The 288,358-nt window shown below is 43.1% G+C and overlaps 1 protein-coding gene across 1 annotated transcript; it reads right to left on the minus strand.

Moving 5' to 3' along the window:
• Nucleotides 1-13,088: 13,088 nt before the first annotated feature.
• Nucleotides 13,089-208,896, minus strand: GLI2 (GLI family zinc finger 2). Its single transcript, XM_074911578.1, has 14 exons — nt 208,784-208,896; nt 158,264-158,426; nt 82,174-82,279; nt 55,422-55,624; nt 53,547-53,738; nt 42,827-43,028; nt 40,448-40,661; nt 38,720-38,833; nt 35,128-35,259; nt 31,303-31,452; nt 27,433-27,597; nt 22,788-23,069; nt 19,311-19,647; nt 13,089-18,259 (listed from the first exon to the last, which is right to left on the minus strand). Exons 2-14 carry the CDS (start codon nt 158,394-158,396, stop codon nt 15,906-15,908), a joined length of 4,584 nt encoding a protein of 1,527 aa, XP_074767679.1. The 5' UTR covers nt 158,397-158,426; nt 208,784-208,896; the 3' UTR covers nt 13,089-15,905.
• Nucleotides 208,897-288,358: the final 79,462 nt, after the last annotated feature.

Consider the following 288,358-nt stretch of genomic DNA (forward strand, 5'->3'; position numbering starts at 1 on the left):
ATGATGCCCAGATTAAAATATTCTTACAGACATTTTCCAGAGAAGGTCTAGGACTCCTGGACCTTGGAGCAAGACCCCAACAGTTGGCACATGCCTACCTTCAGGTCAGGGCTGTGCTTTTGCTGCTCCCATCAAAATACAGCCATATTAATTTCAGGGGGGGGGGGGGGGAATCTGTTTGTCAGTGTGTATGTTTGAGATGTTAGAGTTCAGCAGTCAAACTCTTAATCTCCATGAGATCAGTGAGTGCTTAAACCCGCACCCAAATATGCACGTACCACCTCCCCAGCCAGACAAAGCCTGCATCCCTGGGCTGTGGAGGGTGAATAGGACTTCTCTTGCAATTCTGCTGGTGGCAGTGTGTCTGGTGTCTCAGCTGACAGCAGGGCCTCTGTTCCAGGGCCTGTGTGTCCTCGGAGGCACCATGGAGGACATCTGCCCAGCATCCAGAAGGATGAAGAATAACTGAAGATATGACATGAAGTCTTGCTCTTTGCCAGTTGAGCGAGGGCAATGCCAAGAACATTTCCTTGTTTGGTGGACTGTGCATTCACTGAGAGGGAAGTGCACATGGGCACTGATGTCCATCACACACCGACTGTAAGTCAGCTACCTGCTGTGGTGCAGATAAACAGCTCTGCAACTTTCATGCAAGAATGTCAGGGCTGAAGAAAGTCCTTCTCATCAGTATCAGGTTTGGTATTGGGTCTAATTTCACCAGTTTTAGAAACTGAGGGAATGAAACCAAGCTCCATGTGTGTTTTCAGGTGTCAGTTTTGGTGAGCTGGAGAAGTGCATTGAAAACGCTTGTGATTTCGGGACATTGCATCTGCGTTTTGTGACAGCCCAAGGTTGTAGATTAGGGGTGCTTGTGTGAGAGTACCTGAGAGTATCTGCCTTCATTGTTGCTGGTTTTAAAAAGTTATTTCCAATGCTTATGACTTCAGGGAGGGAAAAAACCAACCCCACTTGACAACTTGAAGGCATGGATCCTCAAAAGCAAATGTCAAATAAAGCGTTTGATTTATAATCTTATCATTTCTAAGTCAGCCACCTTATTTTGGAAGGCTTGTGATGGAGATCAGTATTAACTGAAGATGACACCTTAAAATTAGCCCACTGTGGAGGTATCTCATTGAATCAGATCCTAAAGGAGTGATAATACATCAACTATTATATATGAAAATAAATAAACCTCTTCCCTGCATAACTAACAGCTACTTCTGCTATTAAAACTAAAGCATTAAAGGCACTGGAACTATACCAAGTGCTTATTTTGCTATTTTCCTCCCTTTTTTTGAATGTCAGCCCCAGTTTGTTCCTTTTCAGATTATATTTACAGTGTCACCTTCTTTGCTCTGGTTTGGTGCTGGTGGTGATGTACAAGACATTGTGGTGCAGCCTCCCCTTTGCCAGAGAACTTGAATTTGAAACTTCATCTGAAATAAAACTGAAGAAAAATCCCCAAAGCTGAAAAAAAACAAAAAACCAACTGTATGCCTCGAAGTATTCTGGCTGAAGTAGCCAGCTGTCAGCAGTGGAGGGGAGTGGGTGAGGATGGCACTGGGACCATTAACCATCGAAACAATGCTGATTTTAGCCAGTGGTATTAGTAACTAGCACTTTTTGAAGTGCTAAAAGCTTTGGACACAGATTACCATGCACATATTTCAATTTCCCTTAAATCCAGGGAGATTTCCTCTTCGAGCACACTCTCTCCCTCTCTCTGTCTTTTTTTTTTTTTTTTTTATTCAGCTAGATTGTGCTTGATGGGGACCGTTAACTGAATGCAGCATATTATATATTACTTCAATAAATCACCAACAGCCGAAGCATTCAATATCATGCAGAGCAGTAATCAGGGGAAGTCTTAATCACACTTTAAATGGTTTGGATTTATGCTCTGCTTTCCACAGGCTCCTGCCACTGTTGGAGAGATGCAGAGGCACAGCTCTGTGGTGGCCCACCAGGACCTGGTCCAGCCCAGTGCCAGAGGCCGGGAGCACAGCCAGGGTGCAGAGTTTAAGCCAGGGGTGCAGTGCTCAGGCCAGCAAAGAAGAACAACCACAGGGTTATTCCTGGAGCTCTTTGTACCTATGCAATGGCAGCTTTAGACTACCTGAGGATTTGGGGGTAAAAAGGTGTCACTGGCAGTGTAAACAACAGCTCTTACTGTGTCAAGGTTGCCCAGATGTATGGGAAGTCTTGGTTTTGTTTTGACTGAAAAAATGTATTTTAAAATAGATTTTTTAAAAAAAATAAATCATCAAATAAGAGCAAAACCAGCTGCTGTAATCCTTGTTTTTTGCTGCTTTTTTTTTGCAGCCTTTTGTATTTGGTCCAGGAGATTAGAAATGCCTCCTGGATTTTTGTTGGGGAGTGGGAGAAGAAAAAAAGGGAGGGCTGGCTTAAAAAAACCTAAAAACCCCACAAAACCCCTGAATATAATTTTTAAACAAATTGATCTATGATTGATGACCCACCAAGACTTTCCATGAAAGTAAAACTTTCCAGCCGGGGCCACGGGTGTGTGGTGCGTGTGGGTCTCGTGGAGGCGGGTGCCAAGTGTCAGTCCACCGGCAGACAGAGGATGAGAACCTTCCTCCACAGCACCATCATTGCACCCGACCTTCACCTTCGCCCTTGAAACGATATGCAGATGTGCATGATGTCATCTCTCCCTGCCATGGGGAGAAAAAGAGGAGAAATCATAGCAGTAAACAATAGCCCTTCTCTTTTTTTTTGGGGGGGGGTGGGGTGGGGTGGAGTTAACCGTTTTGGTTAACCCCATGCCCTGGAGCGTGGCAAGTGTCGCCACCAGGCATCCCCACTCACTGGAACTTCTAGCTGGCGGGCGGGGAGGTTAATGGACTCGCTAACTGCATCTGGCTGGGAGAGCCCTGGGCGTGCTGTGGCTGGCTTTTCCAGCTCAGAAATATTTTGTAGGCCCCTTCAACTGGAGAGAACAAGCCCTCCCCCCCCCCATTAAAAGTAGTCACACTGCCTGTGCCATAAATTACTGCTCTCACAGTGGAAATTTGAACAAGACCCAAGCGGAGCTGAGACACAGCAGCTGAGATGATTAAACAATAGTCCTAATACAGGAAACTCTCCCATAATGGTGGATTTAAGTTCCAGGGATCTTTGGTATCTGACTGTTGAGTTCGTCCCCTCCACCCCTCGTTTTGTTTTTCATTCAATTCCATGTTGTTCATGTCTCTTAATAGGGCATCTTTCATTATCATTATCCCTAATAGTGGTTTATTGTATTAGTTACAGTTAATTTAAATGTTACCGAAGCATTGAAAACAGATTGCAGATGTTTTGAAACAGATGTTATTTTAATGTTAAAACAAAATCATGAATATTTATGGATCATTATTGCCTGGGTTGAATTAGGCTCTTTAAATAGTAATGTATGGGTTTAATGTCTTTTGAAGGAAATGCTCCAAAAAAGGTGAATGGAAAAACACTGTCATATAAAGATGTGTAAATCATTTCTTCTGGCAATACTGAGTTTTCCTTTATGAACAGTCAGAATTGATTACTGTTATATTACTAAACCATGTACTGTTCTTGTTCTGTAGCTGAAGTTAACCTAAGACAAAATTTTTAGTTCAGAAACACCTTTCCAGCTCTCTATTTCCTAGACAAGGGGCCCACCAGCTCCCTGCAAGCAGACCTAAAGCTCTAGGAATATTTTGAGGTGGAGTCATGAGTATTAAAGCAAAATAAGGTGAAGATGATGCAAGTGCACAACTCACTTGGTGTCAGTCTTTCCTACAGGAACACAAAGAGGGTTTGTTAATGCCACATGTGGGCTGTCTCTGTTCGAGTCATATTTCTTTCTTTATGGAGATGAAGCTAGTCTTTAAGGCATCAGCTCAAAATGGCCTTGCATTCATTACAAAGTTATTTAGTTACGGATAGGTAACTCTAAATGACATTTCTACATCTTGCACTTTATTAGTTGATCCTAGCTGCTAAATGACATGGAGAGATCAGCAGACTTCGGCAGGGGAGTTCAGTGTATTTTGGCCAATTTTGGATGGGGTCCAACATTCTGGAGTTGAAAATTTGCCTCTGAGATGATGAGCTTGTGCACCTCCCTCTGGAAGAGTTCTGGGGGGGAAAAAAATAGAAGAAAAAAGAAAGTAAGAAAGTTTCACAAAAAAATTAGAAGTAAGAAAACTGTAAACACAGGCATGATTCCCTACATTGCAAAGAGACAAGCAAGCACTACTGCTGCCTTAGCTTGATCATGTCCTGTTTAGGAGAGGAACAGCCTGACTATTAGATTGTCAGCACTGACTCTGGGGACGACACTGGGATGCGAAGGCTGGAGGCAAGGGGACATGCACCCACTACCTGTCTTGCTGCATTTTGCTTGTGTCCACTGGGACGATGTGCTCTAACCTGCAGCATTGAGCCTTTTACTTTTTTTTTCTCCCCCTCCAAATTTACTACTTTGGAGGAAAGCCCGAGTCCTCCTGAAGCTGGCAGAACTCCTTGTCTACCGGCACAAAACCCCAGAGCAGATGGGCACACATTTTGGCTAACCACAGTGGCAGTTGTTGAGCATTAGGGTCCATAATCTCATCCAGGAACATCTGAACAGCCGCCTTCGCTTCTCCCTTGGCTGAGGGGAGTGAGCATCACCCACACTGGGGCTGACGTCGATTACAAACGCCATCACACTGCTGCCACAGTGCATAGCAGGGGTTTGCCCCGAGGCCTCAGGACCTCCATTGCCAGGAAAGGAAAGCAGTAATGTACAAGCCTTTTCAGCTTCCACAGTGTGATCTTGTTACAGGGGGGTCACAGTAAAAGTGCTAAAAAGCTGCACATCACATTTTGCTACTGACCTGAGTGGTGGCATATATCAGCCATGACTGCTGGGTTATTTTGCTGTCTGAGGGATGCCCAGGCTTGGTTGCACTGAGGTCCATGAAGTTCTACCAATTGACTGCATTAAGGCACCTGACTACATAGCCCCTGCAGGCTCACAGAAATGTTAGCATTTATTTTGATTTCCACAAATTGGCCAAGAAAATTTTCAATTGCAGTCTCATCTCTTGATTTTAAAAGCCATACTGAGGAATTACATACATCCAAGTGAAGAGCTGTTCCTTCAACTGCTTGGCCTTGCACTTCCACTGCTTTCATGTCCTGAGGATCACAGAAAGTCTGGTACAGTACATTACATTCAGTAGGCTGCCAGAAAGGGAGTTCATTTAGTTTGATGACAGATTAATACTGATTCACAAATTAATTTTGTCTCTTTGTATATCAAGGGTGTCCGCAACTTATTTAATTTGTAATAAATATAATTATAGAAATGAATGAGCTATCAAGATTTTTAAAGTATGATCCATCAATGTTGGCATGACTTTTAATCCTGGTCATTATAAATAAAATGGGTCTTTTGCAGTATGGAATGCAATTTTCCCTGTAGTTTGTCTCATTATTTTCTGACATGTGGGTTAATATTAAATTACAATGCCTTAATTTTCAAATCAGGGCTCAATTTGTAAATAAGAGGTTAATAAATAACCTTTCCAGCTGGAGGCCTTATTGTAACTTCATTAAAATAAACTTTTAAATGAGATATTTGCCTCTTGGTTGAAGCCTCGATGGTACCAGCATTGTCTCATCCTGTACATTGCAAAACAAAAAAAAAGAAGCTTGCATGGCTGCCAGAAAACCCTGTTGTTGTATGTGACCTTGAGCGCACTGCGAAGGCTGCAGGTGGTTGCAGCCTGCTGTCATGTACTGTGCTGTACATCTCAGTGGTCTTTCAGTTGTCCATCCTACCTGGGTGATAGAGTTTGTAATTTCTGAGTCACTAAACTCAGATTTACTCCTGCTTCTTTGTCTGCTTTCTGCTATGCTTCATGAGATGTTCATGATTGTTGCTCCCACCTCAACTTTCAGTAAAAAATAAGAGACTTTTCTCACTAGGTGTCACAGAAATGTCATATTCTGAGCTGTAGAGCTGGATTTCTGCAGTCTGCACTGATGGAAGGAAAGCTCTGACTTCTGCATTGAAGGCACCTCCAACTAGTGTCGCTTGGGCTCTGAACCTCAACTAAGTTGGTTTGTGCTTTTACCATTGCTGGTTGACCAGCTTGGACAAAGGCTATTTCCCTTGTAGCTGAAAGGAAAGAAACATTATATGCAAGTTTATTAAAAAAAAAAAAAAAAAAAAAAAAACCAGCCTCAAAACAACAGCTACAAGATACAGTCAGAAAACTCAAAAAACTCGTCAAGGAAGCAGCAGGTTGCTCTATGAGACAGAAATTGAACTAAGGCAGCTTGTAAGAGCAAATAGGTCATTTGAAACAGCAAATTTTCAAGCCTGAGCATTTGAGAAATTATTTTCAAAAGAGAGTAGAGTGTTCACGTTGCTTTGCCCAGATCATACCTACATCTTTCAGCACTGGCCCATAATAAGCAGCCTCACCCCTGCCTTGCAGCTGGGAGTTGCAAAATATTGGCAGTGACCACCGCACTGGGTCAGTGAAAGCAGCCCACGTCACTGGCAGTGGCACTGGGCCTGGGCAAATTTCCTTTAGGAAGTGGCCTGTCCTGCCCAGAGGAAACCCCCCAAACCCCCAGGAATGTGGGGCAATTGTGACCTGTGGGGACCCCATGTTTTGGTCTCCTCCCACAATGCCAGATCAGCACCCCTATGCCTTCCTCATCCCTGATGCTTATCTACAGGAACATTTTGGTTCCTATACTGCTGGCCGTACCTAGGTAAAGAGCAACATGGCCTCATGTTACAGCTCTACTAAGCCGCTACATTCCTCTGCCTCCAGCAAAAGACCCTCTGAGGATAGAATTAGCTAAATCTTTTCTTGAGGTCAGCAAGATATTTCTTGACCAAGGTTTCAGCCTTTGGGCTAGTTCTGCCTATGAGTGCCATCTCTCTGTGCTTTCTTTAGCTGTGAAAAATGGTAGGTCAAAATTTGGTGTCTTAAGAAGAAACAAACCACCACCACCAAGAGAAACATATAACTCAGGCCTGGCCTTGAGACCTTTTCTGGCTTAATTGTATGGGCTAGGTGTGAGAAATGGTCCTAGCTGACACAGTGTGGTGACAAAACCCCTGGAGGTGTTCTGGTTTTGCTGACAAGGAAGAAATTTTGTCAAATTAAAGGGACACAGGAGCACAAGGAGTAGAGGGTGAAAGGTGCAGGGAGTGAGCAGCAGACATCTGCTGCGGAAAGGTAGCTACAAAGGTCAGAAGGAGCTCAATCTGCCGCGGGCACTGATCACCCTGGAGAAGCTGTGAAGGAATAACCATTTGTCAAGGGCCTGGGGACGGCAGGGAAACAGTCCTGTTTGCAGAGAGGCTCTGATAGCAGGACATCTAACCCCCCCCCCCCCCCCCCCCCCCCCCCCATCCTTGTATTCATCTTCCTGCTTCATAACACTGTTAGAATATAGTCTTTCCACACTGCACCTATTTTTCCATTCTTCACACAGCCAAAGCACCCTCCTTGGGGCCTCACATGTGACAGGATGGTTCTGCAGTAACATAGTTAATGAGACAAATCATGCTGCCTCACTTGCACTATTTATGCTAGAGGCACATCTTCGGTTTTAGGCATGAAACCCAGTTTGATTAATTTGAGGGTTTTTTTTTTCTAATTCGAGTACTTTTCATCTAATAGAGAGCACTGATGCATGTACACAAGACCAAGTTTGCAACTGCAACCTCCTGATTGTTCTGCAGTGATTTTTATTAAAAAAAACCCACTGTCTCTTTTTAGTAGCAATAAACGTGTTTGAAATATCTTAAAATAAATAAACCTCCTCCCCTCCATCTATGGGGTTTATTCTGAGGGGAGAAAAGACCCCCTTTGTTCACCAGTTGTGCTCCCAAATGAACCATTTCTGGGCCCTGCTGAATCTGCTGAAACATCTGTGGACCAGTGCTTTTCCTGAAGTACCTTGTGTCAGCACTGAAATAAGGGTTGGGAAAGATGTTTTACTTTAGCTAATCTAATTGCAACACAGTACAATACTTTGTGTGTTAGCTGGAATAATTTTAAACAACATTAACAATGTGGTTTTTCCTGTTATAAGGAGGGCTGATGCTAATCTAAAAGGCCCTCAGCCCCTGACTTTTTATTTTATACCTTCAGCTTTTGTGAGATCTGCTTGATCCCAACTTCTTACAAGTGGAACAACTTTGTAGGAAGAGCAGGGGTGGAAAACAGCCCCTTGTGGGCTCCTTGGAGACTTGACTTTTTCTGGTACTGATTCACCCATGATAAAGCCAGCCCAGTTCTCTGCATAATTTTTTTAAATGTAAATGACAGTTAAAACATTACTGAAGAAATGTACTGATAATATTTTTTCTGAAAATCCTTTCAACATCACTTTTACAAGACTATCTGAGAAGTTATGTCTCAGCCCCACGCTCTTCCAAATTCAGAGTTAGGATTTAGAAGGTTTTTAGGCTAAACTTGTTCATGCACTATTAGTATGTGCTAAATTTCAGGAATGTTTTTCAAATGGGATCTGATTTTAAATTTCTCTTCTAATTTGGGCAATTACAGGTCATTTTTTGGAACTGTTCAATGGCTCTCATTTCTAAGAAAAGCCTTCTCAACTACTTCAGTGTCATTGGTGCTTTCAACACCTAGACCACTGCTGATCTGTTCAAAATGCTCCCACTTACTTCCAGTTAGTGATGGAAATGCTGGGATCTATGGTTTTTTTTTTTTCAATTAAGTAGAAACCATCACCTGGCTCAGTCCCAGTTTCTATTCCCTGAAAACATTTTTCATATTCACTGACAAATCTCCTGACATTGCTAAGACAAGCAATCATTTCCTGAGAGCTCCTCAAGCAAGGTGAGACCTGTTCAGTTCCTAGATGGCTGCTAATAAGGGAAATTCACTGGCCTGCAGGAAGCGATTAGGATCACCATTTGGAGCACCCTCCTCAGTAGGTGCTGGTGTTACCGGGGTGCAGCCTCCTGGACTGCAGAGCAAAACCCGTTTTCTCACCCCTCCTTAAGATCTCCCAGATACGGTAGCACCACCCACTTTTGGCATGCCTGGAGTGATGTTTAATCCTCTGTGCATTTCATGTAGCACTATCGAATTTCACTTATCGTCATTATTGATGAGTGACACAGAGGTTAAATGATTTGCATCAAGACATTTTGCTCAAAAAAAAAAATTAATACATCACTTTTCAGTCAGTTGAGACACTTTGCTCGGATGCCAGTCAGATGGGTAAGTGCAGCAGGCAGGCACCTTCTCAGAGGGCTGCTTTGCCAACTGGAAAATGGGGCCAATAAAGCCACCTGGAGATTACCAGGTTCTTGCTATACAGTAACAGTGGGCAGAAAGGGAGAAGCATGTTTGTTTCCTGTAGCTTGGCTGAGCCGCAGAGGCTGGGAGCGCCTTTGCTCTGAGGTCTGCAGCCAAGGGCAGGATGCCGGTGTTGCCAAAGGGTGGGGCAGCCCACCTACAGACTCCAGGCCTGGGGCTACTTCGCCTTTCCAAGCTAGCAGTGAATTAGTCCCAGCTGTGTTCCCCGGTCACCGTCGCTGCTGCGGTCGTTTCCATCCGAGCAGGTGGCTGAAGCTCTCCAAGAACCCGTATGACTGCCGTGCCACCAGTCACACTGCCTTTTCAGGTGATGGCTGCTTGCATGACTGGTCAACTGAGTAGTGGGCAGAAGAGGTAACAGAAAAAAAACACTGCTTTTGTTTCCCAAACCCTTTTACGTGAAGCTCTACAGATCTGAACTCTTCAAAAATAGATCTCTCTTATACCCACATAAGCATCACTTTGCTTTGCTTTCATCATGGCCAGTAACTCCTCATGGCCCCTGAAATTTTGCAGGTGGGAGACACGCTGGAAGAAACAAAGCTATGAAAAAAATTAGCCCTGCTTTGTCCAGAGTTTGACTTCCTTCCCTGCTGCTCTCCTCATTTCATTTGATCTATTTTAACCTCTATGACTGCACTGTAGCATGAGACTTGGTTCTTTGGCCAACATCCAGCTGTGAAATGTGTGCTCTTCTTCTGCATGATTCCCTCTGCAGGTGTCAGGAAAGCTGTTCCTCATGCTCCCGAGTCAAAAAATGCAACCGTCTGTCTGTCAAACCCTGGCAGAGAGGATGTTTGTATGGGCAGAGCACTCTGGGTGCACTTTGTGAAGGTTGTCTTTATCTGTAGGCTTTCTGTATAGTGAATGGAGAGAAAAAGTGAACAGGAAATAGAGACTCCTTTAGAAGACATTCAGAGGGTCAGACCTAGCTTCTGCTTTAAAGACCTTCCTTAGAAGTCCTTTCTCTATGGAGACTAGCCTGGGCTGTACTTAATAGGAGTTAAGACTAGCCAGAGCAACCTAGACCAAAGATTTATGCAGCCCCATGCCCTGTTTCCTGGTGCAGGAGGTGCCTTTTGGGCTGTGTTGTCATGCCTGATGCTCCTTGCTGATACCACCCTACAAATGATCATAAAGGTGTGATTACAAAATAGCCTCTCATGGACAGATGTAGCAGCCAGAGAGTTTGCTTTTTGGTAAGCCATTGATACTTCGAGAGACATTTCCAGCAAGTGCACTGTAGTTGAATGCAGCAGCTCTTTCAAAGTTGACAGCAGGCAGGCCACCATGCCCCCTACATATCTGCTTGACAGGCCAGTGCAGGGAAAATGGAAGGCACCTGTGTAATGAATCAGTGGTGCTAGTGCAATTGGAGGAAGCTACAGTAGTAACAAACCTTCAGTGTGTGAAAACATCACTTTTCTCTTTTTTTAATTTTATTTTTACAACAAACATATTTAATATAGCCATTTCAAATTTTACATGAAGCATAAATCTAGGATAAATAAGTATATTTGCCACAACATAGGTTGTTTTGTAGTCTCTAAATTTCTTAAGTGTTAGGTCATTTTACTTACAAGTTAACTAGCTGTCTGCAAGAGGCCTTGGTTGGTCATAAATTGTCCTTCCAATAATATAAACCACACCATTTATTTACAACATGTATGCTCTTCCAAGTAGATCCAACAGCTCATAAAGAACAAGAGCTCCTATGTCATCCCTACTGAGACCACTGCAATAAAGAGCTGTTGGAATGACTCCGTACTCAGTAAGTGCAATCAGATCCAGCAACAGTAGCTTTTATGGGCTTTTTCTCCCCTCCAGGAAAACCTGAGATATTAGTGCAATATTAAAGAGCTGTGATGGTTTTACCCAGAGTGGGATCTTACTCCTCCTATGCTCTCACTGGTTTTGGGAATGGAGTGAGGTTAACACTCACCAAAGAAGGTCAGAATCAGCCCTGTTAGGATGGCTTATTTTCATAAGGGATATGATTGATTAAAAAGAAGGTTAATTGACTACTATGCAGCTGCCACAGTAGTATAAACTCCAAGCTCTGGCTTATAAACATTTGTTGCAAAAGGGTTATTACCCACTTACAATTGGAGCAATGAGCCTTTTGATCCCTGTTTATTCCAGGATGGCCGAGCAGTAAAAATGCACATGCTGGTACATGACCTCGGGTGGGCTCCTAGGAAATCTTAGCCCAGTTTAAGTAATAAATATGTTCTTACACAGGCAGAGGTGTGTCCTGATCGAACTCTGAAGTGAAATACCAGCTAAAAACAGCATTTGATCTAGATTAGAAACCCACTTTAAGTGTTTGAAGTGGAAAAGCAGTAGGAGCTGATCTGAGTCTCCAAAGCCTTTTGTCAATAGAAAAGCTCTGAACAACTTCCTTTTAATAATATTACTGCATTTTTTAAAAATGTGATTTCTGTAGTTCTTGGACAGTACAGAGGGGTGTGATATTTATCCAATGGATTTACAGACTAACAGGGTCATTAACACATTAATCAACATCTTGTTCATTGGCTCAACCTCAGCCCGTGCTGAGGGTGACTAGATCGCCTCGAGATGCACAAGAGCATGGGATTCATCTCACCTTACTGGAGAAGGTATCTAATCCAAGCTGGCTATGTGGGGGTCTCTCTGTAATCAGTGAGGAGAGTGACAGATGCCTTCAGAAGAAAATCCACCCCATCCTATGTGTCTAAACCAGGGAAGGATTAATTTTGTCTTGGGATATGCCAATCTCTTGCCACAGACTATGAGGGAACCCTGATGATAGGGTTTTGTCCCAAACTTACCTGATTCTACCAATCAGCTCAGCAGAGATCCTGCATGGAGGAAAATGAGGACACCCCCTTCAGTTGCTTCTGCATGAAACTGCTGGTTCATTTCCACCAAGTGTCATGGCTGATCCACTAGCCAACTGCTTTGTTCAACAGCTGACTTTATTCCAAACTCATTGCTGTGCCCATGAGGACCACCTCTGAACAGATTCCTCAACCTCCCTTAAAGCTCTAGGCCTGTCCACATCAGCCCTCCTCTATGAAACCAAGTCAATAATCAGTCTCTTGAGTGGCTGAGCTAACTCCTGCTGCAGTGAAATGAAGGCTTGCTCACAAATGGGCTGGACCAGGCTCTAAATGGATCACTACTGGTGTATCTGTTGCTCACCGTATCATTGCTTACCATCACATACATAGTGAACAGGCTCATTTCTCCTTTCTTCAAACCCAATATTCAACATGTCGCTGTCATGGCCCATCACAGCTCTGATGATCTGTCCTAGTTTTTGTCTCTTTCTGGACACTAACCAAAACGGCCATGTATCTTCTGGTTGCTGAATTTCTTCAGCCCTTGCTTTGAGCCCTTCTCCTGTGCTGTCCCTGCTGCACTGTCACCCTTCTTCAAATGACCTCTGCCAGGAGGCCAAGGAAAGACATCTGGGCAGATGGCTGTGCTGGCAGCAGTACCCTGGCCTCTCTGCCTCTCTTTCTGCCACCTCCATTCCACTATTGACTGAAAGCACATCAATGCAGTGACCCTCACACCAGGCCCATCCAGCTCCTCACCAGCTGTTCCTAAGCACCACCAGAGTCCAACCAAATGTGTCAGACCATGACCAACCACCATTACCAATAAAAAGCAATTAAAAACAGGCACAAGGAATTATGAAAAAAATTACTTTTTAATGTACAAAAGGTTTATATACAGGTTCAGCATGTTACCTCCGTTCTTATGATGTAGAAAACAGCTAAAAATGTTCTTAAGATATAAATTTGACAGAACAATTCACCTACAGTACTTTTAGTAATGATGTCTTCTATACATAATATATACAGGATTGGAATGGTTATTATAATACTTTTTCAGTAAATGAAGGAAGACCACCACTGGAAAGTCTGAGAAATCTCAAGTCATTGGAGATTTGGTTTTGCTTTTGTATTTGATTTTTTGCTAATGTGAAGAGGGACTCAGTAGCCATCGTTGCCCTATGCAGCTGTCGAAAAAAAATCAGATTAGCAGTTGAAGGACACACGAAAGCTTGATCCATCTCAGCACAAGGGATGCCCAGTTGCACTCCAAGTGTCCAGGACAACATACAATGTCCTAAAATATGTACTGCCCTCTTTTCATAAATGCAAAGGCAAGGGCAAGGTCAGTAACTGCAGAAGAATATATACAGCGGACTATAAAACAATCCCTTTAAACACAACTTTCACAGGAGACACAAATAAGCAGCCAGACACCTTGCTTTGCTTTCCTGTCCTCATGCACTCTGGGCATCAGCAGGAGTCATGGGGGCCTCAAGCAGTGAAGGGCGGGGGTGAGAGCATCCTGTGCGCACCCTCTGCATTTGGGATGAGGATGGGTGAGACTGCAGGATGCTGAGCAGCACTTCCCTGCACCCAGGGCTACCTGGCAGCAGCACTGTCCTGACGCACCACTGCCAAGCACGGCTGCTGGTGTAACACGTGGCTGCCTGGAGGTAACACGTGGCATTTTCATGCTAGCCCCTGGTCATGCCGGGAACAGTGAGCCTGACATCGCTTTGTGCAAAAGGAAAGCAGGGACATCAAAAAGCCCCTTTATAGAACTGTCCCTGTCTCATGCAGGGGATGAAGTCAGATGCGAGTGAGAACATCACAGCAATAAAAGGAGGAGAGGGGAGGTGGCAAGGAGAGAGTGAAGCTCTGCAGATGCTTGTCCAGTCAAACCTTGAGAACCTGGCAGGGCTGTCACACTTGTCCCCTGCCCTTCAACATACAGGGTACAAAGTATCTGATGCTATAAGAGCAGGAAGAGAGTTGTCCTTGTCCAGTGCAGTGAGAAGTTAAGCAAGGCCTCCTGCCCAAGTACCTGTACCCCACCACTTCTACCCTTTTGTCTAACGCCAGCAAAATAAATAATGCAACCAAGATTAACTTCAGTGCCAGGTGGGACTGGCCTGGAAACAGCTGATCATTATTACAAGCAGTTATATTTTGGTGGAGGATTTGGCTTTGGGAGGCCTTGTTCCTCCCATCTTTTCCCCAAGGACATTTCCACGAGATTCTCACTGACCAAGTAGTATTTTGACTCAAATACCTGCTTTGAGACTATCCAGATGTTTGCCTATGCTGTAGACTGCAGGTGCAGCGCTGAACTGAATGAGGCTGGGTACAAAGAGTAGCTATATACTGTAGCACAAAGCACTAGCCAAAATAACACCCCAGGTTCTCCACAGTATATTTTTTGGATACAGCAGCTCTTTTCATGCTGACCAAAGCTGTGGGACACGTTAATGTAGCACTGGGTGCATGCCAACAAGCCTCCTTCTGGGGCAGGGTATATTAGCTCATGCTTGGCCTCCCATCAGTGCAGCCACATGGCTGTTGTGTGCACAGAGCCCGGGTAGAGCCCTGCATGGAGTGTATTACACAGATGAACCATGGACAGATAAACCAGGTCCCACAGTGCTGCCACAGTGCAGATCGGGCTGAAACAATCATAAAACTCTCTTCATCAGCATCACTTTTGTGTGTGAACACCTCAACATTGAAAACGCAACAGAAAGCAAAGCCATTACAAAGCTGCACAGGGATATGGTAATGCGCGCTTCAGAGATCTGACATTACAGATGCATGCGGGGCCCCCGCAAAAAGTCACTGTGCTCAGAGGGCGCAAAGTTATGCATGTGTGTCAGTCTGCACGCCGGAGCCTTCCTGCCACGGGGGATTATTTCCCAGTGATTGCTGTTCGCAGGCCTCTGCTCCACTCTGCACATGATATAAACCACGTTGTAAACACATCTGATCAAAGTGTGCATTCACCTTTTATGTGTCTCATCAATGTGTCTTTCCAATGTTTTCTCAGAAACACCACTATGTTTTTGTAAATGTACATTTTATATACGCTTCTGGCAATACACTATATTTGATTTTTAAAGGAAGAGAGGCCTTGGCTACTTAACACGAAAGCATGGTAAGGCACTTTGCTGAGAAGCCATTTGGAATCAATGCTCTTTGCAAGGTATAAAGGTATTTATGGTATAAAACAATACTGCTGGCAGAGGGCTTGTTTGGAGACGTAACTAAACCCTACACTCATCAGAGCAGAATACATAGTATGGCTTTTATTCTGATCAAAACTGCATCCTCCCGTTTCTTTCTGGGGTGGGTTGAAAATGGAATTTTTGCAAATGTAACTAACAGAAAATGATGGGGAGTGCTATTTACAGGGCTGCCGGGGAGGAAGGGTTTCATCTCTTAACCACGCTCATGCTGTCTCCTAGCTTGGTGGTGATACCGTTCAGTGCTCTGGAAACCAAGCCAAAAAGTAATACTAGAGGTGCACCCTTGTGGTGCTGAACTGCCTGGATATAGTTTACATAATTCTGTACAGAGACTTTTAAAAATTTTCATTTTGAATCCCTTTAATGTATTTAATACTCATTAAAAAAATCTACTCTATTGAAACAGATTATTTTTGAAAAGCACATTCATAAAACTGCTTCAAGCAGAGCCCCTTGGATCGTGCTAAGGCCTTGTGCTTTTACTGTTATGACATCATGTTTAGAAATTTACTCTCTTCCGCCAGTGTGGTTAGCATGGAGCTCATATCGCCTATTGCCATATTGCTTATTCCCGCGGGTATGGTGGGCAGTGTCAGAGAGTTTCGTGGAGTCGTCAGGCGAGAGGAGTTCTGGGAGAGGTTCTGCAGGATGCTGGGGCTCAGGGTTCCTGACATCAGGCTTGAATGGTCCCCATCGTCCATGATGGCATCAAAATCTATCTGGGGTGGCTCAAGACCTTGCGAGTCCACCGTGCTGGACACCTGGTTCGTGCCCGGAGAAGGCAGAGCGGCCGGCTTGCTGTTCAGCGCACACTGCTGCTGTCTGACCCGGCAGTCCGCGTGATTATCGAAGCTGCTGTTCTGTTCATACATGTGGATTTGACCATAATAATACATCAAATTGTTTTCCCTTGTGCCGTCTGCGCACTGCTGGGCTGGTCCCGGCAACATGTCGCTGGTTCTTTTATGTATGGCCTCTGCTGCCTCCTGGCCCGGGCTGGTGGTGTTTGTAGGGTGGGGAGTTCTCATGTAGCCCAGCTGCTGGATGGTGCGGAGGCCTCGGGGTCTGCTGGCTGGGCTTGGCTCGGGGGGAGGACGAGGCTGGACCATGCCGGCTGCATAAGCCTGCGTGGCCGAGCCCATCATGCTCTGCTGAGGCTCAAAGCTGGGCTGGTTGGAGGTCATGATGGGCTGATGAAAGGCCTCCTGAGTCATGGGGAAGTTCAGATGGCTTGGCTGAGATGAGTAGTTCTGACTTGGTTCGTGCATGACCTGGCCCAACATGGTGCGCTCACTGTTGTTGCCGACCATTAAAGAAGGGTCAGTCGCCATGTCCATCTGCTGAGGATGAAGGTGGGGTCCGGACTTTGCTGCCATGCTGCTACAAGAAGGAGAGATCTGATTTGGGTTGCTGCTGATTGCACTGGTGCTCAGCATCTGATGAGGTTGGTTATACCCTGTGTGTAAGCCCAGATCGGGGTTCATACTGGGGCCTAGGCTCATCGGCTGCTGCCGCAGCTGCATACAGTTTAGCCTTTGCCCATCCATGCCCACATTTCTTTGCATAAAGCTCTGCTGTGTTACGTTCATACTGTTCTCCGGCAGCTGCATCTGCTGCTGGTTGTAGTTCTGGTACTGACCAAAGTTCTGCTTCTGCTGGACCACTGCTAAGTTCCCTTGTGAAAACTGCTGCTTTGATTGATTGGACATGATATCAACTGTACCTGAGCTGACTTCGTTCCACTGGACGGGCATGTTATTTTTATTCATGTCTGAGGAAGCATCAAAGCTCATGGGACACTCTGCCATCATGGGTCCCAAGTGGCTCATGCTTGCCTCAGCCACCGCCATCCTGCGTTGGTTGGGTAAGGCTGGAGGCTGCAGCTTCCCACTTCCCTGGAAGCTCTGCATCTCGCTGCTGTATCCCATGGAAGTGCTCTCGGCTGCCGTCCCATTGCTCTGGGATTTGATGTACTGCACCACATCATCTGGCAGCATAATGTCATCATCTCCGACAGGCGCCTCCACTTCCCCGGGCATGGCTTCCATGGTGATGTTTTCACTGATGCTCAGTGGCCGGGGTGAGTAGGTGTGCCGGGGCAGGCTCCCGTCTGAGCGCCCATAGCTCTGGAGGCCAAAATTCCTCCTGTCTGCTGGGTGTGGAGTATGGAAGGGGTTCATGTTGTTGGTGCTGTTGAAGCGGTGAACTCGTGGGAGGGCCTGGGGGTCTCCAGCAGGTCTCCTCACTGGGTCGCTTGCCCGTCTCGTGCAGTTGCCTGGCACCTCGTGGGGAAATGCTGCAGCTGATGGGTAGCCATAGGTGTTACCATCACTGCAACGCCTGGGGCCTGGCGGGAGGCGGATGGAGGGCAAGGTGGGGTCTGGTCCATCCATCAGTGAGATCCTGTTCTTCAGGGTCATCCTCTCCATGTTTGGCAGGGGAGTTGGAGGAGGGCCCCCCGTGGCAGCAGCGTACTTGGCTTTCAGCCTGTAGTGCTGAGCTGGCGTGAGGTTCAGCAGACCTGGCATCCCGCTGCACTGGCTCACCTCACTTGATCGACGGGAGGCGTCCGTTGAAATTGGGTCGTAGGAGTCAGCAGAGCTCGTGTTATTGGGACGGTGCCCGAGCTGTGAAGCCTCGCTGGAACGGCGGCTGGAGAAGTATGGGGAGATCCCTGATGATCTGCGGCTGACAGTGTAGGCGGAGCTGATGGTGCTTGTTGTACTATCACGGCGCTCGTTGAGTTGGTTCAGCATCGTAACCTCATTGACAGACAGCTCCATTATTCTGGGATTAGGCAGTGTAGCAGAAGAACCACCATTATTTTCTAGAATAGAGCCTAGGAGAAAGGTTGCAGGGAAGGAAAAGGTTTAGTTAGGTGAGAATTCCACTTGGTTGTGTTCTTGGTGCTAAAATACAGACACAGAAAGCCGTCCCCAAATATTTTATGGGAATGATAGTGAATTGCATTTGCTGACAGTGAATTCCAAGCTTCATCTCCAGCTCTGTGTCCCTGCACAAAGGGCAAGAAGGCTGGGGAGAGAAGACAAGAAGTCCCTGCTGCAGTCTTTGCAACGCGTACCCTGCTGATATTCAGCTGCTGAGGAAGTGCCTCCACATGGTCTTACTAGGGAAAATGTAGGACTGGTGTGAACAATGCCACAGGGACAGCATGTAGCCACAATCACAGCTGCTCACTGGGCATATGCACAGCAGTCAGGGATAGGAGGCTGAAAGCCCAAAAGCTGACACTCAGAGGCTCTTCCCAGAGTAAACAAAGAAGCTCCAGTATACTAAGCCCTGAGGTTTAAGTATAGCCCAGGCCCTATGCCTTGGGACTTCCTGGCAAAGTTAGAGGAGCACTAAAGGGATCATAAAGATGCCTTTATCAGGAATCCCCAGCCAGCGGGAAACTAGCATATGAAGCTGTAAGCAATAGCCAGGAGCTCTCAAAGTGTCAAAAGGCCTGTCAGAGCAAGATCAAGGATGGAGGGCTTGTCTGGATTGCTGCTGTACTCCAACAGTCTCCTAGGAGGCACATTAGCCCTTGGGGAACTGTTACTGATGGAACAAACCCAAGCAGTCTTGTGTCTGTCACTGGGACAGTGAGGACAGCTGTGGCTGGGTCCTGGGCAAGCCCAGAAACAAGGACACCAACACCTCTGCTCCCCTTCACAGCTCTGTAGCACTGAGTGTCTGGGTTTCTGTTGCACATCACCAGACAGCTGTGTTTACACCCAAGCTCTCCATTTTACCTGACATCTCTATCCAGCAAGGGCTGACTCAGAGTTAATAAGAAATGATCCTCCTCCAGGGCAGACTTTTGATTATGAAACCAGAGGCAAACTCTGGAGGGTTCTGACAGAACGTGGCCCAGGCCCAGGACTTACTGTTTCCTGAGATGGGAGGCAGCTTGGTGTTTCTGGCTTGTGGAGCTGGGCTCACCCATGAGCAGGAATCCTTAACTGTCTTGAGTTTCTCTTTCTTGAGCTGTTCAAGTCGTTGCATCGTCGTCATGTGTTTCCTTAGCTGCAGGCTGACTGTTGAATTACCAGATGAGACTGTTGAGTCCACAACAGGAGTGTTGTCATCCAACGTCGTCAGATCTCCCAGACTTCCCCCACTGTGCATGTTCATTTCTACTCCACTGTCATTGTTGTTGGTGCTGCCAAGGGGTGATGGCTCACTGCTGCATGACGACTGGCCACCAGGACTGGACTGACACATCTTGAGGAAGGAAAAGAGGAGGAGTTGAGCAGGTAGAAACATGGATGGAAAGAAACCAGGAGCCCAACATCCCCAGCAGGCTGCACATGTTTGGCCCTTTCTCAGGATCTCCGCAGCCTTGTTACACTTCCCTGCTGCAGGATTTCAGCTCTACCAGAGGTCAGGGGCACCTTCCCTGGGGAAAGAGGGCAGGATAACACCCCACAGCTGGAAAAACTATGTTGGGTTCAACTGGAGGATGGAGAGAAACCAAATGCTGTTCCTCCAAAAGATTAAGGACAGATGCTTCTCAAAGAAAAGCAGCACGTTACCTAGTTGTGCAAGGTATATTGCAGCAAGCACTGGCTTATCTAACATATGATCAAGACCTAAGTATTTCAGACACAACGTGTTTCTGTCTTTTAAATACCCTAACATATAATTAGGGTAGCTGACAAACTTCCCAGCCAGATAAAAACCTGGTTCAGTGTTTGCAAACTCCCACTTGCAGATAAGGCAGATAAGCACCATAAATATTTATTTTATTTACATTAGGAATTGCTTTTCACATTGAGTAGTTTATTTGCAGCAGACACTAAATAGTCTGAACTTGCTCCGAGGTAGCTGTTGCTGCTACCAGACAGGATGCCTGTCTTCTCTGCTTGAGGCCCATGCTCCAGAAAAAATGGGAGTGCTGAAAAGGCAACGTACTTTGCCCCAGGCCAAAGTGGGAGTGCAGTGTGATGCTGTTTTACTTTGCTCTGTAGCAGCCCTCACGGGCAGGGCTGACTGGCTCTGATGGTCTCATAGACCTTCAATTGGGATGATAGATATTGCGATCCCAGGATTTAATAGCACGTTGTGATGCTGGGAGAAAGGCAGCAAAAGGAATCCTCAGGCACTGTGTCCTCCCCCTTTCTGCACTCAAGCAAATATCCCCTGTCCCTCCCCATCACTCCACAGGCCTCCCTCTTCACCCCTCAGGGGTTAGCTGGAGACAGGAGGTCTGCAGCAGGGCATGCTTTATACAGTTATTTTAATACAAAGGATTACTTTGCTCACCTTAGTACCGACTGTCCTTAGGAAGGTAGAGTAAGGAAGGGTAAGTGGGAATAAAGAACAGGTTGTTAGGATAAAGACATCATTAACAGAAAGGACCATGTTAGTAAAAGGAGGAAGAGGGGAGTGCAGAATACAATACAAACTGCCAACCTCTCTCCCTCTCCCGTACCCCATCTTCCCTGCCTTCCCTCTTTGGGGGCCCAGTTAAAACCCCCTAGAAGAGACTTCCCACCCGTCTCCATGGGTTTGGGATGAGACTCAAAGATGGGTCAAAACAGGGGGCCTTGGAGTGATGGGAACAAATGAAGCATGTCACCCCTCCCACCACCCTGACCTTAACCAGGAAACAGGTGTTGGATGTGGGCCTGCCAGGTCAGATGCTGCCCATTAGATGTGCACGAGTGAAGTACGCAGTGCTGGATGCGGAGAGCAGAGAGGAACATCCGACCCACGAACTTACTGCCAGCAAAATGGCTTGGCTGCAACCCTGGGAGCACAGAGCCGTAGGAAAACAATCCCACACCTTTGGGAGAAACCGGGTGGGGAGCCGTGATTGTGTCTGTGTTTTCATAAAAAACCCCAAACAAAACACGGAGGAAGAGTATTGGAGAGAGGTCATTCTGTCCAGTGGTTCTCACACTCAGTTTTTGTAACCCAGTACAGAGCCTCATCACAGTAAAACTGTTCCTTTAGTCAATTAGACATTTTGGATGTGAAAATACTCAATTCTTTCCTAACTGAAACATGCTGATCATTAGTAATTTGTCCAACAACTTATCCCTTAACTTTTTTTTTAGAAAATCTTTGTAGCTCCAGGGCATGTTGTTTCATAGGAATAACAATCTTTTTGCCTGGATTCAAATCAAGAAAATATATATTTTGGAGCTCAAAGTCCTTTCAGCTCTAGTGAGAAGTCTGGGGACTATGTGAACACACTCCTTTGCAGGTGAAGGTCTTTTTTGCTGTATCCAGCCCATACACTGCCCCACTCTGAGCTGGTGCAGCAGACCAGAACTTTGGGTATGAAGGTGAAGAGAAACATCAAAAGGTAAAAGTAACCCATGCCTTGCAATGCTCTATCTCCTCCACCAGCAGTGGTGTGCTGAGGAGCAGGTGAGCTTTCTGCATGGGGTGGAAGAGGCTTCAATGTGTTTGGGCCCATCACTGTACACACCTCGTTAGCACCATCGGCCACACTACTGCCTGCTGTGGAGTTACTGTAATGTCCAGAAGACTGATAAATGGTCTTTGCTTCAGCTCGAGGCCACTCATGGTGCTGTAAAGCATGATCATGGTTGACTGCAAGCCCGTACTCTGTGGTCCACAGCATCGGTCACATGTTTATTCCTGGTTTTGCTCCCCTGCCTCATCATCCTACTTACAATTTTCTGTGGCAGCTGCAGGTCGTGTATTGAACTCGTGTACTCCTGAGCAATCTGTTCTAGCCCACCTTGCTTGAGCAGGGAGGTCAGACTAGACAATCTCAAGAGGTCCCTGCCAACCCCAGCAATTCTGTGCTTCTGTGTATGGTGGACAGGACTGAGGAACTGAGCTTGTTTAAGATACCCAACAAAAATAAACCAGCTACTTTTATCCCCACTGGCTTCATGAGACAGCCCACAAGAGCTGTGCCAGTAAAACTGCTGTGCAGCAGCTGCCTGGAAAGAAAAACAGTGAAGGGTGCAGGGAGGAGGAGAAAAGGGATTGCTTAAGCCAGGACTTCTGCTTCAAGAAGTATTCATCAATCTGTGCCCTATGCTTGTTACTCAGTTTAAACTGATGAGGTAGGTAAAGCTCACTTGACCACAACACTCTGAGTTTTACCTACTTTCACAGCACAGGAAGGCCAAGCTCAACACTGGGCATCATGTGGCTCCCATGACTACTGAGGGTGGGAATTTGTGATGCTGGGTAGGAAGGTGCAAAATGTACTGGACTGTGCCCTGACCTGCAGTTTCATCTTTGGACTTGAACTCTAGGGTGTTGGCAGGTAAAGGGCAAGTGCCCAGAGAAGCAAATGGCATGCAAATGCTTCATGCCCCCATTGCGTCAGAGAAATTAGTGGCCACATCATTTCTGCCAAGAGCTACTGCTCTTACCACAGAATTCTCTGTTTTTATCGTTTTGACTTGTAAGCAATCCTCCATGCTCCTCGTGGTGCTGTTGGCCTCAGGGCTCTCCTCTGAAATCTTGCTGCTCTGTTTGGCGCTTGCCTCATTGTCCCCGTTTTCCTTGAGCGGGGGTGGCCTCGGGTGAACATCATTGCGCTGCTTCTTCGTGACATGGGCATCAGGCCCGTGCACGGTCTTGACGTGTTTCCTGAGGGAACTAGGGTCTGTGTATCGCTTTGTGCAGCCAGGTATTTTACAGACGTAGGGTTTCTGTCAATACAAACAAATCTTGGGTTATATTTAGAACAAGCCCAAATATTCCAGGTACAGTGCATTGGCCAAGAAAACACAATGAGCATAGTGGTTGGCAGCAAAATATGAAGCATCTGCTCCACAGGGTTCTGAAAGACTGAGATCTCTAAGATGTGATATATGGGCTGCTGCTGATCCACATAGACCTGGCTAGTCATTTGATGTTGGCTAAACTCCTTGTTTTCAGTTTCTGGATTAAAAGACAGCTAAGAATTCATGAAATACTTTCCTAATATTACTTTTCCATGTATGTATTTGCTCGGGTGGCCACAGGAATGTTTCCTGATTACGGATGGGAGGGAGGTGATATAGGGGACTGGCCATAACACATTCTCTCTGCTAAGGTGGGGTCTACACCGAGAAAATGTCTGAGACCTTCTGGCTGATGGAATTCCAGTGAAACCAAGCCAGACTGGATTCACCCTACCCAATCCATCATACCACTCCAGCACCTGTCACCTTGAAATCTGTTATTGTGCAAAACAAACCACAGGCATGCAATGTTTTTTTCAGATGATAGCACTCTAGTCCCGAATTCATGAATCATTGATTGCCACAGGAAAACAAGGCTGAAGCCATGCTTCTGAAAACAGAAGTCAGCAAACAGATACTTTTCCTCTTCTAACTTTTTTTTTTTTATTTTATTGAGTTTCCAATTCCAACGTGTATTAGCACTGCAGTTGTCTGAGCTGGTGCTGCTGTGCTGGAAGCTCTGAATTCATCACAAGTTCTGCTTTCAGCCTCACAACTACACTAAGTATTTTTCTGCCAACACACTAGGATAGATCCATGAAAAAACCCAGATACATGTTTGAAGGCTACCCAAAATGACCATTCTTACTCTTTTTTTTAATCTGTTTTGTAATTTTGTCCAGAAGCTTAAGTGAAAAAATACAAAGGAGTATATATTCTTTGCAGAAAGCCAGCATCATCACATGAAAAACACTGAAAGTCTGGTTTTTATTCAAAAGCATGCTTCCTGTCTAATCTTGGCACATCACTCTGAACAAACTAAATTCTCATAACACCCCACTGAGGTAAATATTCAATGTATTTTAAAGCTGGGTAAACCAAAGCACAAAAAGTAAAATAGTTTGTTTATAAATCTTATGCAGCCTTTTGGAAGAGGCATTATAGAAATACTGCTGCTATTAAAACCTATTCCAAAGAACAGAATCCCCACCACACATGCTAAAAAACCCTACATATAACAGTTCAAGGATTTTTAAAAAGACTCTTTAGGCCAAATAGTTTTGATTTTTTCAGAAACCAGTAATTAGAGTAACATCATCACTGTTGCTTGGCCAGCAGACACTCCACCTAATGGGGTACAACCATCCTCTTCATCAGGCCATACTTCCTGCAACTGAACTGAGCACAAATGCTGTTTGTTGGCATGCCTTCATATATCCCCCGGGTTATCCAGATTCTGACATCTAATGAAGTGTATGCCCTAGTGAAGGCAACAATTTAGGTATCTCAGATGCCTCCCTCCTACTCCCATACACATACAGCATGATACTCTTTAGGGTGGGAGAACTGGAGAACTTCCCAGGTACTCAGTAGAACTGAATTTCTGCATTTTACCCTTGTTTAGCTTGAAATGGAGAAAGCACCACTCTGAGCCTTTGGCCGGCCGTGAACTCCTGCCACTACTTTGTGTATGCACTGAAGAGTGGTCACAGGATAAAAGCCCTTTTCCAAGGAATACCTTTGAAGGCATCCCCTGAAGGGATTCAAATAGTCACTGAACGTTTAAAATGAAATAGTGTATGTGACATTTCAACAATCAAACAAAAGCCAGTGTGGTAATATATCCCCAGCCTTGAACTTCAGCATGTTTGGACCATACACCTTCATCCTTTCACACAATGACTGAGAAAAATACAGGGAACCTGGAACTTCCCCCTTAGAGGAAACATGGATGATTAACTCTGAAACTGTGGTGTATCCCAAGTAATCACTGCATACAGAGGGAAATATTTAGTAGGTAGCTAGGAACCACAGTAGAGTTACCAATGGGTAATGGGAAATATTCACAGCCACAGACTTCTGCTTTGGATCCATGTGGTTTTGTGAGCCAAGGTCTCAGTGCAGTTTGCTAACCCACTGGTCATGGGTAGTTGCAGGGCCCCCACCTGGGCCTGCTGCCCAGTGCAATAAGCTTTGCCCTGAGGGCTGTCATCTGTTGAAAGGATCATGTCATATGTTCCTCAAAAAGAGGGTGGCAAACATATGGCCCAGAGAGCTGTTATGTGCAGCCTACAGATCTCCCACAAATATTGGGGTATGCCTCTGTTGCATCAAGGAGAACTGAATGGCATTTCAGGAATGAGCATGATCACACAATGTAAGATCATGTAGTGCCATGTAGTTCCAGAGATAAGGCTCAGCTGGTCTGGTACAAATCCTCCATTAGTGGCTATGCTGCTTCTGCACCTGAGGAGGCTTTGGCATCCTCCAGAAGAAGCAAGAGCAGAAGATAAAATCCCTATCTGTTATCTGAGTCTTTACTTTGTGTTGTTGGATGCAGCCTGTGCCAAGTGTCAGCATATTAGATGAGGGTCTGCCATAGACAAGGAGTTGGATGCTCCTGCCCTACAGCCTCACCTTCTGGCACAATGGGAACCCAAAAGAGCAGACGTTCAAGCTCTGCTCAGTGAGGAATTATCCCAGCTCCAGTAAAACTTCTAATTTGGATCACCTGGGAAATTGAACCCATCAAAGAAATGACAATAACACAGCCAAAGCCAGAATTCCACATGCAGGACACCAGCTGGCCCAACAGAAGGAAAACTCTGGCCTGCCTAGGACAGATCCTGGAAAAGCTCTAGGGATCTAAGCTTCAGTGATCTATGGGCAAAAAACAGCTCACATACTGCTTCAGTGTGCACAAACTGAGCAGAGTCTGTATCCAGCACTGAAAGTTGTACCAGCAGTCTTGATCTACATGAGAATCCTTAAGGATGGAAGAGAGATGCAAAACTGATTTAAGGACAGGAAAAAATGCCACAGTAATGGGAATCTTCAGTGGCTTGATTAACTTATTTAGCTTATGAGAGAGAAAATGGAGAGTGACTTAACACTGTAGTGTTATGAGGTGGAAATAGCAAAAATGAAAGGGACACTGGATCTAGCACTGGAGGAAAACAGAGAAAGCATTCGGGGCTGGAAAACAAGCAATTTGTGATACCTGAGATCACGACTGCCTACCTTTCAGGGGAATAAGCTTCAACAGAGAGTAAATGATGTTTTAGTCAAAGTTGCATGTTTTCTTGGTCCCTCCTGGCCTCAAGCTCAGTGTAGCCTTAAACCAACCCCAAGCTACCCAGTGTCAGTGCAGATATGGGTTAATTTTAACCTGTGTCCTGCTCGGAAGTGGCTCACTGGTAAAGGACAATCCTGACATCTGAGTTCATACACAAAACAATTCAAATAACACTGGGATCCAGATCATTCATTTGGTCCACCTCAGCATCATGCCAACTTTGAGTCCTTATTCTGACTCCAACAGAATCTCTGAAACCTCCAGAGCTTTGGTTATCACTGACTGATGTTATGCCAGAGATAGAAATACTCCCAACAAGCCCTTTGTAGACACAGCATTGCTTTAATAAGCTGTCATCCATGGCAATTGTGTTCCATTCTCCAATAGCCTATATTTAACTGTTGCAAATTAGGCTACAGACTGAATTCTTCATGGCTGCAAACACTATTAGAACTTTAGAGTGTTGTTTTTTCTTCCCCTGTCAGCTAATTAGTGGTAATATAAATTTCAATCGTCGGCCGTGGTTGATTGCAACAGACCATCACATGCGTTACAATAAAGGCAATTTCCTCTGCTCCCCAACTACTAATAGTGAGTCTTAATTAGCCAAGGTTAACAAAGCATTGCATTGTGCTCTATCATTGTACATCAAACGATGGAGGGAGTATTATTTTCACAGCGTCAGGATCCAGGATAGCTGTTATACTACTGCAAGTCTACTCTACAGTAATATTAAACACCACATGCACAACTGTACAATCCTATTTGTGCTATTAAAAATTATAAATTTGGAAAATGCTTGCTTTAATTTCCAAAGCCGATTAAAAAGTTTGCATACTTTAACATCTGTTTATGATTTCAAACATGGCTTTTATAAATATAAAGCTAATGTGGTCTGGCTCTCTAGCAAAATAAATCCCATTAAAAAGTAAGAAAAACCTCTCATTACAGTAGGTTTCTTTTTACATGAGTCCAGCGTGTAAAGTGTATGTTTATTGTCAGCAAAATTAAAAAAAAAAAAACTCCGTTGAGCTGTGGTGAGCCCAGGCTTACCTCATTGGAATGCGTCCTGTTCTGGTGCTTGGCTCTGTCCGAGGCATTGGAAAAGGCTTTATTGCAGCCTTCATGTTCACAGACATAGGGTTTTTCTCCAGTGTGGGACCTCAGGTGTGTCTTTAAGTTCTCCAGGCGGGAATAAGCTTTGGAGCAACCCTCAAACTAAAATAAAAAAACACAAGAGGAGTGATTAATTAACCAGAAAAATTTGGTTTTCCCCCTGCCTAAACCCTTCTCATCTGTTTCTCATTCTTTCTTTTTTTCCTTCCCTTTAAAGGGCTTGTGTTTTAGAGAACAACATCCACTTTGTTGGGAGAATTCGCTTCCATAGGCAGGCTGAGAATTTCAGTAATGAGTCATATTTAAGGTGCTGCTCCTTGTTGGGTACCCACCTGACATTTCAACAAGAGACTCTTTTTTTCCAGCAGGGTTGAACACCCCTCCACTCCTCCCAGGGCTTTCTTAGCCCCTCCTGCCATTCCTCTGCAGCTAACACACTCAGAAACAGAGGCCTTCTCCTTCCCACCCAGAGAACTGATGGATTCTTGATGGTTTGACCAGCCTTGCAACTTCACTAGTACCAGTGCTGGAAATACCAGACCATTCTCTAACACACATGCAGAAATCTAGCAAGCTTTGAAGTTTCCCAAATTACAGCTTGGGTCTACTCTTGAAGGATGCTGTGGTCAGGCTGTCTGACATTACCAGTTTAAAAAACAAGACTCTCAATCTTGAAGACAGATGGATTTTTGGATGACAAAACAGGCTAGGAACCTTCCTCCTGGAAGGAAACCAGCTGCCCACACAGTGAGAAGGAGCAGCTTGGGAGACATGATGAGGCTCTGGGTGATGTTAAGTCCTGCCATCCTCCACTCTGGCTGGTCTGGAGGCTTCTCCCTGCACCTGCCCGGTCTACAGCATGGGAGGATTTCACTTCAAACCAAACAGGTCATCTTAAATGCTCTTTACAAAATAAATGGGAACTTACAAACACCAGAAGAGGCTTTAAGAAATGTAAAGCTCACTTCCAAATTCTAGCTAAATGCTTCACTTGCTGTTCATCTGGGAGCATTGAAAAGCCCATGCTGCACTTCCTATGCAAGCACCTTAAAACACACTTTAAATTTCAACAGTCAGCCCCTCCTGTAGTAATGTATGCAAGCCACGAACTTTTGTATATTAGTCAGATCACTTAAATGTGTCTACAAGTTCAATCCAGATGTGACAGGACTTCATATTGTTATGTTTGAGATTTGGCCAGCGAAGAAACTGGTGTCATAGCAAGACAGGTCATGCCACGGCTGTGTCTGATTTCCCTGTGGGCAGCTGACTGGTCCTTTGTGTCCAGAGATCTTGCCCTTCTGGGCAGAGGACAAAGGTAGCTACATGCATTAGCAACAGTACCTGTCCCCTTGTGCTCCCTGGGCATACAACTTGCCAGCACTGCTACGGAGTGAGGCAAACATGCAGCCCATGAAACCCATGAAACAAGTAGGCACAGGTTGATCTCATATAACTTTGTTGCGCTGGAAAAGAAGTAGGGTTACTTAAGCTTCTCTTTAAGGTCTAGCATAGGGATGGTGGACATGAGGCAAACTTAAGGAAATAAGGGCAAAAGTAGGAACATCCTGCAAGAGCTGATTCTTTCCACAGCTTTGTTGGAGTGGGATGGATCCAGTTCCCCTTCCTCAGACAACTTTTATTAGTCCGTCTGGCCCATAGAACATGCCACAACTTTGAGGTAGCACAGTATACCTCCTTCTTCTCTTGCCCTGTGCAAACAGTCCTTTACAACTCAAGTCGCTTACAGTTATCGAAATACATCATTCCACTTGCTGGAAAACAAAGGGAACTCAGCATGTGGCAACTCATGTGTCCATTTTGGTTTTACTGGATGCTGACACAAGAATGCAGTTATTAAGAGCAAAAGTACTGAGACCACATTTTCAAATAAGAGCTTCTCAGTAAAGCAGCCTGTGCATGTTCAAAGCAGTTGTTCCCACTCTTACGCGTGGATTTGATTATGTCAGTGGGAGTTCTGTCTGTCATCTGTTGAAATAAACCTTATCCGAATCCCAGGCTGCAACTGGTCTCATCTGTAGCTTTCTGTACACCACAAACTTCTTGTCCGAAACAAATGGTGCTTTAAAAAAATCACTGCCAGACTTGAACAAGGAATGCTCTGCCACAGAAGGGCACAGTCTGCAGAGCTGCGATGTATCCCAGGCAGTTGGAAACCGGTGGCACTCCAGTTTGGGGAGACTTGCTGCAACATATCACACATGAGGGGGCTGCAGTTCTCCAGCAGGTAGAGGATGACCTGAGACTCAAACACACACAGTTGTGGCATTGCTCCAGTGTGACACAACTGAGGCTTGAAAGAGGCAGGATTGTGTGGTGGTGCTTTTTCCTGCTCCATTACAGCACTGAGAAGGAGGCAGTCCCTGACGCTTTTTGTCTTCTGAGTCCCTCTACCTGCAAGGGCAGGGCTAGACTTTCCCTCACTACTCACTTTGTAACACACTAACGATCAATATTCCTTGGTACATTTAAGGAAGATTGGTAAAGCACTAGAACTGGGCAAAGTGCTTAAGAAGATTAAAACAAAGGACATGGCCCTGTGCCCTGGGGAGCTTATGCTCTAAATTAAATGAACACAGGGCTGGAAGATTGATAAAGGAGTCATGCAGCAAGCAAATCATACATATCCTAATATTTGTAAGCAGGAGCTGGGGCAGAGCCAGGGAGGGAGCAGGGCTGGAAGTGACTAATGCAACAGAAGAGGAGGAAGATATGGGAGGAAGGTTCAGACATCTGCTGAGCAGAGACACTCATCTGAGACTCCAGGGAGAGGAATGGCATAATGCTGACAGTGGAGGAGGTGTGAAAAACTGGCAGGAGGAGAAGGCAGGGAGCAGAGGATATCAAAAGATAGGGATGGACCTTTGGGAGGGAAAAGAGCTGAAGCATATGTGGAAGGAGATGGTGAACGCCTCTCCTTTCCTAAAAGTTGGCCACAGCCACTAAACTCCACAGCATGCTTCTCTCTTGTGCCCGCCATCAGGCATCCTTGGCTGCCCCACATCTGACAGCAGCACAGTGGAAGACTCCATGTGTGAGGGCAGATATAGGCTTTAATATCTCAAGGCTGAGGAGGTGAGCCTAACTCCCCCATGTGCTAGATGAACCTGTACCCACAGGGCTGAGATACAAAACAGCACCCCATGTTCTTCCTCAGGCCATGTTTAACACCAGGCATAGTGCTGCTTGCATGTAGGAAGTCTGGGGACTGAGCTCCTCTTGGGGTTTAAACACCCAGGAGTTGACCTCACCTCTGGATTAAGAAAGCAGAGGCAGGAGGTGTTAGCCCAGCTCCCCAGGCTGGAAGGCTTGTGTGCACACTTGAGTACCTGGGTGAGGGAAACTTGCAGACCCAGCAGCAGTACTGGCTGATGCTCGATTAGACACCACCAAGGTTAGGTGGTTTTGCACAGTATGGGGTTACTGGATTTCCTTCTTGGATGTAAGCAACTAAATTGGCTGGTTTTCCACCTCAGGTGGACTTGTCCTGAGTCACTCTGGATCCCTCTGGTAGAGCTGAACAAATTTTCCTCAAGGAAATGCAGTTTTGCCCACCAACACGTCAACCACCCTCCTGACCACTTGCCCCATCCCCAGCATGTAACCTGCAAGTAGTTATAACCTGGACATAGAGAGCTGGACTGGCCCTGAGCTGGGTGCCAGCAGGTACCCTGGGAGATCACTGCTTGAAGCCATGCCTGTGTCTGCACACACATTCATGTGACCACCAGAGTCCAGTGTCCTACTTGCCAAGCTGAGATGCACCATGTGTCCCTGCCAGCTCACCGTGCACTTGTGTGGCTTCTCTCCGGTGTGCCTTCGCATGTGCACCACCAACATGTACTGAGCCTTGAAGGGCTTCTGCTCCCGCGTGCAGTCCTGCCAGCGGCAGACAAACTCCTTCTTCTCCCCATGGATGTGATCATTGTTGATGTGCTAGTAGGAGAGAAGGGAGAAGCAGGTCACTTCTGGAAGAGCTGATGCCAGCAAAGCACACAGGGTGCTCTGAAAGCCAGCCGTTCCCTCCCCAGTGCCTGTGGTCAGGCACTGCACCTGGGCCCCAGGTGCACAGATAACACCGGGGACATGGGAGCCAGCTCCGCAATCTGGTGGGGCCTGCAGGAGAACGCGCACAGCACCCAGCACACCAGGCACTGGGTCCAAAAAAGATATAAACAGGAGGTTTGCAAAAGCAACAGGGACCCATGGTGCCAGGGAGAGAGGAGCCCTCTCAGCGTCTCCTGGTCTGCCTGATGCCACTGTTGGGTAGGATGACAGTGTCATTTTTGTCTCTGCCAAACCCTCCTGTGCCGCATTTACGCAGCTGGGATCCTTTTCCTTGGGCACTGCTGGAGGATGTGGGGGAGGAGGAGACAAGCCTCAGTTAGACTTGGTGATCTTAAAGGTCTTTTCCAACTAAATGATTCTACAGTTCTATGATTCTAAGCCTGCTTGCACGCCAGCCCATACGACGGCCCTAACACATCCACCTGCTCTCCTGTGCTGGCGGCTGGCAGGAAATGACAGCATCTGCAAGCTATGCGCCAAGGAAAACTCAGCAGCCTCAATTACTGCTAATTGCTCAGGTCGGTGAAATCCTGTGCTGGGGTGTTGAAAACCCAGACCCAGAATGGTGCCTTCATCCACCCTGGGAGGAAGATGAGGGTCACTTTTTCCCAGCCCAGGGCAGATGAAGTCCTGCCAAAAATAGACAGAGACCAGCCCATCGGCAACACTGTTCCTGTGGTGGCCTTGTCTCTCTGAATGGGGTCTTGCTGCCCAAAATAATGCCTGTCCTCGCTCCTGTGTTTTCAGCAGACATTCACTGACAGGAAATCCTAAAATAAACCACATTGGGTTTGGATTTTGGTTTTTTTTGCGCTGAGATTTTTTTCCAGTCTCCACCTTCAACCCCCCGGCCAAGGCCAGGCACACATGTTGTGGCTCAGGATCAGACTTTCTCGGGGTGGCGAAGCAGCCCAAGGACACAGAACCACATTAAAACAGAGTCACTAACCTTCAAAGTCCCTACCGAATCCAGCCCCAACGCTCCATGTGCTGTGGCCTAATCTTGGGGACAGGGACCTTCTGCTTGTGGCACCAAGTCTACCCAGGGGCAAGCAGAGGTGCATGGCACTCAGCTGATCCCTTGGGCACCACGGGTAAACACTGAGAGCCAAAGCCATTTGTCAGGAGGGTCAAGGTAGGCTAGGTTTGGGAGAGGTTTTGTATGGGTTTGGAGCTCAGCTGCCTATAGTTCTGGTTTCATAACATGGCATCAGTGTAAGATTTTAGCCTCAGATGGTGGAAATCTGGTGAACCCCCCAGGAGACCTAAGGACACACTAAACCACGTCCAGACCAGATGGGAAAGATATATCGCCTGGCTCTGTTTGTGTGGGAGTCTGACTTGCAATCAAGACTATGCATGGCAGTGCTAGGAGGGAGGGAGTGCGCAGGCTCACCTGTTAGGTTCTGCTTGGGCCAGAGGAAGACACATTTATGGGAGAGGGACTGTCATCCCCCTTCAGGCATATCAGCTCACTTCTGGGCAACATCTGCTTCCCATCACACGGTGGAGGAGCAGTTGTACAATTCACCACACTTCAGCTATGGCTACATAGCCCCCATGAAACCCCCACCTGGCCAGAGGCTTTGCCTGGGCTTCTCTCAAATTGAGTGTGACCTTTGAGGCTGGGAGCAGCAGTGGTGCTTGCAAAAATATGTCCTCACTTCTGCTGCTCCCCATTGACACGCACTTCTCCCACAGGCACACTGCTCACTGTGGTATGGAGAACGGACCCTTCACACCCAGGTACGTTGCACACAAACTAGAGTTTTTCCATGCACAGTGGGATGCCACCTTCTCAGAAGTTGGCCCACGACATCTGTATTTCATTTACATGTATATTTTGGGCATCCCAAATCCACAACCCCATGTTGCTAGTAATCATAGTACAGAAACCTCCATTTTTATAACCTTCCAAATTTAGGAAAATCTTGGACATTTTGTCAAATATTTTTCTTTGGGTTTTCTCTGGAAATAAATTGTGCTGAGCTGCTTGGATCTGCCCTGCACTTTGCTCTGGGCACAATTAAAGAGTTTTTCTTACATCTGAGAGAGAAACATGCAAACACTGCTGGACAAATGTGAGCCCTGCCTATCTGACGGGGCTGCTGTGGTTTAACCCCAGAAAAGCAACGCCCTGTGGCATGCAATGTGCAACCCATTAAGCACCTTATCACTCATTTGGCCCTGAAAGCCATTTCCAAATCTGTCTGTTCTCAAGGACTTGCTGCACTGAACCAGTGACTTCTGGCAGAGGCAGGCAGGTGTTAGCCTTAGATGGAAGAAGAGCATATGCCCAAAATTATCATTCAGAGTTGGTCCCTCTGGGCTATGATAATGTTTGCATGCTGAGCTTGGGGAAACTGAGACTGATGCCTACTTGGTGGCATCTAAACATGACTAAAATTAAGAGATATAAAAAAGGGTGAGAGCTGACATGAGCCCTCAGGAAGAGGGCTACACGTGAGCCACACATGGGTGGCCCCTGGCAGGCATGGAACCTGTCTGAGGAAGGCAGCAAAAGGCTAAAGGGAAAGGAGAAGATAGCGAGTCCTGTCACAAAAAATTTTCAATCCAACATTTTGCTGCAAGCAGCAGGGTTGCTGGGCTGGTGAATTCCCAGCAGCTCTGGGCTGGCTTCAAACAAATGGGGCTCACACCAGAAACCCAAAATGAGGACTGAGAGGGCGCTGGGCTGCGGGCAGGATGGGGCTCAGACACAGATCATGTTTGATTTCACAGGCACTTGCTCCAAGTTTGAGGGATTTGATGACCCCAGCATCCAAAGGAAACCAAATGGTGGATTCCCAGGTGAAGAAAAGCACACAAAAGGTTCTTGGAATTAATTAGAACTGAAAATCTGATTAATAACTTAGTTTGGGCATCCTTCAGAGAGTTTTGACACTGGTTTGGGGACATCACTGTGATCATAGAAGCTCTATTTCCAATTTTTAAAAAATCAACCCACTTTCTATATTTTGGGCCCTGATGGAGACATTGGAGCACGTCTCCAAACTCTGGAAGTGCTCTGTTTTTGTGGGAGGCATGAGCTGAGCAGGTCAACAGCCTCTAAGAGATATGGCCCCACAGCTCACATCACAGCAGTATAAAAGGCTTTCATGGCCTGGACAAGGACTGGGGAAAATATGAATGATCCCTGACCCATAGCTGGTGTAGGTGTGTGGGGAAGCTCATTGAATATGGCCAGCAAAGAGGGAAGGGCTCAATGCTCTTCTCTGTTTTGTGATCAGGTCCTTTGCACAGAGCCTTCTGCCATTGGGTCATGCACAACGGAGACTGAAACTGCAGCCTCAGCAGCTGAGAAGAGAGAAACATCAAATAATCTATGAGAGGCTTCGTGCAGCTAAACTCCTCAGGGAGCAGTGACCTGCTTTGGCAGTGTTTACACACCGTATCTCTGATTTGCACCTTTAGTGGCTCCCAGAGTGAGCTCTAGCTGTACAGCAGCTAGTGATAAAAAATGAGGACAAATACACAGAAACCCAAATTTATTGCTGGGGTTTCCTCCCAACCATTACTCACATGGACGAGCTGCTCTTGAGTGTCATATTCCTTTGTGCACCCTTCCCAGTGACAGTTCGTCTCATAAATAACCTCAGGCTCCTGTTTACATTCATCCTTATCTAGGTCTTCTTTCAGGTCTGTCAGATGCTCCTGCAACACACAACGGTGCATTGTATAAGGTGAACTTCTTTCATCTAAATTCCTCCGTCACTCATAGATTACAGGGCAAGTATGAACTGATCACAAAACCATGCTCACTGTGGCAACATAACATCCTTGATTACTGTGAAATAATGAGTTACAGAGTTTTGGTAGAGATGGATCAGAGTTAATGACAAGACACGAAGCACCCTGAAGCCACAGTTGCAGCAGTGGCTGGCTCCAGCCAGACCACGGGCAGTCCCAGGAAAGGCTGGAGAAAGGAAAAGGCTGGCTTTTGACCTTTGGTTTTGTCCTCTGCTGGAGCAAAACTTCTGATCTGGGGGAAGTAGGGAAATACTGACCATGAAGAAACCACAGAGCAGTCAAATCCTAGTGGTTACTGCACTCATCTGACATGGGTTGGGAAAGGGGGGTCCTGTTTTCTGCATCTTTCAATAGATGAGAAAATTATGCCTAACCCTTACCCAAAGATTTATGCCTTCAGGGTGCTCCACAGGGACAAAGCTGTGAGCCCCCAAAGCACTCCTCTGAGGTCAACAAATTTGAGAAGACCCCATGATGAGTGGGTTGCAGAGTGGAGCTCCAGGGGCTCTGGACTCATAAATGAGTTAGTTTAATGCTGGGCATGCTGTGAGCTCTCTCCTTAACTTCTCTGTCTTGCCATCTTCTCAGTGCTAAATGAAGCACAGAAGATTTTTTTATGGCTGCTATGAGGATTCAAGCATTGGCACCTACACAATAGTGTAACATACAACATAATTAGTACAATCCAGAGGTAAGGACAACTGTCGGCTCTGTGTGTGTTGGACACTTGCACTACAGACAAGGCAATCAGCAGCCAATATTGGGACGGGAATTTAACAATAAAAACCCTGCAGGTTTTGACCCCCCTCATTCCCTTTCCTTTCAATTACTACTACTGCCCAGCATCCCACCTACAGGGCAGCTTTAGACAGGAGTGTCTGGGGTGACTGACCACATCAGATGCTGTTACTCATAATCTGATGCTCCAGTTGGCCCCATAAGGGTGCAGACACAGCCAGACCCATCTCAAACTGCCTCTGACCTGCCCAAATGGACCTTCGGTCTGCTGTCTCCTTCCCCACCAACACCTTCCCAATGCCCTACTGAGAGACTGCAATGATTAATGACTTGATGGCATTATATGGCTTGGAAAGTGAGATGTACCGTATGAAAGTTCAACAGTTTTCATTAACTAGCTCATGACATACATGCCAGCTGTGACTTTTAAATTCAAAAGTTTAGATATGTAGAGGAAGAGATCTGATTTAATTAGCTCTTAATTAAAAAAAAAAAAAAATTGTAAGGTGGCTCTTGGGACAAGAAGCTGTAGTAATTTACAGAATGACTTCTGGAGATTCAAACTATATCAGAGCCCAGAGCAATAGTCTGAGAAAGTTCAAACAGCAGCTTCTTTTTCTTGTAATTCCTGTTTGGTTGATCTGTGAAGATTATTTGTGTTGAAATGTTTCTCTCCATGCAAAGTGTGGTCTCTGGAAAAATGAAATTTTCTACTCGAAAACTTATTTTGTCAAAATTTGTATACTTTCTATTGGAAAAAAGGAATTGAAACTATTTTAATTTGTTGAAGAGGCTTGACTTGTTTCATTTTTTGGCTAGTTCAATGTTAATCTGAATCTCTACTGAAGCTATTGGGGCATTGTAAGAGCACAGTAACTCAGGACCCTCATGCTGGGTGCTCCACTGTGTCCCACAAATCTTGTCTGGATTGTATTTTTTATAGCACAAGCCATCATGGGAGATACTGTCTAGCCAAGGATTTTAAACACCCAAACCACAACTCACGAGGCGTTTCCAGTACAGCATTTCCAAAACAAAAATGTATGCTTTTTATGTACACACACATGTATGCTTTTTTTGGGATGGATGAGCTTCATACTTTGCAAGAAATGTATCAATCAATAATTAACTGACTGTAACTCAACTTTTCAGCACAGTCCCCTGCAGAACAGGAATCTCCAAATTTAACAAGCTGCTGTCACTTAGACCAACTGAAGAGGAGACACCCACTACATTCAGACTTCTAACCTGATCTCCTTGCCAAGAATGGGCTGTCTCTTACAAGGTACTTTCCAGTAATTTCCCAGTCAATACTGAAATGCTGCAAGACGTGTAGCCTACATTTCCCTTGGGTTATTACATCACAGATCTCCTCATTAGGAATTACTAGATGACCAGTGTGTATTTTCTTTCTCTTAATTTCACATTGCTATTCTAATCAAACCTCCTTGCACCACTTTACTCCCCCCCCTTCTTTTAGTGCTTATTTCACCATAAAACCCAGTGGATGAAACTCTGGGGCAGGGCTGCAGGGGTGAGCTGGGCTGATGCCATCCAAGTGCTCCCTGCAGATGGGTGCACATCTCTTCACATCAGAGCAGAGAACGGAGGATGACAGCCACTGAGTGAGCAGCTGTCTGTCCCACAGCCCCTCTGCTACAGATGCTTTGAGAAAGGCAGTGATGGTTTTCAAATCTTTTTTCATTTGCTGCAAGAAATAAACACGTGGCCCTATTAGCCTGGGTGGTAGCCAGATTGGTTTTCGGGGCATATGCTTTTGCAGCAGCGTGTAGATGTGCTCCTAAACTCAAAGCTCCAGAGAGGTGCCTCTTTGCCCTAATCATGCTGACTACAGCATGTTTATCTTTCCCTGATATGCTATCTTCATCAATTTTACCAGCCCCCTGATGACTGCACACGTTGTTGTCCCCATGCATCATGCTGAGACCTGCTCCTGAACCAGGGCAGAAGGAGAAATTTGTCATCAACTCTTCCATTCACTTGACAATAACACAGCCTAATATTTCATGAAAATGAAGTGCCCAGAGCACTCCTGATAGTTTACAGTTGTGATAAAGGACGGTCAGATGGATACTGTCAGCCATTAAACAGTTTGCAATCACAGAGCTCTGGAAAGAAAGCAAAAGCCTTTGGGCCCTTCTTGGTGTCAAATGTTGTGTCACCAGTGTAAAGGATGTTTCTAGGAGCAATCCTTGCTGAATCCAGAAGTCGTCCTTTTTTTGCAAGCTTTCTACCTACATGCAAGATTCCCTCATAATCTATGTTTGCTCTGAGTCACTAATGCTGCTTGCTTTGTAGTACAGAAAATTCAGGTATCATTTTTAAATTAGCACACTTGAAATATTCCCTCCCTCTTTTTCTCCTATCTAAGTACAGCAACAGCAAGCCGAGTCCCAAGCACCCACTGAATGCTTCACTAAGTCACTGCAGCTCTGCCCTGAGCCTTGCTGGGCTTCATGCTCCAGGAGACACCTGCCTGCCTGGCAGACTTTGATGCCTTGCTCCCAGCTGCAGCAAAAGGTGCCAAAAGTATCGTTCTCAAAGACAACTAGACCCAGCAGCTCAATGCCTTGGCCCCACAACATGTCTTGCACCAGGAAGTTACCTGTGTGGTTGGGGATGCTGGGGGCAAGCCCTCGACTTCAGTCTTGACTTTGCTGCGCTTGTTAATTACTGGATTGACTGTGCTGCTCACGGCTGACTCGCTGCTCTGCTTGCTCTAGGAAAGAAAACCATATGAGATATGGCACTGGGGTTTGGGATGAGAGACAGACTGCAACCCACTTCCTCGTTTAAAATTAACTTAAAAACAAGATTGAATTTCAGAAGTGGCAGGGGACAGCACGGTATTGGCCTGCTGGCCCGGGTTTCACATGAAAACCTAGCCTGTGTGGGTTTGTTCAAGGCAGAGAGATGGAAGAAGGGAAGCATCAAAGGCAGCATCAGCTTCTGCAAGCTTACCAGGGAGCTTGGCCTTGCTGCTGTCACTCCATTTCAGAGCAATCCAGTCCCTGTCCAAGCATCAAAACCTTATGCAACCCCCACCCAAGCTAGGATTTTATTTCTCAATACGATGAAATGATTTGTTGAGAAAATGAATTCCTGGGGGGAGTGGGGGGCTCTGGTTACATGTGAGGGCTCTGGCGTGCTGGGTGCATGAAAGGCTTTGTGTATATTTTGCTAAGCTCTTAAAAAATGAGAACAACTTCAGGAGAAAAAACATCCCATTGTATGTGCATAAAATTGGAACATTAACATTTTAAATACACTCTTGTTAATTGCTCAAGATTGGTCCTGCAAGTTATTAAACAGAGGCATAATTCCTGCCAGCCACATTATTTTGGTAGCCAGTTCCTAAGAAGAAAACAAAATCAATCAATCAAATAACCTTCAATAACAAACAGAGTTTGCAGCACAGCAGCCATGAGAAGCCCTAAAACAATAAACCAGTCTGAAAAGTTCAGTATGATACAACTAAAACAACAATTTGAAACGGGTGTGAAATGAGGTGAAATAAGTCTCTGGGGAGAAAGCAACTGCAATTTAAACTTCCAAGGAATGAAAATAGGAAGGAAAAATGATTAAACATGTGCTAGACATATTCACTAACCCTGTGAATGGGGAGGGCTTGTGCAGACATACGTGTGCCTGTGTGAACTCACAGGTCTTTGAAAGGACACATTTGAGTTGTGGGATTTCATACACATTGTAGCATTCCTAGTTTTCAAAATCTGGCCTCTGGTTTTGCAAACCTTAACAGTAAAAATCAACAGCGTGGATACCGTAGAGAGGCACTGCTAAAAATGAAGAAACAATAAGTAAAATGGCTAGAGGTCCTAGGTAGGATGCATTTATTTGTTAAAGAGGAAAGGAATAAGGTGTTTTAAAAACACTGGCATGATTCATGTCAGTAGGAAAAAGGAAGGAGGGATTTGTAAAGAAACTGATAAAGCCTGGTTCACAGTGCTTGGGTGCTCAACTGGCAAAACACTCCAGCATGTGCAGAATTCCCTCGATTTCAACAGCATATAACACGTGTTCAAGGAGATTTGCTGCCTGGGATGACCCTGCATATCATGTTCAATGTTTTGATGGATCAAGGCCTTTGGTCCCTGCATGGGTAGGTATGTGTGTGTGCAAGGAAGGGAAGTGGGTGCAAAATCTGGCTGACTAGTCCAGAGATGGTTTGCCAGGAGGAAGAAAAAGCGATGTAAAGGGGGAGTCTGAGTAAAAAGAACCCACAGCCACCATGAAGGGAAGTGCTCAGTCCATGATGACTGTGCCTCTATTTCCCTGTATGCTGTGCACAGAGAGCCAGGATGGCCCTTCCTACCTGGCTGGAGTCAGAGATGCAGTTGCTGTTGCTGCTGATCTGTGCCGGCGGTGGGTTGACAGAGATGACTGCCATGTGCTGCCGTGGGGGGAAGGTCGGGGATGGCTGGATCAGGGGAGGAGTGTGTCCAAAGGCTGAGCTCAGGCCTCTCTGTTGGGTCAGTATCTGCTGGTACGTCACGGGGTTAATGGGGTGGGGGAAACTGAATGCTGGACTGCAGAAATAGGAGGAAGAAAAACAATGAGGAGTTATTTTAAACAATATTCATCACATTAACTAGCGACTGATTCAAGTTTGGCTTCCTGGAGACTCCAGGAGACAGGCTGCAATGCCCCAGTTAGATGCCTTCAATGCCACGATAAGCCTGACAGCCTGCTTTACTGCAAAGACAGGATTCGTCTCGTGTGCACCTCAGCAAACTTGTGAATCATTTTGACCCATGTATTGGACTGATTGTAATTTCTGTGCTTCCTGTGTTTAAAAACAACCAAAGCCCTTGGCAGGGAGTGCAGAAGAGGATGGGACTTGGACACATCTGGCTTTGCAGCCCCCAAGGCTCCTGGGTTTTCCTAGGCACACCTATTCAGCAGACTCGCAACCTTGGGGTTATGCTACCCTGGATATAAAAAAACCAGCATCACCTGGCTCAGCTGGCACAGATTACAGTGGGGATGAAGTACTATCCATTTAACATAGTCCAAAACCATACAATTTACTCTGCATTCAGGTGAGGGGAGTGCTGGCTCAGGGGACAGCTGACGTATGTCACCCTTCATATGTAGGTCACTGGCTCAGCTCCGATCTAGGTCAGCGGTGACCAGAAACACCACCAGCTCCTGGCTGCTTGGGTGTTAACGGGGGGCAACAGGTCTGAGTCAGGATGCAGCAGTCGACAGCATTAAAAATGAAGTTCTGCTTTTGGAAAAGAAGGGGTTCATTCCCAGGGGTGAATCCCCTTGGCAGAGATGGAGAAACACAGGAGATGCCCTGTTCCTTGTACACTAGGTGGCTGATGCAGGAACCACAGACTCTCAGCCCAAAAATTGATTATTTACCACTTTTAAGAGGTGGCTACCCTGAACCTTTACCCTAATGGTATTTTCTCTTGCATGAGTAAAACTGCCCACGGTGTGAGTGCTCAGAGAACAGGGTCATAATTAGCAACACACTTCATTTCCAATTTTGCTTTTAGAGAAAATACTTATTGCTGGTGACCATACAATTAGTATTTCTGTTCCAAACCAGTTAATGACAACTTGACCAAAAGAATAAAGGGCAAAAATCACTACAGTGTAAAAGAGCTGTGGAAGTTAAATACACACTGCAGCAAATGAGGTGTGATGGCAGGCTGCTGCACAGCTTTACTATGTTACAGCAAAGTCCAAAAATTACTTTCTGAGTGCTACTAGGATTTGGGTCTGAGAGGGTGAGAAAGGATTTAATTCCTGCCACTAAGACACTGTTAAAATATTAACAAAAAATTTCTTTTAGTGGATGCTACTTTGAAAAGCTTAAAATCTGAGTATAAGATGAGATGCTACAGGTATGCCCAACTAACAACAACAGGTGAAGACTAGAAAAATATGACTACCAGCCAAGGAGTTGCAATTTGTTTAAGTTAGTGTTATGCTTGATTTTACAGTCAGTTTCTAAATGATGCTGCTGGATAAAGTAACTTATAAAATTAATGTTACAGTTACTAATAGCAATATCTCTGTTTTCCCCTACAAATTTTAGGAGTGCATGATCTTTATAAACCCTTGCTTTGCAACATCAGTGTTAATTAGATCTAACATTTTTAACAGTTAAGTAATAAAAAGAATAATAACATTGTGAAACTTGGGTGAAGCAATCACGGCAGAAATTGACAACAGTGAGCTGCCTAATGTAAGTGCTTTTTAATTAAGATTTGAACAAAACTTTACTCAAGGGCTTAGATTTGTTTTAAATATGTTTTTAGAATTAGGCTCTTCAATCTGCCCAGACAACATTTTTTTAAGAATGTGGGCCAATAATTTGGAGAACACTTTGGGGCAATCTCTTAAATCAAAGGGTTTCTTAACCAGTCCAACTGTTCACAATAAGCATTTTGTTAGACAAATTTATTCTCTGTTTCTGCTTGCAGGGAGGCATGATCATACTGTAATTACTGGAAACCTGGTAACCAATAATCCCAATCCAGCAAAATTCACCCCCCATATGCCACGAAGTACCCTTCCACATGCAAAACCAGATGGGGACTTTTATTTAATACACTATGCAGCCCCAATGCCCAAAAGCAAAGGTTGCAAGGAAGGGAAGGTCTCCCTTGCTGGAGGATCACCCCTCCTTTTGGGGGGATGGTTATGCAGCTGAACAGAGCCGGTCTCAGAGCTTTACCTGATTGTCCCAGCAGATAAATGGCCGTAAGAACCACTTGCCGCTGAACTGCTTCTGGAGTTGTTGATATACGCCACCAGAGAGTTTGGGGAGGTCCTGATCATCGTCTGGAGATCAATGCTGGCATCAGACAGCGGGGAAATAGACAGGGCTCGTTTTCGACTTAATCTTGGAGTCACCCGTGGGCTCGAAAACCGGGACACTGTAGGAAAGAGAGACTGTCAGACAAAAGCAGTGGTCTGCTCCCTTCTTGTGGGGGTGTGAGAGGTGCTGAGACCTGCAGCACTCGTGACTCCTGTGCGATGTTCAGGAGCCAGGAGCGCCGCAGGGACCAGCTGCACTTTGACAGGAGGTTTCCTCTCTGCTGGGCGCTGAATGACAGGCCTCAGGCAGCACCATGAATGCCCGTTTGCTTCGCTCTCTTCGGGGCATAAACGGAAGGCTGTCCATCACCCCCTTTCATCAGCACTAGATTAACTTAAAATTAAAAGGGAAAAGGCCCTGCAAGGTTTCCATGAACGCAGTTGTCCCCGTTGACTCGGTGGCAGGAGCAGCGGGCCAGAAGAGCTGCACGTCAGAGCCAGGGCGGCCCTTGGAAATTGTGTGTGTGCTTGTGTGAGAAGAGAGCGGAAACCAAACGAGTGCGAGCACAATGCCGACCATCCAATTAATGAAGGAGGCGAGGCTCCAGAAGCCCCGAAAGTAAATTAAGAGTTTTAAGAAAACCAATTTGGCAGCTCAGGCACAAAGTTCAAGCTCTCCCCCTCCGAGGGGACCTGCCAGTGCCTGGACCCTATTAGCAATTGTCAATCATTTGGGCATGAAGTAATTTCCACCCCTGCCAGTCCTGTTTGTGGATCTGCAATACATGGTGAGTTACTACTGTACAATTTTGGCCTCCCCCGGTGTTTCAGCACTGCTAAGTGGAACAACTGACTGCATCCAGAGGAAACTCTGCCTAGGCCTGACCCACCTGCAAACCTCTGGGGTGGCACGGACAGGAGCTGGGGATGGGCCATATCACAATGTTTCTCGATACCAGAGTACCAGATAGCCTGCCCAAGTCCTAGCCCTGCCTGGAACAACTCATCCCTCCAAAGCAATGAGAGCAGCATTCAGGTCGCCTTTTTTCTAAATAAAGATTTCTAAGGGTAAAAAATGCCACTTGGCCATGGGGTCCAGCTGGTAATCCCCGTCATCCACACAGGAGTGCAGGAGGGCTCAGCTGCTCCAGCTCCTTCCCTCGATGAGCACAGCACTGTATTTCTACCTGACTTTTCTAGCGGTGGTCTCCCCAGAAAGCTTGCCATGGCTATATCTTGTTGAAGACTGTGAATAAAACAGTAACTTGCCCAGACAGGAGTATGAGCTATTTTCCTCTAGTTGGTTGGAGAGACTGATTTTGGTTGCATATCACCAAATACAAGCCCAGCACTTTGCAAGAGCATAAACTTTCTGTCCTGACGACAGTGCTGGAATGTGAGAGAGTGAACGAGATGTGCAAGGAGGTAAAATATATCCTGCCAGCATGACCAAACAGTTCCTTGATTTTTGTTGGCTCGCAGAAGTTTGTGTCAACATTTCCCTGAGACCAGTGGCTAGGCTGCAGTCTCCCAGTCTCCACATGACTCACTTATGTACCTAAGTGGTTCTGTTCATTATCATGCCCGGGGGTTGTGTAATCGATGGGGTTTAGTACCACCGTCCCCTTAGTACCCATAATGTCCTTCCTCTCATAAGATGAAGGACTTGCCTGAGGTCCCACTGGAAGTCCAAGGCTATGTTGGTACTTGAACCAATCACTCTTGTGACTTCTGTCCTACACCTAAGAAGCTTCAAGAGTCGCCAGCTGCAATGCCTTTACTGAAATACTGACAATATTGGGAATTTCTCCTAAAAGTCAAATTGTTGCATATATGCCGGACATAGCATTTTGTATAACTACATTCTGCAGCCTCATGGAGCAGGGAGATACTAGAAAACACGACTCAAGGATCAGGTAGCAAACAGAAAGAGCACTCAGTGGTCTATAAAAAACACCTCAGTGTTAAAGCTGTCCCATGATTTGGAGGGACTAGACTCAAACTTTCCTAATGCTTGCAGCTGGCAGACTCCAGCCCTGTTCTGCCATGGCGAGTAGCACTTCCTCTGGGAGCCAGAAAAGGAGCAGCCAGTTTGTAGAGGCACTGTGGATGCAAAATCAAAATGAGCAAATGAACTCCCCTCAGCAAAGGCTGGCTCTGCCTAAAGACTGGAGTGGAACATTCCAAAAATTCACATCTGGTTCATGAAATCTGGGCCCTGCCAGAGCCCTGGACCAAGCAACATGAGGGATGCTTGGGTCTAGATCATAATGATCAAAACTGTGCTCTGACCAAAACATATTAATAATATTTGAACTAACTGAACTTTTTTATCTTTTTGTTTCCTCACTCCAGCCATAAGGCATCTTGATTCAATACATGAGCCACAACCTGGAAAGACCTGGGTGCTGTTCCCAGTCCTCCCTAGCCATACTTCCTTGATGAAGTTGTTAATTCTTTCTGTGTCCCTGTTTCCCAGTGTCACCTATTTAGATGAGCTACTTTAGATAGCGTCTGTGTTTTATTCTGTATGTGCTGCACCAAGTGCGATGGGGCTCCATCTCAGCTGAGTTGTCAGTGTTTCTGTCCTACAAATAATATGTGTCTTTCCAGATATAGATATTGTTTTCTGCATTTGCATTCCCACAGTCTCCTCCTTCTCTAACAGAAGGAAGCAGGCCAGATTTGACAGTCATATTTATCTCTGTTACTCCCACACCTCAGGGGAGATCTGTTTATTAATGTGCCACTTCCCTTGATAAATTACTAAATAGAAAGAAAAGCCTTGTACTCATTTCTCGCTGTTCCTTCACATGATTTATGTCCACAGTGCTGGTTCAGCCATTGGTCGCCATTAATTTGCAGAGGGATGAAGTCCTGATGTCCAACAGAAACCTGGGTTTTAGCAGTGCAACCAACATGGGCTCCCCTCTCTGCTGTACACAGGTACATCATTTTTTCCCCATGTAAAACTTTGCTGGAAGCTGTCAGATTTGCAAGCTGGCCTGGGAAATCTCCAGCCCCAAACCAGTAATATTCATTGTGTTAGCGTCCACTCAAATTTAGATGTTGCGAGTACTGTGGGCTGTCTGAAATGTCTGATAGCAGGTCCAATAGGTTGGGCTTTACACAAAAGCCTCTCAGGTCTTGCAGGCTTCCAGGGCAAGCTGTGACCTAAAATCATGCTGCAGATTCCTCTTTCCTCAATGACAGCCTGTCCAAGGTGCCCCGGAATGGGACTGTCTGGCAAACAGAAAAGGAGTTTAACCACTTAAAGAAGCACTCCCTAGTGCATTTAGGAAGAGGGAATCTTTTCTAAATTATTATTCAAAATCAGATTAGCAGTACTGGGATTGTTCTTAATAATAAAATTGGTGTGACCTAATCGCCTGATCTAAGGACACTGAGCATGAATGTTAAATGATACCAGGTAGCAGCAAAGATAAGCAGTAGTGTAGCTGTACACATAGGCAAGGTGTTCAATACGGTCTGACTGACAGCCACTTGAATACGTAAGCAAAAACCTCTGTTGCCTGAGGTCCAGTGATGTTTCAAAGGAAAAACCTCATACAACTTCTTCAGCGGTGACTGTGCCCAGAGAAGTAAATGAAGGAGGGATCCATTTTTCAGACACAGAGATGGAGAGCCTCGGGAGGATTTATCACTAGCACTCCCTCTCTCATCTCCCCTTCAAAAACGCTGACTTATCAAAACGAACAGGGTTAGTTTCAAGACTTTTTTGACATTTGGAAAATATGTTGGGGGAAGTTTCCAAACTGTCAGAGTATCCCCTTCAACACTCTCAAAAGAAAAAAATAAATCTGGTATTTTTCTGTTGTTGTTCTATAAGATGTTTTGTTCAGAAACCTAAAATCATCATAGGTTGAAATTAATTTAACAAAGTCACACATTGAAATAAAAGTAGGAAATTATTTTAAAATTAATTCCACTCATCTACCAGCATTTCAGTTTTTAAAATTAATTTCTCTGTGACTCTCTACCCCAGATGGAGAACTTTTTTACCTTCAGTTTCTTTCTCTTGAATACTCCTGAGAGATAGGAAAACTCCTCACCCAGGTTCAGAAAGAAGTGATGGGCCAAAGCCCAACCAGCAAACCAAGAAAAAAGACAACTCCATGAAATACTCTGTATTGTTGCCTCCTCTGGTGTTGATTATATTTCCAGTCAAGTACATTTACAGCATGCCCAGCCTGTATCAATTTGCTATGCTACTTCTACCTCTCATCTTGAATGAACACCTATTAAAGCCATCAGGAGCTTTCCTCTGACTTCCAAGGACTTTGGAACACGAAATATATATGAATTTAAAGGGTGACCCAGAGGCACCCCTGTCTGAGATATCTCGTCTTTACTTTCAAACAAATTCTTTCCCACTTGGAAAATATGCTATATTTATGCACTCATTTTTTGAACATATTAACAACTTGTTTTTTATTTATTCAGTATATATTAAACAAATTAGCTCTGAATGGAAGAAACTTGATTTTTTTGTTGTTTTTGCAAAAACTAAAGATACTTTTCTTTTTCCAAAAACTAAAGATACCTTCTTAGAATTCAAAACCGTTTCAGATTTCAAACAACATCAAAAATAGCCTTTGGCCTGAAGTAAGACACAGGAAATTTTAAGCCAAAAGACTGTCCCTTCCTCTCTCAGAGTTAGGAGGAGATTAAAATGGAGATGTGAATGGGAGGGTGCAGCAAAGGTTGAGCCCAAAGGTCTGGGTATAGGTGGTAGCATTGTGGATGGCAGCCCATGAAGGACAATAAAAAAATTACCATAGGCCTTTGCCTCTTGCTGCCTCTTCTTACAAAAAGTCAATTCCAGATACATTTCACAGTATTTTAACAGGTGTGCACTGGCTTTTCCATACCATATCATACACAGACCCAGATACACTGACTGTCACAGACTCAGCTCTACATGCTACAGAATAAATATAACCCAGATATTTTAAGAAACCTTTTATAACTGCCTGGAATAACATTTCAGAAGACAAACCTTGACTTTACAGCTGCATTATCTTTGCAGGGTAAATGTGAATGCCACAGCTCACAACTCAAAGCCATTTCTCTCCTGGAGAGGTTTAAATACCCCGTTTCTAAAGCAGCAAGAATTCAAGGCTGAATTTTCAAGTGACATTGCCCACATCTGCCAAATGTCCCAACCCAGTCCTGCAGCCAGCCTAAAGCTGGGAGGAAAGTTCAGATTTCTTGGTAAAAAGGTACAAGTTTCCTTGGCAGTTTCCTACAGTGTCTATGAATTATCACATCCACAGTTGCTCAGAAACTGGGATTTTCTTCCCAAATTTAGATTTACCCACAACAGGCCAGCGATAAGCCAAATGGTCAGCTTTTACACATGTGGCAGCTTGTGGTCTGACTCCCATGGCTGTTCCCAGCGTTGTTGTGCTGAAGGGCTGGATCAGACCCCGGCTCATGTGGGAGGCAGGAGCAGAAGTTCCTGCTCCAACCACTCACTGTGGCTGTGGGCCATCAGAGGGACATTACAAGAGATGGTTTTCCTGGAGGGAGATTTCAGATGTCATATCACACTAGAAATAGCGGCAGCAAAGCCCTCCTGAAAGGAAACGCCAGGCACTCAGTGGGAGTTCCTTCGAGGCTCCTTTGGGGCAAGAAAATCTCAGGCATCTCTTTACAGACAAGCATGTTATCATGATCTTGACTGCAGAGGGACATTGGGAGAATCTGCTTCCAAACAGCCGAGCCCATAAGGCACGTGGGCTGCAGATGGCTCACCCCCCTTCCTCACTGAGACATGGCCAGAGCCATCGCTTCCCCTGCATCCCCTGGCCAAGTGCCGGGATAAATACAGAGTTATCAAAACGGTCCCTCTCCCTGGCCACTTACCAGCAAAACTCCACCCTAAGCGTACAGAAAAATCCCCCTCCTCCCATCATCAAATTAAACCCGAGGGCAGCATAAAAACACAGGATGATCCCTTAATCAATAAGCAGCAGCAATAAACTACAAACACTCTTCGCATAACCAGTTCCTTATTCCCCTCTCTCCCCTTCTGCAGCGGCAACACACGTCTTAGACTGCAACAGATGCTGGACATTTGTTCTGGCACCAGACGCTGTCCTGGGACCCTTCTTTCTTCCCTCCCTGGGCCAATCAACTTTGCAGTTCAAGGAATACTAATGCTTCCCTCAAATCCACGCTGAAAGACAAGGCTGCATTCTTCTACTCCCAATCCACAAGGTAACTGTTTAGACGACCCAACTTGCATATGTAAATTGAATTCTTCAGAAACCAGAGTGCAGCAGGATTCCAGACAGAGTGCTTATGGGATGCTCTGGGACTTTTTCTCTCTTCTGCACATATTTTTCTGGGGAGGAAAACAGCATTTCTGGCTAGAAATGGGTGGGAAATCGTTTCCCATTCTCTGAACCTTTTCTGAGATTTCAGCAAGTTTCCATTCTGTGCTGGGACAAAGAAAACAACAAAAAAAAAGATATTTCAGAGTTTTAAGGAACCGACTACAGGGCGCGCCGTCTGCCCAGAGTAGCCAACAGCTGGCTTGTTTGAGAAGTCATCTGCAATCCAGCATATCCCGCTTGCAAACCCCAGCTGCTGGGCCCTCAAGCCCCAGGCGAGGGATTTATTTCCTAGGTTGCACTGAGGCTGGTCTCTCTTGGTCCATCCTGACGGAACAGTTGCTTCACATAAACCTGCTGGAGCAGAGTCCTGAGCTCACCTCTCACAGCCACATGCCTGCTGACTGCAGCAACCACTGGGCTGCACTGCCAGCTCTGCTCCTTACCCTGATGGCTATTAAATCATTTACTTGAAGTAGAAAGGCTCCAACAACACTGACTGAAAGAGGTCAGTGAAGCTGAATTACTGTTTGATTTGGGGAAATAAAGTCCTTCTTGATGATTCGCCTACATCCCAAGCAACTTCTCCAGTTGCTGGCTTGTTGGCTATGCTGGGCTGAACAAAGCCTTTTCTCAGTTAAACTTCTGGTTGTGAGTCAAGACATTCATGACTGCCATGCACTAGGCAGCAAGAAATGTCAGGGATCTCCCCTCCAGCTCCAGAACTGTATGAAATGCCATGCCAGCTCTGCAGGGTCATCCCTGCCGTTGATAACTGTAAGGTTGCACAAACACATCTATGCAGCCCTCCTGACCTCAGTGACTACCTCTGTGCAGCGCCACCTGGACGTAAGTTGAACTCGAAGTGTATTTCCCCCATTCCCTGATTCAGCATGAACAAACCAGTCGCACTTTTGACACTGTGCAAACAGAAGTGATGGATTTAAAGACAATCTCTGCTTCCCACTCTGGCCATGAAAGTCTTATTCTGAAGATCTAGATCTTGTTCCTAGAGCTGCCACTGCTCTGTTCACTGATTATTTGATCTCCTTTCTATTCAGGGTCTCCAGTGATGAAGTAGCTTTGCTTTGTACAGTACTTTAAGGTCTTCTGATGTACAGGGCTATAACCGTACAAGTATCAAGTCAGTCTGAATATGCTCCTCTTGAGAGTAAATGGCACCTCCTGAAGGCCTGAGGGTAATCACAGAAGCCCTTGTGCTTAGGAGAAAAATTGCTGGATGTACTAAACATGCTCAGAAAGTTGTAGTCATCTCCAGGTTCATCTGTGCTCCCCACCAGACTTTACTAGCCCAGGGATGATCTTGTGCAACCACTCTGTCACCTGGAATAATCCACCATGTGGCACCCACTTCTAGAATAGAAATGAAAAAGACTGTTTTGATCTGGTGAATAGATTCTGTGAATTAGTCTCAAAAGTGCCCCACCAGCAATGTTGTGACATTGGAAAGTGCTTTTGATTTGAAAGTGTAGGTTTTCCAGAAAATGGATTTAAGGCTGGATTCAAACTCCATTCTGGGATTTAGAGTCCCTGTTTGGATGACAGAATGAAACAGGGCAGCTTACTGAAGGGTTATTTAGTCTCCACTGGAACTGGCCTGAAGACCCCAGGAGGCTGGTGCATAGAACTTAAATTTGGTCTGCTTTAGTGGTTTAACTACTTCTAGCTGCACACTGAAAACCCTGCTAAAGAGATGCAGCTCTGGGGCACCCTGGCTCAATCACCATTTAAACACTCAGCAGAACTGACGCATGGTTGGTAACAACAAGCTCCAGCTGACACTTATGTCCTATTACTTTTCCTGACCCTAGACACCTGATGGGATGAAAAAACACCAGCAAACACAGAGGCACTGAGAAATTCTCCAAAAAATGCAATTCAGCAACTAGAAGGGCCCAAGTACCTGTCTGTGGAAGAACTGCCATACCTAGTGTCTAGAGATCCCGTGGACCTGCAGATGTTTGGAGGTGACGTGACACTGAATAGCCAGTTTTAATATATGCTTATCTGCTGCTTTTTCTTTTGCAGGTGCCAGTGTTATCACAGATGTATGATGGTGCTGCATGTGGTTTAACAGGAGCTACCTGCATTTTCAGCAAACTAATTCTTGCAAAGTTCTTATGTTCTGAGGCTCTCTGGGAAGAAAAAGGCTCTTCAAATGACAGATGCTGTGATGACTCATTTTATGCATGCTACTGATATTCTTGTCTCAGAAAAGCACTATTAAATTATCCATTCAACTATTTACTTAGGCCCCAATGATTTAAATTTTTGAAATAACTTTCTAAAAAGAGAGGGAGACTCTGGTTCCTCAGCCAGGATTTCAGTTTAGTCTCTGCTTTGATAATGCACAATTGTCTCTTCTCTCTGACTGGTGGATACACCCAAACATGTAGACCAGAGACTGGTACTGGGCTGCTGCTCCTTTTCACATTCTTAAAAAGTAGCCTTCCAGTGTCTCGATGTCACATCCTCATGATGTTTGAAAGTTTTCATCTCATGCAGAGTATGTGAAGGCCCAGAAAAGGCTTTCCAGTTATTCATCAACAAAGCTTTACTGAAAGATCAAAATAAATGCTTGGTGAGCCCTGGCTTTGCAGTGAATAATGGTTATGAACTTGGCTGCATGAAACCGGGACCTTTGATACATGATTCACTTTAGAGCTGTTTTGAGGAGAAGGCAAACAGCAAGAGAGTCTTCTGCCAAGGGGAGTATCTCAGATGACTTCAGATGAAGATAGATCTTCAGCAGAGAAGAGGATGAGCATCTTGGTGTGCTAAGAGTCAGCCTGCGCTAGCATGAAAACAGTTATGTTTGCTTCCCTTACTGGCTGTTTATCTGGCACTTCAGTGAGGCACTGCTGGTCAGAAATGGACTAATAAGGAGGCGAGGAGGAAAGGAGTCTTGTTCATGAGCCTGAGGAGAACTTGGCAGGGCTGGTTTGCACCCATCTGCTATAACCACAGACATTAACCCTTTGGAGGGAAGACAGAGCAATCTTACTGACCAGCTGTTCGGTAGCAGAGAAGCCCAGAATATATTTTGGGTGTTAGAGGCAGGATGGTACCAAGGAGCATGTGCTCTCCTTTTCAAACTGGGATCCAGGTTCCCGATTAATCTAGGAAGTGGCAGCACAAAATTGCTATTCAGGTAAAACTGCAGCAGCTGCAGATGAGAAATTGTTTTTTTCACTAGAAATATCTATAAGCCCCCATCACTGAACAGCCAGAACAGCTTTTATCATTCTAAACCAGTCACTTTACGAAGCAGCAAGACCTCAAAGTCTTTCATCTTAAAAGCTCAACAAGAGAAACTTTGAAGCAGTAATGAAACGATGCAGATCTCCACTCCAAAAATTATAATGGTCCACAGGCATATCCAAAGGCAGCCCAGGAAACAGAAGCCAGGATCTGAAAGTTAAGCCAAGGCTTCTCTTTCTTGCAGTAGAAATAATCCCCAAACTGCCCTCTGAAATATCTGCACAACCCCAGTTCTTACATGATGTAGCATAAGGTAAAAAGAAAGAAATTTCTAACAGCTCTAAAAATCATTTGGACCTCAGATATGCTTCCAGATAGACTTTACCCATCTTACCAGGGCAGAGGTCAGGCTGCAGGGGTGACTCAGCACTGCAGCACCTAACATGATTTTATTTCTTCTTCATTTAGCCAGGAAACAGAATGTTCTGGATTTATAATGCCCATACTAGCATAAATACCACATTCTTGCAATTTTTCTGTCCCACAAAGTACTAACACATCCTCTCCACCGTGGCTCCCGGTTAACATATTTTTTCTCCTTGGGGAGCGAAGAGGTCCCAACCAAGATTAGAGGTCCATCGTGCTGAGCACGGCTATGCATGGAAATTGCCAGCCTTTGCCCCAGACACCAGCCAGGCTAAACACGGGGTGGAACGGGGAGACAGAGCTGGAGCTTGCCCCCAGGCACACTGTGGTGACCCATGGCCAAAGCAGCAGGATGGCAGCAATGCCCTGCCTGCGGGACCAGCCCGTCTCCTACCCATGCAGCAGGCATGACATCCTCCCAAAGAGGCCATAATGTATACATTTTAAATTATGTATATTTTATACATATATATATGGAACGAGACATTTTAAGCCAAAAATTACAGTGCAACTCCCATGGGTTTTAGCAGGGCAGAGTGACCACATATATCAACCTCCACCTGGAGGACAGCCCCATCCACCTGCCCTAAAATTTCAGCCGTGCCGCGGGGGACCCGGACCACTACTCACCGTCAACGGGACTGAGGTAATCGTGGAGGTGGGCTGTGCTGGCTGCTCCCCCACTCTGCATCAGGAGGTCCCCATAGGGGTTTGGGTGGCCAGCCATCAGCGTCATTTGGTGGTAGTAGTCGGCGGGATTGGCTCCTGGTGGTGGCGGGGGCAGCCCGAAGAGACCTCGCTCCTTCAGGTGCTCGTGAGCCACTGCGGGAGCCGTGGGTGAGGAGAAAAACATGGGGAGAAGGTTCCCACCGCAACGTTAGACCTCGGCGCTGACGTTGGCAGCCCCGTCTCCCCCCCGCGCCCCCCGCCAGCCCCGGCTGCAAGGCTCCGCATAGGGCTCTCATGACGTGTGTTTGGGCGTGCTTCTGCGGACAAAAGAAACTAAGCTGGGGCCTCTGCATTCCTCCATTTCCGCAAATTTATAAACAATCTCTCGTTCCCCTTCTAATAGTCCTCCTGTTCGGACGCAGCCGGCACCCAGGGGAGGGGGGAGAGGGCCCAGCCCGCCGGCAGCAGTAACCCTGTCAGCATTAACATCCCTGCCTATTAGGAAGGAAAGACAAATGTAGCCCAGTTCCCGATAGCAGTGTGAGGAAATTAAAGCCAAGGTCTAATGCATAGAACTAGGTTTAGTGTCTGGCAGCGTAAAACCGTTTTGGCTGCCAAAGCCAATTACGCTCACTTTCTCCCAGCTGCAATTTTTCAAACCTGCCTTCCCACCCGCTTGCCCCATTAACTTATTTACCACCGCCTTAAAAAAAGGACTAAAAAAAAAAAAGAGAAGAAAAGCAACCCAAAACACAATGCTGTTTTTTCACAGCAAACAACGAAACTAGCTTTGGAAGGAGAGGACAGAGCAGAGCACACACACGCCAGCCATCAGACCTCTCCACAGTGGGTGGCTGGGAGTTCAGATGACGTTTTGGGGGAGGGAAAAAGATGCCTGCATCTCCCCATCACCCTAACAATGTTTTTTTTAGTCATAGAAGAGGGTTTTATGCTGCCACACACTAAGATGGGTGCCTTGTTTCTCTCTGAAGTGCTTTGCTTTGCCACAGCAAAGGGCCGCTTGCCCCTGCAGCAGCTTGGGAGACAGGAGATGCTGGGACTTGCCAGGTGTGAGGACACCAGGTCCCCAAACTCTGGCTGCTCCCTGGGCACTGAACCAGCTGCCTGCAACTGTGTAATGAAGCACTTCTGATGAAGTAAGGCATGATTTGCACTTTCCCAAGTAAAAGCAGAGTTCTGTATTTTCCTCTTCACCTGTTTGGTTGTTTTTGTCCCCAGCTCTCCAACACAAGGTCTACCACAGTTTGAAGAGCACCACCACCTTCACGTGTGCCCAGCACCAGCTCCCTACACGCCCTCCCCTTCCCTGAAAGCTGCTGCAGGGCAGCTTGGAAGTAAGGAGAAAGTATGGCCCCTCTCCTTCAGCCAGGAGCCATCTTGCCCCGAGACACAAAGCCAACAAGGGATAATCCATCTGATGTTGCCTCATCTCTGCAATCCTAGTCTCAGGCAGGCCAGGCAGTCAGAGTGACTGTGACCCTCTCTGGGGGAAGCAGGGCTCCCAGCAGAGACATAAGAGCAAAGAAGCTCATAAGAGAGCCGAGAGCGCTGCAGAAAGGAACGTACTTTAAGCAAAATATTTATAATATGATCCAGCAGTAATAGCTATTCTCACGCTCTGCTTTCTCAGTGCAGTGATGCAAAACAAATGTGTAGTTAAAGGGGGGGAAAAAAAAACCAAAAAGAAAAAGAGACAGCTCTCCCACTTCAGAGAGCAGCTGCAGAGCCTTTGCAGCTGTAAATCTCTGGGTTTTAGGGAATTTCAGTGCTGGTGAGATACAAAACTGCTGCAGTACCAGTAGCACAGCATCTTACCGTCGGCAGGACTGAGGCCCCTGGCAGCAGAGATGACGGAGAGTGTGGGGCTGCCGTGGACGGAGCGGAGGTAGTGCTCCATGTGGGGTGCCACGTAGGGGTGTGGCGGACTGAAGGGCGACTCGCTGGGCCCGGCGGGGTGCGGAGACAGGCGGATGAGGGAGATGTCGGAGATGACGGGGCTGCCGCTCAGAGGAGGAGGCCTGGGAAGGAAACAGAGACAGGGCGTCACTCACAGCCAGCTGGGGCGGGCACAGCTGCCTGCCACCCTTCTCCCTCCCACCCCACCGCCTTCGCCCGTGAGGGAGGAGTCCGAGCACATGGTGGGAAAAACCTCCCCTCTTGGCACCCGTGGAGCCTGAAGTCAGTGCAATCTTCCTGCAGACCCGCATTCACATTGCGCTAGAACTACACTTGTGCAAGGGGGCTCACCACAGCTGGGCTGCTGTGAGAAGGGGCATGAGCTGCTTTGGGCAGTGCCTGCACATGTAGGCTGCGTGAAGCACACCCCATCTCCTTGCATGGGGAGGCCGGCTACACAAAGATGCTCAAGGCAAACCTGGGGTTTGCAAGCTTCTCACTGCCCCTGTGTATCCAGATGTTTACTGATGCCACGTGCAGACAAAGCCCCGAACAGTGCTGCCTGTGAAAGGATGTAAACAATGCAAGGAGTACTTATATGATCTCGAGGCGAGCTGCGCTTTGCTCGGTCCAGCACGTGTGGCTCAGCCAGCACTGGTGGAGCAGCCCTCCCTGCCTGCGTCCATCACAGCTTGCACAAACCTCCTCGACAGGTCAGCAGTATGGTTCAGAGGGCAAAAGTTCATGAGAGGTTTTATTGCATGCTTTCTGGGGGCCACCTCTGTTAAATCCCTCAGATCTTCCTCTGGCCCAGTGTTACCCGAGAAAGAAGTCAGTAAATGCTGAGGAATTCAGCAGGTAACAACAACAGAAAAAAAAGTCACAGGCATGTTTCAGCACTCAAGCAGTTTCTGCAGGATGAGCAAGGATAGAAGAGAAAGTGTGCGGACATCTCCCAGACATGTCTCCTACTGTACCCTCCAGCCTCTTAGACAAACCACAGAGGGTGCAAGGGGGGTAGAAAAAGTTACATGCCCTGACCTGAGAAGCAGAAAATCTGAGCTAGACACCAAAAGAGGCAGAGTAGTTATTAGGCAAAATGAAAGAGCAAAATCTGCTGTGCATTATCTCTCTCTGTACTCACAGACTGGTGGAGGTGGAGCTGGTGCAGAGACCCAGGTCATGGTAGGGACAGTGTTCGTCCCTGGCTGGGTGCTTTGGCAAAGCTGAGGGAGATGAATGTGCACCCCGTGGGGCTACACCCCAGGCATGGAAGACCATGGGGATTCAGGGTTTTGGAGGTCAGGGATCTGGGATGTGGGCTGAGCTAAGAGATGGTATTACAAAAGTAAGAATATCCAAACATGTCTTTAGTGAGTGCACGTAAGATCTGTCTCTCCATGCACAGACAACCACAAACACGAGGGTCTGAGCAGTTTAGACATGCCACCTGCACCTCAGGATCTTGGTCCCACCCTGCTTTATCAACAGTTCAGGTGCATTTTAATTTATTTGTAATACTTGCATATCAACAAAACCCACAGAAATGTAATATAAGCTTTGCAGACTTATTCAGCAGTTTACAAGCATGTTTGTCTTTGTTTGATCCTCCGCATGTTTCTCTGTCTTTCTGATAAATTAGTAAACCTTGTGGCTTTTTGAACACTTTTTGCTGATGGGTAGTAAATTAAAAGCCTTTTAAAATATTTATAGTTCAAAGTACTTTCCTGTAGCAATACTCTCTGTGTCTCCTTGGTGTGAAATACAAGGCAGTGAAAACCTATCAGATAGAAAGGACTTGCAGAGATGCACAGCCACTGACACACATGAGCTTGTCAGACCCTGACTGGGGTTTTGCTAGGGAACACCCACCAGCATCGAGCCTGTTTGCTTTTACGACACTGAAAGACAAACTTATGATGGCATGACTATTTCAGACCTCATAACCTCCCCACCTGTGCATCGCCATGGCCTTTCGTTACCAAAATTATATGGCAACTGAAGTCCCTCTCCGAGTCACTCTCCAGTGCCTCTCACCATGACGTCAGCCACGGCGGCGGCAAGCTTGGGAAAGCTACTGCTGAGGCCGCCAGGGCTGGTTTCTGTCGAGGCTGCTAATAAAGGCAGCTGAGCACGGAGCTGACCAATTTATTTCTACCAGGGAGGAGGGAGAAGTGAATCAAAGTCTCTGTTCCAGATTTAGTTTCAATTCATTTCTAATAATCTCCACCGCCTCATCTGGAAAAAATGAAACAGGATTAAAAAAAAATGATGTCATTAAGAAAACATCTGACTAATTTTTCTTTTGACGAAGACTTAATATAAGTGAGGGGGGATGTAAATTAAAAGCAGCCCCAATCTTCCCTGGGCCACAGAGCCTGCCTTAATACATAAGCCATGAAAGAAGTTTTCTTACATATACAATAAGTTCCCTCTTTCATCAGTACTCACAGCTTCTCCCAAAAGGGTTGTGAACTTCTTTGATGCAGGCTTGAAACTATGTATTACCAGGTTTACGAGTCTTCAGAGCCTCCGATGATCAAACTGTGAGGCCAACATCTAAAATGTGTGTAACAATATGAAGGGTTTGCTGTTCATTTTCTCCATGCTAAATTGGGCAGAAATACTGGAGTCCCTCAGAACAGGAAAACTCCACCCTGGCCTAAAAGGTAACACTGGGAAAAAGATCAAGAATTCACTCAAAATGCATACAGCTGGAGACCCTGGTGGTGGTTCAGTACGAGGTTGGCCCTGTGCATAAAGACTGGCTTGGAGTGCAGGCTTCTCCTTACAGCTCTGCTTAAAGACTCTCCTTGCCACATCTCTCCATCTGTGCACTAGGACAGCTGTAGTCTTAGCTACGTCTGGCTTTTGTAAGCCCTCCCAGGCACAGATCACCTCTCACCACTGTACACCTCCAATTCTATAAAAGCCCCATCCCACGGCGCAGCATGTCCCAAAATAACGTGGCTTCCAGCAGCTGCCTACCAGGAATGGCCCACTTGGCCAGAAGGATCCTTTGCTCCTAACTCCCCAAAAGTTTGACTTTTTTTCTCCCCTTTTTTTTTCCAGTTGCACCACTGGCATTATTTCTTATCTAATCCCCAAGCCCTACATCGTGCCATTGCATCAGCACTCTGAAAATACACAGCGAGAGGTAGTGGCAGCCTTACTGATCTTCCTGGCAAAGGAGAACAATTAGCTGCTGCTTTTTACAGGCAGTGTCTTAAATCCATGAGAGATGAAGCAGCGCTGGGGGAAGGCAGCTGCCTCCATGCCCGGCTCACCGGAGCTCCCCATCCCCACGCCCCGAACCCTTCAGTGGGACAACATCCGTAGAGCTCCCTGCCTAGAGCTCTGCTCTCCGTACATCACTCCCCACTCCCTCCTAGGATCCCACAGATGGCACGAAGAAAACACCCCAGGGCCTGGGGGAGAGCTCCCAGCTTTGCTGAAGACATCGTTGTAAAAAATCTTGCTGTCTGGAGCGGGATGAGGGATTTCACCTGACCACATATATTTCTGCAGAAACTGGGATTCTGGTTTTCAAATAGGCTAAGGGAATTGGGTGTCCAAACGCCATTAAATTTAATGGGAGCCAGGGGCCTGTTTTCCCTGCGGCTCCAGCGAGAAGCCCAGGCTCTATAATTAATGCTCAGGACTTGTAGAGCAATTTGCATCTCTGACGAAGCACACGAGCCTGGATTCATTTCCTCCCACACCCAGGAGAGGCTCTCCCTTCCCTGTTTTCTAACAGAGGGAGACACTGAGGTGGGGGAGGCATTACCTGATCCCATCTCAGGGCTGCAGGGCCTCATGGTGATGTTGGGGTATGCATGCTGCTGAAGGCTTTACAGAGCAGGTCTGTACCAGTGCAGTGGATAACTCCCCTTTGGGAGCAGAAATCCTTGCACTATTTACCTGGCTCCAGTCACCTGCAGAGCAGGACCACGGGGCAGAGGTTACACGCAGCAGAGGAGGAGCACGACCAGCACAAGGAGAGTGAGCAGCACCCAAGACGGACACACTGCTGGTGGGACACTAGAAAATTTTCAGTGGTTTCCTGGGAGCTGGTCACTCCTTAACTGTCCTTCACCGGGAAAAAGAGATCTGCTTCATTTTCCTGCTGTCTGGGTTTTGCTAAAAGGAGTGCCAGCTTGTCTGAAGCTCCACACTCTCATTGCAAAGGCTGGGGAAAAGAGCTGGTAGTTTTTCTTTCAAAAGCAAGGCAAAAAAATTCAGCCTGTGGTTTTCAGTAAGGCAAATCAGTGTGTCCCTGTGTGTGCCTCAGAGCGTGGCAGGCACTTGCCTCTGATGCTGCTGTTCATAGGAGCTGCGTGTGTGCTGCGCTCAGTGCATCGCAGCTGGACACAGCGCTGAGAAAGGATCCTTGTGGTCCCATGGTAGAGGAACAGCATCGTCTCTGAGGAGCTGGGCTGGGCTCCTGGGAAGGGAAATTCCTCAGGGACTGGCAAAACCAGTGTTGGCTGCTATGAACAGGGCCTCGGGGTGACTTTTTCTCATCCGGCTCTCCCCCTGTGGTCATGCACCAGCATTCCCAAAATCTTGTGTGGCAGAGATGTGGCACCACCTCCCTGCTGCTGCGTGTGGGTCTGGAGCCTCTGCAAGGGGGACCCAGCAATGAGTGCAACAGTTAAAGAAGTTGCACATTTCTGAAATAATTTCCATCAGTTAAATAAACCCCAGAAAAATGGGGACAATTAACCAGCACTAATGTCCCATGACTAGTCTAAATTAATACTTACGTGCCAAATACATTCATTCAGTGGAAAACAAAGGGCTGAATACTTTTCCATATGCTTAATGGAATATGGACACTTGCAAACAACTGTTTTGCTGTACAATAAAAAACTGCATAGCTGCTACACAGAGATGGAAGCTAGGAACAGAGCTGCTCACTGGGAGGGGTATCATAGCTTGGTAGAGTTTTGCTAGACGAAAAAAGCTTTTAAAGCCAACAATCCCATCTAAAACCCATATAAAATCCTTGATTTTGTTTTAAGTAATACTTCCTGGCCTGGTTTTCACAAGTCCTGTGTACCCAGAACACCACCCAACGTCTACAGGAGATGGAGGAGAGCCATATGGATGCCCAAAAAATGGATCGTGCTTGTGGCAGACACTCTACGCATGGGATGCCAAAGCTGTATCCAGCAGGAAACCTAAAATGCCCCAGGATTCATGCTAAATGATTCAGTTTAAACAGCTCTCGCCAGCCCCTCAACTTCACCTCTGTTTATTTCTGATTTAAAGTCCCTTACAACAGGAAGGGCAAGAGGTCGCGATACTTGTGCTACCCTCAGGATCAAACCCTGAGAGGTCCCTCAAAACAAGGTACCTTTCAGAGGTCAAACCTGGGCCATGACTATCAAATTCACATGGTATTTGATCATTCACAAAGATTTTGCCCCCTCCCAATTTGTCAGCTCAGAGAGTGGAGGATGCGCTGGGAGGAGCAGCACGGAGCCGCCTTGCAGCTCTCTCTCCCTCCCCAGCCACGGCCAGGGAGCATGGGGCAGCCCGGTAATGAGGCGTCGGGGAATCAGTCATGCTTCCCAGCTCTCCCAGCACTGCAACAAATTGATAATTATCCAGTAAAGTGACCTGATGCTCACATATAGGGTTATCAACTTGAAGACACCAGCTTATGTGTCCTGCTAGGAAGAGACCGGGATGGGGACCCAAGAGACATCACTGCTAACTCCCAGCCCTCCCCTGCTGCGATGCTCAGCACAAGTAATTTCATTTCTTTTTCCTGTATTTTCTCAGCTCTAAAATGGGGTTAATAATATCTTCTATCTTCTTTCTTTTTTTTTTTTTTTTTTCCTAACTCACAAAGATGAATATATAGAAAATCAGAGCTACCTTTGCTAATTCAGCAATTATTGCACTCACTTATAAGTTGTTAAGGAGACTGTGAGGCTGGACAAAAATTGCTACAGTTTCTCTGCAGAAATTTAATGGGCATGTTTCAAGCAGTTCCCATTTTCTCCTTTCCCCTCAAATATGGCTTTGAGGCACGGAAAGCATGAAAAATAAAAAAGATATTTTAACAGTGAGGGCAAGTTCCCATTAGATGGGTTTATGGACGGAAGTGGTAAATTCAGCACTGCTGCAAGACTTTACGGCAAAACTAGATGTTTTTCTAAGAGATGGGGTCTAAGTGTACTGTAAGGTTTGGAGTTTTAATAGTAGGAAAGAGTAATTTCTCCCACTGTAGACATTAAAGGGGGGAATCCTATGGCCAGTGTCACAGAAGTCAGATCAGACAACTGCAGTAAATCCTTTGGGCCTTAACTGACACAAATCTCTGAATATACAATTCCTCACTTGTGAATATGTGGTTAGGGCACTGCTTTGGGAAGGATTTAGGTAGACACTATGAAAAATCCCACTCTGCATCCACTGGCAGTGGGAGTTGTATAAATACGTTTAAAAATCACAACTTAAAGTCTGATCTTGTATCACTGAAGTAAAAGGAAACTCTGCCACAGATGGCAAGCGCAACAAGAATAGGTCTCCAATGTGTTGATTCCTCTTGTTTTCCATCTACTCCATGGAAACAGTACCATAATCTACGGTGGGTACAATTTCTTAGCACAATTTTTTTCCATCCCTTAGAAAAACATATTCAAGACTTAATGTAACTTCTAGTGTATGAGGTCAATTTAATATAAAAAGCATTTTTTTGTTTCAAAGTGGAAAAAAAAAAAGTAAATATCTTTCAGTTTTCCTTTCAAAAGACCATTACATTTTCAGACATACCTGACTTCAATCCTAAATTTAAAATATCTAAAACCAAGAACAAATGGAACAAAATATTTAATTTCTCCTGATACTTGTATTATTATTTTTATCAATGAAATCAAAAGTCTTTTGGTTTAGAGCTTGAAACTTTTTTTTTAATCCAAGTTCCACCAGAAGTTAATAACTTTCTTAAGCTCACAGGTTGTTGGCAGCCTTAGTGGGGAATGGAGGGAGCAAAGTTGGGAGCATGAATACAGGAATTGGTCCTCAGATTGGAAAACCTTCTAACCACATATGGTTTCTTATTGCATTTATGCTGCATTTACCATAATGCAGGTCTAGTTTTGGCTGACACTTGTAGGCATAACTGCAACACAATAACAACAACAATATCAATATTTGCTTTTAAAATGGAAGAAGAATGCAAAACTTTAATAAGCAAGGTTGCCCTCCATTATACAACACACAAAGAAGCAAGACATCAAAAGTAGAAATTAGAGTTGATACGGGACCTTGAAACCCAAATCAAATTAGTGTCTTGAGGAGAGATCTTTGATTTAAGCTTAATACCGGTGATTTTTTCTTGGGTTGTTTTATACTTAATCAGCCACACAGCCCACTGTGCAGACATATGTTCCCAAAGCACATCAAAGCAAGTAAACATTCTGTTTCAGATCCTAATATCCTTTTTTATCCAATTATCTTACTTACACGATCTTTTAATTTAAGTTCTTAAAGCCCACCTTTTCACACAAGCTTTCCTTTAGCAACGGAGGTAGAAAATGACCAGCTCAGTTCTTGTGAGATACCCGCCAAAAAACCCCCACAATGAATAAATCAAAGCACAGCAGATGAGTCTCTAAGACAGTTTCTTGAGAGATTAATGATGAAAGCCTTCAGAGAAGAAACATATTTTAAGAAGGGGAACTTCAAGGAAGGTAGCTGAGGGGGAGAGAGGGAAGGAGAGTGAGAGAAAAGGCATGAAAGAAAGCCTGGATAAAAGTGCAAGAGCCAATGAAAGTTGTTCAGCGAAAAACCGAAGGAGCGATGCAAACCTGGAGGCATGTGAACTTCAGGTTGAAACCACCAGGCATGAGAACTTGATTCCAGTAGTCAGAAAATTTGAGAGCTGGGCTGTCAAAATGCTCTGGGCTCAGGGTGGGGAGGGGATGAGGGCTGGGCAGGGTCATGGTGGGTGCAGGGGGAGCAAGCAAGGTGAGAAGTGGCGGGGAATGAGACTGGAAGAAGTGTAGACACGGACCAGATCCTGTTGGAAGAGCTGAGTAGGAAGCTGAGGGAGATCTGAGAAAATTCAATGCTGGTGAGGGCATGTGGGAAATGGGTGTTGGAAAGATGTGTCAGATGTGACACAACAGTTTCTCTGCATCTGATTGATTTCCCATGGGACACATGTTGAGGATATTAGCACTTTTGAGTGAATATTTTGCTTGTAGCTGTGAAGACACTGGGCTTGGGAAAACAAATGGGAAGTGTATGTGTGCAGGGAGGAAAACTGAATTTTTGATCCCTGCCTAGTGTCTTCTTGTCATGCTACTTTTGGGTGGGGACTTTTCTCCCTTAAAAGGAAATAACATTCAAGTGCTACAGAAGGGTTTAAAATTTAAAAGACTATTCCTATAATAGTTCTGAAAAGTCCCTTTGATTGTTATGCCAGCACTAACCTGTTGTGGAGAGGGCATGTCAGTGGCAGCAACACCACAGCAGTGGAGCTCATGGAAGAGTCAGGCAAACCATAGAAAATGCTTATTCATTCATTACACTTTAAATCTGCCTTGGCTCTATACCCGTCATATCCCAGAAAAGCAAAAAAGGACCATTCCTCTTCATCATGACTGTAATACAATCAACTGGCTGCAGCATTACTCTAACCAACGTTAACTAACAGAGTCTATGTCTGACATCTATAATTTCATGTTAACAAATTAGGTAGACTCTTGCATTTCCTGGTACCTTGAATGCCCAAGAAGCTCATAACTTTTCTTTATATGCAAAATGTCAGGGAAAGGGCAAACAATGTTATGCCAGAAGACCATAGCCAAATCACTTGGTTGGAATGTGCTGTAAATCACGGGGTGAATGGAAAATGAATCTTTGTTCCAGGACAGCAACTTCCAGCATTAATGCTGCTGCTAATATGCTCCTTTTCTATTGGGAATGTCCTCTTCCCATAATCCAAGGTCCTATATCTTAAATTCTATAACTAAACAAGACACCAAGGAAAGAAAACCTACATCCAACTAATTATAAAAAGCCTAAAATATCCTACTTCTCTTTTCTGAAGTACAGAGGAAAACCATCGGTGTTCTGGCTTTAGAAAGATGTGCTTATTCTAAGCAGCAATAAGCTGTTGTAGCCAACTGGAAGTAACTAGAAAACCATGTTTTACAAAGGGGAATAAAAGGAAAGGAGAACAAACAGGTACAGCACAGATCTCTACAAAGCCCTTCTAGACACAACAGTCAGAAAAGCTCTGTATGCAGAGGCAATTGTGATAGTTGCACAGAAACATATCTCACACATGCATGTACACACATGCCAGTTATGCTGCTGGCGTGTTGCATGTGTACCTGCCTCCAGTGCATCACAGCACAAAGTAAAAGATGTGTGTTCCTATAATAGCAAAGCTTTTGGTCAGGGCTCCCAGGGTTTTCTGCAGGAATTAATTTTACTGGCATTTGACACATTTTAAACAGCAACAGCACTCACAGTAACCTCCAAAGGGAAATATTCCTGAACAATATATAATAAATACATTGATTTCTAATAATAACCATCTGCCCTAAATCTTCCTGTTGACAGGTTTAGTTGGACCAAAGGCCCTTTTCACATCTACTTCATGACAGTTCCCATCACTACATAAAGACTTTGAAGTGCCCTAACGTGCAGTAAAATGCAAGATAACCTACCAAACTGTCAATATTTCTTCACTTCTAAAAGGAAATGCTAATGGCACTCAAAGAGCTCAAGATGTAATGTAAGATTTGATCCAGCAGACTGGCTGATCTAACCATCCTTTCCTTTGCTACGAGTATGCTGAAAAGCAAGCAATTATATGGTGAAGAGCAGAACTAGGTAAAAGTTTTTCACAGATAGACTGCAGGGAAAAAAAAAACCTTTTTATCCAAACAAGCTTTTCTCTTGGAAGTGTCTAGAGTTTTCTGTACTAAATAAGAGAATTAACAGTAAGTTAGCTCTTCAATTTTAATTTCTTCTTTTTAACCTATCACTTCTTATCTATTTTTATCATTAGAAACAAAGTGATCCAGAATGAAACACTGATGTTTTTAAAATCTGGACAACATTCAGCTGGAAGTTAATTTTCCATAGGGAAAAGCTGAACACAAATAATTCAGAGAAAGCAGAGTCTCTCTCCAATTGACTGTGATAAACAACTGTAATTTCCCTACCAGCTCTAGCTTGCAGTGTAAGAATGAGAAAGGCTCTATAGCAGGACAAACTGAATGCAATAAATATAAGCCCAGTCCTATAGTAAAACCCCAGCATTGCTCGCTGCACTGTACAACTCCAACAGACTTCAAAGGAGCCAGGATGCTGCCCCCACCCCCCGAAATCATCAGCTCATGGTAAGAAAGAATGAGGTGTTTTATATGTCATCATCCACATAGCACCCAAAAAGCCTTCCTTCCAAAATGCTTTTGCTTCCAGATCCATTGCTGTCATTCTCTACAGCTGCTCTCCTATTCTTCCAGTTTTCCAATGACACAGGAAAATAAAACATCTTTATTGAGGAAGGAATAGGGATCTGATGTTCCCCAGCTGTTTACTGTTAGAAGTTTACACTAGTGCTTTTCAACCTGTGGTTTGCAAAACCCTTGGGAATCACAAAAAACATCCTTCAGGTGCTGTGAAAGACAGCAAAAAACCCCTGCAAGCCTGACCCTTGACAACCCTGCTGGAAAATTTTTAGGGAGGCCACAGACTGTAATAGCTTGAAAACCCCTCACTGACTCTATGCTTCCCAAAATCAATAAAAATTACATATGAGACATTCTTAGAGTGATCATCGACCACCGCCCCAATCAATCCAACACCCACCGACGTCAGCGAGTGCCGCAGCACACACGGGTGATTTAGGCATCTTGACTATGCCAGCGCAGAGGTAACCCCGACTCCCATGTCAGCAGTGCCGTATACCTACGGTGACACCTCCCTCCCACCGCCATGCAAAGGGACCTGCGGGCCTCATCTTTCATTCTCTTATCTCATGCAGCTATTCCTTATGCAGACACATTTCTGTATACAAATCCCATTATACTTGACCCTCGGTTCACCCTGTTTCCATTACAACGCTGTAGACTCAACCAGACTTGCTCCAGTGCCAACTCTGTGCTGTCATTCCTTGTGCAGAGTAGTAATAAAGAAATCACTGTTTTAAGCTGACAAAGAACAGATTTCTTACTAAGTAAACACTGATGTTTTGGTAGGGAAATTAAGTTATAAAATTGTGTCTACAAAGGGAGACCATACAGATGGAGTTTGTTAAGAGACAGCAATACAGTCAACAGTGGTTAATTCAATTGCCTGCTACTTATCAGATCTTTTTTAAAAAAGGCTTATCCAGCTTTTGTAAATGCAAATGCAGAAAAACATTTCAAAGTGTCATTGTCGTCTTAGCTAGAGAGTGATGCACACACGCACATGGACTTTCGAGGCCAAAGATCCTGGCCTTGTGCATCCGCCATGGTTATGTTGGGGCCCGGTGGGTCTGGTGCTGACCAGCCTGGCAGGAGAGGAGATCTGAGCACAGCACAGCTCATCACCATGCCTCCATCCTCAGTGACCTCCATCCTCATGGCTGTGCTGTGACCTCATCTCTCCTGGCCGCCACTCTGTCTTTCTTTCTGCCTGCATGGTGCCCCACACCAATTTTAGATCCTCCAAACCTTCCTTCAGCTCAGGTAAAAACTGGGCACTAAGCTAAGCTGGGTAAGGGTAGGAAATTCAGTATCTCCAGTCCTTAGTTGAGTGTTAAATGACACCAGCCCAACCTTAGGTGTTGTATCCAATTTCCAAAACCACCAGGTTGATGCCAGGTTGCTGAAGCTGTTTCTCTCCTAAATGCAGCAATGGCAGAGGCACAGCCACTCTTTACCCTCCACTATCCAGGGAACTGCAGCTGAGTTTGGGGTGCTGCCTGAAAAACAGGGGTTTTTTTACAGCATCAGTGCTAGCAAAGGCCCCCAGACATCCTCCTCACATTAACAGTTCTGGTGATGGTCCACACTGCTGGACTGGAAGCAGAAGCAGGATGTTCCTCATCAGTCCACAGACCTCAAAAAACAACCTTCTTGCACCTCACCAAACACGAGCTTATGCTCCTGTTATGGCATCTAAGCGAAGAGAGGGATGAAATCTTCAGCCCTGTTTCTACACACTCTGCCAAGCCCTCAAACTATTCATAGCCAAGGAAGAGGTGGCTGCTGTCTCTGCAGGCGCTCAACTCACACATTATAGCCATTGCTTTCCACAACAGCAGCTAAAGTCTGTCTGAGAAGATACTCTAGGTAGTCTGAATACAACTTCAGTGAAAGCATGTATGTTTTGGGGACAGTTTAAAATGGTCAGAGAGTTGTGGGGGTTTTCCTTAAACTTATCAGGAAGGATAGAGAAAATGATTTATTATTTTGCATAGGATAAAGTTCTCTATGGGATTCAGCGGGTAGCATGATGTAAAGTCTCAGGCGAGCCAAAAGGTGTTAACATTCTGTGCCCTTTAAATGATGCACTTAGTCAGTAAAACAATTTGTGCTTAGGTTGGAACTATGTAAATACACTCATTTTATTAATGTAAGGTAAAAATCTAAAAAAGAGATATTGCTAGGCAATTAAGTCACCAAGTATTGGTTCTATTTAAAATTCAAGAGAAAGGATATTAAACATACTCAAATTTTAATGAAAACATTTGCAGTGGCTTTAATAATTCAGCACAAAATTTTATTTAAACATTTCTCTCCAGTTTTGAAAAAGGTAAACACAGGGATATTGTACTGTGGTCTAGGAATGAGAAAACAGAACTGCTCAGGTGCAGTAGATTACCCATGTAGACAACAGAGAGATGAACAAACCAACCCTGGAAATCAAACCTATGCTGAAATTCCATCATCAAGGTTTTCCATGTGGTAACAGCTTTTGAAAGTCCCATCAGTCATCTTTTTGCACCTTCAAGTATCTTTCGCAGCCCAAGCTGATTTCAGTGGGGTGTAAGCTCCTGCATGAATTCACTGTGGGAGCAGGCTGCTAGTGGAATTTTTATGTCTAAGTACTTCTGGCTCAGAGTTTACTTTGAAAATAGGACTTAAGGTCCTGTACTTTGCATAATTTAGGGTTTTTTCAGTTGTATCTGCTGCTTGATTTGTTAAAATAAGCAAAGCAGGTGAAAATAAAGTGGATTTTTAAAATATTTTATGGTTTAAATAATCTATAGCATTATTAGTAACCAAGGAAATTCAACTATCCAGAACTGAACTTCTAATATTAACAATTCCCTTTATGAGCATCACATTACAGTGCAAGTTTTAAAACTGTTCATAAGGTAATGGCAAAATAATTACTCTTATCCAGCACTGCAGTACACATTTGGTACTCAAGAACCCTGTAAGGACTAATACAACCATTCATGCCTGCTATAAAAGAGCTTCTAGCCTATAAAAAAAGGTACCAGAACGCACAGGCCATTTTCTAAGCTCAGTCATAGAGTGTCTGAGGGACAGAGCAAGTGCAAGAAGAATTGTAAGGACCTATGGGTAGGAGATAAAACTTTTAATTACACAAGTCCCACTTGAAAGCTCTCATTCTGCTGTTCAACAAAGCAGGACAAAAGTTTGGCAAGCCAAAATGAACAACAAATGCAGCTCATGCTATTGTACCCATGGATTTTTACTGACATATTCATCAGGCTCTTGGGACTCTCCCAACAATGCCAGATTTCCTGGCTGCACCATCTCTACCCTTCCACGTCATCTCTATCTCTGCCTTCCCCCTTCAAGAACAGCTTCTAAAAGTCTCCAGTTTCATTTTAATTGGAGATTTTGCTCCTGGATTCCAGAGGCTCTTTCATTTGAAACCCAAATGCAATCAGGGGAAGTGCAGACCGTAATGCACTGTAGGCAAGGAAATTATCCTTCAGCCTAGCTTTTACCCACTGAGGATGATAACAGGAGGAGGAGATAAGATTGAGACCTTGCACCGGTAAGTAAGGGAGACTACACAGACACAAACACACATATACACAAATCCTTAATACACGGAAAGTTCACAGACAGCAGCACTTTTGCTGGTGAATGTGAGAACCACAAAATTTCCCTTCCTGGGAGAAAAGCCACCAATGAACACAGAGCTGGTAGGGCTGGGGTTGGGTTTACAAAAGGCAAAGCAATGAAGTCAATCACAGCAACCAGAGTCTGGATAAAGGCCAATTTGGCAATGTAGTCAAAAACCAAATGAAGGGATAGGAAACCACTGCATCTGGTGCAAGATTTTGGGAGGAAGCACAATCTACTCTTCAGTGCAAGGCACCTCGAGGAATTCTCTGTCCCTCAGTTTGTGTCATTTACTCATTGAGTCACCCTGGGAAAAATCACTCACCGAATACACTGCACCAGCGTGACATACCTGAAGCAATGTGACATCTGCACACAAACCAAGCCCAAGTCTCACCATCCGTCCTTATCAGAAACCATCATATAATTCACCAGAAATGCAAACCCTGCTCTGCAGGGATCAACTGTGAAGAAACCAGGCTGATAGGACCCTGAGGTCCATCAGCACATCAGGACCTGAAGAGAAAGAAGCTACAGCTCACAGTGCTCCTACCTTCTTCACATTTGGCAGAAGCCGGATCTTAAACAAACAAACAAACAAACAAACAGCTCTTTGAAGAGTTTCTTATTCTTGCGGTAACACTCGTCTCATCACTGACAGGATTCAAACCAGACGTGGTCGAGGGAAGTCTGGAGTCATACCAGGTTTAGATCTCACATGCCAAGAGAGGTCAAGACCTAGCCAAGCCTTGAATAGATGACTTGCAAAGAAAATCCCAGGACATGGAGGAAGTGGTGTTGGTGGGAGAGTGCCTTTCCCTCTGACTCATTTGGCAACACCATGTGATGGTGCTCTGGTGAGAAATACAGAGTGGCTGTCATTACAATCTGCTAAAACCCAAAAGTCCAGTACATTTCTCCTTGGTAAAGGTCCTGTGGGACTCTTAAAAAAAGACATGGGTTGTAAAGTATCTAACCTGGCTCAATTTCATTTTAGTATCCTAAATTCTGGTCATCTCATTGATGTCTGCCCTGAGGGAGGGTTTGAACTTTCCTGACCTAACCCGAAAATTGGTTTAGTTATATGTGTGTGTATGATTTCTTTTCTGAAAGTGGCTAGAAATTAATTCGGAGTTTGGAAGTCTGCTATTTTTTCAAGAGAATAAAGTGGTTTGGGGTCTGCTGACACTGATTTCACTACAATAATTTCTCTGTTTAGAAACTTCTACTGGAAATAATACACAAACAGGTAATAACTATTTAAGCGTTGAAATATACTAGATAAAACTTTGCAGATACCTCACTTTTCATCAGTTCCTGGCATTACTTCTTACAGAGAAACAGTTGGGCTGAAGGACTAGGAAAAAAGGGAAAAAAGATAGAAATAACTTTCATATGATTTTTCTCCTGGGAACTGGCTGCAAAATGCTTCCCACTGGTCTACAGATAATATTCACCCTCACCTGGTCCCTACCATATGCTGTACCCTGACCCCTACAAGATGCCATCACAAAATGGATGCCTCATTATCAGGGTAAAACAGTAGCACTGATCTCATTTTGGTTTCTTCCAAAGAACTGAAGACATCATTGGCTCCTTGAGGGTCTTTCCAAACAAGCAGGACCACCACACTGTCTTACCTGAGTGGTGATTGGTTACTCAAAGCAGCAACTCAAACCCTGTTCATTCCTTGAAAAACTGCTCTTCCTAGGAAGCAAAGACCAAATAATTTGTCCGCGTGCTACCATTGTGGTTAGGGTCCTCCAAGCTGGCCCGTTTGACACCAGTTCCGGGATCTCTGTGATGATGCTGGACTCACAGCAATATTATGTGGAAGTAACCACAGAGTTCTAGTCCCTCATCATTAGGCTTGACTTCTACTTTGCGAAAATTATCTAAAGAAACATAACTGAGGCCCTTCATGAGAATACCAGCAAATAAACCACTACCATAACAGGTCTGAAGTCAACTGCCAAGTCCATATTTGCACAAGAAAAATCTCTAATATAAACTATCTTTACAGCAGGAATACACAAGTGGGATTTAGTAAACATTTCTTCAGAAGAACACCTCTCTCCAGGACAGTATGTGAACACGTATTTAAGTTCCTCTGAAGTCAGCGGACCTGCGCAGGTATTTCTAATTAAGCACATACTTAGGTGTTTTCCTGAGTAGGAAGAGACTTAAAAACAGTTCTGTAGCCTGGATCACTTTCTGTATGTCACTCTGCCTCATCAGGTCATCATTTCTTTTCAAATATCTTCTACAAATATCTCTTCTCTTTCTTTGCTAATCCCCATTAGATTAAGCCTCCTTTCATTTAATGATTTCATGACGGAATGTGTTAATTCCTTCACCACCTTATCTTTCTACATCCTGCTTTTTGTCACCTACAATGCAGTTTTCTCTTGTCATACTGCACTTGAGCTGGGATGAAAGACAGCATATAAAACCAAGCGTTTTACCTCACAGGGAAGACAAATAGTCTGAAACAAGAATATGCATGTAAGAACATCTCCCGAATGCAGCTCTAAGCTTGAAACTTTCCTATTTTTAATGTATTAACCACACTCTGGTAGTCTTTCCACTACCAGTGGTAATTTGGGATGTGTGGTTACTCTGTGGGATCTTAAGAAGCTTTCAGACGAAGCATTCAGTCAGCAGGTACCATGTCCAGCAGCTGGTTTGCAAATCAAAAACCATGTGAGTAGCTCCAGAACCAAGCTAGGAAAGCCCCTCGTGAAGGGGCAAGAGAAGTAATAAACCAAATCACTCTCCAGGATGCTTTTACAGGATTGAAAGAAAAACATTTCAAAGGCCCTTACAGGATTTAGGAACACACTTTTATTTCTCAGAGTGACTTAAACTCTAAAAACTCAATGTGACTCCATTTCATGCAGCCCTAACATTTTTTCAGGCATGCCTAACTGCACCCAGGTGCTGTTGTAAATGACTTGAGTATGTCTGTGCAGGGCAGGGAGATGTGTAAGAGATAAAATAAGTTGCTGCAGGAAGAAGTACTTCTGCTGCAGGAGGCTCCACCTGTACAGAAGAATCACAGACGCAGTGCTGCACTTGTAGAAAGGGCAGGGGGTGGTGGTGGAGCCTAACTCTCACATTTAACCTAATAGCAGGTGCCCAGCAGCAGGGAGAGCATGATACAGGTCCCAGGGACTGGAAAAGGGTATCTCCTACCTCCCAGGCTCTTGCCATGCTGTAAGGTGTCCCTCCCCCAAGTATCAGCTTAAAAAAAAAATCATCAAAAGGCTCACAGTCTCCTAGTTTCACTATCATCTACCACATTCAATTATATCAAAACCCAAGCCCATACATGCCAATAAAGTGAGCACAGGGAATGCAGTAAACTTGCTCTTGAAGTGGAGTCTGGCCAACTGATATCAACAAAACCTTGGATATGTTTTTTCCATAACACATCCTCCCACGAGATTTGCCATGTGCATGCTCCTACAACAGAGAGGAAACAAGGCAGAAAACATTCCTATTGGTCCTACAGGAGCTGTATGACCTGGATATGTATGCTGGACTCCAAGCATGCAAAAACCATCTCATTAACATGTCTGTGTTTCTTAATTCTAACCATTTTCTTAAGTTTTAGGTACTTAACTCCTTTAGTAGGGCTTGCTTTGGGGTCCTGAGTTTCAATGGAGGTTGAAGGAGTTAGACATTAACTGTGATCCAGCATGTTTGAAAAATCCACTGGTGCCTTTGTATTACCAGTGCTTGACAAGCCAGCCCTAAGGGTCAACATTATTTTGAAACCCACAACACTCACTTTCAAAATAGTGTTGTTAGCCAGATCCAATACAGTGGAATTATAATCTGATATCATATAGGCACTTCTAAAAATTTGACCCTTGAGTAATGCTCTAAATTTTAGCTCTGTTAGTTGTCTATTTAATATCAATGGTGAAGCATAAAAGAAGATGAAAAGCCTCCAAGGCAGAAAATTGTGTAAAATCACAAATTCTCAAAATGGTCTGGCACACAGAAGAAAAACATACATACATGGTTTAGTGTCAAAGCTAGGGATCTAGAAAGCCCACTTAAATGCATGCGTTCCCTCAGGAGCACTCTGCAGATCTGAGATTTGCCAGAGTAACAGTGCCCGGTTCTGCCCTTTGGTTTGTGCAGATGTGTGTGCACAGCTTTAGCTGCAGGCAGGGTGTCTAGATCCATAGTTCTGCCAGATAAGGTCCTTTTTTTATTAGGTTTTTTTTTTTTCTTCCCCCCCCAGCCATCTGGGTGGTCTGAGAATCAGACCCGAAATACCTAGGATCCCTTGAACCACATGTTCTAATCCCAGCAGAGTTGACTCAGTCCTTCATCCTTCCAGGGTAAATTGCTTTCTCTGCTCTTTGTTGCGTGGGGGGAATTTTTGGATGAGATTCGAAAATTTCCGCTCTGTATGGACATTAAAAATCCTACATTTTTCTTCCAATATCACAAGCCAGCATTCCTGCCATTAGTTTTTATCTCTCACCACCTTGTGTTATTTGCTTCTCATGGCCACTAGTAGCTGTGAACCCAGATTAACCAGCACCTGAAAAGTGATGTGCCGCAGGCTTCATTTCGCAAGTCAATGGGATGGATGGGATTTGTCCATTTATCTCTACACGCACTGGAAGGATTTCAGAGAAGCATAGTGAACATGAGGAGGTTGAGCAGATTGATATTTGAGTATATGCTGCAGGCTGCAGCCTGGCCAGTTCATTAGTGCAGGGAGGAAGGATATGACAACATGCAGCAAGTATCTGGAGGGACGTGTTACACAAGGAGGTATGCTAGGAGCAGAAGGGTGAAATTCAGGGAGAGAAAAAAAGGAGGGTGGACTAGGAAGGTGAACTGCATTGAGAGCTTTTTATACTGAGAAAGGATAGAGAAAAAGTTCAAACAGGAGATACAGGAACAGAAAAGGGGAACCCTCACACCCCTGTGCTGTATAGGAGAAAGCGCTACACAGGAGCAAAACACTTCAACAGGTACATTGTCTCTTGTCCTCATGACTGCAAAACTGGTGAGAGGTGAAACACCATCTATAGAGGAGATTTATTTAGGATTAAAAGAAAGGAGAGGCCAGGAGGGGCAGTGCTCCACAACCAGCTGAGAGAAAACTTGAGAAACAAATTCATAGCACTGGAGTTTAAAAGGGCAGGATATTGGCACTGAACATTTATCCATTTTCACAGGATGCTGAAAGCAATGGAGAATGGGCAATACCATTGAGAGAGCTTCTGAAAGACCCACGCTCTCTGTTTAGAAACTCTTTAGAAAGCAGCGGGAGAACAGAGTTCAAATAAATTTTTCCTAAAGCACAAGCTTAACAGCGGATAAGGTGGAAGCATGAAGTCACTTTTAATCTACTATAAAGTGAGGTAAGCAAAGGGATTATCACTTAAGACTTGCTGACATGAAGCTCTGAGAATGACATTTAAAAGCAATGGTGGATTACAGAGTGACATCATATTAAACGAACACATGCCAGAGGTTTACATAAAAGACCTCAGAGATCAGGCTCTTGTTCTCAATACTAAAACCTCCTAGCCATTTTTACACTTCTAGCCGTGATTAGGCTAAATTAGAGCTGCAGTTTTTCATTCAGTAACTTGTGGTGTCACAGCATCAGCAACTCAGTGGCCCAGATCTTTACCAAGTGCTAATGGGCACAACTCCATCTGAGCTCACCGAGGCCCCTCACTCTAGTGTGATGCTGCTGGCTTTCAGTGACTGAAGATCCAAGGCAAATGTTTCTAAATCCAATCTGTGTCTTACTGCATATATTAGTGACTCTGAAACCATATACTTTCAGGTCTCACTGGACTTCAGGTTTGAGTTTTTCAAAATATTCTGAAGGCTATTTAACTAAACACACATGATGAAACTATCCACAATTTAAGGAACAGCACAGATGTGCAAATCTCTCTCATAATGGAATATTCTTGAAAACTGTTAAGATGAGTCAAAAGAGAAAGCTGTGGGGTTTTGTGTTTGGTTGGTTGGGTTTTTTTTCCACAGAACAGTTTATCAGATTGGAAAAACCTACAGAAACATTCTAGCCCTGATGAGTGTTTTGGATTATGTCTGCCCCATTTTCGGAAGACCTGATCAGCCTGTCCTTCCACTGAGGTCAGAAGATGTTAAGCATGTACTTTCTCACTTTCTGCACAGGTAGGTAGCGCTGTGTACTTCTTTCCTGATGCCTGAAAACATGACATGAGTCCCTTCTGAGGAGTCAAATTCAAGTCACAGACCACCTGACTTTTCTTAGCTCTCAAAACATCAGGAGGGTGAATATTACTTCAACGGCATTTTAGAGATGGGAAAACTAAAGCACATATGGAATTAAAGTAATTTTTTCAGCTCCCAAAACAGGGCAGCAGCAGCCCAGTATTCAATCTGTGGTCTCCTGGAGATGGATCAAGTGACCATCAAGTATTAATTCTGGTAGTTTTACAGTGAGATCGGTATTGATAGTCCTCCAAATCACCTCCTGTAGGTTACCAAAGAGCCACCTAAAAGCAACACACTCCTGCTAATTACAGACCAGGGAGAGGTTTGAACCAGCCTTCTGGAGGGGACCAGCCTCTGCAAACCATCGCATACTCACACATTCTTATTTTCTTAAATAAATAAATGAAGCATGTGGGAAAGAAGGGGACAGAATAAATTGGATGTGGGAGCCCCCAAACCTGTTTCCCAAATGAGCAATGTATCTATTTGGTGAAAGTCGTAAAACTTTGCAAAACACATAAGAAGGCCTCTCTGAGCAGCTGTTTGCTTTGACTCCGGAGGGAGCTCGCTCTATCTCCAAAGCAGCACAGTACCATCAATCACGACCTGCCAAAGATTTTCTACTCCGGTAGCAAAGTAAATATAAAAACACACAGGTTTTATTGGCGTGTATATTCTGTGGCTCAACTGAGTGGCTTCCTTGCTGCAGGAACAACCATTACCAGGGGTCCCATCCTAAACCACCTGATGGGATCAAAGCTGCAGCCTCGTGGGAGCTGTGTCCCATGGAGGTTAACCGAAGGCACTTTACGCACACCCGATAATGCACAAAGGCGGCTGCGTGAGCGTACGATGCAAACGGCTCCCCTCTGCCATCGGCTGCGGTCATGAATCGCACCCTGGGTGGAGGGGACGATGGAGAGGCCCCAGCAGAAAACAGGGAGCACTGGCAGGGAATCACTGGCAAGGCTCAGCTAGAGCACAGTCAGGTCCACAGGGGAGCTTGGAAAATTTTGCTGCAAAACTCGGAACCCTTCACTGAGTGTGTCGGAAATAAGATTTTTCAAAGGATTTCTATCTGGCAAAATTGAGGGTTTTTTCGTGTGTATTTTTTTAAAAAAAAAATAGAAACAGCAAGAGACACATCTGTGACAATAGCAAATTCCAACTTTGAGACACTGGCGTTTCTCAAAGCGCAGTTATAAGATGATGATGATTATTTTTTGTATGGCTAAACAACATATTTTCCCTTAACCCTACTTGGCCTCCCTTGGCTGAATCTCACAAAAACAACAAAGGGAAGAGAAAACCAGCCTGAAACAGATATCCAACATGGAAAATCTTGGGTTTGACATTAAATTTGGCAAATTTATAAACATTTGAGATATAGTCTTTTCATGATGAGAAGCTTAACAGTCACCTTGCCTGCCTGTGAATTACCCTGCCAAAACAGCTCAGGAACATTGGAACTGGTCCTAAAAAGGTATTCTGCAATTTTTAACATAGTAAAAAGAAAACAAACTTCAACAAGGAGGGATAATAGGATCAGATAAAGAAAAAAAGTGTAGGCTGAATATCAGGGAAAATCTGTAATATATTAAAATCTCAGGGAAATGGAGGAAGATCCATGATTAAACCAGATAAAATCCCTACCAGAGGGAAATTAAGGGCAACTCCACATTATCATGGAGATGGAGTCTTCTCTATGTTTGGGTCTTTGGGACAACTCAGTCCTCGTGAAAGCCATGGAATTTGTGACTATCGGCTCAGGGGTTTTTTTACTATTTTAATGTGTGGACAGGAGAGCAACAACAATATTTTGTTAATAAATAATGTCAGAACTGCATCCTGAAACACCACTGGGATGTCGGTAGAAAAACAACGCTGCTTTTGTTTGTTACACTGCGTAATGCCTGATGGGTTTTAACCACAGTTTAGGAGCTACTGTTAAAAAGCTTCTTGCTGAGTCAAGCCTAGGCATGCTGTTTACAAGGGTTAGCCCTGAAGGCTCTTGCACTGGCAGGGACTTTTAAGCTGAGCTAAGGAGTTTTTAGTTATTTTTGTTGTGCTTTAAAAAAGAATGTTGAGAGTAGCTAAGCACACCTAAAACTGGGGAGTGGAAAGGAGCTATCAGTAATCACCTGCCGTATCTGCCAGCAATTTTCCTCTGGGCTTGATCTTGCAAAGCTGACGCTAAGAGTCCTCTTGGTTTAAAGCAAATGGAGTTATTCCAGAGACCAGGCCCCAGTGGAGTAGGTTTTTGTGAAGAAGCTTGCTAAAACAGAAAATATCCTCTTTGTTAAAAAAGGACCTGTTCTAACTTATGAAGTGAATTAGTTTGGTTCAGTTTTGAACCTGCTGAAACACCTTGGCTGATGACTTTCACTTGAGTAACGCTGATCTATGTTCTGCCTACAACCAATGGTGCAGAGTGAAATTCTGACAAATCAATAAAAGCTGCATGCAGAAAATGCCTATAACACCCACCACTGCTTTTCCATAGAGCCTGGGCCATGCCGTGCTGTGGAAGAAGTGAGTATCTAAGGGAAAAACAGTATGTGGCTCTGTAATTTAATGCATTATCACAATGGTGTACGAAATGAGTCAGAATATCCAGATTTATTTTTCTGTCATTTCTTAGCTTTTGAGTGCTGTAGTTTACAACGTTAATATTAAACAAATGTTGCTGCGTGGAAGTGGTACCTTACACAATTTATATATTCCAATACAATTTTGTTTATTCATTCTGCTCTAATTCTACATTCCTGGAATAGATTTCATCCAATATTTAGTTTTATTCCACTGTGCATTACATCCTTTTGCAGTGTCCACTGGGCTCCAATCCTTCCTCTCCCCCCATCCTCCACATGACCACAAGCTCACAAGCACCACAACAGGACAACGCCTTGAATCCACATTATTCTTATTGGTTTACACTGCAGAGAGCACAAGGATCATCTGAGCAAGATACTTTTATTTTTCTAGACAAGCCAAGCAAGCACCGTGATTCTGCCGATTTGTTCTTAATGCCAAAAAAAAAAAAAAAAAAAAAAGTTCAAAAAATGTATCACCAAATAAGTAAAACCAGAAAAGTGGGCTGTCCTAATGACTGGAGAAACACAGAAACACCCTGAAAAATATTAAAACTATATTTCAAGGAAATATCAACATGATCTGCTTCTGGACATATATAATAAATGCCCAGTGATTTGGAAGAAGACTCAAGTCCTGAAAACCATTTGTCATGCTGCTTAACAAGGAAATCAGTGAGACATAGAGACTGACAGCAGTGAGCAGAAATGCAGCAAATCTTTTATATCCCCATCTTGGCATGTGGGTCTTTTATTACTTGAGTTTTCCATATTCTCAGCCATATTCTCAAGAAAAGGGTTCCACAGGTGGTCCTGCTCAAGACAGCCTTGCAGATGAGTTCCCTCCAGTTAGGATAAATTAATACATGTGCTCATTAGGCCAAATGCAAACAGTGATGAAGGGGAATGCACTGTCATGTCACATCGAGCAATCAGGAAACAAACCTTTGACATAATGCAGCAGGCAGATAATAAGACCCCATAGTTAGCAACAAATGAGACTACACTTAATTTGCTGTGCAGTGTTCATGTAATTAGATACATTTGGTACCGGCACGACAGCAGACAGGTAGAATATGGGCTTGATGAATTGGGCGCTCTCTGTCAGGCACTGATCACATTAATCATAAAGCAAAATCTCAGTGACACAGTTTTTCTTCCAAACATTTGCCATAATTTTCTAAAATGAAACTATGCACATGCCTTTTTTTTTTGTTTACTTTAAACAGAAGGATGGATTTCTGTACCATTAGGAAGGAGTGCAAATTTCTAGAGGCTCATCTGTGCCTGCAGAGTCCACTTAGCCTGTTGAACAACAGCCATGCAACCTCGAAGTATATTCTAGCCCAGCTCCACTACCATGTTCTGGATGATTTCATGTTGGACATCCTCCATCAAGGAGGATGAGCACTATGTTATGACCTCCAGGGTAGAGATGGGAGGAGAGAAGAGGAAGACAAAAGTGAAGTAGGACAAAAGCTAGAGAGGGAAAGGGCAGGAGATGAGGTTAAGATGTTTGCAGATAAAACTGAAAGAGAAAAAATAGTTGAGAGCCTAACTCCACAGCTGGTGAGAATTTTCTCAGTGTGGTTGTGCCGTAGTACAGGGCACTTGAAAAAGGGAAGCGGCACTCCCTTGACCCTAGAAAAACCCACGGCCAAGAAGTAGTTGGCTGCTCAGCTTTGGTGCTTCACCAGCCACAAAGCCACCCTTCAGTGCAATGCCCGGGTAGTTTCAAAGAAGGACATGCTTCTCCTTCTAAGACCAGCAACCAAGTTTTCTCTCCAGTACCTTCACAAGTCATTTTTGTGAAAAGTGCTGCTGGGAAGGTGAAGGATCCCAAAGAAGAAGATATAAATAGGTATTTGCCAACAACTCTACCCAAATACTAAGCAGGACATTCTTGGTCTGCTAACAGAAAAATATGCTATGATTCACAGGTGCATAGCACCAGCTGGCAAGATGTTGGCTGTGTTTTGGAGAAGACCCAGCTTCGTGCCCCCACTGAAGAAACTGCTGTGGAGCCCCGGGGAAGATACAGTGCACCTGATCCGTCTTGCAAGGACTGAAGGGGAGGACGGAGCAGGGCACACAAATAATCTGTTCCAAACATCCATCTTCTCTTCTAAGCACTGTTTTGAGTACTGCCCTTTCAGAAGTCAGTATGTGCTTTATTAGCCAGAGCTCTGGCTTATTAATTATCTCCCAGTATATTTTTTTTATTAATCTGTGGGGGGTTTTTCTATAATTTTTGCATGTACTTGCACGCAAGCCCAGAACTATTTCATTCAGCTACCCTTCGTCCCCCCAGTTCCCATGTTAGCAACACGGTCTGTCTTTTTCCCTTTGTGCACAGCATGGAATGAGCTGCTCTGCCCCTTTAAACATCCAGTCAAACTGATTGCCAGCCAAAAAGACAACGACTTGTCTTCTGGTAGGATCCAGGGGAATGCCCTATCATTTTTTTCCTGCAGCATTTTGGAAGTGGAATAAAGCCTTCGTAGCTGTGGGACTCCACAGATCTCCTGGCTGCTGCTGTCTGTGTTACTTGCCTTCCGGGGACTATTCCCCCGTTCGCACCTCTCCAGAAAAAGCATAGTGCTACGAACAGCCCCTGCAAAGCCGGGTAAGCGCTGACCTCGGCCAAACAGTGAGGCCGCAATGGGGCTCCAAGGGATCAAATGAGGGCTTTTTAAATGAAGAGCGCTATTTACTCTTCCCTTGCTCTTCTTGCAGAATGTTCCCAGCCCTTAGGGGTTCCCCTACACCAAGTGCCCTGGGACCTGTCCCTCAGCTGATGGCTGAGACCTGTATTACAGTGGCAGTTTGAAGGATTTCAGGGCAGCTGTGGGACCACCAACCTCATCAGGCTGCTCCTCACCTCCCACAGGGTCGGTGCATTTCAGGGACAAGGAGAAACCCTTCTGCCCACATAAGCACTACAGCCTCTGCTCACATCTCCGCTGGCTTCTTTTTCCTTGCCCTGATCAAAGCTTACAGGAAGCGAACACAAATCTCTCTATAAACATGTCCTTCAAGGTGTCAACGACTATTGATCTGTCATGTCCTGGATGAGGAGATTAACCATAAACCCCTCTCTTGGGGTACAGCCCCTGACTGGTGCCTGTGTTCGCTGCCATCAGGTGCCTTGGGGAGGGGGGGGGGGCTCTTACAAGGAGGTCACCACCAAAACTTAGGTTCCTGTCCTTCTGGAGTGGACACAGACACTTACATGACGACCTGCCTCTTCACCCCATTTTAGAAAATGCCACCCAGCCTGTCCAGGCTGTCATCTGGTGAAATCAAACTGAATTACAGCATTCCCGGTAGCCGTTCACCACTGTCCCTGCAATGGGTGGGCATGTAGGAACAGTACGCAAAGTCTCCAAATGGAGGGAGCAGCACTGGGTCTTGGCCAAGACGATGCTACAAACAACCCAGGCATGGTGTGATGTGAAAAACACCGTGGGCGCAAAAACGCAGCTCAAGCCTGTCCCCAGGACCTCTACCAGATAACAACACAGAAGCCCTGTACTCCCATCCCGCTGTTATATGGCACTTCTATAGGTTTAACAGAGCTGTAGAGCATTCTTGCCAGGCAGGTCAGTATTGTCACTGGGTGGGGACAGTGGGGTGGAGGGTGGCCAGCGGGGCCAGCTTGCCAGGAGGGTAGCAAGTCCCTGGGATCTTAGCAGTGGGATTCGGCGCACTGCGGGTGGCCGACATTTTAGCAAGGCATGGGAGCGGAGATGCAAGACTTACCCGTGGATAGCGTGGATAGAGTGAGGTTCGTAATGGTATCGTCCTTCCTGGTGGCGCATGTCAATTGGCAAAGGAGCGTGGAAGGCCGGAAAAATGTGCTGCGGCACTGTTGAGGGGAATAGAAGAAGAAAAAAAAAAGGGACTTCAAAAACTTTTCCTTTCCTTTTAAAACAATTTCAAAGGCACTAAATCTCCATGAATTTCAGAGCAAGAGCAGTGCAAGACAAGGGGTCTTCATGATATCAGCGCTATCATACACCAGAGAAGTGGAATGAATAAATAATCAAAGTCATGCGGAGAAATCCTACATCTTCGACATAAAAGATCTCCAACAGGGTTTTTGACAAAGACAAGCAGCTAAGCGCTCTTTGAACTTGCGGAGATTATAGGAAGCACCAAGGAAAACTAGACTTGCAACGCAAATCAGACTCAACAGAGCCTGGCGGGATCCAGACCTGCACCATCCCTCATGCCTGGAGTGGCAGCAAACACCTTCCCTGAAGGTCTGTACACACAAGTTGGAAATATTTACCTAAAAATGTAGCAGCGAGAACAGCACTAATGCAGACTGTCTAGGCAGTTAGAAGAGGTTCAAAAGTGCCTACTGCCAGGTTCTGAGAGAGGAGTCCAAATTGCTCTCACTTGTAATCACTTGAGGCCCTATTTTTTATTCATTTGAGAAGCTTGTTTCATCTTTGATGGAAAGATAAAGTGGTCTCAAAAGGCACAGAACACCTACATTGACTTATTAAATCTATCTATTATTGACCCCAAAAGTTAACGGCAAGAATATTTGAGTGAGTTGAGCTGATAGAAAATTCATCAGGTTATTTCTCCACGCCACCCCCGACAATGCTGCCTGGCCGCCTGGGCCTTTCCTACTAAAATTACAGAAGTTAAAGAAATACAATTAGCAGAACTTTGATAACAATACTGTACAATCGTCCTCTGATAGGGCTCATCACATCTGTAATGAAGCCGCTTTCCATATTTGTACCAGCAATTGGTTTAACGATAAAAGGCTGGTCTTGCTCTGACTTTACGAACAGTCAGAAGTTCTTCATTCAAGATTACTAAATATTGTTGCAGGTCTTCCCATTCCCTCTCTGGCTTCTTGGCCTTTCTGTCTAACTGGGGACTAAAAGCAAAACAAAACCAACCTCCTAAGTGAGCATTTCAAAACGCGGTCTGCACTCAGTATTTCACTGTGACTTGCCTCTATGACAGGTAGCATCTCTGTAGAGTGGGGAAGCACCATCCAAAACCAAAGTGTCAAGGCTTGGGCCAAGTCTCTCGCTGATGCTCAGCAAACTCCAGTAAATGCCAAACTCTTTTGCTATGAAAGACTTAAAATTCAGCCTTGCGCATCTGTGACTCCAGCTGCAACAGAGCTACGCCGACTCCATCCAGCAAGGCTGTGCTCCTTTCGGGTCCGTCGCGCAAAGCCTGCGTGAAATCCACGTATATGTCTTTCCCAGCATATCAGCAAGAGGATCTGAGGCTCCTACTCCCATTGCAACGTAAAATCCCCGAGCACAGCGCGGCACAGGCGCGTCAGCCGGGCTGCTGGGAGAGGTGAGAGACTACACAAAAACAACCCTCCTGCCAACTCTGCTGAAAGGCGTTAAGCTAAGGTAGTCGGGGTGGAAAGTATTTAAGACTCCGCAGCAGACTTGCTCTTCGTGCTCCAGCGAAGGGCTGGCACCGCACACTACCCGATACACTGGGAGCATTTTTGCAGCTCGCCCAATGTCAGGACACAGTAGGGTAACTGTTAACTGCCTTCCCCCCTTCTGCTCCCCTCCCCTCCTTTCCCAAAAGCAGCTCAGGGAGAGAATAAACTTGCATCCTTTAGGACTTGCTTTGGCAGGAGAAAGATTCACCCTTTAACCGTCCTAGGTAGAGACGATCTGTTACATAAGGACACTTGTAAGAAGTCTTCATTTTAAGAAGCAGCCAGTGTTTTTCCAGGTCAGAAATGCAGCAGAGTTCAGCTGTCACATCCCATCCCCTACTCATACAGAACCATAGAGACTCTGGTCTCCCCAAACCATGTTTAGCCCAAACCACTGCCAGGGCTGGCAGACACCTCAATCTGCTGTCCTCCTTCCTGGGGACATTGCTGTCCCCTGGACACAGCTCTGGCCACAAGCCACAGCTGCTGGGGGGACCAGAGTGAATGGGGCAAGGAGGTTTTACATCATCACATACCAAGGATGGTCTCAAAATCAACTGTCCCTGCACAGGCATCCAATGCCAGATAGCACAAACATCTTCCAGACTGAGCCTCTAGGCTGGGCTTCCTGCAGCGCTCACCCCGTATTTATGCTATACAAATAAACCCAAAGGAGCAGGGACTCTTCTGCAGTACTGGGGCCAACCTACACAGCCCAGATGGTGGCATCCCTATAGGTGAAGTTTTGCAACCTCCCAAAACAGGGTTGCCACTCTGCCTGTAATGGGCAGGTCCAGGGCTAGGTTAACCCCCAAACTGCATGAAAGTGTAACTTGACAAAGTGGGCTGAAACTGTGCTCCCCAGCTCGGTAGCGTTTTAATAATATGGGAGTCATGTCCTAATCCTTGGGCCCATTCCCCGGAGCAGTTTAATTAACTAACAATGATGAAACCATTAAGAACAACAGGTCAATCTGAATCTCTTACAACCCCGGCCAGTTATGTTTTATTTTGTAACTGTGCATTTCTAAATGACTGATTGCTGAGGTAATACTGGAAATTTTTGTGCTAAAAGAGTCTTTCCTTGTCACTCAGGAGAGCGGGCAAAAGAAAACGCAGGGTGTTTGCTGCCTGGCCTCCTTTCCTAACTATCTGTTGCTATAAAAATGACATCTGAAGAGAATTTCTCCCTCCTCACACCTCTGATTATTAATGGAAGAAAAATTTCCATGAATATCCTCCCTCCCACTGGCACCGTTGCCTTGTTTCCAGCATTTCAACCTATTTGGACCATGGGAGGGTGAGCAATGCCTCCTCTTTGGGTGCCTGTTTCACTCTGCTGCTCTCATTTCTAACGCCACCACATGCTCTGTGCTTTGCTGCCACAAAGGGAAAGGGTTGGTTTTGGTGATGTCCCTCTGCAACATCCCATGTCAGGGCCTCCCCTCTGCTCCCCTGCCTGGGAGCACCAGCCAAGCCTATGGGCTCCAGTGGCTGGTGTTCCTTTTTATTCTCTTCCAGGTGCTTGGTCAGAAATAATGAATGGTTTTATAGGCAATCAACTACCAATTCATAAACGTCAGCCCAGCTCTGCTTCTTGTTCCCACCCCTCCCAAAGAGGATGGCAAACTGGCAGCAGGACAGCAACACATGCTGTTAACAAAGATGGATGTTTTACACATACAAGTTAAAAAGACAATTATATTCAATTACTCCAAGTAAGTCACGGTGATGTATTCCTGAATAGCCACAGGAAGGGCAATATGATGATTAGGGCAATGAATTTGCCAACTTTAATCTAATCAAGACAATCTTTTGTTTAGCTTTATCTGCTTTGCAGTGGCAGAGGATTTACCAAATCCAAGCAATCTTAGCAGATTTAACCCCAAATCTGCCTGATTAGTGCTAATGATGACTGTTTTACACAGAGGGAAGATGGTTTTAGCAGGAGGCCTGTGGAAACCTTTCCCCCATAAATAAGTTGGGCCACGCCACGCCATGCGGTATGATACGCTGGGACATGAAGGCACAACATGGCACCTCCAAAAGTCCCCTAGCACTAGAACAACAGAAAAACATTTTCTCTGGCTCCAGCGGAAGGAAGAGAAACACCAAAGAAGAAATCAAAGCAGCACCCAAGGGGCAGGGAAGCTGGGAAAACAGGGTGTTTGATACAGAAATAACACGTCTCTTCATCAAGTCCATGGCACGCAGCTCCTGTGGTGAAGCACAGCGGCAGAGCAGCAAAGTGCAGTCAGAAGGCCCCACCTTCCACCCAGCCACTGCTCGCGCAGGAATGCGTCTGCTCCACAACGCTGTTTGATAAGGGGAAAGATGCTGCTACCTGTCCCCACTTGTCGGAGCTGATTTTCTGGCCAAGGTTTATGAGCAAGACACGGACCTCCCACCGCTGTATTCTCATCCTTGTCTATTCAAAGGCCAGCCAACCCTCTGGCTTCAAAGAGAAAAGATATGAAGCAGAAACGCAGGTTTAAAGGGGATGTCCCTTGCCGAAAATCCCAGGAATCAGGGAGGGAGGCATCAAAAACAGGCATTTTTTGAGGATGATGCAGGCTTTTGATTATCTCTACAGATAAACCTGTGCTTCAAGAGAAACACAGACTGCACGTATGGGTTTGTCTAGCGAGCAAAGGAGTGTCATCACTCACAGCAGCATCTCTTTTTGAGCACAAAAAGAAGAATTAGGAAGGGTCAAATAAGCTTTTTCTATTCCAAATAATTCTGTCTACACATGTGATCACTAAAAAAACCCCAAGCAAAACAGCAGAAGAAAAGAAATCAGACCATACACACCTGAATCTGGTTTCATTTGCAGTTTTCATTGACAAAAACAATTTGGAAAGCCCTTAGGAAAGCACTTAATGGATTCTTCTGCTCCCACTTGCAACTGTGGTGCTGCAGCAAGTTTGGCAGAAGAGACACTCTGAGAAGCTACACACACCCCCTCTGTACCATTCAACATGTGCCAGGTTCCCACTGCTTTATCTAAAGCACACGAGCTGCACAGGTCACCAGGTGGGCTAAAGAAATGTGGTTTTCCTATGGATGTCCCAGCAATCTTCTGTGGGGACAAGCAGTGCAGGCTGTGAGTGGGCTTCTTTGCCATCAGAAATAGAGCATAAACATTTTGCAATCAACAGGAAAAATAATGTGTTGAGTAAAAAAGGTGAAAGATTGGTGTCTGGATAATTGAGCACCTGTAGTGCTTTTCTCAACAAATTCACAAAACACTCATTAAAAAAATAATATTTTATAAAAGAGGAAAACCAAATACTGACTTCTTGAGATCCCTTTTGGCTTGATTTCCTGTGGTATTTGTGATGCATGGGACATGGCTTTTGTAAAGGGATCACAAGCTACTTTGCAAAGACTAAAAAAGCTTCATCTCTACTTAGGAAGAGAAGCAAACCTGTGCATTTGAAACACAGACCTTTTTCTACCCGAGAGGGGCTGAAACAGCGTAACATAAAGTAACTTGCCCAAGTCTATGAAGTCAAACAAAATCAGGTTCCCCAGCAAACCTCAACCACAGCAGGCAGAAACTGCAACTTTATCTCTAAAAGACTTTGGAGACCCAGGGTATTGGATCAATTTGGATTAGTGGGAGAAAAACTTCTCCAGACAACAGCTCATGCACTCCTGTCACGGCAGTGCCATTAGAAGGTGTGCACAAGGAGCTGACACAGAAAAAAAATGGGAAGGGGATGTCCCAGAAGGTAGTGGTGAGTGTTCACGAGTGCTTTCACAGCAGCAGTGCTGTGCTGTCATGGGGCACATCTCTGTTACTGGGGGTGGTGCAATGCTGCTAGGGGCGATACAGCAGCTTGCAACAGTTTCTGCTTCCCCCCCAGGACCAGCTTTCTTTGAGAAAGATAATAGGAAAATAACTGCTGTCTGTACTAGACACTACATGGAAATTTCTAAGCCATGAGAGGAGGCATTTGTCATTTGTCCCCATCTCCAGAGCAAAGGTCCTTCTTGCTGCCCACATTTTCTCCCGGATGTCCAAATCTCACTCTTCTCAAGGACAAGTTTAAAGATACAACAAACATGAAGTGTCATTCGCTCAGTCATCATCCAGAGAAGCCCAAAGCACTGTGAGAAATAAACTGGAGGCAGCATTTGTCTTCTTATTAGGCTTTTTAAAGATCCAATTTTACTCAACCACAGCGTATATTTTAAAGGGATGCATTTCGACATCCAATGACTGTGGTGGCAAACATCAGGTTTGTTTTGAAACAGCGAAGAGGGGCTCATGTTTTGCTCCCCAACCTTCCTGAAGTGGTTTGTCCTCATGTTGGAGCTAACCTCCAGCTCTGTGGTCTTCAGAGCATTCCCGCGACAGCCTCGGTGTGAGAGCAGGGGAGGCAAACCAGGCCCTGGGGGACTCTGTGTGTGTGGCTACTTGACTCCCTTTGATAGTCCCTCCTGGGCGTTTCAGTGTTGTATTTGGATGGTCGCCCCTACGGTAAAGTGCTGCAGGGCTGTAGGTGTCGGCAAGGGAGATGTTTTTGTGTTTGTGTGATGTCCCCAGAATAATGATCTCGCTGTTTAAGTGAGTTGAGCGAATGAATGAGCACAAGAAAAACATCTTTGCTGAAAGCGCAGCCAAAGTTAATGCACCATTAATAATGGCCTGGGTGAATTATTGGAAGAGATAATAGGCCTGGGGTCAGAGAAGGTCTGAGACAAAGAACAGGGAAAATTGGGTCACAGAAACATGACAGAGCAGATCACGCTGATGCGCCTGTGGGATTCTCCTCGGATGAAGTCATGTACCACCACGCAGAATATTAAGGGCTTTGCAGGGAAAGCCATTCCCAGAACCACTGTTCAGATCGATATGGGGAGGAGGGGGAGCAGACACACAAGGCTACAGTAGCTGCCTCTTAGCCCCCCACGAGCCCCTGCTCGAGAACTTCACTTTAATGTTGTTTAGAAACTTTGCAAAATACACCAACTGAGTGCCTACCTCAAAAAGGGATAATTATGTGGTTGCTAATTACACCAATCTGCATATTTTCTAAGTAGAGAGAAGTGTCTGGGGGAGTATCTGCCTTCCCCAAATGGCAGCGCCATGCATTTCACAAAAAAATCCATCTCAGGTGCTTCAGCAGCTCTGCTTTCCTGTCTCCAAAATTGTGGCACACCAGCTGTGGAGCTGCAACCTCATCTCCTGCCCTGCCAGCTGCCTGGCTTCACGACACTAAATTACTGACTAACCTTGCTTTGTCAGAATTTCCCTTCTTTAAAATGGAGATAATAATATCTCCCTACCTCAGAGGTTTGGTTAATGTTTATACAGCACTTTAAAAATGATGTGGTAATTAAGTGCTCAGTATTATTATATCAACGTGTATAATGATTCCAGCAGACAGCACTATAAACAGGGCTGCACCATGCGTGCTTTTCTTTTGTTTGGCTTGTTAGCATTTGGTTTGGTTTTCATACAGCATACTTCAATTATTATTATTGGTTAATTATTATATTGTTTTATTACCTGCTTAGTAGCTTTGACAAAAATAAGAACTACACAGGTAAAATAATAGTAAATATTCATTCTGGTCTGCTACGAACACAATGGCAAAGATAAATGGGAGCCAGACTCCCACCAACTCACCTACGGGAGACCCCTCTCCTGCCCTGACTATTACAGGCCATTTTGAAACACATTCAGGCAGCTGTTTCCAGCCAGAGAGATGCAAAACCAGTTTTCTCTTCTTCTAACATACCTGAAGAAAGATGGTGGCAGCCTGATTTACAAAACTATGTTTTTTTCAGACACTGTGTGTCAGAATGCTTGAGAAGGCAACATGCTTAGTTTAACTGTGGGTTGGGTACAGCAAGCCAAGATTCCCATTCAGGTAAGCAATAAAGACCAATAAACACAACTAACTTCTGTTGGACAAACAGCTCAGGTAATGGTAAATACCTCGCAGGAGGGTTGGATGGAGAAGTGAACTTGCCAGAATGCAGATATGTTAAAAGCAAACAAGAAATAATGAAAAATACATTGCCCTTCAACTATAAAATCACCAACAAAAAGCCTCAAAACAAGCATTATTGTACTGACACCTCAAAGCATCTTCAGCAGAGAGTCAGCATGACTTCATGCTTGGAGAAACTGAGGTGCAGCAAGGAGCAGAGGACACCACCAAGAAGGCTTATCTCTCTGCTTGCCTCTGACAGCAGTACTGCTGGAGCCCCCCTCACACACCCCACTGTCACGGAAAGACCTGGGAGCTGTTTGTTTCCCTGCCAGCCAGCAGCAAGACACAGCATGGTCACTCAGCTCCCTACAGAGAGACAGACTTTGGACCCCCATGTGGATGTGGTACTTCATGCAGAATAAAGCCCATTCCTAAGGCTACCTGCATAATAAAAGCTGTTATAAAGGCCATGAGACTCATCAAACACAGCAAATGTAAGGCTGCTCCTCTCCAGCATCCCAGAGGAAACCTCCTTGGGAGCCATCACAACAACCATCCATACCCTTGGGGACAGCCCAGAGGAGTTTATCCTCTTACAAAGCTCATTCTACTGCTTCAGCTCAGGTGGAAGAACACAGAAAGTCTTTTGAAGACATGGAGGGCTGCCATTATGCAGCCCCCACCTAGGACACAGGCACTACTGGCACATGGCAGGCACAAGTGCGGTCCTGGTGGCCGTTCAGCCAGGAAACACGTTTCAGCCCAGCCACTGCTTTTGCATTCAGGCAGCACTGCTGAGCCGCAGGCTGTGTCCAAAAGCGGGGCAGGCAGGCAGGCATCTGCAGAGCGAGCTGGCTCTTGCAGCTGGGACGGGGGTGAGATTAGATCAATGAGCTTCCCCCACGGCCCTGTGGCCAACTTGAGGCAAGACTGAAGGAATTTGCCCATAAATTTCCTCCCCACCCCAAGAAGGAGGCAGCACGCTTAAATGAACTCAGGCCCTAATAGAAGTAGGATATTCGTGTTCATCTCAACGTCTAACCCATCCTGAAGATCCTGGCAGCTCTTCTCAGCTCGCTCCTGTGCACTGCCTGACCTTTGTTAAGGGCATTAAACCTGTCAGTCTTTTCCTGGACAAAAGAGATGGAACAATTACAGTAAGGCTAAAAATGGCCTTTCCCTCTATGTGGAAAATTTAGATTAAAAATGTAAGAGTTCATTGACATTTTCTGTAAGAATGTAAAATTGTCGTTAAAAAAATCAAACCCTGAAACACCTCTGTTGCTATCTACCATCTCCGAAATGCTGTCTGAGGGGCTTTCTGCCTCAGCCACCTAACAACTGGGAACAGCTGTCCTGGTGGGGACAGCCCAGCTTTTGCTGGCAGGGACACGAGGATGCAAGGAAACCCTGCAACTCGCTCCCATGCATCAGCTGGCTTTGCAGCATACTTCAGGAGTGACCAAAGAGGGAGTGTTTTGCTTCTTGGTGAGAAAATAGGAATTTTCTGATGCCTGTGGAAAACCCAGATGGAAAGTTCTGACTTTCCTCTTGTAAAACAGGTTGCACCCAAACTTTCAAAAACACCAAAATGGTGTTGGGAGAGTGAATATATTCATGTCTATATAATATATTCATGTCTATATAAGTATTTTCAGATATTCAGATAGGCATCTCTGAATAAAGGTGATGCCTTTTTTATTATTCTACAAGAATTCCTGGGGTCTTTGGGTTACTGATACGTGGTAGCCTTGAGGGGTAAAATAATTAATTTTTTATACCTCTGGGAAGGGTAAATAACATGAAAGCAGAGCTCCTCTGCAGCTAGGGGGAACCCCATGAGCTCAAGGAAGTCATGCAGCAGGGTGCCTGAACACCGAAGCTCTGATGGCTTTCTGAAGAGCAATAATTAGAAAAGTGTCTTGATCAGCCTTGCTACCACCAGTCATCATCTTCGGTCCTAAACAGTCTGAATTGGAGGAAGATTTCAGGCAGAAAAGTTTGCTGTCAGAAAACACTTTCCAGGAACCTGCAGTTGCTGTCAAAAGCAGCACAGAAGATATCAAGATGGTTTATGATCTATTATATTTTAGACTACAAGAAGAATGTGGAAGTGATGAACTTGAAATGCCTTGACTTTATTACAACAGTATCTGCCAACATGGGAAGTTTCTGAAAGAGACTGCTGAAGATTTTTGCTTCCTGGAAAATTAAAAAGATAATAAAATTGCCTTTTTCTGTTAAGTAAGCATTGAATTCTTCTTTGGAATACCATGAAATTTGGAACATTTGCAGCGCAATTGCACATGGCAATCTGCTCCACTCACGTGCCACTGCTGGATAAGTCGTCCAGGTTTCGGTCTCAGCTGTACTACGTGCGGTTGCTGTCAAGGCTCCTCTGCTTCAACAGTCAGAAGCATCCCAGGCTCATCACTAGCAGGCACGGCTACCCTGCTGAAACATAAGCCACCGAGGCTGGGATGGAGATGGACAATAGGATGCACATCCCACCTGGGACTTGCTAGTCTGACCCACTACACCTGATCAGGAGTTTCTACCTCCACACTGAGGATTTCCCGAGCAAGACTTTCTCACCAGTGCCAACTTTTTATTAGATGGATGAGGAGCTGTGACTACAGAACAGCAAAAAACAAACCCAAAAGGCCTAATGCAGCTTATTAATTCCACAGGTCTTGAGCTGCAAATGTGGAGAGTCTTGAAAATCACTTAATTGCCAAGCTGTCAGGCCAAGATGTATTTTGAGGACGCTGCCAATCTGACAGTTATTAACAAACAAAGAGGCCACAAGCCCCAACTGCACTGAGATCCTTGTTACTTCTACTCATGTGCCGCCTCCCAACAGGAAGTACTTAATAAGAATAATAATATCCCGAAAGGCCAACCTACGGCAGTGCAATTAAAAAGCTTTTCTGTCTCACTTTGAGGGGGGAAAAAAAATGAGGGGGAAATTAAAATCAGACAGGAAATTCCACTAGAACAAGCTGGCTTATGTCCTAATAACACAGGATTGTGCCAACTCCTCCAGAAAGCAGAGGAGGGAAAGGAAAAAAAAAAAAGGAGAAAAGAAAAAAAGAAAAAGAGAAAAGCAGCCCTCTAGACTGACTCAGATCTGAGGCTACATTGTGGTTCGGCTGTGGCTGCAATTCTAAAGGGAGAAAGGCAGCACAGGCGAATAAAAGGCAGTTTGCTTTTTGAGCAAGTTGCTGTTATATAATGTAACTCTTGTATGAAAGCGCGGCCACTGCCGCTTTGTCGAGAAAAGACACAGCCTGATAAGCTCGAAGGGCCAGATGGATTTTGGGGCTTGTTCTCCCAACAGCTGCTGCCAGAGAATGGAAAGAAGAAGAAAAAAAAAAATCCCAACCAGTGAGGAAGAAACCCCAGCGTGTGAGGGGCAGGCAGGGAGGTGGGGGCAGACCAGATGGTGGTTCAGCTTGTGCCTGCCTGGATGGACAGTAAAAGAAAAATCAGTATGTCGAAAACATCTATGCAAACTTACAGATTCCTCAAGAAAAACATGTTCACAGAAGAAAAAAATGCCTACAGGTTTAAGGGAAGAAGTTTTCTCCAAGTTGTTATTATCCAACTTCCTGGGAAGCCAATAGCATCCTGGATCCAGCAATCGCCTTCACCTCCAGCTGATGCAGCAATTAAAAAAAAAAACCCACAACAAAACAAAAACGGGCCAAGGGGATTTGTCACTGACTGCTCTGGGACGAGGCCAGTGAATGACAAACTCTTTCATTCTCCCGTGTATTTCACGTTAGGGCTCATTTCACAGCGGGAGTCACATTGCTTGACACGGCTGGTGAAAAGGGATTGTGTGAACCTCAGCTGACTGCTGAGTGTCTGGAGTATTTCCCCATATCCCCCGCCTCTCTCCCGGTGTCCCCAATACCTGGCTGTGAGAGACCCCCCAAGTCCTCAAGATGTTTCTTTTCCAGGGTACTCCAAGGAGAGAGAAATCTATTTGATGCACGTGCAAATGAGGTCCTGACAGAGGTCCTGACTCCTGTGGCAGGGATCCTGGGGGGCAGAATTAGAGTGCTGCTCCATACAGCTCAGCTGCTCCCAGAGCTTCATTTTACATCTGAGAAAACTTTTCCTTGCCTCTCAAAAGTGCGACTGCTTCAGATCGCCTATAATACAAGACTAAATTGTAATTTGCTGTTAGATGGAGGCATTATGGGAGAAAGCACCAATCAACATTTACAACCAGGAGGCAGCAGCAGCAGCACCAGAAGACACTGATGCTCACAGCTGCATCCAACCAAGCCCAGGATCTCCACTGGTGAGATGCGGAGGGATGGGGAAGTTCAGCATCTTCAGATTGGAGACAATGAAACTGCTTAAGCACCAAAGGGCAAAACTAGTGAATGAAAAAGGAGTGAGAGTGCATCAGCTATCTTGCAGTGCTCACTGCACAACACTTCACATCTGACAGCAAATCTAGCAGAACCCTGACCATGTGCCTTCTGCTTATGCAAATAAAAGCTTATTGAGGAGTGTCATCCCAATCTGCATCCCTAGGAGCAAGTCTACAGATGGGGATGTCTTTTAGCATTCAAATCGACCCTGCCTCACACCCCCAGCCACGCATTCACACCCCTTCCCGGAGGAGGTGGCACTGGCACTCACGCAATCACTGAGCCAGCTCAGGGAGTTCATCCAGTTGAAAACTAATCACCTACAATTTTATTGCATGGGATTTTGGCTGGATCAACTCCCTGAACCAGTTTACCATGAGATCGCTGGTGCATGAATGAGCAATGGCCCTTAGGCTGCTGTTCAGCAACCACTTCCAGACCAAGCTGCCACTGAAAGCAGAAGTCCTGACCTCTCTTGGCCACTTGTGCCCACATCACGACACTCTCTGTTATGGTGGCCAGGCTGCTTTTGTGTGACTGCAGAGCTGACTGGACTGACGAGTGCATCCTGCTAAAAGATAACTTAGCCCTTCCCAAGGGGCTGGGGGTCAGCTGGGTGAGCTTCATGCTCACAGCCCAGCTTCCCAGGTGCTGGTCCTGGGAGGCACAGCTGCTTCTAATGTTGGCCAAGATGTGTGTATGGAGTAGCTCGTCTGACTGGCCACTGCAAACTAAATACATTTCCCCAAATCCATCAGGTAGCACACCACGAGCTGTCTACTCAAGGAGCCAGCACAACTTGCAGGAGCTGGAAAGTTGCCTTGCAGAAGAAAAACTCCCAAGCAGATGTCTAAATCCTAGGAAAGCTCAGGTGCCAGTGCCAACAAGAAAGGACATGCCAGCCCGCCCTGAACACAGACCTACCTGAACGGTCTGCCCCGTCACAGGGCTGCCTGCTGCCATCGCAGGGACACCCGCACCCCCGTGCGCTACAAAGACTTTCTCAATCTTTCCGGACAAGGCTGTGCTTCAAACGCAGTGCTGGCATTTCTAGGCTCTCCAATCCAAACCACAGGAGTGAGTTTGCTTTCTTTATGCATATGCTCCTCCAGGCGCTAAAACAAACTGAAATCAAACTGTTCCTATAGGCAATGGCTTGAAAACTTTCCCCTTCGTATGAAAGGTCTGTTTATATTATTTGTAAAACTGAACAAATTGAGTCTGGAGAAACCCGTGCAGAGTCTGCTGTGCATTTTGACCAAACATCTTTCTGGAAATAGAAGCAAAGATGTCTGCTTTCTACTCATCACAATAAAATTGAAGGCCTAGATACTCTTTTCTTGCATATATACACACGTGATAAGCATCTCAGTAGCCTTCAAAGAAGATTTTTGGGAGGTTTCATGCTTCAGGATATCAGTCCCCAGAGCATTCGTAGTCCATAAAGACTAAGAGGATACTGCACACAAGCTGGCTTTTAACCAAGCATAAGGTAGCCTGCTGCTCTTAACTAAGCAGAAGGTCTGACGAGGAGAGAGGTGAGGAAGTTATCTGTTTTACCCAGCTGTGGTTTTGGTGCAGGCTAATAACTCCCATGTATCATCCTGCCTGGGTATGAAAATTTTCCGACTGGTGTTAAAAATGGTCCCAGTGCAGTTTGCAGCAGATTCTCCGGGCAGCTCATGCAAAGTGCTGGTTGTTAGCATGCTGCTTGTGTAATGAGGGTGCTTAAGACTGTAAGGGGTCTCTGGAAGGTCCAGAAGAGTGATTGCAGTTCAGGAGACTCACCCACCTGGCAACACGCTGATTTATGGCCTGCTCAGTTAATAGCCCTGCTTAACACAGGAGTTTGTCGAGATTAAGTAATTGCCTGAAACAAAAAGTTTATTATCTTTAAGTCTCTGCTGATGAATGACTGGAATAATCATGTGAAAGATCATCTGTGATACCCTCCCATTTTAAGGGGGAGAAAAAAAGAAAAATAATAATGCTTTAAAATAAGCTTTTCCAAAAGGAGTTTGGAAGCTCACAACGTACACTTGAAACACCACTGCAGACAGTTACAAGCAGGAGGTTTCACATCTTGGGTGCCATCTAATAAATAGCTCAAGTATTAACAGAGTTCTGTGATGAATTTTTCCCCAAGAACTGCAAATATGTTGTAAACATTAATTAATACCACCCCTTGAGAGATAACTGATCCTGTCACATAATAATAAGATCAAGAGTAAATCAAGATGCAAAGCCTTGTTTCGTCTCCATACATCATGTAGTGGCCGTTCTCATCCTAGAAAAATCTGGAAATTTTCCAGTCTAGAAAACACTGCAGGTAACTGTAAAGTTAAAAGATGCTGCATGCTAAATTCTGCTACAATTATTACTCATCTCTATTTCCAGATGCTTCAGCAAGGTTAATCGACTTGATTAAGGTCACATACTTATGCTGCCTCATGAAACCGAGATCTAAAGTACACCAGAGCACAAGGCTTTGTGACTCGCCTCAGTCCACCCGCACCCGAGAGGAGATGCCTGCCTGCTGAGCATCCCTCCCAGTGGGGCTTGTGCTAGGAGATCACATGATGCAAACCTCTCCTTCATCCCCCGTTTCCTTTCCACCCCCGAATTTGCTCAGAGTTGGCACATCAGTACGAGACTTTGGACACGAGGGAAACAGCACTGACAAGAAACCCCTGTCTCTATTGCAAACTCTAAGTAATGTTCCCACAAGCCCCAGATGTCAGACACGCTGTCCCTCCTCACATCACTCTGAGGCCTTCCTGCAATAAAATGGGACTTGGCTCCAGCTTTTCCTAGTGCTTCTCATATTACCTTTTAATCCAAATACATATGGTTCAGGGAACACTGAGAGACTTGCATGAAAGGATGTATACCAAGAGAATGCAAACCCTGGAAAAAAAAGGATTAGATCTGCAAGACTCCCTCAGCCCCAGTCATGCACCCCCCCCACCCCCCACCCCCAACTCCCCAGCATATTAATCAAGAACCTGATGAGATTCCTTTTGAAATCCCCCAAAAGATTTCTGTAGACTTCAGTGGCGTTTGGATCAGGCTACAAACTCAGAATAAATCATAAACTGGCTACATCTGCCAAGTTTATTTCTTTCTTTTCTAGGTTTCAGAATAAATCCATTTTACTGCTGGGAAAAAGCAGAATGAAATAACTGACAAGAGTTCAAATATCCTGTATCACTCCCCATATTAATTCAGACAGTCAATCTACCCCATAACTTTAGGAAGTGAAACAGATTACTTTGGCCAGATCAAAGCACAAAAACTGTGCTGTTTAGTTTATGTGCATTTTATTATTTAAGACAACCTGTGCAAACCCCTTTCTCTTGGGTTAAAAGTGACAATTTGGAGGACTAAAGTTAAGGTAGAATAAACCAAATGACATCTGCACTGAAACAATGCAGTGATCTCAACATCCCACCCTGCAACCCCCCTGTCCAATTTTGGAGAGGCTGTCTTATTAAAAAACGTCTAATCTTAAAGAATGCACAAAAAGAAAGGACTTCAAAACGTAACTAATCAAAAGAGTTTTGTGAAAGCAAGACTATTTCTAATGACACAAGAGACTCTGAAACAGGTCCCCGCAACCTCATGTTTTGCATAAATTGGGAAGGTTTTATTAATTTGTGGCTAATTTGTAGCTTTTTTTTTTTATTATTTTTTTTGCTTTTTTTAAGGATCTGTCTACCACTGACAGCAAATTTCCCACTTGTAGAAGACCACGTTTAACTTCCAAGTTAGGTGATACTGCAGCATGTCCCTTTGTAGCGTCTGTCTTCAGTGAGTAGAAGAAGGAGCTGTTTCCCCACTCTAATTCAGAGCCTGGCTGATGTGTGCTGATAGCTTCAAGCTAACTTGAGAGATCTTCACAATGGGGAACCTCCTATAGCAGAGAGCGTCAGATATCATTGGGGTTTTATTTATTCATGTCTGCTAAAAGCAATATTAACACTGCCTTTGAATTAGAAAGCTACTGCACAACGGGTATAGCATCATATCAGACTCTTCTCTCATTTTCAGTGTTGTTCTGGCATAAAATCAACAACCGCAATATAGCAACACCTGCAGAGCAGCAAAGGACAAGAAAAGCAGCCGGACATCCTAGTAGGAGAGACCTGGGGAAGACCATTGGGTTTGCTTTGGCCCACTACTTGGGGCTCACTGTGCCATTTCAGGATGCAATCTACACAACCACTCTTGTACTGGGCCCCCAAACTAGGGCAAGAGCAGAAATGGGCATATTAAGTTCTTCAGAAATGCAGTACTGGCAGATCAAAACATCTGTGAACACTGTGTTTTACTGACAACACACTTCTAACTTTGAAATGGGTACCGCTATCAGGCTATTAGTACAAGCACTTTACTTTGAAGTATGTACTGTAGTTCTTTGCAATTTTACTCCTGGCGCTGGTATTCATTTGGCTCTGGTTACTTCTATAATTTATCTTCCCACTGCAAAATTCAGACTGTAATATGCCCATCCAGGGTGGTATGGGTATATGCACCCTCTTTCTGTGCTCCCCTTTTACCATGCATGATATTTTCAAACAAACTTTTTTTTTTTTTTTAAAAAAAAGGCTTTTCAATCTCGGTGATGTTAGATCTCAGTTTTTCCCATGAGAAAATCACTTAGCACTTCTCTGACTTCAGGTGACTCATAGCTGTTACCCTGCCGAGGCTCCTGTACTCCCCTTGCAGTGTTTAACCCAGGCACGTAACTCGCCCCAGTGCGGTAGGCGTGTTGGTATTTGCTAATAGGCTTCCTGGGCTGTCACCTGGATGCGATGGTGAGACAAAAGATTATGCGATGATTTCTGTTTACAAAGCAGTTATGATAAGCTGACATTTGCCTCTAGCTGTTGGGTTTGATAACTCAAATATGGCCTACATGAGCGCTTGTCCTCTGAGCCAATGACACTGTTGTTGAGAGTCATTTTAGAGAAACTTTACAACATAGCCTCCTGAAAATTACAAGTGAATTTCTAATGAGTGTGAATGAAGCTGTATTGACAGCTCAGGAAGCTGCAGTGCCTTAATCTGCACTCACGTCATCACATGTCACATCACCCACGCTGCCTCGCCGGCAGCGGTCGGTGCTCTCACAGAGGCTCAGTTTCCTGGCCCTCAGTCTGATGATGATTTTCTTCACCCAGCCCCACGGGTATCAGGATAAACTGGACACGTCCTTCAGACAGGGCACCTGTCAGCATCCTCAGTTGAGCAGTGAAGCTCCAGCTGCCGGGGAGCACAATCAGCATCCTCAGTTGAGCAGCAAAGCTCCAGCAGCAGATGCCTTTGAACACCTGAATGAGCATTTTCCCATTACCAACCCCTATTTCACAACTCTTCACTTGTAAGCAAACACGCCTGTGTGAGCTTAAAAGGAGAAGGGATCTGGGTCAGGGATCGGGGAGACAAAGAAACCACACTGCAAGAACAGGGACTTTGTTCCTCAGGGACCAGGAGTGCCAGGTAGGCACCAGCACCTTGAAACATTGCTGGGGCTGCTGAGGAAGAGGAAGGGAAGAAAGGGCCCAGAAGAACCCATGCTGGCATTGTGCTCGTTGTCAAAGTCACAACTGGTCGAGGTGACGGCACATATAACCACACTGGTAGGTTCACAGGACCCTATGAAGCTGGTACCACAGATCCAGCCATGTCCACTCACCAGAAGATAGGGGAGAAGAGGAGGAGAAGGAAAAAGAGCGGGGGAGCTATGACATGAAGAAAGGGGAAGACAGGTTACTGCTGATAGCTAAATTATTAATTGAACTACAGTGGCCACAAATGGCTATGGCTATGTTTAATTATTTACACACTTCCCCCTGTGAGATGTTTGGTTATTTAGTTGGCCAGCAAATGAGTTTGTGGGCACAACAATTTTCTGATTGCAGGGTTTTCTACATTTCTCAAGAGTGCACTCTTCTATTCTCTTGACTTTGTCTCATCTAGTATCAACACAAGCCACATCCATAGCCCAGAAGAGTTGCCAAACACAGCTTTGCCAGTACATATAAGTACTAATTATTATTACTAAACTGTTGCAACCACAGCTCCCAGCCGAGAAGGGACCTCTGGAGTATAATCCAATCCACAGGCATTCCTGTCACCTCTCCTGACAATCACTGTGAGGCTGACATACAACTGGGAAATGCAGACAGACTGGTTAATATGTTTTCCTCTGACTCAAATGACTATGTGATCATATGAAAGAAATCTGTTAATAGTTGGGCAAATAAGGGACATTAATTGCTCCGTTGTCAAATAATGCTTTGTTGTCAAACCAACATTCACCTTCAATGACATGATGTTTCTTTTTTTATTAGCATCTGGTCCCAAGAAACCCTTAACTTGTTGGCTCTAAGTCCAGTTCTGCTACACTTACGTATGTCCGGTAATACCACAGTTTGCAAGCAGTTCCACTGAATTAATGGAGCTCCAGCTGGGGCTGAATGGCGGATTTGGGCTTTGGAAGACAGCTCTCAATTTAGGAGAGTGATGGTGTATGTCCTTGCCCCTCTCTTTTCAGAGCCTGAACTTTCAAGAGACATGACACAAGGGTCTCAGCCCAGTCACACACAGGTGGTGAGAAAGGCAGGGTGAGCTCTCCATCCACCTGTGTCAGGCACACCACCTACACTCCAGTCCTCCACCCAGAGTCAGGAGGTAAAGGCGATTCTGCTGCCCACACCAGGACACCCAAGACTAAACCCATCGTGGTTGGGAGTATCTTTGGACTGCCAAGGGGGAAAAAAGAGCAAGGAGATGATCTGCATTGAGAAATGTCAGGACTGCTCCCTCAGGATCCTAAGTAAAGTTCTGCGACTTTGGCTCCCAGTGGAAACAAAAAGCCTGTTTTTATCACCTCACCTCATCCTTGGTCTATAGAGGAGTGAAAGGAGAACACAGTGACTGCTAATAATCTTTAGCCACATTTACTGAAACCTTTTGACACCAAGGCTATTTTTATTAGCTAAGTGCACTATGCCTGTATCAGAATGCAAGTTTTATTGCTTACAGTTCAGCCTTGCAAAAAGCCTTTTCCAATCACTGTCTGTGGCAATGATAAGCCTTAATGACATAGGGAGAGGTTACAGTACCTCCTAGCACAGCCTGGCACTTAGAGCAGCTACAGATATCCCACGCATTGCTAACCTCCCTCAGCCTCCACTCCCCTGCAGAGCTCTCCATGCACCAAGGCTGCTTTTGCAAACACCCAGCTTGACCAGTTAGCAGGACATGATGAAAGCATACATGCAAAACAGGAATTAAACACAGGTCTGTAGTTCTGTTTGGCTTTCCAGAACAGCACAATAAGCAGTAAATCTACTTAGAAGTGGATGGTACATTTGGTGTCCTCCTCCTCCTTCTCCCAACATCCTGACCAGTAGTTGCAATACTCAGCAATATCCAGGAAACTCCAAGCAGCCCCACCAAGTCAGACAAGGCACATGATATCCCATATCCAGCAGCAGTCATCTCCCAGAGAAGACCCCAAGGCCAGAAGACACACACCACAATACTCCAGAGCACTCCCCTCAGGCAATTTCCCACCTCGGGTCCTGAGCTAGAGATGTGCCTTTGTATTTAATAACCTTTGAGAGGTTTCTCTTCTAAGATGTGCCTCAGTTTCCCCAGAAGCAAAATGGAAAAAAAGTTGCCCTGAGTTTTACAAACATTTTTTATCAACTATACCAGTGCTCACAAATGGCTTCTGAACAGCTGGGACAGAAATCCATGCATATGTATGTAAAACTCTTCATTTTAAATTTTTCTTTCAATTACACGGGATTCCCTACCTGCCTTTTTTTTTTGTTTTCCTGGAACTGATGTCTCTTTCAAACGAGTAAACTGCATCCCAAGTGAATAACAGTAGTTTAGAGTGATACAATCTTAGTACCTAACACCCTCAGAGCATCGCATGCAACACCAATATTGAGAAACCAGGAACTTGAACAGATGCAGTCAGATGGCTCGCGGTGGGAGTTCAGAGACAAATAATTCAACCTTTCATCACTCTCTAATCCCAGGAAAGATATCAAGGTTAAACTACTGAGAAAAATACAGCAAGTGTTTAGCAACATGGATTTAACTTTGGAAAGGCATAATTAGCCTGCTAGCCATGGTCACCCAGCTCAAGAATTTGAACCTACAGTAATTTCTCCCTTTACAAGATGCATGACCCAAGTAGGTGCATTCACCATCTGCAGCCACGGCATGGGTTTGGTGTCAGCCGCTCATTCTATAATTGGCTCTTTATTGTGAGTTACCACGAAAGGCTCCAGGCAGTCCCCACAGACCTTGCCCTTGATCTGGGTTAAGATACTTTGACCTGTGATCCTTTATAATAAATGATATCCCCCAGTTCAAGAATGCTGCCTTCAACAATATGGGCCTGCCCTCAGGAAATGGGAAAGGAATTTTCCTGTAAAGGCAGATTAAGGAAATTCCACGCAAATTTCATGCATTTTGAATAATCTTCTGAACCGTGACGAACCAGCTTCCCCTTGCAGGGATCCTGCTCCAAATCATTGTAGTTTGAAGACAAATTTAGCTGTCGCTTTCTTGGCAGTGAAGCACATTGTTTTTCTTGGACTTGGCATGTCGGGCTGAGTGTGGCATTCAGTGCGGCTCGACTTGTGGGCTTGTCTGCTCGGCAGACAGAAAGCACCGCCTGGGCACCTGTACACTCATGTGTGAGGACGGCTGTAGTTTAAAGTTTACACACAGCCCAATATTGCCTGTTGAGTTGGGATGAGCTCTTGTGCAGGGATCAAAGAGGATTTCTTCTTGAGCGATATCTCCATCCTTGGCCCAGCAGGTAACAAAGAGGCAGTGAAACCTTCCCTCCTGGTACTGGATTTCTTCCTCTGTTTTTGGTAGCTCGTGATATTCTGGGTTTGGGACAAGATTGTGCTCAGCAACTACATGACCCTCACTTTTGGTTCCTGAGTGGATGCCACCCATTGGTCGTCCTATTCCAGGCACCCTCCTCCAGGGCAGCTTTGAATGCCCTGCTCTCAATATACTCTTCATTTCTGGCCTCTCTACTATCTCCCTAAACATGATGACAGTGGGTGCCCCATTTTTCCACCTCCAGGCCTCTCTCTAGCTTCTTCCTTAGGGGATTTCCATCTCTGAGGGTGTCAGCACTTGCCAGTCCCTCCACTGAACCCCTTCTCCATCTCTTAGGCACATCACCACTTCTCCTGGGCACGTTTCCACCACCCTTAGGCACCCCAAAGCATCCCCTCTCCTTGAAGTGCACCATCCTGCCCAACACCTTCCCCTTGTGGGTCAAGGCTGTGCCTCCCCCAGCACTTCCGAGGCTCACCTCCTGGGTCTTGAACCTTCACTCAAAATCCTCAGCAAGGCATGGTCATCTCACATCCTCCTGCTAACCAGGATCAAACTAGGAAGTGGCAAAGGAACATCATCAACTTTTGAATTATTAGTTTCCTAAATGGTCCATTTAAAGGGGCATGGTTGTGTTAGCTGGACACAAGCATTTTTTCCCAGAGTATTGTGTGGTGACAGGGAATCCCACAGGACCATAAGAATTTTAAAGCATTACATTTTAAAAAAATATGTATGTAATACAGATTATAAAAATTTTCACCATTCCTCCATCAGTTTACATCAAAATATTTTCCTGAGACTCATGAAAATATCACATGAGGAAACTTTTAGTTTACAAAAAAAAAGTCTTAGGGGTCTTTTACATGCAGCAATGTTAATGAGACTGTAGCCACAAGTAGGGAAAGCACAGGAGAACAGTGTTGTAGTGTATATGTCAGCCCTCATGTATGCTTTCAACAGAGGAAGCAAATAAAATATCTTGCCAAGCTCCTGAAATGGTATGACATTAGCACAAACTCCTGTACAGCTTTACTTACTGAAAAATAAAAAAATGCAAACAATTACCAATTGTCATTATTAAAGCTGTATTCAAAAGTGATGCTATTTTCCCTAGGAATCAACATCACGATAAAAGATGAAGGGACAGTCATTCTGAAAAGGATGGCACTTTCTTGCTCCGATATATAATTTATGATATCGAGATGTTCACTTAAATGAAAAAGTTTTGAAAAACCGTATTGCAGTTAACAGCAAAGCAACCAACAGCACACTAGTAGCCTGATGTAAAGTCTATTGAAATCAATGGGAGTCTTTCCACAGACTTCATTGGGGTTTGGATCAAATCCTCCAGGAGAATAAGCTATTCTGCAATATCCATTATTACGGACCGCTTTGTCCTGGTAATTAGATGCTGGGAGAGCACAGCGCAATTGTTTAAGGCACTGATCATTCACCCATGGAGACCCACGTTCAGAGCCCGGGTGGGTCGAACTCAGAGGGGCTGCAGATTCCCACTGGCACCCGTCTGCATTCCCAGCCCTGCTGCTGCCGCCAGGTAGACGGGATGGGCAAAGGCAAGAGAAGGCTGAGGTCCAGGCTGAGCTGGTAGAGATGTGCCGAGTGCTTGCCCAAATATCCCTGGCTTCTGCCCTTCCTCCAACTCCTCCATTTTCCCCATGCACTGTCACGCATGCAAAATATTTTCAGGGAAAAAGTGGATAACCAGCAGGTCACAGGGCTGCACAAAGCACCTCTGTACGGCTCCAGGCATTTTGCACAGTGTGCTGAGCGTCATCAGTGTTACTAACTACGCAGGGAACACGTCTCTCTGTTTGCATCTTGTTTCTTAGGTAAAACATACTGCTCCTTGGAGGATATGTCTGAGGGAGGGACTGTAAGTCCCCTGCAACCAAAATACAAACAGAAAGGGCAAGCCATACAGAAAGGACTCCCACCATGAAACTATATATTTGGCTAACTATGAATACAGAACTACATACCATTAGCAGCCAACAGAAAAGACAGTATAGCCTGATTCTCAGAGGAGACCAGCCCGATTCTCAGAGAAGACCAGCAATACAGAGGGGTCTCTTTTCTAAGATGTGTCCTGCACTTTCCTTGGAAAAAAAATCCCAAAACAAAAGCAAAAACCACCAAAACAAAGAACTCCAAAACTCCAGCAGCACCCTATCTTAGCTGGTTGGAACTCACCAAAAACCAAGCAGCACACAGTCACTCAGTCCTTCTGAAAGCCACAGATAGGAGCTGTTTATCTCACAGGGTGACAATCTTATCATCTAAAGCCTGTAGGTCTCTATATAAAGAAGGTCCCTATAAAGACAATGCAGAAAGAAACAGGAAAGATGAGGGGATCAGACTGGGTGGACTGGCTCTCCTGCCAGAGGGAGGCTTTTTCTCTCTTTTGACTACTCAGGAGGTTTGAAGAGACCTGTTTCCTACCTCAGGCACTTAGAAGCAAGGAGCCTTGGGTCCAACAGGCTGACCTCTACTCCTATGATGAGGGTCAACACAGAGAGTAAATAGACCTACATTCATCAGTTTGAAAAAAACCCAACAACAACCAAAGGAGGTTGAGGAAGTTGTAGCTGGGATGAAGACAGTGCTACAGGTTGCTAGTTCACAGCCTCTTCCCATGCAAGACTTGCAAGCCACCAAGTAACACAGAGAGGACACAGGTTAAGACAATCAAAGGCATTCCCTTGCACTAAGCTGGCCCCACAGCTAAGCTGTGGCACTCCTTGCTGTAGGATGATGATCGCACTAAAAAGATATACTATTTCAAAAAGTGACTCTACAAATTCATGGAAGAAAAATTCCATGATGCCACCTGCAACTCAGGCAGTCCTTGAACTGGAAGATTTGCAAGGCTGTGAGAACACTGCTGGGAAGCTACTTGCACACCTGCCCTGCAGTTGGGTGCTCACGCCTGTCTGAAGCCAGAGCCAGAGCCAGACAGACCTTAACCTCAACCTAAGCTGATGTTCCTGTGTTGACGTTTTGTGAAGCCTCCCTCCCCAACATGGCATGATGGTGAGTGGAAGCAGTGGGTAGGCTGGGAAGCAGCCAGCTTGACGAATGGCAATGCCTGCTTGAGTCAGGTCTTTCTTATCTCCAATGTCTTTTGTTCAGCTAAACATAACAGCTACCCCATGGCTGCCCTTCTTTCCATCAGTGGGGGAAAAAGCAGTGAGAAATATTCCCAGATGCCTGCAGTATCTGGGGGTCCTTCTCTTTTGCTGTTTTACTTGTTGAAGGGTAATCTCTTGCTCATTCAGTGTGTTGCAAACCCCCAACTCCTGGCCCCAAGCCAGCTCTTGGTCTGGGAGTTGGCTCTTTCACACCAGCAGAAAGAGGTTCTGCTTCAGTCCTTGATACTTTGGCAAAGGTGATGGCCTCAGAAGTGCCCCTAGCTCAGATAAGCAGTTAGTTGTGCACCACGCTCCAGCTATGATGCCTGGTTGTCTCTTTGTCACTGCTGGGCCCGGAAAGCCTGCAATACCAAAGTCTCACCTCCACTGCTCCCCATCTCAGATGTCACTGGATTTACAAAGAGAGGGTGGAAGCAGCCTACAAGCATAAATCAGCTGAATTAACTGAATGTGTTTGGATGAGCTTTCACGTCAGTGTGAAAATCCCCCCACCGGCACCAGACTAACATGGATCTGATGTGGGGGGAAATGGTGTTGAGGAGCGCTGCGGAAATGAGTCCCGTGCAGCCAAAAACACGGCCTCCCTCCCTGCGCTGCTCCGACATCTTAGAGATCTGCAAAAGCTATTTGCAGTGAGAGGCTTTCTTGTAAAACATAAATGAATACCAGCTGCCCGGACAGACTCAGAGCACAGCCTCCCTCCTTGGACGGGCTGCGATCCCCGGGGAAGCCGCCTGGGCTGGCGGGACGTGCCTTGTCTCTCTGTCTGGGGGGAACAGGCGGGGAGTGGTGCAGTGAAAAGGCAGCAGTGTTTTACTCCCAAGGCGTCAGTTGGTAAGCAAACTAAGTGCTTTTCACCCTCAGAGGGGAAAAAAGGTAGCTTTTTATCATCTTTGATTTTTAAAAATACACCTCTCTTTAATCTGAAAACAGATTTTTACACACGAAGAAAGGCTGAGTCTTCCTCACAGGCCCAGAGACCCGCCTCAGATGCGCCCGTTCACCGCTCCCCTTCAAGCACAAGCACATTCCTGCCCTGATGCTGGGCTCCAGCAGGGTCTGCCTCTGCATATCCCAGGGCTCCCACTGGCTTGCTGTGCCCGTTTCTTTTTTTTTAAATTTACCTTGGAAATAATATTTCCTGGCAACATATTAATGCCCTTTTCAATGCTCAAAAGAAAATCCAAACAGCAGCACAGACCAGAAGCCAACTGCCTGAGCAATGAGAACGGTACCTGCTTTGTACCTAAATATTTATAACTTGCTAATACTGTCATTAATACTTAGTTTTATTTTACCTATGTGTTCTGTTTAAATACTTACTTGGCCTTCCCCACTATAAAACACCAGGGACTCTGGCCAGTGTTTCATTCTTCTTTCACTGACACAACAGAACTGACTTTGATTTGTGGTTTTTTCACTGCATATGGACAAACACAGAAGAGACAACACTGCTAGCTCCTACTGCTCTTCAAGACTTTCACAGTTACAGTACAGAAGGACACCAGGCCTTCCCAGCTTCCCACCAGGGCTGAGTAAGGTCCAGCCATGTCAAAGACAACACCCCAGACCTCAGCGGCACTGGGGTGACAACAGCCACGCAAATGCACTGCAGTGATTGTGCAAGGGTGATGCTGAGGTGATGGTTTTAAGAATTTGCCTGCTGGGAGTTTAAACCTCTGAAATTATTTGCAGGTGTAAACGGCAGCATGCAGCCCTCTACCACCCATGTTGCAAAAGAGCTGAATCCTGACAGCACCTGAAGGTTTTCACACGGGTAGGAAGTGGAGCAGGACCGAGGCAGCTGTCAATGGTTGGCTGGGATTGCCAACCACAAGCTAACCCGAGTGAGCATTGCTCTGGGCAGAGCATGACAGCGTGTAGTTTGGATCTGGTTTTGATCCCGAGGTGCAGCTGACGGCCAAGCTGGTGGCCCCAGGGGAGGCAGGAGGCGTCAGCAAGTGCTCAGCCGCGGCAGCAGGCTGTGAGCCCCAGAGGAGCTGCAGGGCTGGGAGCCACTTTGATCCCCTCACGGCAGAGACCTCTACAACTCGTCTCACTTGTGCCCTCAAACCATGGTGAACTTGAGGTATCAGGAATGCTAATCACTGCTCAGCTGAACATTTCCCCATAATAACCTTTAATGACTCTGTAATTACTCTTTAAACCATTGACTTTGCAATCATTTTTTAATTCCCCTTTGCCACATCTCTCCCTGTGCTACCAAGCTGGAAGGCTGAACTGTAAGTGAGTATTAGCCCGCTAAGGCAAGGGCTGTACCATTACAACTGCTCTTAATGGAGGGGCTTTGAAAGAGTTGGGAGGGCAGGGGGAGGGGAGGGAGGAAACAAAAAGCACAGCAAGATTTTCCCCAAATTGGTTTCCCTCAAAACAAAGCCCTACCACTTTGCTAAGCTGCTTTAGGGAACGTTTGGAAAAAGCAGGGATCCCTCAGCAACTTGTTCCGCTAACTCTGCAAATAGAGAGACTCCCGCCCTACAAGTGCCGACTTTCAGCTGAAACAAATATTAGAAACTATATAGCGGTAATTCAGGGAGAAGGCAAGTCCCTCGGTGAATGAACCCGACTGAAACTGCCCCATTGGAAACCAGTACTTCGTCGGAGGGGGGATGCAGAAGCAGTAAAAGAAACTTGAGTGTCCAAGACTCAGCATGAAGCCAGCACAAAGCAGGCAGGGACGGGCAGTTTCTTTTCAAGCCTTCGCCCCCAGGAACAATGGCCCTATTGCAACCACCCTTTGCTTTTCTTCCCCTGATTAACATGCAGCCCATGTGAGAAGAATGGGAATTTATTCTGCAGTTGAGATTCCAGAGGTGCTATCGGGTCAGGTGGCTAATCGTTAAATCAAACTGCTGTCATCTTCATTCAGGTCCTGTCACCCGGGGCCACGTTATTACTTGGGTTTATGCAAAATAAACAGCTTTGCTAAACATTCCTCTAAAAGAGGGTCAAATAAAGAAGGGAAGGAGGAGATACACCACCAGCATCAAGTAGATCCCGTGTTCCCTCCTACCCCCGCTCACACTCTGTCCTGTACTGATTAGATGGGGATGGGGGAAGGAAGGGTTTCTTCGAGTTTTTAGGCTTTTGTTTTTATCAGCAGGCCATTTTTCTCTTTTCTAATTCCACTCAAGGCTCCTTAGTGAGTACTGTTAACTTATTCTTGTCTGGGTCTGGCTAATTCAGTTTCTTTCTTGAACTACATAGACTTACAATTCTGTATTTTCTATAGGTGAACTCAGCCATAAGAAATCTCTTATAACTCCTCCATAAAAGACAATCTCTCAGAGGTTTCCTTCAAGACACATATAGAGATGCTTAATGCAAGAAGCTCAGAAGGAATGTTAATTGCGGTACTGCACACACACATTTCTGGATCAATGGGTTATGTGGAAATCTTGGACTTGCTGCTCTAACAGGTAGCAGAGAAGCAAAGGTCTGCTGAAGTGTTCCCAGTGGCTAATGGGTCAAGGTCCTTGTGAGGGAGCAAGATGTGCTGACCAGGATGTTGTGTCAGGGGGAAAACAGGGTAGGATTTTTCAGCAAGAAGAGAAATGGCATCTCCTGCCTCCTTTGCATCACTTCCAGTTTGGTTTCAAAGAGCCTATTTTCAAGGATATTCAACTGCATGCATCAAAATACTGGCTCATCCCAGTCCCTCCCACCACAGACCACCACAGTCAAGGACCCTTCACAGAGACCATATCAGCACCACACTTATGTGGTACAAAGGACCAGCCATCCTGCATGGCAGCCTGACATCCCACAAATAGCCAGACACAATGTACAACTGTGATTGCCAAAGAGCAGAAATATTGTCCTAGGTATAGGAACAGAACGATAGCCATTTAACGTGAGGCTGTCTGCTGTTCCAGTTCTTCCAGACCAGCAGCAGTCAAAAAAAACCCCAAACCCAACAAAAAAATCCCACCCTCATGATTAACATTCATCTGCCTTGAAAGAAACTTTAAAAAATATGTTTTTGTTCTCTGTGTCTTATTGATACCAGGCAAAAAGTCAAAACTGGGATTAAAACTGAAGGGCTGTAGCCAGGAGACTGTCACTTCTGGTTTCTCTTCCCTCAAGGATTAAAAAGTTACTTTTAATTAATGTTGTTTCAAGATGTCAAGCCTGGCGTGGTTGCCCCCAGCGCTGTTTCCAAAGGCTGGTGAGTAAGGCGAACACACTTAGGCTCTTCCTGCACCTCTCATAACCTGCCTTTTGTGGCACACAGTCGTCCATCCGTCCCGTCACCCTCCCCCCCCCCCCCCCAAACTGGTGTACTTCAGCTATCCCCAGGGCGCGATGCTGCCCATGAAGCTGGGGCAGTGATGCTTGCATGCACCCATGGTAGGTCTGGCTTGGGTGGGTAAGCACAGGTAAACTTCAACTTTGAAATGCACTCACGCAGCCTGAGACGCCTGTGCACAGGTTGAGCTTCAGCATCTATTGCAAAAATATTTTCATTGCCTGAGCTCCCCAGAGGGAGGTATTGATCCTTCCCAAGCACTGAAAGCCTGTTTCATGTATGAAGAAATCCCCTCCTAGCCCAAACATCAAAACATCTAAGCGTGAGTCCAGCTTTGCAGAATTATGCTGGGTTATTCCTGGACTGTACACAAATTGGATGCTAAACACACACCGGGGTGTATGACTAACACATGTCGCTTCCTTCCTGCATGCTCTGGCAGCGAGTTCAATTGAAACAGGACTGTCTGAAAAATCCTGCCCCAAAAGGTCAGACACAGAGAGTGTCTCGGTCCTTCTGGAGTTTCACAGAGAATCTGGTATGAGGGAAAATTACAGCAAGCAAAAACTGAAGCAGAAATTTGACCACAGCCCTGACCTCTGATTGAAAATGCCTCATTGCTAGTTCAACCACAGGCAGACAGACATGATTTAATCCAACTTTTTCACTCCTCTCGCTGCATGGAGCGAGCAAGCTCTTTTGCTGCTCCTTGGGGGTATAAAACATTTTTTATCCACCCACGATAGCCAAGGTACATACGCCACAACCACCAACTATGAATTTATTCAAGGTGTGCTTAGAACTTGGCAGGGCTAATAAAATGTGAAAGTTTAAGATGCCCTGGAACATTTTTAAATCACGTGTCCAAGAAATCATATATCTGTTCAGATATTTGGGGAAGGGGACAACACCAAATGTGCCAGGGAGCTCCCTAAACAAAGGCTTGAGTGAAGTGGGAAGGCTGGGACGAGGCTTCCTACTCCTCAAAAGAACAGTGAAACCCAAATCTTTAATTGCACTTTCCAGCGCTGCATGGAAACTTGGTGCATCACAGATGGGGAGGTCCCACTGCCCTCTCTGCAGCCAGCCTGCCCAAAGCCATAGAGGGATCTGGGAGCTCTGCCCTGCCACAGCCGGGCCAGCACCTCCCCGACACGCAGGGCCACGCAGCTTGGAGGGGAATGCAAAAACCCTGGAACATCTGAGTCCAGACTGCCTCCATCCCTCCTGTAAGTGACACAAAGATCACCACTAGTGCTTCACAGATAAAAACATGAATAATCTAGTCACCTTTCACCTTTGCATAACCTCGCCGGCTGAGCAAGAGCTGTCAGAACAGCCAATTTCCCATCCTCCGCCGGTGGGAAGCGAAAGGGCTGAATCTCACCAAGTGCTCAGGAGAGGCAGGAATTAAAGCCAGGCAGCGAGCGGGAAGGCTCAGAGGCACCAGCATGAGACTCTGGCAGCCTGAGAACAGAAAAGATTTGAGTGCTCTGTGAGTAAAGACCAGTGCAAAGTTTTTGCCATTAAAAACTTTCCCAATATTATGTTTTTGCTGTATTTTGCAGGACTTGTAGATCATGGGAAATAAGCTGTATAACTTGTCTCCCATATAAGCCCATCCATTTGCAAGCAACTGATGGTAAGCAGTCAGAAAGCAAATGATTACAATTAAAGCAAGCAAGCAAACCCCTTCATTGCTCTGAGACAGGTGGCACGAGAGAACTTACCTCTGTGCATAGTATGGAAAGAAATGTTCATCAGCTTGGGATCATCTCACTCCACTGAACAGGAGGATTGGAGCCATGTGACCATGGTTGAAAAAACAGGATAGAGAGAGGGGAGAAAAAAAAAAAACAACAAGAGAGATCCCATTCATCTATAGATTGTTGAGGGTCGACATAATGAGTTCTGCAAACTGGACCAAGCAGCTCTGCAAGGCATTATTGCTAGTAAATAAATCACTTAGCAGGAGAAGAAAATGCATGTATAAATCTTCTGTGCTGGTAGCAGACATGTTTCACTAGCAGCTACCTCCTGAATAACATGCCAAGAAAGCCAATAGAGAGAGTTTGTGAATGCATGTCCAAAGCTTCTTAGCAAACTGTCATATTGATCTAGCACAGCCTAAGGAAGCCTAAGAAGACTCAAGGAGTTTGGGCAAATGCTTGTATTAGTGTTCCCTTCCTCTTAAGAGTTTGCTGAGACGGCACTTCAGTGTTTCCCAAGTAGTGCACCTCCGACCCTGGCAATCCATCAAGTGAATGCAAATTGCGGACCAGACAAAACCAGGCAAACAGCAATGCTGCTTAATAATAATGTACTCCCAAAGAGAAGGACTTCCTCTACAATGATTGCTGTGTACACATTTAAACTAAACACCCAAACTTCTTATTAGCCTCATCATGATTTGTGTTTTTGTTCCCTTTGAAATGCTCCAAAGTAAATGGTGCAAGTTTACTCAAGGCTAACCTCAAACAGTAGGCTTTCTGAACAGTGCAAACGAACAAAAGTTGGGCTATATATAGATGGTCCACGTTTATTATAAGACCCTTTTGAAAACCAATACCCATCAAAGCAGAGCTAAGGAGCATGTTTAAAAAGAAAATAATCTTGGTAATCACCACTCTCTTCGCATTCGGCCTGACTGGCCCTAATTTGGTAGGAATTGTCTACGACAATGCCGTGGGGCAAGCTTCCCTAAAGGTCCATCTCCAGCCATGCAATTAGTGTGAGTCACCTCAAGTCAGAAGAGGTTTTGCTTCTGATCTGCACAAGGTGTTCATGCTGCCGATATTGTTTCTCAGAGCCTTTAACACTCAAGGGAAGAAAAAAGAAGGAAAAAAAGAGAAAGGGCTTTGGAGTGCTTATTTATTCATTACATGTTAAACACTGAAAGTGGTCCCAAGAGCACAGCGTAGCCCAAAATATCACAGATCCAGGGCTGACCTTCTGCGAAAGCACTTTTGATGCAGCTCTTAAGAAATGTGGTTATCACAGAGTGTTTGTTTTAAACTCCTGTTAATGGATCAGGCAGACCTACATTGAGAAACTCACTACATTATATTTAAACTTGTTTAAATATTATATACTATATTATATGCAAAATATTTAACTCAAGAATTAATGACTATATTCTAATGGGCTTTCCATTCATTGCTTTTCACTTGGATTTGCAAAATCCCTTCTGTGCAATGGAAGTTTTCCTATCTGTTATAATGGGAACACTCCCAAAGTATCTAAGTGCTTAGGTTTGGCTTGACTTGGACCATCGCTACTGCATTTTTTAGCTTAGAAAAGAAAAACACTGCCACACACATACTCAGATTTGTCATGGGTTCATGGGAAATGTGAATACACAGAAAGAGAACAGAGCATGTGCTGGCTGACACAGACTGGCAGCAGTGCCCCTTGTTGGAGGGGATCAAAATCACTTTTACATGGAACCAGGCCAAACCCACCTATGAGTCACTGCCTTCAAAGACTCATTGCAAAATGTGTGTAGAAATCCTCTAAGGCTACTGAGACTGGAGCTGCAATAGCAAGTTGCCTCTTGTAAAAAAAAGCACACATACCCCCAAAAATGTATTAAAAATCAATCAGTAGATCAATTAATAGGCAAACAAACAGAGTCTGGTTTCACTCCACATATTCTCACACATTTGGAGCGTATTCTGGAGCACTTTGGGAGTAAGCACTGACACGACAGTACATTTAGTCGTCTGTAAAGTGCTGACTGCAGACACCTACACACGTGCAGGTACAAAAATACCAACTCCAATACAGAGCAAGACTGACACACTGCAGTCACAGACCAGTCACACTGTGGTGTCAAACACACCAAGGTACTCAACTGAAGCTTGTGTTTAAGGACAGTCTAGGTATGATTGCTCCATCCTGATCGCTCAGTCATACAAACGCACTGTAAGCGTCACTGGAGCCAGACATCATAACATTACTGCAGGAGCACTGCCAGAGCTGAGAATAAAACTGAAATTTGGCTTCATAAGAGGATTAGAGCTGATTCCCAAGCAGCTGGGCCAAAAGCATCAGAGCTAATTATGAAATAACAGGGCTTTGCCCAAGCAGATCCTGATGGTGGGTTTCAACATAATTTCTGCTCATCTTTCCATCATGAATAGTGAAACTGGCAACCTGTTGGTGACTTTGAAAAATAAACATTATGCTAGGAATAAACTATGACCAAAAGGGCCATCATTCCTCAGTCACACAACAGAGCAGAAGAAAGAAGAGAACAGCAATGGCCTTGCAATTGGCCCATACTTCAATCAATCCCAACGTCACAGAGCTTCCTTGGGATGTGGCCACCAGTCTGGGCTGCTCCAGAAACCACCCCAGCACATGAGCTGGACCTGTGCTAGTGAGCAAATTATTATATTCTTAGTGGGAATGGGCCAACATTTTTCTGGCCTTGACTTAATGGGTGTAAATTTGTTTACATGTCTTTGCTGCTGCTGCTGCTGCTAATGTGTCTGAATACCACAGTTCCCAAGCAGGAAGCCATTGATGACTGGGTGTGTGCAAAATATAAAATAGCCTGTTTATGGCACATCATTCAGTATTAATAGGAGCTCAGCATCCAAACTGTCTGGGAGAGCACCTTTGAGGCAAGCCACACTCCAAATCTGTACCTTCTTCAGAGCAGGTTGAAGAGGGTGTAACAGAGCCTCACCACACTCATGGAAATATTTCAAGAGCATTTTAAGAGATTTTGAATGTCCGGTGTGAGACTCTGTGCTGTTTTCAGACAGCTTGTGTCTCATGCTGTTGAAATGTTCAGCATACCTGCTTCAAGTCAGACAACCTATAATCACAGAATCATAGAACGGTTTGTGTTGGAAGGGACCTTCAAAGATCATCTAATCCAACACCCCAGCCATAGACAGGGACATTTTTCACTAGATCAGGTTGCTCAAAGCCCAGTCCAACCTGACTTTCAACACTTCCAGTGATGGGGGACTTCTCTGGGCAACCTGTTCCAGTGTCTCACCACCCACATAAATTTCTTCCTAATGTCCAATATAAACCTACCTTCTTTCAGTTTAAAACTGCTACACCTTGTCCCTGGTAAAAAGTCTTTCTTCATCTTTCTTGTAAGCCCCCTTTAACTATTGATCTGCTTCAATAAAATCTTCCCAGAGCCTTCTCTTCTCCAGGCTGAACAACTCCAACTCTCCGAGCCTTTCTTCATAGGAGAGGTGCTCCATCTCTCTTGCCACTTTTGTGGCCTTCCTCTGTGCTCTCTTGTGCTGAGGATCCCAGAGTTGGATGCAGTACTTCAGGTGGGGTTTCATGAGAGTGGAGTGGAGGGGGAGAGTCAGCTCCCTTGACCTGCTGACCATACCTCTTGTTATGCAGCCCAGGATACTGTTGGATTTTCTGGGCTGCAAGCACACAGTTGGCTCATGTCCAGCTTTTCATCCACCAGTACCCCTAAGTCCTCCTGACATAGCCATTTTGGACTGGGAGCTATCCAATAAACTGGTTCTTCATTTTCATTTCTCTTTTTGACTGAAATAGTTACAGAACCATCAAAGCAGCTGAAAACTGAGTCTCTAATACGGCTGCTGAACAAATTCACTTCTTCCTTCTCATTCTAGGAGCCAATGCTAATGCTGGCTCACTGACTGTACTTATGATTTCTTCGCTTTATTAAAAGCCATTTAGAGATGAGATAGGCAGGGATACCTGTATCTGATGCATGCTCATGCCTCCTTCAGAAGCCACAGCTGACATCGCTTATGGACCACACATGACCCACTGCAGTACTTTCCTTGGTAGCTCATGTGGCAGAGGTGGAAAGTGCAGGTTTGATCAAAACAGTGACAGAGGCCAAGGATGCGATTCGCATCTGAGAGTTTGTCCCTGTTTATCTCGGGCCCCTTGAAAATGCTCTGTCTGAACACTTAAACATTCTGGGCTTGAAGACACTTCACAAATCTTCTGTGAGGAAGATTAAAACGCTCACACAAATTACAAATTAAATTCAATCTCTTCCCACATCTCAAAGTTTTAATTTTTGCAAACACTCTAATGCATGGCTGCACTTAAGACTCACACAAATTAGATCTACAATACAAATTACAGTGCATTCTTTAAGAGTTAGTCTCTTTTTCAGTACAAACAAACTAGCTGTTCTGTAACTAAGAGACAATCTCCTCCTTTTTCTCTCTCGCTCTTGTTTTGTTTTAGGTCACCGCCTAGGAGTAATGTCTGTGCAGAACCACCACAAGATTTTCCTATACATCAGAGAAACCAAAGTCACAAACTGAATTCAAAATAAGGAAATAAATAAACAAAAAAGAACCACCAAAGGGAAATGAAATAACATTAATTTTATTATTTTTAATCTGGGTTTCAGAAGAGACACTGAGATTGGGGAGGGCAGGACCTAAGCATGGCATACTGAGTTTAGTAAAATAACCTGAGGCATGAGAGCTAAGACAGTGCAACAAGGCCATAACAACACAGGTAAGAGTAAAAAGTCCTTCTGCTGAGTGATTCACCTCTCCACGTGGGCACTTCTGTACCAGCACCAACCTGCAGCACCTTCAAGGTCTGAACCACCAATTGATCCCACTTGGGTGCATACAGACATGAGCAAAACCATAGCCAAATTAATATTCTCACTGCTACAAGTTATGTTCATATTTATTAAGATTCACTTGACCTCAAGGTAACTACCTCTGCACTCAATGCGTTGTAATTTCTGCAGTGGGTCCCACTGAGCAGAGCCTGGACTGGGCAGACCCCTTTCTGGGTGCTTCGCTGAGGCTTTGGGGGCTGAAGGTACCCAGCCACCAACAGGGGCTTTGCTATGAGTGGCAGAAGTCATCTGGCTTCCCAGGCTCCCCAGAGAAATGCCCAGGAGTGTGAGCAATAATGTGGTGACTTAACAAGCAAAGAGAGCTGGGCAGCTGCTCTAAGGCTCCCTCCCTGTCCCCTCCAAAACTCTGCATCCTGATTCTGGAGCAAGAAGTGACTAGTAAAACTGTGGTGTTGAGCACTAGAGATTTGACCCAGAGACTACTGAAACCTGTACTGGTGCAAGAAACAGGATGATCTTTTGAAACTCAACTAATGCAAACATCCCATTTATATTATGAATATATGAACAACGACCAAGCATCAGGAGCTACAGCTGAGTAAGGATTTCTGGACTTGTCCCAGAACCGCTAATCACTGTAGAAAAAAAAATCCCACCTCACTTCACATATGCAAATTGTAGCTTACAAGAGCACGTAACTCTCATTATACCTTTCAACACACACGCTGTGTATTTCTGCCAGCACCTGATGCTATGTTAAAGTGCATTCAGTTTCAAACTATCACTCTCTGGAACCCTACTATATGGCATGAATAGACAAAGCATGTAATTAGGGTCAAATTTCTATCTGATGGCCACTGAAAATATTTTGTTTGTTTTGGAAGGGGGGGTAAGGGGGACGAGCTTGGTTCAAAAACAATGTTTATTTTGAGCAGCCTGGGCGGAATTGCAAAGCATTTCAAGAGTAAAGAATATTTTCTTTGTTAAAATCTTTAAGCAAGCCTCATAGCAGTGAACTGATGATAGGGTAACATTCCTCACTGCTAATTATAAGCAATGTATTAAATTTCATTCAACAGTGAAGTAGCATAGAAACACAATGAAAAAGCTACTGCGCAGCTAAAATACCCCAAGTTGTTAATGAAAAGTAGCTGAAATAACATACTGGTTTGGCCAAATCTGCGAACATAAAAGATGCATTTATATCAGAGTGGCGCATGGAAAAAAAAAGATGACGACAATACTATTTCTGTGGAATACTAAACGATTAAAGGCAATAAAGATTTCTGTACAGCTGGGAGAAACTTCTTATGGTCTCAGCTCCTACAAAGCATACCGCATGAGCTCTGATAAAGAGTCTCTATACAAGGAAAAAAAGTCCCTGACAGCAAAGATTCTCCTAAGAATGTATACACACAAACTCTTGTGAATCAGAAAGCCTCTAAAAATCACCACTAGTTCAGTTAAATCAAACAGATGGCTCAGTCTCTGGGCTAAAAGTTACCTTTATTGTCATTTAAAAAGCACAGCAATTTGTAAGGAGAAAATACTGATCTCTGAGAGGTGACTGCAAACAAAGATTAAGAGGCAGCCCTGGCCTCTGGAAACCCGGGAGCTCAGAGGGATGTTTGGGGGATAAGGATTTCAGAGCACAGTACAAAGACACCACTGCTCATCTCACCCACAAATCGGTCTCTGAATAAATGTTGCTGGGTTGTCTCAGAGGCATGCTGATTTCTAGCTACTGCTTAATGGGGACTACTTGTTACTACTCAACAGCAATACTTATAACACAGTTTTGCCCCTTGAGACTTGAACTATTCAAGTTTAGATGGATTTCAAGATGTAGTTTTTCATGTTCTTTGTCCTTAGTATGCCACTCCAGATTGGTACCCGTAATCCATTGATACAGAAGGCACTAACATGCAAATAAAATTATTTCTGCCAAACTGAGACAGCTTTCTGGATGATTGCATATTAATAACAAAAAGTTGCATTCATGTGCAGCAATAGGACTGTACTCCACAATTGCTTAAACCTCAGAAATTCTCAGTAAGAAAATTATTTTTCTTCTCTTTGATAAAGAAATAGCAATAATGTTTTTTTCTCCCCAAATTTGGCTGAAAGGTCTTTCCAGCTTGCCTTGGTAACTGGGAACACAATCCAAATTGTTCCCAGTGCTTCTGTAGATCTAATATCATGTTGCAAATAGATCCTAGTCCAACACTTAGGGAAGTCAACAGCTATAAACTGATACACTAACAGCTTTCCAAGGCACTGCTAAAGCACGTAAGGACAAAGCTGTAACCTGTGACCAAATGAGGAGCTAAATTTAGGGGTCCCAGCACTTCCCAGTCATTATGTTTTCACCACCAAGCAACTCCAGATCTTATATAGGAAAACAGTAAAATACGACCCCTTTTTGTAATAAGAAAGGGCAAAAATACCACTGCAACAGATGAGGAATATCAGGAAAAGCAAGCAACCACCACACAGGGAGCCACTTCAGCAAAGCACCTGGGTAGGCACTGCTGAGCACCGGCTGCCCATCCTCAATAGGAACGCACAGGTGAAATGGGGAGCTTCCACAGAGCAAGAGGAACAGACTGCTTAACTGGCTGTCCCATGCAGTCCGAAGGCTAGTGTCAATCTCCCATGCTGGAGGTCACAACCAGGTTGCAGCAACCCAGGCACCAATTCTCCAGGCTGTTCCACCATGCCTTCATCATCCCTGGTTCCTCTCACCGTACATACTCATCCTGAGTCTTCAACGTGAACTGCTGTGAGCATGCAACCCTGGTGCTATTTTCCATCACCGCTGTATCTTCTCAGGCTGTCAGCTACACCAGCTGCAGTCCACCCCCAGCAAAGAGGGAACAGAAGTATCGATATAGCCCCATCAGAAGTGGATGTGCCTTAATTGTAAAGTGATAGCTACTTAACTGGTATTTTGGATTAGGGAGGTTACAATGTGCCTAATTACACAGTGAGCTCCAGCATGTGTAAACATGGCTCCCCGAAGTTTAATATCAGATCTTCTTAGTCCCTTGTATGAATTTGGGATCTTTTTTTCTCTGCAGCTGCCAAAATGCTAGCTGTTGACAAACTAGTCAAAGTGCTACCAAAGCATCTTTCATGAGCTGACTGCGTACATCTGAACAGATACATACCTCATTAATGTGCTATATTTCAAGCTAGAGAAAACAATGCATGTCGAGAGACTATAAACCACAAGTACAAATGATCCAGGTCACCTATGATGAATATAACCAGTGTTACATGAAACATGACACATGAGCTCTCTCTCTTGGAAAAAAAAAAAAAAAAAGGAAAAGGAAAAGAGAAGAGATGCAGGAGGGCTCCATCTTCATATCTACTCCTCTCTTCTGAACACTGATGGAGCCAAGGAGACTTTTCAGAATATTTTTTCCTTACCGTTTTGTATACAGGATGCTTTCCCCTCCCACCAGACACCACCTGTCCTGCAGTAACATCAAAAGAAACAGAGCTTGAATCCAGATTAGTCTCTAAATCCAGGACTAGGCTGGTGGCTAAACTAGAGAAAAGGACTTGATTTGGGAAGAAGAGGATCTGAGCAAGGGTCTCTTGCCTAGTTGTCCATTTCTGCATTTTTGTGAGATGAAATTACGTGAAAAGAGATTTTTCTGGTGAGAGTCTGGTTTCCCCCAAACCAGAAACTCAAAAGCTTGATGGGGGCAGAACTCCCTCCTCTCCCTCCCCAACACAGATCCCAGTTTTGACGAGCGGCTGAAACCAAAACATTTGACTAATTCTTCTGACTTAAAGTTCAGCACTTAATTTAAGCCCTTTGTTGAAGCAGAGGTTGGGTAGAATCCAGTTGTGTGTGCTTTGCTTGATTCTGTACACTTTTCTGAATAAAGGAGCAATTTATAATTTCGGTAAGTTTCCAGACTGCAAGTACATCCAGAGAGGTGCAAGTGAAAAAAAAACCCCAGTTCATAAATTACTATTATAGGAGGAATATACGACAAGCAATGCTCTCTGTATATTCATTAGCCCATGCCTACTTTGGAAACTAAATCTTGAGAGATTTTATAATTCATGCCTTCATGCTCATCAAAACCTTTTTTATAGCAATCACTTTTGTGACAGATTCCCCCCTCCCTTCATTTGAAGTAAGCAGAGTTATGGAACAGTCACACTACAAAAATACCTGCAAAGTACCAGCTGCCCAGGAAAAGGCCTAGATATAATATGACTGCTGATTTTTGAACTGCTATGCATGCTGTGTATGCCTGGAAACATAACAAATGTGCACGGCTTGGCTTGTAGCACCTAATTTGCAATAATATTGAAGTCCCCCACAATAACTCATTTACTCTTATAATAAATATATAAAAAAAGACAAATTGCTACATCGAACATGCATTTTCTTCACTGCAAGTAGCTGCTACCCCAGGGAGAAAGCCCTGTGCTGCTAACTAATAGTAAATCCTTTGGAAAATCATGTGTCATAATGATGGACAACCAGGGAAAGGGTATTAAATAGATTTAGAGGTTAGATACTCTAACAAGAACAAAAGAGGCCTTTTGCAAGCTAGTACCAATCAGAGCTAGCTCATTGGTATGATTAGCACAAAGTCCAAAGAAAGTTTCCATTAGGAGACAAGACAAGAGGGAGAATTTAACCCAAAACCCGTCTAGGAAGATCAGTTTGGGGTAGATAAAGTCCCCATAATATCAAGTAACTTTTTGTTTTTCACAAGACTTTAGGAGACATCATGGTCTCTTCAAACTACATTTAGGCAGGGGTGATTTTGCTCCATCTTTTCTTTTATCTGTTGGCATATCATTACCCAAAGCATATCTGAGTCAGAATGTATTATATGATCCTAATAAAAAAACATGGATGATCTGAAAACATATCTGATGGACAGAAAAGAGAAAAGGTGCATTACTGAGAAGTTGAGGCAATACAAGATAATACTACGTTGCTACACCTTTAGAAAACTACTCATATGCATAAATTTATCCACAAGGGTAATTTTTTGGCAGGAGTGAGATCTAAATACCAGTCTTCTGAAGAACTGTACAAAATTGAATGATCATGTCCAGATCCAAACTTCAGATCCAGCCAAGATTTTGGCCTGAACAGATTTCCACCAGCACTTTCTAATTAGATTTGATACACTGGGGGGTGTGGGAACCTTAATTCATCATAAATGTCTTGATTTTATTTCATACAGAAGCAAGGAACAGCCCAATCTTGACAGAAACAAACGGAGAGAGTGTTTCAATTTGTATTTTTGTGGACTCCCTGGTATCTTTCATATCTGCAGAACACCCAGCTGTTCCCTGACTGGCTCCAAGTTTCTTTCTCCAGAACATTTTCTATTGTTTCTGATACACCAGCCCTTAGTGATTTATCGCTATTTTGTGATCATTATCAGTTTACTATTTTAACCAATACACCATAAATCAAGAAGAAGAATGTTAGGTGGAACTTCATAGTGTAGCTTTCATTCATTACCTGCAAAGATTATAGCCATTTCATAAAAACCAATATCAGGGAAAGAAGCTTATTGGCAAGGACCAGTGAAATTCATTTCATGCTTCAAAAGTTTGTGATTGGTCTGGTAAGAAAAAACCCTCAATTGTTGGAAATAATTTTTTCTTTTAAACCAGCAAATACCCAAGACTGAGCTATGTCAATTGTAGGCTGCACTTTCTACTCAAATGCAATGGAGACTATTCCATATCTGTCCTTGTAAAACCCACTGTGCTTACTATTCATGAACTGCTGGGGAGAGAGATACATAAAACGCAGGTCTCCAATACATTATGCTTGCTGCTCCAGAGCGCTGTGGCACTCTGAAACCAGACTCTGAGAAAGTCAGCTGAATTTGGCATGATGTTTCACACTCGCACAGGGGATAGTCATTAGGGGAATAACATAAGGACTATCCGTTTGGAAGTCAACTCAAGATCAAAACCAAAAAGCTCCCCCACATGATTTTGTGGAGAAAACTGAACGAACTGAGCCAAATTCCCTTCATTAGTATTTGTCATCCCTGGATGTCTGCTGTCCTGCTTAGTTCTGGGCTCCTCTCCGAACTGCTGAGAAACTTCTCACACTAGTCCAAGCCTACTTTTAGATACCTCCTCTCTCCACTCACTTCTCACTGGATCATAGAACACAGTTAAGTGTTGTAAATCACCTTCCAGTGTCCTGACATGATGGCCTGTTAGCTATGTCCAGTCTCTAATTGGGTCAAACCTTGTGCCTACCTTGTTTGTCCCAATTGGAAGACTCTTTTTCTTGATTTTTTTTTTAAATCTTGCACGAGTCCTACTGCTTGGACAATCTATCTTTACTAATCACAGGGTCTCAAAATCTAGCAGTTACGCTCTCAGTCATCTCCACTGGAGAACTATCAGAGGGGCCAAGTCCCACCAGAGAACTATCCGGGTGCTCTGTTTGACTGGCAGCAACCTCCCTCCTGCACTGTGCGCAGGAAGCAGTGGGCACAGCTGGGAGGAGAGCATTGCCCCAGGGCTGTTCCCCATATGCGGTGTGGACAAGCCTGCTTTGCTTTGGGGAGGAAGGCAGTACAGTTGTGTGTACATAAGTGGTGCTGTTAAACTTGCCCACAGAGCCAGAGGATACAGCCTGCCCTGACTTCTTCACCTGTATAAATGCAACCAGATGGAGTAAAGAGAGGGTTCATCTCTCACATGTGTAACTTTTCATTAGTTCCCCTCCATCTGTGGAAGGAGTCTTCCAAAAGCAATTGTCCCAACCATTTTACAATCCATCCACCAGATCCAACAAAGAATCCTCTGGATATTCATCTCTAATTATGCCAGTGGCTTAACCAGTTTAGCATAGACCATGCATGGTGCTTTAGGTCAGGTCATGTTAATGTATCTAACATGTCATATCAAGTGACATAACTGTCAAATGACTAATCCATCAGGACAAACTGTGGAGGTGGCAGGGGCAGAGCCTTGGACTTCCAAAATCCAGGGCTGAGCTCCCACCTGAGCCAGACATCTTCTCCCAGAAGAAGAAGCCTGGGTCCACAGGTGCATTTGGGCACGGAAGGGTCTGGGAGGAGCTCGGTCTCTTGGTGGACATTTAACAGTATGAGCACAAGGTCAAGGAGTGGGACACCTGCTCTCCAGCCCAACTATGAATGTCATCTGACTTGGAGCTCCTCTGCAAGGGGGTCTCTGTTACTCTCTCCCAGTACAGATGTACTAGGAGGTCTCATTAGCTGCATGTTGGGGAAGTGCTTGGAGAACTGACACGCACAAGTTTCAAAGTTCCCTTCCTATTTTCTTCTTTTCCGAAGAGAATAGACTCAGCCGCCTCCTCCTTAGCCTGCTCTCCACATCCAGACTCTCAGGAGCGTGCATCAAACTTGGATTGCACAGAAAGCACAAACAAAACCTGCTAATTTACACTTTAAGAGGCAGAAGAGAAACCTTTCCCTGCGACTTACTATTTGTTACTCAAATGCCTTTCACCCTGTCACAGTTACTGGGAGAAAGCTGCTGAACTGGAGCCGTAGAGCTCCTGCACAAGGCTTCTTGAAGTCGTGTATGGACTGAACATCAAGTGGACGGCTGTGCACAAAGGTGTGGTTACCATGAATCATTTATTACCCCAGCTAAAGCTTTAGGAACAACATTCACTAATGTAAAAGATAACTTGACTCTGGGAATACTGCTGTCACACTGGCTGCATATTTTACAAGGGGAAAAGATTCCTTTAGGTCTGTTTGTTGCATTAACCCTTTCAAGCCTGCACCTTTCCTGCATGGACAGTTTGATCTTTTATTTTCCTTGCAAGCAGAAAATAACAAACAGCATCCTGAGTTTTTGTTTAAGTTTCTACATAGTACACCCAACCATTTGAAAAGACATGGGGGCCTGAAGAAATGTTGGAAAAGAAAGCTCTCACCTAAGACAGGAGCAGCATAACTTTATTTCTGTGTGTACCTAGTTGTGCAGCTACCTTTAAGAAATTTGAACCACACTGCACGATTATAAATAACAATACTGGAAAACAGCATGTTCTGTCCTCTGTAGATCACCAGAACATAACCTCAGCCAGAATTTATCTAAGGGCAAGTGTAAATGCAAAGCAGGAAAAATTTCCCTTATTCAACAAGAGCTATCAAATTAGTGATTCTCTAGGACACTCAAGAATATTTCCTTAATCACTCCCAGGTCATGATTTGATGTAGAGAAGAAACTTGTGCACTGGTTGGTGCACCAGCATGGCACTGGGGTATATACCACATCTTTCCAGTGGGAGATCACCACCAAACACACAGAATGTATGCTTTTCTGTATACAAAGAGCAACCAGATAACTTCAATCTGAATGACCTTCACTTTAGGTTAAGAAGAACATGAGAGACAACTCCAACTGCATGTCTCTTTCTGACAGTCTGCACTGAGATTAATGCTGAATGGTTACCTATCTCTATAAAGAGCAAAGAGCTTACAAATTTAAACACTTAATAAACACAATACAACAGGCAAGCTAAATGATGCCCATTCTGCCTCTAGTTGCAACTTGGTGACTCTCCAAAAGGCCAGATTATTATCACAGACACTTCCAAAAGCTGGGATATTTACTTGCACTTCTTTGACCCATAGAAATAGCACAAAAAGTGTGAGAGAGGAGCCCCTCTTGCAACTTTTCAGAGCTTCTTCTAGCGATAAACAGAAGCACCAAGCACCATCATTAAGTTTGTGCAAGGAGAAGAGCCTGGGCTGGGCTTTTTAAACTGGCTTAAATACTCTTCAAACCAGGCTTAAATACTCTTTAAGTGTTTAATTCTGTTTTCTAACATTCAACAGTTCTTATTATCCAAATTCCTCCTCCCCCTGAGGAAGCATCTTGTAGGAGGCATGTGTGGTCAGCAAGGAAGACCCATGCGGCAGGCACAGCCGGTGGGGCTGCCGCAGCCAGAAGCTGCCGGCAAAGGGGCAGCGGCTGCAGCAGATAACCCTGCCTCTGCCTACACCCACAAAGACGGGGGTCCTGTGGTGGCACAGCTGGGAGGTCCTCCAAGAGTCAGTGTCCACTTCTGCTCAAGGGCATTTGAATTCACCAAGGGCAAGTGGGTCACCTGCCCTCAACATCCCCAGTATTCGATACACCTCCTTCTGAACACAAACAGGTTTTTCTGACCACATAGATTTTTATAAATATATGTTTAAAAATTATTTTATTTACATATATATGTGTGTGTGTGTATCCGTATATACACATATCACACATATGTATGATTCATGCCACCAGTATGTAAGGAAGGACTGAAAGACACAGCTGTTCGCTTCTGTTAGCAAGAACATGATTTTCTCCACCACTTTGGAAATCTTTTTCCCAGTCACCAAGCTGCCAGTCAGACCCTAAGGGACCGTCCCTTAGAAACCTCTTTGTAACGTCTAATTGTTGAGTATCGCTAAACACTCATTTCTCCTCTGGGGCTACTTGTCATATGCTGAAACACATGGGCTTGGGCACTGGGAAACTGGAGCTACACGCTAACTCAACTGCCCTGTAGCACACTGGCAAGCAACACTGGTAAACCAATTTGCTTAAGACTAAGTGTGAGAAGATCCATGGTGGAGGTACCTCTTCACTGGCAAAGTCCCTCCCCTCCCCCTGCAGCCATACCGAACTCATTCCACACATCTATAATGAATCAGGCTCCAACTCATTAATAAAAAATGACAAGCCATCATCTCATTGAATCTTCCACGCTAGAACGGCATGCAGATAAAACCCCAACTCTCTCTCCTCAATTCCTCTGTGGCCCAGCAGCTAATGAGACTACGAGATGGACAGGACAAAGTGAGCTGCAATTGCATAGAACTTAACTTGCAAGAGAAGGGGAAATAACCTTTTCATTACAGTCATGAGACTTTAATTTTAATGTCTTTTCTTTTTTTTCTTTTTTTTTTTTCCCCCCTCTCTATACTAACAAAAAGGTAGGATCAGAGGCCTTGGTAGGGCCACCACCCAGGTCACTGAGTTGTAGGAGTGTCACGAGACACAAAGGAGTTGAGCTTTGCCATAGTAATGAGCTGTTCAGTGTTTCAGATCCCAAGCCAATGCAATTCAGAAGTGCAAGATTTCTAAGTGTTAGCAAAAATCAAATACTAGGAAGGTAAGATAAAATAAACAACCTAATAAGAGTCACAGACACCAAGCTCTCCCCAGGGAGTTTGCTGGTCACTGAGTCACAGACACTCAAATCATGCCTCCTAATCTGCTCTCCATCTCCTGCTTCTCTGACCCACTGCTATGATGCTCACAAAGCCACGAATCAAATGTTCTTTCTTTCCAAGTGAGAAGTAATAAAGAGGGATCAACAGAAGGAAATGGTAAGAACAAATTGCATTGTCTATTCAGTATTAATAACTGCATCCAGCCACATCCCCATTAAATAATTTTGAGTTACACAGTGGAGGAAATACAAATTAGAGATCACAATTTCATATATACTGCACCAACTTTATTCTGCATAGCATCCTTTGTGGAAACTGCAGCCCAAAACGTTTTATGCAATTAGAGGGATAAATAACAGCAGAGAGGGAGAGAGGAGGAGAGAGCCAGTCCCACATCATTGGGAAGGGAAAGTTTCCAGCTGAAATGTGTAAGGGGACAGGCAACAACCAGGGAGAATCAGGGGTCTGATCAGCAATGAGGGGACACAAGAAGTGACCTATGGAGACAGTACAATCAGCCAGGGATTGCCACGGAGGGGATGCAATATGTCCTTGCATCAACTCCCCATTTCTAATGCCTGGCCCCAAGCTGCTGTTTTCCCCTTCTCTCTAACTTCGGTTTTAATCCCTTTAATTTGCACATGATGGAGACCTCTGTTACAGTGCTGTAGGTCTGTGGTTCAAACCCCACGGGTGGTTGCAAAGGAAACAGAAATATCATTTTTGGGCATAACAGAACTGGGGCTTTCTATTAAGAAAACAAAGAAATTTCACTTTGGAAAATGAGGGAAAAAAAAATGTTTTGTCTTACCAGACAAATGAGAAGATCAATTCAAGAGCTCCAAAAGAAATGCAAAAGTTTAGGCTGCTCAGACTATCTTGCATATGTTAATACCAGCTTTAATTACATAATCACACATCATTTTTGTCCCCAGTGCCTTTGTCTTAACCTTAAGGGAATCGCTTCAGAGTAGGGCAGACATCTGAGAAGGTAAATAAGGGAAGGCAGTCATTAGAGTGATACAAGCAGGAGGTGCAGCACTACATAAGCCATCAGAGGTAAAATATAGCTAAGTACTGGTGGGCGGCTGGGATTTTTAGCTCTAGGGCGATATATAACATTAGATCATAGTTATTTGTAACGTGATAGTGCTATCTAAAGCTCCAGTAAAAACCATCTTTGTCCCACTCTCTGCCTGTGATGTGAGGAGATGACCCTGGTCCAAAAAGTCTGAAATCTCAGCAGATGACAAAAGAAAATCGAGGGATGGGGTGGAGTAAAATCATGATAATGCTGAGATAACAAGAACTAGTGCTAAAAAGCTATGGTTAAAACATGCCAGCTGCTCCATCATTCCCAAGACCCTGGATCTGAGCTTAGTGACGCTACAGATTGTTCAGTCCAGGCCAAATACACAGATGATTCAACAGGAAGGCCAGAAACTGTCAGCATCCCAAATATCTTCGGCCAGCCCACCCCTACAGCGGGAGTAATGAAGTCAGTTTTACAAACAAAAGTTGTGCATCTGCCAGTTGCGACTGCAGATTGCACATTCCTGCACCACAACCAGACAACGGAAAAAAAAGAGCATCATGTTGTCCTGGGGTCAAGTAGTCTTTTCTCTTTTTCCCTTGTGTGCTGTAGACAAGAATGAAATAAAAAAAAATAAAAATCTCAGACCCTTCACATTTAAATTAAAAAAAAAAAAGCTAAAAAATAAGATCATTTCTTCAGGGGCGCTTTTTTTTTTTTTTGGCTGTGAAGACTTATGTTTTTGAGTGTGCAAAAATGCTTAGTTGACAGTGTGAACTGCCCACGAAACTCCCTGTGGAATTCCACCCCTCCCCAAAAAAACCCCCGATATAAGGAGTATGAGCTTTCCCACAAAGCAGAAGGATGTCTTCAAAATGGAGAGGTTAGGCACTTAAAATGCAGGCCGAATAACAATCCAATTTTAATTTCACACACACAACAGGGTGTCCTTGCATAGGCATTTAAAAACCAGGGGCTATAAACCAGTATCACATACCACACAAAGGCCAGTCTGGCTTCTACTTAGCTTTACTAGTTTTTTTTTTTCATCTGCAATTACTATTCGCAGCCAAAAGTGATATCTGTAAATAAATGTCCCCTGAATTATGCCTTAATGAACAACTAACCGTGGGCAAGCGACTGCAGATGAGTTCCTAACCTCAGAGCAGGACCAGCACCTGCCTCCCCAAACCCAGGGGACGCACCAAGGTTTAACATCAAAGAGATGGGGCACAGGGACGTTGGTGTCCAGGGCCCAAGACAAGCAGGCTGTCTAGGTTGCAAGTAACTTGCATTTAAATGAGATTATATACACTATATAAAAATATACTGACTTTTTTCTGAAATAACTTATTCATGTCCACAGCACTGCAAAGCCACTGCAATTATAAGTTTTGGGGCTCTCTGTGCTGTAAAGGAAACATCATTCCCATTGCACTGAGACACAAATAGGAACACGAAGAGTGGGGGTTGATGAAGTCCTCTGTGCTAATTTAACTTGCACTTTGCCTTTTTTCTCCCTGCCCCTTGATGTTATTCAGGACTTACTGTCACTCTTTTCAAACAGCAGAAGTGTCGAACCATTGCAGCGTGCTTTAAGAAAATCTCAGCCCTAATGACTTGTTCAAAACAACTGGAGTAGTTTGTGACAGACCATATCTCTCAAGTCCTAGTCCAGTGCTCTAATAAATAAATAAATAGGTAGATAGATAAATAAATAAATCACTCTTCCTTAAGCCTGAGCAGTTCGTGCTGTTCCTGCAGCTGACCAGGGCAGCGAGGGAAGCCCACGCCGCTGTAAGCATGGGGATGCAGGCAGGATGATGGCCATTCCCAGGAGCTGTGCTATACCTGGCATGTACCAAGGATGAGGTTGGAGAGCTACTGACACAAGGTGACACCAGAGGTGATGGCTGCACTGCAGCCTGCAGGGAAAGGACCACACAAAGTCGAGGGAGAAGGGGGAAATGGCAGATCAGTTAGGGAAGACTTAACTCTGAGATCACTTATCTCCACCAAGCTCTGCTACTGGATGCCGGCAGGGTTTGAAGCAATGTCCAGGGGATGCCACAGGACTTGACAGTCCAACATCACAATCAGATGCAGCTTTGAGCTTTCTGGGAAGCACCGAAATGGCACACACCATCGGAGCTGGTGCTCATGAAAGCCAGCAGAGGTTTTAAGTAGGTGAAATACTGTCATACGGCTGCCTGGGCCGATTGACTTGGAATTGTTTATTACTTTTGCCTCGAAAAGTACAAATGATGGTGCAATCAAAGAAGTGCCAAAAGTTGCATGAGGATTGGGAAGGCACAGAAACAACCCTTCCACGCACCGCGCAGCAGTCCTGCAGTGTGGGAGAGACGTGCAGTGGAGGAAGAAGAGAAGTGTGTCTGTGGCCAGCTAATCTTTTTCAGACAACTTCCCCCCCACCTCAAATCCCACACTAGTGACACAAGGAGGGGGGAAAAAAGAAAGAAAAAACCAAAACAGAGCTGCATTTTGTATGCAGACTTCCTGGGTTTCAGCCTCTTGGACTCACTTATTTTACAAAATCAAGTTATCTGAATCTTAATGTGTTGTACAGCGGGAATTCAAAGCCCCTTCTTTACCCACTAAACTTGATCTGAGGCTCAACTTGACAATGTTGATAAATACGTTGCGCTGCATTATTCATGTCCCTTCCCTCGCCTTCCTCCTGCCTCTGCCTGGCAAGCAGCAGCCGCTGCTGGTGAAAAGTTGTGAGCAGGGAGCAGAGAGACCTGCCCTGTATAAATACCTGCAATAAATAAAAGATAAACAAGATATGTCACACGGTGACATCTGCCTCTTCTCCTCCTCCTCCCCGTGCTGGGCTCTCAGCACGACAGCCGCTTGAAGCAGGGGTCTGGGGAGGGAGCTCACAGGCTCTGCAGCTGGAAGCCACCATGCTGGGGTTTTGGCTGCAGCTGTATTAAATAAACCACTTGGATAAGGATAGAAAACACCCCAGCACTAAAATATCTGAGAGCTGAAATTCTGCTGATGAGCGTCAGGAGATCAGTGGTTTACAATGTGAGCAACATTCCTTCAACTACTCATCATCATCGTAATCATCATTATAAATCTTGGCAACCAGCAAAAAACATCCATTGTTTCTATCCCTCATTTCTTTTCCCTCCAGATCTGCAGACTTAGTGACGAGGATATTTTGTTGTGGTTTAATCCTCAGTGGTTTATCCAGGCTACATAGGGGACCACCTCTGATGAAGACGCTTTGCTGCAGAAGTACAATATGAGCACTTGCACTTAGTGGCCAAATAGGAGAGCCAGTAACTTTAGTTTCTTCTCTTCCATGCTGTCAAAGGGACTGAAACTCAGAGTTTTCAGGTTTCTCCTATAATGCCATGACCTTAACCTCTCCAACCTTCAGTTTTCTCATTTGTACACCACCACCAGCATGCCCCAAACAGGGTTTATGTGGTTTCAGTAAAGCTTCTGTGCTCAGCTGCACAGAAATAGTATTTCATCTAAGGCCTTTCCGCTGCAACATACATCTTGCTCCAACAGGCAAAGCCATTAAGTCCCAAAGAAAATTAGAATCGAGTCACATCTACTCTTTCCCTGCATCTAGTCAGGGATCCACAGAGATTTCAGGCTGCTTAAAGAAGAATAAACCATGAAAATGTATGTATGCACACACACACTCAAGAGTTTCTGCAGGGAGAAACTTTCATAATGGTGAGCAGTACTGTCCTGCCACAACTGAGTCATCACACCTGACCCCTGAGTCTGCGAAGCTGAGATGATGCCACATTACTGTTAAATGAGACAATACTGCAAGAGTGACACAAAAAATACATTCTGTGCTGTCAGACTGCAACAATCAGGATACATTCGGACTTGCAGAGCCGTTATGGGAAAGGCCTTCAAAACCAAAAGTAACAACCCATAATGTAATCGAGGAAGTGGTGAAAGTCTCAAGAGCAGCACTGTCCCACTGAAAGGACATTCACATGTTCACCTTCCCAGAACCATACATTTCTGCTGCACAACTGTTTGGAATAAGCCAAAGGAAAAGGACTCCAGGAGCGACACGACATACCTGTAGTTACTTTTAGTGGCTTAAAGATTCCCTCTACCACGTCTGTTATGTTCTTGTAACTAATACTCCACACAGCTGCCAATTTGAGCCTTATTAAAACGAACTGTGTGTGTTCATTTCTCGTAGGAACACTGGTGTCTGAATTCTGGGAACCTACCGAGATTTGGGAGGCTCTGTGGCTTGGGGCAAAGAGCTCTTTTTTTTAAGAGCTTTGCCAAGTTGGGACTGTGAATGGTTTTCCCCGCTTATAGCCTCCAGACCTTTATTATGCTTGGGCTGCAACATATACCCAGCTCCGCCTCCGCCAGACCAAAGCTGCTACTTTGCCTCTGAGTCATAGCAGGCAGAAATGTATATCCTTCACTCCACACCTGGCCTGGGATAAACTTTCCTTCAGTTCAGAGACTGGTGATAAGCAAAGCATGAGATACAAGACTTCTGGAGCCTGATGGGGAGCTATCTCCATACACACTCTGGTCTGCACATGGACCTGCAGCACTGCAATCCATGAAGTTGGGGATGGCCAGGGCTAACGGCCTGCTCATTACACCACTGATTGCTGCTTGCTCCCCAAGTCCTTGATGGAAATGCACCACTTTCATCCTTTGCTTGGGGAGAGCTGCTCATCTGTACCAACAGCCACGAGGTGGCCAGGATAAATTGCCTTTGGTTCGGGTAGCAAGTTAAAGCAGGGTCATCTGACCTGGGGACAGGCTAATGCTGCAGAGGGCTGGTGTGAATTTGCAGTCTGGGCTGCTGAGGTTCAACTGCTGCTGCTGTCTGAACTAAGGGTTAAATGCTACAACCTGGTGACTGTTTAGTCATTAGATTTCTTCCTTCAGCTCATGTTCTTCTGGCCCAGTTTTTGCCTGAAGCCTCAAGTTCTCTGGTCAAAATCTAGCTGGACCTGTTGTATCCATCACCCACAGTGGGTACCAAAGCCTTCACCAGGATGGAGCACAGGGAAGGGATGTGTCTGCACTGCAGAGCCCTGACTGAGACTTGCTTCATTCCCAAACCCAGCAGTGCTGGGATCTCTGGGTGCTTGGCTCTGGGCCATCCCCTTATTAAATACAATTACAAACTGATGCTTTTACTAGCAGTTGAAGTTTGTACTTGTTAGATCAGGAAAAAAATATACATATTGAAATACATTTCATCTGATCTGACATGTACAAACATTATCTATGCACCCAAACACACGCACTCATACATATATTAGCCTGCAATAGATACTGCCTTCCCCAGCTTTCAGACCCCTGAAACCTGAAGATTTCCCCTTCAAGTAATGTTTTATGTGGTCTAACAAACTGTACAGATAATCACTTGCAATAAATGCACCCTCCAGAGCCTAGAGAAGGGAAGGTGACATATTCAAGTGTCAGGTATTTGTCAATATACTTCTCAGAGCTGGCTGGGAAACCAGCAGCACGTGTCATCCCCAGGGCACTTCTGGCCAGACTTGGATGCCCTTCTCCCCACAAAACATCAACCCATACTGGGAACACTCCTGCTAAATCAAGACAGTAATCGGTCAGAGTAAGGGGATCTGAGTGTCCTCCTTTATAAACACTAGCTAATTAATTTTCATAGTGTCCCTATGGAGATGGGCAAATATGATGACCATTATCTAAAATATATGACAAGAACATTACTATTATTAAACTCAGAGCCTGAAAAAGAATGGGAAAAGCCCCACAAAGGAGATATACATCAACATTAGGCTACCTCTACAGTTTAAATATTCTGTTAACAAAACTCACAGACGAACATTTACTTTACCAGTGCCAAAAATAACCTTAAACTCTGTACCAAAAACTCTTATACTCTATTAATGTACATGAATCTTCTTTGCAGTCCTCAGCATCCTCTCGTCTTCCCCCCTCCCCTTGAGCACTTCCTGTGGAAGGGAATGGGGAGTATACTGGAACAGCCCTTGAAAGGTTTTCAAAGCCTGTTGTGGTGCTCACAGGGCTCCCTCTATGCTATGTAAAAGCCACATAAAACAGAGCAGCAGTACCTCTGTGGCAAGGTTTGGCATATCTCTGTGTACTGAATCAACATAATTATTTAAAATCTATCTCTCACCATGTAATTTCTTTATCTGCTATTGTGTTGCAAAGAATGAAACCCACGAAGAGCTGATCATCCATGTACCCTCTCTCCTGAGTTGTTTTTCTGAAGTTAAAAAATTTCTGGTTGTGACAAAAGCGATCTGAAAATTGGAAACTCTGAGCCTTGGAAAAAAGCACAGTAAGAAGCAAAGGTGGCTGTTCAAATTGTCTGAAGCACTGTCTGAAGTCTCAGCTGGAAATCAAGATGGTCAGCTGTAACGCATCACTCACTACTGTTTGCAAATTTAAGAGATTTTTGTCACGTGGCTCCTCAGGGGAACCTTTTGTCATAAGAAATTAGTGTGGACAAGAATTAAGGAAAAAGTAATCAAAAAGCCAAGCATCTGTATGGATAGCAACATTGACAAACAACAGATAACCAATAATCAAGTTAAAGGATGAGCTTGGGAAAGGGAGAAGTTTAAATACTCCACTGCTTTTGAGGCAAGGTCTTGTGCATCTCTTTTCTTAAGGATGTAGCTCAATATAGCAGGCTGAACTGCTGAACCACACTTTCCTAAGCCTTAGAAGAACCGGGAAAATGAGGGAATTACATCCTGTGAAAAGTGAGTAGTTTTATCATGGGTAGAAGCATAAGAGAAAATCACTGTTCAAAACAGATAAATAAATAAATAAAGCACAGATCTCACACTGTCAACTGCAAAAGCTCCTTTGTAGCCCATCCGTCTCCAAACATTCTCTCATAATCAGTGAACAGAGGACTAATGCTTATCGAAACAAATTTGTTATTCATTGAGAAATGTACCTGAATAGAATAATTGGCAAGTTACATGTTTGTAATTACAATGAAAATCTCAAGAGGCAACTCCTCTGGGGAAACCAGCTGTTTTTTTCATTGCAAAAATACTAAGTGTATGTGTGCAAATGTCAAATCTAGGTACACTCTGTGTATCAAGAGCCATGTATGTAAATGGTGAACTCTTTGAAAGACAAGTTTCTATGCAGCCATTAAATGCAAATGGTTACTATGTGATCTCCCATGGAAATCAAATGAATATAATAAAAATAGTTTCACATGTGCATAATATGGCATACAGATGCTCCTTATACAACATGAAGAGCCGTTACAGTATAACTCATCTATGATGATAATCACTTCTTTCTTAAGGCCTGGAATCCTGAGCAGAAGTGCACATGTAATTGCATGCCTGCTTTTGCATATGCAACTGCTGTCGCTGCAAGCATAAATTAAATATGTATATTGCTACATATAAACCTAGTCATTTACAGATGTGAATTTCTCTCAAACTATTTCCAACTTCTCCTCAACTATCCGACTGGCCTTCTGGCTTGGTGCTAACAGATCCCCCTGTTTATGCTCTCCATTTATTTACTGCATTCCCAGCATGTAAGAAGAAGGAAACACCCATACTTAACTGAAAGCAACCAGACTAAATTGCAAAGGTTAAGAGCGAAATCAGTCAGAACCTTATAGTATTTATTTTTTATACTGACATCTCCATTCAGCCCAACTCCTGTACTCAAATTTAACCTTAAGGACATGATTAATTATCACTGAACTCAACAGAGACAACAGCAAAGTGCACTGGAAGCAAAGCACTGGTCTTGCACAGTAGCCATGCAATTTGGAGGTGGAGGGACTTGAGGCCCTGCAGATGAGGAGCAAGGGGAAGCAGGACCACCTGCAGGCAGCAAAGCACAGCCCTGCCACCACCCTGAAACAGATGAGTGGGATGCTTTACTCCCCGCCGCTGCCCTGCCTGGGCTGTGCTGGCATCGTGCCCGCGGGAGGTGCCAGCACTGCCACGTGGCCCCTCATCCCTGCTGGGCACTGGCAGCGGGGCTGTGATTGTCTCTTCAAGCCAGCCCGCGAACCAGAAAGCTCCAGTTTCAACTCAAATGTGTGGTGTCCGGGCAGCCTATCTTTGGAGAAAATAGGGCTGGTAAAGAGGAAAACAAACCTGACCTCAAGGAACCCCAGTAACAGCAGAAACATTTCCCCATGACAAACTGACGAAACTTTCTGCCCCCATTTTAAGGGTGAAACAGACTTTCAGACTGGTTCTCCTCCTGGCTTGGTAGCTCCTCCTGGTCCTAGCAAGAGACATCAACTATGCCTACAGCATGAAGCATGACTGATGGCCAGTGCGTGCACACAGACAGACACACACATGCAGATCTTTAGCAAAATATTTCCAGTAGGAAAAAAAAGCAGAATCCATCCCTCTGACGTAGTGCGAAAGACGTACACAATACTTCATATTTAAGTGTACTTTAAAAAACATCTATTGGATGTGTTGTCTATAAAGGAAGGAAGAACAAAGCTGCTCATGCCTTTTCAGTAATGAAATGCTGAGGAATGGTGGTAAACAAAATTTGCTGATACATCCTTGCCAAAACTACGATAATGATAAAGCCACTGTAAAGAAAAAAATGTCTGTTTGCAGGGGAGAAATGGAGGGATCTGTGCTCCAAATTCCACTGGAAGCTTCTGAAATCCCACCCTTAAATAGCATAGTCCGGTGCCAAACTTCACAAATCTGCTAGTAACCACTTGCAAAATTGCCCAAGAATCAAATGAGCAACAATTTTTGCTACACTTGGGTGTTGATTGTTAACTCTATGCAATTAACGTAAGAAAAATAAGAATAACAAAGATTACATGAATGATTAGTTATTCTTTTCTTACTACCGTCCCCTTAACCAGTGTTGTAGAGGCATAAAGATCTCAAAACTTTCTAATATTAATTTTCAGGAAGCTTTTGCAAGGTCAGGATGTCCTTCCAGCATCCAGCAGGTCTGAAATCTCATGGAAGCAGGTTCCCTTGAGGAAATTTTTCCAAGTATTATATCAGTAGATGCACTTGCAAGTCCTTGGTTTTCTTCATGTATTTGCCAAAATAAGCTTTAACAAAGAGCAGCTTTTCTGCTTCCCCCTTTTATTTATGTGCAGGACACGAGTACTTCTTTACCTCAAAGGACTTGATTTTTCTAAATCACTTTGAAATCCTCAAAAGCTACTATAAAACCAGTTATCTTGACTGAGATCGGGACAGGAAAAAGGGTATAAGAAGGAACCCTACCGCGTGAGTTTGATAGGACCATGTGTGTGACCTCCACAGTACTTCATGGGATTTAGTGTCTCAGGGCATCACTCTCAAAGAAGTCAGCATGGCTGCCTGTCAGCAGCACTAAATTGTTTGGGTTTGATTTTTTTAAATAACAATAGAAAGTGGAAAAAATTAATCACAGCAAAGCAATCAGATTAAAAATAATTTACAACTACAGAGATAATATTTTAACAACTGGGAAATAAGGGAAACTCACTTTGTAGCTTAACCGGATCAGTTCCATCTGTTATTTTAAGGGTGAAGTCTGAACTGAGAAAACTGTGTCACACAGAGGCCAGCAGGTTTGTGAACTCTATCGGGAGCTGCTTAACAGTTGGTCTTAATCGTTTTCCAAGGCACAAAGCCGAGATCAAGATGAATCTGTTTCCCACATTGTTTCCTCCCAACAGGGTTGGATTTCAGATTTGGCTGGATTAGAGTAAAGCCACCGGAATTCCCCACCTGGACATTAAGAAGGTTGGAGGCCGTGATTTCAAAGGCAAGTGGTATGCAGTAATTCCAGCTTGGCCCCATGGGACTACAACTTTCATTTCTAATCAGTGAATTGTCTTTGCTTTGTGCAAAACATTTTTTTTTCTGAGAAGAGGAAGGCGATTTTATTACATCTTCCCCTTTACTCTATCATTTTCTTTCTGAGCCAACATATTTTTAGCCTAACACTAATGAATTAAAAGCAGAAACATTAGTTCACCTTTCCCAGATAAATTAATAACAGGGCTGAGATTTTTAAATCCCATACTGTTCTCCTGCCTCACCCTGAATCTGCTCATACGTTACTTTTTCACGTAATCTGCTTGGACCCAGTGTCTGTGCTGAGCTGTGCTTTAGTCTCACTGTATGTTGCAATGGCAGTGACCAGGACCTGATCCATCGCACCTTTATCCTACAAGTGCATTTACCCAAACGTACAGACCTATTTCAGCTGGGAGAGGAAGAAGGTCAGAGCTTCTCAAAAGCCTCCTTGGCTGAAGTGAAGAATGGGGCCCCTTCTCTTGCAAAGCCAAAAATATCATGGCATGCATAAATCTCTGTGCAGAAGCCTCTGCATACTTTTCCCCTCCAGATGATGGGCTCAGATTGGACCAGCCACCCGGTATACAATTTGCAAAGCACGGTGGGTGTCCTCAGCTCCCTCACAGGGGGATGGGTCCTGGTACCTTTCCCCTGCACTCCGCTCTACCCTCCTGAAATCCTGAGCACAGACAGATGCACAAGCCAAAAAATAAAAAGCTAAAAAACCATCATTTTCCTGTGTAGTCTGTTCTGGGTGGGGGAATGGGTTTTAGCTGCAGGAGGAGCCCTTCTGCTGGCATAAGCTCTTCACTGGAGTAGTTTGTTGACGCAGATGAGACTGGAGAGGCCTCTCTGAAATGACACAAATGCCAAGCTCTGACTAACAGGAGATTTTCTTTCAGCAGTCCTCCCATGAGAGGAAAGGGGGTCACACCATACCAACAGCACCAAAACTGTGTTTCTGCCACCACCCACAGGGACTGGCAGGACCCCTTGATATGAGCGTGTCCCATGGGAGGCGAGGACATGGTCTGGAAAAGTCCAAGTGTTTGACTTGGCAAACTCCAGCCCATCTCAGTGTTTTATCCGTTGAGCTCCAGCTTCCATTATCTCCCCAAGAGGGTTTACCCTGCCAAAGATTTTCCTGTTCCCTGTTCCGGGCAGCCAGGTTCAACTCATTTTAATAGACTTCATAGGAAGAGCTTTGATTTTGACCCCTGCAAAGAATTACTTCTGATGAGAGAAACAGAAACAAAGGCAATAACAGCGTTTGCATCACCCATGTGGTTGGGAGGAATATTCAAACATTGTTGACTTGAATCTGGAAGACGGAGATGGTTACACAAGTCATCTCAGATGAGCCCAGATGAAATCTTTTCATTTCCCTCTGCCAAGGGCCAGGTGCCGCTGGCTCACTGACAGGCAGAGACAGCAGGGTTTGGGATGGCTGATGGAGTTACCACTTTCACAGCTGCCCCTGCTTTGCCTTGAATCAAGTTATCCGTTATCAATCCACTCCTGGGGCTCGACAATTTACAACAGGCATTTAAGCCATTACCCAGCTCCATTTGCCTTAACCATCACTCGAGTCTCAAGTGCAGCACTTCAGGATGCTGATGACAAACTGCTCCGGCAGTTGCACAGCAGTGCAAAGCCAGCAACCAGCCAGCCACAGTCCACTCATCGGCTGCCCCAAGCCACTCTAACCACAGCTTTTATTTACCTTAACCATTGGGAAGGACAGAGAGAGAAAAAGTGTAAAAATGTAGGCAATTCCCCAACATATTCTCTTCATCTAAGGTTGACCATTTGCAGGTCCAGAAGCAATTTCTGAAGTTAACATGAGAAAGCATCCATTTCCCTTGTTTGGCTCCAATACAGCAGTCCTGTTTCATATCCATGGGGGCAATGAGACTTTAAACAAAATGCAGGACTGGATATTGTTACATACCAGTGGAATACTGCAATTTGGAGAAAATCTCACATTCAGAGGAAAAAGAACCACCGCGTCCCTGGATTTGGAACAATAACTGAAAACAAAAAACACTGACCACTCGCTCAGACAAGTCAGGGGTTTGCCTTGTTAGACTCAACCCATGTGAAATGCCACACAACAGGGTAGCAAACCAAAGCGCTAAATATACAATCAAAATCATTTCACAATAAAAAAAAAATCATGATGATGTTTGAAGGTTTTGTAAGAACACATTTTTATCTATCTGACAGCATGTGTTTTCAATATAGACATATTTGGGCCTGCATGTTGCTATTTTAGTGCTAACATTTACAAGCTTATTTGCTGAAGGCAATTTTTAAAGACATTTAGTCAGTGGCCAAGTCCAGCTCCTATTGAAGTTAACTGGAAGACTCCCACTGACCTCAATAGGAAACAGCTCAGACGATCAGGGCTGGATTCAGAACTGCTAAAACTCACTGAAATGCCACAAGTTAAGGACATGGCTCTTGGAGCAAAATGGGTAAGCCCAGGAAGAGAACACTACCATAAGAAATAAGAAAAGGATACCCATTAATAAATATATTAGGACATGGTGCCATGCAATTTCTTCCCTGGCCGCATCAGTGTGAGATTTCTACTCCATGACACAGCTCACCACCAGCTTTTGCCAACAAAATGGTTGGTGGGGCTATGCACTACTGCTTGTGCTCACTGAACCTGAATGTGAAAAAAAATAAAAAGCAAAAAAATTTCAGAGGACAAAGGATGTTTTCAGCAATCCAGAGTGATCTTGCTGAAATTAATATAATTATTCAGACTCCTAAAGTCAAACATAGACAAAGGTGCCTGGAGAGTCCCAGCTTTATTCTCTTCTTTCAGATAATTATTTTCCTCTAGTTCATCACAACTAAGAAAACTTTGTTTAATAGCTTCTAATATTGCTACCATGACTGTAACTGTACTTTCTTCATGTGACTGGAGAAAGAGCTTGGAAAAAAATTGCTTTCAGACAGCTTTTTTTCTCTTTTTCTTGTTATAAAGTCTACACATACTACAAGGGCACAAGGGATGGAAAAAGTATTTAATTAGTATTTCCAGAAATATCCTTGCCTAACCCATAATGAGGTCATGCCAGATCATAATCCTCCTCAAATACAAGAGACAAAGTGATTTCCTTTCATACAACATCCTTTTTTGGGTGCAGCATCGACAGCTTTTTCTGTGGTTTCAAAAGGAAAAATAAAATTGAGTCAGTCTGAGCGAGAGAAGTCCAGAAACACCTAATACATCTTCCCATGAGATGAATTCAGCAGGCCATACCTCGGTGAAGACATGGGTGACATTTAATACAACCAGGAAGATTTCTTTTAAAGAAAATAGAAAGAAAAAAAAAAAAAACACCACCAAACCAAAACTGCAGCTCCAATCTCCATGTGCCCAACTGAACCCCTTTGAACTATCTACTCAAATAATATTTCTCTTAAATCATGCAGGGGTGTGTTTGGGCTATCTGTGTCTCTTTGCCATTCCTCCCACCTGCAGGAACTGAACTTGAAACCTGGGTGGACCCTGGAAAACAAGGAGCACTGCAGATGCTTCTGGCCCGGTGGCCCAGTGGTTGGCCATATCAACTCTGGTGCTGCCAGGGCTTGGCCTTCACCAAAGAGGTTCTGGCAGCAGATACACAGGTCCTGAGACCATCTTCCCATTGCAAGGTTGCCCCTCCTCCCATAGTGCTTCCAGCAGCAAGAGCACTGCTGGGTTTTGAAGACACTCCAAAAAAAAGACCATTCCTCATGTGGTCCCTCCTGGGTACGGGGTAGGGAGGAGCAGAGGCTCTGAAGCTCAGGAAACACTGAAGTCATGTAGCCTGTCCTCCTTACAACACACTTCATGGGCTTTCATTAATTTCTCCCTGCAATGAGCCCAATAGCTTGTGCATGGCAAAAATACAAACTTGGATAACAGCTTCCAATCTCATTTTGATGAAGACATTAAGAGCTTGAAACCCCACCAGTTCCCATAGTGGCAGCTTACTCCAATAATTATTCAACTCTACTATAATACTCAGGCAGGGAGCAAAGCTTGGGTGCACACCCGGGTTTAGCTTGCAGCTAGCAATGGTTCATCAGCTTTTTCCCACTGGAATAAGGGGCCAGACAGTACAAAGCATTTTCTCTCCCTTAATACTCTGGAAGTAAAACAGATCAGAAAAAGGACATTATCTGGTGTATTCACCCTCTTCTGCAAACACAACCATGTGTTATTTCACTACAGAAATCACCAGGCAAAGCTGATTTACTGACCAGTCTCAGGAAGCCAGTGGTTCTCCACTCCTCTCTCCCATCCCCCAGAGTTTATTGTTGAGTTCTTGGAACATCAAGTACAGAGTGTGAAATAATTTAATGGTGGGGGGATTTTTCACCCTCCTTCTCTATCCCAATATGACTAAATTTATTGATTTTGGATTGCTGTAAATTATAATGTAATTATCCTGCTGCACAAGCAGCTTCCCATTCCAGAAATTAAAAAGCAATTCAGGTAAATGATCTTTAGCTATCATGGTGCATCCCTGCAGAACTCATTAAGTTGGGGGATTAGACAGCACACCAAAATTCTTACAGGGCGGGTGACATTGAAAACTATCATGCCTGAAAATACAGAACTTCCTTGGGAAGACAACAGAGGCAAAGTCGCTGGTGTGGCTTTTTTTTCTTTCTTTTCTGACAACTTTGAAATGCTATCAACTCGTGCACCTCTCAGGATTTCTAATGCTCATTTATTGACCCTTTTTAAAAATAAACAACCTTCCTTTGAGACAATAATGCCATTAAGTGGGAAAATTTAAGAAATGGACATCATCACACTGCCATCCATAGAACCTTGTTATTTGATCCTGTTGGATCCCAGGTGAAAAAGCAGCTCATGTGAGTCAGAGTCAGCAAGTACCTTCTGAGGTGGGAGACTGCCAAGTGGCACTGAAGAAAGCTCACACCAGGTTTCTAGCCAGCCAAGGTTAATGTTTGAACTTTCCCTAAAGAAAGCTCTATCTGGTGGGATCTCTAAAAGAGTAATCACTGATTGATTGTAGTCACAGAAGATACTGCCATACGTGCCCTCTGCCAGCACAACTGTTCTCAATCTCTCCGTCTTGCCCGAAGGTTAAGTTGTACCTCCCTAAAGTTCCTGCTCCTAATTCAATCAGTTAAGGCATTTTCCACTTGCTGTCCTATACTGTTGTGATGCTGCAAAGCAGCCATCATCGGGTTTCACACCGATACAGTTGGCAGATGAAAGGATACGTGTGCGCATAGTCTGCACATCATTAAGTTCATAAAATGCTTTGAGGATGAAATGTGCTACATAAATATAACAGGTTATTAAATTTCTTGGTGCCATTTCCTACATCTAAGTCTACAGTGGTCTTCGATGGATTGTGCCTAAACCTGCTACTGCTTTTACCTTTCTAGCTTTTATTTTTCCCCTTGCCCCAGGAGATTTTACATCCCATCCCATCCCACCCCAGCTGATGAGTCTTTCACACCTTCTGGTTTGCCCCACACAGCTGCTGCGCAGACTCAGGGAGCCCCTCCGGCTTTCAGGCTGCGTGTATGCAGCCTCTCTGCTCATTTCCTCTGAAAGTGGAGGCTGCTGGACTTGAAAGACCCCTCTTGCTCCCACTGCTCTTCTCTAATACAGCCCTTAATTAATACTGAAGGCAGCTACCACTTTTGAGTAGGACAGTGCAGATCCTCAGGATATTAGCCAAATGCCATAGAGATTTATAAACTTGTCAGCGTGGCCAGAGTACTCAGAAAAGAAGCCAAAAGCTTAATTTTAAAAATCTCCTACACCATCATAAATTTCAACTTTATCTGCAAGTTCTTCTCACTGTGAAAGTTCACTAGTTCTGTTATTTCACTTCTAGTAAGTACCATGTCCTAATATGGACATTTTTGCAGCATTCAGCTGAATTCTGAAGATATATGACATACCCCAGTAGTCTTTTCTCCCATTAAAAACAATCTATTAACTCAGTCTTGTGAAAGCCCAAATCATAATATCTGTCTCTGTTCCTAACAGAGAGGGCTCAGCAATCCCCTCTCTCTCCATCTCGCCTACACACGGTGCCACAATTACACAAGGCGCTGCGGCAGGAACGTGGGACATCAGTGCAAATCTCCATTCTTTTTTGGGATGCACGCATACTTTTCAAATTTCCTAAAAGGCGAAATTATTTGGTTTTGGCCAAGCATCTGAAACCACTCGCAGGCCACACACAAGTTACCGAGTAAGCAGACGACATCCTCTTCTCAAACCCTTACGGACACAAATGGATTTTGAAAACATGTATTTCAACCACCTCAGCAAATTGTTTCCCCGGTGTGTTGGTGCAGGAAGCCCAGTGCCTGCCCTCCTTCCTTCTCCTCACCCCTTGTTCACTGCTTACTACAAGGAGGACATTACTGCTAGACTGAATCTGCTCCAGTCCTTTTATATAGATTTAGACCGTATAATTTGATTGTGACCACAGTTAGTTTTACTGCCCTGATTTATACGGAGCCTTGCTCACGTTATTTTTTTTTTTCCCCTCCCTTTTTTTGGTAAGAAAGTGAGATTCATAGAAATCGTTTCCCCATTCCAGCCTGAGGACAAGCTGTGGGATCTCCAGGGCTTCCCACAAGGACTAGATGCCACCCTCCCTCTCCCCTCGCTGTGGTCTCAGAGGGGGATGGACACACCGCAGGAGCTGGCTGAAGCTTTTCCTTGAGCACTAACCCTCCCCATGGCCCTCACTGCATCACAGCACTTGGCTTGTCCTGCCTGAGAGGATGGTCCAAGTGACGTCTGGGGCGACTGATGTTGCCGCTCCTCTTACACACGAGTGTGATAGTCTTACAGAAACCTCAGTGACTCTCCTTCTCTCGCCTGCTAACCCTCCAGAAAATCTCCCACAAAAGTCAGCAAAAAGCTTCTTTGACCAAGCCATCACTTTTACAATCCAAATAGCAGGGGATGAAAATCCAGGCAGCTCTGCCATGGAGCTAAGGGAGATGTGGCTGTCAGGCCAGGCATGTTGCTACCAACCATCTGCATTCCCAGGGCACACTGAACCTGGGATCTGTATTAGTATTCTCCAGCAGGCATCTGGCAGATATTAAATACCAGCCTCCCCGGAGAACTTGTTACCTCCTCATGCTTGACTGGGTGAATATAAGCGAGAGCCGTGCTTGTATCTGCTACCTGAAAAGGCTAGATGAAGCCTATCTGAAACATGCCAAGACCCCATATCTGTCATTACCATACCAATTTCCTGAATGAAAATCCTGCCTGTCTTTCATTTAATCTGTCCTCTGTCTCATTACACGACCAGGACATGCTGTACTAACTACAAAGACAGGTCAGTATGTGACTCAAAACCTAATTTCTGTTACTTACCCTAAAGGATTATTGTCTGGATGAGCATCATGTTTTGGAATAACAAGAGCAAAGTCCACCAATGGTCCTGCCCCGTCACTGGCAAGTGGAGAGCTAATTTTGCGCTGGGCCATGGGCTTAGAGAAAAGGTTCACCAGAAATCCAGTCATCTCAGCTTGGCAACCTCCTCTTCACAATAAACATTTTTCTAGGTTCTCTATCTTTTGTCTTTTTCTGCACCCAGCCAGTTCCTTCTTATGCTTCTGTGAACATACAACTCATCTGCTCAAATGTTTCATGACTTTTCCCTTTGCCACAAGTTGCCCTCTTGAAGATCCAACAAAATGGTGTCTTTTGGCTCAAACCCTGCTGTTGCGGTCTTGTTCCTCACACCTCTGGACAGCAGCTGGCCAGGCCAAGGGCCTTCCAATACCTCTACACAACACAGTCTTCCTACCACACCTCTGGTCCAGGCTACCTCTGCTGTTCTGTAAATCACCTTATGCGAGTAAAAACTTTTAGCTACAATCTACCATGGCTTCCATAAAGGACTCTAAACTTCTTTCTACCATTCTGAGACTGCTGGCACCTTGTGTCTTACCCCATCTAGTAATATCCTTGTAAACTTCTGAAGCAGAAATCATGTCTTCCCTAGTCATGGGTTCAACACAGCACTGGTCAAATACTCCTGACACCACCTTTTGCCTCACTTAGGAGCATAAAAATTGTCTAAAAATGTATTTCAAAATTACCTGCAGAACTGGTATGAGAAAGCTCACAAGCGACATGAGCCACCACCCACTTCATGTGCACTCAGAGACAGATAGGGAATGCTGGGCTTGCACATCTGCACACCCTCTGTGAACATCTGGAGAAACATCATCCCTCCTTTGCGGTGTCTACAACCAAGGCATTCAAGGGCCAATTCCCTCTTCTGTTCTCATGCCTTAGTCAGCTGACAGAGCCTTCAAATTCCCACTGTGTCTGAGCATGGTTTGGGCCACCAGCCCCATACCTCACAAAATACAAGGTTAAGTGAACCAAATTCAGGAGAACATTTCTATTCTGCCCTTAGGACTTAACTACTGGAAGGTTTTGAAGTTGGAAAAGAATAGTTTTTCATTTGGGTCACAGAAAGGAAGAATAAACTAAAACCATCTTCGCAAGAGACATCGAAGATACGGTCAGTAAGGAAAGGCCCTTTGGGCGGATACTTAGAGAAGCTCATTTCTATCCTCACTCAAGTGCTACAGAGGTTAAAGACCTGCTACAACCTGCCATAAAAGGCAAACCCCACATTAATAGGAAATGTGTTCCCCTCCCCCATTCCAAATGTATTTTTTATGAGTAAACATTCTGTATTAAGACTTACTGTCTTCAAAGATCCCTTTTATATCCTAAAGCTAACCATTTAAGTGATCTTATAACAGCCGTTACTTATCTTTACAATGGGCAATGCACATGAACTCAGTGTCTGAGACTTTCATTTTGATATATATTTTTTAGTAACTACATATAAATCCAGCCTGTTTCAAGTGTCAGTGACTCTATGTGGCCAAAAGGTAGCCTTGGATCTCATTTCAGCTGCTAACACATTGCTTTCAGCAGAATTAAAAGTAGTACAGAAATTTGCAAAACTCTTTTTTCCCTCCCAACCCTTTTAGCTTGCTTTCAGAAGTGATGCAGCACACACAGACCTCAGAAAAAGAGATGCAAATGTTTTTCACACATTCAGCCATCTCATATCTATTTTAAGAGCCAGTGCTCCAGCATTTGAAATACAGGACCCTGCAGTAAAGATGTTTTAAGGATGTCTTTGTAACGGCACACGAAGGTTCCTCCGAAATTTTCCTAAGGTAAAAAAATGGCACCGAACAACAGTACTGCCAGCTCCTCTGCAGCTGATTACAGTATGAGAGTGTGCACGTGCACAGCAGGCTAATGGGAAGGAAAGCTGAAACTAAAGTTTTTCTCTGAAGCTGTCATCCCATGTCAGTGATCATCTTCTCCTTCCATCACCTGGCCCAAGAACAACACCTTTCCTAAGAGTCTAATTATAAAGGACCTTGCTAAAACCATTGACTATTGCTTGGGTTGGGGTAAAACCCTGAAGCTCTGCATGGTTTCTATAAAATGATCCAAGTCTGTCCAAAACTCTGACCTGGCACTTAAACCTCAGCAAACCTTCTGATGAACCTCACCCATAGATTATGTATGTAGAAAACCCTCTTAAATTGGGAAAATTCATTTTCCCTTGTTTCAATACAAAATATTTACACAGCTATTAACAACACAATGTTCTCAACTGAGTTTACCCAGTAAAATCGCCTGAAAAACTTCCTTACTCCAGAGCACAGCATGACCCCTTGGAATACAGTCAATCTCTATGTATCCCCAAATGGTCTCTCCACTATAGATATTGAAAATACCTTCACCATAAGAACTTAACCTTATCTTCCCTAACTCTGCAAATTTGTTTTATGGCCCCCCTTTGACAGCAGCAGGTTGACACCTCAGATGTATGAACAAGGTCACCCTTGTAACACAACGCCCAGGGGCAGCACCACCTTCGTGCAGGCGGTTGGGAGGGGGGAATGGCAACCTCTATGCGGTCTGACCCGTTAAGTGCTTCAGTATGACCAGTGCCATAAACATGTTAACCAGATGCTGATGGATGGGCCTGGAGGCCCAAAGAACAACGCAAGTTCATTATATAAACGGGGCAGTGAAGGGAAGTCAAGCAGCTTTCCCAAAATCATGAAGGAAGTTTGGGGCTAGATCAGGAACTGAAACTAATTTTCTCCAGGCTCAGTTCTGTGCCCTCACCATAGGGAGCCACCAAAAAATTGAGTATCTTCACACAAGGAGCCTCTGGGAGTCGGGTCAGCTTCCCACAACACATAATAATTGCTCTCATTAAAATGGGACGTGCAAACCAATGCCCAAAGTCCTCACCTTTGTGTTTCTTTGTTTTTACTTTAAAGTGTGGCTGTAAATGCCTCAAAGAATATCACCAGCTCTACCTGCAAACCAATATGAACAAGATTTAGCTTAACCTCAAGCCTCACGAAGGCGGCACTTGCATGCATTCACACAAGACACCAGTATTCACACCAGCCCACATGCAGAAGAGGATACTGCTCGGTTTCCCACACCAGTGCTGGCCCACCCCACAAAGAGCAGCGATAAACCAAGGTGAGCCCCAAATAGAAAAGCAAGTGTAGAGAAAGATAATTTTCTACCCTCACAAACACAGCAAAAAAATTCACTTGGGGAAAAATTTAAACATTTCCCAACACCTTGGACTTAGGGTCAGGAGTGCTGAGTCTTTACCACTCTCTATAGGCTCAGAGCATCTTGTTAGGTGCAGAAGTATCTCCATTTTCTTTAAATGATTAAATTATTGTTGAAGCAGTGCACACAGGGCCAGGGGCTTACAGGAAGATACCTCCTCTATTGGATGGCTGTCAGGAATGCTCAGACACTGATTTTTTATATCAATACAACTGAAGTCATCAAAATATGTACTTTAACTGTTTACTTAAGGATGCATCTGTTGCAAGCTGTGTTTTTTTGTTTTGATTTTTTTTTTAAAATCTGTCAGAGTCAGCTGATCCATGTAAGAGAAGAGAACAGTTTTCTGGCCAAAACAGCACCATTCAATCCCTGCAAATGTTTCTGTATTTTAAAAATAAGATATCAGTGGCAGCAAATATAAATATTTTGCTTGCAATACTCCTGTTCATATTTACAATTTACTTACAATTGGAAGATTTTCAATAGAATACAGTCTTAAAAATGTATGGGATTCCAGGAAAAGGAAAAAGGTATGGAAAGGGTACAAAAAAATAAAAGGAGAAAACCCCCACAGACCTCTCTAACAAACTGTAGAAAAGGCACAATTGCTTTCAGGCAAGTTTGTGTGAAATTTTTTTCATTTGTGTTTGTGTGGGATCACACCCGATGTTTTTTTAATTTATTTTCATTTTGGACTCAGTTAGCCTATGTGTCCAAACTTTTATTCAGCTCTTTCCACTGTGGTTTACCTGATTTCAATCTAATGCCACTACAGGAGTTGTAGAACACCCAGTGCAGGTGACTTCCAAACAAAAGTAAACTCACAAGTTTAACATAATCCTAAACCAGTTATCGTAAAGAGACTACATCCACTTAATTCCTTCAAGTGCTAAACTTACAATCTTGGCTGAAACTTATTCTCCGTCTACCATTAAGATCAGATAATTCATCCTGCCAAACACTGAATCCACACAGAATTCACAAGATATTGATTTATTTCAGAATTTAAGGTTTCTGCAAGTTATGTCCCACTTGGTCCTGGAAAAAATTGTAGTGCCCTAAATATGAGCCCACCGTGCTAGGTACTGGACAAAGGCACTGCTAAAAATGAGTTCAAATCAGTAAAAACCTATTACTGCTACTGAACATTTTCATACCCTTATGTCACCAAAAGGAACTGTAGACTGCTGCAATGTGATGTTCTCAAAGGCTATACAAGATGATGCTCAGACAATCTGGGTTCAACTCTTCTGAAGGGAAAGAAACAACTCATCCATTGGGCATATCACTGAGAGAGGAAGGACTTGCTAGTGGATATGGTGACCCAAGGGACCTGGGCTAAGTCCTCTGTACTACCATGGATGTACCACGTACGCCACCTACAAACTTCAAAGTCGCAGAGAGAACCGGCTCTTGACATCATTCTGAAACAGCTGAAGCCATTACAGCCACTGTGGCCTTGGAAAATCCTCTGTGCTCCCTGTCTGCAGAATGGGAGCAATGACACCTCCCTGTTTTACCAGTATGTTCATGTGTGGAGAGAAAGGTGAGGTGGAAGTATTGTGGAGGTACTACTGGGGCTGATTGAGGTAGGAGAACCCCCGAGAGGATCCGGGCTCCCAGAAGCCACCAGAGAGCACAATTCATGTTCTTTAATTAAAAGAGCTAAAAAATAATGCAGAAAAATAGGCAGGGTCCTCCCAGGCCTCTGCACCTCACTCATTGCCACATGAAACCATGAAAACAGACCGCTGGTTTCATGGGGGTTAGTTTCAGGAAGAGAAGAGCAATGCCAAGTCCTCCTTTCACTCTGAGGTCTATGGGTGTTTTCTCAAGGCCACTCAAAAATCCTTTAGGAAGGGCCGGGAATACAAGCCTCATTTCTTGGTGCTGGTATTGGATGCACAGCATTTCTAAGATCATTTTTCTCTGCCACTTGTCTGACCTCAGGAGCAGTCCCACTGCTCCACAGAGGCGGCCGTGGAATGCTCTGCCAAACCCTATCAATTATTTAGCGTCAAAAGGAAGACTTAATCTGTGTGATAAAAGGATGGATTTTATCTAAGGCTTGTTCCCCTTAAAGTGATTTACACAACTGGCCTCTCTAGTTGCTTCCTTTAACATAATTATTTACTTTTGTATTAATAACCTTCCTCCACTCAGGTTATTTTTAGGAGACTTCTGTGGCCTTTAGAATTTGCTAGGTTTTTTTCCTTGTCTTCTCAGTGGGAAATTTAAATTGCCTATCTCTCTGAATGGGCTGTTAAAACACTAGTTTTGTCAGTGCTGGTGTAAAGCTGGAGCAGCCCTGGGAAGCAGCTCCCCTGGCTGTGTTGACACTTGGGTGTCGAGTTTGCCTCCAGCTTGAGAAGCCACGGGGTGAGATTTCAGTTCAGAGCAGGCAGTTAGGGCTTCAGACTGCTTATCAGGCTACGGACTGATGAACATGAATGAAAGGCTTTAAAGCATTTATCTAGTCCCACCTTGGTTTCTTGCTCTAACCCCACTCTGCAATTTTGGCCAAGTCAGGAAGACTGGAATTCGTCCACCTAACATTAGCCACCTCAAATCAGGCATGAAGCCCTCAAGGAAACAAAGCAGGCATCTTTATGATGTTATTTACTCTGCCCTAATGCAAAGGGATCCCAAACTAAATACCTAATATTTAGGCAGTCAACCTCAGACAAAACAAGTCCCATTCCTGGTCCCCCATGACTGCAGCAGGCTCAAATGTCATGGTTAATGGATGATGTTGGGAGAATTAATTTACAAAACCTGTGTAAATTCTCAGATGCTCAGGCAAAAAACTGCCAAAGATACTAAAAATGCAAACTATAAGGACATGCTGGCAGCACAGAGGAGATAGTCCAGGAAAGCATCATAATAAATACAATCCATTATCACCACTGGATTTTCTTACTCAACTATAAATGCCCAATCCACAATTAGGTAAGTTTAGCATCAGTTAAAAAGATTATATTTAGGTACCCTCTGAGAGGCACTTCACTGAAGTCTAAACTGGATCCACAGAAAGGAAGATATATCAGTACTTGCCAAAATAAGCTTTTGGAACTTACAAAATAATAGAAAGGTGGAAGCTATTATTATTACAACTATTAGTAAGTATAACAATAATAGACTCAAAAATACAAAGGTCTTTCAGGTGGTACTTAATGGCTGGGATCACCAGTACCAGAACCAGCCTGTGAAGAATACCTTTTTTCATTTTAAACCCATAAAAGCTTTTCAAATTGGCAATGCAATCCTTCAGTGTGGTTAGGGATGAGATTAAATTACTGTGTCTTCAAAGTATGTCGGCATCTGTAATAGGCTGAAATCGTTGGAACTTTTGGTATGACAGTTTGGGAGAGCTGTATACAATCAGTGAATGCTGGCTGACGTTATGAATCATAGAATCATTTAGGTTGGATAAGACCCTTAAGATCAAGTCCAACTGTAAAGTTGCTGCATCATCAAATGCTTTGGTGATATAGACTTTAGCATCATCTGTAAGGGCTACAAATGTAAACCAAAAAGTCTGTAAACATTACTGGTTAATCACTCTGAGGTTGCACCTTTGCCCACAGGTCTGGTTACCACACAAAGGAAACTAGGGGCTCAGGAAAGGTGTTTCCCCCATGAGGAAAAAACACTCAAGCAGCCAAGCAGTCACCTCCAATCCCTTGATTAAGCAAAGTATTACCTGACAAAGATGTGTTGCTGATTATTTTAAAGAAGAGACTAGAGACCCTCAGCACTGCAAGCCATACACAGACAGAGGAGAAAGGGCAGGAAGAAGAAAAGATGTGCTTTTCTGGCACAGTTTGTCGCAATCTTAACTACCAAAATTATATCACATATAGCTGAAGAAATAAACTTGCTGCTCCCAGAGTGCTCTCCACCCTGTCCGCACACCAGATACTGCTCATTGAACATTAAAATGGTGCAGCATGGCTTTAACTTCATCCATCTCTACACAGATCCTTCTAAACTATCCCAAAGAGCAGGTGTCAGGCAGCCAGCGTGATTCAAAGCTGGCAACTAGTCATGATCCTTAATAATCCTGCAACTGAGGAACAGCCTCGGTCTTGCACCAATCTGAGCATCTGAGCCCTCCAGCTGCCCAAAGGGACACAAGTGGATACACAAGAAACCTGTATGCAATCTAGCCATACAGAAGGGCTATGGTAGCAAGGAAATCCACTTTAAGACTCACCAGAATTACTTTTACTTAAGACTGATGGAAAAGTTCAGGGAAGAAATGTGATTCTTGATGGCTATTGCTCTTACAGCAGTGTTGCACTGAAGCCTTACCCAAGGTGTGGGCCACTGAGCCATATGCAGTAGACACACGCTAGAGACAGTGGCTGTCGGGAGAATTTCACGGTCTAAATTACCAGATTTTCCTATCATTCAGTTTTAAACCACTTACCCCCTTCCATTCTGGAGCCAACCCAGGCTTTTCTGTTAACCACGAATCTCAATGTTTTAAGTTTTATACAGCAAAGCAATACAGGGCAGGGAAGCTAAGAATGTGCATGTACTGGTTATATTCCTTTTCCTGGAAAATGTTTACAACTGAATGAAAAACATTCTTTGGAGAAGATCCCTGCCCCTCTAGGGTGGACAGAGGAGATGACTTCATTGGGGCTGTTCTCCTTCTAATTTGTCTGAGTCTCAGGCCACACAAACTATATATTTTTTCAGTGCGCTGAGGTCTGCTGGGATGCTGGCATTTCCTCCTCCTCATTTACATGGTCTTCCCATAATCCAGCACTGAGAGAAGCTGAACTGCGCAAGGACTCCCTGCCAACGCCACTCAGGGCTTGCTTACAGAAGACCTCTGGAGAGCAATGGGAGGTGCTCCCTGCCCTTCTCCTCTGCCTATGAAAGGGCTGAGTGTGCTACTTCTGCAGCACTGAACATTCCCACTAGCCCATAAATCAAGTGACCAAACTCCGTCCTGATCTCTGATCCACTGCAGAAAAGCCCCACGCTCTGCCCTTACAGCATATGCAGGGCGAGGAGTTGTATTTCATCAGCTGAAGGCTTAATATCAGAGGAGAGTCCTTGCCTCCTGGAAAAAAAGCGTAGCCAGAGTCTTACTGGTTCTGCAGCTTGGTTTCCCCATGTTTACACCAAATGACTTGTTGAACTTCATTATATACAAAGTATTTCCATAGATCAGAGGCAGGGAGACCTGTGAAGCTAACATAAAATAAATTACCACCCCGTGATAAATGGTTCTATTAGCAATCCAGATTGTTAAACTCAGATACAACAGGATGAAGGCAGCACTGCCCCATTCATTCTCCCTCCGGCAGATACTGAGTTGTAAATAGGTTATTTTGTGTGTAAATAACACATTAAAACTCAGCATTAGCCGTGTCTTTTGATAGAGAGGAAATTGTTCCAAATAAATAATCTCGGACAGGAATGTAAAATAAGCCAGATTTAATAGTGCATGCCTGCTGCAGCCGTGTTAAACATGACTAAAATGATAAACCCCAGAATATACTAATAGTAAACTATGCTCTGACATCAAAGTAATGAGGCTATATTTTTACCCAGCTTTAGAAATGCTAAAATTAGTCTTGACAGAGCCAGACATCAGAAAAATGTTTCAAACATAAACACCATCAATTTGGAAACTTGGTGTTTGTGTCATATGGAGGGTGGGGTGGAGAGGGAAAGGTGCATTCTGGGCCTTGTTAAAGTCAGGCAGTTAGCATTTAGGAGAATTTGTATTTAATTTTTATTACAAGATGAGAAACCCATCTTCCTAAATATCTCTGCCTTTGAATGAGTGGCTGATTTAAATTTCTTTTCCAGCCACACGCCTGGGCTTCCTCATGTGTGCTGATACGGAGGATGTCGCAGTGCTAGCCTGGAGGACACAACTCAGTCTCATACGGTGCTCTGCTCCAAAGTCTCCTACCCTATTCAGCAACATGCACTTTTGCATTCAGCAAAAGGGTTTTCTAAACATGAAGTGTTATGAACTGCCCTTCCAGAAGTGGAGGCACTGAAAGTGAGCGGCTCTTCTGCAGATTTGACTAGTCTACAGCTCCAACACACTGTCATTAAAACCAGTTTCCATCTCTGTCACATACACACATGTGCACCTACTGAAACAGAAGAGAGGAGATGTGACTCCTTGGCTGGCATGATTTATGGAAAAATAGAAAATTAGGAGAGATTTCCCTGATGTCATTTTTGTGAGGCCAATTTCTGAACATCTGATCAATGAGTTACTATAAAAAAATGTCACAGAAGATCTCTAAAATGGCAGCTTCGGTAGACTAAAAATATGAAATGCAGATTGTTAGTACAAAAGGACTCTTCTCCACTGACAGCATCAACAATACCAGTCTCTTTTCCTACAGCCATAATTTAATTTGTTCAAGCCTGAAAACATTCAAGAAAAATATCCAAAGAAACAGAACTAGAAATGGAAACTGGATGTATTATTACCTTAAAATAATATAGTCTAAATAATAATATAATAAAATAGTTATTCTTCAATTATTTAACTAATAATCAGTTTATTGCTTCAATTACCTTAATTATAACTAAAACCTTATGAATCTATTCATTTCTACAAGGGAAAAAGAAAACCTTATGATCTGAGAAACATGCTATGTTGGCACTCCATCTGTGTGACTCAGTAGAATAAAGGAGAAGAAATGTGTTGCAAATTACATTTGTTTGGCTCTGGAGAGCAGCTTGGTGATCTGCAGTGCTAGCTGAGCCTTGCTGCCACTTTCTCACATGCTAGTACAAAGAGTAAAACCTCTACAATAAATAAAATCAAGAGTTTGTTTTGGATGAGAATAAAAACTTGTTCGTATGGCCCCAAAGCAGGGTGGAGAGCCCAGAGGCCCTCCCTTTAAAGCTGTTCTCCTCCTCAAACTGAACGTCGTGATTAATCTCCATGCCTCGTTTGCTTTCTTCTGTAAGAATATGAGCACAGATATGTATATTTCTGGCCTGTTATGAGTAATTACACTACTTTAGTGAATCAAATATTTTGTATTACCATGCATACCACATAAGTACAGTCTCATCGCTACCCACCCTTTTAGTTATCATCTGCTAAATCACACCTTGCAGTTAACTGATGCTAGAAGATGACTTTGTATTAATTTTTCTACTTACAAGCATATCCACCGTGCTGCTCCCTTTCAGAAACATGTATTATGTCTAGCCAGAATTCAAAGGAAAGCCCTCCAAACCACAAGAGCACGTGCATCACCTGCAGAGTCCCAGGGTCGGTGTCCGATCACACACTGCTTCACTGCTAGCTATTTTCGGTCATTTATGAGCACTTCTCTTCACAGCATGACATAGATTTCACTCTTTACATCTCATTACACGATGCTTTCATCACAATTCTCCTGACATCTTCAAACAATCCTCCACTTACTTCTCCACTTCCTCTTAATAAAAGGAGAAATATTGAGCCCATAAATCATTCTTTCCAAAAGCAAGAGCACACTGCTAACAGGGCATATAACACGGGACGCTTAAGAACTAATCAAGTCTCCAGGGGTGCCAAATGGGCCAACGGACACTCCACCTTGGGGGCATCCTCATTTCCATTGCATCTCTGGAAATTCAGTGACTGCTTCCTCGGTGGAAGCACTCCCAAGACAGGGGGGGAGGTGGTGTTTATTCATAACACCACATCTACAAGTTCTGAAATTTAGCACATGACTTTGCTGGAGCCTATCAGCCCTTTGGATCTGCCAGTCACTGAGATGATGCCTCAAGTGGGCTGCCTCAGTGGTTCCTACAGCTTGTGCTGGTTTAATGGGGATTAAAATCTGCTGGGGGAAGGCAAACTTCATGTTGCTGTCTCTGCCTTTCCCCTATTTCTGCCACCTGGCAAGCCTTCCTTTCTGCCACTTTGCATAGTGCTCACAAGGAACATTCACCCATTCAGCAGCATAAAATTGTGTTTCCTTCCAAACAACTCTGTGTAAAAGATTTTCTAGTTCTTTTTAAGAAAAACTTTCCTTTGGCTATCAAAAGCTAACAAAATTTATCAAACACATGAATTAATCTGATTATAATCTAGCAGCTGCTACCTTTTTCTGTACATTGGAATTTTCCCCAGTCAACGTGGAAGTGAAAACTGAGTAACAAAAGTGTTGAAAAGGAAGGATAGATAAAGCAGATTTAGGCAATTTGGGCTGGAAACTATCTTCAAAACTCAGCCAACAGAAAACAGAAACTCTCCAGCCGAGCTGTGTAAGAAACAGAAGAGCCCGCAGAGGAGTCGTGCTGCTCTCCTGGAGTGATGAGAAACTGTCCTGCAGTGAAGGAAAGGGAGGGGAAGGGTTCATTTTGAGGTAGACTCCAACTTGCAATAAGGTATACTTTAAAGAAGGAAAAAAAAAAAAGCTGCCTGCAAAGTTTACACAGCTGGAACGTCTCGTCACATTTGAGCTGGTGCCGTCCCTTATAAGTTTGTCTCCTTATGCCCTGTCCAGAAAGGACACCCAGTCCAAGTCCCCCAGCAAGGGCAGTGTGGTGCCTCCCTGGCGGACACAGCCTTGCCCACAGCTGGAGCCACCATGAAGGGCCCTGCCACCAATCTGGAGATCCATGTGTGCCAGAGAAGGATGTGTTTTCTGGGGCTGCATTTTGCCTGCCACAGAAGGTGAGAGGAGCAACACGCTTGCACGTCACCCCAGTCACCACCGCTACACCCACCAAAAATGACCCCATGATCACACGTGTCCACAAGAGCTTCCCAGTTGATTTCAACACCAGCAGGATGAAAATCTTGCCAAAAATACTGACAGAAAAAGAAATCAGGACCTGAGCTATTTCTGATGTTAACAGGAACGGCACAATTAGGGGGGTTTCTTTGTGAACCTTCTTGGGATTGGGGCTGGACAATTCCAAATTCCTCCCTAACCATGAAATCCCATCAGCAATGACTAAAGATGGTGTGGTCTGTTTAACTCATTAGCAGGATCGTAGCTGGCACACAGCACCCCCTCCACAACCATGATAATAGGGTGCTCCCCAGCTTCAGCCAGTCTCGCCAGCCACCCTTTAACTCCTCTGTGGAGGAGCAGCAGGCACCATGCTGCCTACACCACGCTGTATCGGTTGGTCAGTGGCAAGAAGCGATGGGATGCCTCAACTCTGACAGCCACCTCTCATCACCTGTCCTTCTCCTTCACCCCAGCTGAATTTGCTGGGAGTGGCGGTGACTCATCACGGTGCAGTGATGTTTGGACGCCACACAGTGACACAGCTTCCCACTCCTGTGACCTCCAGTGGCCAAGAACCCCAATAAACTCAGCATGTTCACAGGAGGACAGATGCCACCGTACTTATTAAATTCTTACAGTCTAATGAAAAACACCCCTGCTGCTTTCAAATTGTGGAAAACATAAAGTACCTCCTTGTGCCACTGCTGCTCCTGCAGCTGCTAAAGGAGTGGGCTTCTTCCCGGTCTCCGTAAAGCCATTCCCCTCCAGAACTGCACTTTTCCCTTCTTTTTTCCCAGCAGCAGTTGAAGCAGAAGTTTCCATCTTAGACGTGCATCTTCCAGCTCAGCAACCCTACAGGACATAAAACAAAACCAGATTCTTGTCAACACTCACAAAACAGGCAAAATCAGCTCCATGAGGAAGCAGCCGATGGTTCAGCAAGGCTCCTAAGTAAATGATGAGCAGCAAGTATTTCCTGGGTTTCTAACTCTAGGAGTGCAGCTGGTACAGCAGTCATAGGCAAAAAGGGCACAACCCTGCAAAGGGATGGGTATTTTCACATCCTGCTGGCTTCAGGCCATTGAAGACCTAAAAGCATCAGGACCAAAATACGTTTTTTCCCCCTCTTAAACTTTGGCAACATAATAAAATTTTCTGGTCCAAAAGGCTTTCCAGGATTACAAGACAGGTAAGATGCAAAAATTTAGCACCTATAAAACCAGTTTGTCCATCCTATACATGACCTAGTCCATCACAACAGAAAACTGAGTCAGCTAAAATCTTCCAATAAAAATACAGATAAAAAATACATTTAAGGTTGTTCTTTTCTCTTCCCCCATTGGTGCTTATTCTGTATGCTGGTTCTGAACCAGTGCCCTGACCAGAACATTTCAACAGTGCTTACAGGTAAGCCACAGCAGATCTGCCACATCCCATCCAGCTCTCACTGGTGAGGACTAACTGATTCCTCTCTAACACAACCAAGTTGTTCTGTCTTGAGTGGTCACATCTGAAAATCAGCTACGGCTTTACCCCCATTACAAATGTTGAATTAAGTGCTAGTGAAAGTTCCATGAAACAAGAACATAGCAAAGCACAAATAACCTGTTTTAACTTACGTTTTTAAATAACAGCCCCTGAACTTTTTGTTGGCTTGATCATTTGTTCTGCATGACTCGAACTTAACTGATCTCCCAAAAGCAAACATGGGTTTCCCAAATTTAACATAAAAATGGGGCTTCTCTTAAATGAGGAGGAATGCTTCATTTCTGACTGCAAATACTTTTGTTCACCTTGTTTTAGCTTGTTTTATTTCAAATGTCTCCACGTGACTCCTGTTTTCACAGAACCCACCTGGCACTACCATCCTCAGGCTGGTCTTGGGAAAACCCACTGCTAATTCCTCCTTTCCTTTCTGATTTTAATGCAGATCTGCAATTTTTCACATGCAAATGTTTAGATGCAAATTTTTCAGCTCCTGTGATACTCTGGAGCACACTGGCTGTTTACCTTACTGGAATTAATGGGATCAGCCAAAAAACGTCTGGGAAACCAGAAAACTTTTTTGTGTGTGCAGGTAGTTTTACTGTCATTGTGCCAGCTCAAACTTCCCTCCCTTCACTCTAGACGATTAACTGATTCCTGAACATCTTGGATTAAAAAGTTGACTCCCCTAAAAACTTTAAAGTACATAAAGATTTCTAGAACTCTCATGCATGATCTGTAGCTTTTTACCCTTTAGTTGTTCATGACCCTGGTGTAAGCACTTCATTTTGTGACTGCTTTGTTTTTACCTCTCTGTTTTTACCTATTTTGCTGGTTTTCAAGCAGTTTTTGTGCTGTAACTTAAGGACAGACCAGCAGGAATGCAAAGACCCTCTTTCCGTGCTACACGATGAACTCCATGGCTCAGAGCAGACAGCACATGGCCCCGTGCTCCCAGACTCCCTCTGCCACTGGAGATCCTCTCTATTGCAACACTGTTCAAGACAGGCTGTCCTAAGCCACTTCCTCTTCTCTGCTACTTTAAAATTTTCCTCTAGATATTGAGCCACCCTCACTGGCACCCCAGAGGACCTGGCATGTGGTGGATGTCATCCTCTAGCATTGTCACCACTGCCTGGGCTCCAGGAGAATGGTGGCCCACCGAGTGGCTGTGTGCTGCAGACCGAGCAGCTTATCCCAGGAGCCTTCAGGCACGGCTCGCATTAATGGGACAACTAAATGATGGATCTGCGGTCACAATTTGCAGCTGTAAACAGCGAAGCTTGCATTGGAAATGACAGGACCCACAATTACAGGCTTTACTGATGACACAAGGCTCCAGTGAATACTGAGGTGGCCCCTCGAGGTCCTGCCCCGGCATGTGCTGGGCTTGATGGCAAACATGGGATGGGTTCCTGGGGGCCAGAACTTCACAGCAGTTTAATCCAGAAATCAGCTTGGATTACAGACCACGTATGAAATAAATACACTCAAACTGAAGGAGTATTTGACCTAGGTCTGACAGCCTGGGCTTCTGTTCGTTAAGCAAATAAACTTCAGAGGCTATATTACTAGCCCCCCACCTGTTTCTTCTTAGTCCCTCCTTTCAAGGCTTTGCACTTTTGTTTGAAACCAGATGCCCGCCCTCACACCCCTCCAGGCCTCCTCCCTTCCCGCTTACCCTGACCCTCGGGGCAGCCTGACCATGAGGGAGCTTCCTTGGGGGGCTGCAGGCGGCAGAGCACCACAGCCAGGGAAGGCAGGGAAGAAACTAGTAATTGAAATGGCTCTCCTGTGAAACCTGCAGGTTAGAGCCATGCTTTTTTCCAGAGAGGTGCCTGAAGGGAGATCTCTAAATCCTTTCCACAGACCCCTCAGTAGCGACTCAGTTTTTCAGATGTGTCATTTATCCTGCTGGAATTTGACAGAGATCAGGCCCTTATTTGAAAATCTGGCCTTTGTAGTTGTTTGCTCTCTTTTCAGAAGAATTATGAATTTAAAGAAAAATAAAATCAAGTGTTTCTAATAAATGGCTGTATTAAACAGGTAAATCCTTCTCAAATAGTGGATTAGAGAAAAAAAAAAAAAAAAAGAATGCCACTACTCTAATCTTACAGGATTTAGAGTAATAAGTCTATAATTATTTTCACTTTGTAAAAGGTGCTTGGGGCAAAGCAGGCTGGATGTGAGGCTCCAAGCTTTTCCCCAACTCAGCAGTGACCAAAAGTCATTCTCCTTCCACAGCCACCCGTAACCAGCGCTGACCAGCCCCGCCCAGCAGGCCACAAGCACCCTCCCTGGTCAGATCCTGCCCTGCTCAGCATCTCTGCCCACAGACCGCACAGAGACCAGAAAATCAAGAAGCACCAACACTGATTTCATATTCTACCTCCTGAGGTTTCATGAGCAATGGCTAAGAGTTGGTGACCAGCAGACCCCCCGCGCTGTGCTTTGGTGCAGTGACCAGGACACAGCACCGAGCTCTGGAGATTTAGGTTCCCATCTTGGTTCCTCTGTGTTCCTGGGCAAAAAGCTTAACCTCTCACACAGCTGGTTTCCACAGCTGTAAAATAGGAAATAGTACTTTGCCCTATTTGCAAAGTGCTTTGAGATCCTCAGAGGCACAAGGCTATGGAAGTATTTTTATTACCAGTATAAGAAGATATATTGATAGAGGCAGTCAATCCCCACCATCCAGGAGCACAACATTCATTTTTTAAGCAATACATAGTTTGCCTTCTGTTCAATGCTAAACTTTTTCCGCTGCTCTGTGCCACACAGAATTTATAAATTCAATGACAGATTAATCTTAGCAGTGAGCCATTTGGCATGAAAAAGGGTTTCACAGGGAGCCTGCTTTTTCCTGTAAAGAGCATGCATTTAGGAGTGACTATATGGAGAAAGACCCTGTGCACTTATTCAAGCACAAGTCTCTGCCCTCCGTCATTACTCAGAATTAGAAACCCAGAATGGATTACTCAGATTGTTCCTAAGGTTTGTAGCTTTCTCTGCAGGAGGAGGGTTGGGTAATTGATTTTGACACTAATACCAGCACTATTCATATGCCCTGTAATATAATTCTGCAGACACTAAAAAGGCAGCCATCTGAGATCTGAACAAGGAAAGTGCTATATGATTTGCCCTAGACAACCCCAGCTATTTTAACAGCTGTGTTGTATATTAAAAGGGAGAAATCCCAACAGAATTAAAAACAACAAAGTCACATTTGCCTTTGAGGGAAAACAAGAAGCTGTAAACTTTCCTAATAAAACAATCCCTCCTGCTAAGTGCTCAAGGAATGGCTGAAAGTGCTGTCCCAAAATGCTTGTCTCTTTTGGAGGGCATCAGCCTAAGGAGGACTGCCAGCAAACTTGGGAATAAACAGATACTCATCAGCCATACCCCCCCACACACCCTTTTCTTGAAAAGGCATTATTTACTTCTTAAGGATTTTTCTTTCATCAGGAAACCCCCTTCTCCTCCCCTAGACAGAGCAGAAAACATATTTCTGCCCCTCAAGCTTTTCTGTGAAAGATAAATCACCAACTTTGGCCACCTCTCCTCAAAGCTAAGTAGCAGCACAGGAGAGAGCGAGCCTTTCTGCCAGAGGACAGGCATCACTGGTGACGCTGTGACACGGGTGCAATCCTTCAGAAGCCACCACAGCTGTTCAATGCCACCTTCATGTCTGGCAGCCCCACAGGGCAGCAGAAAAGGGTTTCCAAAGGAGGCTTCCATCAGCCATGCTGCTTTTGTGAATATTTTGGGCTTGCTCAGACCAATGTTTACCCTCTCCTTCATTTTAAGTCCATCTCTACCTGACCTCCCTATGCACAGCCCCAGCAGTCCCAGTGAGGTGCCATCACCCCCAAGGGGACACAATGTGGGTGTGTTGGCTGCTGACACCGGCACCACCTCCACCCCAGCACAACCAGGACAAAGCCCCACTGCTGCTGGCTCCTGGCGTGACCGATGGGAGCTGGGATAACCGAGTGCAGCCTTTGCACAGCTGTCGCCAGGTTTGTCCTCATGCACCCACAGGGAGATATTTTCTGTTCTGCCACATCACCTTCCCACATAGGTACAATACCACATTTGATAAGCATTTCCTGGCATACTATTTTAGTTAAGATAAACAAAGAGATACCGCCACCATCTCTTCTTTTGCAGTGGACTCTCATACAGCTAAAGCCTTACGAACACACAATATCCTTATGAAATTCAGTGTGAGCCAACAGCTTTGAACACTGGCTTAATACAGTGGCTGCTGTGATCCTTTTCAGCCTCCCAGGGTTTGAGCCAAATTATGTTCTCAATTACACGGAAGTAGCAGCAGTTAACCCAGTGAAGTCACAGGCTCTATACCACTGCAAAACTTGACCCCTCTATTTTCTTTTTTATCAGCAACAGCTTCAAATTACTAGAGAAAGTTTTTTCTGTACACATGCCACTACTAAATGTTGGGACTATCCAAACACGCTGTCTGTTGCTGAAGGATCTACAAGTGTTTACAGAATATCAATCTCAGGTAAAAGCAGCATAAATATTAACTCAGAACTAATCACTTTTGGAGTCCTTTTGACACAAGGTTTCCCATCTTAACACTTCTTAGGAATGGTCTGCTGGGCCAGTCCTATAGGGTTGATTACACATGGAAATTAGAGCTGTATGTTGGGGTGTGCACGTGTAGAGCAGTAGCTGTCTGTAGGCCCCTGGTGCCCCTTGCAAGTTCGAGAAAGCTTCTGTGGTGGGTCCCTACAAGCTTCTGGGAGACATTATGGGGAGAGAGGAAAGGAAGCAGAAACAACCCCATGCTGACAGAAGTGGTGTTAGGAGGGCACAGAGCTGCTCAAGGCTTCTTCTGTTTTCCTACCCCCTTTCCCAACTTCTGCTTAAAGAGCAACACCAGGCTGCCAAAGGGAGGGAGGAGGGAGCTATGCTGGCTTTCAGCAAAGAAGATGGAAAGACATGCAAGTTCTGCCCAGCCACCCCCAAATATAGGCTAAAATTGCTAAGAAAGCTGAGCGTAAGGCTTCACCAAAAAGTTCCGGCTCGTGGCAAAAGTTGTATCACTCAAAAAAATGAAGAGGAAAAAAAAGACAAAAAACCTAGGAGAGTTGGCAACACTGCAATAGTTATACACGTTCTGGAATGTACAAAGACTGAAATCAGAGACTTAGCATCTCTTTTGAACTTCAAAAACAACAAGTCTCTTCAAATCACTCTGTTAATTGGCTTTAAATTAGAGTTCTAAGTTTAATGAACAAATCTTTTGCGTACGGCATGAAACGGATATGCTTCTAGATTAACTTCCTGATCAACACCATCTGCCATTTCCATATGGCAACAGCAAACCAAAAGCATGAGGAAGAAGTCACTCTTGCCTTACTGTGAGGGGTCAAAGTGCACCCAGGACTGCCTGGTGCTTGGCAGGGTTTCTCTGTAATGCAATTACTTCAGAACATCACCTCCAACCAGCTCCAAAAGACACAGGGATATTCCAGACACCAATGAGTACCACTCTGCTCAGGGAAGTAAGGAAAGGAGGCAAAATATGGAAAAATGCATGATGGGAAGGAGGCATGAGGGAAGGAGAGATGTTTACAAGGATGATTAGTCAGATGTAGAAAGATCAGGGTTGTCCTGAAGATATACAAGAGCCTGGAAGACAAAGAAATAAAGGGAAAGAGGGATGACCTTACAGACTAGAGTAGGTAAGACCTTTCTGAAGAATATGAGTGAATGGAGGTACAGGCAAAAGGTAGTCAATGGCAAATCATGTGGAGAGAGAAGAGAGTAGCATGGGAAAGAGAAAAAAAGAGGCTGAAAATAGACATGGTACCATGGGAGAGGGAAATACATAGTCCTGCTGGGGCAGGGGAAGACACAGCATGACATCTAGCATGGCAGGGACAGGGCAAGGAAGCATGGCACAAGGGAAAGAGAGACAGAAAACATTCTGGGAACTTGCAGACAAACAAAATGGAGAGATGCAAGGGTCTCTGATGGAACAAATATAACCTGCAAACAGCTTCAAGAAATGCAGCTCTCCAGTGTGCTCTGTCACTCTCTGTAGCTGGAGTACCGAGACACAAGGATACAATCCACTGCTTCACATGGTGCCAGGCATATGAAAGGAAACAATGTCAGATACACCTCAGAAAAAATGCCAAGTGCTGTCCCTCCTTACACTGACCACAGTGGCCTTCCACCTATATCAAACAAGGCCAGTGGATTTAGTGGTGGTGGTCAGAAATGATCACCGTATTGAAGGTCTTCAAGTACTCAGCTACCTGTTCCAGAATTGGCATTCTCCAGCTGGGTGCTCCTTGGAGATCTTCCAGTGGGGGACAGAGAGTAATGGGCCCTGGACAGCAAGGGTGCAATGCTGGTGTCTGCAGAGCAGCATCCAGCACCCCCTGGGACCCCTGGTCCTGAGCAGGGCTAACAGATGTGGCACAGGACCTATGGGAGACACTCATCCTTCAGGAACGTCAATGAGAGGCCAGGCTATCCTAGAATACCTCATGGCACCAGATGACAACACTGAGGCCACTGAACTGAAACATAAATGGTTTTCCCTTTCTAAAGCCATTTACTTTCTGGGCTGTGGTTATTTGAAAGGAGATGATATTATACAAAGGAACTCACCTTTCACCGGTTCTTTGGGTTTAGCCTGCTGTTCATATTTTTCATGAACACTAGTATCACTTTAACGTTGCTGCTTCCTTACAAATAAGACCAATTTATAAAATATCAGATAAATTTGAATCATTTCTCCACTTCAAGTATATTTTTAAGTTGCCAACCTTAGAGCCTTGAACAAAAATTATCTTTCAGATGCAGCGTTATAAACAATTACAATACATCATCAAAACATACGAGCAGACATAAAAGCTCAAAGCCAGACACAGATTCGGCACTGGTCCATGCTGAGACATGCAGGTTGGGGTGCATGACTTTCCCTCCTGTCTCTCAGAAGTTATCTTTGTTTCTTACTTTGGAAGAGCTGAAGATGGAAGAGTGGGGGCTGGAGGGAAGAGCCTCTTGTGGTGGAACAGGAAAACAAAGTCATGCTCGTAGGTTTACAAAGCCAATCCTGCGTGTCTTATCATGAGAAAATTTTTACTCTGCGAATTCCAACATGCAAAAAACTGTCGAAGATAATCGAGATACTCCTGCATTCAGGCTCTGTGTTAACATGCTGCAAAAATATGGGAGGATGCCACCAGGTAAACAGAAATTGCTCAAAAGTGATGTGTCACCACTATAACTGTCCATGAATCTTCCCTTGTTTTTTGTTTATTTGTTTATTTCTGTTGTAAGGGTGAGAGAACTTTGTCAAGAGTTATCTAAGTTTGTTTTTTTTGATGTAAATCCAAAGAAGCTTTCAATTTCCTGTTACAGAATTTTCTGGGTGTTTTCCAAAAAGAAAAATAAAAAAAGAAAAATATTATCTATATGTGCACGCATACACATATTTAATGAAAAAGTACTGTTCTCATTTTAAGAAAACTTTGCACACTAGAACAGAAAAAAAAAAACAAAAACAAATAAAGAAAATTAAGAAACAAAAAAAACCCCTTCATCAAGTCTTCGTGCTCCAACAAGAGCAGAAACTGTTAATAACTAACATGTCAGATAAAACATCTGTGGTGGTTGGCAGATATACCAGGGTAGGTAACAGCTAAACATAGACTGTATCAAGACCAGGGTGGAAGACCAGCTATTAAAATGTTTACAACAAAATTAAGACACTAATTCCAAATCAGTAGTAATTAACCTATTGACTTTTCAGCATATTTATGAGTAAAAGATACTAAGAAAGTAAATTGCATGTACTGCAAGTGAAGAAACTCTGATTCTGAACAGAGATGTTCATGCAGTTTCCACAGAGTGGGTGAAGGTCAACACAGGAGATTTGGCTAAGAGGAAAAGAGATGCCTTGAAATTAGATTTGAAGGAGCTTTTGAGAAGCTGGAAGGGAATGTTTTGTTGCCTGGTGGTGACTGAAGCAGAATCCTCTCAGGGTTTCACTTCCGTGCTGCAGTAGTTTGGGCACTTTCAACTCTCATGAATGAAACCCCAAATACAAACCACATGCAGTGAAGTTTAATGGGTTTGCTTTATGTAAGGGTGGGATGAGTAATATTGTCTTGTAGTGACTAGTCCATCCAGATGACATTGAACAGCCTCCAAATCTTGGATAAGAAAACCCTCATTTGGCTCAAGGAAGGAAAACCCTTATTTTGAGCAATGAAAGATAAAGGACTGCATCCTTGCAAAAATCCCTATAGCAACTGGGTTCTTTCAGAACATGTTTCATTACAAAATTTTGGTTTATTTTTAAACATTCCAGTTCACTTCATCAGCCTATTGAATCCTCCCTCCGGAGGCACACGTGTAAGTATGTAGAAGAGAGAAGCCTGGGAAGGAAACAAGACTGTAATTAAAAACAAAAAAGCAACACTTCAATTGGCTCGTTTTTCTCTGCTGAACACATACACCACACAAGCTGCTCTTCCACACTGGGTAGAAACACATATTGTCTTTATAAGACTACAGTTGCCAGCTGAAGGCAGGATGCAGACCACATAAAATGGCTGGCAGTTCATAAACGGGAGAATGGAATAAAATTCATCCAGATGGGAATGGGAGAAGAGTTTCTGACAGGATCATAGAGTATTTGGGGTTGGAATGGACCTATGGAGGTCATCGAGTCCAGCCTCATGCTCACAAGTAACAGAGCATTTGCAAACCCCAGAACTGTTGAAGTGTCTGACAGTCAGTGTAGTAGGAGAGGTCAGAGTTTTATAGAGACATACCCATGAACCACAACACAGCCTAGTCTGAAAGGACACAAGCACACCAGTGAAGAAACATTTAAGAACGACCAAGAGTCCTTGAAAGGAACTTTATATGAGGAAGAATGAAATTAATACTCTGAACAGTGCTCATGTCTGCAAGCTCTGACTTGGTACAGGGCTATATATGATTCCAAAAATCAACAGTTAAATAAACAGTGAAAAGCAGCCCCCTAGTTTTCATCAGTGCAGGTCCATCTTCTACAGAGAAGAGACACTGTACAACGTGGCTGGCTGTCATTTCAGTAGAAGGGAATAAGTCTTTCAGGAGACAGGCTAAAGTATTCAGGAGGGTATTAAGCTAATGACAAAAGACAAGGGTGAAAATGAGCACTCATTTAGCCAGAAATCAAGATGTCAAGATTAAAATTAATCAAGGTACCAAGGGACTCCAAAGAGAAGAGATTCCTTAATTGTGTAGACTCTAATGCTGTGAACCTGAATAATAAACAAGAAGTGGAATAGCTCATTTAATACACAAATTAGTCTTGACCAGTGTTACTGAATCTGGTGGAAACATTCATATGATTGGAGAGCTACAATCATTTTTCCAGTGCCTGGAAACAAATAGAGAGTCATGAAGTTTGTCAGTGATAAATGACTGCGGACTCAGTAAATATCATCTGATTGCTTTGTACCAGTGACCTGCTCTCTATCACTAGATGGGCTAGATACAAAGATTATATATTTTAAAGCAACCACTTACAAGGCCACACATCTAGAAAACAACTGATTAAAATGACGACTGTGTTCTAAGAAACACTGACTGGAGATGACTTGAAGTTTATGATGGGCAAACAGTGGCTGACAAGCTCTGTGGAGGTTGCCGCTATCCAAACTATTAAAGCAAAATGTGTTTGTCTATGGAGTATTTGGGAGGTTGTAATGTCTCTCTGTCTAACCCTGAATTGACTGTTAATGGAACATTATGCCCAGCTCTGGTGTCCACAGTTCAAGCAGAAAGATTAAAATTGCAAAGGTTCCAGAGTTATCCATAAGAAAAACGAGAGAGAATTCAGAAGAAAGGCGCTTGCAGGATGACTTGATCAGTAAAATTAATATATATAATCAACAAAAATTTGATAACAGATGTTTTTTGATCCAGAGGTAAGGGACATTATAGGAGTCCATGGCTAAACCAATTACAGTTACCTAATATTAATTACTAAGACTAAGAGCTAGAAGTTTTAACTAGAGAAATTTGGATTAGAAACAAGGCTCCCAGTTTCAACAGGAAAGAGAACTGGATTCAGGCTGGTGACAGACTCTCTAGCACTGCAGAACTGACATTTTGTTCAGATATTTTTCCAAAAGGTCTGCTATAGTTTAAGATTCATCACTGGACATAGGTGGGTTTAAGTACAGGAAAGTCCTCTGATGATAATATAAAGTTTGACTAGACCAGCACCTTGATCCTCTGTGATCTTATGCGCCTGTGTATCAGTGTGTTATAAATGGTTGGCTTGCCATATCTTCACAGATCAAAACATCTGCATTTTTCATTGATCTTACTATGCCTGTCTCTGTTTATAAGACAAAACTAACTTCTACATTCCAACTCCTTTTTTTTTTTTTTTGTGATAAGGACTTAGTAAGACTCAAGTAATAAACATCTCCCAGAACACTGATAAACTCCAAGGTATTTACGTCCCACCAATGGCAATGTTGCAGAGTATACATTCTTTTACTATGCAGTTATGTCTACCATGCTACAACTCTTTTGATGATTGAGACAAATATAAAACCGTTCACCAACAGAATATCATGCAATTTTTATTTGGTAACCTACAAAAACTGACTTGGTTTCTTGATCTGGCAAGTAGCTGCCAGCATCAAAAAAAGGAAAGCAATAACACTGTAAATTATTTCATTCTGTTGTTATAAAAGCTAAGAGGAAAACCTCCCTTCTCAACCCCAGCAATGGTGTCTCCACAGCCTACAGAAGACTGCATGTATGAGAAGGTCTGATCCTCCGCTGCCCTGCAGTATGTGTTTCACATACAAAACAAGCTGGGCTGACATGCCAGCACATCTCATGTCTACAGAACTTACGGGAACAAAACCCAGGCTAGCAGTAAACTTTTAGCAAATGTCGGCAGGTTGCTATGGCTCAGAGGAATGGTTCAGCAACCACGTTGTGTGTTTGCAACTGGGCAGCTGAAGCAAGCAAAGCAGAAGAACTGTTTTTGGTGATAACCACACCAGGGCACGAGCACTGGAAACTACATTCACTCTTGTTGGGTCCCCACAGTTATTTAGAGGCTATACCAGACTTTGGGGCACAGTGACTGATGTGACCACTAGACAACACACAAGAAAAAATAATGGTTTTTACTATTTCATTACATAAGACTCAAATCATTAAGGCTAGCCTGAGAAGACCCTGTAAATACTTCCTCCTTGTTTGTTTTTGTTCATTGATACTATCTTACTTAAGACGAAATGCAAAGGATCAATATAAATAGTTCAGTACAGAACCTTTTTACGGAAGCATGTGTATAGACACACGTATGTATATACACAGCTTTTTAGTACTGTTAGGACTAGTTATTATTTACCTTGTAGTTATTGTACATTATTTCTGCTGTATATTAATGCATGATAATTATATTCTATCTCTGTATCTTTGTTTCTGCACGCAAGCTTCTTGAGTTCTTCCTAGAGAAAACAGTCAAAACAAGATAAGATTCTTACCTCCCATCTACAACTCCCACCCTGCTCCTAAAGTTTCATCTGTTGTTCTCCTCTAACCACATCACTCCTCCACAACCATCTTCTAGACCACGTCACAGCCACTTTTCTTGCTCTGTTTTGCCCCTTCTCTCTTCTTTCTGCTCTTTTTCCTCACAAACACCATTTGCTTTGGTCTGCCTCTCTCTAAAAACAAAACCCTCTTGCGCCTGTGACTCTCATTCCATCTTCCTCCTTGTTCACAGCTAAACCGTATCAAATTCTTTGTACCCAGTTGCCTCTAGGATTTCTCTCCACTAAATCTTTCCTATATTTTACTCACAGATCAGACCCAATTTCCTCCAACCACACAGAAACCTCAGTCTGCCTCTCAAATGTCTTCTCACAGCAGTCTGGCCGTGGTTAGAAGGTGGCAAAGGATGCCAAATGCTGTAGAGGTGGATAGCATCTTGCTGTTACTCAAGTCTGAAACCTGGGGTGGTCCCTCAGGTTCCTCCAACCTCACTGTAAGATTCTGCCTCTAGGCCACCTTTGATTCCTGCTTCTTCCTTTTGCACAATGTCTCAGAGTTTGGCGCTTCCTTGAGCTTCCTGCCACTCACCTACACATCTGAACTCAAAACACCAGCCTCTAAGCCATTCATTTTCATTTACAGCAAGTTCCTTTACATTGGCTCTAATGAGTACAAAGCTGATTTCACAACCATTCAGAATGTGGGAGCAAAGAGCATTTTCCTAGCTTGTCACTTTGTTCCTGTCACTTTGCTTTACATCCTTTGATAGCATGCTCTTTTGTTTTGCCTCAACCATTGTCTCCTCTTTCAAAACCCTTCAAAGCCTACCACACTGTGCTTTCAATCTCATTGGCTTCAGGGAGACTTCAGCAAATGCATATGCACTTTCTCCAATCGGGGCCTAAATGTGCTCATTGAGTCAGTTTGGTCATACAGACCACAGATATCCATCCACTCCCAATCTCATTCATAATTCACCAATGAAACTACCGACTTGGTATGCCTTCTGTTTTATTACAGATCTCCAAAATGAGAATCAGATCCCCTTGGAAAATCAGGAACTAGTGAACATATCTGTTAGGATATCCACTGTTCTGATTTTAGGAGAAATACTAGGGTTCTTCAGTTTACTGTCTTTGCACTGTATTTTTCCTCAGGTAAGGGAATAATAATTTGCATAACTCATTTATTGTAACTCACTTGTCCCTACTAAAAGAAAGAGCATGTTTCTTATATCCCCTTGCTCTCTGCATAACACATAGTGTCAGGGCACCTCGACATTCAAAATTATACACTAGAAATACTGAAATACCTCTTCAAGTATACATCCTAATTGCTGTCATAACCTAGCACTTGACAGAAAAGCAAGTTAGGTTTTTCTCTACTGAAGAAGTTAAACACATGTTATCTCCCATCTCTACAGTCATTCATTTGAGCCCAAACTTTCACAGAAGCAAAGGCACAGGGATGGGGGGCATGTCCACACAATTTCTTGTCTTTAAAGTATGTCCACAGCTACCAAACATTTGGTACCATTTTGTCCCCTTGGGCTTTTCCCAGACTTTTGTGCATTGTAAGACAGTTCAACACACTTTCTATTTTGGAGCCAGTATCTCCACTACAAACTCAGATTTTCACAGATTTATTGCTAACATATAAAATGTTTATTAGAAAAACAGTTAAGAGAAAATGTACCTTTCAAAACCAAAAATTGTTGGCTATCCTCAAATCATGAGTGGCATACTGAGAAAACACTAGATGTCTTCCCTTAGCACTCTTGTAACTAAGGATCAGCCTTTGTTTGTGTGAATGTATCCAGGCAAATGCCTCCAGAGAAATGGACCTGAAGCATGCACAGGGTTGGCTTATCATCACTGCACCCCACCGAGATTTTTAGAGGAGAGGACTGGTAGCTGTGAACACTCATTAATGTTTAAGCCCTCCCTTTTGCTGGCCAGTGCAATGATACAAAACAGACCCAAAGCCACGTGGCTTCTGCCCTGTCTTTTGGTTGGGACTTGGTCACAACGACTCCATACTGTGTGTCTTGGAGAAAACTCTTCAAGCAGCCTTTCAGGTTATAGCCCTACAGCTACACAACTGCACCGGCAGCTAAAGGCATATTTCAGGACCGTGAGAATCAGCAATCAAAGGAATAAACCGTCAGTAACTCCAGCACCATATGCAAATTGCAGTGCATGTGAGACCTCAAAGCAAACAACATCATGTGTAAATAACTTCAGGGAAAACACACAGAGGAAGAGGTCTATTTGTTAGAGGAGTAAATGATTCCTGCCTCATCAGGTGCAATGGAGCAGCCCTCAAATCCCAGCACAGGCCCACTGGGGAGAAAGGGGGCTGGATGCACCATAGACCCACCCCACTAAGACACTGTGTCTTTGCCAAGGGTTGTGACTGTATTACCCATAACCACAAAAAATCTGTATATAATTAACTGCAGTACCTGCTCAGGAGGAGAGAAAATAAGTTACAACCTAATGAGAGAAGCGATAAAATAAAGGTGCAAAAAGTTTCCATTACTTCTAAAAAACCCAAGATGCAGTTTCCTGAAGTACCTATCCCTGCCACTGTGCAACAGTGCACAAGAAACCAAACAGACACCAAACAGAACTAATTACTGCCCAGCCTATTTTGCTATTGCCAAAGTTGAGTAGAAAATAAAGTCACAATGAAAAGCATGGTTTTTAAATGCAATTTTGCTTCCATGACAGTACATGAGGATAGACAGATGACCAGTCAGACAGCCTTTCATTCAAATCCATCTTAACCGAGAGTGAAATGGTTATGGAGGTACTTTTTTGCTATATATTCACTATAAAAGGAACCAAAATGACTACCTTCAAGAAGACACCAAAATTTATGAGGTGAACAGTATATGACAGTCCCACATATTCAACAAGAGAGTTTCGCTATACACCCATTTAACAAATTTAATCAAATTTCCTTTGGCAGAGACACCCCAATTGCCCTGTTGATCAGTCCTCTAGATCCACATCTTCCTAACCTCCTCTGATCACAGCAGCACACAGAACAATTGCCTTTCATACCATCCTTGGAAAATTTCTCTGTTGTGCCTTCCTCCAAAGGAGTTACACCATTCAACTAATTCTGCTCTGCAATATCAGTACTATTCCCCAACATCCTTAATAAATGCAAACACACACTTTTCCAGAGCTCTGTTCCCACAGCAGCTTAACTTTGCACTGATACGCGATACTGACAACCAGAAAGGTGCAATGGTTTCTAAAGAGTTACTCTATGCTAGCAGAGGAAATATGCACAACCAGGTACTTGCAGTCACTTTCCACATCTAGTTTTGACTTTTATTGGTCTTAGATCCTCTGAGGGATCAAAAAGTCTTACCTGTCCCTCCCTTGCACATTTGGTTGTCTGACCCACAAAATCCCTCTGCTGTATCTTCCAGTTTTAACTTTCACCTTAGATACGACCCTCGCTGAGAAAAAAAAAAATGCCTTCTGATTCTCCAGTTCTTCCCAATGCTTCCTGTTCTGCCAGTAAATCCCCCGTCTGATGCATCTCATCTTCTGTAGCCAGCTCCTTTGTTCTGTGGAGGGAGCATCACCGTTATGCACCCTCACAGGAGAGGCTAGAAAAATTCTCCTCGCAGCTGTCCCAAGAAGTTTCTACCTGTTTGGTGAACAATTGGAGTTTGAAGGTTGACGATGTGCCTCTCCGCAAACACCGAGTCATGCCACGGTGCAGCAATTATGTATTCTCACAGACTCACTCCCCAAATTGTCACAGCGCTGCCTAAGGACTGTCATGCTGCAACAGACAAATGGTCCCACTCATCCAACACCCTGTCTGACAGCAACCAGTGATGGATTCTTCAGACTAAAATACAAAAAGGTCATTTTCTTTGCCTGGTATTAGAGCAAGGTAGCACAGGGCAAGGAATTTTGCAAGCTGGGGCAGCAGATGATCTCTTTGTGCTATGCAAGGTGAAGTGAGAAACTGGGGGAGGAATCTCTGTCATAAGGCATGATCTTGTTCATTCATAGGCAGAAAGTACTTAAGAGATCCTCAGATCAAAGATGATATGGAAGCACAAATTATTATCATTAGGGCTTCTCTATATTTGAATGCTGTAAGCAGAAACACTATTACCTTTTCATAGAAACATCTCAATCTTTCTTGCAACTTGCAGAGCTACATGCTATTTTACTAAATGCACTGTAAACATACTTTCACTTCTCAAGTTAATCACAATTGCCTTACAGGAGATTAACACCATAAAGCACTTTCACAGCTGATGTGTCTTTAAAAAAATTCCCAGAGTTAAACTTGTATAAATAATGTAAGTGACATGGAATATAATTATTAAATGTTGTCATTTTGGAAGAAAATTAATTAGCAATAGCTGTAGCTGTCTTGTGTCTATTTAAGCAGTGTGCATCTCAATTAAAATTTAATTGCGACAGATTCAGTCACAGCAGGGAAAAGTGATGGAAATGAAAAGCAGCCTGATCCTATATTGCTGTCTACAGGAGAAACCATAGTAGAAACTGGGGGGGAAGGGGAGGAGAGAGGTAGAAAGGTAAGAAAGCAAATTCACAGAACCATGTCGCTACACAGTCAGGGTGCTCAGCTCCAGTGGGTGCTGTTTGTTCACAAAGCAGCTGACTGGTGTCAGACAGCGGCACAAACAGAAATAAAACCAGCTGCTGTTGGAAGAGCTATTGCTTCATATGACAGTAGATGTGCTCACACTCCCACTGTGGTATGAGAGACAGTTACTGTGCCCTTTGCTTTCACCACCACTTGAAGTCATCCTTTTAGGAGAACCTAAAACTCTGAACAGAACTGAGAGGGGCCTTCCTTAAGGAAGAACCAGAAAGATCTTGAAGTCACAGTTCTTCTGAAGCTCTGAGTCACTAATAGTACAAAGATTTGTTTTGAAGACGAGTAACTCCCTTCAGGTGACTTTGAGAAGCAGCTGGGGTCCTATATGTCTTTGGATATCTTCTCTAACAGAGGCAAAGTGTGACTTGGGTATCGCCATCATTCACAGGTGGAGGATTTTGGATGTCCATGACAAGATGTTTTAAAGAAATTATACGGCCAGGAGGAGTTAGGTACCCAGCCCATCTCTACACATATGAGGTGTTCCAGAGCATCCCTAAGAATTCCAGCAGACAATTCACTACACTTTTTTGAAAACACTGACTTATGTCATAACTCAAATATTGAAAATAGGGCTTTTCCTCCATCATTCATTTCTCAAGATTCAAGTTATCTACAATCTGCTTACCGGAGTGAATAATTCACATCTCAGACAAAAAGGAAAAAAAAATAATTGAGTACTGCTGTAGGTGTGTAGGGTGAAAATTATATTGGGAAAACACAGGTACAAAATCCTGAGTTCATTTATGACAAGTAAATAAAACAGTAACCAAAAATGAAATGTTCTGGCCCTAAAACTTGGGCTACTCAGAAAATACTTGCTGAACATAACATCATTGAACTACATATATATTCTTGAAATACTTCTGTTAGGACTTGTTCAGCTTCCAAATGAGACGAATATATTCCCTCCAAATTCCCAGGGCACATTCTCTGTCAACCTGAAAATCAAGTTATATTGTTTCTGACTGACATCATAATTATAATGTAAATTTATAGTACTGGATCATTTGTTGATGATGCTAAAGTCATAACAGAATCCAACTCATTCTGCTACCAGTATGCAACTCTGCCCAGTCATAAAAAATGTTGCTTTCTGCTGTCAAAAAATTCAGATAGTAACCTGAAATTGTATGTTCATAGTAAGTAAAGAGATAGTGATAATGATAACAATAGTAGTCATAAGAACAGTACTGTCAGAGTCTTATAATGCTGCTAAGGTATAGGTATAATACAGCCACAGTGGAATTAAGATTTCATAAAAGTTTTATAAACCTGATCAGATTTTAGCTTAAATACAGGCAATCGAACTGCTGTTTTGTTATCAAAGGCTTAGATCGCAGGTGAAAAGAGGCATGCACACATGATAAAGCATGGGAGTCTGCAGTTTTAACTCGGAGCCAAACCCTTTCTGGTAGTGGCAGATGGTGTAACACAGCTTGGAAAGTTCAGACTGGCCATTCAGAAAAGCTTTTTCTCTGGGAGGGCCATGCAGTGCTGGAACAGGCCACCCCAAGAGGCTGTGGCACCTCCGTCCTTGGAGGTTTTCAAGACTCCACTAGAGACGCCACAGCCACCTTGACGTGGCGTTGCTGACAGTCCCCACTGGGGATGGAGACTGGACTAGAGCTCCCCACAGGTCTCTACACCCCAGAATTTCTAGCATTCTGTGATTCTACACAAGTGGAGTTGAGAAATCTCAATGCTCCAGAAGACCATCCAGTTAGCTAAGGACCCAGTGTTGCTTCTACTGCCTGAAACATTCGATATCAACCAATTTCAGTGCCTATTCTAAAAGTCACTGCCATCCAACTACAGGGAATCTGCCAGATCTACCACAGTGCCTTTTTGCTAAAAACAATCTCAGCTACACATGAAGTAATATGAGAGAACCTGCATCTGAAGTTCAACTGATGAACAAGATGAAACATGAATTCAAAATATTATTTCCTTCTTTAAAAACAAAACAAAATAAAACCCAAAACATTTCACTAGAGAAATATTTAACTTTCAAACAAGATGATCAGCAACTTCTTTCCTTCTGCAAAACAATCCAAATCTGGAAGAAAAACCCCAGCCTAATTTACAAAAGTCTGCAATACTTTTAAAAACGTTATCAGATGTTTTATATCTCAGCACGTTAAAGCCCTAAGAAGACACAGCCTGTTCACCGGAACATACCCTGACCTCACAGATCTAACAACATAAAGCACGTGCCTCTCTGTGTACGGCACTCGTATACAATTTATATGTAAGCTTCCTAAATGTTTTCAAATACAGTGAATAACAGGGTATAAATTTTTTAAACCTCTGTTCAGTTTTCTGCATATTAATATACAATTATGTGCAGGTTTTCCTCTGTCTACTTTTGTCTGCTACTAAGTAGGACTCGAGGCAATTCTTGTTTCAAACGTTTTTCAGCTCACCATAAAGCTAAATGCATATAAACTTTAGATCCTGAATCAGACTGCTGAGCATACCTTTCATCACACTGCATTATTTGGCCTTCATTTAGCTGTCACAAAACCATTTCTTTTAGTCTACAGATTAATTACAGCCTGGTGAGGTTTCAGTACAAATACCTTCGCTTGCTGGAGCCTCTGCAAAGACACAGTGAATCATGCAGTATCTATGCCTCTGGAAGGAAAAATAAAGCTGAGGCAGGACATGCAAGCTGTGAGTGGATCCGATATCAAAAGAGCTGGAGCCTCCAGTGAACACCCAGCCATACCAACACAAATAAGTTTCTGCATGACTTGTACAAGAGCCACAGCTAAACATGAACCACTGCTTTAGTTCGGCGCTAAGCTGATTTAGCTACACCATTCATTCATCTAGGACTAAAGATGACAAGGCAGGAAGCATCACTCAGTAATGAATTATATGTGACACAAAAAAGCCACAGGTGTGGTTTGAGAGACTATGCGTGCAGCCGCGGCAGCCCTGGATTCCAGTTAATTGCTGTAAGTAACTATGGAAAATGGACAGTGGGAAACTCCGTAGAAATGTGGAGAGCAAAGCAGTCCAAGAACACATTCCCACTTGTTCAAAGCAGCGAGATACACCATTTAAACATGTGTCAACTGTATCTGATGACGACCATGTCAGTATATTAGGTGTGGATGGTTAAATACAAAGGACTCGATTCTTCGCGGTGCCAGAGCCGTGCTGTCAGTGAGCTGGCCGCCGCTGCCTGCCTCGCAGCTGCCTGCCGGCCGCAGGCAGAGCTTTCACTCCTGCCGATCACTCGCGCGCTGATTGAGGCTGGCAGTGCAGAGCAGCCCCTGCTTTCCCCTTGCTCTCACTGGCACCAATGTCCGCAGAGTCTCCTCTGCTGGCCTGCGATGGAGGGGGTTGCCCTGAAGCACGGTCAACCCTCTGCTGTCCGCCACTTTCTTATTTGGGGCACACTGGAAAGTTCATCTTCTTTTAAAGCAACAGGGAATAGAGAAAGGGAAACAAATATGAGGTTTTGTACATATTAGAAGTCCAGGTACATATGCTACATAAGCCAGAGCAGGTCCCAACTTCTGATCGGATCTGGACACAATTCTTCTGTTGCCTTGACAAAGCCACCTCTCTGCCACGAACTCCTGACAAAACCAGCCCGACAGTCTTCTCCTGCCAACTTCTTCCCATTGCGTAAATGGAGCTGTTTTACCAGCTGCTATATGTGTGCAAAAGGCCACTTGTGTGGCCCGTTTGGGAAATAAGGGCTAAGCAAGAGATCAAGGATCCAGTTGAACTCATCCTCACAGTCACCAAGAACTAAAGATATCAGTGAGGCTGATGTTTGCTCACCTCTTCTCTTTAAGAGCAAAATATCCTTACTCAGGTGGCAAGTCAGCTCAGCCTCCATTCCTACTACATGGGAAACCTCTCAAAGTGCTGACTTTTGGAGAAAAATTTCTCTTGAAGAGCCCTCAGAATGAATGCATCCTTACCCAACACTGAGACATGTTTAGCTATTCCCTAGAAGTATATCAGATCCCCTGAAAAACCTTGCATGCATCTGATCAGAGATACAGAGCTCTCAAGACCAACATTTTCTGCTTCCTCAGTGATATTCAGTGTATTTTTTTTTTTTTCATCCTTCAGTGGAGAGGACCTTTGTTCTTTGGTGTCAACCTATTTTCTCCCCCCGGAGAGGTCCATGTGCTGTGTGGGGACCCCATGGCTCTCTGGCAGATACCCAGCAAGCTCCACCCAGCCACCAGGGACAATCCCGGCAGTATTCTTGTCTCAAAACCACGCAGAACAGCTAGTCCTTTCCAGTGTGATGTCCTTGCCAACAATAATCAACTGGTGTTTTGGAGAAATCACCAAAAGAGAGGTTTTTTTTGTCTGGCTTTAAGTGGTATTAAATATTTGCAGCCCTCTTCAGTAACAAAGGACACAAAGAAAAGGGGGGGAAAAAAAGCCCCACTTCTTTAGTTATTTTTGCTGAATTTGGAAAGGTTCCTGGATCAAAGCTCAAAAAGCTTCAAGTTTATGGAAGCCACATTAGCAACGCTTAGTGAGGAAAAATTAGTGAACCGTGTAAGACAGACAACCAACCCAATCCAGAGGATGTAAGCAATGGACAAACTTCAGGAAGAACAATTCACCAAGAGGAAGTGTGCCGAGAGCCTTCAGACAATTCAGTAGGAGCCACCCTGAACTCAAACTCAAGGCAGGTCACGGCACGCAAAAGCACCAACAAGAGGAGATGTATTTTAATTCATTAGATTGTCTTTTACAAGAAATGGAGCCTCTAGGGAAGCCATTATTCTCATATAGATGTACTCCTGTGAAACAGAAGAAAAAATACCTAGACTCCCTGATGCGAGAGGTCAAACAATTACAATTTCCTTAATTTCATATCCAGTTGGGAAATTAAACAACAGAACTATGAAAGCTTTACACTTCATTTTGAGGAAAGTGGCAATTTAAATTAATTTTTTTAATGTTATAAGAATTGATGAGTGAGTAGAGGAGGGGGCTTTTCCCAAGTGACCTTCCCCACCACCCTTTTCAAACAGTCTTGCTCATTCAATGGAAAAATAAATAAAAAAATCAGGGGAACATGAAGTCTTTCATGAAAGACTGATTCCTTTGTAGACAAAGCACTAAGTGTTGCTTCTCATGATGCCGTTTTATTTCATTAATAGTCTTATCTGCACAACTCAACAAGTTTTGTCGACAAAGTGCTTGTCAGAGTTGGAAGCTTTAGTCTCTGGGAAGAAGCTGCATCCTTTTCTGATGTTACAACACATAGGAACAACTTACAGGAATGACATAAGAAACAGGAGATCTGTGGTCCATCGAGCATTGGGCTGCATCTCTTCCAGGGCAGCTCCTGTCAAATCTCAGTGGAAGGACTTTGCCTCCTCTACAACTCTATGAGCTGAATCATGGTCACGATTTTCTGCTTCCTACAAAGCTGGAAAAATGGTTAAGGATTTTATTTGTAAATAATTTGCTCAAGGTCCTGCCCTTAGACATGGCAGCTTCTATATCTGAAAAAAGGTAGGCTCCAGTAACAGAAGATGGACATGGATGAGAGAGATGTGGAGGGTGCACCAAGAAGCCTACATGGTTTCTGCATAGGCTGCAGTCACAGCACTCCCACTGAGCCCTCTCCTCAGAAAGGGGTTGCAGTTTGGAGTCACATGCTGTGTTCTCAGTGCTACCCAGCACACGATACATGCAAAACTTAGTGGCAGCAGCGAGACAGTAAAATCTACAGCCAGGAAGAGCATGTTATTAATAGAAAAACAAGCTAATGCTTGATACAAACAGGCTCAGGATACTGGACTACAGGACAAAACAAAAAATTAGCACTTGCACAGAGACAGTGAAAACACATACAGCTGGCCATAGGGGATAAAAATGAGAAAATGAATTGAAAATGTGTTTCACTGGGGCAAAAATATGAATAAGAGGTTGGGTGGTGGTTTTTTTTTCAGAATTAACCCGTGGAACATCTGCTAGCAGGGTTCAATAGGTACTGTTATCCTGAGGCTCAAGAGATTATTTTTTAAAACTTTACAACTAAAACCGGCAAGGCAACAGAACTTATGTTACAGAGTTGCAAACTCTGGCACCCACATGTGAATTTGCAGACATTAAAGATTTTCTAATTAAAGACAAGACCATTTGCAAGACAGATGATTCCAGTTTACTGGCAAGCCCGTTGGGAGACACGACTGAACCACAGCTAAAAGCATGCAGGGAGCAAGCTGGCTAGACCAGGAAGGTCAGTCTGTGTGCCTGGATGCTAGTGTAAATGGTAGGGAGAAAATTACCCAGGTGTGAGCACTGAAAACCAAAGTAGTTTGTGTCCTGATGCTGTAAAGCAACTGAAGAAAAGGCAGCTGTACCTACAGTTATGGGGACACAGAAATGTCAGGCTGCTGGTTTTATCCCTCTTCTGACTGGACATTTGCAGGCTGCAAAACTTTCACTGTATATCTGCTCAGACCAGACCCTGGGGACGAGCTCTTCTCCTGGAGCTGCTCCATGAGAGATTCAGCTGCAGTTGCAGCATAATACCAGCCAGTGATAAGCAACAGTATCACACTTGAAAAAGCAAGACTAGGTGCAGATGAAGTAGAGTGAAACCACTGCAAGGCCTAACTGATTGAAAAATAAAAAATAAAAAAGTTTGAGAGACAGTATTATTTAGGCTGTACAGTAGCACGGGACTACCTCCAGTGGCCTGGGAGGTCAATCAATGGATTTTTTTGCTGTATGGGCCTGCACACATTATCTTAAGATTTATGCACAGTGGCCATCACAAATGCAGCCTGTCCCAGGAACCAAGAAGGCACCTTACACCAAACTGAGCCTGGGATGCTCTGATCCCATCATCCCTCCTGTTCCCATCTTCCCTGACATTCTCTTGCACTTGCATTAATGCAATTACTGTGTCAATCAGTTCAGGGAACTGATCCAGCCATAAACCTGATTCTGGGAAGAAAGGGGGAAAAGAAAAAAAAAAAAGATCAGTTTTCAGCATCTGAATGTGCATATTGTGTGACCACACTGAGTGCCAGAGGGGTAAAGATGGAAACAGGACTGTAACAGCTGGATCAGTTTAAGTTGCCTTTGACCAACACCTTGCAGAGGAAAAATCCTAAATATGTCCTCTCACATGGTTCACTGGGGAATCCTGGTGCAAGCAGAACAGCCAGAAAAGCTCATGAATGTGCCTCCTCAGGCACCTAGGGCAGCTTTTCCACCTCTCAAAAGGTTGTCATTTGCACTGGAGCACTTGGGACAGTTTCCAGACAGGGGACGTGGGCTCCGAGTCCCCTCCTAACAGCGTCCCTGAGAAACTGCCACCGACCATCATCACCAAGTGTAGCAAGTCTGAAAGTCCTCTGTCTCCCAGGAGAGCCCATCAGACAGCAGCTGGAGAACAGCACAGTCAGCAGGAGATGTGCAAAGCTCTAACTACTCTGCATTAACCCCTCCTCATGAGCTTTATTATAACTATTTTTAAACCACTAAACACTGGTTTTAACAAAAGCTACAAACTGGGTACTGGGACTTTCAAACAGCTGTGCTCAGGGAATTCACGGGGCCAGTCAGGCACTCCTCCACCATATCTGCTCCTTTGGGGACCTTCTCCCTCTCAGCCCAACAGCCCACCCACTTCATTTCAGGCTGTATTAGTGAAATTTCCCAAGGAAACTTCTGGTCTTTGAGCATCACAAAATTTAAATTTTTGTTTAAAATGTGAAATTCCCTAATTCAAAAGATTATAGCTGCTGGCAGGGGCAGTTGAGGTTCTGGGTTGTTTTTCCACCCCAGTGATAGGAAATCCATGTCACCTAAATGCATCTCCTAAATACGTCATGTCACAAGCCGCAAAGTCTAAAGACTCTAAACTACTAAATATCTATCCCTTTCCTCAGTCACTTTAAACTACCATCTCCCTCCAACTAGAGGCCCTGCAGGTTGAGCCGTACGATTTTTACCCCTGACCAGACCCTGTACCAACAAATAAGATTTATACAGCTTTGTTTCTTCACCTGTGAAATGAGGAAATCTGTGCTTACTCATCTTTGTTAATATTCTTTTGTTCATGTTTTGTAAATGGTCTCAAAGAACATTTATCCCACTAAGGAGGACTGTGCAAAGTGTTTTAAAAGTTCCTGCAAAGTACACTGTGTAGGATCCGTAAAACAACACTGCTTTTATCCCTCTCTCTGCACGCTGCTCCATCTCCTGTGTTAGCATAACAAAGAAAATGATGTTTAGGGCATCAAAACAGCTTTTTGGAGGGCAAAAGAACAACAGCCAGTGGCTAAATATATATGGAATCAAGAGTAATCAAAGCAGAGGAAATAGATCAGCGGTGTCTCAAGTAAATCTCAAAGTTTTCCAAATGAAACATTCTTGAAAACTGATATTCTCACCCTCCTAAATCATTGCTCATGGCTGGAAATCCTGCTTCCAGAAAAACATTTGGCGCCCCTTTTTGTGCAGCGAGGTATGTAAAGAACAAAAATCCTGCAGCCCGGAGTTTTTATTGTGGTTTCTAAAAAAATTGGCACTGCTGGAAAAGCTCAATGGAAAGTGCAGTTTTCTATGGATGGTAAAGAATTATTTTTTCCACGCACACATGCAGACTCGGGCGCACCAGCCGGGGAGGAGCAGCCTTCCCCCGGCCAGCAGCCCGGGTGTGAATGTGGAGTCACTCACTCACCCACGCGCCGCTCGGTTTCCTGCATTTAGTGAGTGGTCTTTGTTGGAGCTGAAAGGCTGCAGCTGGGGCGGAGGATACAAGTTCACCAGGGGTTATTCAGCTCCAGACAGTCTTCATAAAAGCACAAGTAAGTCAGAGCAAACTTTCTTAATTTTTTTTTTTTTTTTTTTTTTTCCTCCCCCAAGCAATGAACTTTTGAACTCTGTTACTGTGAGCCCAGATATGACAGGACAGTAGAGGACTGCTAATTTGCACTTTGCTGATCTGCACAGCCCATAATTCACACACATACACACAGAGCGAGCCAGTTTCTCCATACTTCTCAGCAAAGATTTAATAGTGGAGAGTATGGCTGAGGTCTCCTATTACTTAGTTAGGTTTTCCAAAACACACAACAGTACATCTACTATATCTGGAAACAACTAATACTTTGAAGTGCCCTGTATGCATCAAGCCCAGGAACAAAATACATCAGATAATGTATTATCCTTTCTTTTTCATTATGTACCTTTGCTTCATCACTAATGAGTGAAACTGAATCATTCTTACATCTGTGAATAAATTCACACTGGGGCGAGTTTCATAGAGGGGAAAGCTCTAAAATACCAAGGTTACAAAGCAGAAACAGAACAACTCAGACATTTATGGTTTATTGACTACCTGCTGACAACTGCTCAGGCACCTCTACTTAGCTCCTATCTAAACAGTGACCTTCTGAGCAGCTTCCACAACTGAGCTCTGCACCAGAAAGACTCCAAATCTCAGTGCCTTTACACGACCTTATTAGCAATAGGCCACACATCACATACCCGCCAATGTGCTCATAATGGAGTTCAGAAATCTTCCTTCACAGGAGGCTTCCAATGGAAATTGTCAGGTTGTCTACACTGGAAATGTCTGTGGCTGTGCATCAGTTTAAACTAACTGCTGGTGGGATAGGTCAGAAAACTGCCTAATTGCTCACCAGCTGTCCAGGCAGAGAGCCGAAACCTCCAGTGTCTGCCGTTCCCAGGCAGCCCCACCTCAGGGGCTGCCTTCTCCAGCTGGACACCCGGACGCCTGTCCCAGGATGCTGGCAGGAGCAGAAAGTTTGTGAGCACCATGAGTCCAAGCTCTACATGAAGCTTAGGGGGGCTTTAAGCCCCCTGCTCTGGGAGTCAGCGCAAACAGCTGCTCTCTTTCATTTTGCAATAATCAGCTAAAACCAGTTCTTTTTTTTGCTTCCAGAGGAAAAAAAAAAAAAAAAATGTATGGAATTTCCTTTCCGTGAGACACTTTTAAGAGCTTTGTTGGGAAACAGAGTGAATTTTCCCCAAATATTTCCCCCAAAAGAAAAAATATCAGTTAGCACCAGCTCCAGTTATATGACAATTCCTTTCTTGTCAAACAACCAAATTTGAGATCCATCTTATCCTTTAAAGTCCCTTTACAACCTTTTTTTGCTCCCCTTAGCCAAACACACAAGCTTCCACAGACTGAAGAATCCTGCATGTGAACTGCCTGGAGAGAAGGTGGTGATTCATAACACAAGGGAAATGTGTGATAAAGCAGAGTAGCTTATCCCAGCTGTTGAAAGGGATGTGTAGAAATCCATGCAGCACTAAGCTGCCAGGTTTCCATTTTCTTCAGATATTCAAAGGGAGAGATGAAATCTTTGCATCCTGCCAAATTGTAGCCCAACTGGAATGTGTGCTGTTGTTTTGACAAACTGCAGCTTACTAGAGAAAACTTAATTTTCACATCATAAAGTTTCCTTAAGCTGGCTTCAGGCTTCATACTTGCAAAACCTCAGCTAGAAAAATGTTATTCAAAACCAGGAAAGTTTAGGGACACCAGCACAATTTTGTGTCTGAACCACATCTCCAAAATCTAAAGCCTGGTTCGGCAGTTCTCAGTCATCCTAAGCAGCACTTACACATATGGTCTACCCAAGTCCCATGTTGCTTTTCACTGTGTTAAATATATATGATTAAGTCCTTCTGGCTGAACACAAACCAGAGTTTAAGATCCAGTTCTCTCCTCCTCTTCCCACTCACATACACACATGCCCCTACAACAGCTATCAGGATTTATGGGTGTAAACCATAACAAAGGAAGAGCAATTCAGGGGACCAGCACTGCTTGGTGGTTAATTATTTCACCTTTATTTCTGCATTTCCAAAGAAGTTTTAGCCTAGCAGAAGTCCCCAGCCTGGCAGCTCTGGAAGTAATTTGCAGACATGTCTGTGCTATGAGCAGAGCATGTTAGGCACCTCCAGGCTGGGGCTCTCCAGTCCAAGGCAGCCAGTACTAGGCTGCATAACCTTGTCAGCAAGCTGCCAGGACACTGCTAAACCTGCCTTAATTACTTGCTTATCTGCTGCTAACTTAGAGGTGCCTAACCATATGGCACAGACCGATGGAGCCCAGCTCCAGTGCTGCCCTTTCCTCCTGGCCCTCATGAGAGACCCTGAAGACACAGCTCAGTCATGGCCAGTTTCCTCCTCTTGTCAGAGAAAAGTGACAAGAAATCATTCATCCAGGGTGGACGTACTGCAAAGACAGCTGATTTTTCTGGACATTCCAATAAATCCTGGGAAATCTGTTCTGCTTTAGAATACACTATCCTGCAACGCTGGCAGGTGGCCCAGACCTTAAGCAACGTGTACCTCCAAGTTCTGCAGGACACAGGTGGGGACCATCACTCACCAAGAATCTGACCTCAAAGGAAACTCAATGAATAGGAAACTGTGAAGCGGTTGTCCCATTCCCAAGACAGGGAGCCAAGGGTCCTCATTCCCAGACACTATTATCAGGTGTCCTGATACCCACGATTGTCCGTCTGTGATTCAGCTTAACACATGCATCTGGTATATAATGCTCAGGCATTTCTTTAAAGCACTCAGAGATATGGGTGTAAAGTCCTTATGTGGGTATTGATGGGTAGAGCAAACAGCTCTTAGTTATCACAACCTTCGGTCACTACTAATCTGGATATGTTGTGAAATGAGAACTCAACAAGTAAAAAACTGCCATCGCCTATGGCTGGTGCCATCCCTTCAACGTTTTTTAATAAATGTGCAAAGTAAAGGAGTGAATTATATACCTTCAAGGATGACCTAGTTCATCTATAGCCTATGGCAGCTAATAATAAATAAAATACTAACTTTTGACCAGGAAAATAACTTTGAAAAGAAGCTGATTTTTTTTTTTCTCCTAGGAAAACAGAACACAAAAGCAACTGAGAGTCATGTTAGCACCCAACAAAACAGAAAGCAATAACAAACTGTAACAAGTCAGAGCACTTCCTACTCTAACAGGTAAATAAAATAAACTTCTGTTGACACAATGCACCTTATGACAGAATAACTCTTCCATTGCTTATTTATTCCTTTTTAAACCCCAAGCTTGGCCCCTGATGGATCTTGCGGAGAGGCATCTTATTTATACATAAACAATAATAGGTACCGTTAGTATATGCTGTGAGTATAGAAAGCCTAAATCCACTCTTGTGGAGTGCTTAAACTCAAGATCAGAGGTAGCACACAATTTTTGCATGGAGTTACAGGACACTGAACTACAGCGCATCAGCAGTGCTTGGAGTCCTGAAGCCATTAGTTGAATCCAGGGAATTTCTCCTATTGAAAGTTTACATCTGTGCAGACCAAAGTAAAGAGCTTTCTTTGAAAGTTGGAAGAGATTTCACTGAAAGTTAAATGAACATTATAAACAATTATTCTCAGAGGCCCTCACTGCTGCGCCAAGGAGCAGGACTTGCAAGAGATAAAGGCAAGGCACTAGTATGGGAGTAATGGAGGATAAAAGCCCAGGAAAAGGCACAACCCAGCAGAGAAACTGTGCAACCTTCCAGTACAATTAGCTAAAACCTCTTCAGCCTTTAAACACTGCTAAAGAAAACTAATAGTGTATTTCAAGACAAAATACCCTGATTCTATAGTGTGGCTTTCATGTTTTCCTATATGGTAGAAGAAAAAGGTGTGTTTCTTGAACTTGGGCTGACTCCCTCAAATTGGGCTTCTCTTCACGTCCTGCCAGAAGGTGGGTTTGAGTGCTGGTCTGTCCTTTCGAGGAGCAGTCAGTGAAACATCTGTTTCACAGGAGAAGAAAAGCAGAAAAGGCCACGCACATCTGAAAGTCTTTTGCAGTTGCTATGGGGAAATGTAAGAAGATAAACTACTACTTTATTAATCAAACATCCATAGCAAATTAATCCTTTCACTGCATAAGCCAGCTCAAGATTTTTCATTGCCCTCAACAGATAAGGAGGGAAGACAAATTTTTTTCTTTTTTATACTGATAAAAGTATACTTACTGCACCTTACAGTCTGCCACGCTGCACTGGTTGGCTCTTACAAGCCAGGCCTCTGGGAGCTGAATTTCTCAGCTCCTACTGGGGCTTCATGGCTCCTACTCATCTCCCTGGCCCCTCAGCTGCAGATTATCAACCCAGACCAACAAGGCAGAAATACACCAGTTGCTCCAGGTCATAATCCCACCCTGCTGTGAAGGATTAGCTCTCAAATACCAGCCTGGGAAATGGCCATACCACACCTGGAAAGGGGTAGAAGGACAGGAAGCTGCAGGCACACACTGGACATTTTGTAAGGATGCTCCAAGAGCTCTATCACCAAAGAAAGTGGCCTCGACTGCTATGGTGACTCCAAAACTTGCTGCAGTTTATTCTGAGGTGTCCCTTCCCACAAACCCTCATTCATGACCCCCAAACACTTCTCTCCGTATGCTCCAGGCCATGGCTTTGCAAAGACATACTTCACTAATGGGGTTCAGAGAAGTTTGCAACACCAGTTAAAAGAAAACTGACCTGACCATGTCTGCCCCATCTTTATGAGGAATGCATGGCTGTAAAGTCTGACTTGTAAATGGGCAGGGCCCAACTCTACTAATAGAGTGCAAAAGTATCATGAATCAAACTCCAGGGAAAAAAACAATGATGTCTCCTGCAAATGCTATTAGTGACCCCAGCTACGTAATTAAAATTCCTTTTTAAAGTGGCCTCAGAAATAAGGTAGGGAGAATAACTGATACTCCACCACAGTAGGGAAACCAAACAATTTATTAAAAATAATTCTGTAGTCATGCTGACATAAATGATTTATTTCTGCTGAATGAAAACCACTTAGATTAAGGTGGCAAACTTGAGGTAGCTTAGTGGTTATGCTGCTCTCCTGAGACGAGAGGGTCTGAGCACACATCCACCCTTGATCTGGATATGGGAAGTGGATCAAAGCAAAGCTCTCATCCATAAGTGTGCTCTTACCACAGGCCTCAGTGATGGGAAGGGCTATAATGAAGACACAATTGTTTTGACATTTCCCCACATACAAAAATCCCTATGAAAAGCATTCACCAAATTAATTCATTTCTGAGGAGACCAAAACTGCATTTTTCAGCAAAGAAAATATTCATCCCTATCCAGAGGAGAATGAAACCCTTCAGCGGTTCTTTCTTCCCACAGACTGAGAGAGGATATAATTCAGAAATTTCCCTGAAGCATACAGACACAGACCTCTTCAGGGACAGCATGAGCAATACAAAACACATTTAAGAACAATTATAAAAGACACTTTCAGCTCTTGTCTCATTTATGCTCTGAGCATGCCAATGCTTTAAAGTTTTCTGTCCTCCCTCTCTTCAACAGAATAGCTGAGTTGCCAGTGTATGCTAAGTGCTACAGCTGCATTTGTTTCTCTAATTACATGAATCTGCCATCTTCCCCATGCCGAAGATAAACTACCATTTTAGTTGAGATGCTCTAACTTGATTTACACAGCTAGTTTACCTAATTTTCTAATTTAGCCCTTCAAGATAAGGAAAGGCAAAATACATTCAAGAGAGTCACTCTTAAGCAGAACGAGTAGAGAAATGAACCTTTCCTCAGTTACTGTGGAGGACATTTTAAATGACAGACAATGCAGTGTGTTCTGCCAGTAGGAAAGTGATCCTTTGACCTTAGTTTGCATTTCAAGTGAAGTGAAAAGCAGGAGAAGAAATGAGAGTTTCTAAAGAAAAAGTTAAGGTACAGTATTGTAGATTTATAAAAGACCACAGACCATGTGCATCAATGGGATGTTGTTTGTCCTGATTTCTTTGAAGCAAAGTGGGAGATTTCTTGGTTTTTACACAGAGCTGCAGTGCAACTTTAATGTCTATTCCAGAGACCATAACTGAACTAACCCCCAAATGGTAATACTACAGTGCATGGATGGGGAGAAGTGTGGGAGGTAAAAGGAGGTCCCGATCAAAGTGTGGACACTACTGACGTGGCCAAACTTTCCATGCTAGTGGGGCCATGTGGGCTGAGCTGCAGCTTGAGGGGCTGCTTGGACCCCTGCCCTCTCCTCCACTGCCACGATGCCAAGAGCTGCTATGTCACAACCAGACACGGTGCATGTGCTGAGGGGCACAGTGGTTTTAGTGTACAGTTTGCATGCCTCCGCATCAAATACATAAAAACTAAAAGGCATGATTTGAAACTGTCCTTAATAAAGCCTCCAGAAAACTCTGGCTTCTTAATAAACAGGGTTGTGCCCTAAGTAGTGAGCAGTGGGACTACTGCTGGCCTAATACATCACACTGTCAAAAAGCTTCTCCCATTATTCAACTGAAATTTGCCTTCTCTTAAATTTCATCCCATTACTTCTAGTTACACCCCATTGTACCACTCTAAATAATTCTTCATAGCCTTGGTGTTTACACCCTTCAGATATTTGTAGATTTATATCTCAACCACCCCATTTGTCATCCTTTAGCCAAGTTATCCATATTCAGCTCTTTCGGTCTTCTCTCGTAAGTCAATCCCTCAAGCTCTCTTGTTACTTTTTTTTTCTCCTGAACTCTCTCCAATTTGTCAATCTCTGTTGTAATGGAGTGAAGCAGACCTGAATGCATTACGCTTCCTGCGGTTACCAGTGCTATGGACTCAGTCCCAGCTGCTTCCTCACTGCAGGACAAGCACCCAAACCCTCTTTTTAGGTTACCAAAAGCAGCAAATTTACAGTCTCTTCATACTCAGTCATTGATTCCCAAGGCCCCTGGTACCCCTGTAAATGCTTTTTCCTCTGTTTTTTCCCCCAGATATTCTAGGTGTTCTTCTTACTTGAATCCCAGTTTGAAGTGCTGTGCTGATGCTTGCGTGCTCTCCACAAGTCACCTGGTAACTTCACCAAATGCAAAGTCCGCCTGCTGTACTGCTCCCAGCCTCAAGGGTTTATCCCTCCATCCAGGAGGCCATGCTGGAGCACTCCTTTACCATCGTTTCCACTTGCCTACCAAGCGCGATCACAGAGCATGTCTATGCATCACCTCTTCCACCAGAGACTTTCAACCCACCAGGAAAGGGGAGAACACACCAGAGCTTTCCCACCTACACAATCTCTGGCATTACATACCTCTGTGCTAATCCAAATACTTTGCTTTTAAAAACAGCCTGGATGGTCACAGAAAATGCAGTACCCTGTAGAAGCCCAGTGCAAAACGAAGCATAAACAGATGACATTCCTCCAACACCTGTGTCTTCATAAAGCCAGCGCTGTGCTTCCTCATCCTGTGAACATGTCCTGCTGCACAGTTCCTCCAACAAAATTGTCTGGACAAATAAGAGGAGGACTGCTGAAAATAGCTGACGGGTGTAAAACCACAACTGAACCAGTTTTCGGCTGTGCAAGCACATGCCTCACAGCAGGACAAAGGCCCTGGAGAATAACCCTGGGCAGCAGAGCGCGGTGCTGTGGCAGGCGCCAAAGCCCCCTCCGGTGACAAGGGCAGACCCCTCGGGGGGAGGTCAGCAAAGGTGCAGATGACTTCAAACAGAAGAGCTGCCCTCCAGCTTTCCCAGCTAGCACACACTCCTGGCTACTGCTGGTCTACCTGGAAGGAGACTGCAGCCACTGAGCACTTTTCCAGACCGTGGTCTGATCTATCTGCACATCCCCAGTCTGAGAATATATCCCATAAATATTTGGTTCGGATTTACAGCAGATGGGCACTCACTTATCTTTAACACATTCGCTCTGTCTCATATTAACACCATGTCTTCACCACATGACTTTTGAAGAGAAAAACTGTTTTGCATACCTATCAAAAATAGTAATTTTCCCCCCTAATTTTAACTTCCATTCAGCATCTAAAATCACCAAGTCACACTGCTGAATACAATGATCTAATAGGAACTTTGACACATTCTCTTATAAGCATGAATGATTCATTCTGCTATTAAGATTACATATACACTCATGTTATTATAAACCCAGCTTTGTACAGACAACAACAAAGTAAAAGTCTTCAAAAACCGTGACAGACACTTAGGCACTGAAGCCATGTCAGAGACGCATTCAAAGCCAGGTGGGACCGATCAGCTCCAGCTCAAGGCCCCTCTCCCTACAGCAGAAAGTATGGTGGGGAAGGACAAAAGCTGACCCCTCAGGGAACAGCTAAATAAAGCATCCAAAAACACACAGCAAGCTCTGGCAAGAAGTTTGCATTTGCCATCACTTAAATTAACAGCAAAGGAATCCCCAGGAGGGAGGAAATTTGGACCCTGTCCAACATGCAAGTGTGCTGCGTGAGGAGCTGTGGGGGGGGAAAGAGCCACACACAAGCACTGTGGATTCAGAGGAAGCCAACACACACAGCTCCAGCAACCTGAACCCTTACAAAGAACAGGAGCCTGGAGCTTGGCTGGGCTTGACTATATCGACAGATATCGGGAGAAACGTTTAATGCAGGTGATCTCAAACAGAATTGCCACTGCCAGTCATCAGTTTGCATGAGCCACCTTCAGAAAACAAAGACTTTTATATGTTCAAAAAAACCAGATTATCTTAGTGTCTCAAGAGTTTATGAAACCGATGTTTTACTTTATGAAACTTTATGAAAAACCTAAAATATGGCAGTTGGCAATATAGCTAACATAACACTGGGAATAGTTTCCTTGCTATCTTACCCACTGGAGTTGCTATCAATTCCTATACAATGTTCAGGTCACGCTGACTTCCAGAAGAAAACTCAAATGCCCAGTCAGCATCCGTGTAGCTTATGACAGAAAGGATAGCTGCTCTACTCTCTACTCTTCCATAATGGCCTAAAGAGTTATGATGTATTCTGGATTAAGTCCTTCTAAAACACCCAAACAGATGGTTTTTTTCCCCACAAAACTCATTACTAAGTTAAGAAGTAATTCAGTCATGTAAATTTAACTTAAGCTAGTAAATCTAATAACATCTTTCTAAAAGCAATAAAATTTTCAGACCTTAATCCTTCTAATTCACTGTTTATCCCCTTGGCACCTAGACTATTTTTATTCTAGTCATTTCTGCCGTAATAAAAAGTTAATAAAAGAACGCAAGCTGTCCAATGGGTTGCAGAACTAATGAAGGCTGGTTTCCTATAGGTTTGGTGTCTTACGTCCCTTCTTTCCCCAATGGCATTTACCCCAGCTGCCAGCAGGTTGTCTGGGAGCCTGTCTCTTTGGGACTCCTTCACGTCCCTTAACTACACATGAGCCAAGAGGCAGCACATGCCATGGCTGGCTGTGGGCAAAATGTGGTTTTATACTAGCCTGCAGGTCTAGCAGAGCAGACAGCTGATAATTTCACATTCCAGTCTTCTCCTCTATAGGGTACTGCCTCTTCCACTGAAGATCACAGAATTTAAGGTGAAGATCTCCCTTAAAAAGTAAACTGTAGAAGATCTATGAACTTCCTATACAATAATGCAATAGTTCTTCTGCTGAAAATAATCCACACAGGCATCACTATCAACCAGAGCCATAACTCATAAGTGTTCCACAGAATCACAGAATCATCTAGGTTGAAAAAGACCTTGAAGATCATCCAGACCAACCATTAACCTAACACTGACCGTTCTCAACTACACCATATCCCTAAGTGCTTTGTCAAAGCCACAAATGTCCTGAAAGATTAGGTGATCTTCACAGACCACAGCAAAGGCTCTCAGATAAGGAAAGGGCAGGGAAAACACTGCTTTCTGAGAAGCCCCACAGGAAGACAACAAACATACAATCAGCACTTCTCATAAATAAAAGCAATCAGGTTCAGGTAGCTTCTCACGTGCCACCATGACAATGTTACAGAGGAAAGGTTTGTCATAGCAATGCAAGTTCCAACCTGGTGGACATTTCTAGTTTACAGCAGTTACCTTGACCAGCCCCTGCACACTCGTACACAGACAATGCACACCACAGACCATATGTATGACGTTGTCTGTGGAGGGCTGCAGGGTAAGTAGCCATTCTGCTCTAGCACAAACTGGATGGTTTCAAGGCATAGCTCCATATCTAGCCTGTTAGTACAAACAGGTCACAGGGGTCCACATGAGAGGGAAACAGTAACACACGTGAGTCTGAAAGAAAGCCCTCTTGGTCACACGTCATTGCTCACTAGATCTGTGTTAGAAACTTGTGTTACAGCCATACTCCCTTGATTAGGGTGCCAGAACTGCAACATTTACTGGTATTTCCAAGGGACTAAGTCAAGCTATCATCTTGCATATGCCTATTCTGTGAGAACACTTGGTCACCCATTCTCCTGGCTCTAGAAAGATACATTAGATACTGATTCAGAGCTTCATGCCTTTGGTGTTGCAAAGTGCTCCAAACGGCCCTACATAACACCTTTACCCAGCCTGGGGCAGCAGGGAGGAGAGGGCAACCTGCAAGCATTGCACCTTCAAGAGTCTCTTCAGGGAGCAGAAGTATTTTGTGAAACTGCACCTCTGGGATTTCTTCAGAAGATGGGGCAGAGTCAGCACTGTTAAATGATGCCAGAGAGCTCAAAACCATCCTGTGAGATGCTAAAGATGGGTCAGCATTAACAGCAGCTGCGCTGACTCCTCATCCAACTCTGCTGCCAGATGTAGGCAACCAGTCCATATGAGCAGCAGTTTTCTGCTCCAACTCTTCATCTCAAAGCCACATCTCTGAGGACTCTGGGTGCCTGGGAACTGTATCCTCCACCTTCCATCACAAACTCTCCCAAGGGAGAAAAGCTGCATTTAGATGGCAGCAGACAGGAATCTTTTCTTGAGATCCCTTCAAATTACTGATAAAGGCAACCAGTGCCACCTGACAGCACATTTGGAAAACTGTACCTTGACAGAGGCTAAAACACTTCCTTAGATATGTCTTACCCACTAGGATAAAAACTGTTCTAGCTCCAAATATGGCCCCAACTCCCTGCTACCTTGTCTTAGTGAGCAGCACTAGCCTAGGATCAAGCAGTTTTAGAGTCTTTCTACAATCAACAAAACTCAGTCCTGAACGCAAAAAAAAAGTTACTTAAAAATTAACATGTTGTTCTGTGAGTAGAGGCATTATTCTTCCTGCTTCTTCATAGCTTTCTGTTGCCTTTTTACCTCGATACTATGTGGTCCCCCCACCCCACTGTAGCCCAATCTGTCCCCTGTTCTCCAGCAGTCTCCCCTGTGATATCCCCTGTGGGAGATGAGGATCTTCCTCTTCCTCCCCATAGACACAAGATATATATTTCAGCTGGGCAAGACACAGTACTTGCTCCCCCTTAGGCTGGTGAGCCCACACATGTGCACTTACCATGTCCCAGCAGTATTCCTGCCACTACAACACAGCTGAGCCCAGTCTGAGCACTGCAGTTTCCCAGTAAACATGAGGAACTGGTGAGGAAGGAGGTCCCAGTCACAGCAGAACTTGTTGAACTGATCCACCAGAGACATGGCCTGGTGGAAACCAGCACTCGCATGGAATGGTGCCAGCTTTTTTTCTGACCACTACACCTCATCATTCAAGCATCACACTCATAATTACACCTAAATGTGAAACAAAAACCTTCTATTATTGTCTGGTTTTGTTAGAAAACCAATAAATCATTAATGTCTACTGGAGAGAGAACTCCAAGCCCAACACTCAAGACACAGGCTGGGATTCAGCCTTTCAATATGCATTCAAATCTAAGCCTCTCAGTAGAATAAGTATGCAGACCCATGCAGTTGCCAGTATGGTTGCAAACCGGGACATCAGTCAGGACACCCAGCACCTGAGGTCCCAGGCCAGCCACCAGGACCACCACCTACAATTACAAGGTACAGTGGAATGCAGGCGCTTGCAGAAATCCCACTTATGGCAGTGTTTGGGGGAAAAAAAAAAAAAAAAAAAAAAAAAAAAAAAATAGAAGGAATACAAATGGAATATAATGAATTTTCAGCAGAGGTCTAGAATGTACGTACAGCTAGCACACATTAGTATGCATGTATAACCCCTTGTACTGGCTGCTCTAGTCCTCCCAGCCCTCACCATCTATCCTTTATTTTAACATTGCTCCCCAACAGTTTCTTGCTTATCAGAGATGGGATCTGAAGTCCTACCACTTGACCAACTCAAATGCTCTTTCCTCCAGAAATCCAAGCAGCAGGCTTTCCCAAGCCACAGGTTTTTTTGGTGTGGCAAACTTAATAGAGATGTCGAGCAGAAGTGCTGGCTACCTCCTGCCCCTGCTGAAATCAGGAGCAGACCTCCTGTGGAAGGCAGCCCGGGGGAGCAGCTTTAATGTGAAGCAGCCTTTACCATCCATGGCAGCCGCAGCACTGGGCTGCTGTTGCCACGTCCTCTTCTGCCACATTCATCCTGGTACTGCAGATCAGGAGGAGGAGCATCATCCTCTGGCTGTGCTGCTGAAGTGACACCCAGGTATCTGAGGGGTGGCCAGACTCTGATCTCCTGTCTATACGTAATTTGGCCATCAGTGGGAAAGCTCTGCATCACTGTGGGTTGGAGGGACAGGCAAGGGGGGGAGTTTCAAAGAACATTTTAGAGGCAAATCCCTTGGGAGCCGCTCTCACCATGGGAGGGACCCAAGAGATCTGGATTAATTTGCCTGTTTGCATTCAGTTTACTTCTTGTGACCTCGCAGTAAACCGCTTAACCTTGTAGGCAATAAAGCGAGATGCCAGCATTTTCAGCTCATACTATTCACACTATGCTCTAATCTAGTTTGCATGTCTGGTCCTGTCACTAGCTGAAGGAAACATTAATCCAAGACAGTAGAAAAGGAGAAGTAAAAAATTGTTTCTGGAAACGCAATGATTCTAATGGCAAACGTTCGTTATCTAGACCCACAGCCGAGTTAAACTGAAACATATTATATTCCATGAAAAAACAAGTTTTAACCATATGTTTAGTCATTTCTGAGCTCTTGATCCTAACACACAACATAAGCTGCAATATCAGTGTCAAAAGCGCCTAATTTAAAGCATGAGAGGCAGAGTTACGTGAAGTCAAGTCAAAAATCACTTTTGCAAGTTCACAGACAGAGACCTTCGCATGGAGTGACAGGTACAGGGGAACACATCCCAGGGTCTGTGCGGGAGGCAGGAAGAGAAAAGTTTATTTCATTAAAAGTTTTTCTGTGAGATTGGCTAAGGAGAAGATGATATAGCTGGGGGGAGGACTGAAACAGCTAAAGAATAACACATGGTATGCTTTCAAAACATACAGCAACATGTGACATTTGTCTGCAAGTCTGGCGCTGAGGAGCCTGTGGTCTGGCAGCAGTGAGAATTTCTGCTTTTTATTTCTTAAATCATCACAGGCATTTGAACTAAAGCCCCCACCTAACAGTCTGAAGGGAAGAACATAAAATCAGATTTTACGTACCGTACTCTCAGTCAGCCATTGTTCTCAGCGGATTTTTATCCTCCAACTCAATTCCCACATCATTAAAGTGATGCTGTCTCTTTAAAACACAACGCGGTGCCGTGCCAAAGCCTGCAATAAGAATCACTGGCACCAAAACAGTCAAAGCACAGAGCTTAATTCTCTACTTAATAAGACAATTAAAGAAGAGTATTTGGATACAGCAGTCTGCAAGTACCAACACAGAGCACTGATGTCTCCAAAGGCATGTTGATCTGAAGCCTTTATCAGAAAGCATCTGTCACAACCAGATGCCATCAACACCTGAGAAAGGTGGAAAATAAAGTGGGCTAATGTGGCTGCGATACACACAAAGGTTTGCACTGTCCAGGTCCCTATTTATGAGCATTTTAGAGGGTTCATTATAAAGTGCCCTGATGCAAGAATGCACATACACTAAAATAAACTAATATATATATGTACACAGCTGCCTTTGTTGAAAAAAATATCTTGTGGAAATAACCCAAATTACAAGGGAGTTAAAAGTGCTATGTATTTGGTATCTTCACTGCCATAATCATAGGAAGGGTGTTTTTAAACACTGTGCTTTGAGAGATGCCTTAATGTACATGGATGAACTGAGGTACACAAACACAGGCTCCGATGATTGCTCATACAGAGTCTCTTGACCATATCTGCCTCTAAGTTTCCAATCAAATGATTCTCAGATGTTGTCTCCTAAAAGGCTTCGTCCTCCAGAGCTGAACCAAAGCTAGAGAAAAAGATAACAGCAGCAATGTAAGAACTAATTAGTCATTTGATTAGCTGGAGAGCAAACAGGGTGCTGCAGCTCTGTGACCTAAAAATGCCGCTGATGACCTTAAAACTCCATCTCAAGAGTGTCCAGAAATCTGTAACCTCCAGACAGAGACGGAGAAACTGGTGATGCTTAAACTCCATTAGCTCACATGAGATGTTGAAATAGCGTAGATGTTAAGTCGAGGAGAGGTGTGACATTTGAAGCAATCAGCCAGCAAAAAGCACCTGCAGCACTGCACTTTGTTTGAACTGCTGCACCAACGGCTCCCAGTCCAGCCTACACAGGAGGTTCATGGGGATGTGTGATTTAGTACACCCAGAAGGCACGCCGTTTGGCACGCAAGAAGCACAGACCTCATCCTAGCAACTAACAACACATAACAAGAGGGGAAAAAAAACAGCAAAAAACCCAACTGCTCCCTCTTCATCACAGAAGGGCTAACATCCAGCCAGGCCCAGGATGGCAGCCCCTCAGCCACACCACATCAGGAGAAGAGGGTGGAAGAGGAAAGGAGGGAAAAACCACTTTGAAGATGACATCCTGAGTGGTTGCATTCTTCACCTCCACTGGAGGGTCCTATGCTGCACTGAGAAGGTCTGCTCCTGGTAAACTCCATGAACGTGCTGGTTATTCCACATGCAGCAACAGCAGCAAGGACTGCGGTGAAGCCAAGAGGTCCCCTTAGGCTGAAAAGTTGCATCTTCAACAGCAAAGGAAGAAGACACCAAAATGACCAGAGCCAAGGTGATGCCCTGGTATCCCAAATTATTTTGTGCCCCTATCCTTTGGCCTGACAGCTGGAGCACATCATCATCTGACTGCATCCAACACACCAAAAAACTTCCAGCCTAATCCGAGGCAATGCCTCCCCAGCAAACCATCAGGTGGTGTGGAAGTGCCCAAGATGACCTGGAATGGGCAGTAGAGAGTGCAACTTGCTCACTGTCAGCAAGTTTCCTCCACTAAGAAAGCCCTGCTCATCTCCCACCTTCAACAGCTTGGATGGCGTCTGGCTCTCTGGTATCTCTACCCTGAGAAGAGATTAAAGGAAACGAACGCCTTGGCAAAGATCCCCCTGCCATCTGCACCACTGGAAATGCCCTCTGGAAAGCAAAAGAGGAGGATCCCTCACCTTGCATGCTCCTGGGAGAATGGCGCAACCTCCTGTGGCTGCTGGCACTGCCCCATTTCATCCCCGTCCCCTTGACGCAGATCCAGACCTGCCTTTCGCCGCCCACGTCCCCCATGTGCTTTGTCCCAGAGGGGTGAACTCACCTCCAGCACCAGTGAATTTCTTAGAATATGTCCAACACATAGTTTAAATTTTAGCAAGCCCTGCCAGAGGCCTTGGAGTAAAATGCAGAAGTAGGAACATTTTCTCTAATAGAAAATAGAGATTAAGAGTGCTGCATCAGGGTCAGACATTAGGTGCAAGCTATGCTGAGACAATGCAGCCCCAATATGCACGATGTTTTCCCCTTCAGTCCCTTTTTCCTTAAAAAAAGTTGGGGAAAAGACCCCAACAACACACACAATAAATCAAAGGCAAAAAAATTAGCCATGGACATGGTTCGGTAACACATGTACTATGCTTGGCTCTGTATTCCCTTATAGTTCTGAGCAGGGGAGAGCAAAGTTAGGAATACAGTTACTCCACTTTACAAAGGAATTTAAGATTTCCAAATCTGCTGTACTGTGAATTAGAACAAAACCCCAAGAAGAATTTTAAAACAATCACTTGGAGCCTACTGGAAAATCGATTGTATTGCTACTGTATTTTCTACAATGGAATTATATGTTTAAATTCCAAATAGCAACTTATTTCAACACAAAATCTGTACAAAAAAAGGATTTTTAACTATCAGAAAAATCTCCTTTTTTTTTTTTTTTTTTTCTGCCACTTTTTGACAAAACCAACATGATTTTTCAAGAGGTTTTAGTGTTGATGACGCCAGATATTGGAATATGACTCCATCAACGAGCCCTGGTCAGGAAATACCAAAGCTGTGGTTGCCAAAGCAACATAATTAACTTGATCACGGTACACACACTGTGCACCACTTCCCAAATGGCCTTTTAACACCCAGCTAAATCCTTGGCTTGAATGGCGCATCAGGATGAATTTCTCCTCCAAGTTCTTCAAGAACACACACAGCAAAAGAAAAAGTTGTCAAAATTACTAAAAGCCAAGTACCACTCTGCTCCCTTGCCGACAGTCCCCTGGGCTTGAAGAGGTCAAGGACCAATTCTTGAGCCTGCTCCCATGACTGTAGCAATCATCGAAACACATGGTCCTGTAACACGGAGCAAATGCGTTTTGAAAAGCTTCACTTTTAATTCACCTACGTTACCAAATTTAAGAGGTTTGGTTCTTTTGTGGCATAATCAGTAAATTTCTTACTGCCTGGGCAAGGAGGCCCAGACGTTGATGCTAAACCTTGACCCTGGGGCCACAAACTTCAAAACCTGAATATGCTGTCACTAACTCAATGTGTACAATGTATCAAAAATAAGCTTCTGTCTGTTCATTCGGAAAAAAAAAATAGAAAAAGTGAGAAAAAGAAAAAAATTGAGTGATGGGCTTTCAGCCTGTCATCAGACCACAGTGACCTCAATTTTTTGAGAAATAAAGTCAAAATCTATTCTTATCTTCAGAGATTCAAGATGTATTTATGTGTCAAACTTTCTCCCCCTTGTCCTTAGCCTTTGGGAAGCACACTAAAAATGATATCAAAGCCTGAAAACCCTGCGATCACATTCGCATTCACCTTTGACCTGGGACGCCTATAGCTCTCACCAGCTCCTCGGCTCGTCCTCACCGTATGGCAAAGACGGCAGGTCTGGGAGCAGCTCACAGTGAGCTGCTCAGGATGAAATAAAGGCCGCTTTGCATAGCAAAACCACGCCACTATGCTCAATTTTTAAAGGCCGAAAAACTTTACTTTGGCACTTTTCTGCTTCTTCGTATCCTTGAAGGATGTTTTATCAGCATCTTCCTCTCCTTACAGGCAAATATTTGATTATTCTCTTTGAAATGTCTCTGTAACATCTACAGGAATAAGATGCCGAATGCAAACACTGATTGATTCTTTCTTAGCCATCAAATGTGCTTACACAGCAGCTATACAGCAAATGCACACAAATCTCACATTTCATGTTTAAAAATATGAACATGCTGTGGGTTTTTTTTACTCAAACATAATGAATGAGCTTAAATATTAGAACTTGAAATTATTAAGTAAATCATGGCACCTGTAAAGATTCTATTTGCATAACATTAATTCATGATGGCATGTAAAACAAATTCATCACTCTCACTATATTGTAGTCTGATTTATGTTGGAATTGGAAAAAATAAAAATCATGAGCACAAAATTATGTTGACAAGATGTACGTGCTCTTCGAAGCCCAAGATTTTTTTCCTGAAGCATCAAAACAACTAAATTATGGGAAAGAGGGCTGGGAGAAAGCATCTTTAAAAATGAATAACACACTAGCGTCACACATACACACTCTCCAGTTATTAATGTCAAGCATGGTGAAGATACTCTAGAAAATCATTACCATTCATAGCTACTAACTGCCATTAAATTTCAATCAATTCAACTTAACACAAGTGTACTTCAGCAGCCCTTACAGTTCCTTATAGAGGTGGCTCAGTAAGTCCTGTCTGACTTATTGCATTGTCCACTGCACAAAGAAGCATTGCTGAGGATTGCTCTGAAAAGGAGCTATCTTGGTCTTGGGAACTGATGCTCTTTTAACACCGTTGTAATCAACAGACCTTGCTTTTAAAGAAGGTGTGATAAAAGGGACTCTAATAGGACTCCACAGGTCAGTATGGAGGGGAGAAGTATACTGATTTTAGCTAGGGATGCCACTTTCCAAGCTGGAAAAAAAACCAACCCGGTGGTATGTTTTCAAGGAGTTTTCAATGAATTTTAGTAACAGAATCAAACTACTTAATGCAGTGCTAGACAACTTCCAGGTGATCTGCTTGCTCAAAGAGAATATAATTACTAAATATATAGGACATTTAAAGAAAGTAAGGATTTAACTTCCAGAGACTAGATATTTAAAGCTCCCAGTGATGAATATAAGCCACAGCGCTGTGATATTACAGCATCTCCTACTCATCTGAATTGTATATGTAACACTGGAAGCTTTTCCACTGCTACTTCAGGAATTAAACTGCGCAGCTGACCATCCCTTGCAGACCCTGGGGAGGACCAGGCAGTCCCCCGTAGGAAGTACCTGGCACTTCATGGCAGGGGTGAGGGACTGTGACAGCAGGGTGCTGATCACCAAGGGGCTGGACCCACGCTGGCTTCTGCCATGCAGCAGAGCATCCCACATTTCACAGTTGACAGAAGGCTTTTTTATTACCTTTTTTTTTTTTTTTTTCCTTCCCTGAACAGGAGCCCAGATTTGCCCAGCAGGGTTTATTCTGCTGGCCACAAAATCCTTTCTCTAGATTTAGAGAGGCAGTTTAAGACTGCAGGTGTGTAATCCTACAGAACTGAGTCGCTTAGTGCACAGTAAGGACAGATGCAGTCACACGTGCCATCACTGTGGCTGAAATTACAAGCTCAAGTAAGGATGCCCTTTTGTGGTTTTCTGCTCATCCTTTAGAAGTATCAGCATTGATGGTACTACTTATTACAAGGGTATCTGGGACTATTCTACAGAACTATCTGGTTTTCCTTCCCCTGGGATTTACACCTTAGCATTTAACGTAGAGTAGTAGTGAAGTTCTTTGGAATCAAGAAACACCCAAGAAATCTTTCAGGCAGATATACGCTTCATTTTAACTCATTTCCCTACACTTACAAGCTGCACTAAATGAAAAGAAATTAATGTTAAAAAGGGCCTTTATTGAAAAATCTTCCAGTGACAGGATCAGAAAGTGCCAGAGTTCAAGTAAATCGTTCCATGGAAAATGTTATCAAAGCTTAATCATACTGGAAGCCACATTTAATTACAGCTTTTTAAGTCCATCTGGGAAAAAAGAAGAGACTTAAATATGTCACCTGAGATGATCTAGATACTGAAACTATTTGTAAGTTAACAAAAGCATTTGCATCACAAAACGCTCTGGGGCAGCACCACGGCAAAGCAGATGTGTAATGAACAAGGATCATAGCACCAAAACAATCAGGATTGTAAATAACTACTACTAATCTGCAATCATTTAAATTTGGGTTTAATTGCTAGGCAGCAAATACATTTCATTCTTGAAGAGGTAAATGCTCTGTGGAATACACACTTTAAGGTATTTAGCGGCAGAAGAACCACAGTCAAGAATCTGAGTGTCAGGAGGGCAGAGAAGAGACAAGCAGCAGGGCTGGATCTGCTATGAGATCACAACATTAAACAAACTTTTCCCTGGAAGAGAATTAATAATGCAGCCATCCCCACTGTATGTACTGTAAGTGCTGCAGGAGTGACATAATGACGCACATGGGAAGCAAGAGGGTAGTGACTATAGAACAAAATTCAATCTAGTGCTAATGAATAAAAAGTTCCTTTTATTTCTCTGTTGTTTTTGGTTCATTAAATTTTCCACAGATTTGCAGAGAAGAAAACGTGATCAATAAACCTTGACAAAAGTGAACATGTGAAAAAGGCGAGAGAAAGGCACAGGAAGATAAAAGTGATATCCCGATCACAGATTTCAGAGGCAGATGACCAGAGCTTTGGGCTGCTGAATAATCTGAATAGACCATCATTTCTTTACAGCCTTTTACTTTCTTTTCCCTGACTGTTGGAACTCTTCATTCAATACAATAGTAAATGCACTAAAACTTTTTTTCTTATGCTAATGGTCGAAATCAGGCGCTCACAGTTAAAACACACTTCCCACCAACTTGTTTTCTTTAAAAAAAAAAAAAAATTAACCTATTCAAGTTAAACTAAAATGTCAAAGACAGCTTAAGGCTTACTCTCACCATTCCTCAAAATTAATGGTTTTCTCCCCAGCAGATACAAAAAGAAAAGACTTGAATAAGGATAAAGCTGCTAAACTCTTTTCATATGAAAAAGAACACTTAGAAAGTAAAAAGAAATACATCCAGTACAAAGATCCTGGTACCTACAGTTCTAATTTGTATTGTTTCCTCTTGGAATATTTGCAATTGCAGAAAGGTGACAGCCAATCGCAAATAATTGTGAAACGATGAGAAAAGATTCACCAGCGACGAATGTATTTGGGCAGCCATGCCCATGACAGCACCAGAAAGCTTCCACTCATTACAGTGGGGGCCCAAAGGAGCCTATTTTCAAATGTTTTCTAATTTGGGTGTCCACTTCCAGGCACCAAGACCACTTTTTCAGTGGTACTGAATATTCACAAATCCCAAACAATTTTTATGGCTCTGAACTCTTGAATTACAGGACAACAACTTTCCTATTCCCTTCATGCAGCACATTTCAGCTTTTCTGTGCTTGGTTTTGGTTTGTTTACAAGAAGTTAAAGGGTATGGGGTGTGGTTTTAGAGTAGATGAGCATGAATGAAGGAAAGTTCTGTCGCCTCTGCTGGACTATACACATCTAGCATGTATTCACTCCCGACTGGAACCAGCCTGCAGAAAATGACACGTGAGTACCATATATTTCCGTTCCAGTCACTTGTTCACAAGAGACACCTACAATTTTGCCTCTTCAACTATCAAAATTACAGTTCAAGATCCAATTGTCATTACTTGTACATGAAATATCAGTTAGTTACTACAATATGTAAGTATATGGGATCTGCTGTATACATGAGTCAAGAACTGTACGTATTACATACATACACACATATGTGTGCATATACACCTAGAGATACACAGGCGCACATGTATTATTTACCTTCGAACACAATGCCTTCTTGCCATCATTCATACTAGGATTCATTATTTGCTATTATTTTATTTGGTGTTTTAATTAATTCCCAAATACCTCCTGTTTTGGTTTTCTTTAAAAAGGGGCCTGGGAACAGAGCTGAAGCAAACCCTAAATACCACTTAATGCTTTGTGGCAAGTTGTCCAAATGGGCAACTGTTTAAAATATTTACCCAGGTATATAAGGGGGTTGTGCAGCTCTCGAACAATGCCCTGGAATCTTTCCCATCAGTAAAAAAGCAGACAAAAAGCAGAGACTGTTTAACCTCAATGCCTCAGCAGCAAGTGAGAAGTGCAAATAACGCATTTCTATAAAGCCCTGGAAGCTTCATAGAAATGGAGCGGCAACTAATTAGTTTGATGCTATAGTCACATCTAATGTTCCTAAGTAGCTTCTTTGAAAAAAACTCCTGCCTTGAAATCCTTGGCCAGATTATTAAGTGGAGGCTTTGTGATGAAGCAATAGATAGGTGTTTGCTGCACAAATACATACAGATTTCAGTAACTGCTTACTGAACCCACTGCCTTAGCTAATCTGCACTGGAAACTTCACTATGAACAGAGCACTTCTCAGAGTACAAAAGCATGAAGTATCTGTGTACCTTTCAGACTACAGGGCAAACAACTGGCTTACAGTAGGCCACCAAAACCAGGGGGAGGCCCTTAACCAAGTGTCCTCCATACTTACAAGCACAGAATGAGGGTAATGCCATTGATATTAGGTCAGGTGCTCTACCATATCCTTAAACAAAAAAGATGAGGCCAGAGGACTGGAAAACTCATTAGAAAAAGTCAAACTCTCTAAATAAAGTACCAGGATCGTGAAAAACATACTTTCAAGTGATACAGTGCTGTAGCTATCACATAACCTTTCCCCTACACAGCTGATGACACAGCCCCAGAGCCTGTACAGCTTCTATACAAATGTGCCACTGGAAGGGAAGTTGCAGTATAAATCTTTAAGATCATTAGAATCACCGAAATGACAGTAAAAAATGGTTCTTTGCCATAAAAGTTCAAACTTGTTTTCAAAACAATGTCAAAAATCCTGGTCATTATACATATGCCACAAAAAGGCTGTCTTTTCTAAATGTAGACTTCAGTGTTCAGTGTGACATTAGGGAATGCAGGCTGCTGTGTATTGGGTATCTAAGGTCAAGTTCTGTTTTCTTTTATACAAGTATAAACTGGAGTAGCTTCGGTGAAACTACACTAGATATATTCTGGCATATTCATCTAGTTCAAATTCTTCTATGGCTCTAATTTTTCTCTAAATGAATGACCTAACACAAACAGTATTTGTCCATCTGTATACATCCCCTTTGACACACTGAAAAAAAGACATTGAAAGGAAGTTGGAAACAGTCCTCGAGATCTGTTTTTCTTTGAAGAACAGCAGTTGCATTTCTGGGCACTTCAAAGTCACATACTTTAAGCAATAACAACATTCAGGATCAAGTGAATCTTACCTCACCTTGCTTTAAAGATTAGCTCTTTCACAAACATACACCAGAGGCTTGGATATACACATACCCGTAGATTAACAGTTCATCTTCAGTGGATCAGGCACTTTTCAGTGCTACAGATAGGTCATGTTTTGAATCAAATGACAAATTTCCAAGAGTTGTTTACAGTGGAAAAGCCATAATGAATTTCATTCACTTCTTAGAAGTTGTCAGTTTTGCAATAACGTTCAATATGACATTTTTATTGCAATTCAAAGTTTGACAGGTGCCAACGTTTCCTGAAGTTCCAGCCAAAATACAAATTACCATATCCGCCCATCAGAAAAGTTGAACCAAACCAATTCACCAACTGTAGTTGCTGTTTGCAGCAATTACCATGCATTTCAAACATCCCAGGAGCATAAACAATTATCTAGCAGGATCCTCTCTTCCAGGTGAATGTAGTTTCTTTTCACGTGAAGTTTAGTGAATTAGGTTTAGAACTAAAAAAATCCAAACCTTTCTTTTTAAAGCAAGGTAGCTAGTACAAGCAGATCATATCAGCAAGTCTTATAACAAATCAGTCTATTCCACTTCTGTATATTTTGAATTTCATGGCTTATTTACTTTACTTTTTTGGCATCAACTCCGCAGAGCATGCCAGTACAGTATTTGTTTAAATGCTGTTTTATGCAGCATGCTAGTCAAACGTTTACTTTCAAATTCTTGTGCATCCCAAGAGCCTCAGTTGCAAAGAGAGATAAAATAAAATAAAAAAAAGCGAAAGGGATTGGCAGGGGGTGGACAAAGTTTTACAACTAGTCCCTTTATCTGCGGCTGTAAAAATATAAACACGATACGCCAATAAAATGCAAATGTCTGCGCGCACGGAGGTGGGCGTACAGGTTTCCAGCGCCCGGCGCGGTGCGAAACACGGGGGCATCTATAGGAAGGCACAAGTGTCGCTGGCGCAGCCCGCCGGGAGCCCCACGCGTGGGCATCTGCTGACCCGCCCGCCCGTCCCGGGAGGGCAACCGGGCCCCGGCGCCGCTCTCCCGGGAGCGCTCCGCCCGCCCCGCCGAGGCGCCACGGCTTTGCGCGCACCGCCACCGCACCCGCGGCACGGGCGCAGCCCCGTCCCGGGAAGTTCTGAAGCCCAAGCTGCAGGTTAGCAAAGTAAATTATATATATATGCGTGTGTATATATAATCCCGTAACCGTCGGAAAAGCCGGCAGCAGGGCCAGCGGCAGGACCGCTGATAAACCATCCTAAGCCCCTGCGCTGGAAAAGTCAGGTTTCCCAGGAAATGATGGCAATCACTTGAGACAGAAAAGGCATCTACATGAGCCCATCTCCCTCCCCTCCTCCCGGATTGTTTTAAAGTCACCGAGTCCGGGGGAAATACTCTCAACTCTCTAAGTCCTTAATAGGATTGGAGTCCGGGTCTCTCCAAGCCGCTCCTCATCACACAGGGATCAAGTTGCAGCAGGGAATTTTTTAAATTCCTCAGCAAATATACTTGTCGAAAGATTGCCCCTCCCGAGGGAGGGGGGGGGTGAGGGGGGGGTGACAACGGGGGGGTGAGGGGGCAACTTCATCTTTTTTAAAAAAAGGCAAGCTCACTGCTCGCTTTGGGGAGCCCGGCTGCCCTCCGGGACCTGGGACAAGGCGGTCCCGGCAGCGGCTCGGGGCTGGGACTGTCACCGCAGCCCCCAGGAAAAACAATGGCTGTGGAGGCACGGCCCAGAGCCCGGCCCCGGGGGGGGCACACACCAGACATACACCCGCGGCCGCATCCGCCCTGCTCACCTGCGGGGGGGACACGGGACGGGACCCCCTCCCTCGGGCACCCGCTGCGAGGAGAGCCCCTCACAGAATTTCCACTCTCCCTCACCCCACCCCGGCGCAGGGCACCTCCAACAAAAGCGGGAGAAAAAAAATAAAATATATATATATATATATTTTAAAAAGCACAATGAAAAGACACAATAAGCATCAACTTTACCCAAAAAGCGGAGCAGCAAGTTTTCAGCAGGCGAGCGGTTGCTGCGGAGCAGAGCGGCTCCTCCGGACCCCCATCATAAACTTGGGGGAGGGGGGCGTGGGAGGGACTTTCCCTCCGTCCTTCCCTTTTGTGCCTCTCTCTCCCCCCCTCCGCTCCGCTCCTCGCCAAAAGCTGCCGCGAATCCCGGCGGCGGCGCGGTGTCCCCCCGGCTGCTGCCGCGGAGCAGCTCCGCGGAGGCGGGCGGGGGGGAGGGAGGGAAGGAAGGAGGGAGGGAGGGATGGATGGATGGATGGAAGGAGGGATGGAGGGATGGAAGGAGGGAGGGAGTGAGTGCGGGCGGGCGGGAGGACCGGCCGGGGAGGGCCGGGGGCAGTTCGGAGAGGTGCGGGGCGGCTCCTGCTGCCCATCAGCCCGGGCTGGCGGCGGGACACGGCGCGCACGCACATATACATACTTTATATATATATATATATATATACACACACACACACACACAGGTTGAAGTTAAGCAGCCTGCAGGGAAGACGCTGGAGCGCTTTCAAGAGGAAAGAGGCCACAAGAGGAAAGCTGGCTGTAGGGTCTGTTCTCTCTTACACCCCCCCCCCCCCCCCCCCTTTAAAAAAGAAAGGGAAATCAAAACCTTCCCACCCTTTCGGCGCGGGAGGCGCAGACCGCTCCGGATCCTCTCTCTCCTCCCCCCATCCCCATTCATTCCGGATCACCCCTCGCCATGGCGAACCGCACCATTTTGGGTGCGGGGCTTCTTCGTAGCCGCGGGAGGTTCGTTCCCCCACCCCGGCCCCGCCGGAGCAGGGTTGCCGCAGCCCCCACCCCCCCTCCGCTCAGCTGGTGGGCATCTGCAACAAAACCACAAAAATCCCCCTTCTTTGGGGAAAGTAGCCTCCCTCCTCCTCCATACAAAAGTTTTGGCCTTGTGCACATTCATTCGCGCAGAGGCGGGGATGGAGCTGGGGGGGTGGTTTTCCTCCAACTTTGGTGGGTTTTGTTTCTTTTTTTTTTTTTTTCCTTCCCCGAGAGTTTGTGCTACTTTCCAAGTCCCCGCCCCGCCGGGGTTGGAGGCAACAAAGCCCCGCGGAGCATCTCCGCAGCCGCGGCCAGCCCGGCCCGGGCCGTGGCCGTAACCCGCCCTGCAGGAACATCTCCGGCGGGAGAAGCGTTCAGCACAGACCGTTCCCTCAACGCTCCCAGCCCTCCCGCCTCACCAGAGCGTGGTAATTTCAAACCCCTTGTGTTGGGATCGAGGCTACGAGGAGAGGAGAAAGAAGCTCCAAAAAGTGCCCCGCTCCCACCCCAAGTATCTTGGCTTTTGCGCTGATCTGGTGCATTAGCAGCAATACCAATGAGAAACGCAGAGGTTTTAACTTGGACTTTGGCCAGACTGGGCTTGTTACTTGATTTGTTTTGATTTCTTTGGCTGTGGAATTTATCAAAAGTTTAAAACACAACCAGATGCTGCTGGGGAGGGTCCCCACGCTGTGCCCAAGAGCAAGCTGAAACTCGCCGTATCATCAGGGTATCTGACTCCGGCAGGATTATGGCCAGCACCATGGCAACTGCATGCCACATCAGCCCCCAGCTTCACTTTCAGTCCCTTGGGCAGTGTTAACATTTGCCAGCGGATTTGCCCAACGCACAGCCCAGGTCCAGGCAAGTGGAAAATGAGCTTTATGCCACTCACAAACCTTCCTCTTCTAGCCTGTGCAAAGGAACCTGGCTGGACCCCGGGCTTGATACTACAATTTTAACCCTAAAAACCTGCTACCAATTTGGGTGTCTTTTGTCTGAGCATTTACACACCTCCTTTCTTTTTGTATGGCATATAGTTGAGTGTGACAGCTGGCTCCCCATGCACCCCCAAATCCCATTTATTCCATTCAAATAGCTTGGGGAGGACTGCAAGGCAACAGGTTATTTTGCCAGCCACCACCACTGAATTTTTTTTTTTGGACAAAGACTAGCACTAGCATGCACCCACTATCTCATCCACAGAAATTCCTTCCTCTCCCCATGGTACGCATGCAGTCCCCGCTGGCACAGCAGCACAACCTTACCACGTGCAGGTGGATAATTTTGTGCTGAGGGGAGTTTCATCGCACCTACCACTGAAGAGCGCCACGCAATGGAGAGGGGGGCATTGGTTACCAAAAGTAGGAACAAACCCAGCCTTTGATCTCCAGAAAACAAAGCCCACTTGTATTCCCCAGGTTACTTTACTGGGGAAAGATGACCTGGCAGCTTGGGAGAGGTGGGTTAGAATAAGAGGTTTTTGGATGGACCAAAAAGAAAAGCTGGCAAAAAATTAACATTGATATGTTCTAAATTCTTGTTGCTTAATTACAAGCACAGGTACATCCAAGTTGACCAAGAACATTTTTAAAATCAAAAGAAGGAAGAAGTGTTAATTCAGAGCAGTTATGTAGTTAAGGACAGTTTTCCTTTCTAGAATTTGTAAGTGTCAATCCTTTAGAAGATGGCAATTTTAAAGCCTGAACGGAAACTCCTCCTTTTTGTCAGAAGGATGATGGCTGGCAACGGCTGGAGTTTTTTGAGAACTTTGAGTTGGCTTTTACATTATCTGACTGCCATAGCTCATCCATCCATCCCTCTCTCGCTCTGCTCATTGAACTGCCCTCTCTTAATCTTCCATAGGTGTCCGAGATTAAATAGATGACAGAATGACTGACATTTGGTATACATAAAAGAACCAAAATATGAACAAGGGGTCAAAGTGCAGCTCTTCCCTCTGGTCTTCCCTCCTGCTCTTGTACAACTTGATGGGGATGAAACCAAGTAGGAATATAAAGATACATGACAACGTACACTTACTATACCTTGCTGTAGCATGAGTCTGTGGATATAGACGATACATTTGAAAATGTTCTCCATTAAGGGAAGAGGATTTTTTTAATCATAATTTTTAAAAAAGCTCTTACAATGATAAAAGATTGACATACCACCAGGTCCAGGATTGCTAATCTGGGATCTGTCCCACTTCTGTTAGGTCAATGGAACGGATCTGATTAACCACAGAGGAAGTTAGACTAGCCTCAAAAGGCACAGATGTGGCTTTTAAAATGTTTGATATAGTTCTGAAAGAGGACTGTAATTTTTTGTTAAAGAAGGTATTTAAAGAAAATTGTTGAAAAACCAATGGGGGATGTTCCATTCTGTTCTGTTCGTGTCTATAGAATTTATTTCTATAAATCTTCATAGATCCTCATGATAAATTAAAAGACCCATTTGAGTATTCCAAAGGATACTCATGGGCAAAAGCTACCAGAAAAAAAAAAAAATCACGTTTAAATATGCTTCTCTTTTAAAACAAAAAAAGTAATTACATGAAGGATGTTCACTAGGAGATAGAGGACTAAAATTATGTTTCATGTAACTCGTATCTTTATGATGTCTGGTTTAAGTCCAAGTGGGAAATAGTACATGACCAGTTCTGCCCTGATTTAAACAGCTGTACCAGCTCTAGGATCAATGAAGTTGCACCAAGTCTGAATGCACCTTGTGTCTATAGAATATAACTATTAACAATGACATTTAATAAATTAACAATGTCATATGCAATGCTGGCTCAGAATTTGCTAGTAGAATGAGGAGGATTTTTTGACACAATACATTCCCTTCTTTTTTTAAAGTAGCCCTGTTACCTGGGGAAAATCGTAACTGTGGGTAGACAATGAGAAAATACTCATCAGGATGATATGCAGCTCTGATTCCTATCTGCCTTCACGTATATGTTGTCTCTTGTTTAAAGCTTCAGTGGTAAGTTCCTTGAGGCAGGTACCATCTTCCTGCATTCTACATTTTGATTAAGCCTTATTTTATTTTTCCTCCCTCCAGAGTATATCCAAAGTATATACTCTGTATAACTTCAATGCTAATTTCCTGATAGCTTCTTCTTTTTTCTTTTTTTAAAAATTTTTTACACTGGAAGTATCCATTCATGCCAGGTTTAACCAATATTGGATCATGAATATGGAGCTAATGCCATAAATTTTTCTAAGGTTTTTCCGTGATTACAAAAGGATGCATCTATGCCACATCAGCAAAGGAGGTGGTACTTTACTGCTAAACTGGCCTGGAAGCCTGTCTTTCCTTTCAGAGAGCATGCAAGATCTTATTCAACTTTAAACACAAATCAAAATGTCTTGCTAAAACAGGACCTTATTCGCATGTCTATGTACACTGAAATTACTGCTTGTAAAATGATAAGCAAACCATTTGAATGTGCATTCACCATAAACTAGAAATATACGTGACATCTGTTACCTGTATTAGCAGGACACAAGCTTCTTCAAACTTCACAGAGACCATCACGTTTGCACAGTATTCAAGAAGTGTCACACTTGCGGCTGCTCTTCAATCCGGCCCATTGTCAAACAGTGAGAGGTCCCTTCTCCCACTCAGATCTGAAACAGAAAGTACATTTTGCTCTAGGAGTGAGAACTCCAAGCTCCAGTGCCCAAACTACAGAAAGTTTAACATGAAAAGCTCAGGTCTGGGTCTATGCTTCTTATGGTGTTTTCAGTTGCAGAAAAGAAAGCGTACATCGTGTTCACATGGGGAAAGGAAAGTAAGTGGCACTGCAGAAGCACTGCTCTTTGGCATGGATGTGAAAACAGAATGCAGAGCTTCTGAGGGATGTTTTTTCTCACATGATCCTTTGCAGTTTCTCATTCTTTATTCCTTTTCTCCATGTCCCTCTAACTGTAGCCCCCTCTGTCAGCTTGGGAATGGGCTACAGGGCTCTGCCTATCTGTGGCTTTGAAAAAGGAGAAGGGCAGCACACCAACCTCACGGAGCTCCTTCTGGACTTCATCAGTCCCCAGTGAAATGCTTGATTTGAGAAGGAGCCAGATAACAATTTTCTTACCCAGGGTTGATTGGGCTACTTAAAGCGTGTTGTCTCCTTTGAGGGAGGAGAGGAGAGCAGGGGGTGGGATGCACAAACTAGTAACTGGGGGTACCTATAAGTGGCATTGTGTGAAGAACTGCAAACAACTGAAGTTAGCAGTGTCCAGAAAGCAAAACTTGGCCACTGATATGAAGTTAATGAGATTTGTTGGAAGTTATATTTCATGAGGGGAAACTAAGACGAAGAATTTCATTCACTCCAGGAAGAGCAAATTTGTTGGGTTTTGCAGAAAAACAGAAATCCTTGTCAGTACAAAATGTATAATCTGGTGCTTTACAGATTTTACTATATTGCACGTACACACTGTGTATCAGCGTATATATACTGATGAATAATTTCTGCTGATTTGCCCTGATGGTAGACTGCTGAAACATCTACAGCAGCCAGAGATTCTAATAAAAGTTTGTGTTTTCCCCCAGCCAAAAAAAACTTTATCCATTTAACCTTTACAGTTCCATAAGTATTAAATAGGATATCTAATGCTTATCTCATCCAAGGCCAGATAAAGGGTCCCCGATAAAGCTGGAAAGGAAATCCTGATTCCTAGACCCAAATTCATGCTACTAGATAGTGATATCTCAAGAAGAAATCCTTTATCAGAGCTAAAACTTCTTTCTGCTACCCTGACTTTCAGGTTGTATGAAGTGTTTGAAAACATCTCATCTTACTTGCTTTTGTAAATCACTTTTTCCAAGTCTTTCAGAGGAATTACAGATCTTCTAAATGACATATCAGCAAAAGCATGGGTTTGATGTTATGAACCACAATCACTAGTGAGGTTCAGAACATGTTGTACTAGTCCTAATTTAGGAGGCTGCGAAGGAATACAAAGATTAGAAACAAGAATATGACCGTGTCATCCACATCTCAGAGTTCTTGTGTACCAAGGGCCCCTTTCTCAAGATGACATCTCCAAGGGTTGCAGAACAACAGCCAAAGTTATATAAATGCTAAGAGTTTTGGAAAGGGCTCCTAATTTTCAGTACTCGCATTTTCAGAGGTAGTCTGCCTTCTTTGAAAATCAGGTGTCTGTGAGTTATCTTGAGTCAGGCATTTGAAATACCCATCCTTTACTGTAAATTTTGACTAACATGATGATGAGCAAAAGATACGGACATGGGTGTATGAAACTGGTGGCTCTGTGTGAAAACTCTATCAAGCCAGTGTGAATTCCCATTACATTTGTTGAATAAATGAGTGACACAGACATGTGGAATAAGAAGGACTCCAAATTCCTAAATAATAGCCTTCCTATGTACTGCCCACAGAGGTCCAGCCTGGTTTTGGTGAAGAGCAAATAATGTTTGCAATCATACCTAATATATTTCAAATCGGTTATATTGTTTATAGATTGCTTATGTCAAAACTGGTGAATTCTCCGGTGTGCTTTAGGATTTATGCATTCTAGTTCTTTGCAAGGTTTGTTCTTATTTGTTGCTACCTGCAAAAATATATCTCTTGGCCCCAATTCACAGTGGAACAATGTTAGGTCATTATTCCTTGAATTGTTAGGCTGTAAAGAAGCAATTTCTCACTAACCTGTGACACAGGAAATTGTGATTCTGATGTCAGGTCATTTCTGGAGTTCCTTTTACAACAATCTGTTTTTCTGTCAGCAAATGACATTTATGTATTATTTCCAGAAAGTGTAGGCTTCAGTATTTTTGTATGTATACATTCAATATTTCTCTTCTGCCTCTTATTCTGCATAGCCTGGAGTTTTAATATATGATTCAACTGATAAATAAATATATTTTGATTGATAGTGCAAATACCTGGTAGCTGAAACTAGTGCTACTTTAAAGTGCTTCTCAGAATAGTTGAGTTTCCTGCTTTTGTTTTCTCTGAGATTTCTTTTATGAAGCACTGTGATGAATGATTAATGCTTGGATACCCCTTTTCTCTAGATTTGCTGCTGAACTTAATGTGTTGCTCAGTGCTTCTCATGAAGGGAACACAACCCAGACTGCCACCACAGCAAGATTTTATACCCGGTTTAATAGGGTTTGGTGTTATGAACCACAATCACTAGAGAGGTTCAGAACTTCCTCTTATGATAAGAAAATATATATGTTTTACCAATATATGCAGCCTAATGCAGTTATTTTATTCTACTCATTTGAAATTGGGTAACATGTAAAACATTTGACAGATGACAGTGTGCATATGTTTTACCAATAAATATGCATATTGACTACACAAGAAGTGGTTTACTGGCAGAATACATTTTACATATACTTAGGGAACCGATGCTATAAAGTTACATATCCACAGAGACAAAAGTTATTTTCATTGAAATGCTCAGCATCAAACCTTTCCACAGAACAAAACCCCATCCCTCTTTTCTTTATTATTGCTTTTTAGGATGTACAGATAGGTAGCTCTATAACACTAATATAATTTCTTTCTTCCAAAAAGATCCCAAACATTTCCAAAATAGACCCTAAATTCTGGCTTTACACACAGGAGGTGATCTGTGCAGGTCGCATGAGCTAAGCATATGGGATATAGTCCTCAGTGGTAGACAGTATACTAGATCATGTACACAAGATAAATGTGCAACTTCTATACATTAGAATCACATTGAGCACCACTGCAATGGAAGTGTCTTTGGCTTAATTACAGTAGCTACTTAATAAACCAATATAGTTTAGATCTGTTAATATATTTATAGAACAACAGCATCAGCAGAAGGTGACTAGCAAGGACCACATAAACTTTCACTGAAATTCTGAAATGCATTTCTACCACCTTCTAATCAATCATTCATTTCAATCCATTGTTTCCGATGCATGGATTCGAATTAAGTTTTCCAAAACAATGAAAATTACAACAAACCAAGACTAAACAAATTCCATCCCTAGAGACTTCCAAAATTTGGGAGTGGACAAATCCTAGAAAATATCCTGCAGTAACAATCTTACATGCAAGGAGGAGACAGACTATGTTACTAATATGTAGTTTATTAATCCTTGATTTCCTCAGAATCAGCAATCACAAAATTTTTTAGCATAAAACATGAAAAAACCCCATGATATTATGTTGATATAAAAATGTGGAATACATCTGGTTCTGTGGTGATATGACCTACTAATAGGCGTATTAATCTTCTACTATCACTGCAAAATTCTCAATTCCAGCTGGCAGAGCCAATATGACAAAATGTAAATACTAATTGTAACATGGTGAGAATGACAGCAAATGTGGGCACCACACTGAGCATCTAATTTAAGAGGGCTCTAGGTTCCTGTGTATCAATGCAGAGGGAGAGACTTGTGTCCAGGTCATGTCAGAGCACGTAAGTCAGGCTGTTGCTGTGAATCCCTCTTTGGAGAAGCTGTGCTTTCTTCCAGCCGCCCAGGCAGCCCCAAGGGGAGCAGAGCTTCCCCAGGCCAGGTGCTTATGGTGTGAACACCTCCGTACTGACCATGCAGATTGTAATCAGTACTAAGAACAACATTCCTGTCTGCAAAGATCATCCTGAAATGCTGACAAACACTGAATACAGCCCAGCAGTCCTGACTTACCAATAAATTCCAAATATCAGAAAGAATACTGTATAAAGTCCTTCTGTATTCAGTCACAGCGCCCCTAAGCAGCAGTAGAGTTCCCCCAGAACAGGGCCGGTAACTCATGGGATCCTGGTGCAGTCCAACAGTTTGCCCTATCCTGAGACTTCTCTCAACACACCTTCCACAACTTGTCTGAAAAATGTGCGATATTCTGATATGAATATATTTAACCTGGCAAACATTTTCTTAAACTGCTAAATTACATTTTTCCTTTCTGACCACACAAGAATAAATCGTGGCAAAAGTTATCAGGTGTACCCTGAGGACTGTGCTTGCCCAGCCTTTTCCTTGGCTTTCAGAGAATGTCACAGTTACTGTTTAAAGTTTGTGCCAGCTTTGAAGACCGTGACAAGAAGAGAGTGAGTCTGTAGAGTACTACAGCACTTTCCATCAGCCTGCATTGGGTCCCTGACCCTCCTGGGGGTGCTATGCACAGCCCACCTCTGTTTCTTTCCAAATGCTCTCTGGCCAATGCCCATTTTCTCCAGCTTTTCTAAAGAGTTAACTACCCAGGTCAAAGTTATTTAATCGTGTTCTGGATGAGTCCAGAGAAAAACCCAAAGCAAACATGGAAAAAGAAAAAGAATAGCGCTGATGTAGCATGGGGCAGCGCATACCCTGTAGTCAAAAGGTAGAAAGCACACACTGTATCTTAGGAGAATAATTCAATCAAGGAGTGACGCAGGCAGAACCACAGAAAGCCCACAAGAAACAAAACCTGTGGTTCAGAAGACCATGGCAAGCCCTGGGTCTTGCATGGGTACAGTCCCTGAGGAAATGGGTCATCCTAGCTACAACATTTTCCTGCGAGCAAAGAGCTGCAGCCGTAAGTGTGGTTCAGGGCATTGCACAATTTGCAGCTGAGCTGCTGAGCTGCGGTCTCCTTCCCACCACCACCTTGGAAGAGAGTTGTGAGCTGCAAAACTCTCAGCTTCCATGAAGCGACTTGAGATAGCTGAGCAGAAGGTACTACAGAGGCTCAGAGCACTGATGTTTAATTTGCTCTGGTGATCGTCACTGGAATTACTGAATAGCAGGAGATGGGCTCATATGTTTCTAGTGCAGTGTCAACAATACAGCCACAGAAATTGAAGTCAAAGAGCAGCTTTGAACAACTAACCGACACTGGTAACAGTGCAGCAAGGGGAACTCAGCCTCATGAAGTGCAGCCAGCAAAGTGGAAGAGTTTAGTGACATTCAGGAGCTCTGCATGATGCTGTGGGGACTCTTACTGCAGAACATCTGGAGGAAGAGCTGGGAATAAATTACATATTTTTTAAAAATACATTTCCCTAGATTTGAATTAGCTATCACATTTCTTTGACCACTTCAGTCTCCAGAAAGGATACTCCAATTTTTGTTCCTGCAAAAAAGGTTTGTAAAACCTTTCAGAAACAAAGTGGTCAGAGTCCCCACCTTGCAGTTCTTCTGAAGGATGTCCAAGCAAACATTGCCTTCTCATGTCACGCTGGGGCATCGTCTCAATGCTGAAACTGTGGGGAGACTGCCATCAGCTGAGTCACAAAGACCGCTTCCTGCAGCTCCTCTGTGGTCTTTGAGGTATCCAACCCCAAAGCAGCACTGACCTTGTCTGACCTCAGAGGACTTCTGAGAGGCCAGCACAAACAGATTTCAGCATGGGTTATTATCTGAGGGGCTCCTTCATGCACACTAAGCTGCATAATTTCACTGTAATGGGAAAAACGTTAAGAAGAAAAGGAAGAACAGTAGGTAACTCCCTGGTGTGGAAATCATACATGTGAAGGTGATTTTACGGCACCTAGCACAGACTAAGCAGCAGCTCAGTTGTGGTGCAGTACATGGGAAAAGGACAAAACCCACAAGAGGCAGATCTGATGGAGTGAGCTATGGGGATGCTCTCAGACAAGCAGCAAAAAAAAAAATTCTCTGAAGCTTTCCATCCTGTGTTCTCTGTATATACCACATCTGCTCCAAAACGACGAAAGACTATTTTAGGCACATTTTATGGAGTTTTAAAAAATGTTATTGGGACTATATTTTGTATCCCTTTGCCAGTAAAGCCAGATGACTGCACCATGGGCTAGATCTCCAGATGGTTTAAATCATTGGTCTTTCTCTAATTTGCTCCAGCGAAGGATCTGGCCCCATGAGTCTAACTACACAAGGTAGATGGAGCGATAAAGAATGCACCAAATGAGCTAAAATAGCTTTTCTAAAAATAAATGCCACAACAGGATTTCCAGTGCTACAAATACGTATTAGGTCTGTCAAAACAGTGTTGCCAGTCCCAAGCATTCAAAAATCATGAGTTGGGCATGAGGCTGGCTCTAGAAAAACCCACAGGATTAAAAAGAAATGAGCAAACATAATATCCATGTACCTCTTTTGGTTTGCATTCTTGGATGTTTTAAGGCTTCAGGACAAACCCTGGTCATGTTTTAAAGCTTTCCTTACTTTTTTTCCCCTTCTTTCTCCCCCCCCGCCCCCCTTGGAAGCAGCAGTGCTAGAAACTTGCTTCTAAGAAAAGAATGTTAAAAAAGAGAGAGAAAGATTCTCATGTAATTGCCTGACTCCAGAAACTAAGCTTTTAAGAAGAATATCATGAGACTCATGATAAAATCATGAGAGTTGGCAACACTATTAGTGAGCTGGAAATGATATAAAGCTCCCTCTTCTGCAGTCTGTGAAGTATTGGACTTCTAGCCACAAGTTTTTTGTGCACAGAAAGCCTGTCACTGCCGTGTAACTGGTCTTTTCATTGCCACAGGTCTTCGGATTTCCATTAGATCAATTCAGATAGTTTCTAGGGATCTTCTGTTTGTGTGTAGTCAAAACAATATTTGGCAACAAAAGACTCTTGCAGCAAATTACAGATGGACACAAATGGGAACGGGCTTGGAGCAGGCTGGGAGCCTGAAGGAATGGCTACGCCTGGGGAAAACAAAGTATTTCCACACGGCTGTTTTTGCTGGACTTGTACAGCCTTCTGAAGAGCCAAACCCTCCCTGAGAGATAGATCTGCAAATCCACCTTTTACATTACCAAACTAGTAGGATCCTGGGGCAGGGAATGAACAAACAAATCAACCCAGAGAATTGCTTCAGCAGCTTGACATGTACAAAAGTGCACGGAAAAGAGTACTGTGTAACAGGGGTAAGGAAGCTCCCAGCAGCATGGGGCAGCAGGATTGTCCTGATTATTGTGTCCAAGCAGTGCTAATACACCACGACAGAGCAATTCAAATTAGATGTGTAAAGAAGTGAGATCACCACCTTCCAGGACATGGCCAACTCCAGGCATCATTTACAAAAAAAAAAAAAAAAAAAAAAAAAAAAAAAGAGGTTGGGTGACTTTTGTGTGCCTGATGCTGCCACAGTCCAGCAGGTCACTCCAGGTGTTACGGCTCCAATTAGCACTGCAAGATTCCAAGGTCCTTACCTAGGTCACAGAAAAGTGGGAGATTGCTCCATGCCTTTGAAAACCTATTAGGAAGCATTGATGTTCCTAAATGAAAGTTTGAAAGACTTGCACTAAACTTAGGAAAACAGATACAGATAGATGTGAGTACATCACACCTCTCTGGGGCTGTTAAAAGGCCCCCATTGTGTGTCAGCACATGACAAAGCTGACACTTCCAGAAGTGTAATTTGTTATTTGCCTTTGTATGCAAAGCTCACACATGTTCCTTCAGAAGTGAAATCAGGTGCCAGTGGCTGCTTTCTGACTAATGTAGCTCCAATACCCATCGCTGTTTGAGTTGTGTGTGTGAAATCTTCTGTGCTGTATTTTTAGATGGAGAGACCCTGATGCTTAAACTGCTTATCTTCTTCCTTAGCACAAACTGCAGCATCAGGAGGGCATTATAGCAAACTTAGTTATTGGCAACAAAGAAATTCATGGGGCTGACTCTGATCTCTCTTATGCCAAAGGAAAGTAGGAAAAAGTCCATTAAACTCAGTGAATGACACTAGCCCATCCCCAGGAGAATTTATTAAGGTTATAAATAACAAATTTCAGAGGAGAAAACCCAGACTGACCTGAATGGTCCTATGAGTCAAGGTCATCTTTCCAGGGGTCTGTAACAATTTATAGGTTTGAGTGGAACAGGAATAATCTGATGGCTGTAGTGGAGTTTGCTTTGAATTTTGAAGCCAGAGTGGGAATCTGGAGAACTTCATGCAAGCACAGGAGCATCAGGACTGCAGATTTTATTACTGGGACTTTTTGAAGATCTGGGCCTGTGCTAGCAAAGGGAGCTCTTCACTTGCAAGGGAAAAGGGCTCTGAAAAATTCTACCGTATACAACTGGGAGAGCTATCAACTCTTAGAAAGTAGGTTCACATCCTTTAGGGTTCAGAGAGGGAAAAAAATAGATTGTTTTGTGCTGTAGTGCTGGACTTTTGGAGATGTCGTGCGTCCAGAAATCTCAGAAAGCCACAGCACACACGTCCTAGATCTGTACAGGAGTGGCTGGGCCAACACACTCCTTTCTGAAGAGCCCCTGAAGTATCTGTGCAGGTACTATGGAGCTGAAAAGCACATGCATCTCATGCTCTCAGGATCCATGCATATGTACTGAAATGTCAGACTGATGTGGAGTAAGCTCTATAAATAAGCAAACGAACTTGTGGAATTTTAAACAAATTGGTGAAGAGTGCATCACCATATCTATTCTGGTTTTAACGTTTTCTTTGTACATTAAACAGTTCAACTGTAAAACTGGCAAGTAGACGATGCTCATTAACGGAGCAGAAGGAGGATTTCAACTATGACAATCTGCCATCTAGTGGAAAAGTGAAAATCGCACCTCAACCAGGCACTGAAAGCACTAAAAAAACTTCTCAAAACCTCGAAAGAGTGGAATGAGTTATTTTAGAAAGGTGGGAGATGCACAGGCAAGGCTCTCTATGGATAAATAACCCTAGGTTGGCATTTTAATCTCCAAAAAGCAGTGTATCTGGTCAGAAATTTATGACATGTATGTATAACATGTATTTACCCCATATATAACGCTCATAACATTACTTGTGTGTGTGTGCTTGTATGTTTACAATATAACTAGCCAAAAGTTTATTAAAAGTCATCACATCCCATCCCATTGATGTGATAACTGAGCACGGCCTAAGTTATCTTCTAGTTACTCAGTGACAAAATTTCACACAGCTAAGGGAGATTGCACATGGTTTCAGAGCAGTCCTAAGGTGTACAGACAGAGCCAGATTTCCCCATAGGAATCTGCATTGTACCTGTGCTTCCAGAGACTTGGGCACATGTTCCTAACTTCTTTGCTAATAGTGAAATATCTCTATCAATTCCACACACCCTTTCCCTACCTTATTCTGGCATGCAGAAATGTCAGGGACCTGGTATACAACAGCTGGTGATTAGCATCCTTAGGATCATACAACCATTTTGAAGCACAGGAAATCAGTTTCTCAGGATACCCTGCAAGACAGCAACTTTACTGGGTGAGAGACACCATTGTAGCTGTGGGAAGATTATTTCTGGAGGGAGCTGCTTAGCAGGGACAAACCATTATCAGCACTTTCCAGGAAGTGCGCAACTTTCTCTTTACAGTAAATGTATTAGTGGAAGTTTAGTGGTAACACAGGCTGTTAGCAGTGGGCCATCACGTGCATTTCTGGCATCTTTGGAAATCAGCTTGCAGCTGCTGGATGGCTTTTTCTTTTGCATGACTCTGGAAAAAATAGAGGTACCACCAAATCACTCTTCAGTTCTCTTACACATCATGATCCAGGTAATTCCCTCCACTGTGGCCAGGGGTATTCAGAAGGGAGCCCACATTTCAGTGTCTGACTTTAGGTCTAGACAGAGCTGGTTAGTTTGTTGCTACTATTGGCTTTATACAGATGTGGAATTCCATGCCATGGGAAGATGTTTTCTTAACGACTGAGTCTTGTTTGTTTATTATCTACTGGACACCAAGACATTTTTATAGTATGAAGTTTCAGAGTCATCAGCTCACATTAAAAATGTAATTGTTCTAGTCCAACTCTGCCATCTCGTGGTAGATTTTAAAAATTACTGTTTAACCTTTAATAATTCTTGGAGATAACTATGTATACTGGATATAAAAGATTTTTGCTAAAGACCTGTAAGTTAAAATTTTTATGGTAAAGACACTCTTCTGCATTTCTAGGAGTACCTCCATCCTTCAATAAGGTGGGTTAAAAAGTGAATTACCTCTGTAGCTGTTTGATTTATATTTTGTCTCAGATAATGAAAGGTTGACATTTGTTTCACATTTGTGAGAAGCTGGCTTGTAGTCAGATTCACTTCCCAGTTCTCACGCAATAGCTCCATGCTGCAGTGTTTGGATTATAAACAGGGGAGCATTTAAACTCAGGCAATTTCTTTTCCTCCTCACTGAGGTCTAGGTAGGAGCCAAGTTTTGAACAAAGCAGTTCAGTCAATTATATGCAAAACTTATTATAAAGCAAAGAACCATTTAAACGTTTTGGAAAACAGATATTTGCACAGTGCCAGGAGGCAACACAAAGTGCTATCCTAACCAGTGACCTAGCTTATCTCCCACACGGGGACCAAATACTTCAGAGGAAGAAGTAAGAAACCCTGCTTTCAAAGAGTGACTCATCTTGGTCTTCCCCCCCGCCCCCCCCCCCCTCCCGTACAGCCAGCAGTTGGCAAGCTATGAAAAAGAAACACCTTGTTTTCACTGTGACAATGCAGTCGCGCCTAGCATAGTGACATAAACTTCCCTTAACCCTGTCTCACCATTCAGATCTCAAGTGACCATCTCTTGAAATGAAATCTTATGTTATTCTGAAAAAACTTCAGCCTGGTCTCACTGGCAAATGAAAAGGGACTTAAGTGCTGGTGCTCTCTGTATCAAACAAAAACCCTGTACACTAGCAGGGAGCTGAGCTCCAGACACAGACCTGAACGTTGCCATGCCATGTCAAGCTCAGATGAGTCCCCAGTCACCAGGTCACCAATATCCAGGGTGGTTTAAGAGACCAGTACCTTGTCAACCTTCATTTTCATCCTCACTGTCTAATGCTCAGATAGCACTGATGCACAACTATTTGCCCCATCACTTCTTTCTGCTGACCCCTTCAATATTGCTACGCACATCCTTGTCAGAGGTAGTGAGGCACTTGGATTTGGAGCCACATCAAATTATCCCAACCTTTTCAATATGCAAACATAGGTTAAATTCTAGTGCAATCCTTCCTGTTCCTTTCTTTCACGTTTCCCTTCTTCTACTACCATAATTTATGCACCTCAAACTGCAAAGTAATGAGCAAGCCATCAGGAAATAAAAGGAGTCAAAAAGTGCTTGCAAATTAGCGGCGTAGATCCAGACAACCCCATCTCCTACCTCATGGTCACATCAAATTGTGATTTTTGTCCTCCTGGTTTTCTACCTGATGCAGTGACTTGTCTCCTGTGGCACCTTGAAGGAGGCCAAGCTTGGCAGCTGAAGAAGCCAGATGTCAGGGACTACAAAGAAAGTTTTCAGCAGTGGCAGCTGCTCGTCAGATCATGTTCTCCCAAAGGCTTACATTTGGCTCTGATGGTGTATCTGTTGGTGGCCATGGCTGGTCTTCCTGAAAGTCATGTGTGGGATCAGGTCCCAGTGGGAAACTCAAGTGTCTTCTCCTTAAAAGCAGTCTCCACGATTTTGCAGATCTGGGAAAACGTTCTTTCTTTATTCTCATAAAGAGTTTATGTTCAATTTGTATAAAACTGAATTATCAAGAAAGGCAATTTTCCATAATTTCTGAAGAATTTCCCTCTTAAAAGGAGAGTGAAACCTGTTTTATTTGTGTTATTTTAAATGGTAATTTCCATAGTAAAAAAAAATACATTGTTATCTATAAAAGTTTTTATCCACAGATAGGAATTAACTTTGGGATATTTATGATGAATATTGATCTTCATTTGAAGCAGAGGAAACGGAGTAGAGAAACTGAGACGGATCCTTTTGAACCCAGGCACTCCATAAGTACTTAAGAGTTTTTGGTTATAAAGATTACCTTATAATTATAATGATTAAGCAAGGCTTCAGAATAACACATTACAAAAGTCAGCATTTACTCACAGATTGAAAAGATTTGAGACAATCTTTGTCACAAAGTAAACACAGAGACCTGTGTCATTAAATGAGACTTCACCTTGAACTGTGAGTCAGGCAAACACCATGTCTGTCTTCAAGTACTCTTCCCTCTTTTCACCTGGGCTGGTCTATTGGAAGGTGGCGTTTGCTACTGCTGCTGTCACGGCTCTTGTCACTTGGGTACTGGCTTGGTGGCTGATCACAAACCTGGGATTCAGGATTTTGGCTGCTATTGCCTGTAAAAGGAGGACAGCACACTCACAAAGAGGGCACAGTATACTGAATATGATTAAATCCTTGACCACAGCAGTGCTACGGACCTTGTAAATACCCAGTTTGACAGCTCTTAAAAACAACAAATGCCATGGATTGAGAGGAACATTAACCCTAATCCTGTTCTCCAGGCAAGGATGTCAGGTGCCTGTTCTGATCCCTGTGGCTGTCCCACCTGAAGGGATCAACGTTATCCACCCAAGCAATTCCTCAGGAGCTGGATGCTACAGTGTGCTCCTGAGTGTCAAAGTCATTTGGCTGTCAGTCATACCCTCTCTCCCTCTCACCTTCTTCTTTGGACAGTGAATTACATCAACAATATGTGATGTAAAGATATTTATTTTCATATTTTAAATTTACTGCCCTTTAATTTTATGAAGTGTTCCTCCTTAGAATTTTCTGAGGATATAAGGCACAAAGCATACCCTGCTGAATTTCTATTTGCTTAGGTCAGACCCTCCTTCTCCTGGGAAGTTTTAACTTTTCTTTCCGCTTCTTTCTGTCCTTGTCATATTTTTTTGATTTTTTTGACAGGTGCCACTGCTCACTGAAAACACAGCTGCTGCTGAATGCAAAGCAGCATACAGGCTCTTAATACCGATCCTGTAGATCAACTCAACATACGTGAAGATATTACAAAAGTTTAATCTGAGTAATTGTGCTAGATTAAAAGAGGCTTCACATTTTCTATGGCTACTTAAGGAGCCAACATCTGACATATGCGAGGAGCTGCCTAGTCATTATTCAGTGCCCTGATAGCACAACCCTATGTACAACCAGAAACTTTTACATTTAAAATATCATTCTCTTGCTTTCCCTGCACACAAAGTTTTCTGGAGCAGCCTCAGTTGAGTTAACTGTGATGATGTGAACTGTGCTGTACAGATCAGACAAGCTGATCGAGACATCCCTTACATGTATTAATGTTATAGCAGCTGTGAACAGCAGCTTAAGGGATCACCACAAAAGCTTTACAAGTGGGTTGTTGTAATGACATTAAAAGTGAGACATGAACTACAGAGAAGCCCTGGTATGCAAAGAGGGGTTTCAGAGGTGCACAGCTGACTGCTTACGATACAATCACAGCAACTACAGGTTGTGAGCTCAGATGCCACACGAACCTCTGCTTTGACACCAGGGAAATAGCCATATACCATCAGCATTGCAAAAGCTGCAGCACTCCCTCCCCTGTCTCTCAGGGGTATTGTCTCACTGCTGTTGGTATTTGCTATCAAATCAGATCTGATCAGGGATCAGATGAGACTTATTGTGCCATAGCACATAGACATAGTTAAGGATTCCAGTTGATTCCTTCTTGTTTCCTGAGACCAAAGATACACACCCATGGTTTCTGTTCTATCTCCAAAGCCAGTGAGCTGTACTGCTGGTTAACAGGTCTGTTCTCTTTAAACCAATGCTTCTATCGCTGTAACAGGCAGTTACCTTTTTTTTTTTTTTTTTTTTTTTTTTCCTTATGTCAGGGCATCAACAGAGAATTGTAGAGTTTTTCCTACCTGTGTTGCACGTTTGTTTGCTACACGTAGCTCTGGTGATACTCAAGAGAGGCCAGGGCAGGGACAGCCACAGGACAGGCAGTAGATGGCACCAATGTACAGCAGTTACAGTGTGCACAAAAACAGTCACAAGGCAAAAAAATTACTTCACACTGTTGTCGCTGCTTCCAGCCCTTCTATTTGACCTTATCTGAGCTCAAAAACGTCTTTACTAGTGATCATTTTCCCACAGTAAAATCCAGATCCCTGCACCCTCAGGTGTAACTACAATCACAGCGCTCTGTGATTTTTCTCTTTTCTTCTTGAATTTACCACTGTAAAAAATCAGCGCAAAAGACAGGAACTGGGATCTCCTCGTTGTCTCTGCTTCATGCCTGGAGCAGTTCACTAACATACTCTACTTCCCAGCTGCTAGATCTGGTGCATGGTCAGGGTATCCATGCACACACCCAATTTCAAGCTGACAACCAGATCTGGATGTGGAGGGAACTTCTTTGGGAGGAGTGCTGTTGGGTTCCCCTCCCTTCTCTGTACCCTGGACCATAGTCTGTTTCCCAGGAACCATCAGTGAGTTTTCTCTGACGAATTTCTAGCTATCACAGGGATCTTGGACAACAGCAGAACTGTCTCTCTCTTGGTCCTATCCTGCATTATATTATAGATTCAGTTTCACAATTTTTACTACTGCTCTTAAGTTTCTTACAACATTTTATGGCCCATGATGTGGATTTCTATACAGGAGAAACAAGCACATAAGGACCCTTAAAACCTTGATGTATGGTTGCCTGAGATTGTTGTCATGTGTCTGTCATGATCCAGTTGCTCTTTCAGTCCTAATTTCTTGGTGCACTAGATATTGCCTTGCACTTTGCTTGCTTGTACTAATAACTCAACTTCAGATCTGCAGCAGGATGAGGAACTCATGTCTCTGTGACTTTGTTTACAAAGGGGAGCATAAGGCAATAGAGTCACATTCCATGGCACTGTCTTAAATACTTCTGAATGACTATGCAAGTGCCATTCACTGCCTTTGCCCCACCTTCTGCAGTCACCAGGTTCAGATCCAGGCTACCAACTCTCAACTCTGTAATGCCCGTGTTAGACTGTTTGTACTGCTTAGCAAATAAATTTACAAAGCGGTTTCACCTGAGACCTTCAGAGTCACAGTTACTCCAGAGACAGAAAAAGCAACACCTGTAACACTTGCAAGAGGCTTTTCTGGCTACCATATATTTTAAAGTATCTCAAAGCATTATTTCTATAGAACAGATCATTTTTGTGAAACTTTAAAATAGAATAAAAAAACCCAAGAAAACCTGGCAAAGCTGTCACTGTCCTCCTACAGCTTTTAGCCAGCTCTTCTTTTTGATAAACTCATTATTGGCCCTATATAATTCTCATATTCCCAGCAATTCTTCAGTTTGGTCTGCCCCCTTCTCTCCCACTCTCCTTCCGCTCACAAAGGGGTTTGTTTCAAGGAACTTTTAAGTTTTAAGAGCAAGTTTTAGTTATGGTGTTGTCCAGCTGAGTTCATTAGAAGGTGAGCTCCCTTTGCTTAACTGAGTCAGAATAACCTTATGCTGAATAACATTAAGGTATTTGAGGGGAATCTCTTTGCCTCAGGAAGACAAATTATAAAAGACTTCAAGTCTCAGTGGCCTCTCCAATCCTACTCTGTGGGGATTATGGAATGTCCAGTAGACACTACAGAGAAACTTAGGAGACAGAGATTCTCTAGAAGCACTGATTTCTTTTCTCTCCTTGTCAGAATTGCTTAAATCTCTGCACTCTCTTTTCTTCATCTCCCCTTTCTTTTCTTGCTAGGGTGTAGTTATGGGATCAGAAGCAAACAGTCATATATTTTCTCTGTGTTAATAAAAGCACATATAGGTTCCTTCATCCCCAGTTCTAAGAACAATAAAGTAAAACATTTGCGAAGAATTAAAATCCACTTTGTTCTGAAACAACCTTGAAACCCAAAGAAGGATTTCACATTGGCATGTAGTTTTACACCAACAGGCACATTTAGAACATTATGACTCATATAAGTATTTCTGGGTCAGAGGAAACGGGGTTATTTACCTTTTCCTGAAGAACCACAGTCCTTCAAGAGAGAGATAAAACAAAATTGGAACAGTCTAGCTGGGTCATCAGGACGAGGTCTCTGCAGTCCCTGACACCATATATGAATGGTTAGTAAGGAAGGAAATACATATTGTCCTTTTGTTTTCCTCCCAATCCTAGACATCTTTAATCAAGAAACAGCTCTCAATACCCATTTTAAGCTTTCAGTGTCAAATATCAAAAGCTTCAGAGACTGGACCATGCAAGAGGACAAGAATAAGATAAATTAATGACACAGACAGTTGGGGGGGAGAGGATTGGACATCGTGAGTCATGGGCATCTGTAGGTGAAACTGTGGGTGATCTTAGATTAGTAATGTTGATAACTGATATTTGGCCAGTTATTATAGGTGGATACAGCAGACATGTATCAGTCTTTGGGAAGCAGTCCTTGGGAACGGACTGTGCAGCATGCTTCAGTAGAGGACAAAATTATAGGAAGCAGAGATACAGACATTGGTACCTGCTGTAGAAATACTCTTCCCTCAGCCCAAATCTAGTGACTGATTTAAACCTGGCTGTGTGAGAAAACCATACCAAATAGGTACATTCTTCACAGCACTACAGTACCCACCGAATGTCCCTCCACGACTCACGAGCTTCAGCATTGTGTATCCCTGGGAAGTGTCCCCCTCTCTGAGTCACGCAGGTACCAAAATAAAAACTTGCCTTCTTGCCATGCTGAGCAGGATCTGCCACTACTAGGGTGTAAGAGTGAGGGCCATTAGGACTTTCTGTACACTAGGGAGCTCTGCTGCAGGTCTGTGGAGAGCCAGCAGTGCTAGCACATTTTAAAAGACAACAGACTCTTCTTTAGCTGACACTGACGATGCTACACTTCTTTTTAAATGTACAGCCTAGAGTGTCACAAAAATGCTGATCTATGGATGTCTGATATCTGAAGATGTCTAGAGGATATATATCTTGGTAATACATGATATTATGAGTCACATATGTGTGAGGGTCTACCCACCTGAGGAAATTCCTCTCCATCATCCCCACTCAGCAGGCTTGAAGGGATTACAATTTCTCTTTCAGAGAATTAGAATTTGTTTGAATAGAGGATGCCAAAAGGCATGAAAGATCATGCTGGGCGGGGAACATCAGCTAGTTTAGCTTTGTCAGAAGAGGAGGATGAAATAAAGGCAGGCAACTGCTATTCTGGCTCCTGCATATGCTCAGTAGCTAGACCTAGTTAGAAAAATCTACTCTGACGTTCAAGGCAATACAGTCTATTTGTCAGCTGATTGATTTGATGAGGACAGTCAAATCTGACAGTGATAGATACAGCAGAGTGAGGAATATCCTCCACAGCCCAGCAGTTCCATGGCAGTTCATAGAGAATATAGGACTTACTGTGTTCTACCAACATGGAAAAAATACCTCAATTAGGATCAAGTAATTGTGATAATTCTGTGTCACTAAAGTGTCCCAGGGGATGGTGAGGGATAGAGGAACCTCTAAAGGGATGCTTTCCATAATATTAAAAGAATAAAGCACAGCTCTACAGCGCTTCCCATGGGAAGACCAGCAGTACTGGAAGCCTAGCATGCTTGCTCTGTTCCACTGCAGTAAGATCCCCTAAAGATGATAATATATCCATGTCCTAAAGGTGACACAACACCAACATCCATGTTTGTAGGAAGGCAGTTGGAGAATAGTGGATCAAATCTGTTTGTGTGCCCAGCACTAAAGTGTCTGCTGTAATTGATACTGAGCCTTCCTAACGAAGTGCCCACTTAGTGCCCCCTAGTTTCAGGTTCCTACCCAAAAAGTCTAGGTGAAGTCCCTTTAAAGAAGTTTGTGTGGGAGCAACATATTTAGGAGACACGAAGTCAGACTTACCAGCCACTCAAGAGTCCTGGATCAAGCACATGGTGCGTTGACTAAATTAGAACATAAAAACTGTTATAAGATCAATGTTGGGTCAGAAATCAAAACAGACCTCTGTAGTAGTCCACTGCAAGATTTGCCATTTACTCTTCTATTTTACACATTTGAACTTATTTTAATTCACACAATAGCCTTTCCTCTTCTCCAACCATTACTCAGTTCCTACAAAAGCATTATAAACAGGTTTTAGACATCTGGGTAGTCTACATGAATTGTCTTTCCCTTATCCACAAGCTTCCTGACCCCCCCTTCAAAGAATCCCAGTAAATTGTGATGCATGAGCAAAAAGGTTCATTTAAGTTCCCTGCCATACCATTCTCATCAGACACTGGCCATTGCTTCATCCTCATGTGCCTGAAGCAAGATCTGCTTTTATCCTTGATGCCCTTTGGTAATGGTTCTTATGGTGTTGAATCGAAGTAGTGTGTGGTCACTACAGCAGAGCAACACTTTGACTACTCCATGATCTATTCCTTCAGCCATACTTCCAAGATATTTAAATTCCCAATAAATTTGCAGATGGTACTTTTTTTCACTTCCTTTTCTGAGGCAAATAAGATACTTATACTCATCAGTTGTGGGCAGACAACTTGACATAAAAGGCAAGGTTCAAAGCCTGAAATTTTCTGCATTCTAATTGCCAAATTGCAACAAAAATAAAAGATCTTATCTGAGATAAATTGCTGTTACATAATTAACACTACTTACATGAAAATATGTTATGTTCTAAAAATGCTAGAGGGTAAAAAAAATACAACAACAATGATGAGATGAAGGAAAAAAACAGTGTACTCCAATTTTCAGGCACGAGTGGGAAGGAACTGCAGAATGCTGGGACAAAGATGTGTAGGACAAATATATCGCCTGCATGTGTACTGTTACCAAAATACTCACTGAAACACATGGGGCATAAACAACCCTATTTAGAATACAAGATTGCACACATAGTTAAAAAGCTGGGAAAATAACTTGAAAACCTAATGAGCATCAAATGGATACTGTGGAGGAAAATGCCAGAGAAATGGCAGGTGTGAAGGCTACGTAAGATCATCTTCGATGAACAAGTCAAGAGGGTTATGAGTACTTAAGATTTGTATCACTTCTTCAGATTATAGATGATAGCTCTTAACAGGAGGATGCTACTGACAAATTACATTGTCAAAATATTGTTGTTATATAGGCATGAAGGGTAAAATATGTTTAAACACACAGTTTTGGATATAGTGAGATATCTGTTCAGCTCAAAGGAAAAGATGCAGATATTGCTTAAAAAGTAGGTTCCTTTCTGCAATCAGAAATGTGCATGCTGGGATAAAACCATTCATGTGAGCTGTGGGCATGACACTTCAAGAAAGATACAGAGTCTGAAAAGAATAAACATGAAAGGTCACGGATTATAGACCTCTGACCAAGGAAGTAATGTTGATATTACTGTATTTGGAAGAGACTGGGGGTACATAATGGTCTGCAAATATGCAAAAGATTGCTTTACAGAGTAAAGTCAAAATTTGTATTTAACTGCTTTAAAATTGTGGCAAAAATTAGATTGATATCAGAGAAAACTTACTGACTGTAGGGGTAGGGAAACTGTAAGATCACCTAAGATGACTGGGGAATCCCCACAATGGAAACTTCTTTACCAGCATGCTTAAAAAGTATTTATTGGAGGAAATTCATGCATAGTTGTTCCTGTTCCATATCAGTGGACCTCTCTAAGCCCCTCCAGCCCCATCAATGATGTCTGTAGTTCTATGAAGTTATGTACAAGGTTAGGTGCTTATGAAAAGATGATGATGACTTAATTTACCATAATTTAAAAAAAAATCTGTATATTATAAAGACCAATTTAAAAAAAAAAAAATGTTAAGACTTTAAAAACAGATTTTCCCCTGAAATATCTTTTAACCAAAACCTAAAACCTTTATCAAAATATTTCAAATGAAAACAAATATTCTGATTGAAATAAAAAATGCTCCAATTTAGGAGTGTTTCCCTGGTAACCAGGGACACTGTCATTCTGTGGTCTTGTTCTTCCCGTTCTCCCTCGTGTGCCAGGCTTCCAGCTTGCCCAGCGCTCCTGTGGCTGGGACTCCTGTTAGGGACTGCTCCCCCTTCTTTCTCCCAAAGGGTGGACCATGAAACATCATGGTATGTGCACCTCAAAGTGGATTCACTGCTGGAAAAGGACAGGATCAAGAGAAACCCATAACACAGTTTCAGTGAAGCCACATGGCAAAATACCTAAAGAGAAATAGGTTTAGTACAAGTTAGTTATTGGTTTTCTAAATTGACCTATTTGGGTTTTTTAGGAAACAAATAGTTGTTGCTTGTCCCCGGTAGACAGCTCGAAGACCAAAAAGCAATTTCTGAGAAGCCTCAGACAGCAGTCCTCATATCTCTAATGCATCCCAGGGAATTATCTGATTCTGTTTGACTACTTTGGTCTCCCTCAGACAAAGGGATTGCTTTTGTCAACTTTCATTGCAGCCATTGGAAGTGTCAATATTGCAAGCTTCCCTTAAAGCAAGATTCAGCCTCAGCCAGGCTGTGCTCAGGGGCTCAACACTGGGCTCAAAAGATTGGGAAAACAAAACACCGATGAAACAAATATACCTTTGTCCCAATTCAATGGGAAGTCTATTGCTTCTTATTAATAATGTCTCTTCCAGATGAATGAACCATCGGGACAGCAATTTCACTGTCCTGTGTTCACATTTCAGAGGGGGACTCTAAAAGGAGCAGCTGGTCAACTTCATGGAATAGGCCAGCAACTCCAGCAGAGCCCAGAGGGGTATTTTAGGCAATATACTTCAATAACAACTTCATATAGTGCTCAGGTGAACGGCAGTGCCCCACCTAAATATTTGACCTGAAGTTGCCACTGAGCAGGCTCTCCAAGATGACTTCTTTGATGGATCAATTTGGAACGTGTTAATGGCATTACTCAGCACAATAAATAAAATGCGACTCACCTTAATGTTTCTTGGAAGTAGTCATGGAGTTTATGACACCCAGTGGGAACAGCAAGAGAGGGTCATCTGGAAGGAACAGGGAAACATGTCGAGTGCTCACAGGGGAAATTTCAAGAAACAGATGGAGAAAATATCAGAATTCTCAGTAGCCCCCATGGAACAGATGAAAAACTTTTGGGTCAATAAGCCAGAGAGTGAAAAGGCTCAGAAACAACGTTTGTGGTTGGATTATCTCATCCACATACTGGGAAATGCTAACGATCCACTAGATCCTCCCGTCTTCATGGGTGCAAAATTTTGAAAACTTCTGAGGTGAAGCAGTAAGGAAGATATTTCTCATGTTACTTATGGGAAATCAAAAATGATTTGTTAAGTGGAAAGGAAGTCTTTTTATCCTCTGAAGAACCTCAGAAGGAATCGGAATTTTCCTTTTTTAGGTTATAAAATCAGTAGGAGAGAGAGAATTTTCTATCCTGATCATCAGATCTGTTACTGAAGGCTCAATTGGTGCAGAAACACAACACAATAACAATTTTAGATGGAAGTGCCATTTGTAGCTGTTAAATTACCCAAAGGATCTTTCACATGAATGCTCTGGACTGAATAGCATGTGTGTACACATTCCAGTCATGGGTCCAAAATAAATTAGGAAGCTAATACGCACCCTCCACTGGGATTTAATTGACCATTAGTTTCCTAGGTTCTGAAAAATTATGTCATTATATCTAACTTATTTCTACATTGCTTTTTGCCCCCATAGGATCCTAGTGCTATATACATTAAAAAAAAAATGCGTCCTCCACCACAAAAATGCTATTGCCTTTTGAGGGTGAAAGCTTCTGCCCAGCAACACTCCACAACTGGTTTGGACATTTTTACTCAGGAATTGAAAAATACCATATCTTTCTACAATTACACAGAAGAATGTAGGTCAGACAAACATAATTACCAATTATAGAGTTTAGGCGAAGATGTGGCAGTAATAAGCTCACTGCTGGGAAACAGTATAGCTAGTTCTTAATAATAAATTTCTTTTAGACATCAGCTTCTCCCCAAAGATTCACACCAATAAAATGTAGCAAAAATATAACAATCCCTTCAAACATCTAAAGGGAGTTTATCTTCTGGAAAGAAAAAAAAGATAAACATTGAAAGTAATTATAATTTCAGGGCTAACTGTAGCCATTCCAAAACAACACCTTTCATGAGCAAGTTCTTGGGATTTCAGCAGTGCAGCCAGTTCCACAACAGGCAGCTCAGCTTTGGATTTGAGATGAATGACAACCCCCCCTAGGAGTATGACACCTCTAATAACACCGAATTGGTGGCTCAGTTCAATATTGATTTGGAAAGTGCCAGTACCAGACTTGAGTCCATAACTTGTGCAGAAATAACCCAAAATGTTCTTGGCAGATCATTTGTATACTCTTTGATCTCTGAAGCTGGTTAGTTGTGCTGTGGGGCAAGGCTGAATCTGAAGATGGTAAGTCTAAGGAAGAGCTGAGCTTTGTGGTTTGTTTGAGAGCTGTTAACCTCCCTGTATGCAGGGCTCTGTTTGGAGCACGAGTCGGCAACATGTTGCTTGGCTGGTTTCCTTTGAGCATACAATTTGCCACCTTCTGTATTCTGATCAGTGGTGAGCCAGCCCTAAATACCCGTTAGCTGCAAAGCATACCCTTTATGTGGTAAACCCCCTGATTTTATGGTTTCGTGTACTCCTCATGAAACAGTTAATCATGTGACTCTCTGAGTCTGAAGATTTTGCAACTGTCACAAGGCTGCACCAGACAGGTACCTCGGTCAGGTATTTGGACTTTCTTTAAACTCCATAAAAATAACAAACAAAAGGGTTGACCTTGTACTGTACGTGCATGAACGCAGGATTTAAACAGATGCAGAAAAGATCAAGAATTTCAAATAGGCCCAGGAGAATGCCATTCTGCAGGAGTATATTAGGGTTCAGTGAAAAATCTCACCACAGAAAAAGAAATGAAATGAAATAAAAAATAAGTGTAAAACCCAGGAGTACTAGTAAGAGGTTGAACATTCTACCCTAGTTCCTGCTTTCTGACACTAATCATAAGTACAAAAAGATACTTCCCTTTCACAGAATGACAATTCCTTCCTAATTCCAACAGCTATAGCTCCATCCTCTTTTGAAAGATACTACAGAAAAGCAAATCACAGCAATCAAAGAGATAGACAGTCAACATATCCCTGCACATGTGTCTAGGAAGGACACACTATAGATAATTGGATTATTTTGGGTTTTATCATGCATCTTTCATTAACCATCTGTAACTCTCAGTGGCTTTCAGATCCTGCATTCATGCCTAGAACAATATCCACTTGAAAGAAACTAAGGGCAGTATTTTAGGTAGGGAGAAGGGAAGTACAGAAATACAGATAGAAGTATGTGACTGTTGCACACTTTCAAACAGCTATAGGTAATGTGATGTCTATACATCACCAAGATACTAGATTTTATTCTAAATAAGGAAAAATGTCCAAGTGACAGAGGCTTTACATGTCCATGATATGCTTTTCTAAAAAGGATATGCTGTGTTTCAAGTATGAGTTATAGGGCCAGATGCTGGAATCCGGGTGAAGAATTATAGGCTGCGTTTATAGGAGGTCAGGTCGGGTAACCACAATGGTCTGAAAAATTTATTAATCTCATTTGAAAGATGGAATGCAATCTTTAAGTTAATATAAATACACCATCTGCATCAGTGAGCCCTGAGGAAGGCATCTGAACATGGAGCAATTTAGGCACAGAGGAATGAACCAAATGTGAGATAAGGCCAGAACGAAAAGCAAATTCTGATGGCTGTTATCCCCTGCAGAAGCTGAGATTCCAGCCTGAATGCAATGCAGAGATTCCCAGATCTGTCTTGTGTTTCTGGAGAAATCTTAATAATCTTCTTAATCCTGGGTGCAATGCAGTTCATCCAAATGAGAGTAAGGAAATAATCTGATGACAACGTGCACTTATGCATTTACATAAGGAAAAGATACTGCATCCAACATGAACTACTTATTTCGCAACTCATTCTGATTAACAAAGAATATATCAGTCATACAGCTGGAAAATGACATTATCCTAAGAGCCTGTAATTAAAAGTGGACAAAATGAAGACAATTGTAGCCGGTGCTTCCCAATGGTTAATATCCTCCAGCTGAGGAAAATTATGAGAAAACAGTGAGTGGGAGGAAGAAATCAGAGAGGAAAACATGAATGAAAATCAGAAGTTCTTTCAGAATAGTCAGTCCATCAGCATCATCAAGGACAGACTGGCTAAGGCCCAGCTACTTCAGTGGTAAACCAAAAGTGTTTTCAAGATTAAACAAATGGGAAAAATACAGCAACTGTCTGAAGTGCAGAGTTATGATGTAGAGGAAACTGATAGGGGAAAATAAAGAGACTCTGAAAAATCGGTTTGTGGCAATGCTAAGCAGCATTTTTTGGAGAGTGTTCGAACTGAATAGAGTAAAATTGTGAACAACAATACACCAAGCCAGACTTGTTCAATAAACGTTTCTGTTTGGTATTCTGGAAAGTATTAGCATGATGGTGTTTATATGAGACCAAGGTTGTATAAGTACTTTCCAGCCCATTAGGAAACAAGCAGGATGTTAAACATCATCTAGTAGAGATAAACATTTTAAAATCAGCAGGCCTGGATAAATCTCACCCAGGGGTCCTAAAATATTTGACTGAGGAGAACTCTGGCTTGTTAATGTTAATTTTAAATAAATTTTAATATCAGAGGGATTCCAGGTGACTAGGAGCAGGGTACCAGCCTGGAAAAAAAGAGAAAACAAGAGATAGAGATAGAGATAGAGATAGAGATAGAGATAGAGATAGAGATAGATAGAGATAGAGATAGAGATAGATAGAGATAGAGAGATGATAGAGCTAAAGCTGGAGCTGATAGAGACAGAGATAGAGATGATAGAGATAGAGATAGAGATAGAGAGATGATAGAGCTAAAGCTGGAGCTGATAGAGACAGAGACAGAGACAGAGATGATAGAGATAGAGATAGAGATATAGAGGGGAGAGCAGGAAATCAAGTGCAATTACAGGGAAGTTATTGAGCAGCAAACCTCATATCAATCTTAGGTAAAATAGTGGAAAAGCTGAGACAGGACTGAACTGCTGAAACATGAAAGATTTTAATTACTGCTAGTCAATATGGGTTTACAGAAAATAGCTCCTCTCAAATAAAACTGGTTTCATGTTTGGCCTGAAAAAAAGCTAACTGTACAGATGTAGCAGGCTTTCTCAAGGCTTTAGACTTAGTGCATGACATTCTTACTAGATAAACACTATATAACATCAAGGAAACTTATGTTAAATGGCTAAGGCATGGCTATTTAGCATAGCTCAAAACCCAGCTGCGTCAATCAGACCATCATCAAATGAGAATGCTTTACTGGCTTTCTGCAGGGCTTTGAAGTATACTTGGTGCTATTCAGCATTTTCACTGATGCTCTGCAAGGGAATATAAAGTCAGCACTGGTAGACAGATGGCTGACACAAATATTAGCAGCTTGGTAAACAACAATGAAAAGAAAATACTCATGTGGAGAGTATTTTGGGTCACTTGTTAAAGGGAGCCCATTTGAAACAAATGCAGTGAGTGCAAAGGTGATCTATAAGGCAGAGAGCAAAATAAACCTGATGGGAACCTGGATCCTGGAAAGCTGTTATTCTGGAGAGTGATTTGGGAATCACAGAGAGCAAGTAAGGCAGCCTGAAATTATTAATTCCAGAAAGACTAAAAAAAGAGGCAAGATGTTGCCATGATCCCTACACCTACAAACAAGAGAGCAGTGAGCAATAACATGATTTTACCTCCTCACAGTACAACATCTCATAGAAGCCTGGAATCCAGTTTTTACCAACCTCTATTAACAACTTAAATGGCAACAGAAAACAAACGTTAGACTGACCTGATGAATGAAGTAGACACCTGACTGTGAGAGATTTAGAGACCCATCTACTGAGTTAAGTGCAAAGAAAAAAATGACTGATGTCTTGCTTACACCGCATAGTTACTTCCAGACAGCAACATACTGGATACTAAAGGGTTCTTACATCTGGCAGAGAAAAGCATAATGAGAACCGGTGACTGGAAATTGAAATCAGAAATTCAAAACGGTCACAATTTTTCAAACAGTGACTGCGATTAACCACTGTGACAAACTTCTAAAGGAAATGATTGATTATCCATTTCCTGATGTATTCATATCAAAATTAGATGCTTTTCCAGAAAATATATTTTAGCCAAAATAAAAGCTATGCTTAATTCAAATGCAAAGTATTGGGTAACAGGATGAAATATAAAAGTTTATGGCATGCAGGAGAGAAAATGTGATGGCTCCATGGTCCTCTCTGAGTGCAGAAGCTCTGGATATCTGCAAGAAAGATACCTTTAATCTGATACAGCAATGCAATTCAGTACGGAGAAAGATTTTAAAACCAATCTTAAAAATGAGCTAAAAATATTAAAGTGACTCTAATTAACCACTGGACATGCTGATGGTGCTTAACTCCAACAATTGTATATCTAGGCTAGGTTTCTCAAAAACAAAAAGAAAAAAAGAAAAAAGCAGGAGAAACAGAGAAATAATCTTTTTTAGCTGTGAGCATCACAGCTGAATTATCTGGGGATGTTGTAGAGTCACCATCACTGGAGTTTTTAAGACTTGTTTGTGCAAATCTCTGAGGAACACTTTTCAGTTCCTTGGAAAAAAGGAGGCTGAGGGGTGACCTCATTGCTCCCTACAGCTTCCTGAGGAGGGGAAGTGGAGAGGGAGGTGCTGATCTCTTCTCCCTGGGATCCGGTGATAGGACACATGGGAATGGTTCAAAGCTGTGTAAGAGGAGGTTTAGACCTGGACATTAGGAAGCATTTCTTTACCGAAAAGGTGGTCAAACAACAGAATAGGCTTCCTAGAGGGGTGGTCAATTCCCCAAGCCTCTCCGTGTTTCAAAGGCGCCTTTAACAACATGCTTTAACTTTTGATCAGCCCTGAATTGGTCAGGCAGCTAGGCTAGATGATGGTTGTAGGTCCCTTCCACTGCAAATTATTCTATTCTATTCTATTCTATTCTATTCTATTCTATTCTATTCTATTCTATTCTATTCTATTCTATTCTATTCTTTATTGCTGATTCTGCTTTGGGAGGGGACAGGATTAGATTACCTCCTACAGTCCCATCTACTGTTAATCATTTCTGTGCTATGATTCAAGTAAAAGTCACGGGCATGATGCTAAAACTAGCAGGGAAGTATAGGTCCTCTGTTATGCAGAAGGTCTAATTGAATGAAAAACTGAACATAACATTATGTGATGTTACAAAACTTTCACATTTGAATTGCTCTACGTAGATGATAAGTCAGCCTGCTTTTCTGTTATTCTTATTTGGATATACTAGTGTCTGGGAAAGATCAGAAATGGAGGTTCTGGTTATCTAATACCTATCTCAGTACTTACCTGCCCTGAAGCCCTGTAGCAGTTCAAGTGCTTTTGAGAAATGGTGTTTCTCAGGCCATCTGAGGCCAAACTAGATCATGGCGAACTTGAAAAGCAGAAAGTCAAAAGCACCATGCAAAGGTGGCAGGGGCCAACGTGTCCTCCCCAACAGCGACACATCTGAGTCAAGATGATTCACAATCAGGCCTGTACAAATAACTAATTTTTCAGTTTGCCAGGTGACCTTGAAGGGAGAAAAAACATCTACACTGCCCTGAAGTGAAGTTCATGTCTGTTTCTTGATGGAAAGAACTATGGGGAAAAAAAAGTTATTTACACCAGTCTGACTAAACTGTTTAATTTGATTTGAAATTGTTTTGTCTTTGTGGTCTGTTGCATATAAACATAAATTTATGGAAAATTTTCTTGAAAAGTAAACCCATAACAGAATTTTTAAGTGGTCAACAAATGATTCACCCCTCAAAATTTTTGAGGCTTTGTTCAGACCTTTCTATGCATTTCAGCTTCTACAGCTACACTGCTGGATGCAGATAGTATCAAAATGTATTGGAGAGTCATGGCCCTTCAAAAATCAGCCAGATACACCCTGCAATGGAAAAGCCCAGAGGAACTAAATGAAAGAAATTTATCTTTGCAAATTTCCCTAAAAAACTTCATTCAAGTGGAGAAAGCTTTGTGCAGCCAGACCTTCTCTTTAAAACTACTAAACATGACTAAAATAAAATGGAAAGTCCTGGCTTTTTTCCCCCTCTCTGATCCATTTATCAGGAATGACTTTCTTTTCTGTCTCCCCTCCAGTGTTGCAGCTATGCAGCCACAAGGACCATGAAGCTTGTCACCCACCCTTCTCCAACTACTGGACAGAAAGCCTGGTACCCAGAAGAGGCTGAGCTGCAAGACCTTGTATGGAAATTTCTCAGCCAAAACATGTAAAAGAGTATGTTATTTTTCATAGGGAGGAATCTATATCATTAGACTTGCCCATATAGTGCTGCAAGACATGTTTTTCCAACACGTATATTGAAGAAAGGTAATAGCCTATTGAGCACCTAGTACTTCACCTCACCTTGGGATACAGCTGTGCAGAAAGAGTGCTCTCGCCAGTTTGGACAACCACATGAGACTTGGTGGAAAGTTCAACATCTTCTCATGAAATACAAACAGCATCTGAAAATACAGCACAATCACAGCTGGCTGAAACTTTAAAAAAGAAAAAAAGTTATAAAATTTTCAAAAAATGGAGGACTCAACCTCTGCAATAGGCATATCTTAGGCATGATAAGGGGACAGATATATAACAAAGTGGCCAGAAATTCTTCATCAGTTCTTCTTGCTGTGATTACAAAAATCTAAGTTTGTGAAAATGAGGTTTTTTGCAGAAACGTGTTGGTGTCAAGGGAATTCATCAAGAGCAGAAGAGAGTTTTCAGTCCAGAGACAGGAAGATTTAGCCTTATTTTAATCAAATACTGTAACCAAAAGGCCTGACAGTCCTGTCTTTTTCTGTTCTGGTGAATGATAATAATTTTAAAAAGTGAAATAAGTTAATGCAGAGATGAAGAGAAACTGACAGCCCAGATTTAGGATGCCCACCTTTAGGGAGCTCTGTTTGTGTTTAACTGCATTTAAATCTGTGCTCAATCCAAAAGGCTAAAGGTTTGGAGTCTGGAACACACACACACACACCATACAGTAGCTATTTGACTTGCTACATTTCGATTTACTGTGTTTGTGGTCAAACATTGCAAAATTTAAGACTTCATCGGTCTGTCCACCCGACAGTGCTGAAATACCCCCTCTGGTGCCACAGACACCAGCAGCCTCCGCACTGTCAAGCCACCCTATCTCTCCATGTAGTGCAGTACTTACTGTCTGTCCTTTGTTCAAGTGCACAACGGGAACACTTTACACACTGCCAAGTGTTATTCTTGGTGATAAATTTTGGTTTTCCAGCTACCCCCTAGAATGGAGTTCCTACATTTGGTCAAGGACTACATATTTACCATTAAATTATTTGGTTGCTAAGTATTAGGCCAGCTTAAAAAGAAATAAAAAAAATACTTCCTAAAACAATGCATTCTCATAATGAAAGTCATTTTATCATACACCTGAAAGACTACATTTTGCTGTCCATTTGACTGCAAGTGCATTAACCAGACCCAGCTTCAGTTTACTTTCACAGAGCTCAACTGGATTTACAATGTCAAGACGAAAAAAAAAAAAAAATTAAAATCACCTTTTTGTGCCATGAAAACAGACCAACTGGGGTTTTTTGTGCCATGAAAACAGACCATACTCCAGGTGCAAATCCCCTGAAAAATGAAGGTGCCATTTTTGCAGCCTCTTCCGTGCTTTCAGAGACACATTTTGAGGGCTGCACCAGGAGGGGGCAGGAGAAAGCCGTCCGTGCCTTCCCACATAGGGAAACCCTGGCAAAACCGATTGAAAACTTCCCCAAGCTCCAAGTTAGCTTCTGTGCTCCTGGCACGATCCCTCTTTTACACACATCAAATGATATGTGCAGAGCACTCCGAGTATGGATTATTTGCAGGCAGAAATCCTGCAAATCCGGGTTTGTAATGCATCCCGCCGTGCGAAGGCCAGGCTTTCTAAAAGCCTCCTGGGTTGTTCCAACCTCGCTTCCTCCCCAGTTAGTAGAATTTCGACACTGAGATAAATGAGTTCTGGCTCACTTTCTCTTACAGCCCTTTGACGTAAAGACCATCTCAGGCTTGTCGTTTGTGCAGCACCTCAAAAGATCCTTGCCAAGCTCTGTGCAATAATCCACAACAGTAATTGTGCAGTGGATGAGATTGAATGTGGTCTTGTATAGCTCAAGGCAGGGTAGATAAATGCTTTGATAAAGCACCAAGCGGTTATCTGAACAGAGAAGCCCTGATACAACGAAGAGTCACTTGCACACCATGTTTAACATGGCCGGGCAGGTCTCAAAAAGTGCAGGGTACAGACTACATTTGGGTAAATCTCAGTCTTAGTTAAAACAATTTAAGACACCTATCTTTGCAGAGGAAACCTGAGAACTGGGGATGGTGGGGAAGACTCTTGTGCATTTCAAAACTTCCAGCTTCTGGGAGGGTCAGGAAAAAAAAAGTAAAAAACCCCAGTCTTCTCTTGTGGTATTTTGGCATTTCTGCTTTCAATCATAGCCAGAAACCAGAAATGTGAAGCCTTATGAGAATTAAATATGTAAGGAAAAAAATATCAACCAACCTTTGCTGAACAACAAAGAAGACTTGGCTCACATTGGTTTCCAACTATGGGTGAAGGTTCAAGTCACTTACTTCAAAAATACATTACTCATGAATGAGCTTTATTAAGAAACCTTGTGCTCCTATAACTCTCCATGTGAGGTTTTCAAGTACTTTATGGAATTAAGCAAAACAACCCTGGGAGGTAGATTAGTTCTAACATCCCCACATTACAGATGGGAAAACTGAACACTAAGCACATTTGTAGGAGAGCCAGAAATAATATTACCTAACTCTCATGTACTGCTTTTCAGCAGTAGATCTCACATCTTTACAATGGAGGAACCATCATCCTTACTTTATAGAGTATGTAGTAGATCTCACATCTTTACAGTGGAGGAACCATTATCCTTTATAGAGGCAAAGCAACTTGCTTAGGCTGGCCAATAGCTGAGCTGAGAAGAGTGAGATGAGCCAGTTCTTCCCAGGCCTGATAGTCCCAAGGCCTGATTTTACTAACTAAATGACCAAATCAAGCTCTCTTTCTCTAATACTAAACAATTATACAAACAGACACAAAAAAATTAAACACAAAGAAAATAAATCAGGGTTGATTTTGGAAAGCTAAAAATCTGTTTTCTAATACTGAGGAATTTCTTGACTGACTATATCTCATATCCTACTGATGCACCACATCTTTGCCTTGCTAGTGAACATGGGAAAATAAGCAAAGGTCAAATCTTTTCACATTAATCATGTGGTATTACCTGACCACAGACAGCATCAGCAGAAAAAATTAACATCAAAGAAGTCTGTTCTATGGTCCTTTTGATGTTGCAAACCCGAACACTGAAGAGATAGTTTGAATTTTCACAGAAATAATGACACATGAACACAGAAGGGTCATGATGATGCTGTTTTAAAAAATAATAATTCAGCACCCTTCTCCTCTCAGATAAAACTTCCATTTCTTTCTGATAACCTCTTCTCTTCTTACAGGAAAAACAAACCTTTAGGCTCTTTTACTATAAAGCTCTCTTGCACTGCACCCAAATGCCTTTTGGCACCATCTCTTGTCCCAGAGCAGGTCCCCCAAAGAGCTGGGCACTCAACAGACAAATCAGGAAGATGATGCTGTCCCCGGAGAGTTCTCCATCTAAATGATTCCAAGACATTATTTCATCTCAAGAAATCCCCTTTATTTCCTCTGTGCAATCCCATTATTTTGAGCCCAGAACTAACAGTCTAAGAGCAGACAGCATAGAAGCTTTTGAACTAGCAAGTAAAACAAAGAGAGCTCATCTACAGTTGTGAGAGGAAAAATTATGACTGAGAAACTCATAGAGGCAAGCTGAAGTTGCTGCTCTCAAGGCCACTTCTGAGCTAGAAGAGTGACAGGTTAGAGGATGCTACCCTGGCCCAGCTGTAATTCTGTACATTGGGAAGCACAGTGGTGCTTGTCTACAGAAAAATGAATCCAGAGCAACCACATTAATGTACTGTAATTATATGAATTATAAAGATTAAGATCATTCCACATAAAATATAAATAACACCATATAAAGAGACTTCATGTGTCCCCAAAATGAGCTGAATTTAAGCCAATCTCTGAAATGGTTTTGGTAGAGTTGCCTGTGGATAGAGCTTCCTTCTCTAATTCAGTCAATCAAACATCCTTCCCAAAGGCTATGCCAAATTAGAGTTGATATTACACTAGAGGGAAAGATACAGAGTCTGCACATGACTTAAAATAAAATTCAAAGAGCAACAGAAACAAATTCCCACTTTCATTTTATGCATTTATCCATTTTTGTAAGATTAGCTTTTAGCACAGACGGGCAACAGAATCAAGTTCTTTTGCTCTTTGTTGTGTTCTAGCTCTCATGAGCTGGTATTATATAAGTCACTTCTTGCTTGTGACATGTCTTTGCCACCTGCAAAATAGTCACATTTCCTCGGGGCTTCCTCAATGACTTCCTCAATGACTGGGTCGAGGGTGTATTTTTTCAGGTTTTTTTCCACTTGCAGAGTCCTTTGAGATCACTGGAAGGAAATTCTGTAAACCTGTGTTGCTACTCCTCTGAATTTCAGATAAGAGATACAATTTGAGTGACGTAGACATTATTACTGTGGCTATTTGTCAACAGAAACTGACCTTTTACTGTGCTGAAAAGAGCCAAACGCTGCAGAAACCGATGAGGATGACAGAGTGGATCTCTTCCACTGTTCTGAAGTTTAATAATCCCAGAGGACTTTGTGTGTGCCTGACTTCATGGGCAGATGGAAAACAATTATTCCTTTTTAATTTGTGTTAACTTAAGAAAAAAAGGAAATTTTGAACAGCTAAGAGAGTTTCTGTAATAATATGTTACTTATTTAACCAGTCCTCAGCTTTAACAGATTTATATCTTAATATCACCACTGACCATCCATTCAAGGACCAGAAAAATGCTTTTATGTCAAAGTGCTATTACTTTCCCTTAAGTACACATGTGGAAATGGGGAAAAAAAAAAAAAAGAAAAAAAAAAGAGAGGTATTTGAAGATTTTTCTCTGACTTGGGAACAGGACTGACATCTCTAATTTTCTTGTGGTCTTTCCCAGTCCCTGCATTGTATATATGCCCAATTTAAGCTCCCTAAGCCAGTGCCAGCTGAGAAAGGCTTTTGGGTAAGTGCCATGCTGCACCACAGCTAGGGATCCATGCTGAGATCCCTTTCAGACTGAGCCTGGCAAAACTGTCTCAGGGACCAGACCTGGATCTCCATGTTGCACAGCATAGGTGCATCCTTTTCCTCTGAACCACCCTGTTCTGCATGGAGCAGAGAAACACCTCATGGATGAGCTGTCTGCAACGTGCAAAGCTGGGCTCTCATTTGGCTCTAAAATACCTCACGTTGGTGTGGCAAGTAAGGAGTGACTATACACAAGGTGGAAAGTGCTGTGGCTCAGGATCTCCCGGAGCTTGGCTGATACACTTGTTCAAACCCTCAGGGTTAAACTAACTTTTACACAAGGGTTCAGGTGAAAAAGCCTGCAAAGAAAGCAGGGGACAGGGGAATTTGTTTTGCTCTGTACAGTAGGCTAGGGCTGACTACTGGGATCATCAAGGAGCTTTATCCAATACTTTCTGCTCTTGCAAGGGTTTAGAGTTTTGCTAAAACTCTTGATCACTCTTGCTTTTTTCCTTTGATTTTCCTGTCTTTTTGGTTGAGATTTTTGGGATTTTTCTGAAGTTGTAGTAATGCAATCAAGCCCGGGGAATCATTGCCTGGCACCTATGGGCTGCTAGAGGTTGGATGACCCAGAAACTGGACACCATGACCCAGATGATCCTTTCCAGCCCTAAATTATTAGGCTTACAGTCACTGATAGCTGCAGGACAGTCTCAAAACTAAAATATGCTCCCTTTTAATACTAACCAAAATGTAACCATAAAAGAAATCTCTCTTGTTTAGTCATCTGGACTGCTGCCGGAGAAAAAATGAACAAGAGGTTTCCTTTAAGTCCACTGAGCAGAACCTTGCACCGTTCACATCCCTGAAGGTGATATGCTCTCATCTAACTAGAGCATCTGCTCATTTATTGTCCCCAGGAGTCATCACCTGGAATTGGGAACATTGTGGTTTTGCTTGAGCGTTCAGCATTAAATTGTTGGCAAATCTTCACCGCAACATTTTTTCTTATCTAATGATAATTTGATGTATGAGAAACCTGCCGAGTGAAAGCATGACTATTATGTGAGCAAACAATACAGCAGTATGTCCAGTATTATCTGTGAAATGTATTTCAATACCTGTGTGATTAATAATGGATTTGGAAGCACAGTGAAGTATAAATAATCCAAAGCAATATGCAAACTTCTGTGAAGGGAAGGGATTAATACTAGAACCAAACGAGGCCCTGGAAAATGTAGCACTCAAAATAAATTGGCCAAAATGCAGGGTTGTCTCTCAATGTAATTAAATAATAACATAACTCACAAATCAACAACCCAGTGGTTTTCTCCAGTAAATATAAAACAAAGAAAATCAACAGCAGATGAGTTGCTTCTTAATTATACCAACCACTTCAACAGGAAAACCCTAGAAGGGTTAGGAAAAAATTGCTGCTAAGGCTGGGCAGGCTTTTTCTGTTGCGTAGCATTCCAGGAAGAGAGTTTAGAAGCAGAGGGAACGATACTGTTCTACATATTTTGGTCCTTTCAGCACACATACAGGAAAAGAACAGTCTTTAAAACGGGACATCATAGTTCTGCAGCCTTCCAAATAAGACCCAAGAAGAAATTTGACCTAAGCGCATACTAGTGTAAGACATTTACATCAACTTTGCTCTGTTGCACAGAAATTTCTTGCTCCTCAGAAACCCTGTGATCTTTCTAGTCCAAAAGTCAGTCCCAAACGTGTGTTAAGCTAAGTCTTCCTTTGCTGATAGACATTGTCCGCCTTGCTGGGTGAGGAAGGCTAATCTGTTCTGCTTCTGTCTGCAGGATGGCACAGCACATTCACTAAACAGTTTTCAAGCATGTCATCTCTAAAGACATCTTAAATACTGTGAATTACCTGAATTCACAGAGCAGTGGGCTGTTCAGAAATACAACTAATGCTGGGAAAATGGTGCCAGAGACCAGAGAGGATGCTGGTCCCTTCCCTGATCGGCAGCCAGAGAGAATATTATTAGCTGCTGTTTTAATTGCCCTGGTGATGTGAATTTGCTGGCTTTGCATGCCTCTCTTTTCCTTGATTTGACTCTTTTAACACATGCACTGAAATACAGGTATAAATTAAGGAACTATTATTTATAGTGTATAAAATGGGTGTGACAAAACAGCATGCACACAAACTAAAATTTTTTTTAAAACCACCCAAGAATTGCCTCAAGACAAATTTTCTTTCACTGAATTAAATGTTATTCACTAAAGGAAAAAATACATAGTACAAGAGTAAGTCCTTGAAAGGAAAACAGCCTCCTAAACCCACAAACCCAAGCAAATCAAAAGACAACTTGTTCACAGAGATAAAGGGAAAAAACAGAGAGGAACTTTTTTAACAACGACTTTTTTCATTCTCTCTTTTTAATCTAGTATCAGTATCAAGAGCTGAATGGGGAGGGCCTTTGAGCAGCACCTGCATGGGCCAGCAGTGAAGGTCACATACCAACCTACAAATCTCTCCCCCCTGGCACTGGAGAGACAGTGTTACATTCCTCCCTTTGTACTGACATGAAGTGGCTTCAAGTCCATGTCCAAGTCTAAATAGTCATGAGCTGTAACCCAATCATAACTGGTGACTTCTGTACACCGGCTGGCAGTGGAAACCGGAGACTGCGGATCCCCAGGCTCCTGCGCACCCCTGAGCGTCCTCCTTCAGCTCAGCTTTTTCTCTTCCCCACTAGCAATGTCAGCTCCGATTTTCTCAGGCTGGCACTGGTTTGTTGGGAGACCTGTGCAATTAAGTGTTCAGAAAAAAAAAACCAACTTCCAGCAACTTTATTAAGGAGGGCTGTGGGCTGGAGTAGGGGAGTAGGTTCCTTTCACCAGGTTCAATTGCATGAGAGCCTTGGAAAACTTTCTGGCAGTTTGCTGCAAGGTTATTGAAGCAATCGCTGCATGCTTCAGTCACTTCTCTCTTCTTTTTTAAGCAAAAGCTTAATGAAGGCAAGCGGGAGAAAGAACTTTCTGTCACCCTTGCTGACCTGTTTTGACTTTTAAAAAGGAAAGTGATAGTGCAGTTGAAGGGTATTTTAACCATTGCTGCTGAGCTGCTCAGCAAAAAGCTGTACATTTCTTCTAGAGCTTTAAATCCCAGGCAGTGACATCCCCAGCAACAGACAGGGGAGCTGCTCGGCACTTGTTCTACCACAATTATTCTGCAGTGGTACACAAAATGCCTTTCTTTTTCTCTTTTTCACTACACTGAGACTCACCACAGTAACTCCCTTTATTATAGGCTGTTGGAAATACCTCAGGTGAAAAATATATACTGTAGTACTCTATCTAGTTTTCTTAGTGATTGATGCAATCTGGGGTGACAGATTGTACTCAGTTTAAGAGGAAATGTCAAAGATGAAGGGATTAGTTCATATTAATATTTTGAAGGACTTTATAAGCAAACAGAGATACACACACAAAGGCAGCAGAATGCTAATTGGCTCCAGCACTCTCACAGTCTGTGCTGCCTTCCTTTGCTCAGGGCCTTTTTGTAGGGGACCGCACAGTAGATGTGTGCCGTGGGAAGGGAAGGGGACCTAGAGCAAACCCTGAAGAAGCCATGAAAGCTGTTGTGCAGGAATGAGGGTATAGATTTATCCTACATGTGTGAAGAGCTGTGAAGGTCTTCAGAGAGGACTAACTGAAAGCTACATGTTATGGACAGTCCGTGCTTAGCAAGATACCATTGTGGACCTGAAAACCTAAAAACTGACTATAAGTACTTGCCAGAATCTGGGAGATAACACTTATTCTTCTGACAGCCATTGCACCGAGAACATTTGACCTCAAACAGACATTGTGCTCACATAATGGATCTCCTCACTCAAAACACTGGTGTGATGACGCTTATTATGGGGTTGACAGTCCCATTATAGAAACACAGCCAGAGCTGCCAGTCTTTAAAGGAAAGACGTTCTGTGCGCTGCATGCATGTGACAGGCGCTAATTCCAGCTCTGAGAGGGCAACATGGTTAAAACTAGGTGCACCAGTGACTTCCATGGGTGGTTGTGACTCTCCAGAGACAAGACCATTCAGTTTGAGTAGGATCACCAGAGTTTCACAAAAAAACCCCTCTTTCCAAGCAGCTGACTTGTTCTTGGAGCTGTACTGTTGAGTGGTGACGTAGAGAAATTCTAGAACATGTCAGTTTAATCAGCAGTCCACAGCTAAAGCCCTCTTTAATCTTACTTATATATCAAAACGTATGTATTGGTTATTAAAAGATTGCAATCCAAATAGCAGAGCCTTCTTGCACCACTAAAGACCACTTAAAGCTAACACAGTTTTGAAAGTGTTTAGTCACAGTGCAGGAAACCATGGAGAAAATGAAGATCAGCAGAAAAGTTTAAAGACAGAATTGTACTTCCAGGCAAACCACCCACTTCCCAAACATTATGGAGGTACAAGGCATCTGCTGTGCAAAGTTTTCCATACACCCCTGACAGAATTAAATATACGGCCACACATAACGATAGAGCATCAAAAAACCAAGCACTTAGAATACTCGCTGCATAAGTCGCAGTCAGCTAATGAGGAGCTTGCAAAATAGGCCAGAGCCGCTATTTTCAGATCTAGATGTTGTGTTTTACTTGGAAGGGTTTAATATATCAATAGGAAATGACGGAATTTTTTCCTTGTGATGTTCTTCATTCCAGTAAACTACATACAAATATTCTATGTGCCAAGACATCTTCAGGCAAATTCTGGCTCATCAAAATCCTAAATCCTATCATTCAATTAATATTACTCAAATTAGCCATTATGCAGTGGGTGAGGTGGCAAAGTACCTAACGTCATCATGACATAATATTGTCAAGCAGTGTTGTGACAACTTTTGCATTTTAGAAAAAAAGAGCTTAGCCAATCTTACACTGATTGGATTGACAGCAGCTAATTATTGGGTAGTCAGATAAAATTTGAGTGTATCCAGATGAAACTGAAGTAGGAACGACAGCTATCAAAAATAGGTTTAAAGACAGCAGCAACTTCCCAAGTTGTTAAATAAGAGATAACAGTTATCTTCTGGATGTTATTGACAGTTGTCTATAACATCAACAACCATATCACATCATTAGAGTGTAATGCTTTTCAATATTTCAGAAGATATAAATTAGCCTTTCAAGAAAGGTTCATGACCCTAATTTCATTTTCTCCAAATAAATCCAATCCAATGTCCTCAGAGAAGATAATGAAGATCTACAGCTCACCTGAGGAATCATTTAAAAGCCCATTAATCATCTTTAAAATACATTGTGATGACATGTATTACCAGATTGTCCTTCTAAAGAACTGTATGTAAGATATTCCTGGCATGCAGTAGATTACACAATACTGCCATCAAACTTGGTCTGTCTTTACTGGAAGATGAAGAAACTGGAGTATCAGACTCAGGGGAAAAAATCTTTGATTTGCAGTGTCCCAGGATAACAGTCAAGGGAAGCCAAGCATACAAGGAGGACAGAATAGTTGAGATAAGAATGACTTAGGAAACAAGACATACAACACACGCATACAGTCCTGATGAGAGCAGAAATATTTGTTGTGAAATAACATGTACAAAGGCACATTTAAAATTTCATTACCTCAATCAATCTCTGTCTGTGCAAGGCAGCTCTTAGCTGCTTAAGAACTCCAGTCCGTTGGGTCTAGAAAAGCTCTCCACCAAAAACATTTAAATTGCATAAGTAAAGGAAACATTAAGTGTGAAGCAGAAGCTGACTTACTTCATTTCATCAAAACTGGACAAAATTAGTCATATACAAAGCAAGTTTCCAAAGAGTAACAAATTACATATATTTGAAATAATTCTAATGTCAGTTAAAAATACCTTGAAAATAATTTCTTTGTAACATCAGTCATCTGTAAAGTATCTGTTTCAACACTTAAGTTTATAGTTACATACAAAATTGTTAGCAGTTGTCTATCTTTGAACTGAAGTTATGTTTCAGTACAAAACAGAGCAGTAATATTATGTCCACTTACAACATCATTTGCTGAGAGTCTCTATATTCAAAATATTAGTAGCTGTTACTGAATGCCAGATGCTGTCAGAAGCCATGAAGATGTTAACTTTTAGTCTTCACAAGTTCAGATATTATCTGATATTCAGTTTTTCTGACAAAGGCAGATATTTATGAACTGACTACAACAATATTCCAGAACTGGAAATTAGTCTGCACTATATGATGATGACTAACAAGTTGATCATGATTAAAAGCAGAGTCCTGTAACTAAAGTTAACCTTGAGCTTAACTGAGGGCCTGTGGCTGTTCTAACTTTTATTAAGTCATTCTAACTGCCAGTAAGATGAGAATTATAAAATCAATTACTTCCAAGCTGAGGTATTCACCAAATTCCTTTGCTGTATTTAGCTGCTTCTGTCCCTACCTAACTTTTTATAGAAATTTCTTATCCGCCTTGAACTTCAGGAACTTTTTGTTCAACTTCAACATTTTCTGGTGAACTGTTCAGATCTGTAAACTGTGGTCAATTAAATATAATTTCCCTCTGGTCTTCATGCATTTATGCTGCATGTGCAATTGATACTAGGTCTCTGACAGAAATTTGGCTAGTAAAATATTAAACATAGGCACATCAGATGAAGAGATTCTTAAGAGGGATGAACCTTAAAAGTAGAAAAAAAGAAAAGGAAGGAGTAAACATTTATATCAAATTTGACCAAGGAAGATAAGAAAATAACCAGACCTTCAGTTTTGGCCCAGAAAAGGTGATCAGAGACTACAGGAGGAAATGCCTTGTGGGGTTAGAGGCAAAGCCTTGAAGACTGAAACAGTACACTGGTTTTGTGCTTCATTGAATCATGGTTTGGTTTGGTTTTAGAAAAGTTAAATCTGAGGCTGTCCACTCAAAACATTTCTTTGTGTCTATAGAGAACACTTGAACATAAGTAAATTATAGAATTAATGAGTTCCCATTTTGACATTGTGTTAACTCCAGCAATTGGTTTTAGAAGACCTGGATTATGTCTCATGTTCACAGGTCCTATCAACAAACTACCTCCCGTCAGGAGTTACTCTTTCCTTCAGATAAATTATAAAACTATAGGAGCATAAGGAATAAATTTAAAGTGGAAAAACAATTAATATAGAAAGAATATCACATACGGATATCAAGTAGTACTGCTGTAGACTGGACACTAGAAGTTTAATGGCTATTATTCAAATAAATGTTTCTAGCTATCTCAACAGTGTCTCTTGCTGCTGTATACAAAGCAAATTCTCTACTTGCTGAAATGCACTGAGGGTCCCACCTGAACTAGGGGTGCCAGAACACAGAACCTCAGCAGAGAAAGGAAGCAGATCTCTATGAAGGTTACATTACTTATTCAGTCTTATTTCAGCAGATGGATTTATGCTCCAAAAACAATTTAAAAATTGTCTCATGAATGATACACAGTAACTGCTCATCACCAAAACCTGGGAAAGGTAACGTTTTACACTAGCAATGACAGATTCCCATACAAATTTTGTGGTTTATCTAGGTATCAGCATGGTAGTATTACAGAGGTAGGCAGAAGTAATATCTCAGAAACAGAGGCCTGATGTCTGAAAGCTGGAAGTGCAATTCCGATTTCCTAGTGTAAGGAGCACATACAACTCAAGCTGAGGCTGCTTGATTCTTTTTTCAGAAGACCACAGCTGACACAGAAGAAAAGGTAAATTTCAAAAGATGAAGAAAATCTATGTCAATTTGACAATCCAGAGATCGTACTGAACATAAACGTTATTGAACAAGTGAAGCATATGCATTTACATGAAGAGGATGATGAACTTTCTTTAGCTCCTTTGTTTGCAGATGGAGGTTTGCTATAATTTTTCTAGGTAGACAAAAGACTAAAGACAAAATGACAAGTCCAGTCAGTTACTCAATACAATAAAGAAAATCCTGGCTTTGTAAGGCAAATAGAAAACCGAGTAAGAAATACATCATCTAGAGAGAGAAAGCCACAGACTTGCTGAGAGGTGAAACAAGAGATAGATCTCATGACAGAGCAGCTCAAAAAACCTACATTTCCTCTTCACGCTCTGCACAGTCAACTGCAGCAAGAACCAAACATCCTCCTATAATACCTATGACAACTTTAAGAAGCTTTATTCGGATATTTGGGTGCAGGTCTGACATCAGTCAGTTCATTTCCAAGTTTCATTTTGATTGTCAGTTAGTCAAAATCAATATTACAGGCTTGCACTTTTACGGCCAGATAAGGCTCTGATGCACAACTGTGGAAAGTGTTCTGGGTCACAGGTCTGTGCCTTGCTATGGCCATCAGCCATACCATACAGTCTGCTTTGAAAACTGTGCAGTTCCAGCTCAAAATTAGTCAGATTTTAATACAAATAGGGGGAGAGAAGATATAAGAGAATCACTGCTGTGATTAGAGTGACTTTCCTATTTTCAGCCTACATTCGTCTATGTCCACTTTTTCACTCATTCACTCTTAACCAGTATTTTCCTTTAGCTTCAATTGTTTCTTCTGTGCCAGGTATGTGCTCATGATACATTTGTAGAGAGAAATTTAAAGCTAAGGGAGGATGCTGAGGAAGCCCAGCTCTCATAATTCAGACTTCTTTTCTCTCACCGTTCTGCATTGAGACCTTTTAGTACCAGCAGTGTCAGGAGAATTACGGTGTGGTACATGTGAGGGATGGGGCTCTGTGGCCGGCTGGGGGAAGGATATCCAGCCTCACATACTTCTTCCCTAAGCCCTTCTTCTTTCCTTAGTCTTTTCATTTCTATGACTGAAAAGCTCTTCTTGCTGTTGTACTTTTGTTTGCATGTCAAGCTCGTCTGACTTCTAGAAGCTCTTGGTTTATTCCTACACCTTCTGAACTACAAGACACAGATTTCTTTCAATAAAATTACTCTCAGGCTTTCTATTTATCAATGTAATTTCAGAAATTATTACATTTTTGGTTGGATCTGGAGCCCTTGTCTATATTTTTCTTTTCATTTCTTTTCGTCCTCTGCATTCAAATTTATGGTCTTCTTAGTTCATTTGATTTCATTATTATCTCCCTAAATTTAACAAAATTTGCTTTCAAATTCAATCTGATGTTAGTTACAGAACTTTTTTAGCTGATTTTAACTGGAGCAAGTCAGGATTTACTAACCCAGCAAAAATTTCTTACAATACTTTCTTTCAAAAGTAGTACTTTCCTTGCTTACTGAAACCAAGTCTGTAACAGCTTTGACTCTGAATTGTTCGTTGACCTTTGTGGAGGAAGCGTGTCTGCTCTCCCATGCAGGAATAGCTGGAATGTACCACTATGAATATCTGCATTTTCACCCTTGTGCCAGGAAATTACATTTTTCTCTAACAACACAATTCTTGGGAAAGGGAGAACTATTGCTAAGAACAACAGAACAACAGAGAAGACTATAACCAATTCCAAGCAGTTTCCAGCTGTCTGGAGTCTCTCAGCATCACCTTACCACCATCACATATTGACAGCACTGTCCTCAAAACAACTTGGCATAACCTATTCCTGCACACAGCGTCTTCAAGCTGTCCCTGGCTACCCCAATGGATGCGGAGGGCCAGTAGAGGCCCTTGTCCCTCTTGCTCTTACTCTACGCCACAGTGCCCACTTGCAGTAGGTAACAGTCCTGAGGGTGTATTACCATGCATGGCCTTTGTTAGCCAGATTGTTCAACCTTTAATAAATGAAGGGTTATAACCTAAAAAAATATAAACCAAACCCATCATCCTCCTCCGATTACCAGGTACCTGTCAACTTGTACTAATTTCAGTCCTTACCTCTTGGAGGTTAATTGGAAATGGCAGCTGCCTCACAGTAATGGACGTGTAAGAGCAGTCCTGTCGTCTGTGCTGTCATGGCCATATCTACAAGTAAACCACTGGGGGGAAAGAAGAACAGGGGAAGTGGGTGGGCCTTGAGGGAAGAACTATGAAAGAAATTAATTGTTATTGCAGGGATGCTTTAATCAAGATATTAGCTTTGCCTTGTTAAGTAATAAACCTAAAAGTGTATCTTTGCTGCACTCTGCTCCAAGTGCATCTGTTCTGTTGAGGTAGGGAAATCGTGGAGGATATCAGTTTAGCTCCTTATAACACCAGTCTGAGAGTGAAAAGTAAACAAAAGAGGCTCTAGAGAAAAATATGACTATTTCATAAAATGTTCTCAGCTCAAAGCAAGAAGGTTAAAGAAATAGCACATCTAAAAGTCAAAACAGCAGAGTAGTCTGTTCGCTGGCTAATGCTCAGCTTCATTTGGCTTCAGTTCCCTCCCTTGGAAAAGGAGGTGAAGGTGACCTACAGGCAGCTATGACTTTCCTGGTGTGAGCCCATGTATGCACGGTCACACAAACGGTGTGGCATCAAGGCGAGAGGTTTGCAGTGCAAGGGCAGTGGGAACATGGGGTGTGATGCAGGGAGCAGCCCCACACTCCGCCCATGCAAAGAGGGCAGTGAGCGTGAGCGCCCACAGCTGCCCCAGGGACCCACCAAGCTGTAACACAGGCACATTTGTGAAACTCTTAAAAAGTCATGCATGACAGAGAGCCCATAAATTTAATGTAGCAAAGACCTAAATGAAATCATGAGTGAACCCAGAAGTCAGCTGGTATAGTATAGATACATGTAGATATAAATGTGTTTATATCCATATACTATGTTCTTGTCTGGGAAGGGGGTGAGGGGTGTGTGTCTCTCTTTGAAAGCTGTAGCACATGTACTAGAAATTATGTGCAAGCCTAAGTATTTCAAATAATCCAAATACCTCTTCTTTTTGTCCTTTTCCACAAAATTAGTACAACCTCTAAAAAAAATCCACAAATTAAACAGCAGAAAGCAGAATGTATGTTACTTAAAATTTATACATAACATTACCAAATAAGATATGAGAAAGGCATGTAGTACACCATGTAACAAAATGAGAAGTAACATCAGAAACCACTCTTCCTTAAAAGTAGCCTAAGTGCCAACATTTTTCAAGATCATATTTAATCAGTGTATTAGTTTGCCAACTCCTGGGGACAGGGATCATCTCTTTTTAAGTGTTTAAAGAAGCCTTAGTTCATTGGCGCCCCAATCTTGGGCAGTTTTCATTTGTTGCTATAATGTAAACGCATAATAATAGTGGTTAAAAATAATACCTTTTAGCAATGGCTTCAAGTATATAACTCAGCTGAGGATGAATCACACTCTGCTTTATTGGAATTTGTACTCTTACTTGTTATGAAGTTCACTGGCTGGCTGTGATTAAAACAAATAAGAATTTTTATGGGGAAGTACAGAAGTAAAGGAGTTCAGCTTCTGAATGAATATCTCCAAAGCTAGGAAATTAAACTATAACAACAAAAGCTGAGAGGAGCCCAAAGGAATTAGGTGTCTAGATGTCATTCATTTTCTGGATTCCCTCTGCTCAGGCTATATTTTCAGGGAAATGTTTTTATCACATTGGTGAGCAATAAACTTAGGGAACAAACTTCATGCTCTTATGCTTTGGGGACAAATTGTATGTATATGTATATATATATATTTTTTTTTTTTTAATTGACAGAGACAAATCCCTTTTGTGTTATAAGGATACTCCTTGTTTGAAAGACAGGAAATAAGACAGTTCTTGATCCTGGTAATTTTAATAATTTAGCCATAGGTAGGAAATATTTTTAAAGTTTTCAAGCATACAGATACATGAATATGTTTTATGGAATTTTCTGTTTCTGATAGTTGAGCCAGCATTAATAGAGCCTCATATTTTATTGGTTTCCTGTTTTTATTGTATCAAGTATCTTTATTTCTTTCGTCCTTGCAGTACACTGCATTACTGTGAAAGCAAGTTCATCTTTTCAGTGACAGAAACACTAAAATACAGATCCCTTAGGACAATCTTTATTTCTAAGATGGAAAGATGATATTCAAAGACATGAGTGATAGACTTCTACCTGCCACTGAGAACAGATGGACTCTGGGCACCTACTCCCTATTTGAGCTTTTGAATATCTCTTCCATGTCAGTTTTATGACTTTGTAATTTCAAATCTATTGGAGCTTTTTTCAGGACAGTACTATCATTTGTCCATGATTAAGGAGTCTTTACATCCTTACTGTATGATGCCCAAAAGCCATCAACTAAAGTTATGCTGCTGACCACCCAATCAGGAGACAGGATCCAAGAGTTCAGGGTACCAGCTCCAGAAAAATATAGACATATAAAGGACTGGTTTTTAAACAAACTTGAATGGAGGTATTAATTCCGTAATTCAGCAAGTGAACTAAAAATAACAGAGTACAAATTTTATACCAAAGAATACACATGAAGTTTTTTGATTTCTGAGTTTCTGAAAATATCCCCCAACAAAATAACCATAGTGCATTAGTACTGAAAATATATAGGTTAGTATTAAGAGAAACTAACAGGTAGCTAAGACTTTAGGGTTGAATTTTGCCAAAACTTCAGATACTGTTAGGAAAAGCAAGAGCCTCAAGATACCCACCGCTGAGAACCTCAGGATGAAATTAAGTTAAATGCCAGAGGAAAACTGCATCAGGACAAAGTCCTTTAAAAACAAAAAGATTAGTAGCAATCTTTTTGTTTAGTGGCATGATGGAACCTTGATTTGTTTTCTTGGGCTTCTTGGTCTGCTAAGAGGCCTAAGGCACTCCCCTAAATTTTAGCTACATTTATTTCATCACAGATTTCTGGCAAAGCATATAAGGTACTTTAATGTTACTTGTCTCTAGACTTTAGCAGGCCCTTGCAGGATCATGCAGAAACAGAAAGGTGCATTAAAACTGCCTACTATTCCACACAGCACCTCAGCCACCTTTGCTTCCCCCCGGCTGAGGGGACAGTGCTGGACTCCCACCCATCCAGGACAGCAGGTGGCTCAAGCAGAGCAATGGAGCAATTTGCTTCACGGCTGGAAGAAACTGTACACCTTGTTTTTTGCACAAGCACAAGGAATTGCACCTAAATAAAAGTCTTCTGGACTCCTCAGCCTACTACTACCTAATCTTAAATCAGCCAATTCAAATAGGCTTTTTGATCTCTATTCCCTCCAAAGATCAGCCAACAAAATAAATGCTAATTAAAAGATTTCAAGATTTTAGCTTCTCTGCGAGTTTACAGTAGAAAGCAAAATCAGTGTCATCTGCGAAGCATTATTTTTGAGACTAAAATGCAGACAAATAGAAAATTTGATAGTTATACAACAATATCTACTAGACCAATAAAGCTACTTGCTGGTCAATATCTGTATTATCAGTCATAAGTCAATGAAGCCAAGTGCAATCAAATATTCAATACCACTTAATCTTTTGTACTGTACTTTTCATCAGTGCTGTTCATCAGCACCTAGGAGTTTAAAAAAAAAGTGTTTCATTATCACATTTTAACAGGTAAAATGATAGCTGAGACAAAAGAGAGAAAGTGACTTGCTGAAGGTCATTCAACAGGCACAAGGCAGAGCTGGGAATAGACGACAAGTCTCATGAATCCCCATCGAACGTTCTCACCATCAGATAGCGCAGTCCTTCACAGTAACTCACTGTTCGTCTGCTCTTTCAGCAGCCTGCCACATATTACATTCCTCACTCTAGATAACTGTGTCCTTATATATTGGAGGAGATAAATACTGGTAGTGTGTGGAAAACCCAGAAGGTTTCATCTACAGTGAAAGTGGCTAAGAAATAACAGTCAATCTTAAGCTACTAGCAGGTAAAATAAATGTCCTTCCCTCCCTCATTTATTAGAGGTTGAATAAGGTCACAGAGCCTGAATTTAAAATCAGCACTATAACAAAGCAATGAGGTGGACAAGAGATGCCTCAGAAAACCCTCATGTGGAGTGCCATACGTTTCCAAGTATTCAAAAGCAACACAACTTTAAGCCACAACTGGAGTTCTTTGGGTTTTTTCCAGCCAGACACATGTGGAAGGCATATGTGGAAAGTAATTTTTTGACATCTTCATGGGCATTCTTTAGCAGGTGTTGAAATAAAAGTTACCATTTCCCACTCCTTAAGGGTTCTTAGAATTAGGCTTCCAGCCATAGGCTTATCTAAAATCCGTGGAATCCAATTAAAACTGTACTGAAATCTAGACTGAATTATCTTTTTGTGAACTGTTGGTAGCATGAATTAGAAGTCTGCATTGAGCTTCTGTTGAAAGCATCTATTGGTAGTGAAGTGAGATTAATTCCATTTTCTGAAGAAACATCTGATGGACGTGTACGCAATACAACTGAAAGATGACTGTCTAGTTTTTTTAAGATTTTTCAGTTGTCAATTAGCAACTAGTCCAGCACTTGATTTCCTAAGTGTCTGAATACCCATAGTCATGATGACTCTTCTAATATAGACACTATGAGCATCTCAGCTTTGCTAGCCAATATTGAGATTATTTGCTGAAGAGCTAAAATGACCTAAGAACTGTCTTCTTGCACTGTCAGTGTCCATATAGATATCTAATCTACATAACTGGGATTTCTTCTCCAAAATTCAGGCATTTTATTGTATTTTAGCTACTCTACCCTAGTCCATCCCTCAAGATGCAGGCTTGAAATAAAATGAGGTAGGGTTCATTCTACTGTGCTGTCTTCAGGAACTGGCAATTTGTCTCTTCCATCATGTGCTACCATGAGCAACTATCACTGTATATGTTCCACTATTCCCAAATGAAGTCACTAATGCAAGAAATTGTTGAACATCAGCAACAGTTTAGGTGCTATGGGAAGTTCTGCTTGCATGGTTCAACAGCTGGTGCTTTTTCTTCACTGAATGAGCCCTGAGAAAAGGCAATGCGCTGACAGATTTCAACATGAAATGGAAAAATCTTATCATCGACGACTTAAATTCACCGAAGAGTTACAGTTTTTACTTCAAAGGTCTAGCTACACCCGAGCAGAAGAAGTTCCTTGCTTAAATATCCCTGAATGCATTAGTAGAGCTATTATTTTTCACTTTCCTAAAAGGCAGTCAGGGCTATCCCATATGGTTCTTGCACTTCTACATCTAAGATACAGCCTCCAAAATAAACAAAGTAGCAAACTGAGCAATTTACTCATGAAATAAAGATATTGGTTTGTAAGAGATGTGGGCAGTAAAAAAGTTTTTCATCTAGAAGTCCCAGGATAGTTCAATCTTATGGGATCCTCTTGAGACTAGGAGTGTCATTATAATCATTTTAAAGATTCTGGAAGCTAGTCATGAAAAGTTCTTTCTTGCTAAACTTTTCACAAGCACTGGCAGTGTTGGAAATAGAGTACAAGAGAGCTGCCTCTTCTGTCCCAGTTACAGAGTTACTCGCTACACAGGGGCATCTGTAACAACCTTTCCATGTTTTATTTTAAAATGGGATCTGTCTTGTTTCCAGACTCCTACCACTTTTTAATCTCTATAACATATTGCTATGTCTATCATTCTTGATTTAAAAGTAATATTAAAAAAAAATAAAAATAGGGCTGACAGAGATATAGAGCTGAATGTCAAAGAGCGAAACCAAATAAGGTAATAATAAAACTTTCCAAAGGTACCTCATACCCAGAATCAGAGTTTCTTCAGCGGTCTTTCTTTTCAGCCATATCGAATCAATCTGATTACTTCCAACCAAGTTATATAAAACAACTTATAATATATTACAACATAAAGCATCTCTCATCAGGCAGGGAGACACAGCAGGAGTCATACAGAGACAAGCTATTTCCACCCCTGCCTGAAGCTTTCTGTGTATTAAAAAATTGCCTGTGTCTAATTCTGTAGGGAGGAGGAATTGATTTTAATAATAATATTTTCCAAACTAGTACAATTACTGAAAAAGATTAAAATAGTCATTTCTGAATTATGAACACATGGGATGTTTCTCAGTGATGTCTTAGAAATATCCCAACTTTTAGACTATCACATTTAGGATTCCAACCTTAAACATGAGAATATCAATCATAAAACCTCTCACTTATTGCTCACTTGTTTTCCAAGCCAACATATTATGGGGAAAGAAAAGTACATCCCATACTACTGTCTGAATCTATGTGGTATCTGCAGCAGTAGTTCTGGAAGGGGCACTTCAGAACACAGAAATGAAGGTGATGATCACACGTGCATTAAAAATACACTTATTCACTTGATTGAAATTTATGAAATATGTAATAATGTGTAATAACCAGTTAGTATACCACCAGCATCCCAGATGTAGATGGGATGGACGCAGCAGTGAACAGTACATGGCTACCTGGTATGTTCTCTCTTAGCCTCACTAAACAAAGAGTTCAGATACAATATTATCAAAAAGTAATGAATAGCATTGACATGAAACCCCCAAGAGATTAATCAAATGATTGAAAATATTTTCATAAATGGGCATACAGCAATAGCAACTAAAATACACACCTGGTATAGAAAATAAAGTCATTAACTGAAAAGGGATGCATTATAAGATATATATTCAAAAGGTACTGAGCAATATCCAACTTACTTTAGATTTATACAGTATCATTATTATGTAGAAATCTCAGCACTTAGTAAAGACAGATTTTGGCTTTTGCACTTTGTGGAAGGGTTTTGATTAGTTTTTTTCTGGGTTTAGAAGAGAGCAGGTGAGGGCCAGTAAAGATGAAGAAATGTGTTTTTTCTCCATTTGAATAGTTTTTGTTTTGTCGTTTGTGTTTTAAGGGGTATTTGTCAGGGGGTAGTAGAATGCATATCCTTTGGATTTGGATGAGTAGCTATAGGTAATAACAGGTCACCTGTCTGTTGGTTTCATTTTTTCTTATTTTACTGGAGATGCTACCTCTATTAACAGACACACACACTTTGTGTACATGCTTAATTCTGTATCACGCTTGTCTCACAGGAAGAGGTATTGAAAACAAGAAGGTGAAAGATCAGCTATAGAGGGAAAAAGCAATAATTTGCCTCTTAATGTTCCAATCTCTCATTAAAATATTTAGAAAGAGCTTGTATAGAAGGATAACTGGCAACAATTTATTTGTAATATTTCATTAGTGTCATTTTCATCTTCCACTGAAAAACGCAACAAACCATTCCTGTAAATAAAAGAAAAAGATGAATGACAGGATTTTATTACAGAAGGAGCCACTGACACTCTAATTAGCAACCCAAGGATTATGCTTAGGGTGGATGAATCCCCTAAAGTGTGAGCAGTATTTTTACCTCCTTCTATCAGGAAAAAAAAAGTTTATGTCATTTGAGTGTAATCAAGGAAGCAGAGAAAAAGACAATTACACCTCCTTTTCTCCTTCTCTAAAGACAGCCAGGACATTCCCAAGCTGGGGTGTTGGTCTCAGCACATGTCAGGAGGTGTGTGTGCCCCTGCATCGTGCGATGCTGCAAGGAAGGCGAGTGCCCCTCTCCCCCAACAATTACCCTCTGTTAATATTTGATAGACAGCCAAAGCTCTTCAGTGAAGAAAATGAGCGAACCACCTATGAAAAAATAAACTGCTTTTCAAGAACATTTATCACTGGCGGGGGCTGATTTTCTTGTCCTCAAACAACCCTGTTCCTAAGGCTCCTGGGCTGCCTCTGAATCGCAGGCAAAACCATATTGGGGGATTTGCTATATGGTGTGATCTGTTTTGTCAGACTCACTCACTCATTCATTTTCTCTCTCCTGCATTGGCACAGGGTGCCTGACTGTGAAACCAAGGAATGACTAAACTGACCCATATTGCTGGTGTGACACTAGTAAACTACACATATTAATACCACGGCATCTAGCATGGCACTAATAGTTGGATTATTAGTGGCTGAACAAGCAGGCTTAGGCAGCCTTTATTAGGCTAATGAACAGATTTTTCCAACCAATGTCCCTAATCACCGTGCCTGCCTGCAGTAAAACTGCATGAATAACTGTTAAACCAGATACAATTAAGGTCCTCACTGGGATTAGAGCTTCGGAGCGGCTGTTCCCAGGCACCTAGATCCCTGTTTCCTAATTCTAGTTAATAGAAGACCTTCTGCCTGCTTTCTGCCTTAAGCCAGTAAAGGAGAAGGCAGGGGGAGGGAGGGGGGAGAAAACCCTTTGCAGAATATCAGATCCTCTCTCCTAACCTTTCCTGGATGAATAGAGACGGATTGTGAATCGTGCAAACCTAACATCTTCTAGAACAATGAGGCCCTTCAGTGATAACAATAGTACTAATCATAATAGTAGGCAGCTCCAGCCCCTTTCTATCATGTGCAAACAGTTGGGGCAGAATATGAAATTGCTTTAGAAATAGATACTGACTTTTTCCCCCCCCTCTCCCTTTCACTTGCCTACTAAGAATAGCCTAATTTATTCATGCTTTTATTTGGCAACAGAAACTAGGCTGACCTGCCTCCCTTTTTATTCACACAGATAAAAGGGCTTTGGCAAAAAGGCAGAGGACACTCTCTGCATTTAAAGGTGTCTAGTGTTGCTCTCCAAAGGAATGACAGAATGGTTACTGCTTCTTTCATTGGTCCTCCTCTGCTCTCTGGCCTTCATCTCTTTTCTCTCTGGCTTTCTTTGGGGCTGTTCATGCCATAAAACTAGGTTAAATCTGGGGCGGAGGGGAGGGGAGAGAGTAAAAGAAACTCAAGTGCCTTCAGCATCCCGTTCAGAATAGTGTGGCACTGTGCAGCTACAGAGGTCCTATGTGTAACTCACAGTCTTGGAGCTCCGGGAAGAGAGCATGATTTAGAGATTTTGTTGAGAGTGTGTGTGTTTGTCTGGGGGGAAAGAAGGGGGGCTGAAGAAGGGCTTGAGTTAACCCTTCTTTGATCTTTGTATAACGAGAGTTGCTAGTCAGAAAATGCAAGTCATTGAAGAAACACCTTGCATACCAAAACCAATCCATATGAGACAGCCTCGCTGTATACATCCTGCTTACGTCCTCAGCTGCGTACTCACAGTGGAGCCCTCCCGAGGAGCACACGCAGCCGAGCTGTTACACTGAAGACAGATAACAGCAAAGTTAATTGCTAAGTACAAACACAGGGATCTTTCAAGCTGGACAAAACCCCTGTGTATCCAAACACAGCTTCAGTGCCTGCCTGCGCATCCACTTGGGTGAGCAAAGAGCAGGGTTATCTGTCATTGTATAGGGGTAAGAGGGCTTCTGTCTGGGTGAGTAAAGTTCAGCTGCTCCCTGCTTGATTAGTAAAACCTCAGTCTAAATAATAATTTTAAAAAATTTATCAGAGGTAGTCAGTCATGTGTTTTGGCATTCCTGATGGTGCTGCAGAAAAGTGGCACTGCCCAGCTATCATGCCAGGGCACGTCTGCACAAGATAGCCACAAACATGGGCACCCACAAAGTCAGGTCTCCTCCAGGCTCCTAGAGCCTCACCTTCCCCACACATTTCTTTCCATGGTGATTTTAGAAGTGCTTCAGCTGGTTTTCTCCATGATTGCTGCTATATCCAAGGTTCCCTTTTCTTTTGAGTTTATCTCATTGCATGCAATATATTTGTCTAAAATATGGTCTAGACAGTCACATAAAGAGGAGGCAAACTAATAGTCTATGCCTGAAGAAACAAACAGTGAGAAAGTTGATGTGCAAGACCATCTTAACAATATCTCCTTCACTTTTAAAATCAACCACACCCACCACAGATTGATACTTGCCCTGCTCAATATCTGACTCCAGGCTTATAATTCTAATTTATCACCCAAGTGATTTTGTTCCTTCTGCACCTTTTGGACTACCTCATTTTCTCAGCTATGCCAAAATAAATATGAATTCAGCAGATATATTATGGCTTACTCTACTGTAACTGAGAGCAGAATGTGACTTGTCGTCTTCTCAGATGCATTATTAAGGAACCTAGTGAGAGCACAGATTTTCCTGCTATGTTATCACATGATAAGGTCGAGTTGATCTGCAAAGTGAAACCTTTCAGAATTTTATTTGGCAGTTTGCTTTAAAACATCAAGTGGTAAATGGTTTCTGCTCTATTTCAGTTCTCATGAACACAGTTCTTTTACGACTGAACCCTTCAACAGGTTAGCAAACATTGTCTCCCTGCCAAGACATGCCATTTCTTTTTTTGTAGAATACTTCTTTTCTTCATTCCTCTGCCAACCCTTTTCTCTTCTCCACACACACTGCTTTCAGATTGCCAAGACATGATCGTGTGCTTTAAAGTTGATTTCGGAATTACTTGGCATATCTTCTTAGCTTTCATCTATTATTCTATCTGGAAACACAATAGAAAGCTTTGACTTTCAAGAATTTTTTTTTTAAGCATCTCTTTTGAGAACCTATCAAAGTGCTAGCTACCACTGATTTTGTGTAAGGAACTAGACCATCAGGATTAATATTCTTTTCCATATACAGCTGAGAGAGGTTGAAACTTCAAAGCTAAAAGCCAGATTTAACCTCCCGGCAAAACTCAGGTATTGGCATTTTCTTACCAAGATGAAAAATGTAATGCAAGAGGGAAGTCTTCTGCAAGAGTACATACCCTAATCCACTCCAGCGCTGTCCAAGAAGCATTCCCTAGTGCACAGACACCATATAACCATATAAAATGCACCGTATTAGGCATACAGAGGGTTGTATCCTTAGGAAGTCTATTAGTAGAGTTAAAGCCACAAATAACAGCTATGATCATCCCATCTACCATTCTGCTGCACTGGTAAAACATCAATCTCACTTCTCTCACTGATCAAAAGATCTTTCCGAGTCCTCAAATCATTCTGTCAGTTCTGTTCTATATGCTATTTCTAGTTTTTCCACACACACTGTGAAGTTGAGCCTCAATAACCCAGTAGTTGACTTCCTGTCTCTCTACTATTTACACAGTCAATAATCATATTTGCCGTTTTAAGAGTGACCATCTATTTGGGAGCCCAGAATTACCTGGGTTTCTCTCATTACCTCAATCCCCTTTTCATATCATTGCATTCATGGAAATGGTCTACACCTTTTAAGGGTGACCTACATTTTGCTGTTCATAGATGTAGGATTTTGCATTTGGCTGCATTATTTCAGAGTGCTTATTTCTGCTACCATTTGGTGTGTCCCTTAACTCTTCATAACAAAATCTTTTTGGGGCAGTTGCTCTACCTGGATATGCGTTGGTGTGGTGACTAACACAACAGACCTCTGATCCTGGTAGGACTTATTGAATGAACTTCACTGGACCTCTCTTACCCACATACTATTCACATGGCCATCCTTATGTTGGGGTGCTTCTGCAATGTGTTTGAGTATTCGGGTGCAAAAATATCATGAGAAACCACATGTCTGTTTACTACGTCCATTCCATTGTCTTGTGTTCAACACAAAAATATGCTCATCTACATAACCTGTTGTTGGACATGCATACTTAAAGGCTAACCTGGCCACACAGCACAAAATCATGAGCTTGCTTGCCAAGACATTCCACTCCTACTCTTCATAATAGGCTTCAGAAACGTCTATAGAAGTCAAAAATATCTTTTCTGCCAATAGAGCACAGGACGGTCAAATTCAGGAAAAACCTAAAGCTGCATACATGCCATGTATTCATAGACCAAAGATCAATAAATGGTTCAGAAGTACCTATGTTTATATAGCTGGGACTTACAAAACACAACCCAAAACAGAGGTATTCTCTTCAACCAGTTCTTGCCATAAACACTGGCAACCAACCTATCCTGTGGAGAAATGACCCTCAAATGAGGTTTTGTGGGGTGTCAGATGCAATCTATCAGCCAGAACAGTTCAGGCTTCCCTGCATAGATGAGTATCCCAGGATTTTAGAGTGAGAATCTGTTTTAATGCTTTTTTGAACCCTTTCCCATGGGCTGTTGTTACAGGTTTGGTGGGATCAGTGAAGGGCTCAATGCATGACAACAGAACAGTAAAAGCTCTGCAGGTTCAGCAACTATTCCTAGCAGTAGGGAGTCTATACTTTCTTGAAAACAGTCCAAAAAAATCACCCCCAGAGTACAATATGGAGAGAACTAACCTACTCAAAATGTACAAAATTATCTAAGTAAAATGTGACTTTATTAATTTATCCCAGAAGAAACATATAAATCACTTGCTACCACTTGTTGTCTTCTGCCAATTGAAGGACAGTGGATTTTAAATTCATCTCTGAGAGTTTTTCAAAATTCCTTAGTATTTCATCCCTCAAACATTTAATTGCTTCTGACTGCCTTCAGGAGTTGCACTGGAAGAAAGGCCGTTGTGCAAGGCAGCTGGGAGATCTCAAGCAGTTCCAACTTTTCCCAGTTAATTCTATAGCCTGAAAGCAAGCCAAGATCTTGGATTAACACTAGAAGGGCGAGGATTGTGGCTTCAGAGTTTGTTACAAACAAAAGCACATTGTCAGTGTATAGCATCAAATGGTACTTCAATGAACCAACCTTGATACCCTGAATACTTGAGTGAAAGCATACTGTGACTGCCATTTATTTCAGGGCATCAGCAAACTCTGATGTTGTTGCAAGCCCATAGGGAGCCAGGGCATTTGTAGTTTAGCAAAAAACCAAACAAATGCACCCACCCCACCCCCATCCCCCCAAAAACCAAACGCATGTTACCCACAGTGCAAATAAAATGAAACGAAAAGTTTACCTTGCAGGGGTTAGCTTTCAGGACCTTGCATGCAGGGCCATAATTAGACTCGTGGAGTTTTTAGTCAAATTAAGGTATTGTGTTTTATAAGCTTGATGTATATCTCATTGTATATCTCATGCTTATCTCAGACTGCAGTAATCATTCCCCCAGCTGCTTTTTGCTTAAGATGGCAAGTTAGCAGTCTACCTACTTTTTCCCCTGACTCCCAGAAGTCTTAACAATGTGCAAATTCAATGTGGGCCATATGCAGTTTATTTAACCTCTCCAGGTGTTCTGGGAAAGGACTTCTAGCCTGTTGCTGATCTAATTTCATCTTCTGTCTTCACCTTTTTCTTAAAACCACAGCAAAACTAATAACTCAGCCTCAAAGAAGTCTTCAAAGCAGCTTGTCAATTTTCCTTAAAGAAAAACTGAGATCAACTTCCTTTTTTTTTTTTTTCTTTTTGTATAAACAACCTGAAATGGGGATCTAAAATGAGCATGGTATTAAATTTCTGTTTTATTTCATGCTCAAAGTACATGGAGTAAGTTTTGTGGTAATGAATGCACAGTCAGAGATTAGGAGTACATCAGCTGAGGAGTTGAACACAGCTCCCATGAGGACAGGGGAAGAAAAATAAAATAATAATCAACCTATGAATACAGCCTTTATTGCGATACTACAGTTCTAGACCATCTATTTATGACTTGAGTGGAAAGATTTATGTACTATTAGTTCCAGATTTCATTAGACTTATGCACAGTTATGATAAGGAATTGTACATCTCTGGAAGCTTGTCAAAAATTCTATGAAAATTCTGCATAGTGAATTCCCTTGGCTGCAGACCACACGTCTGACATGATGGCTTCTCAGGCAGACCATGTTCTTCTCCTGGTTTGTACTTAGAAAGCAAACTCAGTGGGTAGAGCTGTTTTTTTGCTCTGTCTGTATAAACCCCAAACACAGTGGGATTCCTGTAAATTAGGATTTTAGAGTGTTAGGATAATGCAGATAATAAAATCAAAACAATAACAGTATGAAACAACACAGGAAACCAAATTCGGCACTGTACAACATATTCAGCTTGCAAGAAACCTGACCCAACTAAAATCTGCCCTTTGCTCTATAACTTCCCCTGTAAAATCTTGAAAATGCATTATTTCGGAGATGGGACTCTGTCAAAAAAATTCTCTTTTTTTATTCTGCATTATGTAGGATTGTTTCTTTACTTGAGAATACAGAGAATTTGATTAACCACCACCTTCAGGGGTTGGCCTTGAGGTCAAGAACCCATGTTCCTCAACATCTCATGGGAGGTCCTCAGACAGATCAATTATTTCTGGGGTCAGTACCAGAAGATTTCCTTGTCACATGGCTTAGAGTTCCCTGAGACTCTGAGGCTGTTTCTGTGGGATCTGCTCTCTAGATCAATCCATTTACATTTAATTAATTTTACATTCCTGGGAGGTTTCCCAAATCTGTGCAGCCATGCCATGTATTTAATCCTCTACTGAAGACATACAACCTGACTGCACCACAGGCATTGACAGAAGTATCAGGGAGGAGACATAGCAGACACTGTTGTACCTCCAGAGATGAGTGGGTTTTAGCTGCAGTTGTTTTAAGATGAGAGGGAAGGAGTATAGCCTACAGGAGGAAGGGTTTGGAGGAGTCAGCTTGCTCCTGGCTTGACTCGTAGTTAGATAAATAACTGTATACACAGGATATAACTAGTAATCAGGTCATGAATCTATGCATATAGTTAATTTTATAAAAAAGCCAAACACATTTAGCAAGCCTGGCATCATCTTATGTTATTAGCTGGCAAACAGTACACAAAGTCTTTCAATCCAGCAAGAGCAACAGCAAAGAGGAGATCACAGTTGATAGGAAGACAATAAAACATCACTGAGCACAGAACAAGGGACTTCAGACAACAGGAGAGCTAAATCTCAAGCCTTGTATAAGCATGGAGGGAAGAATTCAGTCCATGACCAAGTAGATGGTGGGTATTTAAAATATGAAAATTAAGGAAATTATTTTAAAAGTAATATTTTGATGTCCTGCTAGCTTGAAACACACACACACACACACAAAGAATAAGATCCAATTATCTAAAATAATTGGTGAATAGACAACAAATACATTTGATAAATACCGATTGAGAATAGGGAATAACATTTCAGCTCCAGGGATCAGCAGAGGAAATCTATGCTTGTTATGCATTGCTCAGAGCCTTGGTATCCATGTCTATGTATACAGACATGAAAGATTCACTAAACACAGATGAGATTCATAGGATTAATAATTCAGGTGATCCCAACATAAAGGACTGGCCACTGAGAGTAACAGCTCAAAACCAACTACAAGTGGTTCTGAACAGAAAACACTGAGTTGCTGAAAACATACATCAAAACTAGAAGAACTAATAATGAAGAACAAGTATACCAGAGGCTGGAGCAAAAGGAATCCAGGTGAGATAGACATAAACTTCTTAAAAATATAGGCACCAGGCCAAGGAACACAAAATGAAAGGTAAGAGTGCAGCACACATCCATACACCCCAAAGAAGTGCTCAAAAAAACTCCATGAAAAAAGTTTAACCGGCACTGTAACAACAGAAAGTACCAAAAAACCACTGCAGGACACCCAGGTATGCAGTCAGTCCTCTGTAGCAGAGACAGCAAGGACTCAAGACTCCTCTAGGAGAGTCCAACTCAGTCCAGGTCTCAAAATTACCCAGAGCGACCTCAAACACGGGAGTTGCTGGCAGAGCAGGGGCAGAGGTGTGGACAGGGCTGGAGAAAAGTGGAAGAGAGGAATCACACAGTAGCGAGAGCAGAGGCAGGATTTTGGCTGCTAGGAGCTGCCAGCCTCATGAGAAGCCGTGCTTTCCCACCCCTGGGCACACTGCACAAGGACCCCCCAGCCAATTCTCAAACTCGTAGGTGGAAGGGCATAGGGCATGTCCCAAGAGGCATCAAGGAAAACCCCTGTATTTATACACAGAGCACTAGCTATCATTTTGGATAGATTTATTTACATCACATCTACCAAGTAACAGGCAGCTGAGTTTTCGAAGTACTTGTATCAGTACAAAATAAAGAGTGAGCAGGGATGTTGGCTATAGCCAGGCTTTGAGCAACCAGCACACCCCACCCCCCACTTTCCCGAGGAATGATTTTCCTTATCTATATCTGTGAGCTGAATCTTGCTATTACACCAAGTCCCACTGAAGTTTCCTTTATTGTAATGGAAAAATCAGCAACAGACCCATGGCCCCCCAAGGGACACCCTGGTACTAAGTCACTCAATCCATGGTGGTGCTATAAAACAGCAACTTTCTGCTTTGCTACCGTGCAGACATCTGAACCATAAGCAATTTGTTTAAAGCATTTTAAGATACTGAGAAAAGAGCAAAAAGCAAAGATGAGAAACAATAGCATACTGTTAACTTTTGGGTCGTTTAACACAAGTCACAGTAATTTTCTTGTCTCTGTGCATCAAGTTTAAAACTGAAAAAAAAAAAAAAAAAGGGCATCCTATCTCCTTGTATACATCCCAGAAAACTGTACCAGTATACTTCAGGTTTATCTCTCTTGGCTTCTGTTATGTTGACTTCTGCTATAGGACGAGTGAACACACTGAGGAATAGAGCCATAATTCTGCTCCAAAATCTAATGCCAGCTGGAAACAGTGAAATTATGACATTGGACTTGTCAGTGGGGATGTCAACAGCAGTAGCATGTAAAAGTTTTATTAAATACTTTTTTCACAGTCCACCAGATCCTGTAAAAGTGTTCAGAGATCGCCTGTTAGGATCTGATCTAAACCTCTCTAAAGTAGTAAAAGTCTAATAATGGGCTTTAATGACCCTGGATAAGAACCTTTAATGACAAACATGTCTGGAATACCAATTTTTACGTCACTTAAAAGTAAATGTTTTGGTTTAAGACCCTCATCTCCACAAACAAGCCACAGGCTGTGACTAGCCTGCCTCTTGGACAGAATCCTTTTGATTTTCTTTGTGCATTATGAGCAAATAATATAACCAGTAATCTGTAACCATGGTTGAGCTAAAATCTAGGATAAACTGACATTATTCGACTTGGCCAGTATTTGAGGAAGAAACTGATAACAGGTTGGTATACCATTTGCACAAGAGTATTTCATGCGTTGGTTTTGTAGTAACAGTATTTAAGAATCTGTCAGGAAATTAGTAAAAGTAACTATGTTTACTAAGAGTAATGCTAACTAAACAGCTCCAGACAAAGCCTCCTATGCTTTACAAACTTTTGCACTCTGCCAGAAGAATGTGGGAAAAGAGTTAATCAATAAAAGACAAAATAGAAGCATTACCTCATCGCAATGAAAACTCCCATAGCCTAAACACTGATCCAAAAGGAGAAAACTGAACTAGTGACTCCAGCGATAGGAGTAAATCTTTGGTAACATCAAATGTTCTATTCCAGTTAGAGAAATATTTGTCTCCCGGTAAAGTAGCAATCTCTGGTTTTGTCCCACAAAATGAAGATAGAGGTGAAAAGCAAACACAGAAAATGAATTGTTTTTAAAATAGATTGTGATATCTTCAGGACAGTCTATGTCTTATAAAATATTTGTAGGTAGCTGATTATAGAGAATCATCCATCATAATTCTGGCCTCGATGTGCTACCATACCCTAAGGCAGTAATAATACATGCCCATTACTAAATAGCTAGCAAATCATGTAACAGTGTGTCAACATTATTAGCCACAAAGTATGTATGTAAGTATGAAAGAAGAAATTATTGTAAGAAAGAAAGAAAAAATTACTTTAAACCTATGTTATCTTTCTAGAATGAGGCTCTTTGAATCACACCCTGGTCTAGAAAGCTCAGCATGCACCAAGGGGACTTCTCAGAAGTGTTTGAGCTCCCTTTAACATAGCCCAGACATTCATCGGCTGTGCAGACAGCGGAGCATAGACACTGTCATTTGAAGTTCAGTTTCCAGGAAGATCCTGTATGGTGTATTTTGTTCCCCACGGTCATGCCTACTTTGTGCAGCACTGTCAGGATTTGGTCCTTCCTACCATCAAAAGTGTCAGGATGAATAAAAACAGTCAACAAAAGCTTTAGGCAGGTAGAAACTGCTGCACAAAGTCCTCACTTTTTAACTAAAAATGAACTTTTCAAACTTTCTATGCACTCAGCACAAATTAGGGTTCGATTCAAACTTTAGGCAAATGCAAACAACAACCCCAGACTGGACAACTCCATGCACAATGCTCATCCACTCACAGCAGCTTGATCATTTGAGTGTGCTACAGCTCGCCTGTCGTTCGCTTCATGCTGCTTTTGGAGCTGTTTTTTCCATTTGTTTGTGTTGAAGGCTGCATTTGTTTTCTTTCCTTGTACTGAAAAAACTGGAGTACTGTTGACAGTAAAATTATTAGGCCCTTTACCCTAAAGTTGTCAACCAGTCTTGGCTGTTAACAGATCTAACAATTAGGTAATTAAAAGTATGATTGACAGGCAAACAGCGAAAGAAACCAAACCTGTTATTGCACCCCTTCAGTGCAACAAATAAACCCTCTGTACGTTTTCAGTATTCACTGGCTTCAACAGGCCTAATTATCCCTGGTTGATGAGTATGTGCATAGCATTCAGAAAGTGTAAGGTTTTCATGTCACTTTTTTTTTTAACTTTTTTTTTTTTTTTTTTAGTTAGAGACCTTTTCCTGATATGTGTGTGCATTTTGAATATAATGCTAAAATAGTGGATTGTCACCCCGACTGCTGGAAATAAGCCAACATATAATAATATCCTATCAGGAATGCTTAAGAAGAATAAATCACTCCAGATCCTTGAAGTCAGTGATGAACTGCTGTTCCCCTGTCAGAAGCAGGCAAGCGCATATGTTTAGTGCTGCACTTTAAGGTATGCAGTCAAAGTTGGTCTCCCGTACGGGACCAGCCTATATGACTGGCAGCAACAGAGCTGTCACCGTGTGTTTCCCATTTTCTGCAGTGTGTGGTTCTGCACCCCGCTGCATACCTCTTCAGTGGCCACTGATTTGATATGACATATTCTGAGAGGCAAAACACCTGATGATATTTTTAAAATAAAACCAAAAACTTGATGCTCTTTTCCAATTTAGACATCTAAAGAGAATTCCACACTGTATGGGATCCTTTAATTTTTTATTCTCTCTTTTTCAGATCACATTCTCTGCCTTTCTCAGACCAGGCAATAAATCTGTGTGTGCTTCGTTTTTGGTGGGCATCTTTCAAAGGCTGATTTGTTAGGTGTAATTACATTCACAGCAGTTTGAAAGAATTGAGCTAAGCCGCCTGCCCTTCAGCTGCAAGCCTTGGTTTACAGTGCACCCTATTAATATGCAACTGGGCAGACAGATGAAATGCCCTCAACAGGTCTTAGATGTCTTTAGCATCTTAGTCCACTAACTTTGTAAACATTGGTTAGCTCTGGAAGCAGAGACTGCTGCGCTGCACAAGCAATGTTGCTCTGGGGGAAGGGGAATGGAGACTCAGGATTCATCCGAGAGCTCAAAAGCCACCTGAACAGCTTCAGGGACTTGTCAGATATTTACTGTTTCTCGTGGCTAACAGTCGAGCTTGCAATTGTCTCTTTTGGCCAAGCAGAATTCACCACATACAGCCTGGCTGAGGGAGGAGGGGAGAAAAAACCTCTGACAAACTACCCAAGCAACCTCTCTCAGCAGGGCCAGGACCTCTACATCTTCGGACTAAATGACATTAGTACAGGTGACTACACATGGGTTTGTTTTTTTTTTTGAAAAATAATCAAGACAGATGACAATACAGCTCTGCTGCTGTCTCTCTCCTCCCACTGTATTTCCTCCTCTTCCTACACACTATCGTATCTCTTTCATGTCCTATTCAAAGCAGCATTTCAAACCAAGAGCCAGAGTTAGAAATGGCTTGTTGGAGGGAGATTGTTCTCTCAGGCAAAAATTGAGATAGTGAGACCTGCTATACAGGAGTTTTTATTTTTCACACATGTATGTTATACATACTCGACCAACCCTGTCACTAGGGATGAGATGCAGAACCAGTGTTAATGCAATGCCTGCAGTCTCTTAGCTTTGCTGCTTCCTAATTTATGAAAAAAACATCTTCACAGGATTTCCAGAACTGTGATAACCTCACCGCCGAGGCTGACACACAGACCAGGCAAGTGAGGAAGTTGCCCCAGAGCAGCAGAACTGCCCACCCCCGTTTTCTGATGGGTTCGATCCACAGACACCAGAACCTATTCTCACACTCAACCCTTCCCCCCCTGCTGCATGTCCCTGCACCCCCACCTTGCTGCAAAACACCTCTGCGTCCCACCTCCAACTTGAAATACTGTGTCACCTCCTGTGGGAGCTGGACAAGGGGAAACACACATTTCAGCAAATATGGAGCTGTGCACAGGTGGTCTGCCAGCAGACACTTCATGTCTTTGAGACGTGAGACATTCCTCTTGCCTTGTGTCAAACACGACTGAAAATGGTTCGTAAGTAACTAAGGATAAGGAAAGGCTGGGTGTGCAGTCAGATGCCTGCCCTTTCCTCACGCATCCAAGTTAAAAATAATTTATATACCTTACTTGAAGTTTGAGGAGGAAAGCCTGTTTTTTAAATGACAACATTACAAATACATAGAAAATGTCAAAGGTCAATTACAAGGAATTAGTGGGCCAAAATCTGTGTGGAAGCAGATTTATATCTGCACAGCAGAGAGAATGGCTTAGTTATCAGAGCAGTGTTTGACCTAAGGGGGGTTAAAACCAAAAAAACCCTAAAGTCTCTGGGTCTCTGTAAGATTTAAGGATGTGAAAATTTCCTAAGTAACAAGCTATTTTTATACCATCTATTTTAAACCTCTCTATTCATGAGATGATTCTTTTATTCATGCTCCTTCAATCTAGTATAGAGACCATACTTGCTGAGCTACTACATTTTAAGACCATGCAAACTGTAAATACTGGTTTGTATTAAAGACAGGTCTGAGTCACGGAATTTAGCATTTGCACCCAGTCTCAAACTTTTCAAGGTTCATAGGTGTTTTGATTCAGGCCTCTTAAAGGCCTTGACTCTGCAAGATACAAAGTACTTTCAGCTCCCACTGAAGTCCAAGGCAGTTGAAAGCCCTCTGTACTTTGAAAGATTGGACACATAATTTAAAAATCTCTCTTAAAAAAAACCCAACAACAACACTCTCTTCAATGATCCATTATTTAAGGGGCATGAATTTAATTACTTACTGTAACTAAGCTCAAGAAAGTTAGTCTTCTCGCTTGGAAGGATACCAAATTTCCACGTCTGCATATAGGCACAACCACATACAGTGTGACCTTAACAAGATTTATGGCGTGGTTTATTAATTCTCTAAATTGGTTCCATAAATCTACACTAGCCCTTGCTGTTTAGCTGAGTAAACGGTCTTTGATCTCTGCAGAAAGAAGAAACATACAAATCAGATTTCTTTCATAAAGGTACTGGGCCAAACTCTGCCCTTGGAGGTATGGCCAGCAGCTAGCTCCTCATCTCTCTCTTGGTGGCAGGAACACACGGCAGAATTTGGACTGCCATGTGCAAATCACATCCTTGGTTAAACCTCTTTGGATTTCTAGGCAATGGGTATTTTAGCTGTGCAGCGCTGCTCATTTTGCAGTAATTAATAAGTCCTGGAGAATTTGGAAGATGTTTCTGCATGGGGAAAATCTTAACGTTGCCTCATTTTGCTTACAGAAAGTCATTACATGATAACACTTCCTACAAATATTTCACTTACATTCGAACAACATTGTAATCTTAACTAAGATAATTTTATTCAACATCTAGTCTGTAGGTTTAAGCAACAGACTGGCTGCTCATGCTCCACAGTTGACCAAGCTCAGCTCTCTGGACTTGCACAACTCTGTGCTGTGATACTCTATATATTATCTAACAGGGAGTTTTCACACAGCAGTTTTTCTACTTACCTATAGACAGTCATACTAGGAGTGGATGTGGCTTCATTCTAACAAATTATTAAGACAGTTAACATTGCTGCTGTCCCCTTTTAAAGCAAGATAAATCAAAGGCAGTTCCACAAAGCTTCTAGAAAATTCCAACAACAGAATTCAATCGTTCTTTTAGAGCATGTAAACCACAGTGAACTCAAGAAACATGTATCACTCTAAGAAATCTCAAGTTTGTTTTGCTTTGGTCAGGAAAAGGAAGGAAAATTTAGAGTATATATTCCTTTCACTTGCATTTTGAAATATCACATTAACAGTCAAATTAAGCCATGCTGTGTTAATAAATCACAACATGTTTGGAAATTCATAAAAACTGAAAATGATTCCACAGAGTTAAAATCAAAATTTGACACAACACATCTTTTGCATTTACAGCACACTGAGTTTAGAAAGTAGCATCATGTGTACTACCATGTCTAGGGAAAACTGAACAAATGCTATTACTCTTCAGTTCAGACTTGCCCTGTTTTATGTTTTCAACCTCCCCATAAAATTCAGACTCAGGGTTTGGTTAGTTTCACTTTTAGTCTTAATCCAAAGTATTTTCAAATAGAAATTGAATTACCCCATAGGCTATGAGTATATTAATGTAATTCTTTCCTGTCCCTTCTAGTTTAACTTTGAGATCCAACAGCTCAGACTTCTGTGTTGAAAACACAAAGCCCAAAGAAACAAACCTGGTGTGCCTCTCTTTTAGTTATCAAGGGGGCAAGTGAATTCTTATTGAACTGGATGTAAACAATTAATTGTAATAGCTGCCTTATTCTTTAGTAATTTTTTAAACTTCTTTAACTTCTGCTGCCTAACACAGTGCACAAGAGGCAGTGTTTGCCTCCCTGGGTGTGTACCTTACACAGGTGAAATTTTCTGCAGACACCATATGGAGCCAGAAGACCAAGGACAAAGTATGGGCCACAGTTTTGCTCAAGTATCTGTCAAATATGTTGAAAACAGTGGAGATGAACATGAAAGGAATAGATCTAGAAAATATCTCAAAAATCAGTTACACTAGAAGATGACTTATCTCAGGGAGGCTGGTCACACATACATTGCTTCCAAAAACTCCTGACCAAGAATTCATAAACTCTAAACGTGCTCTTAAAGTTTACTGGAAAAATTGAAGACTACAACATGTCTGTGTCATGGTGGGAGTCAGATCTGACTAATTTACCAGGCTATAAAAGGTTAAGTGAGGGCACAAAGTATACTCCAGGTAATGCTTTACCAATCTCTGGACCTGGGACACATTATACTGAAGCTGCAGAAGCTACTTGAGTGCTGGAGGAAAAAAGTTTTTGATATCTAGATCCTCCCAAGCTGGCATCTAACAGACTAAGCTGGAGCCAGTGTAGGCCCCATATCTGTTGTTTAGGTGGATACCAATTCCTTCTTTGTTCTATTCATAAAAAAAAACCCACTCTAGAAGAATTCCCAATACTATGAAAACACATTATTTTCTTTGTTTGATCAGAATCTTGTCTACAGCTGAAATCATCCTTGTTTTTTCCCCTTGACTCACTCTAACAAAACCACTTCTTTCTTCAGAGGTAGTGCCCCAGCCTGAACACAATAAACAGCTGAGGCTTCATTAACACAAAATGCAGTAAAAAGTGTCCTTCATGTGTTTATGTTGTATACTCGTTAAATTTGTTCACTATTAAAGCAACAAGAACCAGCACATATTTCTTTTGAGTCTTCTCCACGTACCACATACTCCTCTGAATCAGACAGTTCCTTTAACTAGAGGCACTCCAAATCCAAAATGCAGCTTTACTCTCTATAAATTAAATTTGCCTTGTCTGTTAAAATTTTATTCCTGTGTGCATTATAGTTGTTTCCCCATCTACATTTTCCTTTTCATTTATTGACAGTAAATTTCATCTGCCACTCTAGCATGCTGTCACTCATTCCTGTAAGATTCTTCTGCAATTCTTTATGCCTAAGTTTTGATTTCATTACCCAGAATAATTTTCTATCACCAAATGCTCTCATTATTCAATCTAATATGTCAGTTCATTTATGAATATGTTGAACATAGATACCAGCTGGATCCTACTAAGTTCCATTTATCATGCAAGCTGACCATTTATTCCCACTTATTTTTCACCCATCTTTTAACTAGTTATTAACCCCTAAAAGTATTATCTCTCTTGTTTTACAATAGCTGTTTCTTTAAAAACCATCAAGCAGAAATTGGAAAGCTTTCTGGAAATTCAAAACACCCCCTATCAGCTCCATTGCAGAGGTTTTCATCTGTCTGTATTTATTTCCTTAAAAAAATATATAACAAATCTAAGAGATAAAAACCCTCTATAAATACTGCCCTGGCTTTTCACAATAAACCATATTTGTCCATAGTTCTACTTCAGTTTTTGCACGGGTTCTGCCCAATACAGATGTCAGACTCACTCCTAACTGGACATTGAACATTTGCCTTTTGTTTTCTTGGGGCAAGGAGTGGGGGTCCTTTAGTACCATATTACGGACTTATATTTCATTTTTGATTCATAAATACAATATTTTTCTGTAAAATTGCTGTCTAGCTATGTTCCCCATCCTGTATTTTGGTAGATGCTTGTTACACCTCTGTCTGAGGTTGTTGGCTGATTTCTCCCTGTTTGGGATCTGACAAGACAAGGAGCAAATTGAGCTGAAAAAAGTTATTCCAGATAGGGCCCTTTCACCCACCTGATCACTTTGCAACGTCGCTAGTGACACCTGATAATGGAAGTAGGAACATGTCCTTATTTATCAGTCCCCTCAGGCAATTAGTTGGGTCTGCTCTCTTTCTGGTATGCTGTATAGGAACAGGCTGTATATTTGTGTTGCATAAAGATAGTTTAAGGATATCGATGTGTTTGCATTGATGGGACACGGGGAAGGTGATGAGTGCCTGTTTGTGTATCTGAGCAGGGTGTGGGGTTTTGCTGGGTGATTAAAACACAAAGTATGTTATGGTGAGATAGATTATTTGAAGAATGTACAGCAATGAAAACCACAAGAGGGAAGAAGACAAAAAATTACTTGATTCTAAATACTCAGCAGTATGTGAAAGGTTAGGGAAGAAGACAGTCAAAATGTAATCTCAAAGCCTGATTCAAATCCCAGTAAAGTCAATGAAAAATTCCCTTTGGCTTCAGTGAGCTCTGAACTAGATCATTAATATCTGCCATTCTGTGATTGCACTTAAACATCAATCTGTTTCAGATTTAACAAAAAAAAATTGGACGAGTAAAGTAGTATGTGAACTTAATATATGAAAAAATCAATTTGTTGGGTCCAATCCTGCTTCCTTTGGAGTCGGTGAGAGCTTTGACATTAATTTCAGCTGTAGAAAACCCTCCCTGCTTCCTAGAAGGAGATTTCCATGTGAATCTCCAACAAGGAAATGCTCATTCACAAGCCTCAAGATCTAACCATGACAGCTTTAGCAGAACACAAGGACATCCCTAGAGAGTAGGATGAAGTCAGATCAGAGCTGTAAGATGAACCAAGGCCATGTAAAGCCTTTCTTAAGTCAACATAAGGATATTAAAGTTGAGATTTTGCCACAGCCTTTCCATTGCAGTGGGAACTTGATGCAAAGAGGGTTGGGAGAGAGTTGAAGGCGGGGAGACCTGGTGATGCATGGTTACATAATAATCCAGCCTGCTAATCACGAAAGCATGGATAAGCATTTCAGCCTACATTGTACAGGCAAGCATCTAATCTTGGAGAGGCTTTCTGGTGGGTTTTTTTATTCTTCTTTTTCTTACTTTTCAATTAAAAAAAATACTTTTTTTTTTTTTTTTTTTTAAACATTTCACACAGCCTAAGGTGAGAGGAAATAAAAACAAATAAAAAAACCAAACAGATAAATAGCAGCAGTCAGGACAACAATTGCAAAGGATCATCAATCTTCAGGGCATGACTCAAGCATCACTGAGGGCATTTTTCATCTACCGCTTCCTCCCCTGTCACCCTAGTTTGTCACTGCAGAAATACAGGGTGGCAGGTAAGCAGAAATGTTTTTTTCTGATTCTTAGAGAATACACAAGATGTACTGGTCAGTTCTGTTGAGTCAAAACCAAAGGAAAAGGAGAAAAGAATCCCTGAGAAAAGGATTAATCAGGAATCCCCCAAATCCCTGCCTTGATTCACTTGTTCCTAGAAACAAAAAGAAGCCAACTGAGCTTGCAATTGCCTTTCCCAGATGGGAGGTAGGGACTTTCCAAATTCTTCATGTCATCACCCAGGGATGGAAAACCCTTGTAATCATCCCAAGGAAAAGAAGGTAAACATTTGTCAAGGAGATGCTCTGTATCTCATTTGTTAGGCACTTGAAGTGCAAACAATTACAGGTCAGATATATGTTATTTGTTGTCCCATTATAAAATTACTACAAGGTAATATCTCAAAGGTTTTGTTTACAGGCAAACTGTAACCAGGTTACATAAAGCTCCAAAACCCAGGGTCAGTATACTTATTTAATAAACTTTGGTGATACGTATCTTTTATTCCTAAAGGAGAGCAGTGAAGAAAACTGGCAAGGGTTGAGAGTGCTCTGAATGCTATATGAAAATCTATTAGGCAGTTTAAATAGATGATTACAAAACCATTTATCTGTTGTTTTCAAAAACTACAGTAATCAAGCAAATCACCTATGTGTGTCCCATGAGGGGACTAACAAGCATTCTTCAAAGTTTTAGGATAGTTAGGATCCTAAAAGATCTTACATGTACCATGATATGGGTGCTGCTCGGAAGGGTTATAATATGACATAGGGAAAGAAAATTAATTCATCTGTGGGAGACGAGAAGGTGACCAGCTCAGCAAGATAAAATAAATTCAGTGTACAACAGGAGAAGCACAAATTTTCAACTCTCTCTGTCTGAGTAATTTAAAGTATTTTTCAAGAAGCAAGATAAAGGGAAGAAGGGAATCCTTCCCAAACGTAAGCAGTACCAGCTGTTTTGGAGCAGGATTATAGGAAATACCCAGGGAGCACTAAGGGAGCACATCAGGCAGCTGAACGTAACATTAAGCCCCTCCTAAGGGCTGGGGGATATTAGAGACCTTGACAGGGAGTGGGCATCACTGTCACCAGGCTTACACAGACTGGCACCTCCCTGGAGCAGCAATGGGAGGCAGAAAGGACAGACGCAGATTGGTGCTGGGCACCAAGATCCAGGCACCTTTGCCATTCCCGAATCCACATATAAGATGTGTTCACAGAAAAGCAATTTATCCTGCTCATAAATAACTGAAGCCTATAGGAAAACAGAAGCATCACTAGACATCTCACATGTAAATGTTCTGTTGGCCTTGCAAGAGGGATTAAATAGATCTGAAATAGGACAGCAGATTGAATATACCTTTCCATTATCAAACAGCTTTGCATTGGGCATATTCTTCAGAACTGTGGAGAAGGAAGTTATCCTGGGTTTGAGGCTTTGCATATTCTACAGAAAACTGAATGACATAAAGTAATAAAAAAGCCTAAATCAACAAAAAAACCCTAAACTGAACATGCCCTTTTCACCACAATAAGATTCTCCCAGAGGTGAGAGGCAAACAAGGCCTTTGGCATTTTGGATATATTGACAAGTTTTTGTCAGACTGCATACCTGTTTATTAAACCACACTTGGATTCTTCATTGCACAATTCACCTGCCAAGCAATGCTTTCAAAGTACATGGACCAATGAAATGATTGTACAAGGCTCTTTCACAGAGGCTAAAATGCTTCACTGCATCTTAAAATACACAATGATGGCAGAGCAATCCAAGGCATAGTTGCCACAGGTATCAGAAATAGCTGCAAAGGCAAGATTTCAAGCATGAAATATGCTAAAACCCATTTCTCTACTTAAATGACTGCAAAAAGACTATGATATATGGGAATTTATTGTAAGTTCTCCAGCACCATCATGTCTGAGCACTTCTAAGTCTTTCATGTACTAACCTTAGAAATTCACCTAAGGTGGCATCATATTCCTATTTCTAGTCTAGCAATAATCCGTGTTGAACAGATGAAAACCCAGGCAGAAGAAAAAGCCTAGAAAGGTAACTAATTTCCTGACTGCCATTGAGCCGCTTTCCAGTTGAAGACTTTTATACATCTTGACCTCCATGTCTTTCTCAAGATGCCTTTCAGATCAACTTTCCTTTGTGTAAAATTAAATATGCCAGTATGGGAGAGGACTGAGAAGAATAAAGCAAAGCACTCTTCCAGAATCACTAAATATAACCCATAATTAAGGAATAATTATTTTCAGAGAGTTGTAAGCAAAATTAGTAGATTATTAGGGGGGTTACTGTGCCTTCCAAACAGTAAGGTTGCTCATATAGTTTATGTAACCAAGTAGATGTCTGGGAATTCTCACTTTATCACAAAACTTAGTCAAGTAGTGCAAGAAAACTCAGGAGAAGACCCATATATTCCCTGGGAAAATGCAGCTAAAAGTTAGCAGCACCTCCACTGAAGTTGCTTACTATAAGGGCAAAACCTGGCTTTGGAAAACTCACTATCTTGATGTGATTTTGAAATCTGGTGTCACCAGTGAAGCAGTCTGTGTTTTGTGCCTTACTATTGTTATATGAATAAATCACTGTATCCCAACTGAGAAAAAAATAAAAGCATGGGTCCTACATACATAATGGCAAAGAGCTTTCTGCTTCCCCCTGCCTAGAAATCCCACAGCCGCAGTGACACAGGAGAAAGTGGCATCTCCCACTAACACTGGTACTCCCCAGCAATAAATAGTTTACACTCAGTGATCCATTGAAAGCAGATCCTAATTAAATTCAATATAGTTACATTTATTGATCTGTAGATGAATCTGAGCTGCACAGACACATATTTGATCTGTACAGATCACATCCTTATTGATCTGTAGATATAACTTTTTTTGCCAGGAGCTTACTCTAAATTAAATCAAATACCACATTAGATGCCTACAGCTTCTCTTTTAGATTGGTGCATGCTCTCCCAGCATCAGAAACCTACTACTAGAAATATTCAGCTACAGAGATTATACAAATTTATAAGTCATGTGGCCAGGGCAACTGTTCTTCTAATAACTGCATGCCAAGCAGACTTGCAAAGCCTGACACAAAGAGAAAGGGGTCCTTCAGGTCACACAGGCTACAAGAGAAGGATTTAGGAAAGTCCTGAGGTTTTCCTACAACCTAAAATGTCTCATCCTACAGTCACACGGGTGGTGTCAGTCCAATCTCCAGTGCAGGAGCATCCATCAGTCCATGCTTGCAATACATAGAATGACTGAGGCTGAACAAGGTCACAGAGATTGTCCAGAGTTTCTTTCAAATAGTTCCTAACACAGTCAGTGAGCAGAGGACTAGTTGCCAGATATAACTCCCCTGCCTTAACTTTCACAGAAATAAAAGGGAGAAAAATTAAATTTGTTGTGGGAGTTTTAGGAACCATGAGATTTAATCATGCTAAGAGCAAAAGCATATCACATACATGAAGATTTACTCCTTCAAAAGACAAGTTCCAATTTTCTATTCCTCTTGGAAATCTTTATTGTATAGTGTTTTGTGTGCAAATACATATCTAGGAAATATAAGAATAGAAATAAAACTAGTTTGCTAGTACCACGAGAACTACTATAAGTTTCTAGACATTCCTTTTCTTTTTTTATATTTAAGCTTAATTAAAATATTTGTACTGCAGGAAACTTCATTTCAAAGTGACATATTTCATTATGTGCAAGGGATTTTGCAAACATGAACCAAAGCCAAATGTATCAAAATTTGATTAAATCTTACATTCAGTAAAGATATTCTACGATATAAAATATTTCTTCAGAAACATATAATAGGGAAAGTTTGTTCATTCCATTGAATTGTGAGATTTATTTCCCTTAAAAAATTTAATTACTTCCTGTTCACTGATCTGTTCCAGTGTATTTGCAGAAGCTGATGTCACCTGGACCTTTGTACAAATTTACTTTTCAGCTTAGTGAGGTTGCTCATTATAAATAGTTTAAAGCAAATTCTAAATAAGCTATTTGCTACTACTGCTAACATCAAGAATAAAGAAGAGAGCAATAAAGATACCAAGCAAAAAAACAACAGCAGAAGCCCCCTTTACAATTCTGATTTTCTTGCCAAATACCGTCTGCAGCAGAGCAATTCAAATATTTAAATTATGTCAGAAATAATACAGGTCTATTGTACTTAAGATATTTCAGCTGGTCCTAAAATTTTGAATAATTTCCAGTGGGAAACACTTACTCTGTTGAATCTGACACATTTTTTTTCTTAAGTAGGCAAGACGGATGGTTTAAGAGATGCTTATTCTGCCTCAGTACGGGGCAGCTAAAGAGCCCACATTTCTCTCCGATTTTTGTGACTGCTGCAGTACCACTCATTTACAATTTTTTTCCCAAAGACCTACTCACAGAGTTAAAACTGAAAATCCATTATATATGCTGATCAGTTTACCAGCACATTAAAGGCAGGAAAATCACAAAAGCTAAAAAAAGCTAAGTGTCCTACTATTTTTTTATTTGTGACTCTGTACCTGCGTCATAGATGCACATGGTCTGTGTCCCTGGGGCCTCATGCTGGTGAGCAGCTCCGCAACGGTCCTCACTACAGAGCCCTCAGCGTGCAGGTCTCTAGCACCTTCTCTTAGAGGATTTCCACAGTCCAACTATGTTGATGAGTTTTATTTAACTTGATTTTATGACACCAGTGCTCGTTGTAGCACTATGCGTTTCTCTTTGCTTACGTTAATGGCTACGGAAGGTGTCAAGATGATAATAAAAAGCCACTGTATGTCTATTGTTAAACTCCTGCTTTAATTAACATTTTTCTTTCCAGTACTCTGTCCCTTTGGGCAGAAATTCTGGGTTTGCATTTTCCACAAAAGACAGGTTCATTTTAAAATACCTTAAAAGAGAAGAAAATGTCAATAATCTGACCCAGAAACAATATTCAACGTTTCTTTACTTACTATACGATTCAGTCCAAAAGCTTTCTACAAATGTTTGCCAAAATTTCATCATGAGATTAGGATTCATTGCTTTATAAAATGAAGTAATGGTAAATAAGACACATTTGTAACTTTTTATTTGCTCTCCCTGATGAATGCCATAGAAAAATCCTAAAGATATATATTTTCCACAGTGAAGTACAGCCAAGGCTTGCCTGTATTATCCATACCAGTTGTGAAGAAATCCAACAAACTTGAGTGGCATAGGTCAAAAAATTCTCTTATATTCTGTAAAACTAAATGAAGTCACCAGAGCAGTGCCATTAAAAGCAACCAAGACATGGAGTCATTTAAATGGTTTCCCCTAGATGGCTAGGTTAAGTTCTGTTAAAATTAATCCTTTTTCACGCTGGCAGGTGTAACAAAGAAAACCTTTTTGTATGGAGTGCAAAGAGGGTATTTTAACCTCTCAAAGGAAAGCTGCTTGATATTTCCATGGAGAAAACAGCACAAGTGATTAACAATTTAGATTTCCCATTCCTAAGCTTTGTTTATATAAATATATAGGGGATCATTTCTGAATCTGTAAGAGGATTTTCTACAGTCCAATGTAAAGAACTTAAAACTGCCATAAATGAGATGTTAAAAAAAATAAACAGATTGCCTTGATAAATGCCACTTATTGCAGACTGAGCTCTACTGTAGTAACACACTAAGAAGCTGACATTTAAAAGAAACCTGACTAGAGTGCTAGCTCCCTAGGTAGTTTTTTTTTCTTCTCTAAAATAATCTTAAATCTGTGTATGATGTCCACAAGAGAGGATCTCTGTAGTGTTGCTCAGCCCTTCTCAACTCACCGTTATGACCTACTTCAGGACAGCCTTTTACACATGCACAAGTAGCAAATGAGCATCTTCTTGAGCTAAGTCCAACGATGGGCATGTCATTGCTGGGATAGAAGGGATTCCAGAGATCAGACTTCTGACATAACATGGAAAGCAACATTAGCTTCACTCTCCTCCACTTCCCTGCTGACTTTCATCCCTCTCCTAACAGGATTAATCCTTCCTCAGAAGTTTTTCTCAACTAATAAATTTCCTTTCCTCAGCAGTGATTTCTATGAAGGACTGAACCCACCTTCCTTAGAGAAATAGCACTGGAGGTTTTTTTCCAAATGCAGAAACAGCTGAAAATAGCAAGCAAAAGTAGTTTCCATCCTCATGCTGCTTTCCTGCTCCCTGGGGCTTTCCCCTCAGCACAGAAGAGAGGATCGATATACT

This window comes from Athene noctua, chromosome 7 (assembly GCF_965140245.1).
Source record: "Athene noctua chromosome 7, bAthNoc1.hap1.1, whole genome shotgun sequence".
NCBI lineage: Eukaryota > Metazoa > Chordata > Aves > Strigiformes > Strigidae > Athene > Athene noctua.

Coding starts and splice junctions, on each gene's coding strand:
- GLI2 (XM_074911578.1), bottom strand. CDS start 158,396: ATGGAAACTTCTGCTTCAACTGCTGCTGGGAAAAAAGAAGGGAAAAGT. Junction 40,662..42,826: donor TTATCTGCTGGGACAATCAG/GTAAAGCTCTGA, acceptor CTATTTCTGCAG/TCCAGCATTCAGTTTCCCCC. Junction 19,648..22,787: donor TAAAAACAGAGAATTCTGTG/GTAAGAGCAGTA, acceptor TCCTTCCTCAAG/ATGTGTCAGTCCAGTCCTGG.